The sequence below is a fragment of the Neolamprologus multifasciatus genome, chromosome 7, assembly GCF_963576455.1.
Source record: "Neolamprologus multifasciatus chromosome 7, fNeoMul1.2, whole genome shotgun sequence".
Lineage (NCBI taxonomy): Eukaryota > Metazoa > Chordata > Actinopteri > Cichliformes > Cichlidae > Neolamprologus > Neolamprologus multifasciatus.
In genome coordinates, this window is record NC_140445.1 from 25,051,009 (window position 1) to 25,288,628 (window position 237,620).

At 40.2% G+C, this 237,620-nt stretch overlaps 19 protein-coding genes, 1 long non-coding RNA gene, 1 other non-coding gene and 1 pseudogene across 42 annotated transcripts; 16 read left to right on the plus strand and 6 right to left on the minus strand.

Annotated features, from left to right (window-relative positions):
• The first annotated feature begins 11,159 nt into the window (after nucleotides 1-11,159).
• LOC146514357 (apelin receptor B-like) lies at nucleotides 11,160-23,040 on the plus strand. Its single transcript, XM_085166990.1, has 3 exons — nucleotides 11,160-11,176; nucleotides 11,401-11,475; nucleotides 12,230-23,040. The coding sequence occupies exons 2-3, from the start codon at nucleotides 11,435-11,437 to the stop codon at nucleotides 13,317-13,319; spliced, it is 1,131 nt and encodes a 376-aa protein (XP_085023116.1). The 5' UTR covers nucleotides 11,160-11,176; nucleotides 11,401-11,434; the 3' UTR covers nucleotides 13,320-23,040.
• A 1,606-nt stretch (nucleotides 23,041-24,646) lies between these two features.
• On the plus strand, nucleotides 24,647-27,943 carry nfkbil1 (nuclear factor of kappa light polypeptide gene enhancer in B-cells inhibitor-like 1). The gene is made up of 4 exons (XM_085166991.1): nucleotides 24,647-25,004; nucleotides 25,099-25,211; nucleotides 25,904-26,015; nucleotides 26,095-27,943. Exons 1-4 carry the CDS (start codon nucleotides 24,731-24,733, stop codon nucleotides 26,682-26,684), a joined length of 1,089 nt encoding a protein of 362 aa, XP_085023117.1. The 5' UTR covers nucleotides 24,647-24,730; the 3' UTR covers nucleotides 26,685-27,943.
• A 960-nt stretch (nucleotides 27,944-28,903) lies between these two features.
• atp6v0a2a (ATPase H+ transporting V0 subunit a2a) lies at nucleotides 28,904-41,267 on the plus strand. Its single transcript, XM_085166986.1, has 20 exons — nucleotides 28,904-29,620; nucleotides 29,915-29,993; nucleotides 30,197-30,294; nucleotides 32,387-32,524; nucleotides 32,852-32,949; nucleotides 33,079-33,205; nucleotides 33,346-33,428; nucleotides 33,513-33,606; nucleotides 33,677-33,889; nucleotides 34,350-34,500; nucleotides 34,614-34,753; nucleotides 34,839-34,996; nucleotides 35,089-35,179; nucleotides 35,264-35,382; nucleotides 36,402-36,612; nucleotides 36,708-36,827; nucleotides 36,911-37,030; nucleotides 37,287-37,404; nucleotides 37,544-37,715; nucleotides 40,193-41,267. Exons 1-20 carry the CDS (start codon nucleotides 29,510-29,512, stop codon nucleotides 40,293-40,295), a joined length of 2,544 nt encoding a protein of 847 aa, XP_085023112.1. The 5' UTR covers nucleotides 28,904-29,509; the 3' UTR covers nucleotides 40,296-41,267.
• A 1,636-nt stretch (nucleotides 41,268-42,903) lies between these two features.
• On the plus strand, nucleotides 42,904-58,560 carry osbp2a (oxysterol binding protein 2a). 2 transcript variants are annotated; one of them, XM_085166988.1, is made up of 14 exons: nucleotides 42,904-43,387; nucleotides 44,236-44,441; nucleotides 50,081-50,331; nucleotides 50,472-50,640; nucleotides 51,324-51,492; nucleotides 51,584-51,650; nucleotides 51,733-51,870; nucleotides 51,970-52,215; nucleotides 52,349-52,469; nucleotides 52,603-52,706; nucleotides 53,285-53,380; nucleotides 54,879-55,063; nucleotides 55,174-55,391; nucleotides 55,727-58,560. In XM_085166988.1, exons 1-14 carry the CDS (start codon nucleotides 43,227-43,229, stop codon nucleotides 55,864-55,866), a joined length of 2,271 nt encoding a protein of 756 aa, XP_085023114.1. In that variant the 5' UTR covers nucleotides 42,904-43,226; the 3' UTR covers nucleotides 55,867-58,560. The 2 variants fall into 2 exon arrangements, with proteins under 2 accessions (XP_085023114.1, XP_085023115.1); XM_085166989.1 differs by having other exon boundaries at nucleotides 42,906-43,387; nucleotides 51,372-51,492.
• A 2,972-nt stretch (nucleotides 58,561-61,532) lies between these two features.
• Nucleotides 61,533-74,551, plus strand: slc35e4 (solute carrier family 35 member E4). 4 transcript variants are annotated; one of them, XM_085167084.1, is made up of 4 exons: nucleotides 61,533-61,586; nucleotides 67,347-67,412; nucleotides 68,327-68,937; nucleotides 71,643-74,551. In XM_085167084.1, the coding sequence occupies exons 3-4, from the start codon at nucleotides 68,346-68,348 to the stop codon at nucleotides 72,179-72,181; spliced, it is 1,131 nt and encodes a 376-aa protein (XP_085023210.1). In that variant the 5' UTR covers nucleotides 61,533-61,586; nucleotides 67,347-67,412; nucleotides 68,327-68,345; the 3' UTR covers nucleotides 72,182-74,551. The 4 variants fall into 4 exon arrangements, with proteins under 4 accessions (XP_085023210.1, XP_085023211.1, XP_085023212.1 ...); XM_085167085.1 differs by lacking the exons at nucleotides 61,533-61,586; nucleotides 67,347-67,412 and adding an exon at nucleotides 67,420-68,218; XM_085167086.1 differs by lacking the exons at nucleotides 61,533-61,586; nucleotides 67,347-67,412 and having other exon boundaries at nucleotides 68,225-68,640; nucleotides 68,785-68,937.
• Nucleotides 63,572-67,135, plus strand: LOC146514362 (uncharacterized). 3 transcript variants are annotated; one of them, XM_085167080.1, is made up of 11 exons: nucleotides 63,572-63,690; nucleotides 63,815-64,394; nucleotides 64,749-64,864; nucleotides 64,930-64,971; nucleotides 65,060-65,131; nucleotides 65,214-65,279; nucleotides 65,429-65,517; nucleotides 65,635-65,746; nucleotides 65,837-65,945; nucleotides 66,032-66,102; nucleotides 66,615-67,135. In XM_085167080.1, the coding sequence occupies exons 1-11, from the start codon at nucleotides 63,640-63,642 to the stop codon at nucleotides 66,705-66,707; spliced, it is 1,401 nt and encodes a 466-aa protein (XP_085023206.1). In that variant the 5' UTR covers nucleotides 63,572-63,639; the 3' UTR covers nucleotides 66,708-67,135. The 3 variants fall into 3 exon arrangements, with proteins under 3 accessions (XP_085023206.1, XP_085023207.1, XP_085023208.1); XM_085167081.1 differs by lacking the exon at nucleotides 66,032-66,102; XM_085167082.1 differs by lacking the exon at nucleotides 63,815-64,394 and having other exon boundaries at nucleotides 63,575-63,690.
• Nucleotides 74,552-76,817: 2,266 nt separating the features above from the next.
• On the plus strand, nucleotides 76,818-84,265 carry smtna (smoothelin a). 3 transcript variants are annotated; one of them, XM_085167088.1, is made up of 8 exons: nucleotides 76,818-78,408; nucleotides 78,934-79,036; nucleotides 80,455-80,530; nucleotides 80,646-80,774; nucleotides 80,865-80,922; nucleotides 81,105-81,210; nucleotides 81,337-81,488; nucleotides 81,616-84,265. In XM_085167088.1, exons 2-8 carry the CDS (start codon nucleotides 78,953-78,955, stop codon nucleotides 81,761-81,763), a joined length of 753 nt encoding a protein of 250 aa, XP_085023214.1. In that variant the 5' UTR covers nucleotides 76,818-78,408; nucleotides 78,934-78,952; the 3' UTR covers nucleotides 81,764-84,265. The 3 variants fall into 3 exon arrangements, with proteins under 3 accessions (XP_085023214.1, XP_085023215.1, XP_085023213.1); XM_085167089.1 differs by having other exon boundaries at nucleotides 78,938-79,036; XM_085167087.1 differs by having other exon boundaries at nucleotides 76,818-79,036.
• A 208-nt stretch (nucleotides 84,266-84,473) lies between these two features.
• inpp5ja (inositol polyphosphate-5-phosphatase Ja) lies at nucleotides 84,474-96,738 on the plus strand. Its single transcript, XM_085167079.1, is given in 14 exon segments — nucleotides 84,474-84,963; nucleotides 86,873-87,069; nucleotides 87,072-87,534; nucleotides 90,954-91,061; nucleotides 91,230-91,338; nucleotides 91,445-91,561; nucleotides 91,988-92,163; nucleotides 92,500-92,611; nucleotides 92,803-92,912; nucleotides 94,226-94,436; nucleotides 94,548-94,685; nucleotides 94,757-94,822; nucleotides 94,898-95,002; nucleotides 96,253-96,738. Coding segments are annotated over 13 exon segments (2,394 nt in total). The 5' UTR covers nucleotides 84,474-84,963; nucleotides 86,873-86,876.
• Nucleotides 86,074-103,677, minus strand: LOC146514365 (serine protease FAM111A-like; annotated as a pseudogene). The gene is made up of 2 exons (XR_014875169.1): nucleotides 100,245-103,677; nucleotides 86,074-99,086 (listed from the first exon to the last, which is right to left on the minus strand). The product of XR_014875169.1 is annotated as a serine protease FAM111A-like (transcript).
• Nucleotides 103,678-106,525: 2,848 nt separating this feature from the next.
• On the plus strand, nucleotides 106,526-114,207 carry mat2aa (methionine adenosyltransferase 2Aa). Its single transcript, XM_085166639.1, has 9 exons — nucleotides 106,526-106,884; nucleotides 108,620-108,697; nucleotides 109,038-109,160; nucleotides 109,536-109,648; nucleotides 109,750-109,893; nucleotides 111,209-111,427; nucleotides 111,538-111,720; nucleotides 112,373-112,506; nucleotides 113,110-114,207. The coding sequence occupies exons 1-9, from the start codon at nucleotides 106,785-106,787 to the stop codon at nucleotides 113,210-113,212; spliced, it is 1,197 nt and encodes a 398-aa protein (XP_085022765.1). The 5' UTR covers nucleotides 106,526-106,784; the 3' UTR covers nucleotides 113,213-114,207.
• sftpba (surfactant protein Ba) lies at nucleotides 113,792-121,342 on the minus strand. Of its 2 annotated transcripts, none has more exons than XM_085166640.1 (10): nucleotides 121,214-121,342; nucleotides 121,090-121,139; nucleotides 120,124-120,198; nucleotides 117,776-117,898; nucleotides 117,570-117,680; nucleotides 117,394-117,474; nucleotides 117,061-117,244; nucleotides 116,669-116,727; nucleotides 116,516-116,581; nucleotides 113,792-116,433 (listed from the first exon to the last, which is right to left on the minus strand). In XM_085166640.1, exons 1-9 carry the CDS (start codon nucleotides 121,263-121,265, stop codon nucleotides 116,525-116,527), a joined length of 792 nt encoding a protein of 263 aa, XP_085022766.1. In that variant the 5' UTR covers nucleotides 121,266-121,342; the 3' UTR covers nucleotides 113,792-116,433; nucleotides 116,516-116,524. The 2 variants fall into 2 exon arrangements, with proteins under 2 accessions (XP_085022766.1, XP_085022767.1); XM_085166641.1 differs by having other exon boundaries at nucleotides 113,792-116,436.
• A 2,040-nt stretch (nucleotides 121,343-123,382) lies between these two features.
• LOC146514368 (uncharacterized) lies at nucleotides 123,383-133,728 on the plus strand. Its single transcript, XR_014875122.1, has 3 exons — nucleotides 123,383-124,014; nucleotides 125,405-125,522; nucleotides 132,456-133,728. It is a non-coding gene; the product is annotated as an uncharacterized LOC146514368 (long non-coding RNA).
• A 1,322-nt stretch (nucleotides 133,729-135,050) lies between these two features.
• On the plus strand, nucleotides 135,051-142,171 carry mpx (myeloid-specific peroxidase). Of its 2 annotated transcripts, none has more exons than XM_085166643.1 (16): nucleotides 135,051-135,131; nucleotides 135,270-135,335; nucleotides 135,435-135,522; nucleotides 135,689-135,864; nucleotides 136,050-136,182; nucleotides 136,592-136,721; nucleotides 136,820-137,026; nucleotides 137,122-137,479; nucleotides 137,653-137,813; nucleotides 137,896-138,154; nucleotides 138,244-138,414; nucleotides 138,512-138,749; nucleotides 139,004-139,215; nucleotides 139,344-139,372; nucleotides 140,975-141,085; nucleotides 141,414-142,171. In XM_085166643.1, the coding sequence occupies exons 2-16, from the start codon at nucleotides 135,272-135,274 to the stop codon at nucleotides 141,420-141,422; spliced, it is 2,346 nt and encodes a 781-aa protein (XP_085022769.1). In that variant the 5' UTR covers nucleotides 135,051-135,131; nucleotides 135,270-135,271; the 3' UTR covers nucleotides 141,423-142,171. The 2 variants fall into 2 exon arrangements, with proteins under 2 accessions (XP_085022769.1, XP_085022768.1); XM_085166642.1 differs by having other exon boundaries at nucleotides 135,052-135,131; nucleotides 140,963-141,085.
• Nucleotides 142,172-148,508: 6,337 nt separating this feature from the next.
• trnad-guc (transfer RNA aspartic acid (anticodon GUC)) lies at nucleotides 148,509-148,580 on the minus strand. The gene has a single exon. It is a non-coding gene; the product is annotated as a tRNA-Asp (tRNA).
• A 5,600-nt stretch (nucleotides 148,581-154,180) lies between these two features.
• Nucleotides 154,181-161,662, plus strand: loxa (lysyl oxidase a). Its single transcript, XM_085166645.1, has 7 exons — nucleotides 154,181-155,123; nucleotides 155,426-155,534; nucleotides 155,992-156,123; nucleotides 157,559-157,715; nucleotides 159,491-159,586; nucleotides 159,691-159,806; nucleotides 159,924-161,662. The coding sequence occupies exons 1-7, from the start codon at nucleotides 154,505-154,507 to the stop codon at nucleotides 159,928-159,930; spliced, it is 1,236 nt and encodes a 411-aa protein (XP_085022771.1). The 5' UTR covers nucleotides 154,181-154,504; the 3' UTR covers nucleotides 159,931-161,662.
• Nucleotides 161,663-162,420: 758 nt separating this feature from the next.
• On the plus strand, nucleotides 162,421-177,156 carry snx24 (sorting nexin 24). The gene is made up of 7 exons (XM_085166646.1): nucleotides 162,421-162,645; nucleotides 164,497-164,580; nucleotides 168,302-168,406; nucleotides 168,544-168,638; nucleotides 168,752-168,781; nucleotides 168,928-168,992; nucleotides 169,104-177,156. The coding sequence occupies exons 1-7, from the start codon at nucleotides 162,577-162,579 to the stop codon at nucleotides 169,172-169,174; spliced, it is 519 nt and encodes a 172-aa protein (XP_085022772.1). The 5' UTR covers nucleotides 162,421-162,576; the 3' UTR covers nucleotides 169,175-177,156.
• On the minus strand, nucleotides 171,027-177,866 carry ggcx (gamma-glutamyl carboxylase). Its single transcript, XM_085166644.1, has 15 exons — nucleotides 177,663-177,866; nucleotides 177,241-177,444; nucleotides 176,997-177,155; nucleotides 175,456-175,621; nucleotides 175,294-175,372; nucleotides 175,098-175,204; nucleotides 174,857-175,020; nucleotides 174,481-174,782; nucleotides 174,098-174,229; nucleotides 173,645-173,796; nucleotides 173,393-173,562; nucleotides 173,161-173,291; nucleotides 172,932-173,079; nucleotides 171,917-172,121; nucleotides 171,027-171,822 (listed from the first exon to the last, which is right to left on the minus strand). Exons 1-15 carry the CDS (start codon nucleotides 177,685-177,687, stop codon nucleotides 171,663-171,665), a joined length of 2,304 nt encoding a protein of 767 aa, XP_085022770.1. The 5' UTR covers nucleotides 177,688-177,866; the 3' UTR covers nucleotides 171,027-171,662.
• Nucleotides 177,867-184,218: 6,352 nt separating this feature from the next.
• gmcl1 (germ cell-less, spermatogenesis associated) lies at nucleotides 184,219-192,781 on the plus strand. Of its 2 annotated transcripts, none has more exons than XM_085166758.1 (15): nucleotides 184,219-184,588; nucleotides 185,793-185,979; nucleotides 186,086-186,205; nucleotides 186,297-186,393; nucleotides 186,477-186,574; nucleotides 186,672-186,784; nucleotides 186,887-186,952; nucleotides 188,164-188,248; nucleotides 188,333-188,423; nucleotides 188,723-188,863; nucleotides 188,972-189,041; nucleotides 189,171-189,246; nucleotides 189,327-189,472; nucleotides 191,176-191,263; nucleotides 191,345-192,781. In XM_085166758.1, the coding sequence occupies exons 2-15, from the start codon at nucleotides 185,800-185,802 to the stop codon at nucleotides 191,483-191,485; spliced, it is 1,512 nt and encodes a 503-aa protein (XP_085022884.1). In that variant the 5' UTR covers nucleotides 184,219-184,588; nucleotides 185,793-185,799; the 3' UTR covers nucleotides 191,486-192,781. The 2 variants fall into 2 exon arrangements, with proteins under 2 accessions (XP_085022884.1, XP_085022882.1); XM_085166756.1 differs by having other exon boundaries at nucleotides 185,798-185,979.
• A 992-nt stretch (nucleotides 192,782-193,773) lies between these two features.
• Nucleotides 193,774-196,505, minus strand: timcc (TIM double twin CX3C motif chaperone). Its single transcript, XM_085166769.1, has 3 exons — nucleotides 196,099-196,505; nucleotides 195,881-196,021; nucleotides 193,774-194,384 (listed from the first exon to the last, which is right to left on the minus strand). The coding sequence occupies exons 1-3, from the start codon at nucleotides 196,183-196,185 to the stop codon at nucleotides 194,196-194,198; spliced, it is 417 nt and encodes a 138-aa protein (XP_085022895.1). The 5' UTR covers nucleotides 196,186-196,505; the 3' UTR covers nucleotides 193,774-194,195.
• A 291-nt stretch (nucleotides 196,506-196,796) lies between these two features.
• Nucleotides 196,797-203,837, plus strand: pcyox1 (prenylcysteine oxidase 1). Its single transcript, XM_085166755.1, has 7 exons — nucleotides 196,797-197,044; nucleotides 197,255-197,399; nucleotides 198,883-199,089; nucleotides 199,164-199,338; nucleotides 199,425-199,636; nucleotides 199,728-199,880; nucleotides 199,979-203,837. The coding sequence occupies exons 2-7, from the start codon at nucleotides 197,279-197,281 to the stop codon at nucleotides 200,647-200,649; spliced, it is 1,539 nt and encodes a 512-aa protein (XP_085022881.1). The 5' UTR covers nucleotides 196,797-197,044; nucleotides 197,255-197,278; the 3' UTR covers nucleotides 200,650-203,837.
• A 1,916-nt stretch (nucleotides 203,838-205,753) lies between these two features.
• LOC146514377 (uncharacterized) lies at nucleotides 205,754-208,805 on the plus strand. Of its 10 annotated transcripts, none has more exons than XM_085166759.1 (13): nucleotides 205,754-205,882; nucleotides 206,034-206,087; nucleotides 206,192-206,218; nucleotides 206,419-206,469; nucleotides 206,562-206,597; nucleotides 206,681-206,701; nucleotides 206,787-206,822; nucleotides 206,928-206,966; nucleotides 207,089-207,121; nucleotides 207,213-207,227; nucleotides 207,423-207,461; nucleotides 207,555-207,587; nucleotides 208,427-208,805. In XM_085166759.1, exons 1-13 carry the CDS (start codon nucleotides 205,828-205,830, stop codon nucleotides 208,438-208,440), a joined length of 453 nt encoding a protein of 150 aa, XP_085022885.1. In that variant the 5' UTR covers nucleotides 205,754-205,827; the 3' UTR covers nucleotides 208,441-208,805. The 10 variants fall into 10 exon arrangements, with proteins under 10 accessions (XP_085022885.1, XP_085022886.1, XP_085022887.1 ...); XM_085166760.1 differs by having other exon boundaries at nucleotides 206,931-206,966; XM_085166761.1 differs by lacking the exon at nucleotides 207,213-207,227.
• Nucleotides 208,806-209,886: 1,081 nt separating this feature from the next.
• slc20a1b (solute carrier family 20 member 1b) lies at nucleotides 209,887-219,344 on the minus strand. Its single transcript, XM_085166754.1, has 10 exons — nucleotides 219,008-219,344; nucleotides 218,658-218,798; nucleotides 217,960-218,045; nucleotides 217,582-217,678; nucleotides 214,166-214,285; nucleotides 212,695-212,949; nucleotides 211,936-212,566; nucleotides 211,656-211,841; nucleotides 211,441-211,525; nucleotides 209,887-211,255 (listed from the first exon to the last, which is right to left on the minus strand). The coding sequence occupies exons 1-10, from the start codon at nucleotides 219,342-219,344 to the stop codon at nucleotides 211,100-211,102; spliced, it is 2,094 nt and encodes a 697-aa protein (XP_085022880.1). The 3' UTR covers nucleotides 209,887-211,099.
• Between the last annotated feature and the right edge of the window lie 18,276 nt (nucleotides 219,345-237,620).

Here is a 237,620-nt window from a genome sequence, read left to right on the forward strand (position 1 = left end):
CCCCTACTCTGAGTGCTTTAAAAGTAGAGTGACCTGAACAAGTCTTTTAATAACAGTGAAATCATCTTCAGAAAATAAGTGTTCTAAATTGGAAATGCTATTTCTCCCAGTGGTGAAGCTTTTTGCAGGCTAATAACGGTGTGTGCGCACACTGAGAAGAAAATATGATCCAGGAAAGTGAAAAAAATCATGTATTTTGTTACACTGGAAGCAACAACAATCACCTTCTATCCACAGTGTTCTTGCACATTTTTCTTGGCTAATGTATTTTGCACTATGCCCCTGCTAAAGGTCCCCAGTGTATATGAAGCACAATGTCCTGGTTTAAATAGTGCCTATAATTCAGACGTGTTCAATTTAATTTCTATCACAACATTTAATTTAAGTCAACCCATGAAGACACCCAACCCAATACAGAGAGCATAGATCCTGATGAGCTGGACACCAGAAATTGTTCTGATATTTTGAAACTTAATCTCGCTAACATTTGTAACTTTATACAATCCAGGGCCAGTGCTTTCTTATGCACTTTTATGTTATGTGGCTCATTTTATATGTTAAAATATGTACATATGTACAAAAACCAGTATAACAACATTTCTTCAAAAGGGAGCATCCCAGAGGTGGATAAGGATGAAACCCACAATATTTACTCACAATCATTTAACCATTTTCCTTTCAGCAGATTCACATCAACAGCATGCACATACAGTATGTGTATGTAAGCAGATATCTCTCATGTGATGTTTGTTTATACACTGTAGCTGTTTATGGGGGGCTGAGCAGAGTGAGGTGGATGATCTCACGATGCCATATGTGTGAAGCGTCTGGGAGATTATAGTCTGCCTTCGTGAGCTCTAAAGCTCTTGTAAAGCTTTTTGGTAACAAGGACTGAGGGTCTGAAGCTTTATCCCCACCTGCCATCCCCCCATCCCTGCCCAATGGGCAAATTAGAAGGGGTGACTTTAAAAAAACAAACAGAAATGAAATGCAGCCTTAAGTAAACTGAACATTTGTGGAACGTTCTGAAAAGTGGCTAACTATGATAGAGCAATTACTTAAATGAAATTCCTGCAACAGAGGAAGCTTGCAGGATTTAAAACACTCAGCAGAGTCTGCTGGTGTGGCCTTCAAAGCACAACTGTTACCGTCAAGTCTTGAACTTTGAGCACCAACAGGAGTTTCTGAGAGGCCTACTGTACTTATAAGGGGATCAGCAGCTTACTGATATGTGCAGGAACCCATCTTAAATTTCACAGAAGGCGAGTGTCCCAAAGCCAGCACCAAAGTGATAACAGAAAGTCACTCTTTGGACTAACTGTAGAAACGACATTGCATCTTGGCTTAAAAAAAAGAATAAAAGTTAAGTGTGTTACAGCTGTCAAGACCCAATGAGATAAAACAGTGTGATGTGTTTCAGCTGTTGGAAGGATTGTTTACCAGAGTGAAAATACCAGGATGTGGGGGAAATATGTAGTTTCTGCAAGTCGATGATTCATAAGTCAATGGACTCGTGTGCTTTTAAAGTCAGACAAATTATTATTTGGGATGAGGTTACGATATCACAGATCCCTGCAACAGTTTGCAAATTTGCGCGCGCACACACACACACACACACACACACACACACACACACACACAACTGTGTATCATCAGCATAGCAATGACAATAAACACAGCCCAGCTGGTTGATAAAAATCCCTGAAGGGAACATTTGAGGACAAGATAAAACAAGAGTGTATCTCTGAGAACTGTGCATAGTGGACATTTTAGCAGGTAGGTCATCATATCTGCACTCTTATCCAGGCAGATACTGGTTATCTGCCGCTGGATGTTCTCTCGCCTCTCCAGCTCCATGATGACTGGCACCACCCACTCCACAAGGTCCTGGTAGAATTCCTCAGCAGGGTAGTGGTATTATTATTTATCTTCATCTCTCAGAGCAAACTCTTCTGGGGCTTTCACCTCGCCGTACGTCATCTCCTCACACACGCTTGCGTCAATCTCATTAAGAGCCTTCCACTGCTCTTGTGGGTCCATTATGAGTTGTAAGGATTTGCTGATATGATTTTTCTGAAGTCTGCATTTGCGTGCAAAACCAAATTATTGCTGGACAGTGCCAGACAAAACAGCTGCTCTTGTAAAACTAATCCAACCCAGTACTCCTTTAGGAAGGCTGACTTTTTATGGGAGAAACATGCATTTAGGAAATTATCCATCTTAGTTGTCTGAGACGTTGTGGACATTCCAGTTGGTAACCCCTCTGTATTTGGGGGGCTTTGATGAGAAGTTTCAAGTAGCAGAGCAGCACGTGTGGGACAGGAAGAGGAGTGGAAGGTGTCAGGGGGACAGACATATGCTCATTGAATGGACAGTGAACAGGAGGTGTGTGTGTGTTCCCTTTATCACTCTCCCTCAGGATAACAGTAGTTGGGAATGTAACTCTGATGATCTCAGCTCCATCAGCTTTTTCTGACACTGTGATTTGTAATAGGAAATGATAGCACACACCTGTTTGGTTTAAGCCCGGGGTTCCCCCCAGTCCCTTTTATAGAAAAGTTACAGCTAAGCAAGCAATCACCGAAAGAATGATTTCCTCTCTTTCAATTTATTGGGTCATGTCAAGTTTTACACATTAACAGAAAAAAAGACGTCATACAGTGAAATGATAATATTCTTTTTGCCAATTTTCCACCAGATTTCAGTATGTTTGAAGTTAGCTAGGCTCTTGGTTACACAATAAACAACCTCTACTCCTATCAGGTTTTCTGTTTTAGTAACCTCCATGTGACCTCTGACCTGCTGAACCTCCCACTCTGTTTCAAGTTGTTTTCGTTTCATCGCGGTCACAATCTCCTGATTAGTCTTTGTGTTTCAATTTGCACGTTTTCTTTTTGGGATGTCACTCAAACACTAGCGCCGTGCAATACTTATATCGATCTGATACCAAGTGAATACAAGACCAGTATTGCCAATACCTATATCGACACTTTTAGGCAGCTTATGTAGGAGAGAGCAGTGTGCCATGATTTATGACATGAATCATCATCAACTTGCAAATTCTGGACACATTTTAATGACGACTAAATCACTGTGATGTAAACTTTCTGCAATAATCAATATCTATCCCACCACACTAGTGTCTTTCCAATACCAAGGTTGGTATCGATATCGTAGACATTTGGCTCTACCCGCCTACCTACTGTAGAACAATATACATTTAAGCTGATGGAAGCCTGCAGACTGGACTGCTCAGCATGTTGATTACATTCATTGCAATTGAAGCTGTCATAGGATGATTATACTTTATCTATTTGCATATTTAAAACACAGAGGAATGCATCATAACTTAAAAATACCTACAGCTTTTATTCACTGTGGTTAAACCATTCCAATTTTAACATATGATTATAATAATTAGCTAAAGTCATCCAGTGCTGCTTTTAATCTATAACGGGTGTTTAACATGTAACAACTACTCATTTTTTTGTTTTGTTTTTTGTAAATCAAAAGCCAGTGACAATGAAAATGTCGTAGCTCATGAGTGAAGTTTCAGCAGCTAATTTTGTATTATGTAGGAGATGTTCTGCTGATTTAAGGTGTAAAATATCCTATAACAAGACCCGTCTCATGTGAAGATTTTTTGGCACTGTTCATGTGGCGTGTTTATCTCTTCACCGGGGGATGTTTGTTGACTCCGCTCTGCTGCGTTGATGATGTTTTCCACTAATCTGTATTGATCTAAAGCCACTTCCTGCCATTGTTTTTTCACATCCCCACTGTCTCCTCTCTTCCTGTCCATCTAGTCCTCTTTTTCCCCGGCAAGGAAACCGGGGGCTTGAAGAGGATACACAAAGAAGGGGGTGGGGGGGTGGGGGGGGTAGTGCCGTAGGTGAGTGTTTAAGCATTACTCATGTTTTAGGGCCATTAATCTGTTTACAGGCACGTGAGAGGGACAAAAAGAACAATAATAAGAAAAAAATACAAGGGCTGTGATTCAAATCTTTAAGATGAAGCTGTCTTAATTATATGATGGTCAAACCTTGGGATATGTTAGTTGTGGCGTGCATGTGTCTGTGTGTGAGGGACAGAGTCTGCTCTGACCCTGATAACGTAGCCACTGGTGAGCAGAAGCACTTGCCAGCATTTGATAACACCAACAGAAACGTCAGCCGGATCCTTACATCAACAAAGACCTGCAGAAGTGTAAAAAATATTGAGGTTAGTGAGTTGGGCCTGCCTTCAGAATAACTCAGAGATACAGAGAATCAGAGTTCCTATCAGAAATGTATATCATTCGATTTATTATAGTGGATCTTGTTTTACTGGGTTTCCTGGGTTACATCTGGGTTTGTGACCTTAAACTGGATAATCAGTTATAATATTTTTAAATGACTGCATGAATAGATGGATCTTATTTTCAGACACAAAGCAGTATTCTGGCTCAGCTTTAGTGCAGTATAGTTGTTGAAGCTGTACTTGTACACAGTTTTTATATGCAATTAGCACCCTCCCAGAAAGTAACACAGCAGTACAAGCCTCTACAAAAACAGCATGCTAATACAAAGCTAACAACTCAGCAGTCACACTTGTGGGATTGTACCCTCCATTTCTATTTGTACCTTCTTTTGTAGTAGTACAGTAGCTACAGTGGCTACAGGATTTTCCGTGAAGTGTTCTTTGTGTTGTTTTAAAACTTTAAAACAGCTTTGAGTTAATCCTTAAAAACCAAATAATAGGTGTTCTATGTGTCCTCATTGGCGCAGAGATTGTGGCCAGTATGAGCGACTGTAGCCCAACATTTATACTCTTAATTATGTGATGTGTTTTCTGTTGGACAATGGTTGCATTTTCACCCATTTTCAGTCCAGTCCTTGTACTCAACCAGTTTCAGAGGATTTCTTTTTTCTTTTTCTTTTAAGTTCACTACTTTCTGCACTCGCAGGCTGTCACAAAAGCACATCATCAAGAGTTTTGCACAGTACTGTACTAAAGGAAGCTAATAAGCTAATAAGTAATGTAATGCTTTACGTAACACACTTTTTTAAAATGACAAGTAATATGTAAGACATCGCCTAAAAAAGTAGCAACCCCAAGCAGTTACCATCTTTATTTTCAATATAGTGTAACAAATGTCTGTGCACATATATATGTTAATATTTTTATATAAATGTGGAGAGATTTAAGTCACTTACAATATGTACGTTTTCAAAAATAATCTTCAGGCTTCTGTAGCTTCAAATGTGGTGCAGATCGTCTGTCAGTGTTTCAGAAACAGAAATAATTAGAAATATCAGGTGGATAATTATGCAACTGTAGTACGTCCAAGTAGGGTTTGAAATCTATAAACAGCTGTCTGCACGTGTTCCCCACTATGTAGCAAACACTAGTGGATGAGTGAGCGAACAAGTGGACAATTTGACCACAGCATAAGAAGAGGATACATCATCAACCAGTAGTTGGTAGTAGTTAGCTAAGGAGCATTGATTTTACATTTTCATTTTATGTGTATAAAAGTGTCAGACAGCTAAATGCTGTGGTTATCATTTCTGTCACAATGTTTTGGGGCCACAGTAATCTGTAGAAATTCATGCTACACAAGTAAGTGCTACACAAGTAAGTGCACTTGTGTAGCACTTACTTGTGTAGCATGAGTAAGTGCTACACAAACGGCATGACATAGGATACAGTGGTGGGGAACTAATGGGAGCGACCTTCAAATGAAATTCTCAATAAAATTCTCAATAAAAGTCAAAAATAAACTAATAACAGGCACTAAGAGAGACTATATTCTTTTCTTAATATTTGCTTTGTATGTGTATATGTGTGTCCACTCAAGAGAGAGAGCGAGAGAGAGAGAGAGAGAGAGAGAGCAAGGGATGTACGTGTTAACACACAGCAGCAAGTGACCTCATTTTATAATTTTGAACTAATGGCAAAAGCACATGCCCATCAAGACCTCTGGTTTGAGGTTACAATAGCCTATTGTATTGCATCCAGTGCAGTCATGGGTGTAATTTTATGAACATGCAGGATTTTTTTTTTTTTTTGTGTGTGTGTGTGTGTGTGTGTGTGTGTGTGTGTGTGTGTGTGTGTGTGTGTGTGTGTCCATTTCTCAACCTTGAAACTAAACCAGAGGCTTGTGTTTCAAAAACTCTGTGAAGTTTGGACAGCCATAAAAATCTATAAAAATGTTCATGTTACATGTGAGGGATAAAAGACTCAAACACTTACTAAACCCTTGAGGTGCATTTGGAATAGTTCACACAGTTGTTAGGCTACCTAGTGCTCTTGCAGACAACATTGGTCTTCCAACGAGAAGACGAAGAAGAAGAAAAAGAAGGCAAAGGAATGCAGACGATAAAGTTTTCCTGCCTGCTGGATGATCTCTGCAGGAAGAAGGATGTGTTACTGTGGGTTTTACTGCAGGGAACCGCTGCTCCTATCTCTATTGTTCCCAAACGGTTTGGATCGTCAAATCGGCATGCATCCTCTCCCTCAACACATAACATTCACACGCATAACTGCCAGTTAATGACACAGCTACAGATTCAGTTGCCACTTAGTCTGCTATCAGTAAATCCACTATGTTTTTCTTTTTCTGCACGCCCAACACAAGTGGAAGACGGGTTCTTTAAAGTATTTGACATGTCTAACACTGCCTATGTCCACAAGGCAAGCCCATTAGCTATTTTTTTAATTCACTGAGACCACAATGGTAGAGCCAAAATGAATAATCTTGGGTGATGTTGATAAGAAACACCTTTGAGAATTTTTAATTATTTTTAAGATTGGTGAGACAAAGACTTTTTGTTCACAGTGACAAGAGGTATCTTTGCAGGAGTAAAGGTGAGGCTTTCAAACTTAAGAACAGATGTGTGCTATACAATCATTCTACCCTGGAAAAAGGAACAGTTACAAGAAATTAATAAACTGTAAAATTACCATTCACAATTTCCAATGACATTCGTGCCAATGATGATTGCATGAAAACTTCCACCTCCTAGATGAACTACAGCCAGTGTTTTTCAGTCATTTGTTCAGTTTTATTTTGGCCTTCTTGTTGTATACATACAGCTTGCACCTGCTGCTAACTAATAGCAGTTACTTCATCTTTCATCACTCCTGTATTGTTACTATTTGAGCACTGCATATTCAATAACTGCAGTTGTAATCTGTAATTCCTATCTACCTGATGCCTTAAAAACTTTCAGAAGGAGTCCAGTCCCCCATGTCCTCACCCATCCCCCCCATATTAGTAACAAACCCCTGAGCAGGCTAAATCCCGCAGTGTGCATAATACAGCTCCAGTCTGCAGCTTCAAATGGCTGCAACACTCAAACCAATACTGAGTAATAAACATACGTCACGTTCACGTCTTCTACACAGAGTTAACTCTATTAAATAAATAAATAAATACTCTGAGCAAAGCAGGTTTGCTCTCCAAGGCTGTGACCTGAAGACGACACAGTCGCATCTCATACTGCTGTGACTTTGTAAACAAGGGCGGTACGAGTTACTGTACATCTCTCTATTATATGCTGTATCTGTTTCCTACCATCACCAAACAAACAAACCTCCTTATAGGTCATTATCCTGCAGAAGACAGGAAATGAAAACACACTGATACAGCGCTCTGTGGCTGTAAACAAGCCGCTGTTGCCATGCAACAGTGCTTCTATAAATCACGAATTAGCTCATCACGTTTTGTTTATTATCAAAACTCAACTCAGCTTAAGAGACGAGGAGTCGCTCTCTGTAAATATTTTATTTTCACAAATGATCCGGAGTCCAAGCCTGAGTTATTTATAAAAACCAAAAATATTCAGGATTTTCCTGTCTTGTCCTCGGATTTGTATTTGATAAATATTTCTGTCTTGGCTCAGAAGACAGCAACACTTTGGAAAGCAGGAAGATTTCTATCAACAGACTGTCCTGGCCAGATGACCTACAAACAGAAAACACTAACAAGTCTGCAGTGGGTTGACCTGTTGTTGAGCTTAGCTGCTGTTCTTCTTGATATCTGAATGACACGCAGTGCAGTGGGGTCATCAGGTCAAAAGTGCACAAAGAAAAAAATTCTCTGACCTCTTGCACGTGTGCTGCAAGGAAACAAGAAAGTGCAGTATTTTTCTTGTATTTACACTGCTCGGGTGCTGCGGCATGGCTATTTCCTGATCTTTTGTGACCTTTCATTTAATATAATTGTTCTCGAAGTACTATACGTCTTTTATTTATTATGGCTGTGAAAGTGAAACACAACTGAAACAGTGCTAAATGTGAGGAGGACAAACAGAAAATAAGGAAATCTATGTATTCAGTACTCATAGCTTCTGTGCCATCCTGCTGTATCTGGACCAAATGTGTCAATGAGGATATCATCTGTTCCAGTAATACAAAGAGTCTGGAATCAACAATGATTTGTTTCTTTTAATAATAAAAATAATAATCCATCATCCAGTTATCAAATTCGGGAGGCATGGCTGGAGCCTCAGTTACACTCTGGAGAGGCAATCAGTTGAGAGGCCATGCACATAGAAAGGTGGGGGAACAACCAGGATGTTCAAAACCAGGATCCTTCTGCTTTGAAGCAGCAATGTTAACTATTGCTCTTTAAAAAAAAATATATATATATATATATATATATATATAAATATATATATATATATATATATATATATATATATATATATATATATATTTATAACTTAAAGTAAAGCTATCCAAGACTCAAGTGAAACATCCCAAATAAAAGAGTATGATCGTTTTACTCTGTATCATCTGCAAGAGAAAAGCTACAGCTGAAAACTTTTTTCCCCACCCACAGTCTGGCAGGGCAACTGGGCACCAGCTGCCACAAGTCTATGCAAGGTAATCACTTCTTAAAAGATGAGCTCAATGCTGGTTCAGCCAAACAAATGTAAAGCTGTAAAGCTCCGTAGTCTCTGCGGAAATATTTATACATAAACTTCCACCCTGTTGGTAACAACTTGGTGTCAATCACCCCAGCGTCTCTGCTTAAAAGACCAGAATGACACCCAAATGGTCTCGCGCTCCAGGAGCAACTCAAGTGTTAGCTTTAATGAGTTTCTCATAATTAAAAGTGGATATCAGGCTGTAATTGAATTGCTAATGTCACCTGTGCTGATCAGTATCTCCTCGAGGGTTATTTTATCATCGGGGCTGTGAAACTGCTCTTGGGTGTTTGTATCAGACGGGCAATATCATAACTTTTCCACACGAGTCTGACTCAGAGTTCGTCAGAACACAAATAAAACCTTTGCGGAGACAGTTGCCTTGGTAAAGTGGGGGAGGGCGGGGGTGCTGGTGTGCATGTGGTCTGACAACTTAACACACACATCAAACAACTGTCAGACCCCCACCAACTCTCACACACACCTAAACAGAGAGAACACACACCTCATGCTCCTCTAGCGCTATAAGTATCACTGAAAGAGGTCCATAAACACGCAAACACACGAGGCTGCGATAAAAGATCAGAGAGGCATTCTGCAGCCCTGCAGACACACTTCCACTGTAGCGTGTGTTTATGTCTTTGTGACGGATGACAGCTGAGCGAAGGGCTGGGATTAAGAGTGAAATGCCTTAAAGTGCTTGAAGAAAAGGCAAAACACAAGGAGCATCTTTGTGCATTCATGGCATGTGGTTTACAGCACAAGGCCACACATGAGAGTGGACTACAAAAACAAACAGTACGACACACACAGGTGGCCAATTAAAGAGGAAAAACAAGAGCTGGACATTGTGGAAACAGGCTCTGATCTGATTAAGTGAAGCAGTCGATGGTCTGCAAGGAGTTACCAGCTCAGTTTCCAACCTTCAAGAATAAAAACAGAAGGAAAAAATACTTCTTTTGTGGTCTCAAGAAATGCACGCATCACACAAGATTCACAGATTCTGTCTTGATTTGTTTTAAAGGAGACTTTTTTAAATTTTCTTCTTCCCAAAACTCCTCTACAAAACATAACAAGGGTTTTATTTTTGGGAAAAGTGAGTGGGTGGCAGGCTGATTATCAAGGTCTGGTGTTTTATTCAACTATATGTTCACATTTCTGTCAACAAACAGCTAAAAACAGACTTCTGTCCCACCAGAGTATGAGAAGGAAGCTTGCTTTGATTCACTTTGCTTTGCTGTTTTCCTGTTCTGCCCAATGAACTCAGACCAAAAAAAAAGAAAAAGAGCTGGACGGACAATCAAAGCTCACAATGCGGAGGCAACACAAATGCAGTCACATCAATGTGATTACCGAGTACCGCAGGCTAACAACACATCACAATAATTGGCAACAACAAGCAGCTCTGTGACAGTAAATGATGTTGGTGAAAGGACAGGAGATGGGAATATATCCTCATCTTCATAATCAGAGGAAGAGGGGGATGACTAAGGAAGGGACAGGAGAAACATGGTGGAGTGGTGGAGGAAGGGATCAGTGGAGGAAGATTGTTGAGTGATACAGTAGTTGTGTCTAAAGGCCTGTGCCCTGGCGCCACTGCTGCCACTGTGCTGAGAGACGGAGCTGGCTGAAGACTGAGATGTTCCACCTGGACCAACAAAACAGCAAAGAAGAGATGAAGGCTTTAATTTGCTTTTAGAGTCCCCCCCCCCCCTTGTTTCCCTTTCAGTGGTTAGAAATGTGGGATTTTGCACTTTAAGACAGCAGCAAGCTTCTGTGTCAGCTTGTTACATCTCTGTGTTCTTGCAAAGCTCTTTGGAAGTTTGTTTTCTTGCATAAATCTGCAACATATCAAAGGCACTCACATATGCAGCAGCTGAAGTAACCATGAAATCACAGAGAATATTGTGAATATATATAAAGACTTTCACATGAGAGCTTTTTTTATCGTTCTTAATGTAAAGTTGGCAAAAAGTTGCATTTAAAAATGTTATTTGACTGCTTCCCCATATAAACGTGTCCCACTTTGTCCCACACAAACAATGTTTGTCCCACATTGGGATGTGGTCACCCTATAAAAATGTATATCCAAGTTTCTAAAATTTAGGATTGGAAGACGTTCAGACATGAAACCGTAGGAAAACACAGGTGTTACTAATGGTGTTGATTAAAGCTCTGCACCTAACAGGACTTTGATTAATGTCATTAGCAGCACCTATAACACCCACGGTGGCTACTGTGCCTTTTGTGTCACACTGGTTGTAAGTTTTGCTGCTTACAGAGGCACTTTTTAGCATTTATTTTTAAAATAGATGATTATTATTACTATTGTGTTTATGTTTTTCATATATAAATATAGATCTCCAACAAAATAAAAATTCATCTCAAATAAATTGCAGAATCTATCTTTAGTTTGTCTTAGCTAATATTTGTAATGGAAAATCTTTGCCTGTTTTAACGATTTTTGTGTCCTTTAATTCAACAGACCAAAACCATTTTGTGGCTCCACATGTCTGAACATGTACTGGCAAGATAAAAACAAAACAAAACAAAAATCCAGGTAAAAAAAACCCCTTCAGTTTCTTATTCGGGTTTCGGGTAATCAGGATCGTCCACTACCAGAACGACTCTATTGATATGAAAATTGGCCACTTTAAGGAACTTGCTGTGCCCAGGCGTAACTCTGAGCTGCTGTCCAAACATGTCTGTTTATTTAATGAACTTTCATCAATAATCTGTATCTGTTATATTTGTAAGTTAGATTTTAGTATTATTTTTTTTTAGTTTTTACAAACTGGGAAATTAAATGTTTTGGGGGTTTTTTTTAGAAAAAAAAAGCACACAAACAGGTTACAAGTTTTTTTGTTTGTCTTTGTCTTTTGTTGCTCATAATTACTTCATTTTTAATTTTTTTTTTTTTGCACTTTTAAACTACAGGGGGAGTCAAATTTGTAGTTTTTTTGGTGGTTTTGTTTGCTGCTTCTCTGTCTAAGTACAGTTTACGTTTGCCTCCAGAATTCTGTTCATGTTGCAAATATTTTGTGCATAAAAGTCAGAAATTACTTGTAAATATATTAAAACTTTGACAGGCTTTAATGAAGTTAGTTCACAGTGCATTATCTAGTGTGGCAGTCAGTGGAGAGAAGGGGGTGTATGCAGAGGAGGAAGGAGGAGGGCAGTGGGAGGGTGCGAGTTGGGTGGGGGTATATAAGTGGAAGCAGAATTCACATACAGCAACAGACTTGAGAGTGCTGTCAGCTGCTTTGAACCAAGTCTTTTTTTTTCACCCCGTTCTCAAATTTTTTTAACATAAGGATAAGAAAAGAGGAAAGGGTGAATATGGAGACAACTGTGGGCTACGAGTACTACGAGGACTACGAGGAGCCAGACAACTCCTCAATGTGTGACTACTCAGAGTGGACGCCATCGTACTCTGTCATCCCAGTACTCTACATGCTCATTTTCATCCTCGGCCTCTCTGGAAATGGAGTGGTCATCTTCACCGTGTGGAGAGCACAAGGCAAACGGCGAGCTGCCGACGTCTACATCGGAAATCTGGCCCTGGCCGACCTCACCTTTGTAGTGTCGCTACCTCTCTGGGCTGTTTACACAGCCATGGGTTACCACTGGCCCTTCGGAGTGGCTCTGTGCAAGATAAGCAGCTACGTGGTGCTGCTCAACATGTACGCCAGCGTCTTCTGCCTCACCTGCATGAGCTTTGATCGCTACCTAGCCATCGTCCACTCCTTATCCAGCAACCAGCTGCGCAGCCGGGCTCAGATGCAAGGCTCCCTGATAGCCATCTGGCTGTTGTCTGTTATACTGGCCGCTCCGACTCTCGTCTTCCGCACCACAAAGTACGATGCAGAAACCAACCGCACATCCTGTGCCATGGACTTCAGTTTGGTGACACAGAAACAGGAGAACCTGTGGATTGCCGGCCTCAGCATCTCCTCCTCCGCTCTGGGCTTTCTTCTACCTTTCATGGCAATGATGGTGTGCTACGGCTTCATCGGCTGCACGATCAACCGCCACTTCAACACCCTGCGCAAAGAAGACCAGCGCAAGAGACGCCTGCTGAAGATCATCACCACACTGGTAGTGGTGTTTGCTGCCTGCTGGATGCCCTTCCACATCCTGAAGAGCGCTGATGCACTCTCCTACCTGGACTTGTTTCCCGCCACTTGTGATTTCCTGCGCTTCCTCCTGCTTGCTCATCCCTACGCCACCTGCCTCGCTTATGTCAACAGCTGCCTCAACCCCTTCCTTTACGCCTTCTTTGACCTGCGCTTCAGATCCCAGTGCTTGTGCCTACTTAACCTGAAGAAGTTCTTGCATGCGAGCCCGGCCAGCTCCCTGTCCTTGCAGAAGACAGAGATTCAGTCTCTACCCACAAAGGTGTGACTATGGATTAACACCCAGAGGCATGCTGGGGTCAAAATGAATACTGCAGAACAATGTAGGTGAATAAAAAGTTTCCAGTACTGAGTGCTTGTTTATGGTTCAGCAGCAGCCAGTTTTGGGGTGTAACCTTTGCTTTTCACTCTGGACTATTGACTGAAGACTTATGGTTTTGGTATCTGACAGCACCAAAACCCCAGACATTTTTTTTTCCAGCAGCAGGCACTGAAACTAAGCTACAAAAGGAAACATAAGAGAGACTCATTTAAAAATAAGGGGAATGTACTTTTATTAAGACTGATATACTCATCAGTTCGTCTTCTCCTGTGGACTTTCTGCAAAAGTACTGAGCTATGAAGTCTGAAATCATGTCCTCAAGTCATGGGAAACTATATTAGGTTGATTATGATCATGCAATTTCCCCCTCCCACTCCTGTTTTTTATTAATAAACTCTTGAGGTGGAGGTGTGATATATTAGAAACTGTGCTCTTGAGATCTGTCTAAACTGATCAGTATCTGCACCACAGCCAGCAGGACTACGTCTGTGTGTGTGTGTGTGAGAAGGGTGTGAGTTAGTCAGTAAGAGGTGTTTGAGTCTGATAAGAGTAGAGTAAGAGGTGTGTGTGTGTGTGTGTGTGTGTGTGGCATGTGGGTTGGGGGGGTGGACAGACCAGACAGACAGATGGCAGCTGACAAATGTTTTCTAGTTGCGGAAAGCCCCAATTAAAAGGTGACTGTATCGACAGCCTCTGATGTGTCTGCCTTTGAATATGAATAAATTTGTTCCCTGGTAACAACATGAAACCCATTTTTCTGAATATACACTATTTTTTGAATTCATGTCTATGATTTGTAATTAAAAGCCGGTGCTTTGAAGGGAAAAAAAACCAGTCTCTCTCGATCTCTCTCACTTTGTTATACCCTGCTGTGATATCTTGTGGAATGTATTTTCTCCAATCCAGTGAATACGCGTCTTCCTGTTTGAGTTGCTCAGAGGAGGCAGCCTTCCCTCCTATTGTGTTTCGGGGGGCCGAAATCAAAGCATACAGTATGTCTGGAGGAAATGCACATCGGACTTCTGTTTCCCTCTTCAGGCATGTTTGTTTCTTCTCTTACAATTCCCCCCAAATTAATCAGTGAGCACAAACGGGATCAACCACACAGCATTTGGCTTTGTCCCAGACAGAGTAGTAAGTGTTAATTACCAAAACTTCACTAATCCTTGCTGCTGTGTATCCCAAAGGCATCTGAATTATTTTGGTAGATATCAATATTAATGTGATAGCACACTGAGCTTTAATTCAGAATAGGAATAACCAATTCGGACTCTAATGAGCTTTTTACAGGATAAAATCAGTGGCAGCGGGGAGACTTGGGGATTGGATTAATCCTGGGTTACTAATTTGCAGTGGACTTGCCGTCTCTTTGTAAAACCTTAGATGAAGCAGAGCTTTGTCTAAATCAGTTAAGACTGAACACCACATTTAAAGGTGACACTGTTGGAAATTATAGTAAAAACTGGGAGCAGGATTTCCTTCAGCCTTGAGCTCTTACTTCAAAATATACTTACTATACTCTTCTATGTAGCACAGAAACCCAGGACAAGCGCAAACATCTTGAGCTTTTTGTCAATTTTCAGTTTTCACATTTTCAAACTGGGACAAACATTCAGGTGCAAATTAAATAAGGACAAACTATGTACTCGAGCCAGTGCAGCTAAATGTTTCTAAGTGAAACGGCGTACAATTTCAAAATCCCATGCAATGGCTTTTTTTTTTTTTAACAAGATGGCCAGTCACATTATCCTCCACAGCATCAAAGTGAAAGCTAGCTGTGAAACATAATCTGCTCAGATTATTTTCATGGGTTTCCAGGATTTATGAAGCTCACATGTTCATGTTACAGATTTACTAAACTACACCAGAGAAAAGAGAATTACTCCCTTTGATTGGGTGACTGACATGACTATTCAGGAATTACACCAATGTTTTCATTCTCCTGTAATTACAATGAGTGTGAATCAAGCACGTCTAGACTGGAAGCAGGCTTGCCGCAGGGAATCCCGAGGGCAGAAACAGCCTTCAGTTCCCACTCAAATGAATCATATACAACTAGGACAGTATGTTCTAGGATAAACACAAACATGGAGTTATTTGGGGGTTTTTAAAGAGAAAACCTGACAATTAGCACGGCTTTCTGTTGGTAACTTCTGCAGCTGAAAGGTGCAGTCAAGCCTGCGCAAAGATGGACAGTAGCTGTCCTATCGGGGGGAAAAAAAAATCAAAGCTGTGGTGTATAAAATAGATTACCACTAATTATGTATGTCCATAACCATACATGCCTATGTGCTACCAAGAAGATGAAAACCAGCCAAAGACTCATTCAGCGGTTTTAATGAGAAGAATTTCTTTGCCCTTAAGTCCTGAAAGCAGTCTGAATTTAGTTTAGTTTCACTTTATTAAAGACACACACAGGTCCATAGCAGATGAAATAAATACATAAAAAATGCATAAAAAAGAAAAGAAAATGTAAAACAAATTCACAAAATTACACAGAGGCTGTAATGCCGGTGATTCCATAACTTTGAATAAACTGAACTTAGTGCAGGGTCAGTCAGAGATGTAATTCTACTGTTTCTGGAGTCCTTTACCCTAAACATACAACTGTGCATCAGATTGCGAAGTATAGCACAACAGATAGGCACTCCAACACTAACAAACATTTGGCTTGCACTGCTCCACCATGGCAACTTGTGCATCAACCTCATTCCATTATTATATGCTACAGTGAGTTTCCGCATACTGCTTTCTCTGTAGCTGTTGCACGAATGAGCAGTGTACATTGGAGCGCAAAAGGCTTTGAAGAGTCCAACAATCACTGGAACAGTGCACATACCAAACTTACAGCTCAACATATTAGCTTGTGCATACATTAAGCAGCATTGTCTAAAGATGACTATATCATCAGACAAATCATCAGACATGTAATGACCTAAATATTTAATTGGAGTACACACTTTAAGAGAGAATTCAGGAATGGCTAAATTCTGGTCCTCCTTACTTTTGTCAATAAAAATATTCCTCTTCTTGCCGTTATAATGAATATCAAACTAGACCACATTGAGAGCATGCTCTCAATAATTGTTGAAGGCCAGCACTATACGGTATTACCAACTACACAACCTGTTACACAGTCATCTAACAGCTTTCACAAATCACCCATATAAACATTAAACAAAAGAGTAGGCAGAATACTCCCCTGTCTAAGCCCGTTCCTCACATAAAAGGGGGCAGACACACAGTAACCCCATTTTATGTGCATGGACTGATGGGCATACCAGAAGGACAGAATTCTTACCAAAGATTTAGGAACCCCTCTGTTGTATAACTTATAAAATTGCTTTTCATGACTTTATTACGCACACCCCGCTTTGCAGTTATTTATTTGTAAAAAAAATGTTTGGTATCATGTATGATTTTCGTTCCACTTCTCACGTGTACACCACTTTGTATTGGTCTTTCACGTGGAATTCCAATAAAATTGATTCATGTTTGTGGCTGTAATGTGACAAAATGTGGAAAACTTCAACGGGGCCAAATACTTTTGCAAGCCACTGTATGTGTAGCTATTATCAGAGCAGCACTGCAGTAAATGATTTGCAAATTAAGATCTACCATCGGACATCCACATTCAATGGATACACAAGTGGAGTCAGTGTCCTGAATGAAAGACATTCAGGACATAGGACAGTCTATTAAGACACCTAACCTCATTCTGGGGACACTCATAGGGCACATATACATTAAGAATAGTAAACTTTCTATCTCGGCCAATAATCTCAATTCCTATAGTCCAATCAAATTTCAAATTTCACCAGCTGATCATACATCTTGTGCCAGAGTATGGCAACACCACCAGAGATACCCCCACGAACCACCCTGGAGCTCAGATCAGAGGTAGATTCACCAACGCCATGAAAGTCTTTGTGCAAACAGTTCGTTTTTTCCAGATCTTGCTTAGATAGAAACGTTTCCTGGGCACACAATCTATTACAGGACGCTAAGAGTTTATCCATTAAAAGAGACAATATTAATACTCATTTATCTCACCGTGTCATGTGCACCCCACTGAAAGCTGCCGGCCTGTGCTGCCGCTGCACCCCAATCCTCCCTGTGGCAGTGACTCCGCTGCCTCTGCTCTTCTTAGGCCTACGAGCCTCAAAATAGCGGCGAACATAAATACATATCCTTTACGTCATCACATTTAGCAGTAACATGAAATGATGCTAATCATTTGTGGGTTGTGTCAATTTTCCGACATGTCACGGACTTACCCAGCTTCTCAGTCAGATAGGAGCGCAGAGTTTCAGCGTCGAGATCAGGGAAAAGCCATATTGCAAACACACAGTTTGGTTTTAACCACAACGATCTTGTCATAACTGGGGTCATGCAGTGACAATCAAGCTAGCCGCACCCACAATGTTGTTGCACGGTTTTTTAACGGTACGAAATATTAGCAATTCATACATTTAGAATTCTTTCACTACACATTGAAAATAAAAATAAAAATTACAAATCCCGTAATTGTCTTCTCACTATACTGTACATTTCTATTCAACCTGACCTTATCCCCAACTAAAAAAAATTGCAGTACTGCATTTTTGATATTGTGTATTTTTAAAATGTTATTACAGGAAACTGTTAGAAGCGACACAAATATTTCACTGGATTCTTACTCTGGATAACCCTCACGCTTCCTCTTCCGGCTCACAGCTCTCTGAACTGTAAGGTTTCACAGAAAATTATACATAGAGAGATAGACAGATACTGTACTGATCCTGTCACATAATGAAGTTATTATACACTTTTACAGAGAGAACCATAGAAAGGTTTCCCTAAGTGTTCTTCGTGGTTGAATCAGTTAGAGGGAGAAGGAGCTCTGCTGCTTCGCAAAGGTGGAATGGAGCAGGTGTGACGGGTCGTCCATGATGGAGAGCAGTTTGTTCAGTGACCTCTGACCCTCACTCACTCAGACGCCTCCAAATTCTCACCAGTGCTTCTTCTAACCTTGCAGATTAATTTGTTCTTCTTTTTGGCATCCCTGGCACTGATGCTGCTCCTGCTTACTTTAGACCGTGTGCACAGCATCACTGCTGGTCCTCCAGTCTAATCTGTCATTCAGGTGAACTCTGATTTCCACCCACAGTACCTTACTTCAGTTGGGATCAGTGGATGGAGGGAATCAGTACTGCATCAGTACAAATTGTTCGACACTATAAACCTGAAATCTGTGTGGAACAGCTGATCTGTACGGTGTGCAGAAGAAGACAAAACATTATTTACCGTCCCAGTTACTATGTTACTGCTCCTTGTGGATGAGTGTGTGCATCATTTAGTTTTAATAGCACATTGCAACACTCAGGCATCAGTCTAACACAGTAACACTTTTACTTGTTACAAATTCAGCAGAAAGAAGTTGCTCATTGTATGCACTGCCGAGAAAAAGAAGCTCATTTCATTCATTTCTGCTGTTTCATGAAAACAGTGTTATTGAGGAACAATAAGTGGGGTTCGCTCTAAACACTCCTCGTAAGGACTCAGTCAAGCGTTTTACGACAGAGCCAAAGTTTTAGCACTGCGCAACAGCTTTGAGCCACCCATGCAAAGTGCTGATTACACACTTATTCTGATATCATCTCCCCACTTCTAAAAATACATTCTCCTAGCAGCAGCTATCACAACCACATTAGGCATGAACACAGGATTTTGTGTGCATCTTTTAAATATTCTTCCCCTGAATGTGAAACTCCTGTTAAAAACTGTCAGTCACAAAACAGACGCTGTTCCTCTTTATCAACTCAAGTAGCGTTTTTAATGTTGAAAGAAGGCTTGCAACTGCTGACGTTAGTAGATCTGGTCCTAAATGTTCCTCCTCCTTTAAAATGTCAGCCTTTGTTATGATTATATTTTTTAAAGGCTGCTTTTGTTTATAAGACCTCCATACAACTATACTGTCAACACGTTTTGGCAGGTTTTGTAGTCCATCTTCTGCATATTTTAGTTTCAACATGGAAAGCATCCGGCTTCATGTTGTTAAGGAGAGACTAGAGTATGGCTGTTCCAATTCTTAGCACACGGTTCTTCTCTTTTCCTAAGTCCTTAGCAATTCTCCTACTCACTTTTCCTTTTCTTTACAATGGCATTTTCATTGAGGTTAAGGAAATGAGGTTAGGAATAAGAGATAGGCGGTACTTTTGGTACTTGGTCAAGACAACCAAGCATCAAAATGGGGACTAAAGATGATTTCAGTACTTTGAATGCGGCATAGTTCTTGGTGTCAGATAGGCTGGTCTGAGTATTTCAGAAACTGCTGATGTACTGGGAATTTCCCACACAGCTATTTCTAGAGTTTACTGAAAATGGTCCAAGAAAAGAGAAATTATCCAGTAAGCGGCAATTCTCTGATTGAAAATACTTGGGTGAGGTCAGACATGAGAGGAGAGTTACAATGCGGATAGGAAGTCAACAGTAACTCAAATAACTGCACATTATAACCAAGGTATGCAGAAGAGCATCTCTGAACACACAGCATCTCAAACTATGAAGCACAAGACCACACCGGGTGTCACTCCTGTCACCTAAGAACAGGAAAGTGAGGCTACAGTTTGCAGTGTGTCACCAAAAGTGGACAACAAAAGGTTAGAAAAATGTTGCCTGGCCTCATGAACCTCAATTTGTGCTACGATATTTGAATGATAAGCAAAATTTTGCATAAATGAAATTAAACCACGGATCCATCGTGTCTTGCACCCATCTTGGGATGTCTGCTTCCAGCTGGGTAACATTCCATGTTACAAAGATCAAATAATCTCAAATTAGCTTCTTGAACATGACAATGATTTTACTCTACTCAAATGGCCTCCACAGTCACCAGATCTCAATCCAAATGAGAACCTTTGGGATGATATTGAACTGGAGATTCCCATCATGGATCTGCAGCGGACAAATTTGCAGGAACTGTGTGATCCTGTCATGTCAGTGTTGACCAAAATCTACCAGGGTATGTTTCCATCACCTTGTTGAATCTGTGCCATGAAGAATTAAATCAGTTTTGTTACTAAAAAGGGCTCCAAGCTGTTATTAGCAAGGTGTATCTTATATAGTGTCCACGTGTACAATTTATAATTATTATAAACACTTTTTTTTCACAATAGTTCAAATATTCACTTCACGGTTTTTTCTTTCTTCCTTTCATTCTTCCTTACCATCATTGACCTTAGAGGCGACCTCTAAATGCAGAGAAAACACAACCCTGTGAAAATATCCAACCCCGGTCCATCAGCACACTGGGTCAGCTCTTTATCAAGTAAATGCAAATTGCTTCCTTAATGGCAAAGTAAGAAGATTTTCAACCGATTCATTGTCATATAAATGGGTGACAAACAGCTATTGTGTTGCTTTAAAAATCAGACAGTCTGTGTGCTACAAACACGTGTCCAAGTGTCATAAATCAGAACCCAATAATTCAGGTCAAGCAGAAAATAGTCAAAGGAAGTTTGCACACATTTCTCCTTGAGCCTAACAATAGCATCTTAGCAGCCCAGCCAGTAAACCGGACCTTGAGCCTGGTCTTGCCGTAGTGTGGTAGGATGAGATGCTGACCCCTGGAGAGTCTTGGAAGACCCTCAGCTTCCTGCCACCCGGTACTCCTCCCTGTACTGTCCCGAGAGATTAACAGACCCCATGGACAGGATAGGAGTCAGCAGGCCTAGCAGGAAGAGTAAAGGGAGGGTAGGCAAGGTAGGAGTTCCTGCGCTGGGATATCCTGTCATTCAGAAGCATCTCTCTGCATTAAGTGCCCTGTGCAAGACCTGCAAGCTCCACCTGAGGCCTGCCTGCTTTACACACTCTCCTGCAGTTTATTTTTAAGGAAGCAGACACACATGATGTGAAAAGTTACTTTCTCTGAGAGCATGTGTGACAATAAAGCAGTACTACATTGAAGGCAACATAGTTTACAATAGAGTAAGCTGCAGATGTGAGACTTGAAGTGGCAAATCGGACATGTCCCTCTTCTCTGTCTCTCCTGAGATGGCATTTCAAAAGCATTCACACAAGACAGCTATCGCTAGTGGAGACACGTCTTTTCCGAAAGAGCGGAAGTGCCCAAGCTTTGGGAGACTCCGGATCTTGGGTTATGTGAGTCTCAGAGGAGATCATCCTCTTCAACGAGCACAAAGTGTCCCTTCATTCTCTCCTCTATCCTCTCCATTGTGCATCCTTCCCTCTCTCGGGCCTAAATGGAGGCACTGTCGCCCAAAGTGCAGCACTGAGCCAGTTCAGAGGCTCAGCTGCACTGACTCAAGCGCTACAGGTAACGGTTGATGAGCATCAAATCGAAAAAGAACTTACATCAGAGCAACATCCAGAGAGGCTATGTGCTGCAGCTTTAATTTGTTTCATTGATGAGGTGAAGATCACAAACCTTTAATACTCCCAACAAATTCATTTGTAGAGCGAAAACAAAATCAGAGTTTCCAGCTGTCACATGTTGTTGTAGCCACACACTGGAGCGACTCTTTCCCAACAATCCACTACCACACACAGTATGTTTGTGCTTCTGTGTGTTCTGACTCGTTTTACATGTTATGTGGACATAAATCTGTTTATACAAACAGGTTTTTGTTTACGCAGTCACACTGACGCGACCCTGCTTCCTTTTGGAGACAAAAAAAGCCAGTCGATTATTGTAAATCATTCGATTTTAGGTTAAAGACTTGGTTTAAGGTTAAGCTAAGGCTTAAAATAAGTTAAGGGCTGATTCTGGGGTGCAGACATGTCTTAAGGCTAAAATAAATACTCTACTTTGAGTAATATTGAGTGAACATTGTGATTTTTGTGTGTTTTTAACAGAAGTTTCCACACAGCACTTTTACATTGAACCACCTTCTTTCATATCCAGTTGTCGAGCTTAAATTTAAGGTGAGCACAGTGAAACTTTCTCCTTTCAGATGAATTGCTGGGTTAAATTCTGCACATGCATCATTTTACCCGGCAAGGCTTAAACATCTGAGGTCAAAGGTTTTAGCTCCAGCGACACTTATAGTATAAAGAACAGTTTTGTTACTTCTTTAAACTCTTTATACTACAAGTGTAACTGGAGCTTCAACCTCTTCAGACCTTGTTTGTCTCCATGCAGTTTGGATAGTAGGTGAAGTTTGCCAGAAGCCTCTTTTCTGTCTTTAAAAAGGGACTTCTGACTTAACTATGCAGCAACTTTATAGTAATACGTTTCAAAGTGTGATGACCCCTTAGGCACTGGGTGTCTCTGGGTTGTTGTTCTGCAGGGGCTCACTGAGGAGCCCACACCAGCATTTTGGCTCGGACCAGCTTGGCTACAACATGATTTCTCAGATTTCCTTTGCTCTCTGCACACTCCCACACTTCCATGCGTGCTTTACTCTAATGACCTACTGACAAACATGTTCTCTTTATTTAATTATGTTTTGTAAATAAATGATCATTTCCTGTGTTACAAGTTTCCCTCATTTCATCACACTCTATGAACCAAGCTGTGATTCTGTGATAAGCGATTGATATGAGCATAAAGGGCCTCTGCATCTAGTCTGTGGACAAGCATCAAATTGCATCAACCCCTGATGTTCTTAGTGTTTAATTGATCTGCTGCTACTTCTGTTTTAATTTAAATTGTTAGTGTGATGGCGGCTTCATTAGCAAAAAGTCATCTTTAATTTGTGTCTTCATAAATTTGGCTGAGATAACCTGAATCAGAGACGTTATGAGAGAGGAAAAGGAAGATATGGCCCTGAGTTTAAATCTGCTGCAGAAAGTATAATTTCCCGGTTGGGGGTATAACATCAAAATAACTACAAAAATAAGTGCCCACAGGCATTTCCCATTGTTTGCCAGTTGCAGATGCTTTCTTTTGGAAAGATTGCAACTAAGATTTGATAAAAACAACTTAAGATGTTACACTGAATGAAATAAGGGTGATAAAGACGATTGTTCCACATATATTTGTCTTCTTTTTGCATTGGTTCTTCAGTTCGCTGCCAGTGAGGTCATTTTATGCAAGAGCGGATATGAAGTTGGCCGGTGAGGCTGCTATTAGTGACTTATAATTCTTTCATTTTTGGAAAAGGAAGGAATGTTAGTGTTATAGGTTGACAGTTTTGTTTCTTATGAACTTCATTTAATGAGTTGTGCAAACTTACAACTGTACAATTTGAGGAAAATTTCTTCTGCTTAGCTAAATTCACTTTGAAATCTGTGTACTTAGGGCAAACTAGAAAAGATTATTGACGTCAGCCAAACTGTGAGTGAGTTCTTTTTACAGTGTAGTCTCTCAGTAAAATGACTTCCCTGTGATCCTGTCTGCAGCTGACAAACTGAAGTGGTGCTTCTGAATAAAGAATCTTCATTCATGCTTCAGGCCCTGCTCTACAGCGAGATACAGTCGGGCAGCTTTCAGGCAGCTGGAACGGTTGTTTCTCTGCTCAAGGTTTAGTCATAGTTATGGACATAAAATCAAACTTCAAAACAACGTGCAAAGTCATGTGGCAAAGCTTTTGTCAGGGCACAGGGGAGTTTGAGTGCTGTACCTCCGGACAGGTGGCATGATGAAAGCAGGCTGAGGCACAGACACCCAAAGAGAAGGGGAATGAATACTGAGTGGCGCCTTAGTTCATCTTGATATAACCTGCAACGTGGTTCCTGAAATTGACTCCTGAGATTTGTTTTTTGCATTTTTAAAAGTCAGTGATTGGGGTGACCTCCTTATGTGTCACGTGAGACTGTCCGGTTCCTATTCAACACAAGTGCAAAGAGGATTGTGGCAGACAGACTAGCAGTTGATGGAAAAGGAGAGAAATGTATGAAGGCCATTGCATGACAATGCTCATTATTTGCCTTGTGAAGAAGCTGGAAACATTGCACTGAAATACAATACAATATATATAATATGTCTTCACATGATGAGGGGCAGACCTGTAACCTGCTTAGTTTATTTATTTTTATCTGCATGCTACACTACGTTACCTTAATCCCAGACAAACATATTCTAGATCCATCAGTGTGTGAATGCGAGAGTGAATGAATAGTGGCATTGTAAAGCGCTTTGGGTGCCTTGAAAAGCGCTATATAAATCCAATCCATTAGATCCGACCTTCTTAGCAGCAATGCAAGTTATAATAAAAACGTAATTTAAAAATAATTCCATTAAATGGCAGGCATTCACTTTCATAGTTAATGCTGCCATCTTGTGGTAACACAGGACATCATCTGTCCCCGGAACCTGTGTCTGTGCTCTTGCTAACTACGGACCTATTAAAAAGACGGACCGAATCCTGTTAGCGAAAGCTAATCATTAGCCTCGCCTTTGTTTGTGTGTTGTAATGGTGTCCCGCAAACAGACGCGGGTGTGGAAGTACGTGAACGACGGCAGTTTGATGAAACTGAAATCATACCTACGGAAACACACGGATCTGGACGTGAACTTTTCCCAGGGTAAGAGGCAGAGGAGCCCGCTGCACCTGGCCTGCTGTCAGGGGGACGATGCTGTTCTGCGGCTGCTGCTGAAACACGGAGCCGATGTTCTCCAGAGGGACCGCAAAGGGGACACGGCACTACACGTCGCGGCCAATAGGGCTCTTAAACACGGAAAAACGGGTGAGGAGGACCTGGAAATTGACATTAATAATTAAATAAATAGCTTTATCCGCTGCTAATTGTTAACTTTGTGTTTTTGGGGGGGCTCTTTCAGCGTTTGATGACCTGGTGGTGCCTCTGAGAAAGCGTTGCCCTGAAGCCCTAAACGTACAAAACAGAGCCGGAGTCACACCGCAAGACCTGCTGAACTGGATGAAACATCCAGAGGTAAAAGTGAGCTGAAACTCTGACTGAAACTTGTCTATCATTGTCTTTGAATCTATTAACTGAAACCGGAATAAGCAAATCCCATCAAACTAAACATGGGAAAGGGGTGGGGCAGCAAAGATATGAAGCATGTGAACATGCAAGGAGGACAGGTAGTGAAAGTGGATGAGTTTAAATATCTGTGTTTAAACATCCAAAGCCTGACAGAGTGGAGGCTGTGAAGGCTTTTACTGAGAGTAACCAGTATCGACAGGAAACAGTACGTCATAGGGACAGCTCCGGTTGAGCTATTTGAAGACAAAGTTAGAGAAGCATGGCTGAGATGTTTTGGACATGTTCAGAGGAGAGATGGTGGATACACTGGACTAAAGATGTTGAGTATGGAGCTGCCATGCAGGAGGAAAAGAGGAAGACCACAGAGGAGGTGTTGTCATGGAATTTGTTTGTGAGTCATGGGATTATAAATAGCTCAAACCTACGTGGTTCATAACATTACCCTAAGATTAGATTTGAGGAAATGCAGGGTGAGCGTGTGAGGGTTTCTGTCTCAGCACAGCCAGACCTCATTACTGATGAATTGGTGATGAGTTGGAATAAACTGAGCTCAGCTCTCCTGTGTTGGATTACCCATCTCAGATTGATTTCCTGCGTCTTCAGTAATATTTACACTTTTCCCCTGACATTTATCGCAGGCTGAAGAAAACATGAGCCATCCACGTGAAGCAGACCCTGAGAAGGAATTCCTGGAGAAGCTGTTTGACGAATGCGAGGATGAATTCTATGAAACCTTTGGAGTGTATGATGGTAAATCCTAAACATCACAGATGAATCTGAGTTTGACTCTCTCTCTCTGCTTGATAACACTGCTGTATTTGTTTCACAGCTGATGACTTTCTTCCCGTTGATGATGACGAGGAAGACTTTGGGGACTGGGCTGATCGCATCCGGAAGGAATACTATGATAAAAAACACGCCCAGGCCCAGAGACTCGCGGCCTCATCTTCTGGGTGGAAAAGAAGCAAGAGTAAACGAGAGATGGAGGAAGAAGAGCGAAGCCACAAGGAGCTGCACAAAAGGCTGCAGAAGGAGCACGAGGAATATCTGGCTCGTGCAGCTCGCAAAGAGGAGGAGACTCAGCGTGGCAAGAAGCGGCAGTACGATGAGAGGTGCGCGGCGACCTTTCAGGGTGGCGCCTCAGCAGGCAGCACGAAGCTGAGCTTCAGTGACATCCCCTGGCCGGCTCCGAGAGGTACGGTCCAGGAGATGATCGAGGTCATGCTGCATGGTGTGGACCGAAAGGACATACCGGCGTTTCGCAAAGCGCTTCGAAAGCAGCAAGCGCTGTGGCACCCCGATAAATTCGCTCAGCGATGTGAAGCTCGATTGGAGGAGAAGGACAAACAGAAGATCCTGGATACAGTCACCGCTCTGTCACAGGAGCTCAACAGACTGGCTCAGAGTTTGAAGACTTGAAAATCACACCATGAACATTATATGTGCTCTTCTTGAAATCTTGTATGTGTGAAAAGAACCACTGTCACCTATTTGTGTAGTACTAACACTACCGAACAGAGGACGCTAGCACCAGCTTTTATCTTGCAGGTGAATGAGCTCTGCTGAAAACAAGCAAAACTGCAGTGAACTCATATCTGCATTTACAAACATTCAGAAGAGCCATTTATTCATATTGACTGATGCAACAATCCTATATGGAAAATGGAACTTTAAAAAAAATACAGTAATTGTAAATTCTATGTGTATCTGAAGACTAAGTTACCAGTTTTCAGCTTTCCATACAACATAATTACAAGAAATATTTTTGAGTCCAGGACTCAGGAGACACCTGTCCATAAGACTCTGAGGAGATCAAAAGATGCACAGTCATGACATGTTGGTTGGTTTGTTTTTCTGCCCATTTGATCAAAGAATAAACTTAATATATTGTTTTACTGTACAATAGAGTGCCTTAGTAGACACACATGGACACACTCGGCCACGTAATGTTTAGCACGTTTTCCTGGATCTTGTTTATTGTCTTTCTGCCTCCCTCACTGATGAGAACATGTCATATGGGTCATCAGAGCCAAGCAGCTTGTCTTTTCTTTTCCATAAATAGGTCAGATCTAAATTCTGAGAATTTAGATCTGACCTAGGGTCTGATTTCACAAATACGCTTCTGGAAGAATGGTCAAAGGTTCCTATAAACACACTCCTAAACCTTGTTGAAAGCCTTCCCAAGAGAGCTGAAGCTGTTATAGCTGCAGAGGGTGGGCCGACATAATCTACTTTACAAAACAGTCCACACCTTGTTACGACACCGCCACGTTCTCTGTTTTCTAACCAGTGGCTCCGCTCAACCGGATAAACTGTGTTATGACAGCGTTTGTATAGTATTATATCTGTATTATAGTGGTTATTTGTGAACGTCCCTGGTTTGTCACTAACCGGAGACACAAATACAACCTTAGCTGCTCCCAGTTACAAGCTCAGCACCTGGATGCATCCGCTATGGTGACCCTTTGGGAAATAAGGGAGCAGCCAAAACCACCTTTCTTCTCACTATCTGACAGCTATCTGTCAAATTACTGGAAACGGCTTGTCTCGCCATCTATGAGGAATTCTGAGATTCTGAGCGCGATGCTGAAAGTCCTAATGGATGAATCTCTGACCTCTGGTTTATAAAGTGGTTGTATGAGAATGTGCAAAAACAAAGACATGTAAATGTAATTAATATGTGAGTCTGCTTGCAAGATGAAAACTCCATGATTTCTTTCTTCTTATAAAACATCACACAGGTGACATTAGTGTTGAGTCACGTTATGCATGTCTCATCGATTATGTGCTGCAGCAGGTGATTGGCTGCTTTCAAATCCGCTGGAAAAAGTTATCAAAACTAAAACTATTTTTAAAAACGTTCAAATCACCGCCCGAAAACAGCCCAAAGAAAGACTTTCACATACAAAGAAAAGCATATGGTCGGTCGGTTTTCAGCGGTGGAACCGAATAAGAAGATGCGCTGGTTGCCAGGTTTGTGAGCTAACCCCCCTTTTTAAAAAAGAAAAAAACAAAACAGTTGGCATTCAAGAGACAAAAGAATGAAAGGGTTTGTTTATATATATATATATATATATATATATATATATATATATATATATATATATATATTATCGTTAATTGTGATGGGGGTGTTCACAACCACCACAAATAAAATAATCGAGTAATATTCATTCATATTTCACATTCATACGAATCAGACACAGATCATGATTTCCCCACTGTTAGTTTACAGTCACTATACAGTAAATAATTAGCTTAATTAATTTGCTCATTCGTTTTAATACATCAGGACATTACATATATTCAAAACGATCAATCAATATTATATATAGTAATTCTTTTTCTGTTTCCTTCTGCTAAGTGTATGCTGTGTCACTCTTTCCCGGTTTAAGCAAAAGAGAAGACGAGGAGACTTTTTTATTTAAAGCTTATTTTCATGATTATGTATTTTTGATATTAGTTTACTTTTTTTTTTTTTTTTTTTAAATCATACCTGTGCCTGGTAAACAACTGCAGTGGGTATGTAGTGAGGTCACCCGGCTGCTACTGAGCTCTGAGGTAGCTTTTTAAAAAAGATAAACTGAGAAAGACGGATTATTTCAGAGGATGCGACCGTACCTGGCAACCCGGGGGACGCAATCTGTGTCAATTGCCGGGCGACGTAGCGCGAATAAAGGCCGTAGCCTATTTCTGACTGTGGCTTATTTTTAACCGGCGAGGCCGCCTTTAGCCCCGTTTGTCTGCGTGACGGGTTGATAATTGATCCTCTAGCTTGCCTGTTGCTCGTTTCCATCTGTGTTGTGTCGTTTTTCGGTCTTTTTTCTTTGTCTTTCTTTTTTTTGCGCTGTGATGATGACAGGTGTCAGAGGTAAAGATTCCTCAGGATGACGCCTTTCTCTGCGATCGCTCCGCGTAAAAGGTGCATCGGGGAGCTTTCTTCCTTTGTTTTGCTGCTCTTTATTCAGTAGATACCCGGCGACCCTCCCGCTGAAAAACAAACCGGCGCAGTATGAGGACAGTCCCACCCCGCTCTTGTGAAAAATCGTAATTATTAATATGGATGCATTAATTAATCCCGGGGGCGAGTTAATTGGCTGAGGGGCTCATTTCGCTGATTTGTTGCGATGTCGTGTTTTCGCTTGAAGTGAACGGTTCGTCGTCTGCGTTCAGTAGGCTACCGTGGGGGGCAGGGGGGAGATTACGAGGCAGCGGAGGAGGATCTGTCTGTGTGGCAGATAAAGATGGTGTTCAGGAGTGAGGAGATGTGCTTGGCGCAATTGTTTCTGCAGTCCGGCTCTGAATATGACTGCATTAGTGAGCTCGGAGAGCTGGGGCTGGTCGAGTTCCGAGATGTAAGTAGATAAAACACTTCACTGCGTGAATGGAAGATGTGTGTCACCAGTTTAAAGAGTATTTGCATTTTGTCAACCGATTTAATTGATTATGCATGCATAATTTAAGGGAGGGGAGCAAGACGGGGCATCTATCTAGATGATACACAGTGACTATACCTGGCCAGCAAGAGGAGGATAGAGTTTTAATAATATAAAAAAAAAAACATCACCTTGCTGAACCTCACTATGATGTTATTATGCATCATGCAGTAATCTGCATCCGTCTGACTTGTGATGCTCCTCTTGTTTCAGCTCAACCCAAGTGTCAGCTCATTCCAGCGGCGCTTCGTCAGCGAAATCAAGAGATGCGAGGAGATGGAGAGGATTCTGGGTAAGAACGGAGAGCACCTGGGATGCGTGCTCCAAACCCTGAGCACGCACCTGTACAGTTAATTTACTCGGGTAGCAAGAAAGTCGTGGTTGACTGTGCTTTGTAAAAAGTTTGCCCTCCGAGATTTAGGCTTCACCGCTTCCTCTGATGGCTAAGTAGTAATTAATATGAAAAACAAACAATCAGCAAATCTGTGTGCACAGGCTACCTCCTGAGGGAGATCCAGAAGGCTAAAATAGCCATTCCACAGGAGGATGAGAGTCCACTTGCTCCACCCCCAAGACAGGTCCTGGAGATCATGGTGAGTATATGCCAATATATTGGGAAGTGGTGGTAATGGAGGATTTACATTCATTTTAATACCCTACTCAGTGATTTTCCAGAACTCGACCCTCTAGTGCATTTAGACATTTGTTTTTTTAATCAGAGGCTTTGATTGGCTTGTAACTTTCTGCCTGTAAACGCTACATTGTGATGTTTTGTTGTGAACAGTGGCTAACAGAGCTGCAGAAAACTTGAGGTGATGATGAAAATAGCTCAGGTGATGGTGAGGAGCCAGAATTCCTCTTGTTCTTTTGATTGAAAACTATTATTAATTAATTACACTGGAATACCTGTTGTATATAAAGGAAACTGTATAGGTATGACAAGCACATATAGAGTCATGGACAAACAGTATTCCTGTATCTTCTTACTATAATATCTATTCTCTAACTCCTCGTAGATGCCCTAATCAACCTGGATGAGACTTGCTATATAATCTAGCTAGAGTAACAGGATTATCAAGCTCTAAATAGCATTTAGAACAAATTATAAATGATAAAACAAACATTTTTTAGTTTAGTGATTGCAATGTGTGACACTAAAAGTATCTGGAAGTAATTACTTTCTCTCATACAATGAAAACTGAGCTTGTAAAAAAAGAAAAATAATTAATAAAATTTTTTCTATCTTACTGTATGTATTGATATGATGAAGATAAAATTAACACACATGCCTATGGTTTTTTTTGTATGTGATCCAGAGCTTCAGGCCTGGCATGAACTACTCATAGGATTATCATAAATGACCCCATTGGCCCATTTTAGTCTCATGAGAGGGTTAAAGAAATATGACATTCATATCTCTGTTTAAAAGATCCTACTGTAGTAAAGCAATTTGTTTTTCTCGTCGTTTATCCATCGCTAGATAAACGATTTGTTCATCTCATCATCATGTAGATATATTTCAGACATATTTAAGCTAGTCTAGTTTGTCTGCACAGCACGAGTTTGTCTCAGCGATCCCACCAATAGAAGTGAATAGAATTCACTTCTTGAACTTAATTGCAGCTGATGACAAACGTGTTTTTATTTATTTTCAGCCTGTAGCCCATTATGACATCGTTTATTGTTGGGTTTTGTGTTATACATAACTCAAGTGAAGACTGCGTCTGCATACACGGCAAGCGAAATGGTAGAAAACTGGTCCCAATATTCCAGTTTAGGCTCTCCATTTACCAAAACCAGTTAAAATTTTATTTCTTGTTTTTAAGAGTCTCAGTGGTTTGAACTTTTGAAACCCTACAATCCTGCCAGAGCACAGAGGTGTACGAGCCAGCTCCTCTTAGAGCCAGGCGATCGAGTCTTTTCAGTGTTGGCACAACCTGCCTTTTTGCAGTGAGCTGCCCAGTTTCTCAGTCATTTTAAAACACTTTTGAAAACCTACTTTTCTCATTTTCCTTTCGGGTCCGGTCGAGCAGAGTACCCTTTCTTTTATTATGCAAATGCAGTCTTAGAAATAAACTTTGACTTGAATCTGCTGGTTCACCAAGTTAACTGAACAGGTTTTTCAGCTGATGAACTGAGACCTAAAGGTTCACTCACCCAAAAAGCAAATATTCTCCACATAGATAAACTAGAAACTAGGTAGCATTGGCTTTGTGGTGCACAACGTGACAAAAATGATCATAATATTTTTTTTAAAAAAGCAGCAATGTGCCATTTCACAAACCATGACCCGGTTACTCGGAAATCCACCAGTGTTGTGAGCAGTTTCATGTGAGAACTGTTTTTTTTTGCTACTAAAATGCTGTCAAGGCGTGCAGCCTTTAATCGAATCCTCCTGCCTCAGCAGCAGACCGAGCCTGCTGTTGATTGTTGCAGTTGGGAGCGAATCACAGCTGACCCATATCTGATTGTCTAAAATGACAGACAGTCAAATATGGGTCACTCTTTCACGGCGTCACAAGCACAAGCCTCTCATCGCTGCTGCACGCATGCTTCCTGCACGCATGCTTCCTGCACGCATGCTTCCTGCACACTGGCGTGGTTGCCTGAATGAAATAAAATACTGTGAGTAGATTTATTCATTTATTTTTTATTTATTTTTGGCGTGTTCCTTGTCATGTTCAGGAGCAGCTTCAAAGGCTGGAGATGGAGCTGAGCGAGGTGGCGAAGAACAAAGAGAAGCTTCAGAGGAACCTCCTCGAGCTCACCGAATACACGCACATGCTGAAGATCACGCGGACCTTCATCCACAGCCGCTCCAGAGTGAGTGCGTTTCCGTCTCTTTGATCTTTTCTCGCATCAGTTTCTTGCTCCTTCGGCGAGGCGCCTACCCTCGCCTCCCCGGCAGCATCTTGTTTTCTTGTCGCTGACATGTTTTATTTCCCTCAGTGACAGAGCTGGAACTAATGCTGACTTTAATTAATAACACGGTCACAGTGCAGCTGTTACCCGGGCTGTGAGACAGTCAGCTGTGAGAGTAAACATTACAGTCCAGCGTGTGAACATTACATCAGCTTTGTGTGCTAGAAGTGTGCGAGGAGCACTCGATGGAAGCCGTCATAAATGAAACATGTTCCTTTTTATAATTAGCATGAGGCTCTTGGTAACCAGTATGAAGAGTTCCCCACCATGGAGACAGACTCGGTCACAGGATCCACTGGCATGCAGAGGCTCGGCGCCAAGCTTGGGTGAGCTCCGTATTATTTATGTATTCACAGACACTTGACCAGATGTCGTAAAGTTCTTCCACGGACTTTTTAAAAAGAAAAACAAAAGCAAAACCTTACCTGACCTGTCCTGTCCTGTCCTGGGTGTAGGTTTGTTTCGGGTCTGATCCAGCGGGTGAAGGTGGAGGCCTTTGAGCGGATGTTGTGGAGAGTGTGTAAGGGTTACACCATCCTCAGCTACGCAGAAGTGGACGAAAACCTGGCCGATCTTGACACTGTAAGTCGTTTGAATGTCGTCTTAATGTTGCGAGGAAATTTAATAATTACACTGCATGTAAGAATTAGCTGACGTGCTCTGTTAGCCTGAGCTCAGCATGAGTACTTTAGCGTTAACGGGTCTGAACTATGCTGTTTCAGGGTGAGATAAGCAAAAGTGTGGTGTTTCTCATCTCGTTCTGGGGGGACCAAATTGGACAGAAAGTGCAAAAAATCTGCGATTGGTAAGAATTAGCCAGCTTTACCTTTTAATAGTCACTATATTCTCCATCATTATCAGCCTGGACATCTGCCTTTGTTTCCCTCAGTTACCACTGCCACCTTTATCCACACCCTGAGAATGATGAGGAGCGAGCCGATGTGTTGGACAGCTTAAGGACGCGCATCCAAGACCTTAACAATGTAGGACTGAAGCCCTTTTTAATCATCGCAAGTTCAGAGCTAGCTTGTAGTTAACTGCTGTTTCCTGCAGGTGCTTCATCGCACTGAAGACTACTTGAGGCAGGTTCTGCAGAAGGCCTCAGAATCGGTCTATACCTGGGTGGTGCAGGTGAAAAAGATGAAAGCCATCTATCACATCCTCAACCTCTGCAGCTTCGATGTCACCAACAAGTGTCTGATTGCTGAGGTGTGGTGTCCCGTCAGTGACCTCGCAAACCTGAGGGGGGCGCTAGAAGAAGGCTCAGTGAGTACGACGTTCTGAGTTTAAACACTGAATATTTATTGCTATTATTCAAGCAAAATTATTTTAATGCTCCCCAAATTGTAAGATTTTCTCTATCCTTAGTCTGACATTTAAATTAATAAGTTAGAAATGTTTGAATCACACTAATGTTTTCCCCGAGGACCCTGCGTACTGTACTGTAAAACAAAATGTTTCTTGTATTTTTTCTCTTGGCATTATTATCTGCAGCATTTGTTTTTCCAGGTTTTTGCTTCAGTAGGCACTTTTTTCTCTTCTTGTACCATTCCTCCTGCTTTATTCAGCTTATTTGGTTGCTTTAATATAAAATCTCTCACCTAGAAAATAACAAATGTTCCTGTGATTACCTGACTATAATAATGAAGTTAAGGGCCAGAAAGGTTCAGAATATCACAGGTCTATAAAATGCCCCCTGTTGATGTTGTATGTCTTTTATCATCAGAGAAAAGGTGACGCCACCGTACCGTCTTTTGTAAATCGCATCCCGAGCACTGACACTCCGCCCACCCTCTTAAGATCCAACAAGTTTACTGCTGGTTTTCAGAGCATTGTGGAGGCCTATGGGGTGGGGGACTATCGCGAGGTAAGCCCAGGTAAGAAGAAGTAGTCATACTGTGTTTTTGTGAATAGCAGCAAAAGCATCTCTTTGTTTTCTTTCGAAAGGAGCTCAGAATAAATAAGCTGATCATGTTTCCATCATCAACAGCTCCCTACACCATCATCACATTCCCGTTTCTGTTTGCTGTGATGTTTGGTGACCTTGGCCACGGGATGGTGATGAGCCTCTTCGCCTTGTGGATGGTGCTGATGGAAAAAAAGCAGAAGAAGAAACGCTCCAGTAATGAGGTGGGAATGATCTGTTATGATCATCTATAATGCAGAGCTGGAGTATCGTAAATCAGTTTAGGCTTATCATTTTCATTGCTCTCAGATATGGGCTACGTTTTTCAACGGTCGCTACATCATCCTGATGATGGGGCTTTTTTCCATCTACACCGGACTCATTTACAACGACTGTTTCTCCAAGTCTCTTAATATATTTGGCTCTGGCTGGAGCGTCAAGGCTATGTTCACTCATAGTCAGTGGACGTGAGTTATCAGTGCAAACGCACACTTAAACATATCAGTGCACGAAGTCCTTTTACTTGTTTCTAATTTATTTTCGTCTCTTTACTCTGTAGAAACAAAACGCTCCAAACAAATGCTTTGCTCACATTAGACCCTAATGTCAGTGGTGTTTTTAATGGACCGTACCCATTTGGCATCGATCCTGTGAGTAACTGCACTTAGGCGTCATACTCAAAATACAACCTCCTTCTGTCATTTTCACTGAAATGCTTTTTAATACACCATCAGATATGGAACCTGGCAGTGAACCGTCTGTCCTTCCTCAACTCTTACAAGATGAAGATGTCAGTTGTCATCGGAGTCATTCACATGAGCTTCGGTGTGGTTCTGAGTGTCTTCAACCATTTGTAAGTGACTCAGAAAATTGTTTTTACTTCATATATCTCCCTCTTTGGCTCTTATCTTCCCTGCTGCTGCTTCTATGTGTTTGTCTAGTTTCGTCTAACTCTAACCCTCAAAGAGTTTCTCAGTCTTGTTCTCTAAAACCTAAAGAATTATGGATTTGATCAACTGGTCCGGTAATGGAATTGACACCCTGCTAGGCTTGGGAGAGCCCGATTGTCCTGCGGAGACGTTTGCTACCGGATACTCGATGGTCGGTTGCGTCGTGTGTCTGGCGACACTCTCGATGGAGGACGATGAACAACATCTACCAATTTGGAACCATAATAACAGAGTTCGGGCTGATTGGAGCTGGCTCGGACCTGGCTTATCGAAGAACAAGAAGCGGCTACAGCTGTTCAAAATCCCATAAGGCTGGCCGACATGATAGACGATTGGCAGGGCTGTGAGTACTCAGACTGTGTTTTGAACGCAATATGGATAAGATCTTGGAGAAGCTCATGGCTCTGCAATATGGATAACATCTTGGAGAAGAACAACGGGAATTGAGAGAACTGGTGACCAGTGATGGACATTAGAGCAACTGTAAAAATTGGATGCAGTTGTTTGCACTAAACCCAAACATTCACCATCTTCGCTCATGCAGCCCCCCTGGCGCCAGCTGAAGGCCCGCCAAGGTTGAAGCTGACTGGAACAACAAATTCTTCATCATACCTGGAATTCTTTTCTTTCAGTGCCTCCTGGGATGTGAATCTGAGTAGATTCACATCCCAGTGACGATCTTTGAGATTTGGGATTTAAAGTGGTGGCAACTCAGAAACCAAAGAATATTACTAAGCTGTAGAATACAATAAAAAGCTGCAGTATTGCCGTTTCTGCATTACAGTTTCTGCACACGTGTGCAGGCAGTGACACACACATAGCATTCCTGCTATGGTCTTATTACTCACAAACTACTTTATTTTTTTGTTTACATTAAGTCATAACACTTTCTTTTATCCCTGTACACTTTTTCTCCCTTCAGGCACTTCCGACAGAAGTTCAACGTCTACCTGCTGTTTCTTCCTGAGCTGCTCTTCCTGCTGTGTCTCTTTGGCTATTTGGTTTTCATGATTTTATACAAGTGGTTGATGTTTGATGCACGTTACTCCAGCCAGGCGCCCAGCATCCTCATCCACTTCATCAACATGTTTGTCATGCAGGGCAAGGATATCACTCGTCTATACCCAGGGCAGGTATGTGTCCTGGTAATAATAATCTGTCGATCGGCTTCTATTCTGGTGGATACTCATTATAGCATGAGTTTAAGCATGCCGCCTTGCTTCCACAGATTGGCCTGCAAATCTTCCTACTTGTTATAGCGATGCTGTCAGTTCTTGTGCTGCTGTTCGGAAAACCTCTCTACTTGTATTGGCTCTACCGTGGAGGCAAAGGCCTGCGCAGACGCAGAGTGAGTCTAGTCCAAAATACCGCAGTCTGTTATTTTGGATCTTTATTCAGTACCTAAAAATAGTATTTGTTACCACACCTCAGGGTTATGAGAGGGTGAGGCGTGTAAGCGAGGATGACGGCTCCACAGCACCATCCTATGATGATGATGATGAAGAGGAGGGACTTGATGAAGTGACCAACAGAGAAGCTCTTCCCAAAGAGGTCTGAGAAAAATGATCTCTTACATTAAGGAATCTGTCGGTTTAAGTATGATTCAGTGTGTCTTCATTTTTCTATCTACCTTGCTAATTGTACCTGTGGTATTCAGCATTAGACAAGTCAAAGTAGGGCAGCAGAACAGGGCCACCAGTGGAGCTAATTCAGTACCAGCATTACAGCATACGTTAATAAATCCTAACCTTTTTTAACAGTAGGAATTAGGCTTAATATTTTATACATAATCTGAACTGTTTTGCAGTTTGACTTTGCAGATGTGCTGCTGCACCAGGTCATTCACACCATAGAGTACTGCCTGGGCTGCATTTCCAACACTGCGTCCTACCTGCGCCTCTGGGCACTCAGCCTGGCTCATGCCCGTAAGTGCATTCAGGTCAAGCTGTCTTCCCACGAGCTGCCTGTGCCTCTTTCTTTCTGCTTACTATGCATTTCGCGACATTTGGTACGCCTTTATTTTTGTAAATCTCGTTTGTTGTGCGCTGTTTCTGTTGGCTTCAGAGCTGTCGGAGGTGCTGTGGGACATGGTAATGCGCCTGGGTTTCAGGATCACCACAAAAGTCGGTGTAGTGCTTTTGGTCCCTGTGTTCGGCCTCTTCGCCACGCTTACGGTGTCTATCCTGCTCGTCATGGAAGGCTTATCAGCTTTCCTCCACGCTCTCCGACTTCACTGGTGAGGCTGTGTGCTCCTCTTTATTGCACTGGCTAATCTGTATGTGAGTTTTCTTCATACAGACAGATAAACTATATAAACAGAAGTGGACCATACTTCTTAACCTTTGAATTTAGATGTTTTTTGGCGCACTGCCACAGGTGTATAAATTCATGTCCCATGATCATGCAGTCTGTTTTTGCAAACGTGTGAAAGAATGGGTCGTTCTACAGAGCTCGCTGAATTTCACGATCAACTGAGAGATGTATTACTTCATAGTGGAACGGTGGAACCACCGACACTCTCTGACTCAGTAACTGCAGAGTTCCAAACCTCGTCTGATATTAACATCAGCACAAAAACTGTGCACTGGGAGCTTTACGGCATGCGCGACTGAGCAGCTCCTGTAGGTGTAATGTGTAGGTTGGCCCCTACTTATGTTGATGAAACTAGCATGAGCAACACCACAAACCAAAGCATTGATGGGATATTTATACATAATATAGCTACATTTCAGTGCCAGTCCCTAGAGCTGCAGTGTCAAACATAAGGGGCCAGAATTGGCCAGAAAGACTCTAACCTCACTCAAAGAGATGTTTTAAAAAATTTGACCCTTCACATTTTCCAAAACCTCTCAGTGAGCCTGACAAAGTCTTCCCCTATGTCCATTTATGCTACACCAAAGTAATGAAGTATAGATAAATAAATAATAGATTTTTTATAACTTAACACATTTATTTCTAATTTATATCCCAAAGATGTCTTTCATTTACTACACGAACATTTGTTATCATGTAGAAAAAACAGTGATAGACTGTTAAAATTGCACTTCTTTTTCATATATCAAGATATCTGAGCAATCCAATATGTAGTTAAACTTCCTCACACTGACAGAAAGGGGAGTTTCATTGGTCTGACCCACTTAAGATCAATGTGGCCTGCAATGTTAAATGAGATTGGCACTCCTGCCCTAAAGCCCAGGCGTTTAAAATACTTAAAAATTAACACAATTAACAAAAAACAGTACAAGCTTAAAGTCACCAACCAACAGAAAAGGCTGTTTTCCCAAATGAGTTTAAATATCTTGTATAAGAGCGCAGAGGTAGTGGTACTATTTGTTGTTGTTCTTGAGCTAAAAACTCATATAAGCCTGATTATGTAAGGAAGTAAAGATTTTTATTTATATAGCACCTATCAAGACAAATATCACAAAGTGCTTCACAGAAAAAAAATGATGAACAACAAAAACGTACAAAAATAAAAAGTTACCAAGGCAAGTTTTAAAAAGCATTTTTATCTGCTTTTTTAAAGAAAGTACAGAGTCCACAGATTTCAGATTAGAGAAAGTTCCAGTCTGTGGGCCTCTGTGGCAAAAGCTCTATCTCCTTTAGTGGTCAGCTTTGTATGCTGCACAGCTCCACGTCACACAAGCTCTGTAACTGTAGCTTCGTGATGAGTTTATGATCAACAATCTTTTGAAATAATGATTGTCTAACATTTTTAATCTCCTTTTCATTTGTGAATCATTATAAGGGGCTTGGTTAATGTAGCTTTTGGTTTTGAACGAGAGCTGAAACATTAACTTACACGTGAAGATGTCAGGAAACTTTTTCCGGCATGAAATAACCTCTAAGAAGTCTCAATGCAGGGACTTTTTTTTATTGTTGTTGTTGTTGTTTTTGGTTTTGTTGAGTCATTGAGCCTTAAAGAAGAGGCAAACTTGTTGAGTGTAAGACTGAGTTTACTATGATGCTGTAGACTGTAACTGTCATCCTTTCTTTTTTGGACCCAAATACAAACTAAAAACACAATTTAAAATAAGTACAAGCCATGAACTAAACAGCAAAAAGCCAAAAATCAGCTGTGAATCAAGATAGTTCTGGAGTCAAATGGCTCACAGGAGGATAATCCAGTGAAAATAATAAGGAAGACAGGGCTGAGTGTACACGGAGGATTAATTTGGGATGGTAAACAAGAGACACGAGACACAAATGAAAGTAATTACACACAGCTGAAGACAGTTAGGGCAGATAATCATGAAGCAGGAAGTTAAACTAGTGCAAGAGGTGAAAGAAAGCTTCAGACAGGAAATAAACAAAAGAAAACACTGGAGACAAGACTAGCCCTAAACGTAATAACATAGAGCATACAAACAAGACAGGGAGACAGTGGGAAGACTACAAATATAATAATATCAAACCAGTAATCATTGCTATGACTGCTAGAAACACATGTGAATGTATTCACCTGTTTACCCATGAAAACATGCAAATATTATTTTCTTCAGTTCTTTTATTTTCATGTAGCTAAACTGGAAGCTCACGTGTCTTCACTATTAAAGCAGCAGATAAGTTGAATGATATAATCACGCCTGTTATTTAGCGATAAAGTAAAAGCATCAGTTATGATAATACTGAGTTGAAAATCAAGTGTACCTTTATCGTTAATTAGTCCACCTTTGTTAAAGTGATCTCTCTCGCTTTTCCGTTTGATCTCAGGGTGGAGTTTCAGAACAAATTCTACCACGGGACCGGTGTCAAGTTTGTGCCCTTCGACTTCTCCCTGCTGCCCTCCGTTTTTGAGCAAGACGGCTTGCTTTGAAACCTCTGAATTACCGGATATGACTGGAAACAGACTTTACAGTTGGGAAGGTTACTGGAAGTTGGAACAATTTGCACTGTGATAAACAAACCTTCAAGACAATTGATTTGAAAGTCATTCTTGTAGCAGCGTTTTTCACCACGACAGTTTTTAAATGTTATCGGCTGTGCTGACTGCCTTACTACTGCACCCAGCAGACTTCTGAGTATACAGAGGCTCACGGTCCTTGTTCTGCTATTTGGGTTTTGTAGGTGAAACATTGCTCAGCACTACTCATCGCACCAGTTGGGTTTGATTTAAATATTTCATTTACACTGTGCTGTGTAAACTGGTTTTTGCATTACTTACAACATGGTATTTAAACAGTTAATACAGTGCAACGTACAGTTTCAGATGTTACAGCAGCGTCTAAAAACCATATCAAGCATCCTGATGTAGTGCCATAGAGATTTTTTTTTTGTTGTTGTTGTTGTTGTTTTTTTATGACGATATCTAATAATGGGATGCCTCTGGGTTTGTTTGTTTTTTTAAATTTCTTCTCCTTGTGATGAAAGAAATACTTTTAGGCAGTAAATTTAAAGACAAATTAAACCATTGCAACCCTTTTTTGTGAGACCGTCACAACGCACTTTGCAGAAATGATTGTACAAATTGAAAGTTTTCACAGATAACTGCGATGATGCCAAATGAAAATAATCAACTTTGCTGTTTGCTTATTTACTTATTAATGCATTTATTTAAATGTAACCTCCCCTGTAATCTATAGAAGAAGAAAAAACACTGAAATACTACAGAAAAAAAAAAGACAAAAAGTCTTAGGTCTTTCTTTCTTTGATGATACCGCTTATTGCATTTGTTAATGATAATTAATCATGGTATTTATTTAAATTATCGTCCGTACATTAATAGTTGAATATTTTACCATTTTGACGTGTTAAATAAAGGTTTCAAGAAATGCAAGCAAACTTAAAAGTGTTTGTTGTGATTTCACTGGCTCTGTGATGCACACATTTTACTGGAATTTTTTTAAATGTCAGTTTAATTACACTAAAAACCTGCTTCACGTCATTTTTAGTCAAAATCTGAAGTGATTAATAAGCTTATGAAAAATAAAGCTATAAATCAAAATAATTAACTAATTAATGTTTAATAAAGTATTTTGCATATATGCAAATATGTGCATCTGTTTGTGTATAATATGTCACTTTGGTGGTATATTATAGTAATACTAATAATACAAACAAAGGACTAGCTTTAAACATACACTCACCTTTTCAACAGACAATAATCTAACCAATCAAATTTCAGCAAACTATTCCATTCAGGGGTGTAGACTACACTGCATTTGCATTTATTTTTTTGGGTAGTGGGATTTTGCCAAACAACAATCTCCAGGGTATACAGGACTGAAAAACAGAAAACACCCATTGAGTGAAAATGCCTTTTTTAATGTCAGAGGAGAATGTCCAGACTGCTTCAGACTGACAGGAAAACACTTGTAACCACTTATTACAGCCAGGGTATGCACAAGAGCACTTTTCGATGTACAGCATATTGAACCTTGAAGCAGATGGACGACAGCAGAAGACCACACTGGATGCGACTTCAGATAAAAACTGCATCAAAACTGAACAATAAATCTGCAGCAACATGTCAACATGGATCGAAATCTGTGTGGGATGTTTCCAGCAACGTGTTGAATCTATTCAGTGAAGAATTAAGGCAGTTCTAATGCTGGTGAGTATGGATTTAATTAAAAGGCAAATGCAAAAAATTAATACCTTCATCTTAAAAATAATTTTGATGCAAAACATTTATCATTTTAGTAGAATTTACTTAATATTTAAATAAAAGGGTCTGTTATTCTGTAAGAGTTGCGGGAGCAAGAGCACCCACCTATTGTTATAAGATCCAGAACTTTAATCAAAAACAGGCAGTGGTTACATACAGGGAATCAGACACCATCAACAAACAATCCAAACAAGCAACATGCAAATTCTATGAAACATCCAGAAGCACAGAAGGAATATAAAGAACACTGGACTACAAAAAGCAGACGATGATCTGCCTGCGAATAAAGGAAGTTTATGATTATATTCAATACAGGTGGCATGAATGTAGACAGGACAAATCACAAAGAAGGGAACATAAGACAGAAAGTAAAAGTGACAACAGAAGAGAAGAAGAAAGCAAAAACTTGACATACTCAATATAAAATAAGAGGACTGCATATAAGCTTGGATATCTGTTACAGCAGTCCCACCGCATTTAATAAACTCTGGAAACGCCCCTGACAGGCACGTAAAGAAGCAATGGTGTCCTCTTTCGGCGTCACGCTCGCAGTGCACCTGAGGAGCCATAAAGGAAGTAATCTTTTAACTCTGAATTATAAAACTTCTGCCTCCGGAGTGTGTTTCAGCTCACAACCCCGACGACAATTTCTAAATTAAGACTTCTGTAAACCGCGCGGATTAAATGCGATTTGGTGGTTTTGCAATGATTTTCTGCAGCTATGTAGAAATATGCCATATGCCACACGCGCACGCGCGCACACACAAACCCGCATCCATATGCTACAACCCTGCGAAAAGGACGTCATCACCCCCCCCTCACATCCTCTGCCTCTGCCCCTGCACGCAGTCAAAGTGCAACCTCTGAGTAGTTTCGTGCAATAATATGCTCTGTTGTTCCACCCTGGCTCCTGAAACAGCCGACATTTTCAAAGTGTGTCCGGGTGGAGGGGCACACTGCCTCATCACCACACAGCTGCAAGCAGGCAGTAGCTTAAGCGAAGGGTACAGTGTTGCAGTGCAATAATCTGGCTCACTCGCAGCTAGCTTATCGGTACAGCTGTTGACTGGCAGCAAGTCCACTGAAACTGCACCGACTCTCCTCCGTCCATCCCGCCGGAGCACCGGCCGAGAGGGGCAAATGAACGAGCTGGTGAAGAGTTTACCCTCCCCGACTCTGCCCGGGCTGCACCTCCCGTCCGTGGATACCCACAAAGGCTGGCTCTTTAAATGGACCAACTACCTGAAGGGCTACCAGAGGCGGTGGTTCGTGCTCAGTAACGGCCTGCTGTCCTACTACAGGTGACGGTGATTTACTCAGTTAATAATATCAGAAATAATAATGGAAGCTGTTAGCAGCATGTCAGAAATTATTTTTATTTAAAAGGAAATTAAACTTTTTTGCATACCTTATCTGGAGGAAGAGGTTTAGTAACAGCAGCCTAAATAAATAAATAAATGAAAATCACATGAGTCATAACTACAATGAGATGACCCGTGAACGATGTTAAAAACTATATAAGTTTAAACATGGTGTCTAATAGCACTTATTACGTCTATCTATCTATAAATAGATAGATGCTGTCTCTAAGAATAACTTTATTGATCCCAACAGGAAATTCATGTTTCTTGAAATATCATATCATAGAAGTCTTCTATAGTATTATATTCTATAATAGAGTGCTAGATATATTAATTATTACATTATTATATATAATAAGGTAATAAATATCTATCTAGTGAACAGCAATCTAGTCTTTCTAGAGGGACTGGCCCTAGCATAATACAACTAATAATATATAACATAGTATTCATATAATTTTATATGTAGTCTCTATGTAGATAGATAGGCAGACAGATAGATAGAGAGATAGAGAGACAGACAGACAGAAATTTAGCCTTGTAAGTCATGCAAGGCAAAGCTCTCATTGTTAACCTACAGTACATATTGTCCTGTTGTCTCCATTGTCCAGGAGTTGTCTCCTGAGGGAAACTTAAACTTGTTTGGTATGACACTTATTGCGACTCTTTTAAAACTGAAATAAGTCAAAAATGGAGCTGCTCCATTTTGTAAATGGGGCACATCAGCATGGAGCTGAGCAGAGAGGCTGGTGTATTCTGCTGTTACACGCTGCTGTTATTCCCCTCAGGACTCAGGCAGAGATGGCACACACTTGTCGGGGAACAATTCCCCTGGCGACGGCGCACATCGAGGTGGGCGACACCTGCCACTTGATGTTAACCAGCGGAGGCCGGAGTTACCACCTGAAGGCCACCTCTGAGGGAGAGTGCCAGAAATGGGTGTCAGCACTGCAACAGGCCAAAGCCAACGCCACTCTCCTCATGCATCACTCAGGTGAGACAAGCATTTTATACTCTTTGTGATTCGTGTTTTTGGACAGTAATTTTTAGTGTAGTGTTAGGGTTACTGTTCTATCATGGTACCTTTATTTTATGTTTTTTTTTTTGTTTTTGTTTTGGGGTTTGGGTTTTTTGGGGGGAATTTAAACAAAAACACCCACTGAGTGTCCCAGAATTTGCACTTTAAAGGAACAGGATGGTTCAGCTGAGAAGCTCTGAAGCAGTCAAACTAATTTTAGCTGTAACCTGAATGCAGGCTGACACAACCAAGACCCATTTTCCTAAATGCATATTATATTTCTACACATTCACATGCTGACTTTATAGTTATGTAAACAGAAGGACACAAGGTGGCAGTATTATTCAGTATGTCCTTATGAGAACTGTCCGTTGGGGGCAGGGGGTGTGATTAAAGGTAAAAAGAAGAAGCTGTATTTAATCTTGTCATATTAAATTACACCTCACCTTCAGCTATGATCATTCTAATACTCCCTTTTTTTTTTACCTTCAGACAAATAGAGCATCTTTCTGTCTTACACAACTGCAGAATCACACATGCAGCTACCGCCACCTACCCTCCCCACCATGCTGTCTCCTTTCTCCCTCCCTGTCTCCTTCACTATGACGACAGTGAGTGCTGAATGAAATGACCTTCCTGTAGACTCCTCCTCCCCTTTCTGAAAGCAGGAGGGGTAAGAGAAAAAAAAAAGAGAGAGCAGGAGGGTGTGAGCATTTTCATTGAAAATATTTTTCCACTATACACTCTGTGGACAATAGGAAGACACGAGGGCAGCCTTTTTCAGTGAGTGTGTCACCTTGTAAGTAGCCTGCTCATTATATTACCAGTGGCAGGATTAGAAGTGAGACAGTCGCCGTGCATTTGCTTGCATGCTTTTTTTGCATCCATGTATGCATTAGTAATCATAGCTTTATGTTTATGGAGTTCAGTAAGTTGGGCAGTCCCTTTAATTTACTGCACATGCACAGCAGAGCCGTCGTCAACCGTCTCTGTGGATGTTGCCTAGTTCGATTTGAGGTCTGCAACACCCAAAAATGTTGTGTAAAATGTTCGAACTCGGAAGGACTGATGTGTGAGATGTACATGAAATACTGGTTCAAATATAGAGCTTAGCCCATTTACATTGTTTTATGCATTTTAAGACTCCCAGAAATGGTCTTAAAGTGCTGCTGCTCCATGTTTTTGGGTAATTATTTTCATCATAGATGTATCTTCCATATATTATGTGTCGTTCACACAGCTGTGGCTGATGTGCTTGTGTGCATGTGTAAGAAGAGACAGTGCCTTGTGTTTTTTGGTGTGATGTGATTATAGATTATCATCGAGTGAGCTTTTTTCATCTGGGCTCATTAGCGGGACAAATTAATTGGCTAAAAGTCGATTAGAACAGCATCTGTCTGTCTTATAATAGCTATTACTAAAATCTTTAGGCTCCTCTGAAATATGTATAAATAGGTGTGTTGTGAAAAAATAATGTTTCCAGCTGGTGTTGAAGACAAGATGAAAGCGTGAGGATGAATCTAAATAGCCTGTCCTGGAGCCGGCTTTCAGCACACACAGTCAGACTTTAAATGGTTTTTCCATGCTGAGGAAGCTTACAGTGCATCCCCTGATTTTTAACTCTCTCCTCCCACACTGTGTCCATATTGATGCTCCCGCTATCACCTGTGGGTGTTTTCTTTTTTTTTTTTTTAATGATTCAACAATGAGTCACCAATTGAACTCTCCAAAGTCCTGTGTGGAAAATAACCAGTCAGTGCACAGACTAGACCAGTATCCCTCTGCCCTACATGTATACTGTTATTCGATGTCCGAGCACTTCCATATAAAAACATCGGATGGCAGATGGCCTCAGATCGCAGATTCATAGCGTCTTAACACCTTGAGCTCCACCAGTAGAGTGCGATTATTCTCTCTCTATATATATGTGGGTCATGAAACCATTACAGATGCCTGAAGGATTTTTCACCCTCTCATTTTTAATCTTCTCTTCCAGAGACGTTCTTAATCCACTTTGCCCTGATTGTTTTCATTTCTTTGCCCCTTTAGATTGAAGTAGTTTATGTCCCGTACATAGGCAAAGTTTTCTTTCAAGCACAGCAGGACCTAGAAAAGTTTCATTGCATAGGATGGAAGCAGTTACATGAACTTAAAGCTGGGTTGTTTGTTTTGGCATTCATTGCTCGCTATAGATATGGGTCTGTTTTTATACTGCATAAGAAGCTTTAATAGAGCACAGAATTGTGAGCAGGTGCATCATTCAATCTTCAAAGTGCTTATGCAAAGAAAATGAATATAAATGGTATATATATATATACAGTGGGGCAAAAAAGTATTTAGTCAGCCACCGATTGTGCAAGTTCCCCCACTTAAAATGATGACAGAGGTCAGTAATTTGCACCAGAGGTACACTTCAACTGTGAGAGACAGAATGTGAAAAAAAAATCCATGAATTCACATGGTAGGATTTGTAAAGAATTTATTCGTAAATCAGGGTGGAAAATAAGTATTTGGTCACCTCAAACAAGGAAAATCCCTGGCTCTCACAGACCTGTAACGTCTTCTGTAAGAAGCTTTTCTGTGAGCTTCTTACAGGTGCCATTCATACAGGTATGTATGAATGGCACCTGTTTGACCTCATCATCTGTATAAAAGACACCTGTCCACAGCCTCAACCAGTCAGACTCCAAACTCCGCCATGGCCAAGACCAAAGAGCTTTCGAAGGACACCAGGAAAAGAATTGTAGACCTGCACCAGACTGGGAAGAGTGAATCTACAATAGGCAAGCAGCTTGGTGTGAAAAAATCAACTGTGGGAGCAATCATCAGAAAATGGAAGACATACAAGACCACTGATAATCTCCCTCGATCTGGGGCTCCACGCAAGATCTCATCCCGTGGGGTCAAAATGATCATGAGAACGGTGAGCAAAGATCCCAGAACCACACGGGGGGACCTGGTGAATGACCTGCAGAGAGCTGGGACCAAAGTAACAAAGGTCACCATCAGTAACACACTACAACGGCAGGGAATCAAATCCCGCAGTGCCAGACGTGTTCCGCTGCTGAAGCCAGTGCATGTCCAGGCCCGTCTGAAGTTTGCCAGAGAGCACATGGATGATACAGCAGAGGATTGGGAGAATGTCATGTGGTCAGATGAAACCAAAGTAGAACTTTTTGGTATAAACTCAACTCGTCGTGTTTGGAGGAAGAAGAATACTGAGTTGCATCCCAAGAACACCATACCTACTGTGAAGCATGGGGGTGGAAACATCATGCTATGGGGCTGTTTTTCTGCCAAGGGGACAGGACGACTGATCCGTGTTAAGGACAGAATGAATGGAGCCAAGTATCGTGAGATTTTGAGCCAAAACCTCCTTCCATCAGTGAGAACTTTGAAGATGAAACGAGGCTGGGTCTTCCAACATGACAATGATCCAAAACACACCGCCTGGGCAACAAAGGAGTGGCTCCGTAAGAAGCATTTGAAAGTCCTGGAGTGGCCTAGCCAGTCTCCAGACCTCAACCCCATAGAAAATCTGTGGCGGGAGTTGAAAGTCCGTGTTGCTCGGCGACAGCCCCAAAACATCACTGCTCTTGAGAAGATCTGCATGGAGGAATGGGCCAAAATACCAGCTACTGTGTGTGCAAACCTGGTAAAGACCTATAGTAAACGTTTGACCTCTGTTATTGCCAACAAAGGTTATGTTAAAAAGTATTGAGTTGTATTTTTGTTATTGACCAAATACTTATTTTCCACCCTGATTTACGAATAAATTCTTTACAAATCCTACCATGTGAATTCATGGATTTTTTTTTTCACATTCTGTCTCTCACAGTTGAAGTGTACCTCTGGTGCAAATTACTGACCTCTGTCATCATTTTAAGTGGGGGAACTTGCACAATCAGTGGCTGACTAAATACTTTTTTGCCCCACTGTACGTATGTATATATATATATATATATATATATATATATATATATATATTAGGGGTGCAACGATACACAAAATTCACGGTTCGGTTCGGTTCGATACTTTGGTGTCACGGTTCGATTATGTTCATGCTTTTTTTAATTTGTCATTTATTAAAATTATAAATATATATTTTAACTCAAACGTACAGTTTTTAAATTTAATGTTGCTGAAACAACAAAGGGATAAAATAATAAATCTATCTGATCAAGAAATCATTACGGAGAAATGGCTCTTTCCAAAATAAAAGCTATACTATACGCTTCTTCTGGGCTATATTCTCAGCAGCATATTAAACATATCAGGTCCCCATAAGGAGAATCATGTGCTAACGGCTGTCTAAATGACTCGGGTAAAGTTTGTATGCGTGCTTGTTGTTTTTGCCTGCTTCCACTTGTCTTTGTACTAGGATGATGTCGGCGTAAATGTGCAGTCATATTCGTTGTGTTCCCACTAGTGCTGTCAGCGTTAATCTGAAATGACGTTAACGCCACAACACGGCAAATCTCCGTTAACGAGCTACCGCGGATCGCCCGTGCGTGGGGCTGGAAGGCATCAACACGTTAATGAGCTAACTGCGCTAACGCACTAGTTCCCACCAATGTAATTGAGCATTGCGTGGCACAACCAACATACTGTTTTACTTTTGTCCATGACGCGCTTACCTTCAGGGTCATACTTCACAAGAAAACCAAAATAGTTCCAAAGGCCAGATCTGAATGAGGGTGGGGGAGGTTCAATTAGCCATATTGCAACGAGCTTAGCTTCTGTCTCGCTAGCTTGCGCTGCGCTCAGTAGATGTGCACTCGACAGTGCAGTCTAGGCAGAGTAGTCGAACGCAGATCCACTGAGTGCTCAACACAGACAGCATCGTCAGAAGAAAAGTTGATAAAATAAATTAAAAATTTTGTATTGTTCGATACATATGCATACCGAACCGAAAGCACTGTATCGAACGGTTCATCATCGATACGAGTATCGTTGCACCCCAATATATATGTATATATATGTGTGTGTGAGTGTACATATATAAGCAAAGTGAGGTACAAAAAACTGTTACGCCTAACTTTCCATAAGTGAAAATGGGACTGTAAATGAGATACTTTCAGGTAAAAGGATTGTCATAAATCTCTCCATGATGCTTTGTAATAAGCCCAGTCTCTTTACACTCCTCCATTAAAGCTTCAGACTGATGGTTTGGCTCACTCCAGCAAACGGGTACAGAGAGAGATAGTGAGGGGGAGACAGAGGAGAAAAGGGTAGTGCGTCATCTTTTTTTTTCTCCTTCTTCCTCTAAAAATAGCCTTGCCTCCTGATTGCACAGACCTACGTTTCCAGGGCAACAGTGTTCATTCACAGCTTTCCAGTGTTGTAGAGAGGAAGATTTGTGGTGGATCAGGGTGTGAAGTGTTAATATCTTCCTCTAGCCAGTCCCCATTAATGCTCTCTCAGCTTGTCTCAATCTAAATTTTAAATGCATTTCTCAATCTGCCATTACATCCCAGTGTGCTGTTTACTACACCATCACAAACACCCACTCTGTTTACATGTAATAACCTCTAATGATGCTGTTTTAGTAAATGAATAAAATTCTGTCCTGGCTCTATTTTTTTTTTTTTTTTTTTGTGCATGTGTGTTTGAAGATGACTCGGGGGATGAAGTCCCAGTACCCCAGGAGGATCGTACTCTAACCCAAGGGGTGCTTAAGACTCTGGCCAGCAAGCTAGATGACCTGAGCACCTGTAATGAGCTGATAGGAAAGCATGGTGCTGCCCTCCAGCGCTCCCTCAGTGAACTCGAGGACCTGCGTGGATCCACTGACAGCACAGACAAAGTGAAAGCCGTTAATGAGCGAGCCACCCTCTTTCGCATCACCTCCAATGCTATGATCAATGTGAGCCATTCAGTTCTCCCCCAGTATGTAGCCACTCTAATGGGAGGCTAGCAGAAATGCTTTTTTTTTTTTAACAAAGGGGGAATAGAGCTTGAGGGTGCCGCCCGCATTCTTTGATGTGTTTTGTGTTCACACCTCAGGCTTGTCGTGACTTTGTGGACGTGGCAGAATCTCACAGTCGGAGGTGGCAAAAGGCCCTGCAGCATGAGAGAGAACAGCGTCACCATCTGGAGGAGACCATCGAACAGTTAGCCAAACAGCACAACAGCTTAGAGAGAGCCTGGAGGGAGAATCCCACCTCATATACAGGTGAGACTCTGTCTGTCTCCCAGACATCCTGTGTCACCGAAGAGCAAATGGGCCTCTTCAACGGGTGGTGCACAGACAGGTTACTTGAGTTAGACTTTAACCTTTTTTAAGCATATTTATCTACAATCTGCATAAGAAACTACAGTAACCAAATAAACTATTATTTTAGTGATTTTTGGTTTTTCTGATGTAGTTTGTTATGTTTTACTGTTGTTGTGATCAGTGTTAATCTTTGGGAGCACATTTTTTCTGTTTGATATAAATTATGCTAACAGGTTAATGGTTACAACTTGAGATTTGCGCACAAAAGTAACAAAGCGGCCAATGTTGATGTTGAAGTGTAGCTTCAGTGTTTGTTAATTGTCCCTGGGCTTGTGCGTATGTGTCTCTGAGCTTGGAAGGCCTTATTTTGCAGTGCACAGAGTGTGAGCACAGAACACCTACAATCATTAACTGCTGTAAATAACATTTATAAAGGTAAATAAGACATTTATATGTTAGTTATGTGAAATGCCTCATGTCAATTAAAAGCAACCCGCAAAGCAAACATTACGAAGCATACTAATAGTTAAACAACTTCTTCATACCGCTTTGAGGCAAGTATTAATGAAAGTTTTATTACCTGAAGCAAACATGCAAGTCTTTTTAGTCTCCATTATTTGCTACTTCCTGTGTGGATGTAGAGGATGTTCAGGACTCTCAGCTGACCTGTCCTGTGCTTGCTGCCGTAGGCGTGGAGCGATCCCAGGAGGGAGATGCGAGCGACGAGAATGACGAGGCAGAGTTCTTCGATGCCATGGAGGACTCACCCGCGTTCATAACTGTGACTGCTACTGGTAACATAGAGCACAAGTGAGAGGCATCATCTCTACACAGTTACTGTATGTCTAACCCGCTGAGCTATTTTTGTGAATGTTTTTAATGTTTGTTTTTTTTCACTTAGGCGCTCAGGAAGTAATCAGAGTATGATGAGTGGAGGCGTGCCCAATGACTGGACTCACAATGAGAATGTATGTCACAAGAATACGGATATTAATGAAAAACACTTTACTGAGTAGCCCTATTCATCTTAGCTTGTCCTTTTCTCTACAGGACACCTCAGGCGCAAACCACATGCAGCTACGAAGAACAAGGCGCAGCCGTATTCCTGACAAACCAAATTACTCCCTTAACCTGTGGAGCATCATGAAAAATTGCATTGGGAAAGATCTATCTAAGATACCCATGCCTGTAAATAGTGGACAAATCTGCATTCCCCACTAATGAGCTCTAGTCAAAGCTTAATGTGGCGGGAACTTAATTAGATGTGTATGAAATGTGCAATTGCAGGTAAACTTCAACGAGCCGCTGTCGATGCTCCAGCGTCTAACTGAGGATCTGGAGTACAGTGAGCTTCTGGACCGGGCCGCTCGCTGCGACTCGTCCCTGGAGCAGATGTGCCTGGTGGCTGCCTTTTCTGTCTCTTCCTACTCCACCACAGTCCATCGCACAGCCAAGCCTTTCAACCCTCTGCTGGGGGAGACTTATGAGCTGGATCGGCTGGATGAGTATGGTTATCGCTCCATCTGTGAGCAGGCAAGGAAACACTTAATTACTGCATTTATGCGTCTTTAATCATATTTTATAAACAATGGAGAGGAGAGCAAACATCCAACATATTGTGCTTATATTGGCTCTACTGACACCAGCTGATACAATTCACTTTCAGGTTAGTCATCACCCACCAGCTGCTGCCCACCATGTGACATCACAGCGAGGATGGACCCTGTGGCAGCATATCACTATTGACAGCAAATTTCGTGGGAAATATATTTCTGTGGTGCCGTTAGGTAAGAAGCAGTCAGAGTGTTCACGATGACAGTCACTCTATATGAGCACAAATGCTACTACATCTGAGATCTGATTTATAAACACACTGAAATATCTGCATGATGATTTGTATGCATTTCTTTTTTACCATAGGAAACATTCACCTGCAGTTCCACTCGAGTGGAAACCACTATGTGTGGAGCAAAGTGACTTCCACAGTGCACAATATTATTGTAGGGAAGCTCTGGATTGATCAGGTGTGTTCCTCTTGGACAGTAGTTCGAAAAGCTTTCTGAAGGTCCTTTACATTGTTTCTTTATGTATTAGCTTCTTTCTCATTCATTTGTGGACTAGTCTTTGTAGCTTATCATGTTCAGAGGAATATTTTTTATGTTTGTTTGTTTATTCCGTTAAAATGGACCTAAGAATTACTCCAGGATAAAAAAAACAACCTGAATGAAGGGATTTAAATTGCATCTCTATGTACTCTATTTCTTTTTGCTAAATCTCTTTAGTCAAATCTATTAAAAAAAAATATATATATATATATATATAGATAACACAGTTTGACAGGCAGAAAATAATAATTTTGGACCAACAGTGACAATATTAGCTGAAACTTGGCATATTGTTAAAAAAAATCTGGGGAAACTGAACAAGTGGTAAGCCTAAACAGGATCCACAGCAACTGATTTGAAAGTAATTTCCTTAAGAAATAAGGAAAACATCCAGCAAACAAAAGCAAAATTTCTTTTTTTCCCCATGCATAAAGGAAAGTAATTTTAGTCACTGTACACTTTTAAGTCACATCTGTTTTTTTTTTTCTTGTTGGCAGTCTGGGGACATTGACATTGTAAACACCACAACAAAGGACACCTGTCGTCTTAAATTCTCCCCCTACAGCTACTTTTCCAGGGAGGTCCCACGCAAAGTAAGTCTCTGATGAACTAATAGACAACTACAACATTAACACAGTCTTACATTTGCCGATTGTCTCCTGCTACACAAGCCCTTTAGAGAGAATCTGTAATGCTGTTTTAACAGATACAACTTTCTCCTAATATTGACTAATATTGAATATTGAAAAAAATGGATAACCTACTTAAAACAAGGATTACCAACCTTACAGCTGAAGAAATAAGAAAAAAGAGGGCACAAAGTGTCAAACTAACAGAACAAGAACCTCTCTTTGAAGACTATGATGTGTTGAAGCACATGGGTGGCAAAAAATGTGTGATAAATTAAATACATTTAAAGCACATTTTAAGCACATTGAACCAAACAACAGCTAAAAAAAGATGAAAGAAATATCAAAAGTAAAAGATTGCAATATTTCTATTAATATTCTCAGCAAGAGCCAACAGCCAGAGAGCTGGAAAGAGATTAAAGTAAAATATAGTCTTACAGTCCTTTTCTTCTAACCCAAGAGGTTACACAGAGACAAAACACATGGCTGAAAACTCCATCTAGCAGCATATCTCCCTTTGGAACGCCAAATTGCCTTTCACGGTTCTTTTTCCATGAGTTATTTTTCTATTTCTGCCAGCCTTAAAACCAGTAACACACAGCGAAAATGCCCCTTAATGGAGAAAAGCAGCAGTGTTCAGCAGCAACAGCTCTACTAATTTCCAGTGCTGATTTGTGTCTTCACTTTATGTTGTGGAAATTACATCTCAGTAGACTGAGCTGTCAGGTTTAACCAGAGCTGATGCATCAGAGGGAAACGACTGCTTGCACAAAGAGAGAAACCAGCTTCATCCTTGTTATGACAACTTCTTTCTATTCCTAAAAAATTCCTGAATCACTCCCGAAAGGAAATACCTTCAACCGTCACTCTAGGCTGTCTGCCCTTCGGCAAGGGCATTGATATCCCCAGACACCCCGAACCATCACAAATATGAAAAACACAGTCATACACAAAACAGATGATTAAACATATTTAATGTAAACACTTAAGTGAATAAGGTTATATAACCTGCTTATTAGTATTCTCTCACACTGCATAATAGAACACAGAACAAGTAACTAACACAAATAGGAAAACAGGATCATTAAAAGAAGAAGAAATAAGAGAGGATCAGCTGCGTCAGACTTGGGCAGACCCCATCTGAAAAGCTGGCTATCCACCTGTTTTTCACATGATTTCGTAGGTCATCTAAGGTACTGGCAGGATGTTGCATGGGTAAAATAAATTCTTATCACAGGCAATGATATTAATTAGGTATATTTTATAAATCCCAGTAATGCTGTTTCTGTGGTTAGATGTCACATGTCATTAGCTAGTGCACATGCAGTTTCATAGTCGGACATTTTCAAACAGCAAAAACTGAAACTAAAATGGATTTAAAAAAAAGAAAGTAAATAAAAAACCTAAAGACCCTGATGAGGGCTGATCTCTTCTTGTGTGCTATGTTCTTTGTTATTTTTAGGTGACAGGAGTGGTAGAGGACCGAGAGGGCACAGCTCATTACATCCTGTCCGGAACCTGGGATGACAAAATGGAAAGTGCCAAGATAGTGGATAGCAGCCAAGGATGCGGAGGCTCCGAAGGGAAACAAAAGACGGTTTATCAGACTCTTCCGCCCAAACTACTGTGGAAGAAATATCCCCTTCCGTATGTAACACATTTTGTGCTCCATCTTAATGATTGAGTGTGTCGGTGTGCTATTTCTCCTTCTCGGTCTGCATCTTTTGTCACACTGAGTTCTCTAATCCGTCCTCCAGAGAAAATGGAGAGAACATGCACTTTTTCTCCTCTCTGGCGCTGACCTTAAATGAGCCAGAAGAGGGCGTCGCACCCACTGACAGTCGCTTGCGGCCAGACCAGCGGCTGATGGAGGCTGGTCTGTGGGATGAAGCCAACAGTCAGAAGCAACGTCTAGAGGAACGACAGAGACTGGAGAGGAAAAGAAGGGCGCAAGCTAACCAGGCCCTGGAGGAGGGTGAGTGCAAGGAAATGAACAAGAACAGTGATGACAAAGACTTTTCTGGCTTTTGCATCATTTGTGCCAACCTTCAGCACAGATCGAGCAGCTGTTCAGAGCTTTATTTTGCAGTGAGCTCATAGCAATAACAGATTTTTCCTTATTTAGAAACAAAGAGCACAGGTGAAAGCTCTGTTGTTATAAAATGAGTGACTATTGATCTTTAGCTTTGGTCAACAGCTGACAAAACCTGACAAAAACTTGCAGTAATTGGCAAATTTTACAATATTTAGAGTCTATGAAGAAAGAACTTTGCAATATCCTGAAAATGAGCACATATGTTCTGTCTTTAGGGCAAGATATTGAGGGTTACCAGCCACTGTGGTTTGAGAAGAGGACAGACGAGACAGGCGATAACATTTTTATCTACAAAGGCGGCTACTGGGAGGCCAAAGAAAGACAAGACTGGAGCCAGTGTCCTCAGATCTTTTAGGACAACATGCCTCTTGCACCACAGCATCAGCCAGGCTGAGCGTTTCCTCGTGGTTTAAGGATACTCTGAAGGATGGAGAGTTGTGTGTATGAGTTTGGATGTACATGTGTGAGTGAGTGAGACAGCTAATCTCTCCAGGGATTTTCAAGCACAAAAACATCTGGTTCCTAATTTACTTGCTCTTGCTCTGTTATATCTGCATTTAAAAAATGAATGGCCTCAGTATAAGAGAGTTAAGAGCTGCAAATAATATGTACACTAAAGGGTGTTCTGCGAAACACACGTGATCAGGTGTGTGTGTGGGGATAATTCTAGGCTGAAGACCGATGTCGTATTTTCTTCAAAACTGGCACAACTTGCTGAGATCTCCCAGTGATGCTGGGTTTTAAAAGAAATTTAGCAGGACAAAGCCTTCTTCTGTGCTAGAAGACTTCAAGACCAATCCCTATGATTTCTTGGTGTTCTTTATTAATCTGTTTCTCAAAACTGCACAAACTGCAGTTTGAAAGGATTAACAGTTATTGTCTGACTGGCCTCTAAAGAACAGTCACTCCACCAAATCTTTTTACAGATAAATGCTTTGTCTCCCATAATCTTGAAATTACAGTATGTCCACCTCCATCACTGTTACATTTAAGTCAGTAGCAGAGAGCAGCACACACCCACCGAAAGCACTTGAATAATGTCTTCACTGACCCTGGAGGAGCCTGAGTGTGAGAAAATGACTAAAACAACATATTTGTGTAATCTCAGCTTGGACTCTATATAAAACTCTATATTCAAAAAAGTGTGCTTAAGCTGAAGATGCTGAAAGGTTTTTGCCTCATATCAGACAAAACTGCCAGCTCATTAGATTGCATGATATTATTTTCATTTCCACCAGGGGCTTCCCTAATCAATTGCTAACACTTGTAAACAGCTTGAAAGGAGTGTTAGTCCCACTCACGGCGATAATCGCTCGTTCTTCCACAGCAGTCATCTGGACAGGTTTAACCTTTTCTTCCAGAGAAACTGCTGTTTCACATCAAAATGCCTAATGAGTCAACTGCAATGGACTGATTTTAAGGTCTGGATCCAGCAGCAAACGTTTAATAGGTAGGGGAAAATTGAGTTGCAGTGTAGGATCCAGGATTTTTGGAGGTCCGCCATTACCAAGGACTAAAATTTAGGATGTTGCTGCTACGGCTGCATCTGTTTAACTTAAAAAAATAAAATAAAAAATTAAGTGGGGGGGGGGGGGGGGGTTAGCCAATCCCATATGGAAAAGAAATAGTAAAAACACGCATAAGATGTGGCCTATTTCATATAGTAAATCATATAAGGCGCTTATATGATTTACTCATGAAAGTGGCCACTTTCTCATTACTTTCATATATTGTTTTAGTAAGTATCCAAAACATACAAGTTTCATTTATATAATTTTTCAAGGGATCTTATATGTGTTTTCACTCTTGTATGCTTTTCATACAAGTTTCACACAAGACAAATACAAATTTTATAAGATTAATATATATCTTTTCCATATGGGATGTCATACTTCCTCTGAGTATGCTGGCTTTCAGTCCAAACACATGCTTGTCAGGTTAAATGGCTGCAGGTGAATGTGAGTGTGATTGGTTATCTGTTTCCATGTGTTAGCCCTGCAACAGACTGGCGACCAGCCCAGGGTGTCCACCAGTTCTTATCCCGCCAGAGCTGGGATAAGCTCCAGTTTATTTCTCAGCAGGTCTCAACAATAACACAACTGACACTGACAGAGAGGGTTTTTTATAAAGTCCCAGACTTTGTAAAAGTGAAGTAGTACATGAAGCACCTGGAGTACCCCTTCAAATATCTTGAAACAAAACCGTAAGAGTTGTAAGTATAAATATGTTAATCTTGGGATTTTCCTCAGCAAGGGATATTATTGCTGCTGGTGGCAATTTTAGCCTTAATTATGTAACAGAATAGCAATTCCCCAGTAACCCCCACATTGAAACAAAAAAGATTTTGTACAGATTAAAATGGTTCTGCGGGTATACCTCCAGGTAAATTCAACTGAGTAATTGTTTTTAAAATTGAATTTGCCCATTATCAGGGTTTACCATTGTGGCAAGTACCAATGAACCTGTTCCTTTGCTTAAAATGGTTGCAAATGACTCTATTAGTTATTTGTATGTTAAAAATTGTTCTTCATTTGCATTATGTTAGCAATAAGAAATCCTGCACGGTCACTTGTGATTAAAAAAAAAACATTCCCCAATCAGGGAGTTGTTTTATTCAGCCCAAATATTAAGTTGTATTAACATTATTTCATCATATCACTCAAAAACATTACACTTGCTCACGTTTTTGTGTGGAGGCAAGCACTTGTGTAAATTGGTAGTAAATACACTCTATAACCTGTTTATTTATAGTTTACTGTGTATTACAGTGGGGCATGATGCACAAATATGGCTGCCTGTTTGGTTTTAGCCTGTAAATAGCTAGAATATACTAGAAATAAAATCGTAGTATCATTTGAAGAAGATATACAGTGCTTTAACATCCATGTTGTCATATATTAATCTCTATTATGTATACATAACAAGTCATGATTGTATGCCAGCTAAGGAGATGTTGGGTAAATTAAATAATGAATCTTAAGTTTATAAGCGTACATAAATGATGCAATTAAATGTTGATCAAATAAAGCACAATGTCATGTTTACTTGACAGGACATGCTCTATCATTTAAAGTCCACAGCAAAGTATAGCTATGCATGGTTTTAGACTGCTTGTGCACTAGGCCTCTTCACCTAGCTAGCTGTTTGTGGATTGTTACTGAAACACCTTTTGTGCCCGACTGCCTCGGAAATTTTACATTTTTGAGCTCAAATAAAGACTTAAAGCTGCCAGTGTGCAACTGTTTACTGTCACACCAGTGGTTTTTATAATCTTCTGTCAAACAAAGCACAGGTAATAAAGAAGAAAACAGCGTTTGTCACAATGCTTTAAAGTGGGTATTTCTGTCTGGAGCTTTTCTTGAGTCCAAAGCAACTGTCCTGATCTACAAAAACATGTAAAAAATTTATTAGTTGTTTAACTAATGTTGTTTACTCAAAAAGAATAAATAAAAAGTAAATAACTGAATTTCCTCATGTGCTCACCGTCACTCGTACATGAACTACATGGATTTACGAGAAGGTTTACCCTATAAACTACAAAAGCATTATTTCTAAACTCCACCTTCTTTAGAAAAAAAATATTAAACATGCAAGTGTGATTGTTTTGTTGTACCAATGCTATGGTGACGATGAGTCATGGAAAATACATTTGCATATTTTACAAGTGCACATGCAAACTAACCTTTAACTCATTCAGCAGCACCTGAAGTAATGCACAGAGTAGAGCAGGGGTGTAAAAACATACCTCCAAGTACATCCTGAAGACTTACCCAAGATCCAAGATTTTTAGAATAAAACTGAACCCATAAGCCCCAGTGAAAGATGCTCTCTTACAAATTTGGCAGATAACATAAATTTGTATTTCAGTTATTTTTCTCATTTCATCAGCAATCGTTTACAAACCTGGTGCCTATGGAACGCCAGGACTGCCATAATGAATTAATTAAATACACCATTAAATAATTAATTAAATGTGGCAATAATTAATTAAAATTGGAATTAATTAATTAAACAAATAGTTATGACACATGTAATTAATTAATTATTGACACATTTAATTATTTATTTATGTATTTCACATTTTAATTAATTATTGACACATTTAATTAATTATTTAATAAATGAGGTTAACATATAATTTGTGTGATTTTTTTCTCTCTCTCTCTCTCTCTCTCTCTTTATTCATTTATTTATTTTTTTGCTTTTTCGGTCATGTTATGTTTAACTGTCAAAGGTTTGTTACAAACTATGAAACACATCGTGCAGACTTCTGGATGTTAGAAGAAAACTAATACTGCTCATGAATGAGACTAAAGGCAGGAAGGTGTCCTTTAAAACTATATGTTAGTAGGGCCTCCCTATTTATATCATAGTTTATGAAATAGCACGTGTATTTCAGTAATAGCCTACTGATTTCAGTGTAGTGGTGAACAGTCACACAGCTCACGTGGGTGTTATCTGTGATACTCCTTAACTATAATTTATCCAAGTTAACTTCAGTTAACTCTGAGCGGCTGGATCGACGGAGGTCAGACAACAATTTTACATGATCTTAAAACAGGACACAGCCATTATCCGTCCTGGCCTCATATCAAATGTGAACGCAGACTGAGTCTATGTTTGACGTTTGCTTTATATCGAATCTTCCTCTCAAACATTTAAACAGCAGCGAGTCTGCAGCTGAGGGAACTCAAACTGTCCGAACAGGTTTGCTCGTTTCTTGCGTTCATTTGGTAATTTATTAAATGTATAACTGTTATTCTAATCTGCTGCTGAGTCAGCTTAAGCTGATGAAAATGCAGAAAACACAGATCACACCTGTTCAACCAATCGCTTTCATTCCACTTTGATCTGCGACAAACTGACGGTTCATCTCTGTTACAGTGTTGCGTTAGACTGCTATATTTTTGTGTTCTTTATGCTGTAGATGTTCACGTCTCTGGAATAGTTGGCAGTATTAAGGATGCTTTTCTGTAAAATCAGCTGTTAATCGAATTTATTTGCTCTCTCTCCTCCTTAAACATGTTTTTAATGTTAGTTATAATTCAGAATTATACTGAAACATGTATGACGAACATCAGGAAATAAAAACCCTGATAAATATAACCTCAGTAAAATAAGTCAGTGTCAGCGGAGGTTATTACAGCTGTCTACTGGGGTAATAACAGCTCGATTGCTTGCGAGGCGAGCGGGTCTATCCCCCGCTTTGCCGTGAGACTGGGCAGACATCTCTGAAATCATCGAAGCACTTTTGCAAATTATTAATTATTGCCACATTTAATTAATTATTTAATGGTGTATTTAATTAATTCATTGTGGCAGTCCTGGCGTTCCATAGGTTAGCCAGGAAAATAAAGCTACAGTTTATACAGGATCACCAAACTTTACAGTAGAGCTCTGAAAAAATTTCGTTAGGTATTGATTTCTGCTGCAACATTGAGATGGTGGCATCAGATTTTTGAGGCATAAGGTCAGAATTTGTAGTTATTTATTAATTAACTAACTTATCCTGTCCGGCACCTTCAGCAAGCACAATCATGGTCTGAATGCACTGCTGTGCCAAACACATTTGCTTTTCAAATAGGAACTCTATTCAATTTTATCCTTTGTACTTTATATATATGCATATATAGCGAGAGTAATAACTCAAAAAGAACTGATACCCATCTATTAAGGTATCAGAGAGTGAGAGAGGTGTGAGAATCATTCCTACTGTTCTCTATAAAACTGTACAACAACTCTTCTTTCTGTGACTGGTGAGCACTCCTGTCAGGCATAAGATTACACAATTATTTTTGTTATACACCTTCAGCCGGTTTTTAAGATTGGTATAGAGTACATATTACTTATTATTGCACTACTGACGTGCACAGGTTTTTATTTTTTTAGTTATTTTTTTTATCCCAGGCTGTACTATTTTCATTCAATTACTCAGTTCTTTAACCGATCTGACCCACTTAGGATTAAGCTGGCTGGGCTAGACGGAGCTCGTGAACTAAAAATGACATACTACACAAACACAGTTAAAAACAGTAGCGTTGCCCTTTAAGTGAACCGTCCAATGACACCACCCGCCCGGTGTTCTGGGAATTTCTCCTACCCCGCAAACCGTCCTACCCGTTGTTCCTGAGCATGTGCGCGCATGCGCACAACACAAAAAGGCAAGCTAAGCGTATCCGGCTGTGATTTTACGCTACCCCGTTGTCATATTTGCAGGAGAATAGGTAAGTAGTAAGCATTAGTACTTTTTATTGACGTTGATACTTGATTTTTTTTAAGCCTTTGTGATTGTTTGTCAATATTAAAGTGAAGTCGCTATCTGCTTTCTGCACAACTGTCGAATTTGCAGCTTCGGTGAAGTCTGCTGTCAAGTTACTGGACACGTGGTATTTGCACAACACTTTTGAGTCCGCAGCTTCGGTGTTTTAAGGCTGTTTCGGTAATGTCGTTATTTAATAAGTTAAATTATTTGCATTGTTAACTGCACATATTGAAGCTCATAAGAAAATGTTTGCTTACATTCGTAGATATGGAGAAGAAGTGGGAAGAGATTTACGCGTTCATTTCTGCGGGCTCCTACCCTTCAGGATATGACAAGGCTCAGAGGCAAAACCTCAGAAGATATGCCTCAAAATTCAAACAAAAGGGTCAGTAATTTATTGTTAATACTAACAACTCATATATGTGGTTAAATTAATTTCTAAATATATATTGTTTTACTGCAGATGGAGAACTCTTTGTTGGAACAAGAAGAGTAGTAAAAACCATGGATGATGCCAGGAAGATATTTCATGAGTTTCATTCATCTCCAATTGGAGGACACACTGGCACACACAAAACGCTAAATGCAGTGTGTTCCAGATTTTACTGGTTTGGTATGACAGTTGACATTAAAACATGGGTATGTATTAACTGTTTGTACTGTTGTTAAATAGTGTTTAAAATAAGCTAAGATAATTTTTTTGATATCAGTTAAAAGAGAAACTGTACACTTGCAAAATATAAATAAATATGGTTAATTAGTGATATTACAGTAATAACCTGTAGGCCTGGCAGAGATTTGAAGATGCACACAAAGTATTGTTGCTAAATTGTTTGTTCGTTAGAGAATATGTCATTAAGTGTTTTGTTTGTTTTTTTTCACAAATGAGAATGTTGAACATTTACGTGAACTCCATAAATATTTTTACCTTAAAGATTCTGGAATGTGACCAATGTCAAAAAGTTGGGAAACCACTGACTGCTGTGCAACCGTTGCAGTGTATTCAGGTAAATATTATGCCACGTTTACCCATCAAACTATGCTTGTAGCTCATATTCATAAAGGCAGGAGGGTTAACTAATTTTAACCATCAATGTTAATGTGTACATTATACAAATTGTTATTCAAATTATTAATTTGTCCTTGATAGGTGTCTGAAGTGTGGGAACTTATTGGTATAGATCTTACTGGACCTCTTCCTAAAACTTCAAGCGGCTTCCAGTATATACTTACTGCAACTGACTACTTTTCAAAATGGGTCGAAGCTTTCCCATTAAAAACAAAATCTGCATCTGAGGTAGCCCAGCACTTGTGCTCCATTATATATAGACATGGCTGCCCCAAAAGGATTTTGTCAGACCAAGGCAGAGAGTTTGTGAATGAAGTAAGTGTTAAATAATTTTCAGTTACGTTTTTTAACTTTACTTCACTGGGGTCAAAGATTTTTTCTTGTGTGCTTGTATAAGAAGTATAAGAACCTTGTCCTTATCTGTTGAAGCTCAACTCTGATCTTTGCAAGTTATTGCAAATTGAAAGAAGTGTCACAGCAGCATACCATCCACAGACCAATGGTCTAGATGAAAAGACCAATGACAACATAAAAAGGTATGCCTAATTTTTATCTATCAGTTTTTAATAACATTACTTATGTTATTCAAACTTAATTGTTACTTAATAATTTATTAATTTCTTTACTTCTAATTAAACTTTCATTACTGTCTTTACATATTTCTATGCCTGCATTTAGAGCCCTCTGAAAAATGGTGAATGACCAGCAGAATAACTGGGATCTGTATCTAGATCCCACCCTGTTTTCACTGCGGTCAAAAGTACACACCACAACAAAATACTCACCTTTTTTTTCTGATGTATGGAAGAGAGGCAGTATTTCCATCAGAAGTGCCTGCTCAAGTGCCGGTGAGTGTTTGTCAAATTCTATGTTAGAACTAAGAATTGAAACCATTTAAGAAAAAAAACCCAGTAATGTCTTTATGAATATGATATCATCTTGTTTTAATTGCTAATATCTACAAAATTTTAGATTTCCAACATCATTCTGCCAGACGACAAAAGGTACAGTGACTATGTACAGTCTGAAAGTGAAGCACAACATGCAGTTAATGAAACTGCACAAGAAAACATTGCGAAGTCACAAGACAAGCAAAAGGTTGCATACGCCAAGCGGGCCCTGAAAAAGTACAAAAATGTTGTGTACAATGTAGGGGATCAAATTCTGCTTCTAAATATGAGGAAACGTGGGCGAAAAGGAGGAAGACTTGAACCGGATTTTACAGGTCCCTACACAATTGATGAATTCAGTGGAAAATGTGTTAGACTGAAAAACGCTGAGGGAAATACTTTAAAAAGTCTATACAGTATTGACCACATTAAACCCTATAGAAGAAGCCACCCTGTCCAAGTCTCAACTCCAACTGAACCTGTTGAGAGTAGCCCATCTTCTGAGATGTGGCCTTGCAGTCCTCAGCATCATTATGAAGCGCTGCAAAATAACAGATCCTCTGTCATTCAGTTTGCGCCAAAAATAGCTCAGGTAAAATCAGTCCAAGCACCAGAAGAGCTTGTACCAGTGACCCCCCAGAAACCCAGCACGCAAGAAAAAGGTGGCATAGCTAAAAATCTCATTCTGACCGGTTGGTCAATTGTTGCCAGTTTGGCTAGTCGAATGGATAGAATGTTTTATTTTTTTCTCCCCTCTTGCTAATTTTGACCTGTTGGTCCAATTTTGGCTAATTTCTGATTTACATAAAGCCACTCCCCTCTGGCATGTTTATTTTGTTGGCCCGTTGGCCCTTGTCTGCTTGTGGCCCGTTGGCCCTTGTCTGCTTGTGGCCCGTTGGCCCTTGTCTGCTTGTGGCCCGTTGGCCCTTGTCTGCTTGTGGCCCGTTGGCCATTGACCGTGATTTTCAAATGGCAACTGTTATTACTAAAGAAACTTATCATATTTTGTTTTTTAGTGAAGTGGCTTTGGGCTGCAAAAGACACCGGGCGTGTGGAGGCAGTTGTTGGGCCATACAAATTGTATGACTCTTCTTTTCGCACACTGGAGGACAGTGGGTGGCTTTCTGATGAGGTAAGTGAAGTAATCATTTTTGGTCCTAGTGGTGGTCTGTAAAAATAATCTTTTAATCCAAACAGGTCATTGATGCATACCTGCACTGCCTCATTAGGAAACAAAAGGCAAGTAAGAACATATGCCGGTTATTTCACAAAAGTATTTTATACAATTTTGTAATCTTTTAAAAAATAAAAATCTTGCATTTTTCAGAAACCCGTGTATCAGTTGTCTTGCGTTGTTGCAACCTCTCTGTTTTCTGGGAAGTTTAAATGTGTCAGCAAGGTAATGTAGATGTTATATTGGTTATATAGTGTATGTTATGTAAATAAATCTAAACCTTTATAAACTTAAAAATATTCCACAGATGTTGTTTCCGGCTGAGGACATTTGGTTGTGCCCACTGAACTCTGGTGCACACTGGATCCTTGTGGTACATGTTCACACCTCATGTGTTTTTTCTCTTTTTGCTTTACTGTTCTTTTTAGCAGCATATTCTTATTTTGAAAATGCTTACAATTGATTATGTTTACTTAAGTGAGTGTAATACACATATTCTACTAAATACAATTTTTATTTTAGGTTGTCAAAATCTCCTCACAATCTGTACTGCTGTTAGACCCTCTTGGAAATGAAGGTTGTTATGAAAGGAAAGTTATGCGTAACTGGAGGTATTCATCATTCATTAATTATCTGTTTTGGGTTGTTTTGTTTGTGAGGGGTTTTTTTTCTTTTTATTTAGAGCTAAATGCTGGCTACATTTTAAAAACTTGTTTTATTTTTATTAGGAATTTTCTGAAGATGAAAGGAAAGGAAGAGTCCCGAGTGGATTGGAAAATGGAGACTCTGCCACACAACAAGCAGATGGACTCCAGCAGTTGTGGAGTTTTAGTGTTGAAGGTATTTAATAAGCAATTGTATTTAATTGTATTTATTGTATTTAACTAGAATTAAGTTAATCAGTTGCAATTACTGTAACATGTTTTACAGTTTGCCGAACACTACCTTCTGAGTGGAGAGGTTACTAGGGTGCTGTCCACTCCAGAAGCCATTGGGCTGCACCGCACTGAAATTGCTTGCGAACTGCTAGAACATCAAAGTAAGTAGAGTCATGTGCTTTTGTATTGCAATAGCACTTTCAGTTTTGTTTAAAAACTGTTAGGTTGAACGCCAGTGTGTTTCTAGGTAATGCTGATGACTACTGTGTGGTTTGTTCCATGCTGGAAGCCGATCCTGAGTCCAGTATGATTGAAATGGTAAAACAAATAAACCACAAATGCAATATACAGTAGCTTGCAATAGTATTCGGCCCCCTTGAACTTTTCCACATTCTGTCACATTACAGCCACAAACACAAATCAATTTTAATTGGAATTCCACATGAAAGACCAATACAAAGTGGTGTACACGTGAGAAGTGGAACAACAATCATACATGATTCCAAACAATTTTTACAAATAAATAACTGAAAAGTGGGGTGTGCGTAATTATTCAGCCCCCTGAGTCAATACTTTATAGAACCACCTTTATCTGCAATTACAGCTGTCAGTCTTTTAGGGTATGTCTCTACCAGCTAGAGACTGGTAGAGACATTGGTCTTTCACGTGGAATTCCAATAAAATTGATTCACGTTTGTGAATGCAATCTGACAAAATGTGGAAAAGTTCAAGGGGGCCGAATACTTTTGGAAGCCACTGTAGTAATTATTTTCTCATCAAATTCATAATGTTGGTTAACACACTTACACCCCCCCGTTCTCCCTCTTCAGGTGCAGTGCGAGTTTTGTTCCAGATGGGCACATTTTGGATGTGCTCATTATGACAGCAGCCTGGTGAACTACCTGTGCGACAAATGTGCATAATTTGTACACTGTTTCTTTTTCAGTTCTTTCTCCCTGTGTTCTGTTGGATCTATAAATGTCAAATATATGTATCTGTAAATATATTCAGTAAATATATACTGTAACTATAATGGAGTGAGTTCATTGTCAAAGTTTATATAGTCAGGTGTTCCAATCACTTCAATGGTGACAGCTGTATAACTTAAGCACCTTGGCATGCTGACTGCTTCTACAAACAAGTGCCAAACCATGCTACCTTTGTTATTATAAACTAGAAGCATAGTCTGACAGGAGGAATTACGTGCCAAAACATGCTACCTTTGTGAATGTGACCTACAAGCACACTTTAATGGGTAAAAAGAAGTGTCAAACCGTACTGGCTTTATGAATATCAGCTACAAACATACTCTGATGGGCAAAGTTAAGTGGCAAACCATCATACTACTTAAATTAGTGCTGGAATTATTGTTTGGCAGCAGAAATGTGCATAAATTATGTACAGTAGGACATTTTGCCAAAGTAGGGCAGTTTGTCATATGGCAGCGTAAAATTATCCTACGGGTAGGACGTTTTGCCAAAGTAGGATGGTTTGTCAGAGGACACCGTAAAATTATCCTACGGGTAGGACGTTTTGCCAAAGTAGGATGGTTTGTCAGAACACCGGCTCGGCTTGGCTGACAGTTTGGTGACCGAGTGACGGAGATTTGGGGATGCTGTCAGAACAAGGTAAAAGCGGCGAAGCTCCTATTCTGATCAAGTATCTCTGAGGTGTATCTAATTGGTTTCTAACTCGTCGCAAAGCCTGTAGGATAAACGGGTGTTTCCTTTTTTCCTTAATATTCTTGTAGCTAACAACCTGCTGTTAGCTAACACTGCGGTTTAGAGTCACTAGCTAGCGTTAGCATGAGCATAATGGCATTTAGCCGTCTGGTGTCAAGTGCCAGTCCACAGTAGAGGTCAGATAACTTCAGACACATTACTGTTAAACTGTGTGAGGCTGTCGACCCCTCTGTTTTGGCTAAAACTGTTAAATTTAAAGCGCTCAGGGCCATGAATGAAATGTTGTCCGAGTGCGCTGCACTTAGCGTTATATGTCGCTTCTGATGTCAGGTTCTCGCTCTGCTTCTCCAGAGCTGGGAGAAAGATGCTATTTGTAGCCTGCATAAACGGGAAAAAACATAATTCCCCTAATTTCATGTGCAGATAAATACTTATTGGCTTTAAATGACAGGCGCACGGCATGCCCCATCGTGTTTACAGCTCACTGGCTCGTCACTTGCGGTCGTTTTGCTACACGTCGGGATAATAATAACCAATCCAGTCATTCCCCGTCGTGTGTGGGAAGGCGCGGACGGTTTTCCAGCCCGCCCCGAGCTCCTCTCCTCCGGCTGTCTTACTGTTGGATAATGTCATATTGCCAACGCAGGGGTGTGTTACACAATCAGGCCGTCATGTAAAACAGAAACACGTGTCTATAGGCGGTGCTGAAAAACGCACTTCTGTTTTTTACTGGGTAACAAAAAGACCGCAGAGTGGGTAAAACAGCTGCCTCTCGGTTATTTTCGCAGCTTTCAGCCGGTTTTATCATCCATTTGTGATTGAGATGAGAGGTGCGAGCTGAACATGTGTTTTCCTTACAGAGAGGACAATGATAAGAACATGATCAGCGCCGATGGCTTCTCAAAATGCGAGGCGACCCTGCAAGAGACAGGGAGGAGGAGGCCACCCGCAGAGATGCTCCATCTGCTGTCAGCTGTCATTGTTTGGCTGGTGACCGGCACCACCATCTCCAGTCTCAACAAATGGATATTTGCCGTTTACAACTTCAGGTACCCTCTGCTGCTGTCAGCTCTGCACATGCTGACAGCCATAGTGGTGGATTACGGCCTGATCAAGCTGCAGGTGATCCGCCACAGAGGGATCGGAGAGCAGGACCTGACCCCCAGCGCAAAATGTAAGGTGTTCCTGTTGAGCCTGACGTTTTGTGCCAGCATCGCCTTTGGAAACATGGGTCTGAACTATGTCCAGCTGTCATTTGCACAAATGATATACACTACCACCCCACTTTTTACCCTGGCCATCTCCACACTGATCCTAGGCAAGCAGCATCACATCATCAAATACACAGCCATGATGCCCATCTGCCTGGGAGCCTCTTTCAGCATTATGGGAGAGGTCCAGTTCGATCAGACTGGCTGCTTCTTTGTGTTCGCAGCAACCATGCTGAGAGGAGTCAAGTCCATCCAGCAGAGTGAGTACCGCTTTCTCTGCATCACTGTCCTGTTTTGCCATGCTGGGAAGCTGACATGTTGTTTTGTCCCGTTGCTAAAGAAAACAATAACCCAACTGACATCAGGGAGCATTTTAGACACTGCAGCCGTCTGCGGTCCTGGAACTTCTAAGAAATTTGGTGATTCACTTCTCCGTTCATAAACGCACCCTAGCATTAAGGTGGAATGGGACATTGGCTGGTTTTTCAGTTGCTAGGGGAACGTGATAAATAAACACATATGTTTTTGTGGTATGCCCCAGTGGCTGGCTGATCTGTTGTATGTTTATGTTGGTTTCTAATATAAACTTTAATTTCATTATGAAGATGATTTTATCTTCTTTACATTTGCTGCTCAGGTTTCGATTTACTGAATACGTTTTTTGTACAGTCAACATTTCAGAAAATCCACCACAAACTGAGAAGTTTTTGAATTGCAAATCAGTGAGGTTCTTCTCTGCAGTCCTGTGTGTCCCTCACTCTCTAACTTTCCTATCTAGCTATAAAGACCTAAAATGCCCCCAAAATAATAATAAAGGCCAGATTGTTGCTTGATTTTGTTAAATCTTCAAAAGATTCTTAAGAGAACTTTAAGGTTCGTGATTGGATTATGTAAATGAGGTAAAAATGAATGGCTTTCAGTTGAAAAAACATGCGAGAGATTCCTTTCTTAGATTGATGTCATGTGGACTAACTTTTGCCCTCGCTGCATTTGTCCGGTGTACACATTCACCTAATGTTCTGAGCTCTCACTGGAGCTTTCATTACATAAATTGCTTTAAAGCTGCAAACCGATTGCGCCACAGATCGGTAGCTTAGCTTCTGCAACGTCATCAGTCTTCATAAGAATGTGGTTGTCAGAGAGGGACAAAAAGAGTCTCTAAACACATGTATAAAGAGAGGCCCTGTCTTTAGTCTGTTGCAGAAGCAGACATGCAGGTTGCTCAGAGGAATGTAATGCTGCACACTTTGTTCCTGGTGGAGCAGAGTTGCAGGCACGCTCATAACCACAGGGGTCATCACTTTAAATCCCTTCTTAACAAATTGCAGATGTTTTTTGCTTGTTGCTTTGTTTAAATGTTGGAAGGAAAATGTAGGTCCTGCTTTTGCTTTTGGGATGTAATATGTAAACGATGTCCTGAACATTTTATTTTTAATCATGGCTAAAATTTTATGCCCTCAGATGTTGTCTCATGTTTCAAGAAGCTATTTTAAGCCTCTTACGCATGTTGTTGCAACAGTTTATTTTTGTACTCTGACACACTTTGTTAGGGCATTTTTTTAAAAAAAACATTCAGTATTTAGAGTTTTGTTGTTTAACAGTAATATGTTTGATTTTCCATGACATGGCGTATACACAAATTTCCCAAAAAGGAGATTTGCATAATGAGCTTCTGACGTACTTTTCGCTCTCCTTTTGATGGACACACACGCACATAAAATCACACGGACCTGCTGTTATGAAAGTACTCCCTGTGTTTTTGCTAGGAAATATGTCTGAATCGATTAGTGGCAAAAGTATCTTTTGTAATGGGCAATGTTACAGTAATACAGATTTTTTTTTTGTTGCCTGTTGCAGCTGCTCTCACACATCATGGTAACTACATAGGCTGGACATAACTACCACACTGGACTCATTTTAAAGGCTCTAGGTTAGCATTTGGCGCCTGTCACGTGAGCCAGACCTGACCAAATATGGACGAGAGAGTGGAGCATTAACCTGTCAGTTAGTGCTAGCAGGCTCTGTTAGCATGCTATGCCCATAAAGCATTCTGCTGCAACACACTGATAGAGATATTTGCTAATTAGACTAATAAAGCACTAATTTTCCACTTACCCCAGCTGATGCACAAGCTTCTGGGATGCTCTGCACCTCATAGCAAACCAAAACATTAGTAGACTTTTAAACATGTTCCAAAAAGATAATAGCAGATAATCATCACCTGTCTGCGATGTTATGAAAATAAAAACTATGAAATGTATCTGGCTATATCAGGCTGTAAACATGTGGTTTAGTGTTGTAATTTTCAGCAACTTTTGGCATGGGAGTCTATTGGAATGAACTGCTTTAAGTGTTTGTTAAAGGAACTTCACTTCAGTGTTGACTTCCTTTTCCAGCTTGCCTAAAACACACATTATTACATTTTGACAGACTGAAGGGTAATAGCCATTTGAATTGTGTGTGTGTGTGTGTGTGTGTGTGGCATTGCTGTTACAACAGATGCAGCTGTCACAGAGAGATTACAGATGTAAATATAAAGTAAACCAGATAAACGAATTCTCCCTGAATGAGTACAGATCAGGACATTGATATGACTAGATAAGCTTGAAGTGTTTCCTCTTTCTATTGCAAAGCCTCTGCGTACTTTCATTTGTATACATATCTTTTCTGTATACGCAACTCTTTATGTGCTGGGGTGGGGGTTTGTCGTCACCAGTCTCATTAGACCGTTGATGCACCTGCAGCTCCACGTTGGTGTTATTGTGCAGCATCTCCAGCACTTACAGCATGTGTGGGACTATTAAATTGAAAGAACTGCTGTCATGTGGATACTGAGACACCGCTAGCTGTGCCTCAGTATCTTTACTTTGACACAGCTGGGCAGTGCTTAGTTTTCTGTTTTCTGTATGGGAATAAGTAGTGTGTTCTGTTTGTAACTGCTGTGTACATTTGTCTGTTTTTATAGGTATTTTACTTCAGGAGGAAAAGATCAACTCCGTGTTCCTGCTGTACCTGATGTCCATTCCCAGTTTCTGCATCTTGGCCATAGCTGCTCTCGCCTTGGAAAACTGGGCCATGCTTGAGTCGCCGCTTCATTACGACTGCCACCTGTGGGTCTTCATCTTGCTCAGCTGCCTGGGCTCGGTCATGTACAACTTGGCCAGCTGCTGCGTCATCACGCTCACCTCGGCAGTCACTCTGCACATCCTCGGCAACCTTAGCGTGGTGGGAAACCTGCTGTTGTCTCAACTGCTCTTTGGCAGCGAACTGTCAGCCCTGAGCTGTGCCGGCGCAGTGCTCACGTTGTCTGGCATGCTCATCTATCAGAACTCAGAATTTATCGTTAGCTACCTGGATGCACGCAGGGCCAAAGCAAAAGGCTCCGTACGAGTGGATTTTCACAGTGCACGTGGAGAAGACTCGGTTAAAGCTAGTGCGTCTGATAAAACATATCATCCCCATCATCAGGGCACAGACAGAAAACAGGAAGACAAAATGGACTGAAAAGAAAAGAGGAGTTGTACCCTAGTGTGTGACTTTATACAGCTATAGTGTCGCCAACAGTGACAGATGTTTTTTAAATTTTTTTTTGACTTCCTCACTGTGCCACTTTATTTATCTCCTATTCACACAGAACTGGAGTCTGCAGAGAGGAAAAGTTGCCTTTTTGCATTAGTAGTACTATTATTATTATTTATTTATATTTCTTTGGTTCACAATGAAGGTAACATTTTTTTTTTTTTTTTGCCCTTATCCGTGTCACATATAGCCTATAGCGGTATATGCATGCATGAGCACACTGAACTCTTTGATCAGTCATCAAACAGTGTGTGAATACCTCATCAGGTATTCACACTGTCACTCTTACTACTCCACTGTGAAAATGTTCTCGTATCCAGAGGGCTTTAATCAACGTTTTGGGTGTCTGTTGTGGATATTATCCGCTATAGTAAGGCCTCATAGATATGGGGGGGGGAGGAGGCGGGGCCTCAGATCTGAGCGGGCACAATTTGTAATAAAAAGCTATATTTATGGTACTGTTACCTGAGACTCTCCCGGCCCTGTTGTGGTAAGGGACTGGGTGTTTTTGGCAGCTTTTTTATGTAGACATGTAATGTGGGTAGCTTGTTAAATAAAGGCACTGCTGTTGTTAGTGTTGGTAAGTTACGAGTATGGATAGAGCTGACACTTCTGTGAAATGCCACATCACATTTCCTCTCCTGAAGCACATTTTTAATAAGAGGCTGTGTTTCGTCCTACTATAGGAACGTCAGTGTGGCTTTCCACTTCAGGCCTAAATTTTGTTCTCGCACCAACCTGAAAAGACGGTCTCTGTAGAGCTAGTCCAATTATTTCCAACTTTTACAACGGCGCACTGATAATTAGGTTCACAAGGTCTCTAAGGAGTGTCACTCAACCTTAGCTGGCTTTTCCCTCTGGAAGACCCGAAGAGGGGGAAAAAAAAGACTTGAGATGTACTTTAAGGTCGCTTCTTAAATCCTAACCTTTGTGTCATTGTTAAGCCAGCACGTCTTAGAGAAACTGACTTCTTTTAAAAAGTGTTCCGTTTTCACTCTCAGTATTTAAAAAGCATCTTATTATGACATATTTTAGCCCCCCTCTGATATTTATATGAAAGAAAATATTTATTTTTTAGGGCCTTAGCAATAAGGGGGGGTTTAATGCTGTGGAATTTGGTCCTCAAGTGTCTTACAGCTGTATACATGTAAAGTTTGAGTGTGTTAAAGCAGACTCTTGCATGCTTTTGCTCCAGAAAGCATCCAAAATGTCCTCGGATGCTTGTTGCACACCTTCCTACATGCACGGTATGCCAAATGTTTACTTTAAAGCTTTTTTTTTGTCTTGTGAAACCTGTTCTGTCAGTGACCAGATACGACCAATGCTCACGTACAGTGTGAGCTCTCAAAAGATGAAAACAACAAAGCCCTGCGTGGAAAAAGGCTCAATATGACACACCAGTTTTTTCAGCATGTTTCACCGTAAGAATAAAAGCAAACGACGCCGCATGTTGATTCAGCTGAATAACATTTCAAGGATGTCATTCATGAAAATTACTCAAAACGTGTAAGATGCTTTTATAATTCCATGATTAGTTGAAAATGGTTGCATTTAATTTCTTTTGCAGTGTGTATGGTTTTACTGGTTTTATATTTCTTAATAACAGCACTCACATTTAAAAGTGATGTTCAACAGCTCATTTCACTGGTTTTAGGCTACTGTACTGAATACCTCAGCTCTTAAACAGGACTTATGCCCCCTTGTGTTCATAGGACTGAGATCAAGCAGCTTTTCAATAGTCATAAAGAAACCACAGCAAGGAAGATCGATCACAGATAAAATAGTTCATATATACATTTTGACAATTTAATAATCGGTAAGCTATAGTTGGTTTGCAGGTTTATGATCTAATTTCACAGTCTCAGCTCTGTTTGGCAGGTTTGGCTACTTGTTCTTGTCATGTTTGAGAAGATTATAAGTCTGGAGAAGATAAAAAAACAATGCAATTGTTGCATTGACACGGTACGAAGACGCCGCTTAAAAAAAGTCTACAGTTCCTGTGTGCATACTGGGTTTGATTGTTTGCAAAGTTAGTTGGATGTAAATAGTTATTTTATTTTGTTATGTATTTTATAGTCATATGACTGGTTGAAACTAGACTGGTTCAGGAATGAAATGTCTGCCTCATGCCTTATTTGGACATACTGTAGATGAGAATGCAGTTTTGATGAATGCTGTAGGTGTTTTTCTTGTTTACGGGCAAAGATACGGCTCATCCATGTACACGTGACCTGCAAATGTATGAAAAGAAAAAAATGGACTGGTATAATAAAATAACAAAACCAAACACCTCAATCTGAATTGCCTTGTTTTTGAAACTGCATTCATATCTGAAATGAATTCAACACCACCTTCCTGTTTTGTGGTTAAAGAGACCAACCACATCCTTTGTAATCGATGTAATTATATGCTTAGGTTGGGTAACTGAGTTTAAACTGAATTCTTAACACAGTCTAACTCTATCTTAGAAGACATTAGCATTTTAAACTATTGTAAATACATTTATTGGATACTTTATTAGCCACACCTTGCTAGTACTGTGTTGGACTCCCTTTTCCTTTCAGAACTGCATTAATTCTTCATGATATAGATTCAACAAGGTGCTGTAAACATTCCTCTGAGATTTTATTTTCTATCGATATGATTGCATCACAGAGTTACTGCAGGATTGTCATCTAAACATCCATGATGTGAATGAGGGGGATGGCCGTGATCAGCCATACACTGGTAGGCTGTGTTGTTGGTGCGAAGTGGCTCAAAATGTGCCAAGAAAATGTCCACCACACCGTTATACCGGTAGCAGCAGCCTGAACCATTAAAACAAGTCAGGATAGATCCATGCTTTCATGTTGTTTACACAAAACCACGACTCATCAGACCAGGCAACGTTTTTCATATTTGCTGTTGTCCATGTTTGACAAGGCCGTGGCATCAGTATCCTGTTCTTAGCTCACAGTAGTGGCAGCCTGTGTGGTCTTCTGCTGTTGTAGCCCATCTGATATAAGATCTGATATGTCATGTGTAGTCACAGGTGCCTTGCTGCATACCTTGGCTGTAACAAGTGGTTATTTTTGTTACAGTTGCCTTCTTATCAGCTCAAACAGTCTGCCCATTCTCCCTCCTCCTCTGGCACCCACAAGGCATTTTTGCCCAAGAACAGCCAATCGCTGGATATTTTCTACTTTTTTTGGACTGTTTTCTGTAAACCCTAGAGATGGATTTATGGGAAAATCCCAGCAGATCAGCAGTTTCTGAAATACTCCGACTAGTCTGTCTGCCACCAACAATGTTCTTATATCAACTTTTATCGCCTTTCTTCCTGATTCTGAAGCTCGGTTTGAACTTCAACAGGTCGTCTTCATCATGTCTAAAGACACTGGACTGTTATCGCGTGATTGGCTGATTAGATATTTGCATTGATAAGCAGCTAAAGAGGTGCACCTAACAAAGTGGGGGGTGAGTATCATTAAGGTCCTCAGCAACTTTCCGATATGTGCAGTTCACTGATTGAGAAATGAGTAATAGATAGAATACAGTCTGTGAAGGTTCTCGGTCATCCAGGTCATCGTAGTCTAAGGAGCTTGGAAAGAAAAGCGTCTGGACTTCTTTGAGTTGCTTGAAGACGTTTCACCTCTCATCCGAGAAGCTTCTTCAGTTCTAAGGGTCAATGGTGGAGAGTCCCAGATTTAAACCCAGTGGGAGTTTCCCCCCAAATAGGGACAAAGGACCCCCTGATGATCCTCTACCTAATCACATGAGCCAAGGTGTGTAAGCGGGTGTGGGTCCCAATCAGCCAGGGTTTTGGGTGAGCTCATTGTGAAACCTGGCCCCACCCTATCATGTGATTTCCTGAGGTCAGATGGCCCAGGATGTGAGTGGGCGTTAAGGCGTCTGGGGAGGGAACTCAAAACTGGATTATAGATGGCAGACAGTTGGTGTCGTAAACCACCGCCTCTGTTCAAAGATGGTCGCTCACAGTGGACGTAAATGGCTTCTTTCACTCCTCTTTCAAACCATCTGTCCTCTCTGTCCAAAATGTGAATATTGGCATCCTCGAAAGAGTGACCTTTGTCCTTTAGATGCAGATGGACAGCTGAGTCTTGTCCCGTGGAGGTGGCTCTTCTATGTTGTGCCATGCGCTTGTGAAGTGGCTGTTTGGTCTCTCCGATGTAGAGGTCTGGGCATTCCTCGCTGCACTGTACAGCATACACCACATTGTTAAGTCTGTGTTTTGGAGTTTTGTCTTTCGGGTGAACCAGTTTCTGTCTGAGTGTGTTGCTGGGTCTGAAATGCACCAGGATGTTGTGCTTGGACAAAACTCTCCTGAGTTTCTCTGATACACCGGCTACATAGGGGATGACAATGTTGTTGCGTCTGTCCTTCTTATCCTCCCTCGCTGGTGTCTGATCTTCTTTTCTGTGCATCTTTGACTTTACAAACGCCCAATTAGGATAACCGCACGTTTTGAGTGCTTCCTTTACATGTGTATGTTCCTTCTTTTTCCCTTCAGGCTTAGAGGGAACATGTTCTGCCCTCTAAGCCTCTGGAACACAAACTCCTAGTTTGTGTTCCAGAGGGTGATGGGAGTCAAAGAGGAGGTACTGGTCCGTGTGTGTGGGCTTCCGGTAAACTTCGATGTTGAGGTTGCCATTCTCTTCAATGTGCACAGCGCAGTCCAGGAAAGGCAACCAGTCGTCCTTTGTGTCTTCCCTGGTGAACTTGATGTTTTTATCCACAGCGTTAATGTGCACAGTGAAGGATTCCACTTCTTATGTCTTGATTTTGACCCAGGTGTTGTCTACATATCTGTACCAGTGGCTGGGTACTCTTCCTTTGAAAGAGCCAAGAGCCTTTCTTTCCACTTCCTCCATGTAAAGGTTGGCTACAATAGGTGACAGCCATGGTTTGTCTGTAGAAACCCTCGTTGTATTTGAAGTATGTAGTGGTGAGGCAGAGGTCTAACAGTGTGCAAATCTGATCGGGTGTGAAGTTGGTCCTGTCTTCCAAGGAGCTGGAGAAGGAGAAGACAAATGGTAAACGGTAAACTTCAACCTCAGTTTACCAGAAGCCCACACACACGGACCAGTACCTCCTTGGCTCATGTGATTAGGTAGAGGATCATCAGGGAGTCCTTTGTCCCTCTTTGGGGGGAAACTCCCACTGGGTTTAAATCTGGGACTCTCCACCATTTGACCTTAGAACTGAAGAAGCTTCTCGGATGAGAGGTGAAACGTCTTCAAGCAACTCAAAGAAGTCCAGACGCTTTTCTTTCCAAGCTCCTTAGATAGAATAGAGCTGGAACTAATTTTTATTACTGATTCAAGATCCACTGATTAGAAGATTTGTAAACTTTGAATCAGTTTGTAACTTTAGCAATACCCAGCTTTTCCTGCAGCATGAAAAAAAAAACTGCTGGGGAAATAAGGCCTGAGCCACCTCATGTTGGTGCTTTCTCACTTCGAGGACATTTTGAAGCAGTTATGCATGCTCACCACTGGATGGAGCACTTTGTGTGCTTTGTGATTTAATGGCACCATATCTTAGGCTCTAAAACTTTTCAAACACTTAACAGAGTCACAGCTGAAGTTGAGTATATTTTTTAAGCTGTTTTCTCCCAGACGCTTGTTTGTATCCGTCTCTGTGTGTCTGCACTCCGTCCTCCTTTACAGACATTCTGACTTCTGTAAACAAAGTCCAGTGGTCATACTTTTGCCTCAATAAGGCAGTGCTCCTCACTTTTTTTTGCCACTGTTAACTCTTTATTTTCCACCCCGATGATTCGTCTGGAGCACTCCAGTAGAGCCACGGTCAAAGTTTATATGAGGTTATGCGCCATAAATTTTCACATGGCATCATCCAGAATCCACTAACAAGAGGAGGAGGGACTCTTCTGAAGGTGACAGAGATGGATGGACCAGGACCTGATGTGTTTCTTTCTCCTCCTCCTCCTCCTCTTTCATCCCTTTTTGGGTGGTTCGTGTAAGCAATCTGCACTCTCTCTCCAAACATGCATCCTTATGAAGCGCTGCAGTGTGAGGTGTGATGTCAAGGCTGAGCTCCCACAGCTCCCCAGAGAACTTTAAAGGAGGAGCAAGGAGAGGAGCAAGGCGTGCTGACTCCTAAAGATCACCACAAAACGCACCCTGAAACAGGTGAGTCACAACAAACCTCAGCAGCCGCCAACCCCTAATCTGAATCTCTAATTTTCACAGTCTTGTTTCTTTGTGCTTCCCATGTTGTGTCATTGAGTACTAGATTTTTCCAGTGTCTCAGCACATAGTTGCACGCTGTTATCAGATTCTTTTAGCAATGCTTGCTACATTACTATATTTGTACGTGTTTTTCCCGCCTCTGTGCCGTAGTCAGGCATCTGCTGCGATAAACTGAGACGTCCTTCTGTGTCGGCAAAGGCTCACAGAGTAGTTTGTATTAGAATTACTGACTGCACGCAGACGAATTCTTCATATCTATTTGTAAAACCTGTGCTTTATTTTTACTGTAAACAGTGAGCACTATCTGGCCTGGTTGGTCAGAAATAATTCAAGTATTTTTAATCCTGTGTCAGTGATTAACTTTGGATTATTACGGCAAAGTTGTTGCTAAAAAACAACAACCAAAAAACCCAGAAAGTCAAGAATTATTTCAGTAAGTGTTAGGACAGCTCTGTTATCATACAGCCAGGTTCACCTGTCAGACATGGAGTCAAAAACTGATGGCAAATCATCGCTAACCAGCGAAGAACTGGCTGCTATTGAGGATGAAGATGTTCTCAACAAGATGGTGAGTGAGTTATAGGTGGCTTCAGCCAATCAAATTATCCATATCACATCTATGCAAAGAAAAAGCAGTGAGATAATTGTTGTCTCGTTTCCATTTTGCCATCCTGTGTGTTCTAAACTGTGTAATTGCTGACATTTAAATTCAGTTTTATTGATACAGCACCAAACCACAACAACAGTCACCTCAAGATGCTTTATATTATAAGATAAACGTCCTACAGTATCAAAGAGACATGACCAGCTGGGTGTTGAAAGGAAAGGAAAGGAAAGGAAAGGAAAGGAAAGGAAAGGAAAGGAAAGGGAGACAGGACAAAACTATGGGAACGAGAAGATCAATTTTAATGATATAAAGCAGTGACGAATAAACACAAGGAGAATGAAAACGGGTGAGCAGAAAAGAAACGCTCAGTGCTCATCATGGGAAGTCAACATCCTGAGGCTATAGCAGCATAACTATGACATAATTAAGGATCACCTGATCCAGCTTGCCATTATAAGCTTGTTGTGATCCTCATCTTAAAACTATGGTGTCTGTCTCCTGAATCCAAACTGGGAGCTGGTTCCACAGGCGAGGGGCCTGATAGCTGAAGTCTCTGCCTTCCACTCTACTTTTAGAAACTCTACACTGTATTTGATGTAATGCAATGTTTTAAATGATTCTCACTCAGTTTTCTGCTTTAGTTTAGTAAATTTTGGGGGGATTTCTATCAATTTCAATTCAAGTTGAAATTAAAACCTGTTTCGTTAACTTATTTCTTTTTTTTGTTTTGGTTTTTTGCTAAGTGACAATGCTAAGTTTCACTTATTGTGTGTAACTTAAACTTAAACTGTAACTTAAATCTGTTGGGTTGATCTGAGTTGTTAACTTAATTTAATTAAATCACATGTTACCAGTTGACATAACAATGATCTTTTTTGGGAACCACGAAACACTTATATGTGCGGAGAATGATTTTAAATTCAGTTCAATAATTCTTTTATTTCTGGTTTAAATCTGGGCCAATGATGAGAAGCTAATATGGGCAAAATATTAAATATGATCTCCCTCTCTCTGCTGAGAGAATAACTGCAGCACTTTGGATTAATTGAAGGCTTTTTAGGGAGCTTTCAAAACAGTCTGATAATAATGAATCACAGTAGTCCAGCTGAGAGGTAACAAATGTGTGGGCTAGTTTTTTAGCATCGCTCTGGATTATTGCACAGACGGCAAAAAGCAGTCCTACATATTTGTTTAATGTGCGCACTGAATACATATCCTGGTAGAAGTAAACATTACTTCGGACCAAGTATCCTCAGTTTTGTTCAGATTTACAAGACATGCCTGCAGTCATATAAAAATATTCTGAAAGACCGGATTACAAGGTGGTTTATAATATTTTTTTCTTTATATTGTTTCTTTACCTGTAATTATCTTTTTAGCTCGACGACACCTCAGATTTTGAAGAGAGACGGATGATCCGTTCTGCATTAAGGGATCTCCTGAAGAAAAAAAGAGGTGAAATCTCAGGAAAACTTTGACAGCTCTGTCAAATAGTGAGGGGAAGTGCTATAATCATGACTCATTTGGTGCTTTGCTTTCCTTTTTCTTTCTTTAAATTGGCTATCATCAGAAAAACGGGAGCAGGAGCGAGGGTTAAGGCAGCAAAACCTAAGACAGCAAGGTCCGAGCAAAGCGGGAACAACAGGCGGGACCGTTAGCATAGGAAGAGCATCCATGAACCAGCAGCCGCCAATAAACAGTAACTGTGAACCCCTTAATGTTTGTTAATGCATCATCCTGCACTTCAGTTTTAATAATTTTTACACTTTAATTCTCTTCATCATTTTAGAACCAAGCAGCCAGCCATCTCCATCAGCATCTACTCCCTTTAACAGGACAGGAGGCAGGTGAGTCACATGCGAGGCGGTGTAGGTGAACATTTTTGCAAAAAGAAGATTAAAGAACAATCATCTGCTTCTTTGATATAGGCATGATGCTTCAGCTCAATGAGCGGGAAAATGCTCAAAGCATTTGCCATGTGAAAAGATGAGGTGACCTGTACTTTTGTGTCTTTGTTTCCTCTCCTCAGCAAGGCCAGTTCTGCTGCTGCTGCTCCTCCTGCTGCGGCACCCAACGCTAAGAATGTCAAACAGATGCTTCTGGACTGGTGCAGGGCCAAAACAGAGCCATATGAGGTAAATCTGCCCTACCTCACTCTGTCTATGAATTATTGCCCCGTGGAGCTACACATAGCCCTGACTCTTATGTCCCTCTTGCTGCCACTTTTTCCTCTAAACTTATTCCGCTCTGGTATGAAACAGGGGGTGGACATTCAGAACTTCTCCTCCAGCTGGAAAGACGGCATTGCCTTTTGCGCCCTGGTGCACCGCTTCTTCCCTGACGCTTTCGAGTACTCCATCCTCAACCCCAACAAGCCCAAGGAAAACTTCCAGCTGGCTTTCAGCACTGCGGAGTGAGCTCTCCTTCCTTATATGTCCTATCTGCAAAAACTCTAGCTTTGAATTATAAATAACAAAGTAACTTTACACTTACATTGTTTCTCTCAAGTCATTTTTCACTGACATTTGCACTTTCTGCAGGAGGCTGGCAGGCTGCCCCCCTCTGCTGGATGCCAATGACTTAGTCCGGATGAACGAGCCCGACTGGAAATGCGTGTACACATATATCCAGGAGTTTTACCGCTGTCTGGTGGAAAAAGGCCTGGTTAAAACCAAGAAGCGGCCATAGACTCAGAACCTTTGGGAGTTGCTGTGATTACAGTTTTTACAAATATTACACACATTACAGCAAGCTGATGTCAAAAGGGACAATGTTGTGTGCTTTTTTCAACTAAATATTTACATCTCGCCTCCGATCACATCTGGCTCATGCATCACTCGAATGTGCCAAATGTGTAGTATTCATATTGGTTTGTGTGTGTTAGCAGGGGCTTATGGGTGTCTGTGCTCTCCGTGGACAGCTGGCGCTTTGGATCAGTACATTCCAGTGAGATTACACATGTGTATTAATCCCACAGTCACAGGGAGATTCTGGGAACAACTTTTATGATGATGCTGTTAAGGGCCAGAGAGTGTAAGCACTACAGATCCATTTAATAAATATTAGTTCCATTATATGCGTTGTACCCCATACTGTTATATTGATAAAAATGGTACTAAAGCATTTCCCTGATGCCATTTTCTCCAGCAGCTGGTGGTGTGCTGGATACTTTAATGAACAACTTACAATTTGCCTTGACATGGGGCATGGAGTTTAAAAGATGTGGGCTGTCTGCGGCTCTGACTATCTCACCTTTAAAAATTGTGATCAGAACTTAATATATATACATTATGGCCATGAAAGGGAATGATTGTACAGCCTACATCTTTACAAACTTCAAAAAACAGAATTGGGTACACAAGTTTGAATTTATTCTGGATTGTCCCTAAGCCACACATGATCAACAATGTCTTTAAACTTGACAAGTCCAAGGCCTGTTAATTTCTCATTAGTGTATCATGATTGACTACGACTGGTAGTTTGTCTGGCAGCATAAAGAGAATTTATTTGATAGGACTCGTTGATCAATACTCAGCATATTGAGAAAGTCTAAAGATGGAGAATTGCCAATTTGCACAAGTTAGGAAGGTTTTTCTGAGCCATTTCTAAGCAACTGCAGATTCCAAGATCATCAGTTCAAACAACTGTATACAAATACGAGTTATTCTGATATGTCACCACTTTGCATAGATCTGGAAGAAGATGAGAGGAAGTTGGTCAGCATTTTCAGGAACAATCCAGGAACATGTGAGGCTCAGCCTGCCTGCCAAGCCATAAACTGGAAACTGCTGAGAAAACCAGCATCACTATCCACACTGAAAGGTGTTTTACATCGCCATGGAGATAGAGGATGCTGACCAAGAAAGAAGCCCCTGCTCCAAAATCAACACCTTCAAGCTTGACTGAAATCTGCAGATCCCCACATGGACAAGGAAAATGCCTTATGAAGAAAAAAATGTATTATCAGACAAGACCGAGATAGAGCTATTTGACTACAGTGACAACAGGTGTGTTTGGAGTAAAGGTAAAGCTTCCACACTTACCAGCTTTTAAGCATGGTGGTGTTAGCATAATGCTCTGAGGCTGTTCTGCTGCCAGTCGTACTGGTACGTTGCACAAAGTGGATGGAATATTGAAGGAGAAGATCAACCTCCAAATTTTTCACCTTCACCTCAAATCAGCAGATGGATCATTGAACAGTTGATGGTTCCAACAGCACAGTGATCCCAAACACATCAAAACAGGTTTTTGAATGGATAACGCGGGCTTATACTAAGCTTCTGGAGCGGCCTTCCCACAGCCCTAATCTCAACCCTATTGAAAATTTGTCGACTATGCTTAAAAGCCGGGTCCAGTCAAGGAAACCAACTAATTTAAATGAACTCTACCAGTTCTGCCAAGAAGAGTGATGAAATATCCAGCCAGAACTGTGGCAGAAGCTTGTTAAGCTTAAGCTTAGCAGCTTGCTGAGAATCCCTGTACGAAATATTAGTGGGGTATATATTTGAATCTGTGTGGATCAGAAAAAAATATAAAATTAAGTCAAACTTGTGCACCCAATTCTTAATTTTTAGAGTCTTTTCCATCCAGGAAAAAGAACAGTACAAAGAAATCATTAAAAGCCCCAAATTACCATGACATTCATGCTCATGCTGAGTGGATGTAAACTCCTGATCACAAATGTTCCCTTTTTCTTGCTGTGATGTTTCTTATGATGCCTCACACTTTATTTTCTGGAATCTCTTGTATGTTCACAAGAGATTTTCTGATGTGCATTTAAATGCAGTCCAGCACAATCTGTAGAATAATTTTCATACCTTGCAAAGAATCAAAATTAAAGGCTTTATTAAATGCTCTTTTAGAGAAAATGTTGTATGTAGTCAGTTTGGTTTGAATGCATTGTCACTGTATAGACTGGCCCTACTACCGGTCCAAACAGTAATAACAGTACTTTTGAGGTAATGTGTTTTCTGTTGAGACACGGTTGTTTTGTGCAGTTGTTTACTGCGCAAGGTTGTGTGTATTAAGGAATATAATACAAACGTAAAAAAAAATGCAAAGTCACAAACATTATACATCAAAATTCTGTTTCTTGATAGGCTCGACAAAAAAGCTCGGCATAAACACCATCAGTTGCTATTAACGCTTATTATTTTGTTCGTTTAATGGATTGTTGTGCTGTACATAATATTACATAATATTACCAGCTGCCAGTGCCCAAAGTGAAATTTAAATATTGACATATGGATCAATTCGTGCTATCAGTGACGCACTAATGTCAGATTAATGCGTCAGTGATAGGACAGATGCTCAGTTATTTCTGGCCGACTGCACTTTGGCAGCTGAATTTTGTTTTGCCTGTCCTGCTCTGCCCACCCCCGGGTGCTCATGCTTTTATCTAGGGTGTATGTGTGATGGAGAGAGAGAAGGAGAGGGTGTGTGCTGGGAAGAGAGAGAGGGAAAGAGAGGCGCTGGGTCGGTGTAAGACTGCTGTGCAGGAGGTGCAGGCGGGATGCTGACTACAAAGTGCACAGCTGCACCGGCGAACTGCGCGAGGTAGCCAGAGGCAGCGATAGTAAGTAGGATGAGGTATAATCAGCTGCTGTATCACGGCACAGGCATCAACATGCAAGAGTCCGGGCGCATCAACCGTGACCGTTTTCTGTCCTGACAGCCCGGCGGCGGCGCAGGCTGCACCGTGACGAGACGATCCACGGTACCGACGGGTCGCATCAGCCCTGCAGACCGGACGAGACTGTCTCCGGACATCATCGCTTTTACTCTGTGACAGCCAGCTCACGTTCATAAGTGTGCGAGAAAAGAAGAAGTGGACTGATGAATGTGTGAGCTCACCTTTTCATTCACCTTGGAAATATAACAACGCAAAGGTAATTTTCTCCCCTCACAGGGTCAGTGAGCCTGAACAGCCGCTGTCTTTGTCTTGGTCGCACCTGTAAAACTGCGTTTTGTTGTTGTTGTTGTTTTCTATAAATCTCTTACCTTTGTATATAACGGAGCTGTCATTCAGACTTGCAGCCTCATGGGGGGGGGGGGGGGGGGGGGGGGTGCAAAGGCCCACCGGCACCGGGTTTTAAGCTCCAAAAGTTTCCTCTTGACTTCAAACCTGTGTGATCGCTATTACTCACAGCTCTGTTTCACGGGTTATTGCTGTGATCACGTGAATTTCTCAGTTACAAAGATGTCCTCATTTGAACGTCATTCATTATTAACAGAGGTGTATAATTTATGAGTGGAAGGACTTTAAACAAAATGGAGGGAGGCACCTGTCCTTCTTATGTCAGGCATCCTCTTTCTTGTAACCACAGGTGTAGATTTTAGGGTTGAACACATTTGACTCCATAAATAAAATCAGAGAAAATGCCTCTAAAATCTTTTTTTCCCCCAGCAATGCTTCATTCTTTTACTCTGGAAATATTATTTATCCCTGCAATATCCAAAGCTCACAACACTGGATCTTTTCTCCTAAATGTAATTAATCCCACTGAGCCCACAAACACACACCCTGTTTTGATGTCAGCCAGAAGCTGCAAAGCTTGACTTCTGATAATTTGCCAGAGCTCAGAAAGAAATGATGAGGATGAGGTCTAATGTTAGGACATTAAAAATGTTGTTAGTTTATTAAATAACCTTAAGTTTGTGTCATTTGTTATTTTCGGTAAGTCTCAATAACATAGCCAAGAAAAAAAAACGATTGTATAAAATGTGCAGGAAGTTTTGAATGTGGATTTATTAGTGAATCTGTGAAAAGATAAGAGGTGTGCATTTACTTTACTCCAAAGAAAAGGCACAGAAGTAGCCTGATATCATGCAAACTGTCAACTTGTTAAGCATCAAGATCCAGGCAGAAACAAAGGAGTGGAGTGCAGGAGAGTAAATCAACCTGTATGTGTCCACTCACCAGAGATGAGCTCATATCTATCTATGCATGTGTATATATATTTTGTATGTATGTATGTATGTATATATATATATATATATATATATATATATATATATATATATATATATATATATATATATATACAAAATTGAGACAAAAAGCCTGAAAGACTCACTGCATTATATTCCAGGAGGCTGTTGTAAATTGTTATTTGTGGGGTTAGTTTTGACATTTCTAAACAGAAAGAAACAAATTGGAGCATTAAAATCACCAGAATGCAGGAAATGAAGTGTACAATGCTTCAAATTTCCTAGGGGACTAACACGTACCCCAGGTTAATGTGTCCCCTCCTGAATATTCAAGCGGAACTGACACCTACGCTTGTGACCCACAGCATCTGTTGACATTGCCTGATGTGCTTCATTATCTGCAGCTGTGTCTGATCCCCTTTGCTTCCCTTCTGACTGAACTCAAATCTTAAAGTGAGAGATTACAAAAAGCAGCGTGCTCTAAAAGCACATTACAGCCCTATTCCTTATCTAAATAACCACTAACAATCTTTTCTTTTGCTTTGTAAGAGGGTCAGGGGCTAATTAACTTTGCTTAGCAGCTAGGGTGTAATCCAGGACGCAGCAGGCCTAAAGTTAGTTCCTTAGCCCAGTTGCCTAGTCATGATAACATCATCAGTGACGCCAAGGGAGCATGATGTGGACAGGTACTCAAAATAATGTAATACTCTTTCTCATTTTCCACTCACTGCTGGCACTTCTTTTGCTCTTCCAATTTTGTGCTGACAAGCAATGTTGTGCCTTTTTTACATTCTGCAAGCAGAGTCACTGTGATTTCTTTTTCCTTTAAACACCATTAAAAAAAATGTCATAAACACGATGTTACAGGTTGATGGATCGCCTGCCGCAGAAACAAGTTGGCACGGACCCTTGTGGCCATAAAGTACAGCCTGGAAACTGTTCATTAATTGGAGCTGGTCTGGATTTACCTCCACAACTCCAAACACAGGAAGCACCTCTAAGCAGCCAGTCGGAAAAGCTCAAGAAAAAGTCTGGATTGAATCCCATGCAGGTGGTCGTTATGCCAAAAGGGGGACTGAGCAGATCCAGTCAGGGCAGACGAAACCTGCGTCCACTCCAGTAACACTGGCATGCATAAGCCGACCAAGGCCAACGGCTCTTGGAAATAAACCAAGGGGAACCAGAATTTCAGTGGAGCCATCCAACGAGATAGATTTGATCCCTATTTGCATCCCAGGACCTCAGAGTACAAACATACTCCTACACTCCCCAACAGATTCTTCATTGCCTCCTCACAGTCCTCATTCTCCCCATTGCCCCCAGCATTACCTGAACCCCACCCCCTGCCTTCCTCCACCACCACCACCATCCCCTCCTCCCCCTCCTCGCCAGCCATCACCTCACCTGCCCTCCAGCCTAAGCTTCAAGCCCAGCCTCAGCCCTCAGCCCCAGAAGACCCCCTCACCTGGAAGCTCAGCACAGAGCCAGATTCAGTCTGAGAAGCCAGGAGGAGAGAACAATGACTTCAGGTGAGAGAAACAAAGTGTGTGGCTGTTTGCCCATTTTGTGTTGAAACACAGCTACAGATGCTGTCCTTCAGTCAGGGCTGATAAGAGAGCTGATGTGTGCCAGACCACATCACATAAATCACAGCAGCAAATTTCACTAAAAGCTTTTTGAACTGACAGAGTGAAAAGGCCACATTGTGTTGGTAGATTTCCCAGAGGCACTTCTGTTGTGTTTATTTATTTATTTAACCTTTATTTAATTAGAAGGTCCCTTGATATTAATACATCTTTTTCAACAAGGAGACCTGGCTGAGGAGGCGCACCATTATAAAATTAGAAATTATAAAATCAAATCTAACATGTTATACAAAGTAAAGCAAGTCAAAGTCAATAAGTAACGCAATACAAAATATCAAGTTCAGTTTATGAATAGCAGTTGCAGTCTTTGGTTACAGAAGAACATATATGAGTGCTCTGAAGTCTCCCAGGGAGATAAAAGCTTTCAGCTTAATTGTCCTCTGAAGGTTATTCCAAGACCAAGGTGCAAAACGGGATACTCTCGTATCCTATACTGTTCTGCCAAGTTCAGAAAAATGAGTACCTGAGTAGTAAAAAGGAGCCACTAAGAGAAACGCAAATCATAGCAGCTGTTTAAAGGGGTTAGGAGTTTACACAGATAAGAAGGGAATTTACCCAGTATGGCTTTGTACATAAATTATGGTTGTCTCCTTAGGGTTAACGAAGGCCAGGGAAGAAGATTATAAAGTACACAGTGATGTGTACTAGACAACAAAGTGTAAATACTACACATCATCTAAAAAATGAAGTGCAGAGGTGGCAGCATGCATGTAAATAATGTCACCATATCCAAGTACATTTCAGAGTATAGCCTATGCAAATGTTTTCTTAATCGATCAATTAATACAGGCCCTATTTCAATAATAAAAACCAAGCCTGGCTTTCAGCTTTTTCGCCAAGTGCTTAATATTCAGCACTAAAGGAAAGTTGGCATCCAACCAAATATTTCTCTCCTACGGTTCAAAGAACGACATTGTCTAAGATTTGAAAGTGATTTCTAGAAACCAACATGAGCTCAGTTTTTTTAGGATTGTGAATGAATTTTAAACCTTTCAGTGATGCCTGCAATTCCTAAAAGTCATCACTCGTTTGAAACTCACAAACAGCCTAAATCACCATAGCGACTAAAGAGGAAATGATGGTGTCATCTACATAAAGGTTCACATTAGCTCTTTAGCTTGAGGCATATTCTTCCCAATGTTCTCAATTAAAAATAGAAAATAAAACAGGACCCAAAACTAAACCTTGGGGAATTCTGTTCTTTAGGAAACTTGAGTTGGCACACTGTGTTCTATATAAAGTGAAGCCCTGTAACTCAAACCAGTATCACTGAATCTGCCTAACGGTAACTCATTGTAAACAGAACCTAATGCCTTTGAAAGATCAGAAAAAAAGATAGCAGCACAATGCTCTGTCCTACTTAGGGAATTATCATTTGTTACCAAAACACTTGCTATTATGGTACTAAAACCCAATTTGAATGCAGACCTAGTTTGACTTAAGACTTAAGTCAGACAAATATTGTTTCAGGAGAGTGTTTATTTCAGACTCTAGAAATTTGGCAGGGTATAAAGTTTATATATCACTGGCAATAATTGTTTACATCTAAAAGGTGCCCAGTCTTAAATAAGAGGAGAACACAGGCTGCTTTCCATATTTTAGTAACAACATTAGTCTGCAGACTCAGATGGGACAAAATGTTTATTAATAAGCTCAGTATTAAAATCAGCTGCAAGCTTTACAAGATAAGCATCCATACCGTCAGGTCTAGTTGACATTTTTGGGGGGTGAATGGGTTTCAAAGCTTTACAGATTACAGCAGTAGAATTGGTTCTATAAACAAATGGATCCATTGATAAGGAAGTAAAAGACAGAAAAGACAAGATTCAAATTAGTGCTGACACTTATTTATAGCCTGTAGCACATTTAAACAACAGAAGTTGACCTAAAGTGCTTTAGAGAAAGCCACAATTACATTCCAGGTCAAAAAAACCCCAAACAGTTTCAAAATACATGAAATGCTGAAAACACTGTTTTGATGTGTTAACTCATTATTGTGAAAAAAAATAATCACAATGATTTAGTTTTCATTAAAATGTGTTTAGAATTTATAGGTTGATGATAATTTATATTATAAATCAGGACACACTGATCTCCCTACTTAAGCTACCCTTACAAGTTAAAAGTATCTGCAATACTATCCCTGTATTTTTCTGGTATCAGATCAATATCAAAATTTGCATTATCGTACAGCACTATTGTACATGTAAAACTAAAGGTTGTGCTTCAAATGTCTTAAAACGCCTTTTAAAAACATAATGCAGTTTGAGCTTGGGTGATTTTAAGTTTCTTAAACAAGCAATGGCACGGTGATTGCCGTTATAATTACAAAATTCTGCAACAGATGAATATTTGTTAATATTTGTTGGGTGCATTTGTAAGAAAAAGGTCTAATAATGCAGAGATATTTGGATCTTTTGGACTGAATGAATAAATGATGTCAAAGGCTGTTTAGATGACACCAAGTTTAACAGCTCTCAAATTCATCCAAAGGCACTTTTTTTTCTGTTTTTATTTGGTGTAATGTAGCTCACAACAAATCATATCTGCACACTTTAAATTATGAATAAATGGCTATCGACAGAGCGGAATATTAACTCTAATGATGTGCTTTTATTTCTGTAAATACGCACTGTAACTAACAACAGGATGTCCTTTTACTTAAATTATTTGACCCCGAACGTGTGTCTGTGCTAATAAAACCATTTTGTCAGTGCAGAAATTGCATTTCCAAATAATGACAAGCAAAATGTGCAGAGGTGTAAAGCTGATTCACTGAGTCCATTTAACCACATTCACTCAATTTTTTTTTTCTGGGGAAAAAATGCCAAATACTTGCTGGTTCCAGCGTTTCGAAAAACAGGATGTGTTTCTTTTTCTTGATCTCACATTAAAGCAAAGTGAATCAGTGGTTCTCACTGTTTCTGTTAACCGAGGAAAATCACAAACCAAAGAAACTGATGGTTAGATGGAGTCTTAATTAATTATTTTGGATATTTCAGCACAAAATAATCAAACTGGTAATTCAAAGGATGATTAGCTCCATACTTTCTTTTTATCTTTGCCAGAACTCATCCACAATCACACATGCACACACACATACACACACAGACACACAGGAAGGCAGAATACTTAGTCATCATCAAGGGATGCAGAGGTGCTTAATTGTGCTTATCTTTTTTTCTATACACAGAAACCCTGATGAAAGCTCTTTCTCTGAGGATTACAGCATGGATTACGTCCTTGTTTACCTTAAACTATAGAACTCATGCAATTTTTCCACTGTTTCTGTCCTTTCAAAGGGTGTACATCATCACATGGAACGTGGGATCAGCTGTGCCGCCAGATGACATCACTTCTCTCTTTGGACCAAATGTCTCAGATGGGAACATTGACATGTTTATCATCGGGTAAGCAAGTAATTCTGCACGGCTCAGCGGTGCCAAGGAGACAGCCGTGAATGCCCACTCAGTCGTCTGTGTTCATTTTGATTCTTCCCCTCCTGTTACCCATCACTGTCCTTTTTTTAGTATTATTATTTTCATTTTGACATTTCTCTACTTTCTGGCACCATCCAGACTCCAAGAAGTCAACTCCATGATAAACAAAAGACTGAAGGATGTTCTTTTCTCAGACCAGTGGAGTGAGCTTTGCATGGACACGCTCAGCCCTTTTGGATATGTTTTGGTCAGTAAGGAGTGAAATCTGTTGTCCTTCATAACCTTTAGCACCATTAGAATTGTAGTTTCTTTTGCTACGGATATATTATTTTTCATCTATCTCATCTGTTCAGGTGGCGTCCCAGCGAATGCAGGGAGTGCTGCTGCTGGTTTTCTCTAAATTCTGCCACCTTCCATTTCTCAGAGGTGTGCAGACACAGAGTACACGCACAGGACTTGGGGGATACTGGGTACGTGCTACACATTACAGAGTGCTGCTTTGAAACCAGCCGAGATTCATGATGTTGCAAAAGTTGAAGTGGGCTCATGTCACTGGGGGTAGCAAGGGAAGATATAGTGTGTGTGTGTGCTCCCTCCTGCCAGCAGGTGCATGCATGCGTGGGTGCATATGTCAGTGTGTGACCTTCCTGTGCGTGTTGATGTCAGCATCACCCCTGGCTGCTGCTGGTGCAGTCTCCTTCTCTTTGAGGTCAGTGCAGCAGCAGCAGACTGTCTGGCTTCTCTGGTGTTGTGAGTGTTGGGGAAAAAAAACAACACGACCTTGTCCCCAAGCACAGATCTGGTTGATATACGCTGATGTTTGTTTAATTTTAAATCTTGTCTGCATAAGAGGTCCCTTTGACGCTGCATGCTTCGCCCTTTCCTGTCATTTTAAGGGGAATAAAGGCGGCGTCAGTGCAAGGATGACCATGTTCGGCCACCCCGTGTGCTTCCTCAACTGTCACCTGCCAGCTCACATGAGGAACCTGGAACAGAGGATGGAAGACTTTGAAAGCATCCTGCAGCAGCAGCAGTTTGAAGGAGGGGCTGCTACTGGTGTACTAGACCACGAGTGGGTGACTTTTCTTTTTTTTTTCTTTTTTTTAAAATAAAAGGTCTAATTAACTGAAAAAAGCTTTGCACACCCATACAAAGTGATGTCATTATTAAGTTATAACAATGAACAAATCCCACACATATATTTGTTAAAAAAATCTTTCCTGCTTTGATCAAACCTCTTGAACCCTTAGCATGCATGCTTAATTTAGCTAATAATGATATGTATTTATGTTAAATTTTTTTAATTTAATCTACATAGGCACAGTGCACTACAGTGGTAAATTGACTGTTTTATTATTTGTATCTGTGCGCTCTTCCTGAAGTAAAGGCCTCTTTATTCTGTTCCCAGTGTCGTGTTTTGGTTTGGGGATTTAAATTTCCGTATTGAAGACTATGATATCCATGTGGTGAAATGTGCCATTGACAGCAATAAGCTGCCTCTTCTGTGGGAGCGGGATCAGGTGAGGCACCTTCAGCATTTTAATAAAGCATTCACACATTCACAGAGACAGATGGATTTTTCTGGAAGGCTTCATGCCACCTGTTTAATCAGACGCTACAACCAACAGAGGGAGCTGTAGCACAAAAACTCGTGTTTAAATAATAATTATTACTAATATTATAATTCTGGAATGTTTGCCCTACTCTGTAGCTCAACATGGCTAAAAACACAGAGTCCATCCTGGAAGGCTTCATGGAGGGACAACTCAAATTCCCACCTACTTATAAGTTTGATGTAGGCACTCATACCTACGATACCAGGTTGGTTCAGTCATCTCTATCTAGACCCTGTTTACACTTGGTTTTAAAATGTATCTTGGGCAATCAGATCCCAAGTGGAGACACACTATGATCCTAATCCTAATAGGTCCGGTTGTTTCTCTGACAAGGACAAAGTGTCATCAGTGTAGTCATCTTGTCTTTGACTTTGAATGACATCCACTCAGTCTCATCAGGTGGAATAGCACAGACACATATTATGAATCAGTCACACCAGAATAGAAATAGGATTGTAACCTTCTTGTGACTATAGGAAAAATTGGTGGTTGCCTGGTAATTGCATTATTATTGTCCCATCTGCTAAATGATTGCCATTTGATTGTCCAAAGATTGAATACGCAACACTTTTAACCTCTGGACAACAGTTTCAATTGCAAGGTGATAATACAAATCAGCTGGTCAGAGGCAACCTGCCTCCAAACAGTCACGGTCAACCAGTCAGACCGGCTCATACAGATTGATGGAGGGTTTCAAATACTTGTCATCAGATTGACAACACAACAGAATCAAACTGAATCAGACTGATCTCTTTGCAATAGGGGACTGGACTCAACTGGTTGTATTCTGGTTAGACTTCTATATAACAGTAAGGCAGCTGAGCGTATGTATCATTTTGCAGTAAAGTTGCTGTCCTGCAGAAACTATGTAACTATTTATGGAATTTCTGTTTCAAATGAGGATCTAAATGTAAGTAGTAAATGTGAATTTCTGTGCATGTAGAAAGCAGCAGATTTGTGATTTTCACAGTTTTATCATAGTTAGCTCCTGTATCATCACAAACAGACTGCTTCTATTTGCCAACTTGACCGCATTCAGTCTCAAGCTAATAACAGACTGACTCCATCCTAATGCCATGTCGCCATCTTGACTCACCTTGAAGACAGCAATTAACTGTGAGTGGTCACAAACCTGGTCCTCATCTTTAAAGTAATCATCTCAAAGGCAAAATTGTCACAAGTTTCATAATAATTTTGGCCTTTTTGCTGTTTCCAACAATCGTTTTCCCTTGTGGGAGCAACAGCATTTATTCTTGAAACAGGTCTGAACATTTTTGTAACTATTGTGTGTGATAACTGAGGGGCTCTTTCACCTTCAGCTTATCAAACTTGGCCGTAAACAGAAGTGAACATTAGGGTTGGAGTAGCAAGTATAAATAATGATGAATTATCAGCTCTCCAGTTGGTGTTCAGATGTCTGAAATGCATTTTAAAACCAAGTGTAAACAGGGTTGTTGATTTTATTGTCTAAAAGTAAAGTTTCCACCGCTTATAACAGTGTATCTGTTTCTCTGTCAGTGCTAAAAAGAGGAAACCTGCCTGGACAGATCGCATCCTATGGCGTCTTCGCCGCACTGGTTCACCAGTTCCTACCCACAATGCAGCACTGCAGCGTGGCCTGACCTTGTGGTTGGGGGGGGCAACTAAAGTGACACAGCATGCGTATCGCAGTCACATGAGTTTCACCATCAGTGACCACAAACCTGTTTCTGCCCTGTTTTCACTGCATGTGAGACAATGATTATCATATGACCTCAGATGAAGCATGACATAATTACATCTCTGTGTTGTTACATTGCTAGGTTGTGCTATATCTAACTATCTATAACTTATCTCCTAGTTCCCATTCAGGGTGGATATGCCTCTGGTGGAACTGCAGGTAAACAAGGAATGGTGCAAAGCCTCAGATGCTACAGTCAGATTCACTGTTGCATCAACTTATCAGCGCAGCTCATGGGACTGGGTGGCAATATACAAGGTAAGTCTTAAGTTTATAAATTATTACACATATTTCCCACAGTGTCAGCACCTGCAATTATCTTCCTGCAGGTTGGATTCAGACATCACAAAGATTATCAGGCGTATGTGTGGGCCAAAGCGGAGCATGCAACGCAGGTGAGCCTTAGCACAAATTCACAAATATGTTTTGAGCTGAACTCAGAGATACTCTGTCTGGTTTTCTCTCCACAGGTGACATTCTCAGAGGAGGATTTGCCGAGAGATGACTGTGAATACATCCTGGGTTACTACAGTCATAACATGAACAGCATTGTTGGATTGTCATCACCAATTCAGGTAACACGAATTATAGAACAATGTGAAGCAAATGCATTCCTGTTAGTCAAGAACAGATTCAGGTACACAGGTACAATCATCAGCCACTTCATTAGGTATGTCTTCCTAGCACCAGGGTTAGGGCACTCTTATGCCTTCAGACATGCCTTAATTCTGATTCAGCAAGGTGCTGCAAAACATTCCTCTGAAATCTGGGTACATATTGACATTATAGGATCACACAGTTGATCACAGTCGCTGCAGATTCATAAAACGTAGCCGTAGTTTCCTGTTGTTAGCTGACAGGAGTGGCACCCAGTGTGGTTTTCTGCTGCCGTAGCCCATCTGCTTCAAGGTTTGACATATTGTGCACTCACTGATCATCTTCTACATGCGTTGGTTATAACCAGAGGATATTTGGATTATTGTTGCTCTCCTATCAGCTTGAAACTGTCTGGCTATTCTCCTCTGGCATCAACAGGCATTTTCACCCAGAGTGCTGCGGCTCACTGGATATTTTTTCTTTTTCAGTCCATACTCTGTAAGATGGCTGTGTGGGATAATCCCAGTAGATCAGCAGTGTCAGAAATACTGAAACGAGCATGTTCAAACCGACTTTAATCCCCTTTCCTCCTAGTTCAGATGTTCAGTTTGAACTTCAGCAGGTCATCTTGACCATATCTATATGTCTATATGCCGCTACCATACGATTGACTAGTTGGATATTTGCATCAATGAGCAGTTGAACAGGTATAAATGGCATGGCTAGTGTATACTGTATATATAAGTAAACTGTATATTATATTTGCCATTTAAATGCAAATATAATAGCAAAAAAATCTGATTCTATCCACTAAAATGTGAATATTTCCAGGATCTGTTTGTCCTCTGTGAGAGTGAAGTAATATCTGACAAATTTCCAACTGTTTGACTGACAAAACAGGATGCGTGAATAAGGTAGCTGGGCTTATCAAAGAGAAAAACATGAATATTTTATCATAAAACTTCTTAATATGTCCGCTACTTTTCATTTATCTGAGTCAAAATATGGAGATTAAACTGCAACCACTGTGCAAGCAGTGAAATTATCCCCACTTTACCTGGCCACAACATTAAAAATCTGCTCGAAAATGCAGATTGTCAAAAGACACGAAGTGCCTGATATCTTTAAGTTAATTATTATTTTTGATTCAGGAGTTACACTTGCACTTATTGTACTTACCTGTAAAGCATATTGAGCGTTGTGCCGACATACATCTTGTCCTCAACAGATCAACATGCCAGTTCACAGTCCCACCGTGTGTCGCTCCGAGAGCTCCGATGTTAGCTCTGAAGATGACAGCACTCTTGTTCTGCTGGCTCCAAACTCCCGCAGCCCGAGCCCTAAAGCGGGCAAACACCACCACCGTCACCGGCGCAGTCGCAGCCCTGCACTTCCTGCTCTTTCATCTAATCCCCTCCCTTCTCTGCAGAGCCTCAGCCTCGGGCCTCGCTCCAAAGAGAGCCAGACACGAAGCCGCTCTCCCTGCTCTAAAAAGGAGTGGCTGGTGTCCCCCGACGCCGTGCCATCTCCCACCATCAGCCCACTCAGTCCTCGCAGCCCTGTGTCTCCAGGTAGTGTGGTGACTGCACCAGAGGCCCTGGTTGCTGCTATCCTAGGTGAACCCAGACCAGCTCAGGTTAGCCCCACAGGGGTGAAACGGATAGGAAAGACAGGGGAAACAGACACTGCAAAGAAAATGAAGATCAAGAGTTAAAATGAGACTGTATGAGCGGGAAAAAAAGCAATATCCATTAAATCAGAGTCTGATCTGACCCCTGTGTCACTGTGCGCTGACACAGGGCATTTATTGACTCCTAATGTAGTTTGCAAACATTCCTTTGCTTTCCCAGTGCTTTTATAGACTCATAAGCTATATCATTATGTAAACAAGCATATTGAATGTGAGGCTAAAGTTGGAGCAAACCTGTGACCGATATGAACAGATGTCATTGACAGCAATATGGATCCATGTAAACAGTCCTGCATCAGAGTAAGGACCTTGGATCACAGGTATTGATGGTATCACAGTTAACAGCAGAGAGTGTGTGTGTTTGTGTGTGAGTGTTTTTGTGTAGACCTTTGTGCTAAACCATATTTATGTCAAACTTTCATTTTGGAACACATGATGGTTTAAATGTTTAACTCTATAGGTCTTGGTCTGTATTCATAAAACAAATCTAATGCATCCAAAAGTAGAGAAATCATCTAATTCTATCTGAAATCTACATGTGACTGTGAAAACTTGAACATCGCTTTTTGTGGATACAGCCCCTGTTCTATAGGGCTCCTTGAGTGACTGTTTAGGCTAATAATGTGTTTCTTTGGCTCCCAGGAAACTGTGTTGTGTCAACTATGCGAGTGTGCAAATAAAAGAGCAAATGCAAACTAACAAATGCTGATTATTGGATGACATTAAGCTGTCAAGAAAAAGCATACGTTTGTACATTTGTGTGAACTCACTTAACCCTCAGTTCAGATATATCTTACTTGCATTCCTGCTTTAAGTGAACAACAACTCATGACTCCACTTGGACTTCAATATTTTGATTCAGAGAGACTTTGAATGACCAAAGGTCAAAATTAGCATTCGTCTTCAATCCCCTGGCAAATGTTAACAGCCAAAAATGTTACTAGAGTCACAGGGTCAAAGGGAAATGTGTGTTTGATACGTCATTTACAAACTATTATGGATCACAGGAAAGGGAATCACTTGTCTATGAGATGCAATACAAGTTGCCACTTAACTTGGGGATTTAAATATGGCGATTAATTGGATTCAGTTAAGTTCTATATATAAAACACCACTTCACAAGAAGTCATTTCAAGATGCTTGATATTGTAAGGTAAAGATCTTACAATAGATATATTCAGATAGATAGATATTTTCATACGTGTCGTTTTTGATCTGCTGATTGATTTCACAAAGACTGCAAAATTCCTCGCAGTCTTCTACATTTTCATTATTCTCAGGGTTCTCTCGTCTCTCTTTCTCGATGACGCACGTAGGACTCATTTTTTTCACTCCTCCTCCTGGGTGTCCGACGACACAGGCCTCGCCGCCTGAAAGCACAGGTCCAAATCTCTTAAGGAGCCCTGGCGGCACTTTCTCTGTTTCCAGCTTAAGTATGACATAATCTAACTTATCGTTGTCGACAAACACCTTAGCGCTAAGGTTGTTCCTGTCTGATTCTTGGTCTTCAACGTTAAAGACCACGGTAACGTTTACAAATTCACGCCAGTTAGGTGTGTTTGATTTAACCAACCCAGTAGTCGAATAAGTGGGCGTCGGTCAAGACAAAGTTGTCAAATAGCACAAAGCCTGTGCCTTGCAGGCAAGTTATGAGACAACAACGTAACACTGCGAATTTCAGTAAAAGACTGTCGGCTCTTTCCAAAGGTCTCCTTCCCGTATTTCAGTGCTTCCAGAAAAGAATTTTTAGGGAATCTACTCTCCATCCATCGTTTCAGACGCGGATACTGCTGACAAAGTAGATCGTAAACCTCCTTACGGTCAATGCTGCTGCCCGTTTCTTTGATTGCTGTTTTTAGACTCGATCCGTTCTGCTGTGCTACATCTAAGACTGATGTCATTCCACCGCTGCGCTTTGCATTATTTGATGCGTGTGGAGTTTTCTGCTGCCCTGGGATGGCTACATCTTTTATTTCCGTATCTGCTCCCTGTGGAAAACATATCTGGAATTTCTTATTGTCCAGACAATCGATTATGTCTGTGCACTCAGTCTTACGTTCGTTAACCAGCTCAAAGTAGCCCAGGTCATCGGTGAAGCGACCGTCTCTTTTCAGAGCCTCGGCCGCATGTTATTCCCTTCTCCCCGTAAACACAAAGATACTGGAACTGTTTTAAAGTGTCATTTAAAAAAAAAAAAAACTTTTCTCTTTTTTGGCATTTAGTCCTCCCTTTGTACCGATGTAAAAGACAGAATAGCAATCTCTCGCCTTAACCATCTTCTTATATTTACTGAAAGGCCTCCGTGCAAGCTTGAACATGTTGCGTGTGCCGTCTGAACTGGATTTCAGTCTGAACTGATGTCCGTGGGGGTCCTGCAGAGAATCAGAGTTGGAAAAGTTGTTAATGTAGCAAAAAACAAAATGTATTGCATTTTGTTCATAATGTCTTTAAAGTCATGATCGTTTTTTTACCGCTTTCACTGGAGTGGGTAAATGAGTCTGCAAAGTTTAAAAAAAAAAAAAGATTTAAATCTTTCTTCTTCTTTTTTTTTTAAATGTAATTACATTTATTGTTTATTACTTTTATCGGACATCATCCGATTTCATTTATACACATTCAAGATATAAAGTGGAAAATATCTTTTTGTTTGCATTTGAACCATCCCAAATATCTGGACCAGGGAACCGACTCCTCAAACCGGTAAAAAGGTCAATTACACAGTTACACAATCGCTAAACTAACCTGTTTTTGAATAAAAGAAAACCATATAAGCATGAGCCCTGGAATCTCGGTTGTAAAAAAAAGAAAAAAAAGAAGCACTACACGTTACTTTTCTTATGTTTAGTATACAGTATACAGTATACATGTCTCAAATGGAATGTCAGGCCGCACGCGCACTCACGCCGGACACCTCCTGACCTTATTTCCAGGAGCCCTTGACTCAGCTGCAAAGTGCTACGGGGTCAGTTTCCTTTTCATCAGAATTATCTGCCGTCATTCAGACATAAGTTGAGAAATGGTTTAACCAATTTTCCATCAAAGGGATGCTGGAATTAAACAGAACATAGGATGTAAGTTAAGGAAAGTCTGACTATGGAGCACATCTCCTTCAGCATTCACAATAATGGATTGCATTTCTCTCAGTCAACTGACTGTTTAGGCGGAAAAGCAGCTAATAGTTAGTGGGCTCTGTGTTTGTGGTTGTTGTTTGTTAATCACACTAGGAGTGAACAAAAGCAGAAAAAAACCCTGTAAAGATGCAGACTGTGAAAGTCTGGTTTATACCATAAATCTTACCAGCTATAACTGGGTTTTTTTGTGTTTTAAGTTATAAGCATGTGTCAAGACTTCTGTCTCCCATTGCTGATGTGATCCTCCTTTTTTGTTCCCTATTAATGATCTACGGTAATTTGTGATATTGCCCCCATAAAATAATAAGGCTTTATTGAAATCATTGTGATACAGAGATTTGATTTCTTGTGCATGCTTTGGATAAAAAAGTAATTTTGTCAAGACTGAATGTAGTTTACCAACTGCTCCTCAGTCCAAACTGACTTTATGGTTCATACGTGTCAACTCAGAGAACTCCTGCCGTGACCTCCTCTCTGTGAGCACACACACACACACACACACACACACACACACACACACACACACACACACACACACACACACACGCAGAAGGATCAGAAAGATCATTAATGCAGAGGATTGCAGCTGCTCTTGGATTTTCACTGTGTCGGATTTCAGAAGAACGGTCACATAAATTTCATTACAAATTTTTTGCCTTTGCTTCAATGTGTCTTTAAATCCTTTCTTGTTCAAATAGTTTATTCACATAGTAAAGAAGTAGCTCGGGAACTCAGTAAGTAGGAACAGCAATAGTTTAAACGCATTTTGTACAATACAGAGGATTTCATCATCCGCAGTTTGTGAAAACTGCAGTTAAAAAAACAAATCAGTAAATTCACAAATGATGGACTCTTTTCAGAAGTATGCTTCTTGTACTGATTAACATACAGTTCAAAGATGTACATTAGAGTGTACACTGGTTATGTGGATTCGCTATATGAATATGCTCAAGAGTCTGAGCTAAAAAACTTGAAATATATATATCTGTATATTTTAAATCAGTAACATAGATGAAATGTTTTTGAATAACAAACGAGTCACATTTTAAACACTGTTTGAATAATCAAAGAGATATTTATAAAGGGCAGGCTACAACAGACATGCTTACCGGGAGCTGTATTGTCTCTTTTGCATAAGCCACACCAGAAATGCTCTGTGCGGATAGCAAAGTCTGCGCTGTGGGAGTGTCTGGACCCTCCACACCAGGATCTGCCGCACAACCTCGCACTGGTCCCCAGGGGCATGGCAAACTTGTAAGCCCTAGTTCAGCTCCCGAAAGAAAGATGCTCGAGTTGTTCTTGTGTCTGACAAAAATTACTTCTAATATGTTTTATTTTTAATGTTTTTGCGTTGAAGTTAGCACAATTTAAATTCAAAAAATTATTAGTCTCTTAAATGAACGGCAACTTGACAGGGACTCGGTGAATGGCTTAAAAAACGAATACATTGTTTTACATCTTGTGCACTTGGATACACTTCAATGAAACTCGAAAAGTGGGACACACGATATGGAGATGATGACTTGACATTTGTTAGGGAGGAGTGTAAGTATAGAGAGGAGGAATTCCTACTTCCCATTCATGTGCTCTGCAATGTGCATTGTGTCCTTGTGACATGTTTACTTTTTTCAAAATAAATAGCTGTGAAAAAAACCATCAAAGTTGAGGTAAGTATTCACCACAGTATCATGTTTTTGTTTTTTTTATTAGGGTCAAATTTCTCTTTGGGTAAAAATTAAGCCAACATCTAAGTGTCAAAGGTCGGTTCTAAAAAACAATTTAGTCCCTGAAGCTTATTTGTGCCACAGATGCTTATTCAGTGACTGCGGGGGTGTGTAAGGAATGTTTTGGGACCAGTCTGATCTTAAAAAACTAACTTTGTTGTTACATTACAGCAATATTGAAGAAAGATTTAACGGCTGATCATGGAGCAGGATGAAGGTCAAAGGGAAAGTCCCTGCCACGCTTCCGGTTATGCTTCAATCCGGCCTAGTCATCCGGGTTATTTTGCACGTACAAGGAGTTGGGGCCTTTATGAAATTCTTTGCTTGGCTGGAGGCATTAAGAAATACTAATAACGATTAGAGGGGTTGTTGACTCCTCCTTGATGTGCGTAAAACAAGACCGTTTTCTTTTAGAGTTTCTGTCTGTCGAGAGTTTTCTGCTAATGAGAAAACCTGTCGGAAAAGTGACTCTAAAAAACAAGAAAAGTCTTTCCCGCATAATACCTCATCTGAGGGGGTGTTTTAATAAAATTATTCAGCGCTTTTTTCACTGAGGGTTATTTATGTTTTTTTTACACATACGAGGTGGGCAGCCTGTAGGTTACAAGCAGATAGAAAGTCCTTCTTTTTTCATTACAAGCGCTTACCTCCACCCAGGCACTATTGATATATATATATATAGAAATAAAATGCAATCCGTTACTAGTCAGATAATCTTAAAGGTTTTTATTTTATTGTGCCTGTAATATAAGAAAGTAAAATACATCCGCTATTGAAAAAAAGAAATAGCTCTTTTCCGAGAATAAGGATATCAAGTCACATTGTCATAATATTTAAACAGAATTCAAACTACGAGTTTGTCTGTGAAAAACTAACTGGCGCTTTGTCTCTCTATACAGCACTGACTCAACAGAAATCTGCTGCGTCACCCCTCTGAACTCTCCATGCTCCAGGAACCCTCGCTCTCTGATCCCCCCAGGAACCACCCCTCCTTTTTTCCTCCACCGGATGCGATTAGTCACACATATGGAATCATATTACACACATCTGGAATCAATTAGACACTTCCGGAGTACTTCCGGTAGGGTCAAAAGGTCAAGCCTGGGGCCATCAATCAAATTTTGACACAAGCAGAGTACCTATTTTTTTCACATAGTTGGCCATCCATCAATCATGAACAGAAAACATAAGAGACGTGGACTCGACTTATATTTTTGCATGTATGTGTAGAGTGCATGCTGGACTAAAAAGGTGTTTTCAAAAAGGTAAAAAGTCTTTCTTTTGAATGTCCAACAAGAAGTCAATGTTGAGTCAATGTTAAGAACTCTAACCAACAAGATCCAAGATCCGAAACCAAAGATGATGAAAAAGCATAAGAAAAAAGGAATCCTTATCTGAGCAAGTCACATGAAAAAGAAACTTTACCACGGGACTCTCTGTGGTCATGTGAAAAAATAAGTATACACTTACTGCTTCCATAGTAAATAAGAGCGTAAGTATAAACCAGATGTTGCTGATCAAATGCACTTGATGGACTAACCATACAACAGCCAGTGAAACTGAAATAAATGGATAAATAAATAAGACTGAATCAGTTAGCATGTTAAATGTTAATATTCATGGCTGTATTGTTAGATAACAGGACTCTAATTCCAATTCACTTTACCATTGGAGAAGATATATTTCCATTAGATACTTATGTGCTTCTGCCTACATGAAGGTGAGATGCCCTCATGTGGCTGTACCATTTTGGAGCTATTTGGTGTCCCTTAATAATTCATTAATTAATTTTATGGATTATGACACTAATTCTAGTTATTCTATCTATCCCAGAACACAAATAACATTTTTTTAAAGTTGGGATTACAAAAACATGGAGTGTGATCTCATTACATTAACATTACTTTTGAATTTCTTCAGCATCAAATAATAAATGTGGCACCTTATTGAAAAAATAGATGCAAAGCTTTGACTTCCAAAAGTACAGTAGATCTTTGGTCAATGACATATCTTTTGTATGTCTGTGAAGGTTCTCAGTCATCCAGGTCATTGTAGTCAAAGGAGCTTGCAAAGAAAAGCGTCTGGACTTCTTTAAGTTACTTGAAGACGTTCGAATTCGCATGATAAGGTGGGGCCAGGTTTCACAATGAACTCACCCGAAACTCTGGCTGATTGGGACCCACACCTAGTTCCACACCTTGGCTCAGGCGATTAGAGGATCATCAGGGGGTCCTTTTGTCCCTCTGTGGGGGGACACTCCCACCAGGTTTATATCTGGGACTCTCCACCATTTGACCTTAGAACTGAAGAAGCCTCTCGGATGAGAAGTGAAACGTCTTCAAGTAACTTAAAGAAGTCCAGACGCTTTTCTTTGCAAGCTCCTTTGACATATCTTTTGTAGTTTTGCCTATGTACACCAACACGGTGGATTTAAAAGTGGATCAAGTTGTGAGTGGAGTGCAGAATTTCAGTTCTAGTTTGTGGGTTTAACAATAGTATTACATAATATGATTAAGAATTACAGAAATCAGGCGACTGCTTCACCACTGAAGACATTTCTTTACCTTTTGAAACTCTTGGGTTGCTTTGAGTCATCAGTTTTGCAGCATATGGCTGAACATGCACAGCGAGTATAGCCTTGTACCCTTCACAGTTCATGCTGTTACTTCTATCAGCGGTCACATTATCAATAAATGCTAGTGACCCAGTTTCACTGGTACCCATACATGCCCATGCAATAACACTGACTCCAACATGTTTGACAGATAATGTGATATCATGAGCTGTTTCTCTCCTTCTCCGCGATCATTATGGTGCAAGTTTGTTTTGGTTTCATCTGTATAACTTTTTTTTACAGATGAACTGTGCTCTCTTTTGGATGTTTTCTGACAAAGTCTAATCTGACTTTCCTATTTTTGGGTGTAACCAGCAGAGATGGGCAGTAACGCGTTACTTGTAACGCGTTACTGTATCCGATTACTTTTTTCAAGTAACGAGTAAAGTAAGGGATTACTATTGCAAAAACGGTAATTAGCTTACCGTTACTTTTCCGTAGGAACGCTGCGTTACTGCGTTACTAAAACCGTGATTTTCTTGCGAGAATGTCTCATGACAGTGACGTAAGCGAGTGTGATGTTCGTGACAACAGCTGTGTGCAGATCAACAATGGATCATATATCGAGTGCGGGAGAGAGTATGAGCGTGCAGCGTTTAAAGCGTGGAAGTACTGACCTTATTTTGAGTTTGATTCCGTAAAAAGTGACAAAAACATTAGTGTCCATTGTGCGTGGGAAGAAAACTTCTTTTTACAGCGAAAAAAACCCCCCCTAAACTTCCAAGCAAGCACCGAGTAGCTACATCATAATGAGAAACTCACAGAGAAACTGCGGTATCCTTCCACTGACCGCTGCGGCACACCTGCACCAAAATAAACCTCCGCCTACTCTACTCCTGCTTTACAGGTGAAAATAGAGCAAAAGGACCGCTAGTCTTTGACTTTATTTATTTTCTGCTGTGTTTTCTTGCATCTGAAAGAGTGAGTGTAAACACAAAAAATAAATAAATAAATAAATTATATATATATATATATATATATATATATATATATATATATATATATATATATATATATATATATATATATATTTATTATGTGCTGGAATGTGCAGAAAATAGGTTTAAATATTAAACTAATTTCTTCCAGTCAGAGAATGGTGCATATAATTAAAATTTTGCTTCATGCATAAAGTTAAAAGATTAAAACTAACAAAACAAGTTTTAAAAAGAGACTTTTCCATTTGATTACATTTTGTATGATGGATTATGTAGAAAAAGTAGAATTGGGCTGAAAGATCTATCGCTTTATCACCTATTCAGGTTGTAAATCATGTTTTTAAAAAGTAACTAAGTAACTAAGTAATTAATTACTTTTGAAAATAATTGATCAGTAAAGTAACGAGATTACTTTTTTGGGGAAGTAATCAGTAATTAATTACTGATTACTTTTTTCAAGTAACTTGACCAACACTGGTAACCAGTGGTTTGCATCTTGTTCTAAAACCCATTTGTATTTACATTCCTCCTTCTTGACTATGCTAGATGTTTTGTTAGCTGTTTTTCTTGACCATGGAAACAATTCTGTCATCATCCACTTAAGCTGTTTTCTGTCATGTTTTAGGCCTTTTGGTGGTGCTGAGCTGGTCACTGAATTTCTTCCTAAAGTTGTTGCTGTTTCTCTGGTTTTTCACTTGCACCATCTTCCCTTTGGACCTCTTATTGAGTGTTCCAGTGGAAAGCTACAAAGGTTGGATGCTTAGAATCAACTTATCTGCTTAATTTTTTGTGAATTATCGGGGGAAAGACATCACATGGCCATGAAACTGCTTGTCAGTCAATTGCTCAATTGCATTTGAGCCTCTGAAAGTGGCTGTACTTTCTAAACAGTTAATGCAATACATTTGCTAAACCCCTTAAATTAAATCTGAAAGTCTCTACTTGAATCACATGTTAATTGTTTGATTTAATTGTGCTGGTGTGCAGAGGGTATTACAAAAATTTAAATTTTTCCAAAAAACTGTTTGACCTCTTCCTATTCTCTTTGCACATCTCATAATGTTTTCAGTACAAATAAAAAAATATGAAAACACTTTGCACACAGTACAGTGGAAATTTATACTTTACGTGTTTACAATCTCGCTATAAATTAATCCCTCACATGGCACATATTTTAATAGTGCAATCATGGTTTATTAGGGTTCTTATTTTTGTGTTTCCACATATCTAGACCATAACATCTTGTCACAAAAGTTGGAAACTGCTTTCCAAATACTAAACACAACGAAATACAGCGTGCAGCAGATCTCAGGGTTCACTTGAGTCACTTGAACAATTTGTCTTCAGCGCCATTTGGCGTTTAGCTCTCGGTATGAGCACGCCCATGAGCACCACATGGTATGTGCTCAACAATAACATTGGCTGCAGAGCAATGATTTGAGGGGTCTGAGGAAATTCGTGCAGACCATAAATTCAGCTGTCTGGTCCGTCCAGTTTTCCCTGAACTTTAACTGTGGTTGTCGCTTTGTGTGTGCGTGTGTATGTGTGAGAGAGGAGCGAGCAGGTGACCCTAGTGAAGGTGTAAAACGTGTCTCCCGGTTTTCTATCAAAGCTGTGTGAGTAGGTATATAGTCGGCTAGCTTGTAAGCTAAGAGTGGCTAAAATGAACTACCAGATGAACGGTTTCATTAACAACAGCAGCTCGGTTTACGATGAAGACTGCTTCCTCTTCTCTTCTGAGTCAGTTGGAGAAGGACACCCCGGTAAGTTTTAACGTGCCATTCCCTGTCTGTGAGGTAGTTTCCTCCCTCCTCCTCCTTGACCATAATAATTAGCTTAGCATCCTGTTAGCCTGTCAAACAAGGTTGGGTACTGCTGCTAGCTTGGCATGTCTGAGTGGAGCTTATTGAAAAGCTAGAAATAATAATTTCAGTGGCTTGTTTAATTTATTTTTGAACAGTAAAGTCAGGGAATGTTAAGTAAAAGGGACACAAAGAAGAGGACACAACGTGATTTAAGTGAAAATGCGGCGAAAACTATAAATGTAAAGGTTGTTTTAAAAGGGAAAGGGCTAAAAGTTACACTGGCTGGAGCAGTCTAATTTCGGCTAAACTCTAAAGCTAAATAAAACTGATATTTAGAACGTTTTAACTCAGAAAACATGAATGAAAGAATGGCCTGCTCGGCTTCTGTGTAGAGTTTTGTGGACTGTTAAACAGTTTATACAAAATGTAAAGTTTCCCACACACTTTACAGACTACCTGTAATCATTTATACTCCTTAGAAGTTAAGGGAATAGTTTATTTGAAAGCTCAAAGTCACGGTTGCATGCTAGCTGCATGGCGGCTAGCTGGCATGCTAACACCACGTTATCCCGGACTGTTGGTGCTTGTCAATCACATCCACCCCATCCCTCCGTCAGCAGTCAGATGTTTTATCCCGTTGGGGTGTTGGCAGTAAACGCAAATTTGTGGTTATTTAGGACCCTTGGCTACCTTTTAGCACTGCATCATATCATAAGTTCAGGCAGATAATGATGCTTAATTTGTTGGAGATGTTTAGGAGTAGTTTTGTCCCGCTTTATCGCCACTTTTCAAGTCGCAGACTGACACCTCTCCTAAACAGCTCAAACAAAAACCTAACTTAATAAGCTTAATGAGGCTCGGGTTTGTGGCAGGACTGCTTTTGTGTTGGCTAATTCACTGTAAGGGCTTACTAGAGCACTTAAGCCATCATTAAAAACGCTGTGACAAGACTAGTTAAATCTTTTCAGTGAAAAGACTTACAAGAAGCCAAAACTGGGGTCTTGCATGCTTTAATTGAAGAATTATTGAGCAGCTTGGGACACAGTGTGCTGCAGTTCTCAGTCTCATACTGGGGCAGCTCTGTTGCAACAGATAATAGGCTTACCAGTACTCCTAAATATAGGCACTGCAGGGGCTAGTGCTCAACTCTGGGGGCAAAGTAGTCCCGTTCACAGCCTTTGCATTTAGAAGGGGAAGAAAAACTGCTTCAACAACCTGGAAGCTGAATAGTCTGTTTGTAAATCCTGTCACACCAGTTCTAAAATTCGTTTTTTGGAAATGTTGAAGACCAACACACTATGGTTGGTCTTATACTATAGTTAAAGGCCTCCAAATATGTGGATATGGAGTTTAGGCTACAGGTTTCAATTTGCATTCAAGCAATCAAATGTGGAAACTATATCATGAAGGGGCAAACACAAGCACAAATATCTTTGCATCTGTTTTGCATTAAAATTATTTTTGCTTTTGTTACAGTTGATTGAAAACTAGTCATTATCCAGTCTTAAGTGACAAGAAGTGTAAAACCTTCTCTTAATGATCGTACTTTTTAATTTGAGACTTGGCTTTTTATAATATGCATAATTTAATGTTTCATTCATTTAATTATGAAGTAAAATATCAGCTGTTATCGTCATTTTACCAACCAAACTAAGGAATCTCATTAAACTGTTGTGCTTATTTTGCTCCACAGATAAAATCTGTGACCAAATCAGCGATGCCGTGTTAGATGCACACCTCAGACAAGATCCTGATGCCAAAGTAGCATGTGGTAAGTCAAAGAGGCAGGGCAACCATAAAGGCTTTTTTTTTCTTTTTTTCTTTTTTTTTTTTTTTTAAACTATGGCACATGATCCACTGTTGAACCATATTTATGCAAAATTGGGCATGTTACAAATCTCTGAAACAATACCAGTTGGAAAATGTACTTTTTTAAAATGTTGTTTTTAGGGGCTGTATTCAAATGATCTATCATGTGCTTTCAAAGTTCTGCCCTAGGGTGGTGTTTAGGTGCAGACATGGTAGACATGCATTTGCTTCAGGCCATTTGCATTGCTTTTAGTTTCATTGCTTTCACTGCATATTGTTTTGGTTTTGTTTTTTGTCCTCAGAAACTGTTGCCAAGACTGGGATGATCCTGCTGGCTGGGGAAATCACCTCCAGGGCTAATGTGGACTACCAGAAGGTTGTCAGGGACACAATTAAACATATTGGCTATAACGACTCTTCGAAAGGTAAGATCACCTAGCTGTGAGTTTAGCTCCGGTTCAAATGTGTGCAGTTATATCCAAAAGGCCAAAGAAAGAAAAGTAATGGTAGCTCTCTTCTCTATTGGAGAAAATTACAGTAAATCTTGAAGTCTGATTATTACCCTTTTTATAAAAAGACTTGTGCCATCACTCTGGCTTAATGCCACTGATATCATGGACGTAGGCTGAAAGATTCTTGAACTTTTTAAAAAAAAATTATTATCAACTATAGTTGGTCTACAGATCTTGTTTGCACATAGTGACAAATTCAGTTGACGCAAGATTTGTCCTAATACTACTTTATTTTGACGTATAATAAGCTGAAACATTTTACTGAGGCTTATTTTGGGGGATTTATAGGCTTTGATTACAAGACTTGCAATGTGCTGGTGGCTTTGGAGCAGCAGTCCCCTGACATTGCCCAGGGCGTTCACCTCGATCGCAAAGAGGAGGATGTCGGAGCCGGTGATCAGGTCAGCTGATTCATACATTTTGTCTAGAGCCAAGTAACTGAAGCCAGAAATGTAGCAGTAATGTACTTTAATGATTTGACACATGACTGCAACTGTGGCAGGGTCTGATGTTTGGGTATGCCACTGATGAGACAGAGGAGTGCATGCCGCTTACCATTGTCCTGGCTCACAAGCTCAATGCCAAGATGGCTGAATTGCGCAGAAATGGAGAGCTGCCCTGGCTCCGCCCCGATTCCAAAACTCAGGTATGTGGTCAAAGTATATTTACAGTTTGGAGCCAGTTTTTTAAGTTCTTATAAGTGTAGGTGGAAGCAAAGTTTGTTTATTTCCTTCCTATGTTCGGTTTTGTTTTTTCTTCCCCCTCTTCAGTTTGTACACTTATGGTTAGTTGGTAATTGGCTGTAACCCTATTTGTGACTGTACTGAATAATTTAGACAGTATTTGCAGATTTAAGTGTGGTTTGAATGTTGAGTTCCTGCTTTGACACGCTGTTAAAGGGAAATCTTAATACTGTGTATAAATAATGAATGGTAATATTTTATATTGTGTGTTTAAAGTGCTTGGTGCCCTCTGTTCCTGTTTTGGTGCATTTGCCGTTGACTCTTGTACATTTTTGATGCAGTTTATAAAGTTTCACTCACACAGACGGTGTAAAAGTTGGATGGGTGGATGTAGCTACCATGATGCCACTCATTAGTTCTGGAAGTCCAGCTTTGAAGCCTCAAAATGATTTTTTTTATTTATTTATTTATTTTTTAAATCTGATGCGAGGAGAGAGGAGCGGGTTTGACTGTGAAACTGCACACTCATTGGCTAACAACTTGGTAAACAAAAGTCATACCATGGATTATCCTCCTTTCTGATGGGATGTGTTAAGACGGTTTATAAAACTGACTTGTAAAGAGTACATTCTGACTTGAACATGTTTACTCTTAGTCTTTCCTGTGCACCAGTTTATCTTGCATAGTAAGCAGGTGACTGTGTGTTGAAAAGCGAAATGCAACAGCCAGAGTTCAACTCCAATCAAAGGTTCACTGCTGCATGTCTTTCCCCCTAATCCCTCATTTCCCCACTACTGTTATCTGAAGGAGAAAGACCAGAAAAGCAATGTGAAAAAAGAAAGTCCTCCCATAGGCCAACTGCAGGTATCTCCACCTGGTGGACCTTAAAAACATTGCACATTTAAAGCTTTTGTGCACAGGTTTCACTTTTCAAACACAGAAGCTACATCATCTTTATACCATTTATATTTATAGTTCAGATAAAATTGGACAATACTGTCTGTCCTACATTTTGGGAGCTCTGCAAGAAATGGAAGATTTGTGTTGTGGGTTTTTTATGCTTTTTTTTTTTTTTTTTTTTGAAAGATGCTGTTAGCTAAAAGACATCCTCACATTAACTATCAATGCTTTAGCCACAGGCAGTGAAAATATTTGTGGTAAATACAGATGCATGTCATTATTATTGCAGGATGTTCCTGTAAACTGTTTTGCTTACGTTTGTTCAAACCTGTGATCATACTAGCTGGAGCCATCGCCTGTCTTTGTTTTCTCCCTCAGGTGACTGTTCTGTACAGGCAGGATAGAGGAGCCATGGTCCCTCTGCGCGTCCACACAATTGTGATCTCCGTGCAACACGATGAGGCCGTAGGCTTGGATGAGATGCGTTGCTCTCTGAAGGAGCGGGTGGTGAAAGCCGTGGTTCCCAGCGGGTTTCTTGACGATGACACAATCTACCACCTGCAGCCCAGTGGTCGCTTTGTCATTGGAGGACCACAGGTGAAACAAAAGCTGTAAACCTTTTGAAGGCAGCCATGCTGTCACACTAAGGTCATTAAACTTTCTAGTGAGATTTTATGGACTAATACCTCCACCTTTACTTCTGGCAGGGTGATGCTGGACTGACCGGGCGTAAGATTATTGTTGATACTTACGGGGGTTGGGGAGCCCATGGCGGTGGAGCTTTTTCTGGGAAGGACTACACAAAGGTAGACCGCTCGGCAGCCTACGCTGCCCGTTGGGTGGCCAAATCTCTAGTAAAAGCTGGGCTCTGCAAGCGTGTCTTGGTCCAGGTGAGTACACAGTATATCAGTTTTACTCAATCTAAAACCTGCATATAATGGGATTTAAAACTCGGCTCCCTCTAGAACTGAAGGTACTCAAATTCATGGTTTTACATCTCACAAAAAGCAGTGATTACAGCTCCCCGTAGACAGTCGTGCACCAGCTTGTCATCTATCGAATTCTGCTTGTTGGTTTAATCACCTTCTAATGTTTTCATATTTAATTTGTCTGCAAAAACCTGTTACCATTGTACATGCATCATTGCATCTTGCTCTGGATTTGTATTTGCTGGTATTGGATTCCTGTGCTTTCTAAGAGCGTAGAAAATATTTTCTATGTGACTGCCTAGACTTGAGTTGTTGATCAGTGTGTACAATATGTGTTGTAAAATGTACTCTACAGTTCTCAATGCTGCTCTATTGGGAAAGCAAATCAAGTGGTGAGCAGTTCTAACTGGTCTCTGCAGCTTGTCCGTAAGCTCACTATTCCTGGGCTTAACTGCAGCAATTATCAGCTCTGTATTATCACACTCATAATTGAATTGGAGAAGATGTTTGACTTTAATCAGTGTACTAAAGCACACGTGGAGTGCTTTGGTGTTAAAATATCACCCCTGTCATTATTTTTGAATGATGTGTTTATGATTAACAATTGTTTTAGGTATCCTATGCCATTGGTGTTTCCCATCCCCTCTCTGTCTCAATCTTCCACTACGGGACCTCCCAGAAGAGTGAAAGGGAGCTGCTGGACATTGTGAACAAGAACTTTGACCTCCGTCCAGGAGTTATTGTCAGGTATTCTGTGACAGTATCAGGTCTTTGCTACCAAACCTGCACTTCAGTTCTGTTTTATTAGGATTGTTGTAATTTGGTTTTAAACAAGCGCCATAAAAAGGCTAGTCATGTAGTCTAAGTCCTTAGCTGTACAGGCCTAGAAACTGGTCGGTGACCATCTGGCAGCCTACGGTTACTATGGAGAAAAATGTGGATTCCTTGACCAGCTGGCAAGTAGTTGGTAGGTGAAATTGTGCACAAAGTAGGTTTTACTTCTCTATGATATTTCAGCAGTGAAAGTGTCATTCACCCAATCAGATGTTATTTCCCCTCTCTCTCTTGGGGTCTGGGGCCTAAATGTCAGAAAACTCTCAAAATGGAGCCTAGTCTGTTAGATGAGATAAAACATTGGCTGTGCAACTATTGCGTGTGTATTTGAGTTATATGATATAACATTCCTCTACAATCATCTTGTGTTTTTAACACCTCTAAACAACAAGTTTCAGCTATTGTATGTTGTTAAAACAGTTCCTCTAACCAAACCGCATTTGTGACGCCGAATACCAAGAGCAGAAATGTTTAAATGTTTAGCTGGCGAGTTACTCTATTTAATTCTTGTTTCAGGGATCTTGACCTGAAGAAGCCCATCTACCAGCACACAGCAGCTTATGGTCACTTTGGTCGTGATGTCTTTTCATGGGAGGTGCCAAAGAAGCTCATGTACTGAACACCCCCCTCCTGCTTAATGGGCCTCGTATCTGTCCTCCTTCCAGTCTTCTCCCTTTAAAATTCTTCCTCTCACAAACAGCTACACTTTGACAGCCTTTTGCTACATACAAAATGCCCTTTATCCACATGTTGGTACACATCCCTGCAGAGAAAAAAATGGCTATTTCAGTTCAGTTGCCAAGACCAGAGTTTAAGCGCTACGGCCAGATTCAAATAATTTCTGGTGCATTTCTTTTTCTTTTGCATAATTAATGGCGATCATGTTTCCTGGCACACCTATGGAAAGAGTGCACCGATTTGTATGTCAGCAAATCTGGTGTTATTGACACTTCTATATTAAAACCATACTTGCATACAGTAATGAAAACACTTCGAGTATCCACAACCACAAAATTCAGAATCTCACTGCAGTGTAGTTTTAGAAGTGATCAGTGGAAATGTTTTGTCTAACTTGACGGTAACTTCACAGTACAGAAACATCTTCTATTCTGCTTGCAAAAAAGTGTTGTTTTTTGTTTTTTTTTTGTTTTTTTTTATATATAAACCTCTTGATGGCAAAGATGGGTCAAACGCTACAGTTTTGTTTTTTTTTTTGTTTTTTTTCTATTTATTTCTATTTTTGTTTGTGCTGTCCCTTCAGGCCAGTGTTTTCTGACGTTTTACAGAGAAGTCAGAAGCTGCTATGATCTCGTGGTTATGTTGGGCTGTACCTCGATTTATTTTGTAGGTTTTAAAACCATGTGAATGTTACAAATGATGTTAAATGGGTCAATGTTCTGCTGACCAAGATGAAGGCACAGTACTTGGCATTACTGAGACAGAGTCTGGGTGTATTACAGAGAAACCTGGGCTCCGTCACCTCTAAGCAAGGGCTCATGGAAACACCGTACTTGAAATATTTTATGGTGTTTGAATGTGGGACCTAAGTTTGACCAGCAAGGAGGGACAACTGAATGTTTGTCAAGTCAATTTAATTTTTTTAAATTTTTTAAATTTTTTTTTAATGGGAAAGTGGAACATGAAGAGTAAAGCTACATCACAAAGATGTGAGCGCCGCACAGCTGCAGTTAGTAGTTTTTAAGGTTACCTAAATTACATATTGCATGTACAGATGCTGTACATTGAATACAGAAGTTGTAAAAGAAGCTTTTCTTTTAAAATATTTGTTTTTAAAGAGATGTATTCATATTTAATGCCATACATTGTGGGCTATGATTGTGACAAATCAAATGTTTCCATGAGAAACTGTTCTGAGATAACTGCTGTTCTTTTAAAGAGACTGATACACTTTTTTTGCTAAAACTCTAGATTGTTCTTGTATGCGTGATTGTCAGACCCTGGCCAGATTCAAACCTGAGGCTTTTATAGAGTATTTGCCTTTAAATGCTTTTCCTGTTGCACTTCTCACCTAAATGCTGATTTGCTGATTGAACTCAGGCTTACAGCACGCAGATGTTCCTGTGTTGGTTATTGGCAGGTTTAAAATATGCCTGCATCATGCAGCTAGATGGTGCTGTGTTCCCCAAAATTATAGTGAAGTAGGTCTTTAGTCTGACTCCTGTAGCACCACCTTGTGGCTCGTTGCATGTACTACAGATTTAAATTGCTCCTACATATCTGGCAAACATGTCTGAAAGAAATGAAATGTTCCCCTCACCTTTGTTCAGACACTCCCACAATAGTGACGGTCATCCTGCAGGCTTTATATCTGGCATTTGTGCAAAAGACTACTTGCACTTATTGCTGTGCTAGTGAAATTTTCTCCTGGGAAGTGTAACCACACTTTACTGTTCCCCTTTTACCGTCTGCTGCACTGTGCTTCTCAGATCTGCACCCACACACACAGCCTCTGATAGAGGGATGGAGAGATCAGTTGTAGATGACTGTTTGCCGCCGGGTGGAAGAGTTGGTGAGATAACTTGCCATGTCCAGTGAATTTATTTCTAGGTTGCTGTCTTGTGAGTTGAGCAACCCACGGAGATGCAGGTGTCGCATTTATGTGACTGCATTCATTCAGACTTGGCGCATGGTTAAAGTGATATATTAATGTTGCAGTGTTTGGTAAGAATTTATTTTTTCATCGTGCTCTTTCAGGCATGCAGCAAACGCATCAGGATGCAATCACAATAACAGGATGCTGTGTCTAAAAGGGGCTAATGTCACGCTGGTTATTTAAATTAAGGAACCTACTTTTTAAACTTTGTCTCTTCTCGCTCATCCACAGATGGAGAAAATGGTAGTTGGTGTTGTACAGAGAAACCAGCCTGTTTACATGTCTCCTCCTGTGGACGATGTGTTTGAGGAGCACTCCCTCCCTTGTTCACTGTTTTTGTGTTTTAAATCATTTAAGTCTGTCAGCAGTTGCTAAACATGGGGGATAAAAAAAGTGCCTTTTCTCCTCTTGCAAATTTCCTCTTCCCCTACCTCCAACTTACCATTTTGACCCCGACAACCCCAAGGCTGGTTTCCGTCTTTGGTATTTCAGAGTGTGATTTGTTGTTGACTTTCTCTTAAACTGTTGAAATAAAATGCACCCTTGCTTTGTGCTTACAGGCTGTGCTTGTTTTATGTGAAGGGCTAACTTCAACATCTTTAAACTGTGCTGCTGTAGATGACACTTTCATATGTTTTTAAATAAAGCAGAAGTGATCCTATGTCTGCGAGGTGGTAAAGACGAACACTTCCTTAGACAGAAACGGTCTCTATTTGTGCTTTATTACTTCTGCAAAACTGCTGACTTGAAAGTAGGAAGATGACTAAAGACTAAAGTCTGTGCCCACCCTACATTCAGCAGTCGACTCACTTCATTTACCTCATCTGACTTCTAAATCTCAAACATAAGTCTATTTAACAGCAAAGGATGAGTTATCAAGTCCGCTGGGAAACACTACAAAAACACTTTATTAAAGAAGAGACAGGAAACTTGATAAATGGTTGGTATTAAAAAAAAAAAAGCACAGGCAATAAGTGAAATCTAACTCTGAGCCAGTAATATTTACTCTGCTACAAGAAGTAGCAGAGTAAAGATGACACTTAAACACAATGTTTTCTGGATTTCATAACTCTGCAGGCTGAATATGTAATGCAAAAATTACAATATTCAGTAAGAAATCAAATTGGGATGTGAAATACTGTTAAAATGCTGCAGATGTCAAGCTGATGAAGATTTGGTGCTCGATGAAATATCTGCTGCGTCCACCACGCTGACTCTTATTGGATCTGCTTTGAAAAGAAGTTTTGTTATTGATACTGAATGTTTTTTACTTTGATTTCACACAAACTGTAATCAATGTACACCCACCTTAATCCTTCAGATTGTGTTGTAGTTCAGAGGCTTCCAGGCAAATTTGTGGCAGTAGAACAGAGTCTGCACAGAGTGAGACATGCATCGCATGTAATACTGCAGTGTCTGAAAGCTGAATGGGTGAATTCATTGTAATAGAGGTTTACTTACTCCACACTTGAGAGCAGTCTTGACGTCTCTGCATCTGTATGTTGTCAGGGTGCATGGATCTGCAGGTTTAAAGCAGGAGATAGAAGAAAGTTCACTTGGTAACTGAGAATTCTTTAAAGGGACGTTTTGTATATTTTGATTTGTGCTTTCAGATTAGAGGGATGCATCCAATTTAAATCTCAGTTCCTGGGCCTAAAAAGTACTGTAATGCATGAATGACGCAGTTGTAACTAATGTGTAATATTAGGTCTGCACTTAAACTTTTTAAATATAAAGCATGTACAAGACAAATTATTGGACATCCTGGTCTCTGGAGATCTTGTGTCCAACATATGACAGATTAAGTAAACGATCCCAATCACTGCAATAAAAGCAAGGGAGAATAAACTGACCCACAAACGGAGATTCTTCCCCTTTACAGAAGTGCATGAGGTGACAGATGGCCTGCGGGGTCGCATAAGCCAGGATTGCGTCCAGCACTGTCCTGCTGACCTTGTCGATCACAGTCTCACACTGGTTGCGGTAGGAGGCCGGCAGAATATGGCAGATCTCTTCCAGCAGCTTGACCACTGCTTCCTGTAGAAGAGGAGCAGTGTTTAAAAAAAAAAAAAAAAAAAAAAAACGGGCAGTGATTACTCTCAGCTGTGTGGTCTGATTGCTTTTAAGTGTCTGTGTGCAGCACAAGGAAGTACTGTTTTCATGTGCGCTACATAACCGTGTTTCACCTCTGTTCTTTCTTTGGGAAGCAAACCCTCCAAAGTCTTGATGAGGAAGGTGCAGAACGAGCATTCGGTTGAGGGCTTCACCTGATTGAGGCACATAAATGGCAAGAGTTCAGCACAATGTTTTTTGTTTTTGTTTTTTTCCCCACAGTGTGTCTTTCTAAACTTCAGATACTCACATTATCACTTGTCACAGCAGCCTGAAGGGCCTCCTGGGCAAAATAGCTGAGCATCTGCTCTTTATCACAAGAGCTGCAGAGCCCAAGGATTTTGCACACCTCCGCTGGTTTCTGTGGAAGAGAGAAAAACATGTTTACTGACCTCTCAGTAGTTTCAGAAATGCCATACTCAAGGATGCATCCGGTCTTGGACTTCTCAGACTTACCAAGATGGAAGTAACAAAATTGATGGCCAGTGGGAACATCTTCTCCACCTCTTGTTTGCAGAGATTGGCAGCTGGACCGTGCATGAGTGCACACACGCCTTCAATGCCATTCATGATCTTTTTCTGTGCAGAGTAAAGCGGTGAGTCAGAATATTGACTTAAAGACTGGTAGCCCAATTTGTCTTCAGCTAAATAAGCAGAGAAGCAGGTGTGGCATTTTTGTTTGTTTTCACATTACATAAATAAACTTGTTGATTTATTAAAATGCATTTAAATCTGTCTTCTGCCCCTTTAGCTTTCATCCAATCACAACTTGTTCATTAACCACCTACGAATACTATGTGAGGCCCTAAAACAGAATCAGTGTTGTGGATATAAAGCTTCAGTACAAAATCTTAACAGTCACAGAGTTAACAAGTGAACTGAATGAATACTATTCAGTTTTCTATTTGTGCCTAACAGTAGCAGGATTTTTTTTTTTCAGACTTGTTTACTATGGTGTCATGTGGTAGTGGTTGAGAACAAGGCATTACACAAATATGTTACTTTTTATTTATATGTTTCCATATTTTCTCACATTATTTTAGTTTTCCTCTATATAATACTATTTAAAACTCTTGAGGAACCCTTTTCTTGTTAAGACACCTAATAGTGACCTATGATGCATTCAAGCATCAAAACCCTGGTATTAGTAGTATTTTTGCACCAACCTAATCAAAGGTTGGCAGACGGGTGCAGCGTGTCCGTAAAAAGTTTCAGGAAACTGGACAAATAGAGGATAAAAGTGTTCACCATAGCCTAACAATAGATGGTCTGAGTGGACAGGATGGTTGTCAGGAAGCCATTCTTAAGGAAGGGAAATAACGAGAGCAGGTTGACCAAATTACACTGAAAATCAGTTGCAACAGGACTTATGGAGTGATGAATCATCATTTGAAACATTTTGGGTTTAAGTCATTTTCAGAGGAGCTCAGTAAAGCGATCCAACAGTGAGTGTTTACAGCCATCTGGCATCTCCTGTTGTGTGGGGATGCATTTCATCCAGTAGTGTGCCTGCCACTAATGGTAATGGATGGGCCTCTCAGAGCCCAGAGCTCAGCATTATTGAAGCAGTGTGGGATCATCTTGACAGAGGGCAGAACAAAAGGCAGCCGACATCCAAAGAAGAGCTTTGAATGTCCTTCAAGAATCCCAGAGAACTATTTCTGAAGACTAATAAGAATATTAAGAAATAACAAGAAAACAGTTCAGGGTGTGTTGAAGAATAAAGGCGGTCATACCAAATACTGACTTTCAACCTCATTAGAATCAGACTCTGTTTTTGTCTCTTATGCTATATTTCCATGTATGTTTGCACATTGCAATAAACCACTGCACCTTTTCCCCAGCAAAACACAACCAAATGAGGGGTGGTTCAAGACTTTTGCACAGTATTGTGTAACAGGTTTTTTTTTTTAAACAGATATTTGGTTGATTTTTGTTTTTTGAGATTAACAGTGTGCACTCATACTTAAACGCTGGTATTTTTTAGGTGTTACTTCGTAGCGGCAGAACCGAGCAGATTTAAAGGTGAAGCGTGGACACTGAGCAATGCTGTGTTTGGTGAAACTCAAATATTCAGACACTAATGTGTTGTTTCTTTTTTTATATATACATCACTCCATGTTAGTGTGAAAAAGGAAAACAAGGGGGTGTTCACAATACTGCTGTGTTCATTAAATAAAGGCATTGCTTGACTTCACACCAGCATGCTGCTGTGCTACATAAGCTCCAGACACATACTATGTAATAAATCCCAGACATCTTTTTCTGCATCTTTCCATGTGTACATCCTCTTTTATATCAATGTTCATCAACATAAGTGATAAAAAAACAACTTATTTCTGTCTTTGGAGCCTGTAAACCAGATCAGGCTAGATCAAAAGAGGATCTTGGAAGTCAAGTGTGTGTGTGTGTGTGTGTGTGTGTGTGTGTGTGTGTGTGTGTGTGTGTGTGTGTGTGTCAAAATTTGAATGGTAAATTTCATTTCAACTTTTCTTAGAAAAAATAGGAAGTGGCTCACCACCAAAACTATGAAGTGACCTTTAGTTTGGTGTGTGTGTTTTTAAGACATGCACAACTGATTATTTACATCTCTGAAGGTGAAAAATGTGCTTTAGATGATAAGATTACACTAAAAATTCCTGGAATGTAAAATATTTAGCTTTTCTTTATTCATGCCACAGGTCTCATATTTTAATCTTATATAATATATTTAATATGGGAATGGAAGATGTGGATAATATTATCAGTGAGCAAATTTGAACATTTAGGAATGTGTTTGCTCCTCGGGCACCAGGTGTACTCACCTGCAGGTCTGCATTGGAAAGCATGTCAACAAGGAGTTCAAATATTTTGGTGCAGTCCTGGCAAACATCTCCTGTCTGAAAAACAAAATCACATGATGAACGTAAATTAATACCCTAAATCTTTCTCTTTTTTTGCAGTGTTGGGATCTCTGTGCTGTGGGCACAGTTTAGTTTGGTTTAAAGTTTATTCAATCTAGATTCAAAAGTAGGTGGTAAAACTTTTGCAACTTTTTATAACTCGACGCGTAACAGCAGACTTCTTCATTTTGAAGAAATGAAAATGTCACTTCTCAACACTGCGCCCTTACATTTGCTTTTGCCCTCACGGTGAGCAGTGCTAAAGTATCACACACTCCTATACTGTCATTACAATTCCCCACAAAAAAAAAGAGTTTTAGTGAAAAAGTCTGCAAAACATGTTCATGGTACTCAGGGAAATTATGTGAGTTTTTTCCTTTTTACTAACTACTACTAAATTTTAAATCGCAGATGTCCAACTCTTTTCACATCGAGGGCCACATACAGCCCTCTTTGATCATAAGTGGGCCGGACAAGTGAAGTTTCCCCTCCTGTGAGTTTAAAGACTACACATTGACTGCCTGAGATATTTTAAGATAAGAAAAAGAAATGTCATTTCCACAGTTCATCTCAGGTTTTCTACACGACAAAGAAATGCTGCTGTAGTAAATAAAAGACCTCACGCATTGAAAAAATTAGCAATTTCTATAGTCAGTAGTGAAAAACCCCCCGAGCAACAATTCTGTCTTTTACTTATTTATTTTGGTCTACTATGAGTGGCCATGCAGGAGGCCTTTATTAGTAGGCAATGCTGTAAGACTCATGAAAAGATTTTCCAAAGCCGTCGAGTGGACCGAATCCTTGCAGAGCTGATTCTGGCCCCGTCACTTATGTTTGACACCCCTGATTTAAATGTAAAACATGGCTTAATTATGAGAAATCACTTACTTTTAACTCTTCAGGAACGCTTTCCAAACCACCGCTGCTGTAGGTCAAGGCTGCAGGAAGAAATTTTCATTAATAACCTTCACTTTAATTAATCTCATCACTATGCTTTATTTTATTGTCTTACCACAGCCTTGGAGAGCGATGGAGAGAAGCAGGGCAAATGTAAGCAGGGCCATCTTCTGTTAGTCTCTGGAAGTTTTCCTTCCTGACATCTGTGGGTGAACTGCAAGAGCTGCTTATATCTGATCCACAGCTGTAGTCTCAACCAGTTAGATTTTTTTTGGGGGGGGAAGGGGGGGGCACGCTTGAACTAATTTGATAAGATCTCATTCAGTTAGCAGAAGGTTTTTTTTTTTCCCTCCCATTCTCAATATGGTAATGTTAGTCAAGTTTCATATTCACTTCCTCACACAAAGGTGCAAAAACAAGTTATTATTTTATCTTTCAAGACATGTGTGTGCTTTTTTTGTAAGTATGTGCTGTATTTCCTAATGCACTACACTGTCATATCCAACTCTGCATACTTTATCGCTCTTTCTTTAAAACTATACCATTCACAACGTAACTGTTTCAGATTGTAATCTCAGTTTGCATTTGACAAACATAAATGGGGGAAATGTTTCTCCTGCTTCAACTCGTTCCTTTTAGCTTCCCAGAGTCTGTGCAATATCAGCAAATAATATAAAACATGTAGGAATTTGCCTTACAGCCTTGACCTAATGCTAACAACAAGCTTTGATAACCACATATCTATGACTGTAGGTCGTTGTTAAGTTTATTTTTACATTTAAAACTTCTGTGACATGCCATTCGTACTACTACTTCCTGTGAACTGGAACAAATGAGAATAACTAGCTCAATACTGTCAGACAGAGTAGATGCTTAAAATCAAACAAAAAGTATTGTTAGACACTAAAAACCGGGGTAAATATAGAACACATTTTCTAAATGATGGTTTCATTTATTAAGAGAAAAAACTAAACACACCTGCCTACTGGGCCTACTGTTTGTGAAAAAAAAAAGAAAGTTGCTGTGACTAATCACATTTGTAGAAACCTGAGGTTAGTTTCACTAACCACACCCAGGCCTGTTGAATCAAGAAAACACTTAACTAGAACCAGTCGGACAAAGTGAAGTTAAAGATCTCAAAAAACGAGATATTACATCACAATTTAAATAAACTTTCTGTAAAGGTTTACAAAGCCATTTCTAATGCTTTGGGACTCCAATGAACCGTGGTGACAGCCTTTATCTACAAACAGGTAAACCTTGGAAGAGTGCTGACCCTTCCCAGAATTTGTGAATCTCCCACTGCAAAATAAATCCAAGAGCACATTCACAACTCACAAAAGAACCCAAAACAACATATACAGATCTGCAGGCCTCGCTTTCCTCCATTAAGGTCAACAATAATAAACAGAGACTGACCAAAAAAGAGCATTTCATAAAAAGAACATCACGCTGACAGTCAAACACGGTGGTGGTGGTCTGGGGCTGCTTTGCTGCTTCAGGACCTGGATGAATTGCCATAATTTGTTGGAACTGTGAATTCTGCTCTCTATCCAGCAGGACAATAATCCAAATAAACCTGAAAATCCACGTCTGAATTGCTCAAAAGCAACAAAATGAAAGTTTTGGAGTGGCCTAGGAAAAGTCTGGACATGAGATGCTTTTGGCATGACCATCTTTTTCTAAAATTAAAAACATGTAATTATGACAAATATACAAAAAAAAAAAATCATCATTAAGTTTCAGCCGGTTCCTGGTCACTAATTTGTGCAGAGTAGTGTGGGGCTTTTTGGTGAAGATGTGCATTATTATTTCACTGACTGCTGTAGAAGATAACCGAGGCCACATTGTTTGCACTACACCTGCACAATCACATGTTCAGGTTCAAATAAAGTCAAAAGCAGCACGAGGCTTCAGTTTTAGGAAATCATGGCTATAGTTCCCTTTCTTGCTTCTTCAACTTTTATGTTTGCTTTACAACAAAGGACTGCTCAGTGACATCTCAGATGTACCTGCTCCCACATGTTTAGACAAGAAATAATTCAAAAGCTATTCAACTGGAAATTGTACCAAATATCAAAATACAGGGAGTTCGTGGAGTGATTTTGTTGGAAAGACGCAGCTCTCTAGACTTTACAGAAATCTTTTTTTTCATATAGTTAAATTATAATGCAAATTGTTGAAGTCGTTTATTTCTATACAAGACAATGTAGAAAATTAGAATTTAGAAAACTGTAAGGCTCTTCAATTGGATTTGGCTGATTTAACCAAATTCTATAAACCTTTGAGTCATATTTATCTAGATTACAATTATTTTATTACTATTTAACTATTATCCATTTCTGCTTTGTTCAGAAAAATGTCTCTCACTCTTTTGATACCAATCCGATTTTTTTTTTTTTACTAAATCTCACACCAAACCAAGCGAAGTTCTGAAAATTGCCCCGTTCACAGCTGTGGACACAGATAATGAGAAGCATCACCGTTTTGAACAGCAGTGGTCTGAGACTGCAAACCTCTTCCAGGGCCTGAAATTCCCTCCACAACAGGCACAAATTAAGAACACTTGAAACAGAAAGATATTCGGATTTGGATGCATTCCTGATATGTTCTTGAGAATTTTGATTGTTTGTTTTCTTTTTCCTTTAACAATCAATGGGCATTTGTGAAGATATGCTGGGAAACATGCAGTCTTAAAAAGGCCAATCCCCCCCCCCTCCCCCCCAAATCAAACAGTCCAGCAGGTAGCTCTGCATGTTTGATTAGCAGATTTTTTACACCAGATGTCCTTCCTGTTGCAATCTGGGATCACCAGGCAAATGTGTAAACCACTAAACTTGGTGCAGCTCATGCTGTTTTTATATAGTCTCTACCTGATTAACCTTTGAGGGGAAAATCTGAGGTCATTAAGTCACTGTGAGTATTTTTAATGTTTCTGTTTCTCTCATTCTTGTTGTTCACAAATGTCCAAAACCGTATTTTCACAGCGCAGTCAATGACTTTACACACAGCACAGATATGTGCAAGTTTTCCATATAATAAAATAATTTTCCTATTAAAAAAAATAGTAATATAATAAAATGATAAAAAATATGAATAGAGTGCAAATTGCAAATGGTTTCAAAATGACTCAGGTAATGCAATAATATGGTTGCAGTGCAGGTTTGGTAGTTAAAACTGTGTCCAAACAGTCGTTATGCGGACATTTGATGGACTAGTTAAACCTGTTTATGGCTCTTGGATCGTAATTCAGAGCTTCAAGGTCTATGTGTGAAAGGTTGCACTAGTTCAAATTGGCTGTGCATGGGTGTGCTTGGTCCTTGCAGATGGTGTTGACTTTCCTAAGTCAGTGCCTGCTGTAAATGTTTTCCAGAGCTGAAAGCTGTCCCCCGACAGTCTTCCCCTTTCTCAATATAACCTGAGTTTTCCTGTGAGAAACCACAAAAATACAGTAGCAGCACCGGTCAGAGGAGAACACGTCACTTCAGTTATTTCAATATGCCTTACAGTTTCAGTCTAGATGCCAACAGTGAGACAGTTTTACATGAACGTCATTCCCTTTCAACCCCATTACAGTCTTGGTGCACAGCTGCTTATCATTACTGGAGTGTTTTTCTGTATTCTTGCAGAAAATCTGCCTGCTTTTTATGTCTGAGGTAACATCCAGGAAATTTGTCCTCCTTAACAATAAAAATGCAAATAAATCTTTGTAATTCACGCTTTTGTTTTCGGTGAATATTTTTTAGAATATTATACATAATGATCAAGAATTTGTTATATAGTTGGTAGAGTTTCAGTTATAAATGAAGCAGCGAGCTACAGAGAAGTGAAAGGACTCCGTTTGTGACCCATGCTTGATTTACACTGAGCACCTGTAACTGCAACTTTTTACAGTAAAGTTCTGCTTTTTTTTTTTACTTATGCTTGTAAATTTATAGTGGTCGGAGAGTTTGCTGCCTCTTCTATGCTGTGGCTCTTAGCTTTAACTCAGAGTTCTCATCATAGGGGGGACTTTCTACTTCACGTCCCTTATGTCTGTCACCAAACTTTGCCTTTCTTCTGTGCCCTCAGATATACAGCTGGGGCATATTCACCTGGAAGAACAGGGAAATCCTAGCTCCCTGTTGTTCTTCTTTATCTCTTGTATTGGTATAGATATAGCCTAGTTATTGATTATAACCCTAACCCACTCAGGTGTAATAGGAAATAATTCTGTTTCTGTTCTCAGCCACCGTTTGGTTCAATCACTCATTTACCAGTAGGGTGTGTTGTGACACCCATAGACTTGACACAGATCCTTTATCAGTTCTGTCTCCAGGTGCTGACCTTGGTAAGAATGGCTTTTACTGAAACACTTAAGCCTGGGGACGAACTTCCCATCCAAGTCTCGTGAGCAAATCCAGGAAAACCAGAGCTGACAACAGGTGAGCTGTTCACGTCAGGCAGAGTACTCACCACAGGGATGGACAGTGGTGACCTCTGGTGGGGGGAAAATGAAACAGGGACCATCCAGACTCAGTGAATGACTGGAAGGTTTAAATATTACAGTCTTCACTATCACTGGAACAGATAACTATCTCAGGTGAGATCATTATTGACACACTGCCAGTAAGTGTTCCTGCCAATAAATCAATTCTCTGGAATGTGTGCTACAATGGCAAAGGTGTTTGATGGCCAAAGCTTCAGCTTTACAACCTGGTTGAGCATGTGATCACGTGCCACAAGGCTTGGTGCAGCAGCCTGGGTGTAATTCTGTCTCTGAGCCCAAACCGTAGTTCAAAAGTCAAAGTCAGAACCAAACAGTGATTCTGGAGTATCATTTAATCCCAAATTATTACTGAAAAATCTCCAGGGCTTGAGCAGTTTTTTGTTGGTGCTACGTTGACCTTTGCAGACACATGTAGCTGTCAGGTGTCTAAATCTGTAGAAAAACTGGAAATGTAGGCTCCTTTTCTTCATGTTTCTGTTTGTGTTTATCCTTTAGCCTCAGTGCTGCACAGATGACCTTAATTCAGTGTGGGTAAAGCACTTCTTTGTAACAAACTGAAACAGCAGCATGCATGGAAAGGGAAATAACCACTCCTGACCAAAAAAGTCTCACATTTGTCAACAAACATCTTGATGATCCCCAAGACTTTTGTGGACTCAGGAGACAAGAGTTGAACTTTCTTGGAGGTTGGAGTCCCGTTACGTCTGCATAAAACTAATACAGCATTTAATAAAAAGAACATCACACCAACAGTCAAACATGGTGTTATGGCCTAGGGCTGCTTTGCTGCTTCAGGACCTGGATGAATTGGCGTAATTTGTTGGAACTGTGAATTCTGCTCTCTATGCAGCAGGACAATGATCCAAACACACCTGAAAATCTACGTCTGAATTGCTCAAAAACAACAAAATGAACGTTTTGAAGTGGCCTAGTGAAAGTCTGGACATGAGATCCTTCTGGCTGTCCATGCTTGAAAACCCTCCAATGTGACTAAATTAAAACAGTTCTGCAAAGAAGAGTGGGACAAATTTCCTCCACAGTGATGTGAAAGACTCATTGGCAGTCATCACAAATGCATGATTACAGTTCTTGCTGCCATATGTGGGACAACCAGTTATTAGGATTAGGGAGCAATTATGTAAGTAGCTTTGGACAGCCTTTTCCCCTTAATAAATGAAATAATGAAACTGGACTGAACTAAATTTTACATTTACTCAGGTTATGTTTGTCTAATATTAACATTTATATGTTTTCCTGAAACATGTAATTATGACAAATATATATATATAAAAAAAAAAAAAACCCACTAAGAAACCAGTAGGTGAAAGGAAAAACTCTGGGTGAAAACTCTTTAGTACTATTAAAGGTGGAAAAACTTTAATAGGACTTTAGTTTTTTAAGGAATATTTCTTTTTTAATCTAAAGGATACAGCGAGAGCGACGCCAGGAATTGGCTGATGTGATCACATCTGATAAAACCGATAAAAGGCCACTGCCGTGTTTTGAATTCATAATCAGGAAGGAAGTGGCGTTTCTTTACTCCGAGGGGTTTTGTCCCAATCATTATTATCATACCTGTTGCAAAAAACATTTTTTATCCATTTCCCTAGAACCAAACTATGATTCAAAAGTCAAAGTCAGAACCACACAATGATTCTGGAGTTTCGTTTATTACTAACTTATTACTGATGAAACTCCAGGCCTTGAACATGGCTCTTGGTTGGTGCTACGTTGACCTTTGTAGACACATGTAGCTGTCAGGTGTCTAAATCTGTGGAAGAACTGGAAATAGGCTCCTCTTCTTCATGTTTCTGTTTGTGTTTATCCTTTAGCCTCAGTTCTGCACAGACGACTTTAATTCAGTGTGGGTAAAGCACTTCTTTGTAACAAAGTGAAACTGTTACAAAAAAAATGGTCTGCTGCCACCATTGTCTGAGCTTCTTTAATGTGTTGTTTTCCCTCACATGTTCCTCTTTTGTGGTTAGCTCTGTTGCCTTTGTTCCATTTCATGTTCCAGCTTACTTTTCAAGTAATAGTAAATGGTAAATGGCCTGTATTTGTATAGCACTTTACTAGTCCCTAAGGACCCCAAAGCGCTTTACACATCCAGTCACCCACCAATACACACACACATTCACACCCTGGGGCGCACTGACAGAGGCGAGGCTGCCGGACACTTGACGGACGCTGATTGATTTATTGTTTTAACTGCCGGCCTCCACGGAAAGTAATTAGAATATTAGTATTCAGTGTCAAGCGTACATCACATTCATGTAAATCATGTACGTTCATGAGCCGCATACAACGTACTTTGATCTTAAGCGGTCTTTCTGTCAGTGCAAAGTAGTTTAACTGCAAATTGAATTCCTGAGAGATCTCAGTATAAGAGAAGGAAGTGCCATTTCAACAGTACCTCTCAGTTTTTTTTTTTCACATGATAAAGAAATACTGCTGAAGTAAATGAAAGATGTCTGTCAGGGCTTGAGCTTAAATTGTAAGAAATAAATGTGTAAAATTACAGAAGTTTTTTGTTAAGTCATAGAAAATGTCCTATTTTATTTTATTTGATTTATTTTTGCTCTCAGCAAACTGCTGGAAAAGATCTTTCCAGAGTGCAGAGTGAAAAAACAGGGGCTTTTCTTTTATTTAATTGTTCACCTATTACTTCAGTTTAGTGGTATGAATGGCTGTGGGGAAGGTCTTTATCAGTAGGACAGGCTGTAAAATTTATGAAAATACAGTTAAAAGTCCAACATTTATGCCCCCCTCAGGCTTTATGTTTGAGGATACAAGTCGACATACAGCGGGAAAAGGAGAGTTTGTTCCTGGATCAAAATGGGCCTTTGTGGGCTGACTCTTTATGTAAGCATTACTGGTCTGCATAGTGATTCTGTATTGTGCTACTTAAAAGAAGTTAAGAACAAATATATATATATATTATTTTGATTAAATAAACAGTGAGCCCAAAGCTTTCTTGGAGGGGTTGCCAATTTATTTTTCATTTTGTTTTTGCGTGCATGCTGGAAAAACCCAGTAAATGTTGCACAATATCTAAAAATACAGAGCAAAGCTGGTTTGAGATGTTTTAAACTGGCCACTGCCAGCCAGAGATTAAGAAACAGAGCAGCTATTTTTTTTTTGACAACTTATTTGCTTGTTAAATATTTTTCCAAGAACTGCCTTGAAAAGCTGCAAAGAAATGCAGTTTGGCATCACTATCCTCATTGTGAATTGTATCAACCACATTTAACATTGTTCCATACCAACGTCACCTCATTACCTGGTTCATCAACACTGCAGGAAGATCCTCATCTTTGCTATTCTGCAAAACTCCACAGTCATTTAGTTTATCACATCATCGCTTAATAACTTCTCTTTGCACAATAAGAAATGCACTGCCCTCTGAGTAATAACATACTTTTATGATGAAAAAAATAAAAAACTTCCTGGTGATCATGTGTATCATGTAATCTGAATCAGAGGAGATGACAGACATTAATAGAAAGCCATAGTATTGTGTTCCTGGTGTCACAATAGATACAGTAAATAAAAAGGCTGGAATTCCACTCATTGTTTAATTTAAACCCATTGTTCTTTTCTTTCTCCAAGGTACTTTTTCTTTCACAGCTTGTGAAATCAGTTCGGTATTCTATTTCTTCTTCCTTCAACCTCACAATTTGTGACGCGATCAAGCTCATCAGTTCATTGTAGATCTCAGTATGGGTTTTTTTTCCCCCGTTTGTTGTTCATGTATAACCAGAAACAATAGATATTTGTATTTGCAGTTTTGTAAGCGAGGACACCAATCACCAAACAAAAGCTGGAAAACAGTTGCTACATGCAGTACAGTCTTGTAATACAGTCTCGTGAAATTTGAATGGATATTTGAAATTTGAATCTCAGAAGATAAAGCCAGTAGCAAATATAGTTTAATTTCAGGGGTGGGATACGTGGAAGCTACTTCTCTGAGGAATATGGATTGAAGTTGACAAACAAACATAGATTTAATACACATATTACCTTTGTGTCTGTCTCTATTACTCTGTGTGTTTCTGTGCACACTTGCTAGAATCCTTTTGTCTTCAGAGATGCCTGAATACTTCATGACACAGACTCAAAAAGGTGCTCAGAGATTTTGGTCCATATGGACATGATAGCATCACACAGTTACTGTAGATTTGATGGTTGTGTCCATGAACTAAATCTCCTGTTCTACTACATCAAAGGTGCTTCACTGGATTGAGATCTAATGACGGTGGAGTCAGTTTGAGTAAAGTGAACTCATTGTCATGCTCAGAAAATCAATTTGAGATGATTTGAGGTTTGTTTTTTTTCTGCTGGAAGAAGCCATTAAAAGCTACACTGTGGTCATATGGGGATGGACATGGCTAGCAACAATATATAGGCTCTGGCATTGCTAAATTGGTACTAAGGGGTTCAGAGTGTGCTATTAAAATACCCCCTACATGATTACACCACTGCCAGCAGCCTGTGCTTTCATCTTGTTTATATCCAATTCTGACCCTGCCATTCAAATGTTTCAGCAGAAATCGAGACTCTTGAGATGAAGTCTATTAAATTAGCTTCTTTCCTCGTCGTGACGCTCTGTATGAACGTCAGCAGGCGTGCGTAATGAAGTGGCCAGTGTGTTTATTATGACCTACTTCATAACTCTTATCTATATGAGATAGAAAGTTTTAGAATTACTCATTGATATAAACACAACACCAGTGTCCAGCAGCCTCGCCTCTGTCAGTGCAACCCAGGGTGGCTGTGGCTACAATGTAGCTTGCCATCACCAGTGTGTGAATGTGTGCGTGAATGGGTGGATGACTGGATGTGTAAAGCGCTTTGGGGTCCTTAGGGACTAGTAAAGCGCTACACAAATACAGGCCATTTATCATTTACCAAATAACGACTGTAAAGTACCTGCATTTGTGTTTGGGTCAGTTATTAACTGGAGCAACACAGAACTACAGTTCAAAGAGGTGAAGTGATGCCGGGGCTGACGGGAATCCTTTTCTGCTGTAATTTATAGATTTTTTATTTTTGAATCAAGCATTTGAAATGGTAAATAATAATGAACACACACTCTTTGTATGCAGGCTCGTTACACTACAACGTTTGTCTTTGTTTAAAAACAGGAAACACACATGAGACAACAGACATGCCCTTTTGTCTTTTAGTTTCACAAGATGCGTCGAAACTTCAATAACGGAGTTTCTGAAATGTTCCCTGAATATTAGGATTTTGTTCAGGCTGAAATCAGGTCAAGCAGCAAAGTTTTCAATTCCAAGAAGAAAAGTCCGGGTTCTTCCAGGTAAAATGGGCCCTTTTTTAGCCATTAAAAATAATGTATTTTATGACACAGCGTTGCTTTAACCTTGCTTTAAAAAATGGTTACAATGATGTTTTATTATAGCCCTGATGACCCTAAACTGCTTTGGTGGAAAGAAAAACAAGGGGGGGGGGGGGGGGGGTGAACAAGATTCAGAAAAGCAAACATAAAAAGGGTTAATGTGGTTTAACCATTAGGACGATCTGATAAAGGTGGTGAGTTAAGATAAGATTTCATGCATGCTGAACTCCTACTACCAAAGCAAGTGTGACGATTTATTGTCTCTAGTTCCCAGTTTCCTTATCATGTTTATAATGAAGGTGAGTATAAAGCACCAGCGGAATTACTAACTGAACTAAGAGGCATTGTTCAATCTCACAAAATAATTTTAGACAAAAGGGATCATTAAAAATGAAAGTGCTGCATTCAGTTTGTATCCACCGTTAATGCTGCACTGATTGTGCAGCTTTGTTGCTCAAATCTAAAAGCAGAATCAGGTTTAATACAAAACACCTCGAAACTTACTACCCAACCCTGTGGTGAAATCGGATTTCTTGCTAAACCTTGAAGTTAGTTAACAACATCTCAGTCGTTGCTTTTTATTTCTGCTTTTTTACTTCCTTCAAAGTCTGATTTGGACATGGCTGCAAGTGAAATCCTTCAGCTAATGTTGCGAAAAACAGAGGTTTCCTCACAGAAAACTAAACTTTTTTTTTTTATCACCGGCAGGCAGTCTGAACGAAAACATGAATCATATTTCTTAATGTTTAAGGTCTTGGACACATCCAAAGATTTGCATGCACTGTCAGTCACTAATCTCAGTTCATTAACAGTAATGTGTTTTGATGTGCAGGAAATGTTCTTATTTCGAGTCAAGCTTTGCATTACCACATCAAAGCAAGCATTAAACTGTCTCATAACAAAAATATAGAGTCACCGGGCTCTTTGTGAGGAACACCTGATCAACTGCTCATCGATGCAACTCATTTAGGTATCCAGAAATGGTCAAGATCACCTGCTGACCGTTGAAATGGGTAAGAATGGTGATTTAAGTGAGTTGGAATGTGGCTGCTTCAAGTTGAAGCAACAGGAGATTCTCATCCTGGACGTGTGGCCGACAAATCTGTCACATCAGTATGGACCCAAATCTCTGAGGAGTGTTTTAGCTGCTTTAGCTGTCAGACAGATGGCCTCACATTTGACTCTAGAGTACAGAGAGTCAAGAGTTCATGCCCTGGTGGACGGGGCTGTGGCTCCCCACACCCTCTAACAGATCATTACATGTAGGAACCTTTTAAAAACAAGCGCGTTCATGCATGTTCATGCTCACAGGTGTACACACGGGTGCTCACACACAAACTACACCCTTTTTGGCTCCTATCTTAAAGCACATTGTGCGCTGTCGGTCTTACGTGCTACACAACAATGTTTAACATTTAGTATTTACTGTTATAGTCCCATAGATCATCATGATGTTGTTTATTCTATTGCTCTAGTCTTCTTCTGCTTGTTTTCTTTTTTTCTCAACAGGTGATCCAGGAAAAGAAAAAGAGGGGGGAAAAAAAGAGTTCATGCTTGACTCAGTAACTGCAAGATGTCCAGGTCACTCCACCGCCGTGCTTCACATTGCACCATGCACTATGGCCAAACGTCTCCTCGTTGGTCTCGCCCGTCTAAACGACATTGTTTCACAAGTCTTTTTGTTGGTTCAGATGCAACTTTGCAAACCTAAGCTGTGCTGACATGTTCTTTGTAGAGAATAGGCTTTCTCCCTGAAAGCCTTCCAAAGAAATCACACGTGTTCAGTCTAATTGTCCTGCCATGAACTTTAAAAGTTAACTGAGAGTCTGAAGCGTAGTCCTTGATCATTGCTGATATCTTTCCTTCTTGGTATTTTATTAACACACACCTGAATGCTCCAGATCAACAAACTGCTAAAACTTTATAGACATACACATCGTTGTTAATGATTAGTTAAATGACTGCATTTAATTAGCATCACCTGACTAATACTTACCTTCTTAGTTGCTATGGAAACAGTAAGGTTGTTATTCGTTTTTCCACCCTCTGCTTCTGCATTTTGACTTATGTCTGTTAAATAAATAAAATAATGGCACAATATAATAAGTCATGTGTTGCTGTTCATCTGAAGTTGTGTGTACCTTACCTAGTATCTCGTAAGGATGTTTTTTAAAAATTTTTTTTATTAATATTATGCCCTGAAATGTAAAACCTTAGACTCAAAAGAGGATGTACTTCTTCTTTGACATGACTGTAAGCCCAATGTCCCAACTTTTCAAGTGAAGTCCCACCATCTTTTTTAGATAAAAAATGAAATAAAAAAATAAAACCCCAGCGTGGCAAAGATACCCACCCTGTGAAATGTCCTTCTTGAAGACAACGATGGCAAAAATGGTGCAGAAGTGAAGTTGTTTTGCAGCTTGAAAATTTACCTGATGTTTAATTTTTGCACCTCAATTTTTAAAAAATATTTAAAAAACAAAGGTCAAATTATTTTGTTGCATGGATGATCAGTCTGCTCGCAGTTTACAAATCACTTCCAGGATAAACACAGTAAACATGCAAAGGATGACCTGAAACACAATGAAAGGAAAAAAGATGGTTTTCTTCACACGCATAATGAATCCAGTCTCAACAAGTGAATATTTTAGCTGACCTAAAATAAAAACAAAATGATTTATTTCCTTGTTCAATCAGACATTTTTAGGACGGCCTATGTTGTGAAGACATGAAGTATAGAAACATGTGCGATTAGTTCCAGCTAGGCCAGCTTCTAATGTAACCCTGCAGTCTATCAGCAGAAATATGAAGTCTATTAATAAATGAAAGGTGTTTTTCATCATAGACTGTCACGACTTGTGTTTTTAGCTAATCTTTGAGCTTAACGAGAACAAGTATGGATTTCTTGTGACTACGTGCACATAGTTATTGTTATCCAGGTTGATGGTCTTCTCTCAGACTTGTTCCTTGTGTTATTATCCCCTGGGTCACAGGTTGCCTTGACAAATAACACAAAGCCAGTGTATATACAAAAGCTACAGGAATCTCCACCCAAACACAGATAAACTGGTACAAGGTAAAATTATGGTTCACTGCATTTCCTCATTGCTCAAGCATGTCTAACAAATACAATCTATTACTTATTTACTTGTTCGTCTGTGGCTACCGCCTTCAGTTAATACAGCATTGATGCGAACTGCCCAGAAGGAAAGAATGGTAAAAAACACAATTACTGATTTTTATGCTTAGTTTTCAATGAAGATTTTCATTTTTTATCAATAAAAAAATAAATCTGCCCCAAGTTTCGCAGGAAGTTTGTATTGTAATGCTGCGCGTCAATAAATGAATAAATGCGGCGCATCAATAAATGAAACAAAAAGACAGATCCCGTAAATGCTTTAAAGCCTTTTATATATGAACTGCCTGAATGAGGCAACACTGAAATTGCTCCCAACACAGCACAGTCTGACTTTTATTTATGAAAAGAAATAAGAAGAAAAAAAAAGTTAGTGTGCTTGTCTCTGATGGCTAAACCTGAAAGTGATAAATGAAAACCAAAACGTGCAAGGTTCATATCTACATACAGGCCATTTTTTGCATAGCATTCCCTCTCCTATCTCCTTTAATGTATTTAAATTATTTCCATTGTTTGGGATGCAGCAGGTCTGTGTTGAGCAGAATGAAATATAAAGTGCACAAAAGCCAAATGCAACATGCTCAGATAAGACTGCAAAGTCAGCTCAGGAGATTAATATGAATAAAAAACATCATTATGTTTGATGACAGAAAGCATTTAAATAAAACTGAAAAAGAAGATAAATCATTTTATTTAAATCCCTAAATGAAATTACAAATTTTTTTTTCTCTGCTGTTGCCATGATGACAACATCCTGAAGTGGTACGCATGGCAAAATATTTATATTGTTTCCCAAAAAGTATTGTCAGTCCTATCAGTTGACCAGAAGCAGTAACTGATTAGATAAAAACAAAGCATTTCCTTCAACACATATAGAAGGAACAAGGAAGAGCTCTTTACTGACGGTATCTGTACCTGCTTTATCTATGGGGGCGAGGCCTCTGGCCTCCCACAGAGTATAAAAAGGGTGAAAATGTGAGAGGCAGCATCACTACCACCAGCTTTCAAAGAGCATCTGAAGCCTGAGAGAACATCTGAAACCTTCACAGGTAACAAAATGTTTTTTCTTTCTTAGATATTTTTATGTGACACCAAATCTAAAAAATAATTTAAAAAAAATGTTTTTTGTTACTTTGTTTGTTTGTTGTTGTGTTTTTAACTGGATTCTGATTAAATGTTTGTTTCAGAAATGCTTTTTTCTGTCCTGCTTATGCTGGGCATCTGCCTGGTGCCCGCTGAGCTTAAACCAGCAAGTAAGTCTTCACGCTGCTGTTTTGTCACTAATACTCATCCTCACCTGATATTTTTTCCCCCAGTCATGTCATAAGATTGTTAATTTTCTTTGTCTGCAGATGAATATCTTGGCAGTCCTTTTCTTCAGCGATCTTTTGAAGAAGCAAGGAAAATTGTGGATGATGCATACAAGTACTCCAGAGAAGAGTGAGTTAATCTCATAGGCTTTCTTACCCCACATACCTATGCAGTAAAATGCTTTTCAACTGGTTTTTAAGCCAGTAGTAATGCCATAATTTATCAGTTCGGGAAAAAAAGAAGAAGGAGAAGAAATGCACCTTTTTCTCCAACTGTGTGACTTTTTTCCCTCCAGGAGTCTGAGACGAGTCCGCAGGGATGTGGTGAGTCCTCACGATGCTCTTCGTCTCCTGAAGCAACCCCGAGGTGACACACGCTCTGCGGTGAGATCTGCGGACTACATGGCGCAAACCATCCGTCTTGTGCAGGAGAAAGTGCATCATGTGCACAAGCGCTCACTCAATGCAACAGGTTAGACATACAGCGCCCACACAAAGGCAACACACACAATCTTTGCGGCAACTTTTACTGGCTGGAGTTGAGAATCTTTAGTGTTTCATGATGCAAGACTCAATTCTCTCTTAATATAATTAACTATTAGACTTGTGAAGGTGACAAAGTTGCACTCACTTAACTGTTTCTGTCACATTTTCCAGATTTGCTCACTCCCGAAGATCTGCAAAAACTTGCTCAAATAACTGGATGTGCCGCTCGAGTCAAAGCTCCGCAGTGCGTCACCACACCGGACCTCATCAAGTACCGCACAATCACCAGCGTGTGCAACAACCTGTAAGAGAAACTTTCTACTTTAACCTCTGTAGCACTTCTTTTATGCACATGCAAGAACGCACACCATTGTGCATTTCAAACATAAAATATAAAACCATTCTCATTTTCGATGAGAAAAATACTGCATTATTCATCATGTAGCCTATTTTAATTTTTTGATTTCATGGATAATAATGTGTTGCTGGGGATGGGGGGTGGGTGGGTAATTTATGTCATAATTCCTAGAAAAAATTAAAAGATCTTGTGTGGAATTAGTTGATTTTGAGACCAACTAGAGTCTAAATTCAAAGGAAATCCTTACGCAATACACCTGAACATTTGAGACCTTCTATAGCAAAAGATGTGTACACTTCCCTTGGAATTTCTCAAGTGGTGTTTCCAAACATGGGTGTTTCTTGTTTACTTTTAGAAAGAACCCACGCCTCGGTGCTTCCAACACCCCCTTCACCCGTTGGCTGCCTGCTGAGTATGACGACGGCATCTCCGAACCCAAAGGATGGAACAGGACCCGGAAATTCAACAACTTCTTGCTCCCACTGGTAGGACGCAGACATATCAGACTTTAATTTTAAATTTAATGGATGTATTTACTAGTTTTTATACCAGAATTGTGCATTCTTACTTTCTTTACTCTCAGGTGCGACAGGTGTCCAACAACATCCTGAGCACAGGAGACGCAGGCATAAGCAATGACTCCGTGTATTCTCACATGGTGACCTTGTTTGGCCAGTGGAACGACCATGACCTCACCTTCACACCCTTCTCACCCAGCATCCGTTCCTTTAGCAACGGGGTGAACTGTGACGAGAGCTGTGAGCACACCGAGCCATGCATTCCCATCCCGGTTAGTGTCTGACGCACGAAACCAAACAGTGGCATGTTGTTTTTGGTATCCATGACCAGCAGTTTTTTCACCCATGTTTTCTTGTCTATGAACAGCTTCCTCCCGGCGACTCTCGCCTATCCTTCTCTCAGTGCATCCCTGCGTTCAGATCCGCCCCGGCTTGTGGCACAGGATACAGTGCCTTAAATTTTGGTGGTGAGACGAACAGGAGAGAGCAGGTCAACGCGCTGACAGCCTTCCTCGATCTCAGCCAGGTGTATGGCTCTGAAGATAAGCTCGCTCTAACTCTTCGCAATCTCACTGACGATGGCGGCCTGTTGCGAGTAAACACAGAGTTCAGAGACAACGGGCGTGAGCTGCTGCCCTTCCACAGTCTCCAGGTGCAAATGTGCGCTACTCGCAAAAGAGTCACCAACGATACAAACGCCAGGGAGATTCCTTGTTTCATTGCAGGTTAGTAATTTCTCAAGCAATCACTAAAGGAACTGCACTTAGTGGCACTTTGGTTTTATTTTTTAATGCCAGAAGTGGCTGCTCAGTTATTACTAATCCATTAAACTGCTCTAAATGTACAGTCTAAGCAGGAGATGAACAGTATTGATGTTTGTTTTCTTTCTGTTCATAAGGTGATGCCCGTGTGGATGAAAACATCGGTCTGACCTCCCTTCACACGTTGTTTTTGCGTGAGCATAACCGCCTTGCTCGTGCACTGAAGAGGATAAACCCCCACTGGGACAGCGAGACGCTCTACCAAGAGGCCCGCAAGATCATGGGTGCTTACACACAGGTAGCTAAACTTCAGAATCAGCTTTTATATTCTCCAACATTTGCTCATATTTACTCAAATTAAAGCTCTCCGTCTCTCTCAGTTGTTTGTGTTCAGAGACTATCTGCCGCACATCGTTGGCACCGATGCAATGCGCAGACAGCTTGGCCGCTACCCCGGCTATAATCCCGCCGTTGACCCCAGCATCTCCAACGTCTTTGCAACCGCAGCTTACCGCTTCGCCCACTTAGCTGTTCAGCCAATTATGTTCCGCCTGGATACAAACTTCCGGGATCACCCTCAGTTCCCTAGTGTACCCTTGTTTAAAGCCTTCTTCACGCCCTGGAGAATCGCTTTCGAGGGTGAGTTGCACAAATACAACTTGTGTTGAATTTTCTTTTTATCCTCTGTCTTAAACTGTCAGCCTAATCTTTTTCTCTTTTATTTCCAGGTGGAATTGACCCTCTGCTGCGTGGTTTGTTTGGCAGTCCCGCTAAACTAAACACCCAGGATCACATGATGGTGACCGCTCTGAGAGACAAGCTGTTCCAGTTTGTACAGCATATATCCTTGGACCTCGGTTCTCTCAACATGCAGCGGGCACGTGACCACGGCATCCCTGGTACATCCCTTATTCACTTTTAGGTTTTTCTTTCTAGCATTTCATCATCTCAGAATTGTTCTCATCTGTGCTAACTTTATGTATTTTTCTCCTTAAGGCTACAACGCCTGGCGGAGGTTCTGTGGTCTGTCTCAGCCCAAGAATCAAGAAGAGCTGGGTAGGGTGCTGAACAACAATGACCTGGCCCGCAAGCTGCTGGAGCTCTATGGAACCCCCGACAACATTGATGTTTGGCTCGGAGGCGTTGCAGAGCCATTTGCCGAGGGTGGTCGTGTCGGGCCTCTGTTTGCTTGCCTCATCGCTACCCAGTTCCAAAGGATTCGCCAGGGTGACAGGTCTGTATGGGTATGGATGCTTGCAAAGCTGTGTCGGATGTGGAATTTAGAGTTATGGCATTTATAATTTATACATCATGAACGTGCCTTTTTTTTCCCTCGAAAACTAAGATAAGAAGTCTGAAAACTGAAAATCTGAAACTTTGCTAATGCATGTTTATTTATATTATTTTATTGACATCAGTATATCATTTAAGATATAGATTCTGTTGACACTAATCTCTTCCTTCCTCCACTTGGTGAAAAATTCTCAGGCTGTGGTACGAGAATCCAGGTGTCTTCACCACACAGCAAAGAGCAGCTCTGTCCCGTGTGAAACTGTCCACTATTATCTGTGAAAACACTGGGATTCAATCTGTCACCAGTGATGTCTTCAGTGTCACGTCAGCAAGCAACCGGCTCACGCCATGCACAGCGGCGCCTCGTCTGAATCTGGCTGCTTGGCGGGAGAGACGCTGCGACTCAGGTGAGACAGCACTAGAACAAACACTCAGCACCAAAATCACACTGATTTTTCACCCACAGTAGTTTAATGCAACTATTTTACATCTTCTGTCAAATTTTAAATAACAAATGTGGTGTTTGATCTTTCAGGCAACTGTTTTCCACTCAATGAAGCAGCCGTAAGTATTAATCACTAATTGCTAGTCACAATATAAAAGCACGGCACCTATTTACATATCTTGTGGCTCAGATGGGACGGTCATTAAATCCCTTCTTCCACTGAACTGCATGCCAAAGTGTGCTTAGGCAAGATACTGAAGTCCACATTCACACTGATGTATCCATCTGAGTGTGCACCTAAGCACACTTTTGGCTTTATCTCCACATACTCACACCCCGATCCGTCCATGCAGTGTCCATACTGTGTCAGTGAGGTTAAAGGTCCTTAGTAGGGGTGGGTTTTTATAATCGATTTATCGATTAAAATCGATTCTGGCTTGGATTACGTAAAATCGATTCATTAAAATCCTGAATCGATTTTTTAATACAAATTTATTTTGCCCGAAATGCCAGAATCTCAGGTGAAATCTCACAAAATTTCAACAACCACCAAACAGCTAAAACAGTAAATGAGAGCAGGAACACGGATTCTGCACAAAGACTTAAACACACAGCGCAGCCCGCGGATCAGAATCAGTTAGATGTCGAATTTCTCACAGTCGGGGCTGAAAGTCGACAGCCCGCTGATTCTGATCTGTCGGCGGGTCTGCGCTTTGTGTTCACGCCCTTTATGCGCTGATTGTAAAGCTGTTAGTTTGATGTCTCTCCAAACAATATTGACCGAACCAGCAGCAAAAGAAGATCCAAACTACACTTCACATAAACATCGTCATGTATTCACTCTTACTTTTACTGTTTTGCTTCTACCATGAGGCACATCTCTCTCTCTCTCTCTCTCTCTCTCTCTCCCTCTCTCTCTCTGTATGGTTTTCTGCATTATTCGCTTGCTTGTTACGCACAAGTCTACCTTTGTTTACAGCACTATCGGCCGACTTTTTTTTTCTTTCCGTTTTATATACTTCCGAAAAGAAAACCTAATTTCTGCCGTTCAATGCTGAACAAATTTAAACTTTTTAAAATTATGCAAAACGCTTAGCCGTGTCTCTAATAAAACCGCTGTAACTTCAGAGGTAATGTTCATATGTTGATTAATGGTTTTCTTTCGTTTTTGATGTACTGCAGAATATTTTTATAAAATCCCAGGCCAGAAAAAATCACCTTCATGTGTTTTATCTTCAGCTACTTTGACACAAAGGCATCTGCTGTGACGCTCACACCTTTGATAAAGTCTTGCGTGTGTCAGCTTCCTTTTTATAGATACAAAAATATGTAAATGTACTAATCTGAATTATAATATTTCTGACCGTCAAAATTTCCCATATTCAAATCGAAGTGAATCGAATCGAATCGAATTAAATCGAATCGTGAATCGAATCGATTCTGGACCTTGTGAATCGGAATTGAATCGATTCTAGAAATCAGTGACGATACCCAGCCCTAGTCCTTAGGTAAAGAAAAAAGCCCTTGTATGATTGAATGAATGAGGCTTGAGAAAGCATTTTTAGTGCTCAAATTGAGTAGAAAGTGTAATGAAAGTATCTATTTGCTTCACATCTTGCTAAAGCTGGTACACAAAAACTTAAAAACCATTTATTGTTTACTAATTTGTGCATTTTTTTATTAAAATTTGGAAATTTCTTTTTATATAGGTTCTGAACAAGGTGCAAAGCCAGGACCTGCAGGGCAATGAGGTCATTGAAGACCTCCAGGACGATGGGGTTGTTGAAGACCTGGAGGCCAATGAGGTCACAGACGACGTGCAGGGCAATGAGGTATATATCTCCCTTTATCTTACTGTGCTGCTGTCAGATCATCATTTTCCATCCAATTAACAATACTGAATGTTTTCTAAATAGCTCAAAATATTGAAATAATATAAAATCTAATATCCTACAGACCCAAGACAAAACAGCTGTTTACTGTAGCAGGCATGAAGTTAGAAATTTGTTCCCATTTCTAACCTAAGTGCTTAGTTTTGACGTTGAGGGTGAAAATGTCTCCCAAATAATGTGAGAGGTGGAATTGTGAAAAATTAAAAGTCTGCAATATTTAATGTGTTTACAATATTCTGAAGTGATTTACATTTTTGTTTCTCTTTAGTTCCAGTAAGGCTACAATGGCCACCCACCTTGACCTCCATCATTTTTGCCTGAATGAGTACATCCATATCCAGAGAGAATCACTTGTTCCCATTAGCTCATGTACAACAAACAAACCCACTGGAGTGCAAAGACAGCCCTTTCTACATGCATTATCCCTGGTGTCTATGGGTTTAGCTTCATCAGTGCAGAAAGTGTAGGCCAAGCTGCTGCTGTACATTTTGAAGGTCTATCAGGGAGTTCAGCATTGGTCATTGAGAGACATGGCACTTAACTAAAAAGTCTGCTCTTCACTGTCTGACACACTGAACTTCACACTGTCTGTCTGTCTTTGGATCTGTTATCATTACTCTGCACTTTGCTTTACGTTAATCAGGTCATAAATATTTAGCATTATTGGGGAGGACATACTGCTTTTTTTCTGTATGGCTAGGTTAGGGCACATTGTACAACTACATTTTATATTATTGTGAGAGATTAACATATTATTTGAATTTTAGCAAGCAGCTGTAAGAGTGTGAAATGTGATTTCAGCAGATATGTTCAACTCTGTTACACCAAAATTAGCATTTTATCAGATTTGATGATGAGATTTACTAGTGCTATTACGAAGATTTTATGCACAGATGAGATGTAAGCATACCTTGAAAATGTTATATATTTTGCTTTATCTGCTTTTTATGGACTTGTCTATCTTATGTTGCATTTTGCATTCAATAAAAAAGAAAACTGAGCTGCAATAAACAGTGTGCTCTTTGTTTCTCCAACTGCTGGCTCCAGCAACAGCCTAATTATTTATTGTGTGAAGTATAAATTCTCAAGATAGTTTACTTAATTATTATTCCTCCAGGTTTCACACGATGTTTTTTCCTCAGTGTTTTAAATCATCTCAGCATGTTTACTACTCACAAGTAAAGATGAAGTATTACAGTAACACAAAATCTTAACACAAACTATTAAATCGGAGCCAAATAAATAAAGTCCTGCCTACTGGAGCTGGTTTTATCCCAAGCTGTGACATTTAACTACGGATTAAGTAGAAGTATAGATACTAGTGTTAAAAAAAATACTCCACAACTTCTACCAGCTATTTTTATGTAAAACTAGCTGAACCTTGAGCCATAATAATTATATAATAAAATAATATTAGTAGATGGAAATACAAACTTTTTTTAGTCCAAATTTGAAATATAATAAATATTCTAATTTTTAATCAGTTAAGTAGAACATGAGCAGAGAAAACAAAAAGTATCTGTTTTGAACAGAAAATGTAGACAGTCAGGGGTTAAATGGGATCAGCTGAACTGCTGTTCTTTGTGGATATACGCAACTTAATTCAGCAATTCGGCATATATTTCACATTAGAAAAATCACACCACCAAACAAAAATATCACAAAAAGCATATTGATAATGTTTTCCCTCCACCAGGCATAGCAGAGTTGGCTCGGTTTGTCCCCAGTATACCTTTATTGTTTTCTGACCACTACTGACCATTACTCATGCTCAGGACCTATGTCAGATTGACTACTTTTTTTTCAAATATTTATTGCTGCGTTGTCTCACAGCATGAATATTATGTAATTTCTTCTTCGTTTTCTTGTTTTACTGGCGGTTGGCAACCCATTTAATTAGAGCAGGTAGTTGTACTGCCCTCAAGTGGAAGAGATGCAATTGTTCTGTCCGTTACTCAGGCCGATCATTTAGAGCAGGGGTGCCCAATCCCAGTCCACGAGACCCGGTGTCCCTGCAGGTTTTAGATGTGTCTGAACAGCTGATTTAAATGGATAAATAACCGTCTTGAAGCTCTCCAGAGGCCTGGTCGTTATCGTCACCTGGATATCGCTGTATATCTTGCAGGTTTTAGGTGTGTCCTCGGCTAAATTAGCTCCTCAACATGTCCTGAAGTTCTCCAGAGGCCTGGTAACGAACTAATCATGTGATTCAGGTGTGTTGACCCAAGGTGAGATCTAAAACCTGCAGGGACACCGGCCCTCGTGGACTGAGATTGCCCACCCCTGGGTTAGTATCTTGCCCAAGGATACTTGGCTCCTCCAGGGATCGAACCTCCAATCTTCCAATCAATAGCTGATCAGCTCTACCTCCTGAGCTACAGCCACCTAGGTGAAAGCAGTCTTACACGGCATACCTGATCATTTCTCACAGCACACCCATGTGCCGTGGCACAGTGGTTGGGAAACACAGCTTTAGCTAGCAACACACTGTGCTAAAAGTGTGCTAAAAAAAAAACAGCCCACTTTAACGTCTGACTATGGCAGACAGTTTTGCCTCTTTTATTATTTTTATGCAACATCCCCTGGTGAGGAATAAACAAACAGGACTGCCTTTCCTGTGTTACTGTTTAGGCTCAAATCGTTATTATGCTTGAAGGCCAGCAATGGCGAGGAATAACAACTCCCCTCCCCTCAAATGTGTTAAAGTAATGAGCCTGTTTTGAAAATGTAAGGAGCAGAAAGTACAGAGTTGTTTAAAAATGCAGAGAGTAAAAGTAAAAAGTTGTCAGAAAAATAAATACCCAGGTTTTCTACTTAAGTACAGTCACAAAATATTTGTACTTCGTTACTTCTCACCTCTGCAGATTGTAATAAAAAAAGTGTAGTCAAGTTTAATTTCAGCAATCTAATTGATGTGATTGTGCTTTTACTGTTTGTGACCTGCAGGTGGAGCCATCCTTCTTTCTAAACAAAATCATCACCTTAAGTGACATTCAGACCTTCAAAGCGCATCTATATGTCTCTGTACCTGCCGATTTATAGAAATGGCCAAATTGATAAGACACCTCTCATTTATTTTTGTTTCATAGGAGCCAGATTGTATTGGAATTTTTTTAAGTGGTCTTGAGCAATAGTTGTTCAGACTTTTTGAAGTTCTTCCAAAGTTTTTTTTTATTGTTTTGCTATTTTTTTACTGCTTTTTTACTCATTTTCAGTCCAGTCCACATACTTGGTCTTTTTCAGAGGAATATGCTTTTTGTTTGTCAATTAATACTGACCTATGAATCGTTTAAACATAAAAAGGCCACTAACTCGAGGGACAAATCAATATTTTGTCTACACATAGCAAATAACTCATTTTAATTTGTATCTTTAGAAAATTTTCTTTAGACACAGATCATTTGTTCCCATTTCTATAGCTGAATCTAATAACACAGTTTTGATTCCCAAAGAGCAATAAGCTGAAAACTTGACATATCTCTATATGGTGTAGAGTGTGTCCTTAAAAATTTAAGGAAAGTAGACAAGTGGAGGACAAAAAAAGAAGTAGCAGTCCTAAAAACACTGTCTACAACAGGTGAATAGTATCTAAAACTAATGTCCATAAGAAATCCACAGAAAAATCTGACACAGGACCTGAGAAATGTATCTGGCTCGTCAATTGATCCATCTACTGTTCACTTATGCTTCATCACAAAAGGTCTCGGTGGAAAGATGTCTGTCAAGAAGCCATGGTTAAGGAGGGGAGAAAAGGCTGAGGTATCCCACATTACACAAGAACTGGACTGAAAGTCAGTGGAAACAGTCTTATAGAGGGATGAATCCATTTCAGCGAGGGGTGTTTGGGCATCTGATTGTTAACAGCTTCATTTTCAGCCTGACAAGAATCCCAAACACACTGTCGATGCAATAAAAGGATGCCTGGATAGAAACACACACAGTGGAACTATGCTATGAGTCATGGACTGGCCTCCCCAGAGTACAGACCTCAACAATATTGTAGCAGAGTGGGATCATATTTGACAGAGAACAGAACGAAAGGCAGCCAACATCCAAAGAAGAACTTTGATTTTCCTTTAAGAAGCCTGGAGAACTATTCCTGAAAGACTACTTTAAGAAATTTTAAGAAAGCTGCCTAAGAGAGTTCAGACTGTGCTAAAGAATAGAGGTGGTCACACCAAATATTGACCTTCAAACTCACTAGGATTGTACAGATTCTGTTTTGGTTTTTAATTTAATTCTCAAAAACCACTCTTTTAGGTGGATTGCACTAGTTTGTGCAAACCGAACCCCTTTATGAAAGTCAAAGCAAATCCGTGGCATAGCAGTAATGATCTCCTGCTGGTTGTTTATGTTGCAAGGTGAAAAATAACGTGTTTGTTTATTTGCTGATTTATTGATTTGGTTTTGTCATTGTAAACAGAAGTCTAACCTGCCATCATGAGCTGGATGTGATGGAAATGACAGACGGGCTAACACTTACTTGGTAAGACTTACACCTGTGTTTAGCTTACTGCATGTTTTCCAGCCCACCTGGGCGGCATGTGTTCTCACTGCGGGAGGAAAATGGAGTATACAGAGGAAAGAGGGGTGAACGTGGGAAGAAACATGCAAACCTGTACAGGGACGAAGGACCGAGATTTACACTCACAACTTTCTGACTTGTGGCACCATGTTCAAAGTTCAGCAGTGCATTTATTCCCAATTTTCTGATGCTTCATTGCTCAGGAAACCCTCAAACTTCAGCCAAATTAAGCAAAGACGTCCATTAAATGAACTTCTCTTTCTTGATAAATGACATGTAAACAGTACGAAGGTGAATGAATAGTGGTTTACTAGACTATGATTACAAAGTGGAAGCTTTCTCCACAGACAGTTATCTCACCCCCACTGTGGCAGCACCCAGCTTTACTTTACTGCTTTTCATCTGATGCCTTGGCATCCTCCTCACAACCCAACTTTACTGTTCTGGTTCACTTTCACTGCTCCCATAGTTTTCAGTTAAAAGGCTCTAAAAACCAACCATATCCCATCTGCTCAGTACCAAACAGCGTGGTTAGCAATTACCTTGCGGAAATAGTGAACTATTAGCAGCTAATAAGAGAGCTGTTTTCTTTGGGTGTTAGTTGACAAAAACAAGGGAAAGCAAAATTTACAAAAAAAAAAAAAAAAAAAAGCTAAATCACATTATTTCAATAGCAAAGTCTCCACCTTTGCCCGAGTCCCGGTTAAAGTCAGATCAGGGATGTTGATAAAAGTGCAGTTTCAGTGTATTTGCCAAACAATAACTTGCAGGATTATTAGAAACAGCTGTTTCTTGTTGTGTGATTGAACAAACAGATCCCTTCAGAAATAAAATAAAAGCAGATACTGGGAGTGAGAAATATAAATCAGCACGAGTCACTGCATAATGTAAAGTTTGTTTGGTTCTGTCTTGATAAAGCACTCCTCCTCCTCCTGGTTACAAAAACGGCAGTGTATGTGCAGATTGCCACGTAGTCCACCAGACTGTGTGTGTTTGTGTGTGTGTAGTGCAAGCCCCAGCTTGGGTGCTCCAACAGTAATGGAAACCCACCATTTATGAGAGAGGAGAAAATATTTGAATTGTCTGTTTCTGTCATAGAGGTCTGAGCTGAGCTTTATTCGATGAGGGAGGAGGGGAAGCCTGAGTGTAAATCTGAGAGTGTACAAATCTGTGATCAGGAGAAGCAAACTGTTGTGGGACTGAAGGTTGGAATCCTGGAAGCAGAAGAGAGGAAGTAGGCTTTAATTTAATGTGTGTGTTTGTTTGTGTGTGTCTGTGTGTGTGTGTGGTCCTCTTTCACCGCGATGAGATCATCAGGATGTCATGAAACTGAATGCAGGAGACATTTAAGAAAGTTATATTCATTATAAATCCTGGATTTTAAACATGTTTTAAGGACTTATTTAAGTCCCAAAGTACCTCTGTGGGGATTACATCATACTAGTAGCTTCTTATAAAAAAGAATCAGACATAAGTACAGATGTTAAGTCAATGATGGCACTAAAAACTGGTGCTGATTTTTGATAAATTTAGCATTATGAAAGTGTCTTTTTTGTGTTTTACACAGTGGTGTTATTATGCAGGAGTCTGTCCCCTCCTCCATATTCTGCATCCCAGACGTGGATTTTTTGTCAAATTCTTTTAGCTCAAATGAGTGCCCAGAAAGTCAGGAACCGGGGTGAATTCCAGCGACGTGGACAAAAGAACTGGGTTAATTCCTTGCAGATGTGTCTCCAAGCTGTGTGAGCGAATGCTGCGCTGCCCTCGAAGGAGGGAGAGAGAAGAAATTTCAATGAAATATGAACGAAATACATCAGTGACCTAGTACAGCTGGTTCTGGCTGTCTCTCCGGTGTTCCAAGGAAGGGAGGAGGAGGCAACCCGGGAACACGTGTACAAAGTTTTCACTCTTTGGAATAACTGTTGTTATGCAGAATGTATGTTAGTCATCCTAAAAGCAACAGCACAATCATGTCTTGGCTAAAAGGCGGGCTTTAATAGCAGATTTATTCTGGAAAAGATCCCAAATAGTTCAAATTCAAATGGTTAGACGGCATCTAGAAGACAAACTGAAGACAGAAAACATTTGCGCAACAGCAGTGGATTATATTGCTGTTGCAGCTTTTTCATAAGAGTTTGCTTTTCTATCATTTAAAGCCATCGTTTTTTATCCTGATTATTGTGAAGCCAGGTTCCATGTATCAACTGGATAAATTAGACTTTGGGACCTTCTTCTGTATCCACATGTACCTTTAGATCATCAGATTCACTACAAGGTCAATATACTTTTTCAAGCTCTTGTAACTGGCTCTGACTCAGAGTTTGCACAAGCTTAAACCTCCCTCCAACAGCGAGATGATGTGTGTCTGTCATTATCCAAGAACAATACGGCTGGCTTAACTGTAATTTCCAGTATGATTCAATCAGTTTACTCTACCATTAAATTGAGCCCATTTTTAGCCTATAAAGTATTTTTAGCATCCATTTTTCTCTTTACTTATTTTATTTGACATTTAATTCAGACATTTTTGTCAAATTTGTTTTTAACACTCTTGAAATGTTAGGTCAAATATTCATAACTTAATATAGGGAAGAAGAAGATGGCCAGCAACAGGACTGGTTAATGGTAGTTTAGATCAGCCATGGACCGTTATATAGTTTGGTTATAATTTGGTTTATTTCGTATTTAGTCACACGTCTAATCTTCATTTATTGTGTTTTTTATTTACTTGTGTTTATTTAATCTTCTCTAAAGCCTGTTTTGATTTGGTTTTTAAAATAAAACTGATGGTGCTAAGTTAACTTCTCATTATCACTTCTAAAAAAGAAAAAAAAGAGCCTCCCCGTCGGGGAATCGAACCCCGGTCTCCCGCGTGACAGGCGGGGATACTAACCACTATACTAACGAGGATTAGCTGTTATGCTAGCAGCCGCATTGCAATTCTATATGTGTCAACGAGGAGTTGACACAGCGCTTTTTGCTACGAAAAGAATGTGACCACGGTTCGAATCTTTTCTACTTGTCTTCATTTTCATAAAGAGTCTGAATCAAAGAGTCTTTGAATCATTACCACTGTACTATGATTCTGGTTATTACGTTGCTAACTATGGCTGACTAAATTCACCAAGCCATCGGAGGCACATGTGCAAACTGCTATCAAGAAACTGGAAAGCTGCCACTTCTCCAGAAGAACGAGTCCTACTAAAATGTTTTTATGTGAGCTAGATGATTTATAACCAGCATAAAAATGTAAAAAAAAGTGTGTGGCTTGACATGAGTGATTTTAATAAATCCAAACAGAGTGCAGCATGGATGCACCAAAACAGCAATATTATTGTTGTAAATCACATACGCATTTATTTGTATTAATTCGAGTGCAATGCTTAAAAGAGTACCTACATGGCATTTTTTTCATCTTTTTAAATGTGTTAATTTGATTTAAAAAGCAGCTTTGTCATATAGTGACACCTTGATGCAGTGCAATACATTATAACGACCAGATAAGTTAAATAACGTCCTGTAAATACTCGTTAATATTACTAAAAATGCAAACAGTAGTCTACAGTCCCACAAACCAACACAACCCTCTAATTCTAATGAGGAGGACACATATGCAATCTTTCTTTTAGTATTTAGGTATGTAAACAACGCAAAGATGGAAACCAGCACAAATAAGCTTTACCGTTATTACTACAGTGTTTCTACTTTAGACACCTGAAAAGGTAGAAACGGCGGCTGTAAGCTTGACTGTTCATCCATTGACTGTAGAAAAGTTGTTGTTTTCTACAGTCAATGTGTTCATCACTGCCTTTGTTACCTGTTAAAGTTCAGGGCCTGGCTGCAGGGCTGGGGTCCACACTCTGCTTCGTCATCACTCTGGGTTCTCTGCTAGCTTAGCGTTAGCTAACATGCTGTCTGCGCAGATGGTTGCAGAGTTGACGCTGTGTTAGCAGTTTATTGCAGTAGTTTCTCTCCTGGACGCAGTTTTCAGTTTATTAACGTCCTCTTTTGTGCAATAAAAATACAAACCTTGGTACAGAAAACTGCTAGAGTTTCCTTTTAAGTTAGTGTGATGGACAGGGTAACAGCTGAGGTCAGGCAGCTCCGTGGACTATGATGTTCACAGACGATATCGTGATCTGTAGTGAAAATAGGGACCAGGTGGTAACGAGCCTGGAGAAGTTGGGGTGTTCTCAGGAGAGAAGAGGAATAAAAGTCAGTACAACAAGACAGAATACTCCAAAGCAACAGACAAAGCACAAGAGAGGTAAATAAGAGAGTGCAGGCAGGGTGGAGACAAGTGTTGAAAAGGGTGAGTGAAAGGGAAGGTTTACAAAGTGGCAGTGAGACCTGCTGTGATGTATGGTTTGGAGATGGTGGCAGTGACATAACAGGAGGCCGAGCTGAAGGTGTGAACATTTCCATTGAGAATGGACAAGATCAGACGCCCAGCTCGGTTCAAGCAGACAAAGTGCAGAGGATAGTGGAGATATTGGAAATGGTAAATGGTTGGTCCCCGCTTCTGTTTGCTTTGTATTTAGAACCTTTGGCACAATCAATTAGACAAAATAAAGATATTAAGGGGATTACCATTGCGGGACAGGAACACAAGCTTGCTTGCTATGCGGATGACATATTGATCAGCCCACTAACTCCCTGCCTTCGTTGATGAATCTATGCCAAAGATTTGGGAAACTCTCTGGCTATAAAATTAATATGTCTAAAACTCAAATTCTCAGTTATAACTATAGCCCTCCGGCTCACTTGGTTGTTCAATATCCAATGAGTTGGCAAGCACAATCATTAAAATATTTAGGAGTTGTTATTCCCAAGGATTTAACTAAACTATTTAAGGAGAATTTTGGTTCCCTACAAAGGAGAATAGTGGGTGATATTAGACGATGGAACATAATCCCCTTTCTTTCTCTACACTCACGAATTGAATCTATCAAAATGAATATTTTGCCAAGATTATTATACTTTAAAAACTTTATTAGTTTTGACACACTGAAACAGAAATACAATCTAGAAAAACAGGATTTTTATCGATACCTGCAAATAAGACATTACATAAAGACAACAATCGGTGTGATGTCAAACACTAATGTGGAACTGGTAACTTTGTTTAGACAGGCGTACAGTGGGGATGTCGATAAAAGACTCATTTCTTTTTTGTATAATTTTCTTATAAATAAGCTTCCCCACTCAACTGATTATGTGAAGATGTTATGGGAAAAGGAGGGAGGGATGTGTATTTCAAGGGATGAATGGACTCAGATGTGGGAACGGCAATGGAGGAGTACTTCCTCCAACAGCTGGAGAGAATTTGGATGGAAGTCTATGATAAGGTTTTTTATTACTCCGTGTCAAAAGGCTCATTATGATGGGAATCCTCCTGTGTGTTGGAGAAACTGTGGACACCAACGAGCACATCACACCCATATTATGTGGGACTGTCCTGTGCTACGGACTTACGTGAAGGACATTCATGGTACATTACAAGGCATTTTTGACTGTACATTCCCTTTGGACATGAAGACAATCTTTTTTGGTTGTATACCGCAGAACTGGTCTAAAAATGATACATGTCTGTTAAGAGCTTTACTTGTTGCAAGTAAGAAAAGTATAACTAAGAAATGGTCCTTGCAAGATATACCGACCTTGTCATTATGGTGGGATTTATAGGATGGAGGAGGTAACAGCTCATGTCAATGACAGGGTGGGTTGGTTCCACTTGTGTTGGGATAAGTGGGTCCTATATGTCAATACCCATAAGCCGAATCTTCTTTTCAAAGCTTGAAACCACCAACCTAGCTAACTGGTCACTCCCGACTGTTTTCTTTTTTTTTCTTTCTTTCTTTCTTTTTTTTTTCTTTTCTCTTTTCTCTTTTGTCTTTCTCTTTCGTTTTGCTTTGTTTTTCCCTTGTAAATTATGTTGATTAATGCCTGTAATCACCTTCATGAATTAATATTTTAGAAATAAAGAATTAAAAAAAAAAAGAAAAAGAAAGGAAAGCTCCTTCATTAGGGGGCTTTTCCCCTCAGCTTCTGCAAATTTGTGCAACAATAAACATAGAAAAACAATTTTTACATTAAAACAGACAATTTTCAAGTGTCATTTTGCACCCATTTGTGGTAAATGTTTCATTAAACACAGTTTCTCTGGTTCTCTTTTGGGGAAAAAAAAAGAAAAAAGAAAAGGAAATGGTAAATGGCCTGTATCTGTATAGCACTTTTCTAGTCCCTAAGGACTTTACACATCCAGTCATCCACCCATTCACACACTGGTGATGGCAAGCTACATTGTAGCCACAGCCACCCTGGGGCACACTGACAGAGGCGAGGCTGCCAGACACTGGCACCACCGGGCCCTCTGACCACCACCAGTAGGCAACGGGTGAAGTGTCTTGCCCAAGGACACAACGACCGAGACTGTCCAAGCCGAGGCTCGAACCGGCAACTGTCCGATTACAAGGCGACCTCCCAACTCTTGAGCCACGATCGCCACTTAATGGTGAATATGGAGGTGCCAAGAAGAAGGAAAAGAGGGAGACCACAGCAAAGATTAATCGATGTAGTGAGGGAGGACAATGCAGAGAGTTGGTGTGACAGAGGAGCATGGTAGTAACATGGAGAGATGGAGGCTGATGACCCTCTCCGGGTCTCTTAAAGGGAGCAGCTGAAAGAAGAAGAAGAAAATGTGTCACTGCTCAAAAGGTCCTAATGAGATGGGTTGTGAAGTTTAAAAACAACCTGGTGTTGTCATCCAAAAAGTGATTGGAAAATTGGAAATTTCACAGCCTTAAATTGGGCAGAGGAAAAGTGTGTATAAGGGCTTTTTTTGTTACTTTTATGGTGCATATGTACAACACCCTGTAAAGGTTGAAGATTTTCATAGTGCTTAACTCCTCCAACAAGTAACACAAGTCATTTGGGGATGAAAAAAGAAAGAGAAAACAAGAAATTTAAATTACCCCCCATGATCATCATCATCAATGACACAACCTTGAGGAAAACCCAGAACCCCCAAAATAACAACCATAAGCTGCTCCAGTGATGGTGCTCACTTTCAAACAGATCAGACAAACTAAATTGCATTCAGGTATAAAAAGGTAGTGTGTGTGTGTGTGTGTGTGTGTGTGTGTGTGTGTGTGTGTGTGTGTGTGTGTGTGTGTGTGTGAACTGAAATAAAGGTTAAATGTTCTAAATAGTGTTATTACCATTTTTGTGACACTAATGACCGGCACTTAACTCCACTGCTGAAGGTAACTCCCAGGCACAGATTTCAGTTTCAGCAACTTTTTTTTTTTTGCCTAATTTTCAGACACAGATTTAAAACCCATCAAGAACTAGAACTAAATCAAAGAAAATAAGTACAGGTGTAGAATTTGCCTGTCAGGTAACTTTTTCAGGTACTGTTTAGAGAAATAAAATGCAGTATTGTTTGGAGTCATCTGCTAGCAATAAGACACCAAATGACCTGTGATACAGAAAATTTGTTTTTATTTTTTCCCGTATTCATTAAACAGCCGTGTGTCACATAAAGTCTAATTCTTTTTTTAATGCTCTTTTTTTCCCTTTTCCCTTACACCTTGACTAAAATGAATCAAGATGTGTTGTGCAGCTATTTTGCTTGCTTGTGAACTTTGTGTTTTTAAAGATATATTGCATGCGTACATGTTGGAAGCATATATAATCTAATACAATCCAGATTCTTTCCCTTTAAGTCGGTTGTTCTCATAAAACTTTGCGATTTGAGAAGCTGTAAAATCCTTGTGACTGTTTACTGTGGTTTAGCAGCAGGCTTCCTGCGGTCAATTGTGTAGATGCTAGAAAGAATTTCCTAGTTTGCGAGAGAGAGAAAGAAAGAACCGTGCATTAAGTTTCCCAACATATGCATTATACATCTGGTGTCACCACCAGGGCAGTGATTTGACTAGGCTGCAGCAAATGACTTGGATTTACCAGCAGAAGAACAGAGTTTAGCAGTCAGCCGCCAGACACAGTCAAGCAGATATCAAGTATCACTAGAGGTTCCTCGGAACAGACTGTGACTTTTGCAAAAAAAATTTGCATGTGATGTGTGTTTCACGTTTTCAGCAAAGCTCCAGTGCAGCTAGGGTTGAGGTTGGAGGGTGGATATGTGGCAGATGGTTTCCCAGAAAGTGTTGCATAGCCATCAAAGAGTCATGTTTAGGTTTGAAATTCTCCTATGAAAGAAAAATAATGGATGAGTGGATAAAGTTTTGGCACAGGGTGTTGCAGTATGTTTGGAAGTTCATCCAACAGTCAGGACAAAAGTTTATCATGACTTTTTATAAATCTGGCTGGAAAAAGAAAGGAATGGAGACAGTATAGAGACATTTCAAAGAAATGGGACATATTATGCATCATGACTAAAACGAAATGGATTCACAAAAAAAGCTTTCGTCTGCTGCTGTGTCTGTGTGATGCACAGACATACGTGTTTGCTGTTTGTGCTGTAGAAAAAAGGTTTTACTGTTGTTAAACTTGCCAGACTGAGCAGTTATCAAACACTCTTGGCTGGGCACGATCACACTTCCAGTTGTTATATGAGCAGCAGCACTAGACTTGTGCAACAGAACCAGCAACTCCAAATGCTGAACTCCTCCTCCTCGTCATCATCATCGCCGTCGTCTCACAGAGCGCATCTGCTGCAGAGCGTTATGAGTTTACACGGATACACTGAAACTTAGCTTTTTCTCACTGCTCACGGAATATCCTTCAGACATAAATGAAGGATAACTGAGTCAAAGACAACCTCGTTATAACAGTCGCTTTGTCACCGTCGGTTTCCTTTAACCGTGTGCACAATGGGATTGCGCGTGTTTGGCACACCGCTTTACGCATACTCCTGGGTCTATTTACTTGTTTTCATCCTGCAGGCTGCTCAGTCTCAAAGGAATCCGGGAACACAGCAAGGGAATGACCAAAGAGGAGCCCTCCGGCAGACGCTACAGTGGTCACACAACGGCAAGATATTTAGCATTCTAAGCCAAGGGTCTGAGTATCAGCCGGCCAGACGCAGGGGCGCAACGCAGGAGCAAGTGCAAGTGCGACCTGTCACAATCATCCGGGATGCGGACACCCAGAGACAACCGATGGCCCAGCAGCAGCCTCCCCGTCCGGCCTCCAACCCGCAGGGCCAGCGCAGCCTCCCGCTACCGATCCAGAGGCTCGTGAGAGGCCAGGAACACCGCCAGCATCACCAAGCGCGTCCCGGTGAGCGCACAGGGACGCAGAGGAGCCGGAGAGTAAATGATACCCAAGAGCAGGTCGATGTCAGGAGAGAAGACATGATGGTGGGAGACGATCCATACGATCCCTACAAGTCCATTGACACCGATAATCCATATTACAATTACTATGACGTTTACGAGAGACCGAGGGAGAGAGCGAGACCCGGATATGGCACAAGGTATCATCAGTACGGTAAGAATGGGAAAAGTGCCCTTAAGACATTTAAATTAGCAGAAAGATAGTTGTTAAACACAGAGTGGAGCAGGGAACTATATGAATAGCTACTATATCAAAATATTAACATTAAAATATAAGATGGAAGCATGTTTCATATCAAAAACAGTCACTCGAGTAACCAGTTTGTCAATTAGTGCCTCTTTTGCCTCTAAATTTCAGCATTTTTTGCTTTTTATGTGTGAAAATTTTCCTACTTGTTGATCCGTTTTTATTGCATTATAATGGAGATTATGTGTCATCATTATTGTGTATTGTAGGTCTCCCTGATCTGGTTCCTGACCCATACTACATCCAAGCCTCGGCCTACGTCCAGAGAGTCCCGATGTACAACCTGAGATGTGCGGCTGAAGAAAATTGTTTGTCAAGGTAGACTGCTGTCAGGACTGGTCCACGAGGAAAAGAAAAAAGTGAAAGAAAAAAGCGCACCGCTTTTGAGTGTGATTCAGAGAGTTCTCAGCCATAACAACCACTTTAAAGTGTTTGCGGGTGAAAGCTGCCCAGTGGGAGCATGAGATGAGGTAAAATTAACCAAATCCTGCCGCTGATGGTGCAGAGGGGGTGGTGTGGAGGATTTCTGTAAAAGTTTAATCATAGCCTCCTCTGGGAGAGAAAGCCTGAATGGTAAACACATTATTGAAAACTAACCCAAACAACCACTTTGCCTTTTAAAAAAAAATTTCCACCCACCATTTACACATGAACTGGCTCAACTCAGAAGAGGGTATGTAGCAGGGAAAACAAATCTTAGTGACATCACTGTGTCCACCTATAATAGTGTTTTTGGGGGGGTTAAAATCTTTTTATCTTTGTATCCTGTCTACAGTTCCTCCTATAGAGCACGAGACTACGATAGCCGCATGCTGCTGAGGTTTCCTCAGAAAGTCAAGAACCAGGGCACCGCAGACTTCCTCCCCAACAGGCCACGTTACTCCTGGGAGTGGCACAGCTGTCACCAGTGAGTATAATGTCATGCCAGTGCTGTCCACCTCATCGTCACTCAGACAAAGAGTCTCTGTGGCATGTCGTTGCATTAAACTGACACCCCAAACTGACTTTATGCACTCCTTTTTGTCTTCATGAGACAATTGTTAAGGTGTCTGCACTGCAGTTTTTCCAGGTATATGAGGTTTCCATAAACCCAAAGAACCAAAAAAAGAAAAAGACACACATGTATAGAAAAGCTTGAGATGATTGTTTCTCCAGATACTGCAGGGGGGGGAGATGAAAAGTGGTTTGATCCAGAAAATATTCAAATATTAATGAAATTCTCAGAAAAAAAATGGGTGTTTGGATGCATTTACAGTACATCTCAGCTTGACTCTGCATGCTAAATAAGAACATCAGAAACACAGCTGAAATATCAAACATACTGAGTGTATTAATATATAAATACATGAACTTAGGAGGGATTTTTAAAAAGACATTTAAATGAACAAAAAACAGCTCTAAACTCAGTCTGGGAATTCTGCCCTGAGTGTGAAGTGAGAAGCTTTGGAAAGTCACGTCTCAGTCCATCCATCATTCCATTGACACCTCTTCTTCTACTTCCAGGCTGATGTTTATCAAGACTATGATTTAAAGAACAGGGGCGGTGTTTGGACATTAAAAGTGTTTTTCAGGAGATGCTACCAGAATTACTGGTTGTCTGTTGCAGTCTGCAGTTGTGGTATGGCACCCCCTGTTGAACCACAGCTGTGTTACTTTTGGCTGTTTTTATATTTTTGCAGAGATTTGATATCTGGAACAACGTCTCAACACAAGTTTTAGCTGTATCTTTAGGCATTTGAAGAGGAAATCTTCTGTTTTTTCAAGCTCAACATTAAGACACAAAGAGCCTGTCTTTTCAATCTAAATCTAAAGTAGCCTAATTAAACATTTCATTCATTTACATCTGCAAAGTCATTAAAGCTGTATGACGAGGATATTATGCCCAAAAGAAAACCTGCTAGTATTTTTGTCCCATGTTTGAACTTACAGAAATGTGACTGGTGTTTCCAGAAAACCTACCTCAGTCCATAGTTATGCTGTGAAGCAAGCGGTCCTCTGAGCAACTCCCCAAGATGGAGCACTTTTGACAGAGAGCCAGGAAACCATTTATGTAGACTCTATAGATATTTAAAAACCAGATTGCTTTTGTTTCATTGAACGAACTCTTTCTTCCTGATACTGGAGGTAAACCAGATGCTTATTCCTATAACCGTCTACATGAGGAATAAAATATAGTTTTAGTCACTGTGACTTGAAGCCTTTTGACCCAAATGTATTTGACACACTAGTCTGCGTTTATTGGCTCACAAATGAAAACCTTTAAAAACTTCACACTGATGCGAAGTTCACTGAGTTTAATGACTTGTTTCTTCAGTTGCTGTCACTGTGCTGCTGATCCACAGGCACTACCACAGCATGGATGAGTTCAGCCACTACGATCTGCTGGATGCCACCACTCATCGGTCAGTGGCAGAGGGCCACAAGGCCAGCTTCTGCTTGGAGGACACTTCCTGTGACTATGGATACTACAGGCGATATGCCTGCACTTCACATACTCAGGTCTCAGAGATAAGTGCTGTAAATGTAACTGTAAAGGTTGTACCTTACTTTGAAAAGGGTCACATGACAAGATTGCGCATACGTGAAAGGTGTTATACGTGGTGATGCATCCACAGAGGAAGGAGAAAGGTGACCATCAGCACATTTAAGCACTTCAGAGTCTTTCAGGTTCATTGCTTTAAATTTAAAGGTCAGCTTCACTCTTTTGGCTCAGCTGCAGCAATTTAACGCATGAAAGTATTTAAAAATCATAAACTACATGTAAAATATGTACTAGCTACCATGACAACCAACATTACGATTTAAGAAGTCTCATTCTGAAGCCTTAGTTTGAGCCTATTGGGTGTTGCCTTCTTTTCTGAAAACTGTGTGAGGAGTGAGGGGAAGCTACTTTCATGTGCAGTGGTTTAAATGTTCGCCTAACATGTAAAAAATCCCCCATTTGAGTCCATTAATAGACACAAATCCCTTAGGGGTTGCATGAGAAAGTGCATCTGGTGTAAAAATTTGCCAGATCGCTGATGCGCTGCCATCTGCTGTGGCAACATCTTTTAGAGAAGTGTGCAACTGTGAGATCACAAAGTAGCAGCTTGTGCATCATAAGGTAGCTGTGCGCTAAAGCACACCCTGCTTTATTGTCCTCTAGACTTTAATGGAGACCATGTTTTACAAGGTGACCATCATTTTGTATTTAATAAGATCTGAAACTAGCGGCTGAGTCCGTAAACTCCTCACTGAGTTCACTCAGGATACAAATACACATAGGCAGCAACGCTGTCTTCTGTAAAGAGATCGTTCTGTAGACAGAGAAGTCGTCTGCTGCCGTCTTATAAAAATGAATCCAGGTTAAGCTGCTCAGAAAGCGTTGTTTAGCATTTAGTAGAAACACAGCTCAAACATTCATGCTTTATCTGCCAGATGTACAGCTGTTTCCTAACAAGTTCACTGTGTAAACAATTTGTTTTGGCTGCCTCAGTGCCACAGTGTACTAAATTTATCCAGTTAGCTCCTGTTAGAACAAAGTTCGAAAAACTTTGAATTTTGCAACTAGCTGCTACTTTACAAGCTCACTTACTATATACCTCTGTAGAAACCATAGTTTTTATTTTTGACTGGAATTTCATGGATTACTTTTTTGGTGGGAACTTCATTTTTATAGGAAATCACACTAACAATAGATCTGTTATGCTCAAGTATCCCAGTACAACACAATTCAGTTTGAAAAGTGTTTTTTGTAATTCCATGGCAGATTGCATTTATAAGAGACATATCTGTGGGCTCCCAGACTTCAGTACCTCAGCTTCATTTAGATTCTGAAGAATCTGACGTATTATTTGGTTTCTTAAGTGTCTAAAAAGGAAAGTTGGGCTTCATAAATAAGCGCTGCTGTTTTCCCGAGGCTCCTGTGTTTGAGAGAACAGCTTTAGAATTTCCTTTCTGCATGAGCCAGTTCTGATGGTGATTTAATGATTTCCTGTCTCTCCTGATGATTCACCTTCATGACCGTCTGTGGTCAGTTTTCCAGCACGTTGACTAATTTTCCATCAGTTTTTTTTTTTTCGTAATTTTAACTTGTATTTTGGTCTCTCTTCTTGTTGACATTGGATCCAAAATCACCTCCAGGATTAAACCAAAAACGTTCTTTTTATATAATGACGGGAAAAACAGGTTGAAATCAAATACTGTTTTGTTTTTTTGCATGTAAAAGGACATTAAATGATTTAATATAAAGTTTGCTTATACTTTGTTTTATATGGATGCTGTCCAACGCGCAGGGCCTGAGCCCGGGATGTTATGATACCTACAACGCAGACATCGACTGCCAGTGGATTGACATCACAGATGTGAAACCTGGCAACTATGTCCTGAAGGTTTGTTAGAAATACCACAACTTCCTCCCAAAGCACCTTTAAAGGAGTTTCATTTATCAATATTTCTTCTTTTACTAACAGATCTTTAACCATATTGTCCACAGATCAGTGTAAATCCTTACTACCAGGTTCCAGAATCGGACTACAGCAACAATATTGTGCGCTGTGATGTTCGCTACACGGGCAACTATGCCTACGTGTCAGGTTGTCACATGTCAACGTAAGTACGATGTCTGAGGTGACACTTTTAGTCCTAATATTTCTCACTGTCTCCATCGGTTATTGTGTTTTTATTCAGATTTTCACACAGAAACTATTTACGTGTTCACTTTTTTAGATATTAAAGAACGACAGTTATCCACAGCGGCTCAGCGGACACACTGTGTAAATGACAAAGAAGAGGACTGCACATGAAGGCATATAAAGCAACATAGATTTAAAAAAAAAAAAAAAACAGGGTTTTTTTTGTTTTCTTAAGACATGCATTCACTTTAAAATGTAATCACTCCCAGTTTAGGAAAGAACAAGTAGGAATCATCCGATTATTATAGCAGCAGATAAAGTTGAATTTTTCTTTGCTTGTGTGGGAAAAGAAATCTTTGTTTTTTCTCCTTAATGAAAATCTCAGCTTTGTTTTTTTGCTTTCTTTTTTAGAGGGGGGGGGGGGGGGCATTTTTCATAGCTCACTTCTGTTGGATTGTACTGTATGCTTGCCTTTTACTGCCACTTGTTAGAAGAAATAAAATCCATAAAAACATGAGCCTTAAAGAGAAAAATCGCAGCATAAATCATGTATATCACAATGTTATATTGAACCCAGTTGTTTAAAGGAAAATATATTTATATGCAACAGATGAAACTCTCTTTACGCAAGAGCTTTTGTTGAAACTTACTTGAATAAAACTGTAACATTGTATCGAAGTTTTAGGCTGATTATTGTGATCGTGGTGACTTTGTTTCCAACATGTATGTATATGTTATTGTCTTTGATTAAGCCACTGATTCTTTTTTTAAAACTGGATAAAATTTCTGAAAATAGTAAAGAAAAAGCTGATTGTTTTAATGTGTGATGCTAATATAAAGCAGAGAAAAGCAGCACAGAACCACTGCAGCAAAACAGAGACTCTCATTTCCTCACATTTAGTCCCTCTTATTGAAAATTACTGGAAAGATAGATTTCTATTACCTTCCTAGAGTGATGAGCACCCATCAAATACACTCTTGACTGTTTGTAACACAGGCTTTGCATAATAAATTTGTAATGTCAATCTGCAATATCACTACTGAAAACACCGTGATGTCATCAAAGTTGTTTCCTGAGTTGGCAAATTTCCTTCAGTGCGAGGGAAACTTTCCACATGCTACACATCACGTATAACTGGTATCAGTGCCTGATGTCAGTGAAGTCACTCTTTTCACAATGGTATATATATTTCTACGAGCATATATGTTTTCATGAGTTTCATGCACTTGCTGTAACGTTTCCTGGGTGACTCTGTTGTCAACACCATACTAAAGGCTGGTTTAAAAGTACATATTCAATGACACACAATGAAATACGTCTTCATAGATGTTTGAACTGGTTAAAAGTATTGTGTATTTCACTGATAATATCAATCAGTTTATTACTAGTTCATTGAGGTTTGCAGCCATTCCTTTATACTCAGCCCTCTTAAGGTCCCACCACAGCACTGATTCACACATTCAAACGACACATTGATTCTTTTCTTTTTCAGCAATTCTGTTGTAGATTTTCTGCTGTGCTTGTGATCGTTGTCCTGCTGCATGATCCAATTTCAGCCAAGCTGTCAGAGAAATGGCTTCACATTGAACCTTTGGTATAGAGTGTAGTTCATGGTCGACTCAATGTCTGCAAGGTTCCCAAGTCCTGCGGCTGTAAAACAAGCTAAAATCATTACCCCTCTACCACGCTTCAGTTTGTATGAGGTGTTTTGTGCTGATATGCTGTGTTTTATTTCCTCCTGCATGGCGTTGTGCATTATTGCCAAACATCTACACTTTGGTGTCATCTGTCCAAAGGACATTGTTCCCGAAGTTCCAAGGTTCAGGTGCAGCTTTGCAAGGTTTAGCCATGATGCCAACCCTTCAAACAAGCCATACTTGTTCAATCTTTTTCTAATTGTAATATTGTGAGCTTTAACACTTAACATGCTAACTGAGGCTTGTAAAGTAGAGTTGTGTTTTTGCTGTTCTTCCAAGCATTTAAAAGTCTCGAAAAGGATGAGGTTGGAGCTGGAAAAGAGGAAGACCACAGAAAAGATTCGCACATGTAGTGAAGGAGGACATGCAGATTACTGGGGTGTCAGCAGAGGATGGTAGAGATAGGGTGAAATGAATGCAGATGACGGGCTGTGGCAACCCATAAACTGAGCAGTTGAAAGAAGAACAAGAAAATATTTTAACCCAACATTCACACACTTACATATATGGATCGGAGGCAACTCAGAATTCAGTATCTTGCCCAAGGATCCTTTCTCATGTAGATTAAAGAAGCCAGGGCTCAAACCACCATCCAACTAGCAGACAGCCTTCTCTGTCTCCACAAGCACAACAGATGCTAAATTATCAAAATAACAATAAAACCGAAGCCCATGACATTAAAAAATACACAATTTGACACAATGCCACTGCCTGTCGAAGTTAATTAATTAATTAATTGTTTTATAATTAAAAGGAAAGACATTCACGATTAAAAATGACCCCACTGGGCCACCTGAAGGTTAAACTGTCCTCTGTGGCGCTTTCTTCAAGATAATCCTTACAACGGTGTGCCCTCCGGTCCAGCAGGGGGCACCACTGAGATCTCTTTCGTCACATTTGAATTCTGTGATTTTTATCAGCCAAACTGGAGTAATCCACCAGCACTGAGTGAGTGTGTGCGTGTGTGTGTGTGTCTATGTGTTTGTGTGCGCCAGAGGATCAAGATCAAACATCACCTACCTGAAAATCACGCCTCAGTTCGAGTGAAGATGCATCCGGTGCGAGTGTCGATCCCGTCTTTTCGCTCAGAAAACAGCTCGGTGGAGAAAGGATACACGGTGAGCTGCTCCCTAATAAACCCTGTGTGTCTGTGTGTCGCCTGTCCTGCCGCTGTCATCAGATTTAATGTCAACTGTGCCGCTGTCTCTCTCTCTGTTAGATCATAAACTGCAGTCTGCTCGCTTCAAATCAGCACCGAATTCGCACTTTATGGCGCAAATGAGGCACGAAAAGAGGCAAAAGTTACTCTGACTTTAGAATCTGTGTCTAATCAAAGAGGCTCCAGAGTTTTAAACCAGCCCTCCACACCCAGCTGACATCTTGACATCTGTAAATAAATAAATAAATAATAATAACAATAATAGTAGGGAATGAATAAGATAAAGATAAATACTTTAATGAGGTTATAAGTAGCTGAGATATGCTCAGTTTAAAGATATATAGTGTAGGGAGTCCTTGACTGGGAATAAACAAAGGGAAGGATTTAATCCAGGCAGCACTGCTTCACCCTTAAATGTTTTCTTTTGTAAAATATTGTCTAAAATCACTTCCAGTAAAGGCTGCTGTCACTGCAAACATATAAGGGTGGTTTCAGCTTTTTAAAATCAGTCATTTACTAATTTAGAGATCAAACTAATTGTACTGCAGTCTTCTAACATCAGAATCAGTAAGATATATATCTATCTTTTACTCATCTTGTGACTACAACATTTTATCTAAGCACGTCACTCATTTTGCCACTGTTACAGCCCACCTTGACCATAAGTGGGCCAAACCACTGTCAGTGTAAAGAAGTTGGACTGCGGATTTAATACCAATCAATACTAAAAGAAGACCAGTTTCAACAATATATCTCAGTTTTTCTAGACAATAAAGAAATGCTGCTGTAAAAAAAAAAGTAAGAAATCTGTCAGCGCAGATAAATAAATGTGTTCTGGTGGCCCAAAAAATCAACTTTTTCCCCTGCTGTGGACCCATTGTAAAAGAAAATATAAATATATATTAATTTTTATAGTAGATGGTAAGAAAAAACTTTTCTGTAGTTTAATTGTTATTGTTTATTTATTACTTTGGAGTAGAATGAATGGCAGTGGTGGACTTCATCAGTAGGAAACGCTGTAAAATCGATGAAAATACAGTTAAAAGTAGAAAATCCTCCTTTACATTTTCCACAGCTGTGCGGGTCTTTGTGGACCGTGTCAAACACGGGCCTTGTGTTTGACACCCCTGCTCTAAGGAGTCCTATCCCCTTTATTGGGAACCACTGTTCAATTAGGCAACAGTTCCCAGTTTTGTGGTATCATTTTGAGGAAGGCTTTTTTTTCCTGTTTTAATGTCATGATGTTTTATTGCTGGAAGTCATGAGGACCTTAGAGCAGTGCTTTTGAGTTTGACTTCCTGACCTCCAAGATATTGTGTAGTACCACAGAGTTTTCTGAATTCATTTCTCAGTATTCACGCATGGACACTGTGTTCAGGTTTATGAGATGATTATATATTTTATTTAAAATATATTTTTAAATAAGATCCAACACCTGTTTGGATTCTTCCAGCATTTGTTAATAATGATTACTTGTTGGCTTTTCCGTCTTGGATGATGCGGTGTGTGTGTTCACAGCGCTGCCGTCATTTATTGTGAATTTCCTCCTTTGCAAAATGCTGTCCAGAACGGCAGCGTGCGTGCTGTGAATCTCTTACTGAAGGAAGGGAAGTGTAAGGCAGCCTGTTTAGGGATGTTAACAGTAACTCTGACAGATCAATTTGTTTTTTCTGTCACAACAGCCAGATGTTTCCTCTTGTTGTGGAATTAATGCTGACATCGACGTTACTGTCACTGCTGAGTGTATGGGTGGAGCGGAGAAATTTTCAGTCGAATGAGTCACTGAGCTGACTTATCTTTTTTCTTTCAGGTTTTTAAAATTGACGTGTTGATGAACGGCAGACAGCATGCTGTTGAGAAACGCTACAGCGAATTCCACGCTTTGCATAAAATGGTGAGATTCAGCTTTCAGTTCTGATTCTTTTTTTTTTCGCACAATCATTCTTTCCTGTGAGCTAAAAATTTACTAAAGCGTTCAAGTGTTTAACTTCTGCCATTAATGTGTGAAAAACCTACAGATTTTACACATCAACCATGATATTGTAATTTAACTTAACACTGGTTTATGAATCACTCAAACATAAGAACACACCTGCCTGAACTAGTGTTGTGTTTACACATAACAACTTAGCAAAGCAACTAGTTTTAAATCTTTAGGCGCTTAGGAGCCTGTTGCAAAAACACATTCTCCAAAAACACATTCTTTCGTTGAATCTACAAAAAATGCCAATGATACCACAGTTTGACAGGTATGTGATAGATTTTTTTGCACCAACTTGGTGATTCCCAAAGAGCTATTAGCTGAAAACGTGCCATATATATTACCAGAGAGTGCTGGTGCAGTGTGTCCTTAAGAGATTGAGGAAACTGGACAGATAAGGACAAACGAATAAGTGTCAGGCCTTAAAAAAAAACTATCTTGCACAGACGAAGTTGTCCTTAAGAAATAATGAAAAAATTCAGCAAAGAACTGACACAGGAGGTGATGGATGCATCTGGGCCTTCAGCTGATCCAGCTACTGTTCACTGAAGCACCATCAGGAATGGTCTTAGTGGAATGGCAGCTGACAAGAAGCCATGCTTAAGGGAGGAAAACACACAAAGATTATTTATAGGACAGCAGGGCTGGACTAGGACAAAAATTCGGCCCAGGCATTTTGACTAGAGACCGGCCCACCAGGTATTATAGGAAAAGCCATAAAACCTTTGAATGAAAACAAACGCTGTTGTGACAGTGATGTACAGTCTTGTTGGTATATGTATGATCTCTATACATTTTACATCAGATGAAAACTTTGGTTGTAAGATTCAGATAATTATTTAATAAAAGCCAGACATTTTAAATGAGAATAAGAAAGAAAAGTATTTCTTTGTGCCCACCTCTCCCTGTTAATGCTCTACCTGCCCCCCTGGCAAAACTTTGCTAGACCCGCCCCTCCACAGTTACCAGCTGTCAGCTACATAAAAAAGGATCCTGGTGTTATTTGTCTCTCAGAAACAGTTCATAACTTCCCTTCAACTCATTCATGTCACCTAAAAGGTAAACCTGTTTCTCCATCACCTGTTCAGCTCTGATGATTCAGTAACATCAGGACATCTCCTGGTTTCATCTTCATGGTTCCCTCTCACCACATATCCAAACCGACATCATGACCAGCAGCTTTTACAGCTGTGGCTCCAGCAAACATCAGCTGATACTAGAAATTAATATAAATAAATATTTCCTCTTTCTGGCGCAAAGTGACCGATAAACAAACAAGAGAGATGGGAAACGGGTCTCTCCTCCTCCTGCCTCCCCTTTCTCTCATCCACGTGCTGGCCTCTGTGGAAGCTCTGCCATGGCCACCACCAAACACCAGAGTTATTTGTACACATGTGCCAGCATCTGGCCAATCTACCACTTTTCATTTTTTTTATACCGTTACAAAAACAGCAACTAAAAAATCCATATATATATTAGAGATGGACCGATCCGATATTACGTATCGGTATCGGTCCGATACTGACGTAAATTACTGGATCGGATATCGGAGAGAAATAAAAAATGTAATCCGATCCTTTAAATATCAAAAAAGCACCTCACAAAACTTGGCGACATGGCGTAACTCAGCTCATAACCTTAGCACCTCGGAGCAGTTTGCTCACGTGATAGAGGGCTGTGTGTATTTGTAGCCTCGCTACCAATCTGGCATTTCATCTCCGAGGAAGTTATCCCAGAGAGAAGTAAAGCAAGTGTGTAAGTTCATCTCTGAATGTTTGTAAAGCATTCCCACGTTAAGCTTAACATGGAGCAACTGCCTCTTCTTGCTGGTACTTCAATCATGAAACTGATCAATGATCAGCTGATCGGCTTTTCTGACGCGAGTCCGTCTCTCTTGTTTGTTTTTGGCCCACTTCGCACCAGAAAGAGGAAACCAGCAGCTGAACAACAGCAGCACGTTTAAGCTCGATAAGCTGTTGTTAGAATTTATTTAATATTACTTTCTACACCAGGATCTTTTTCTACGCAGCTGACGGCTGGTAACTGTGCAGGGGCGGATTTAGCAAAGTTATGCAGGGGGGCCGATAGGGCATGAACAGGGAAAAGGGGGCACAAAGACATACTTTTCTTTCTTATTCTCATTTAAAACGTCGAGCTTTTAATAAATAGTTATCTGAATCTTACACCCAAAGTTTTAATCTGATGTAAAATATCTAGAAGTCCATTACTGTATATAGTAACTGTTAAGTCTAATATACCCTAGTAAACTATACTACTTTTTCCTTTGGGAAGATACCATCTGTGCAGTCTGCAATTCTGTTGAAGAAAGATGTTGAATCTATTTAATTATTCTTGAAAAATAATTTATTTCTGTGCATTTTTTTTCACACTGCATCAAATTAAAGTTGATTATGTCGATTAAGCATCAGGAGGTGGGGGGTGGTTCCCTATTTTTTTTTTGCTGGGAGTTTGCAACCCTATTAGTTAGCAGAAATATTAAGCAACCTAAGTACTCTTTAAAATACCAGAATAGGAAGGATTGAGCAGGTTTAAGTTTATTAGATTGATCAGTGTTGCTGAACTATGAAATATTTTGGGTGCAGTGTATTTTTTACATACAGGTATAACAGAATAGCTTTAGTGTTGTTGTTTATTTAAACTTGAGTATGAACTTATACAAAATGCAGCAATATATTAAAAAAACAGTTTTATTGATTAAAAAACACACTATCGGATTCAAACACACAGTCCATTGTCTCAGCAATGTCATTCCCTACATTAATAGCAACAGTTATTGTGCTGTGTTGTTTTCCAAACCTGACGGATGTTTGGAAAGAACAGACACTTTTTCAAATTGTTTTTTACTTATTAATTTATAAACATTTAAAGAATCTTTGATAAAATACACAATTCAGATAGTCATAGGCTATTTTTAAATGACTAATAATTACTTTATCATAGTAATAACCACACTATGGTCCCACTGTTTTGTTGGTGATTGTTCTATAATATCAGTAATCCAAAAAAGACATTTTTAAGGATTTTATTTTAAATTACTAAATATTTTCAGTTTTAAAATAACATGAAAAAGTCTAGCCACAAGTTTTCCCTTAACAAGTTGACTTCAGCTCTGCCTTTATCTACAAACGATCAGAGGCTGATAAACCGCAATAAGCCCGGGAAACACCCAAAAACGGTTGCATTTGCAACTGCAAGGAGAGTAAGGAGTTGCAGAGAGGGCATAACATACAAAAGTTTATTAGCTGAAATGTTCCAAATCAGTTAACTATGAACAGCTTCTCAGAGCTAAACGTTTGTTCTTCTGTTTTCGGTGTGGTTTGTTTGGTGACCCCAAAAATATTTTGGCATTTTGAGTAATTTAAAATATGTGAAATCAATTAAATAAATGTCTAAACATCCGGCTTAAGTGCTTTTGCATAAAGAAATGTTATACTAGCACTTTTGTTGAGCAAAATCCTCTGCAAAGGTAAATTTGTTAGGTGAGAGAGGGTATGTAGAAGGTCTTCTTATTTTTATTTCATTGAATGAGTTGACACTGCGTCAGACAGGAACTCTGTGAGAATAACTTTGAAGCAACTGTACACATTTGTGTAACACTTTTAAATCCCTCCAGCTGAAGAAGACCATAAAGCCACCCGAGATCCCCTCGAAGCATGTGAGAAACTGGGTTCCCAAGGTCCTGGAGCAGAGGAGACATGGCTTGGAGCTTTACCTGCAGGTATTTGGACTCACATTCCCTCCACTTGTCAGGGCTGTTTGTCTCAGATATAAAGAAGTTAAATGGATTCAAACTCGCCTCTAGAGTGCTTCGTTTTGGTGCTTCGTACACACTGAAATTTGCTTTTGTTCTGTTAGACTATAATTATGGAAAACGAGGTCCTTCCAAAGATATTCCTGGATTTCCTGAACATCCGCCATTTTCCTTCAGTGCCAAAAACAGAAAGTTGTGGGTGAGTGTAAACTGCTGGTTTACTTTAGAATAAAAGACCAGTTTGTGGCGTTTGCGCTTGTTCCCAGGGTCGTGAAGGGTTATGTGGCATAACTTTTATTTTTCTTCTTTAAGGTCGTTTGATACAGAATCACTGGAGTCGAGGTGAGTCGTTTTTTCCCTCCCATAGGTCACGTTCTTAATCTGCACTTTAACCAGTTAAAACATAAGTAACTATTTGCTCTACACTTGAACTTCACTCAGATTGATTGGCACAGACCTCCTGATTTCTCCTTCTTCCTCTCTTTTAGTAAACTTTCACATCAGCCGGTCATGCTGTTTCTGAGAGACCCCTACCTGCTGCCGGCTGGACACGGTGTGTTCAGGCCGCTTGCACATAACATCTTAAAAGGCTTTCCTTTCTTCTCCATTTAAAATGTACTCATTCTTTATTTGACCTATTTTTCTTTCTTCTTCGCCTTTTCAGATGAATTTTCTAACGTTGTGATCGAAGGCGTGGTGCACGGAGTTTACTACCCAGATCTTCAGCCAAGGTAGAGCCTCCAAGCCGAATCTGAGGGGACGTCACTACAAACGGGATGCTTCTTTTTTTTTTCTGCACCATTTTAGGTGTGCTTCATGAAGAACATAACACGTTAGGACACACTGAGCCCTTCACATCTTCCAAAGCAAATAACAAGAGTCCATTCTTTTATTTTTGTAAGAAAGGATGCCAGGACTCAGCACATTTTAAAGCATAAACACTATATTATCCGTTTTCCACTAACAAACTCTCCACTGTAAAAATGAAGTGAAACTGTTTGACTGGTTACTAGGATGTGTTCAAGCACAGAGGCGTATTTTCAGAAAAAATAGAGCTCGATACATTGTAACTAACTTTATTTTGTAAAAAAACATAACCAGCAAAATTAACAGGGAGGATCAACTGGAATTAGAAATGTGAGGCTCATAAGAGCAACAGACCTGATTGTATTCTTTTTTTGGTTTGTTTTAGTCACCCTACAGTGTATTCTGAATGACTCTTGCACTCTCATGAACTGAAAAAGGGTTAGTGTGCCAGACGCACAGCAGCATTTCTGGCATCTAAAGCACAGGGTTAGACTGAGGAGATTGATGGATCATGGCCTGCAAACAGGGAGGTGCCCTTCTCTAATTTATCTCCAGTGATGTGGTGTTTCTGTTTATTTCGAGCTGCCAAAAGGAGCCTGCTGTGGGAGTGCAGTGGGTGAATTTTGTTTTTTTTAGGGACTGAAGAGGGTGTTTTTGCGTTTTGGTGGAGCCGACAGCGAGACGTTAGGGTGGAAATGATTGACTTTTTAAACAGACTCTGGCTGTGATATTGACGTCTTTCATGAAGTCTGTGAGAAGTACTGTAGTGTTGATATTCGTGCTAGTGAGCTCGCTATGATGAAGCGACAAAGATTGAAATATGTGCCACAGCTGACTAGTAGATGCAGATGGGAACGGTGCAATTACTTTGGCTTCACTTGCATTTTCCGTTCCCTCAGCAGATCTTCCCACATTAAAAAAAAAAAAAAACAAAAGAAAAAAAACAGGGAATCTCAGCCTTTTGAAATTAAGGGTTTGCTCTGTCGTCATCTTAAACGCACACCACCGACTTAGATGATAAGAGAGCCTCTAGTTCTCAACCCAGCAGAGAAAAAAATAAGAAATGTGTGTAAAAGCTGTAGGTACACGTAGATTTCTCACTTACTGTTTGTGCATGACTTTGCAGATCGTGTTCATTTGTTTTATGGGAACAATTTGTGACCCGTCTCTAACACTAACGCACTCGTATTAATGTTTAAATCACAAATATAATCAAGGGTCAGTTAAGTTGTGGTAACTGGTAACTGGAAGCATAGTTGGCGCCGCCGTGTAAAAGGGATGCAGAGTGTTTCATTTTACAGACAGATGGTGATTTAGCAGACTTACAGCCAGTAAAATAACAGTGCAATATGATATGAAACACAAAACTTTGTCTTTATCTTGCTGCCTGGAATTTATTTAAACTTTAAAATCTAACACCCTTCGATGACTGGTAGCTTTTGATGAAACTTTGTCACTGGACACTCTTCGGACAGCAATTAATAACCTAATAATTTTTTGGTTTCTTTTAACGTGACTGGACCTCCACTACACATTTATAGCCAAACAGTGAATAATGAAGAGATTGTGATTGTGTGTCTTAGCAAATCATTGCCTGGAAATCCATGTTGTAGATTTATATGTATTTATATTGTGTGCCGTGTGTCATTCTGTGCCATAATGCCAGCCTACAGTGAACACTGGACGTCTGCTGTAGCACTTTATGAAGAGTAATGTGTACAATACTGACACCAATAAAAGGAAAAAGAATTCCCTATTTTCCGCAAGCTTGTCGTAAGACTTATTTCAATATCAAAATTTATTTTCATCAATAGATCTCCATAAGAAAAATGACAGAAAATACTTGCATCGTACCATAACTGGTTAGAACGTTAAACTGACTGAAGTATCATGAATATTTGTAAACGTAATTTATCTCAAATTGTTCTAATCTAGTTGGAGCTGGCAGATGAACAGAAGAGGAAGATTAGCTTTTGACCACAAGGATCCTGTTCACTGAGATCTGTCCCTTTGAAACATAAAACCCTTCCTCCTTCAGTCACATGCTTCCACCTGCTTCACTTCTGTCATTCAAAACAGCATTAGCATTTTTGCACACACACATATGCTCCTCTAGCAAATAATGCCTGCTGTCTGTTTAAGCGCACTTATTTTTAAGAACAACCCTTTTTTTTTTTTTAAACGGTCATCAACAAAAGCTCTAACCATGTAGTGACTTTACATTTGGACATAATCTGAAATGTTTCAGAAGTGAAAACGGAAAAAAAAAGCGCTGTGATCTCCGGGCAGTGATGTCCCAGTGTAGTAACAGTCCAGTAGTAATAGCGCGGACACACACACTCACTCACATTGATGGGAATGTGTGATTCAGCACCTACAGGCAGTTCACCGAGTATTTTTTTTGGCCTCAGTGGCATTAAAGTTCTGCATGACCGACTTCATCTTTGAGCCGTTCGTCTTGACTGGCTTCTGCTTGAGGTTCCTTCATGTTGGCGTAGGCAACTTCCCTCGTCAGCTGCTCGAGCGGAGGCAGACCCACCGCCAGGTTTCTCATTGCAATGGCTGTCATCAAGATTCTGGAAGACAAATGTGCAGAGTTCGCGTGTTTGTTTAGTTGGTTTTTCTACACTTTGTCTGCATCTGTGCGTTCTCAGAGAGCTCAGCACTCACCCTCTGCGTATTGTGTAATACTTCTTCACAGCAAAGCGCTGCAGTCGCTCCAGCATGCTGGCCTCCCTGCGTTTCTTAACTAACTTCATCCGTCGCTGCCTCTTCAGGAACAGTCGCACAATCGGGTCAGTGGCGTTGACCTCTGAACCCTCGTCATCATCTGCAGCCATGAGAGGCTGCAGCTCGGGAGGAAGTGGCTCAGTTTCTGTGGGGTGAGACGGACTCAAGTAAAGCAGGCACACCAGGGGAGAGCTGAATGGGATTTTTAGTGACATGCAGATCAGCCACCGACAGCTGAATGGAAATATATTGATTGTTTCATTAAAATGTAAAGTCACCTCGACTTTGTTATACACCACCAGGCTAAGCACACACCCCCACCCCACGAGTAGCATCATAAACTTTTATATATCTACTGTATTGTTTACAGTGTTGTCCTTCTTTACTGCATTTGTTTTGTTTATGTATTGCTACATCCTTAATGAGCTAGAGAGGCCAGTTTGAGATAGTTTGGACATGAGAAGCTGTCAGGCACGAGGAACAGAGGAGTGTGAAGTGAAGGAGGAAATGCAGAGGAGGAGGCAGATGATCTGCTATAGCGACCTCTAAAGGGAGCAGCTGAAAAAAAAAAAGAAGGCCTCCAGCACGTACAGACATCTGCGGTTGTAACTGGAGTAACAACTTTTGAAAGTATTCCAGCAGGAAGTTGTGTGCCTCGCCACAATTCAAAAACTACTCTGAAACGGCTCAGGGATCTAAGGGAACAACTTTAACTTGTGCCTCCAAATTCCAAAGATCTAAACCCAATTGAGCATCCATGGAAAGAAAGGGGAGAACAAAAGCAAGCCACAACCTAAAGAATCCTCTGCCCTGTTTTGTGGGTACATGGGTAACCTGCACAGCACTGAGCATGTAGGTTTTCAGATCTTTTTCAGGAACCTTACCACTATTCTGTAACCCCCTAAAATAATCCACTAAAAGCTAAGCAATGTGTTATTTTTGAAAGCATCTTCACCTGTTCCATTGCGAACACGCTCCTGGATTTCATACAGCTTGGTGAAGTTCTTCTGTAGTGCCGCCTCTGTGGTGTTTACATAGACGTACATGTAGCAAGAGGGGCCCTCGGACACTGTGTACACCTTATGATAAGCCCCGGCAGCTACCTACACAAAGCCACAGTAAGTTAAGTACTAAAACAAGATAAAGAGTAAAGCATGAACAGTGACAATGGTGAGCAGCTGTACCTTTATCTGCTCACCGGGCTGCAGAGTGTAGTTCTTCTTCTCCTCCACTATCTCTACATTCACCTGGCCCTGCAACACCTGGATGCTGGTGTTGCCCAAATCTTCACTTACAAAGTTTTCCAAGTGGAGACCTAAAAAGGGAAGATAACAATAACACATAATGAGGAACAAAACAACATACATACATGGCTTTTTCATCCAAAAGAGAAATTGTAAAAGTGAGGTTTGTAACCTGGGAAATCTGCAATGAAGACGATTTCGGTCTGATTGTCCAAACTTCCCTCGATCTCCTGGAACTTGGTCCTCCAAGGCGAGAGGTCCACCAGCAGAGGCATGAGCCATTTGTTTGGTTTGAAAGGTGACCATTCAGCACTCACAATGTCCACACGAGGATCAAAGATCCTTAGAAAAGCATCCAGAGTAGATTTAAACCTCACCCTTTTACAATTCTGACAGAAGGCTAAAAAACAAAAAGCTCTCGTACCTTTGCTGGAAGCGTTCATTGATGGACACCCAGATGTCAAAGTAGATTTCAGGATCGGAGATGTTATAACGAGGCAGGTACTGATGGAGGCATGTAGCATACTGCTTCAGCATGTCTCCGTGGTCCTTCCAGCGACGGCTCTGTGTGAACACCTACAGCAGGCAGATTGTGAATTGGAAGAGCAAGAATTTAGGAAAGACTACAATCTAAAAAGGTCAAGGAAAAGCAGTTTTGTTTATTAAAGAAACATCCATATACAGATGGAGACACTGTCGGGTGAAATTAAAGGAATTCCAAACATCACAGATTACAGTTATAACTAATGCATAACATTAATAATAACAATATAGTCAAAGCACTTCTATAAGCACTAATTTTTGTTTTGTTTTGGTTTTTTTTTTAGCTCAGATAGCAAACGTTATCGAGTCTGACAGTGTTTCCCCTGTAACTCACCCCTGGGTTCAGATATCCAGTTTCACCCGTTTTCCTGTCTTTGTAGGTGATTTTAACGTGCTGATGGCTGCGAGAGTGAACCATCATGTCCCACGAATATCCGTACAGGCCATTAGTCCAGTTGTTATAACCCTTGACAAAAAAAAGAAGTTTAAGTAAAGTCATAAATCACATCACCATTTTCACACTTTCAATTCACCACTGAGTGTAGTGGGGACTTGTTGATGAGTAAGCTTTCAGCTCTCTGTTGACAACAGACGTCAGAGCTGCTCTTTGCTGTTGACTCTGATTGAGCAACCATTGGTCTCAGCAGATAACTCAACGAGGGCTTCATGGATGAATGTGTTATCTGTACAAGCATTTCAAAACAAAGATCTTAGTACCTGTGTGATGAAGTGAGAGTAGGGCAAGAAGAACTGTTCCATTAAGTAAAGAACAGTAAAAATGGCTCCCAGCTTGTGTTTTAGTCTCAATTTGGATGATTTGGCAGCAGCTGGGGTTTGTCTTTGCTGAGTGCCACTGCCTTGGATTTCTTCGTAAACACAGGAAGGGCTGGGCTGGGACCCCGGTGAAGTGAGGGGCAGGACTGGCCTGAGGAATGATGGGAAATGGGCAAAAAAAATTCTTGGCCAGTCAGGGTAGCAGAAGAGAGGACTGGTGGCCAGCATTGCGTAGGGAAACATCCCTGTGGAGGATTAAGACGAAGGTAAAATGACAGCACAGAATTAAAAGTATTCCTTTAAAAAAAGAATAACTCACCAATGCTGAAGAGCTGCGAGTTCATACAGTGGAAGTAGCTGACAAAGAAAAATGCGTAAGGCCGAGTAACGTCAAAAAACAGCAGATAGCCAGCGGTCAAATCCAAAATGAGACCGCCTCCGTGCACCACCAACAGGCTTACTAACTCCACAGGAAGAATCAGTCTGATAAAGGAGGGGAAGGCATGATCAGAAACAAATTACTGGGATAATCACAGTTAAAGGCTTCAAAAAATACCTACTTGAAGGGGTCAAACAGCCAATGGTGAGCCAGGTATGACATTGAGTATCCTTCCACCCAATCAGCATCCAACTTCTTCACTCCAGCAATGAAGTATACTATAAATATCTTTGAGGAACAGCAGAGACGTCATTAGGTGACTTATGAATCCATAAGCTGAAAAACACGTATCATATGAATGAGCTAAATAAACAAACCTGAGCTCGCAGCAGTGTGTAATTCCACAGAGGCACATGAGCATTTCTTATAGAGGGTCTCCGCAGTCCATCGATAGACCTACAAAAACACACACACGGACATCAATGAAAGAAACAAACAAGCACAAACACACTCAAGTAGATTACTAAACATCACCGTACCAGTATCTGTTGCCATCCATGAGTGTGAGCTGAAATCCAATGAGGCCATAGAGGTAGGAGTGATTGTTCCAGGCGGTTTTGTCCAGGAAGAAGATGTACCAGTACATGGAGAGGAACATGAGGCAGGAGAGGCGGTAGAAGCAGCCGAGCATGATGCCCGAAGCACCTTAAGTCAAAAACAACAACCACAAAAATAAATAGATTCTTATCGTTAATGAGTCTGTTTTTACACATAAATAGTATCTCGTTAACTATCCTGACTCTATGGAAGCTTGTTTCCACCACTGAAAACAAAAAAGCTTTTCATATCAGGTTATTTACTCAAAGTTTGAGTCAGTAAGTCAAGATTTCTGAGATAATAAGCTAAAATGTTGACTCATGGATGGCAAAATACTTTATTTTTCCAGTGGTGGAAACAAACTTTAAAACAACTCAGCTTGTGAAGACTTTTTTTAAAAGGGAACTTTTGAATTCACAGTGAAGCCATTGCAATTAACTTTGTTGTAAAGCGACATTTTAAATGGAAATGATTAGTTTAACTAGGCATCAAGGGTATAAAGATGCTAGTGTTGCATTATGGGAAATGTAGGGCCCAGCTTCTTTTTTTTAAACGGTAACTTTTGGCTTTTTACCAGACTGACCCACCGCTCAGTGACATCACAAGCAAACAGTGGATCGGACTGAATAACCGAGGGACACTGCAAGAGGCAACTTGTTAATGTCACAGTGTCGTGACTTTATCAAGACACTAATCATTAATAAAAGTCGTAAGTACAAAAGTGCATTAATGAAAAGTAATTTTATAAAAGTAAAAAGTTGTCAACACCACGTGTATACCCCGCTTTATCTTTCTTTGACTCTAATGGGATCATTCATCACTAAAAGAATATTATGTTGTATTTAGTAACTTAGTTACTTAAACTTATTTCTAAGTTATTAAATGGTTAAAAGCAGCAATGGCTGATGTTTTCTGATTTTCAGGATCTCATAACAGCAAAAACCCAAAAGATGCTCAACTCTGAGGGTGAGTGGTCGGGGTGCATGCTACGCAAATCTGGCCTCTAGTTTCATTCCTTTACTATCTCTCTCTCTGCAGCTTGTATCCAAACTCCTGGGTCCAAAAGAAACAGCCAACATTGAGCGACTACTCTGGGGGGAAAGAGGTCCAATTTTATAGAAATCTATGCAAAATTGCTCTTCCGCTCATTTAATCTAATAACTAGTAAACACTTTTAAACTTGTTGGTTATAGTGAAAAACATGTATAACTTTAATAAGGCTGATGTGTCCTAGCTTTGTATCTGCTGTCTGTTTGCTTTCTTGCTCAATCTTTAGTGAGCTCTACCTTTTCATTGATTTAAAACTTGCAAGAGTCGGCTGGCTTGGGGAGTAAAAATGTAAGTGGAAAAATGCAGGTATGTGTTTCCCACAGAGAGCACTTCCTATTTAAAAAAAGAGAGAGAGAGACTGCATCCACTCAGACTCAAAAACAGGTGTTCTCTCAAGTCGGGAATAAACCTGGAAACACTGAGCCTGACCCACCAAGGAACATCACCACGTACACCAGGTACATCCAGTCCAGCGGCAAGGGCTGTAAGAAGTTGAAGAGAGGAAAGCGACACACGGGGGCCCCATCTAGGTACTTGTAGTCCAGGTTACTGAGGCCACGTTCCTGTGTGATGTCTATGACCATCAGCAAACCTGCACAAAGTATCAAAAGCATCACAGCAGGTCTGAGACAGTCAGTATACCCAGCAGGCAGATTGTACAGGTGTGATTAGTTTACCAAACAAGCAGCGGAAGATGCCCAGAGATGCAGGATCCGTGGGGCGGTTCAGGAGAGCCACAAAGCTGTGCCAGGAAGTCAGGTCCTCCTTCTTGAAGCCAAATATTTCCTCCATCTTGCTTCTGGTGGGCGTTTGTTCACGTTTGGGAGCTGTGTGCTGGTCCTTTGCAGTTTCATCATCTCCCTCACGGCGCACAAAAGCGCCTGCAGGGCACAAATTGGAGTTTTTATGTACTAAACACAAAGTGAATTAACTCACTCACGCAGAGTCCCTGCGTGAGTTACAAACCTTCCAGCTCTCATTTAAACACTGAACACGACTCAGGCTTAGACGTTGTTTGCTACATGTTGGTCTAACTGGTTATTACGTTATTACATAAACAACAACCCCGCACGATGTGCCACTGCAACAATAACCTCACCTGCCGTAGCGTCTCTCGCCTCCATGTTAGAAAAATGCCGGGTTCTGGTTCGGGACAGGGGGGAGGAGGGTCTCTCTGCTCTCCCTGACCCAGGTGCGGGAGTTTTGTGCGGTCACGGACAAAGTTTACGTGTCACAGCTCCACACACAGTAGTGTGTCAGGCGGACAGGAGGAGCAGGAGGAGAGGAGGAGGATGGGACAGGAGCGATTGGAATGTTGTGAAAGAGGTGCTTTTCGTCTATTGGCTGATTCCCACTCTGGCCCCACCCACCAGAGGGCGTTTCTTAGACGTCACATCCTGGTTGAGACTCAAGAATTTCGACGTCCCTGAATTAGGTCAAATCTTGCTGTAGTACGTGACCGAGCCGAGCTACCTGAAAATGAGAAAACTCGGCGGTTACGTGTGTTAATGAAGTTACAAATTATAACATTTTCATGTTCTAATCTTTGCAAGGTACTCAATTAGTTATTTAATTTTAAATGTTAATGGGGGAGGGGGCAGTTCAATATGGTCTAATGTTATTTATATAGTATGTTAGAATTTTTATAAAGTGTCAAACAAGAGTCTACTCACCGGTTTCTCCATATAATGTAATCATCCAATCACTAAATCAACTAAATGTATTTATCCAGGCAGACATGGTCAAGACCTGCTGAAGTTCAAAATGAGCATAAGAATGGACAAAAGATGATTCAAGTGACTGGTTATTTCAGAGACTGCTAGATTACTGGGCTTTTGCCACACAACTCTAGGGTTTACAGAGGATGGTCTGAAAATGAGAAAATATTCCACGAGCTGCAGTTCACTGGGTAAAAATGCTCTTGATGAAAGAGGTCAGAGGAGAACGGCCAGACTGCTTTGTTAGGAAAGCAACAGTAAGAGAAATAACAATTTGTTACATCAAAGGGGTGCAGAAGAGCATGTCTGAATGCACAATATGTCAAACCTTTAAGCAGATGGGTTACAGCAGCAAAAGAGCACACCAGGAGCCACTGCTGTCAGCTAAGAATGAGCCTCATTCTTAGCTGAAGCTAAAATTCAAATGGGCTTGTCAAAAATTAACAAGAGTGGATTGGGAAGACATTGCCTGCTCAGATTACTCTAAAATATGTGTACATGTGGATATTTTCATTTTGGGATGTGGCACCAATCCACATCCCAGAGTCTGGACTTGGGCCACTTCTCCAGAAATGTGGGCATTGTGGTGAAGCGAAAGCTGAACATGAAAGCAAAACCATCTATTTACTCTGGGGCAGAGTAAATAGATGTCTGTCCCCTGTGATGGACAGACAGGCAGGACTAACTTTGGGTTGTGGTGGAACAATAAATTCTCATTATGGATGTGCAGTCAACATTTCTGCACCAACTGTTTGATGCTATCATACCGATATAGACTAAATTATCTTGGGAATGTTTCCAGCACCTTATTGAATCTGTGCTGTCAAGCATTAAGACAGTTCTTAAAGCAAAAGGGGGTCCAGCCATTGACTGAAGAGGCCCGTGGCTTTATATTGTAGAGCTAAGTAGAAAGAGGGAGCTGCTGGTGATGGTGGGGAGAAGGAAGATATCTCTGGCAGACCCAAGCTTGGGGAGGGAGAGGCATCTCATCAAAGTGGAAAGCTAAGACAAGGGAAGACACCCCTGTAATTGTGCTTGCATTTTGTGCACTGGATCGCTTTAAATTCAAGTTCATCTAGGAAGGCCGTTCATCATAATCAATTCCATAAAACCTTATAGAAAGTTTTTATTTAAAAGTACTGTTAAGATAAACTTGTGTATGTAAATTTATCTCAGTATATTTAACACGTAATTTAGAACATGTAAATTACACGTAATAACACATTACACATCTTCCAGGAAACTGTATTCTGCTACACATAATAATAACTGCATTTGAAATGATTAAATCACAACGCGTCACTATTTCATTTACGTGTGTAATTCCGCCGTCTTACAGTAGATGGCGCCGTTGAGCTTAGCTGCTACATCAATGTGCTATATTGAACCGTTACCGTAAAACCGTTACTAGATACCACCAATAGACGAAGAAGAATAATAAAAGGTACCCCTGGAATTTCATCCTGCCAGATAAAGTTAAAATAGGAAGCTTTCTGGTTAGAGCATATGTATCGCCGCCCCTCACGTGCTATAAATGCCAAAGGTATGGGCACAACGCTGCAGTTTTCAAGGGGAAACAGAGGTGCCCCAAGTGTGGAGGTGAAAACAGATTTGAGGAATGTGGGGATGATGTACAGGATAAATGCAGTAATTGTGGGTGGCAGCACAGGGTAAGTTATGGGGGCTGTGAAGTCAGAAAGAAGGCCATGGAGGTCGAGCAAGTCAAAGCAGCTCACAGCACAAGTTACGCAGAGACTGTCAAGAGGGTACAGAAGGCAAAGGATGGAACAGGACTGGTTTAACCGTCGACAGCAGATTTAGTACAGACACATGGAACTCATACAGGACTGACAGTGGAGAAGATTATTTTGTTTATTGCCTATGTTATAAATTGCACAGATCAAGTGAAACACAAAACCGAGAAAATTAAAATAACTGTGAAAGGAGGAGAGAGGTTTTTTGGTATTAAAGAATATCTTGGGAACATATCCAATAAAAGACTTGGAGGGGAGGGGAAAGCAGGAGGACCAGGGGAGAGGACAATATGATTATCTTACAGGGGAACACCAGAAGTTTGATTGCAAATGGACAAGAGTTTAAAGGATTCATCAAAAAATGCAAAAAGAAACCAGAAATGATCTGTATTCAGGTTATGATAGTGTCCGCAGAGATAGAAAGGAGGGTAATGGAGGAGGATGTGCCACATTTGTGAAACAAGGGATCCAATATAGAGCTGTAGCTATAGGAACACAGTTAGAATATATTGTACTTGAAATCTGATCAAGAAATAGCAGCATCAGAGTGATCAATTTTTACAATCTGGCTAACAAACTGTTGTCAGTAGAGGAACTTGGCACATATTTAAAGGGAAACGTAATTTGGTGTGGGGACTTTAATGCACAAGGAACATTAATGGGTAATTATAATGATCGGAATGGAGCAGTGATTGAGGAATTGATAGAGCTAAAAAAGTATGATGGAAGTGGTACAAGAGTTAATGTTAGAACAGGTGCAGAATCAGCAATTATCTCACATAGTGTCAGACTCGTTGGCAGGTATTTGTTCATGGCAGTTAAAAAAGAGACAACTGTAGGCAGTGACCATTATCCTATAATGACTGAGATAGAGCTGAGTGTAGAGAACCAGGATATAGGTGTGTAGAAGTGGTGCTTCAGTAATGCTGATTGGGATACATTTAGAATCAGAATCAGAAAGGGTTTTATTGCCAAATGTTGAGCAAGTTTAAAACATTAGGTAATTGCTGCAGTACTTAGTGCAACACATCCTGTCAGACAACACTTAAATAAACATCAAAATACAAATTAAAAGTGCTAAGTAGATAGATATATACATGAATGCAGGTGGTGATCAGTGCGAAGATGGAATGATGCAGTGAACACAGTGTAGGGTCATGTGTTAGTGGTGCGAACAGTCATATGGTTATTGACTAGTATTAGAATAGTTAGTGATCAGGAAATGCAAAAGATGGATATGAATGCTGGGGTGGATGATTTCAATTATTCTATTTGTAAAGCAGTTTAGACGCAGGAAACTGGGAAATAAAGAAGAAAGAAGGTATAAGGAAAAGAAGGTCGTACCTTGGTGGACAAAGGAGTGTGATAAAGTGATTAAGCATCAAAATAAAGCTTTTAAGATATTACAGAGGAAACACAGTTTTCAGAATTTCATTGAAAGATGAAAGCTTAAAAGATTGCAAGCTGAGCTAAGAAGAACCATTCAAAATGCAAAGAGTGACTTCTGGAGGGGTTTTTGTAATTCAGTAGGGAGGGAGACAAAAATAGAAAGTGGTTGGTCAATGATTAGAAGGATGAATGGTATAAAAAGGGAGTATGGATATCCAATATTGAGGGATGGAGAAGCAACAGCTGTAAAAGATGAGGAAAAGGCAAATCTGTTCGCAGAACGTTTGTTAAAATCCATAGTTCAGGCAATGTTAGTGAAGAAGGGCAAAGAGGAAGAGAAACATGGAGAATAGGGAATTACTGAAACAGGAAGAAGATACAGATGATTTATTAAATATTCCTTTTACAAAGACAGAATTGAATTGAGTGCTTCAGAAATCCAAATTATCAGCACCGTGAAAAGATCAGGTTTGCTATAAACTATCTCAGTGAGTCAGCTAAAGATCTTTTATTAGAATTATATAACAGAGTTTGGGAGGGTGAGAAACTGCTGCAAAGCTGGAAGGAGGCAGTGGATGTGCCCATACGTAAACCAGGAAAGGATGATACAAATCCAGAAAGTTACAGACCTATAGCTTTAACATCTAATATCTGTAAAATAATGGAGTGAATGGTAAATGAAAGACTAATGTACTATATAGAAAGTAAAGGATACATATCTAAACATCAAAGTGGTTTCAGAAGAGGAAGGAATACAGTGGATCCAGTATTGTGTTTGGAACATGAAGTCAGGAAAGCACAAATAAACAGAGTGTAGTGGTGGTGTTTTTTGACATAGAAAAAGCCTACAATATGATGTGGAGAGAAGGCCTTCTAGTTAAAGTCAGGAAATTGGTTATCAGTGGGAAGATGTTCATATGGATAAAGGATTTTTCTTTTTTAAGGGGAAGACAGATGCAAGTGAGAATTGGAAAGATTTACTCGGAGAGGTTTCCTGTAGAAAACGTTACACCTCAAGGGAGCATTGTGAGCCCTTTGTTATTTTCTTTAATGATAAATGTTGTGTTTAATGACATAGAGGTTGGGATAGGGTTTTCACTTTTTGCAGATGATGGTGTAATGTGGAAGAGAGGGAATAATGTAGAGTTTATTGTATTATTTATTGTATTGTATTGTAAAACAAAAAACAAAAAAAACTGCAGGGAGCAACTGGAAAAGTTGAAGAGTGGTCATTTACGTGGGGTTTTAAATTTTCAGTTGATAAGACCAAGACCATGGGTTTTTTTTACAAGGAAAAGAATTGGTGAGGACGTCAAGCTTAGGTTATATGTTCAAGAATTAGAAAGAGTGAGTAAATTTAAGTTTCTTGGATTGTGGTTGGATGAAAGGGTAACATAGGCTGTACACATTCAGAAAATGGTGGATAAAGGAAAAAAGGTATTAAATATAATGAGGTGGGGGGGGGGGGGTTGGGATGGATTGGGGAGCGGATAGAAAGTCTTTGAGGGCCATATACACTGGATTGGTCAGATCGGTGTTAGATTATGGATGTGTAGCATATAATTCAGCAGCAGACACAACTCTTTTGAAGTTAGACTTCATTCAGTATCAGGCACTAAGACTCAGCACAGGTGCATTTAAAGCAACCCCAACAGCAACTTTACAGGTAGAGATGGGTGAGATGACACTAGGAATCAGAAGAGAGCAGCTAACACTTAATTATTGGGCAAATCTGCAGGGCCGTGGACAGGATCACCCAACACAAGAGGTACTGAAACCTTGTTGGGAGAAAGAAAGGCAGGAAACAAAGAGCTTTGGGTGGATTGTGGGTAGAAGAGCAATAGAACTTAAACTGGATCAGTTCAACATCAGTCAAAGAGTGCCGTTACCAGCAACACCGCCATGGATACTTCCTGATGCCACAATAGATTTTACATTATTGAAAAAGAAGAAGTGGATAGGGCAGTTAATTTAAACTCCCATACAGCACAGGCTTACATTGATCAGTATTATAATTATGTGCAAATATGGTTTAGCATTTGTCAACCATATTTAAGGTCAATGTAGGGAAAAGGCTCACTAATGGACTGTCAGTATACGCTGGAGAAATGCTAGCAATACTGTTAGCTGTTCAATGGGTAGAAGACATGAGACCATTAAAAGCAGGCACTTGTTCAGACTCAAGCTGGTTATTGTTCAGTTTACAGTGTCGCCACTCAGAAAATAGAGCAGATATCCTAACAGAGGTTCAGCAAACACTTTACAGAATACACATGATGGGGCTTACAGTTGTGTTTTTATGGATTCCAGCTCATTACAAATTTCCCACGTGTGGGACTAATAAAGGTTACCTTTATCTTAACTTATCTGGAGTATAAGCAAATGAAATGGCAGATAGAGTTGCGAAGGAAGCCACAAAACATGGGGAATTTGACCTGGCTATTAGCTTCAGTCAGACAGAGATAAAGAGTATTGTAAGGCAAGAAATGAAGAAAAGATGGCAAAAACAGTGGGAGGAGGAAAGGAGGGGATGGTGGTTGTATAAAATTCAAAGGAGGGCAGGAGAAATGAGAACCACAGGAAGGAGTAGGAAAATGAAGAAAATGAGAAAGAGAAAAATGAAACTAGATCTTATTGATTTACTGCAAAAGGGCCTTATTCCAGTTTTAAAAGAGAGTAAATTGCTTGGGAGGATTTGAATTTTTTGTTTTTTTGTTTTTTGAGCGACGTTCCAGTCACACTCCACACCAGTTGGTGGCGGTAATGCACCATTCAGTTGTTTGCAAACCGCCAATAAAATTTAGATGAAGAAGACGACGACGAAGAAGAAGAACAACAAAAAAAACAGCCTCAGAAATTTTTAGTTACACATCATCTGCTATCTTTGACTTTACTTTCGCTATAATTTAGAAAAATGTAACTGAAGCAGAGGCAGATGTGCTGTCTGGAGACCTGTACGGAGCAGCAGCCAGTCAGAATAAGCGCTGTTACTGTTTTTATACACGATTCTGGTCTGTGAATGTGGCGGCTAAGCTAGCTCTGAGGCTGGATCGCCTCTTATCTAGCTCGTCAACGTTTGAGCTGAGATAATCAGCCGGTGTTTACCGTCCACATTAACACGTCACACGTCTCCCTCTCAGCCTTCTCCCTGTCATAACCAGCAGGTGAGTCAGCCGAGTCGTTGTTTGGGTGATAAACATAACTCGCATCAGACTCTGTTGTGGACACTCAACTCAAACTTAGCAAACTTCATTCAAGGCTTCGTTTTGTAAAATATTTTGTGCCTGTATTTTAAAATATAAAACAACAAAGCCACGTTTTGGGCTTATTTAAAATTAAGTCGAGACGTGATAGTGGCTTACTGTTAACCAAGGAGTGTGCCACTTGCTTTTTTCTGGATATCTAACTAGTTACATGAGGCCAATGTTGGTGAAAGCTACAAAGGCAAGTGTAGCACAAGGATAAGGAAAAGTGGTGTGGTGTATCAGTCTGTTGCTATCATAATAAATAACGATGTTCAAGCATGTGTATTCATTTCACTTCACAGTCATTCAAGTTATACAAGTTATGCGGGAAAGCGTTTCTTCCTTATTTGCCACAAAACCTGTTTTAGTTTCTACTTTTATTTAAGCTCCTTATTGAATTACACTCATCTTTTCAAATGGTGATATTATTATTTATAATTTTATTTGTTGGGAATCTTTATTTTATTCACGTTTTTCTATTTAATTGAGCTCCTAGTCTTCAGGAATAGTTCTCCAGGCTTCTTGAAGGACATTCAAAGCTCTTCTTTGGATGTTGGCTGTTTACTTCAGTGATGTTGATGTCCGGGCTCTGGGGGGGCTGATCCATGACTGTGTGATTTTCTACCCAGGTATGCTTTTACTGCATTGACAGTGTGTTTCATTGTCATGCTGAAAAATGAAGCTGTTACCAGTCAGAAGCTTTTGAGATGGTATTGCATGGTGGATCAAAATCTGATGGTACTTTTCTGTGCTGGCATTTAATTTTCAGAAAAACAGAACTTAGAAAGACATTTGTAAAGCCTGGAGAACTATTGCTCAGGACCACTTTAAAAATGCCGAGGTCGTCTGGCTCACTGAAAGCAAAGCATAAAGAAATGATGGCAGCTCAAGACTTTTGCACAGGACCATATCTGTGGATTTCTTTGACTGTTGAGCAAAACAGGCAGTTTGTCTGGATGCAACCTGTGGTGTCTCGAAATTTAATGCGCTTGCACGACAATTAAACATTTACTTAATACAGTAGCTAAAGTACCACTCCAAAAGTATTGATTCTGATGAACTGTGAAACTACAGTATACATAACTGACTTGTAATTTGTGATTGCTTTATGTCTCTTTGAAAGCACAGAAATGGGAATTCTGGGCAGCAGGTTTCAGCTGTCCTCTCAGGGACCAGAAGAGGCCACAGAGGGCACAAGTACCAACCGCAAACATAACTGCGAGTGTAAGAAGAGGAAACGAAATGCTCAGTGTGACTGTGACAGTGAGCAAGAGGAGGATGATGGCATACTCGATACACCTCGCAGGCAAGTCCAGCCAGTTCAGAATCAGATATCTTTAAGTTGTCTGTGTTTTGTCTTACTCTCGTTTTTTTCTGTTGTCTGGTTTTGTTTTTATGTTTTCCTCGAGCAGGAAGAAATTAAAAAGCACATCAAAGTACATTTATCAGACCTTGTTTCTGAATGGGGAAAACAGTGACATTCGTATCTGCGCTCTAGGACAGGAGTGGAACCTCCACAAAGTGTACCTCTGCCAGGTAAAACAAACACACACACACGCCGAGGCATCTTCAAAGCAGCCAGTGTTACATTCTCTTGTATGAGTTATCATATTCCTGCACTTTACAGTCGGGGTATTTCTCCAGCATGTTCAGCGGATCCTGGAAGGAGTCCAGCATGATGGAAATCAACCTGGAGATCCCAGATCAGAACATTGATACTGAAGGTGAGAGTCACAGAAAACGGATGCTAACTGGCCTCCTTTGTACTTGTACTCATTGGCTGATGGCCTTGTACATCCCTGTGTAGCTCTACAAGTCGTGTTTGGGTCCCTGTACCGCGATGATGTTCTGATCAAACCCAGCAGAGTCGTCAGTATTCTTGCTGCTGCTTGTATGCTACAGCTGGTAAGTACGTGTAAAAACAAGTCACTGAAAGGTGAGACAGATATCTGTGTTTTAAATTATACTAAATCTTAATAAGTTTTATGGTCTGTGTTCACAGGATGATTTGATCCAGCAGTGTGGCGAAACCATGAAGGAAAACATCAGTGCAAAGACTGTGTGTGGCTACTATGTGTGTGCTAGCATCTATGGCCTGGATTCAGTCATTAAAAAGTGAGAATGTTGACATAATTGGGTTGTTTATGCCACATAAGAAAGTATGTACATGTTTGGAAATGTTTACATATGTGTGTATTTGTGTGTCTTTTTCTGCAGATGTCTCGAGTGGCTTCTAAACAACCTGATGACCCACCAAAATGTCGACCTGATGAAAGAACTTGGGTGTGTTTGACTGTCAGAGTAGCTTCTCTGTTCATGAAATAACAGAGTTAGATTTTAGAGTTAGATTTGTTTATGGAAACTATATTCAGAGTATTTAATGAATACTTGTAAATTTACCTTCATATTATACAAATTGTACCCGTTTCAGACTCTTTGATTACTTAAATATAAATTACTTAATCTAAGTACCAGATTTTACATCTTTTTTTTTTCTGGCATTTTTTAGCCCTCATTACCAAGACCAGGTGATATCCACATGAAAAACACATTTAAGATTTGTTTGAAAACTGGAAACCCATCAATTTCACACCAGCTCTAAGGCTGCTTTTATGGTCACCATGCACCTCGTCACAGGTGGCGCATGCCTGAAAATGTTGCCTCTGCTGGCGCTTGCCGGCCGGGCATCTCTTGATTTTTGTAATTGGACGTGTTTTTACTGCCATTTTAATTATATTTCGGTACAGAACTTTAAAGTCACAGACAAAAGAGATTATAAAGAGGGAGATTTGCAACAATTTGAAAACATGAGACTATGTGGGGGGGGGGGACCCACTTGACAATGTCTTGGCTTCCGGTTTCGACTTCTTCTCTTCCTACATCAGCGCTGATGTGGCAGTATTGTCTGAGTGACGACACCTATCATTCAGGAGAACTGGCCTGCTCCAATGAATACCTGCACCTTAATGGCGAGCATAAAGAAAAGTGACTTTGTGATGATGTTGCAGCGGTGTGTTAAGTGACCAGTATAGAGGGTATACTAGCAATTTAAATGTCACAGTCTAAAGTTAAAAGCTAGTTTTGTCCAAGCTGATCTTAGTCATTATCAACTTGAAGCGTCAGTATCATGGGGTAAAAACTCCAATTGTAGCATGTATGATGTGGAGAAATAGAAGCAAGTGTTGGTGCCCTGATGTTTAGTTTAATTTCTGTTGATTAAGTAGGGAAATCTTCAATATGTGCTTTTTGGGTTAACTTTCAAGGGTCATATCAACATGCAGGATAGGTGGCTGGTATGTGAAAGGTCCACTGTAACAGTAGTCACAGTTACTCATGGCTTCTCTCTGCACAAACACAGCCAGATGACAGTTCATGTAGTGGTCAAGCTTTTATTCAGTTTGCCACAAACTGTATGTGGACCTTGACTGTGCCCTTGGAAGATTTTGCTCATTTCACTGTTTGCAATACATAAACTTGTCGCCATCTGTTTACAGGGTGGAGGTCATGGAGCAACTCATCCAGTCCTCTGACTTGTTTGTCATGCAGGTGGAGATGGACGTTTACACTGCTCTGAAAAAGGTAAAAGCACAGTCGTAGACATTTTTCCTGTCACAGTCACTGCACTCTGATGTGTATTTTAAGCATTCTCACCTCTTTCTGCAGTGGATGTTTCTGCAGCTCAATCCGCTGTGGGACGGCCCCATCAAGCAGCTTCTGGCTGATGCCGACGCCTGGCTTTGCAAGCGCAGGACAGGTACTGTAATGCACATTGGGTGAAATCACCAAGGTTATTATAGCTAAAATTAAATTACAAACCAAAAGAAACACTTTAGTTAAGTATTTGCCCACTTGATGAGGCTTGTTTGTTGAGGCCACTGTCACAAAGTGTTTTCACAGTAATGCTAATTTTTAGCTTTTTATATCTTGCTCCTATAAATAAACCCTATATCACAATAAAAGGCTAAAAAGAACAATTAAACGAATGGAAATTAAAGCTAGTTAGATTAGCTGTGTTAATCATGGTCTGTCTTTCTAATTAACCTTTATCAACAGACCTTTGTGAGAAGGAACCCTTCTTGAACACAGATGAGGGCGTTCCTTTTCGGTCAGTGTTCAACTTTGTGCGCCTGCAGTACATCATCAATGACCTCGCGTCTGCACGCATCTTGGAGAGGGACAACATTTTGCCTCCTGGTAATTTATGGCTCCGGCTGATGCCATTTCGTCATAAATGTGCATCTTTTTTTTTGTGTGTGGTTATTTTAACATCTGTTTCTTGTGTTTATGTACTTTATGTTTCAGACTGGTTGACGTCCGTGTATAAAAACCAGTGGTTCGCCATGCTCCGGACAGAGTTTGAGAATGATAACGGGTAAGAACCTGAAACTTCAAACGAGTCAGTAGATTGAATTTGGACTGATTTAGTGGTGCTTTATGCTGCACATGGATCACATGCATTGCTTTTAATGCTGTTGTGATGACAAACACTTCTGTTTATTAGTCCTCAGGAGCCCAACAAAGACGAGTTTGAGCAGAGCAGCATGAGGTGTGGCAGGAAGCTCATTAAAGATGGAGATGTGAGTTTGTTTCCATACAGTCATTGTTTATGGATTCATTTCTCCAAAGGGAAAACACTGTGATATTCCCCTTTTCTCAGTACTGCTGGAGGTGGACGGGCTTTAACTTTGGTTTTGACCTGCTGGTGACCTACACAAATCGCTTCATCGTCTTCAAGAGGAATACTCTGAGTCAGCCATGTGGGGGCGCTGTCAGTCTACAAGCGCGAAGACACTTGGCATACAGGTCAGTGGTGCAGGCAACCAGACTGTATAATCCCGCTTTAATTGTAGGATCTTTACTTTGAAAAATGCCTCAAGGTGACAGTTGTTGTGATTTAGTGCTATATAAATAAAATTTCATTGAATAGAAAAAATTTAAATAGAGAAACTAAAATCATTATATTGAGATAAATGTGCAAACACATTCTTGAGCTAAGAAATATTTGCTCATGTAGCGTTTTCTAAAGTTGATTTACAGAGTGAAGTTCAGCATTTGAAATGATTAGTTGCTATACTTATCAGTTGGCTATAGTTATTTTATTAGGATGCAGTGATGAAGTTGTGGACTGTGAACATGTGACTGATCAACATTGATCACTGTAATTGGTAGGCGTTATCATATTTGGCAATAGGCTGGCATTTACCCTTTTGACTGTTTAATTTTATACAGTAATGTAAAAATAAAAGTAAACCTAAAACCTGTTGAGAGCTGATGTAAAGAGAGACAAGAGATAACTCTTTATTGTCATTGCACAGTCATACCTTGTACAATAGTACAACGAAACTGTCCCACGTCGGCACCAAGCACAACACAATACAAACGAGACAACACAGTAACTTAGCGTAATAAATAAAAAGAATGAGTGTATGTGTGTTTTTAAAGGGAGTGTCATGAGTTTGCGTTCTAGAATTTGTTAATAGTCTGGACCGCAGCATTTATTAAAGTTTATAGACGGACAAAGAGATGATTTGTCCATGCCAGTAAACGGGGCATTGCAGTAATCACAATATGAATAAACACGATGACACTTGTGCATGAATGATCATTTCCAGCTTAGCTGAGGGGACTGTATGTCGCAATTTATCAAATTGTTCTTTAAATTAATGAAACGGGGACAAAAATTTTACTTGCAGGTCGAAGCCCAGAAAATAATCAAATATTACACCAACATTTCAAATGCTGGACTTAAAAGTTGAACAAAAATAAGGAAGAGTCCAGCTGATTTTAGGATATAGTTCAAAAGTAGCTTTAATCATGATCTCAGTCATAGGACGATCCAGCACAGCAGCAAATTTACAATGGAGCAGAATCGATGTGTCGCAATAGTCCAGACAAAGTCCAGACCTCAACCTGAAGAAATGAAAGTTGTGTATAAATAAATGTCTACAAACCTCAATGAACTGAAGCAAAGTTACAAAGACGAGTGGGTCAAAATTTCTCCACAACCATGTGAGACACTAATAAAGTCACACAGAAAAGGATTACTTGGTTATTGCTGCTGAAGTTGCTTCTACAAACTACTTTGCTTTTCACGTGACTTTGTCTGCATTTGTTGTGTTGTGTTAACCTACTAATGACTGGATCATTTTTATTATAGGGTGTATACTCTACTCTTTGACACTAATGTCTCATGTCTACTTCTATACATGTTTTTGTTATATATACTTTAATATATTATACCTAAATTGTGTATGTATACAAATTTACAATAGAAACTGATGTATAGTTTATAGTGTTCAGCTGATAATGTATTGACCCTGTGACAGTTACAGGTTACCTTTGTTTCCATCCATGTTTAGGCTTAGCTGTGTGCTAGTGGTGCCCTCATGTTTAAATTAGTGTGAATGCTGTTAAACTTCCTGTCACCTCTTTGCAACAGATTGAACTAACCTGGTGGCAAGCTGTTGAAATGTTTGAAAGCTTTCTTCAAACATCTTTGTCTCCAGGTTACGTCTTGCCTCCTTTGACAGTCGTGGAAAGCTGGTCTGCAGTCGCTCAACAGGTTACCAGCTGCTCACTCTAGAGAAAGACCAGGTCAGTGAATACTCACTAGTCACCATTTCTAAAAGAAAATTGTAAACTTGGTATCATGCTTCAATTCCTTCAATCCTACAGGAGTATGTGGTGATGAATCTGGACAGCCGGTTGTTATCATTCCCCCTCTACGTGTGCTGTAACTTCCTGTATACATCACCTCAGTCAGATCACCGTCCAGACTCCTCAGACAAAGACAGGTCTGCTCACAGTGTGTCTTGATACCTGCTCACCAGCCATTAGCTGCTGCCATTCTTCTGTTACTGCAGAGACACTTGACACAAGCTTGTATGTACAATCTATGGCCTCATTTAACACATTTTGACACTGGACATACTGTCTGCATGCTCTCTAAACTCAGCGAGATGTTCTTGGGGAAAAAATGTTTTGTATATATGTCTACATGGGGTTTACAGTATAATGAAGCCCTATACTAGTGGTCAAGAGGGATCAGACCACCTTTTGCTCTCAGAGAAGCTTCTCTCCACCTTGTACCTCTGCTGTTAACCATCTGCACTGGGATGCTGGACCATTCTTAAAGATGGGAAACCTCCAGGTGTTTGGAGAAGCTCATAGTCTGCTCGTGACTTATCACTTATGAACTTGTGGTCATTAAGCAGACTTTGTAGGGCTTGACTTTACACTTTTTTTTTTTTTTTTTCACTGTGTACAGGACATCGTCATCGGGAGCACAAACAAACAGTGAAACTGAATAGTTCCATCACATTTCAGAGCTTCTGACAATTTCCTAAGAGGAAACACACATCTGTTCTTAGAAGGAGAAATTGTGCATTAAGTAAGGACAAGAGTAAACTCACCTTTGCGTTGCTGCTGCATAAGAAGCCACACACCTGCTCAGTGCAATGTACGGCTGCTGGTCATAACAGTAGACAAAAAGATGAAGCGACAAATGCAGAGGCACAAAAAAAGCAGGATTTTATCAGCCTGTAGCTTCCATGGGTCACTCTGAGTTGGTCATTTCCACCACCTTGTATAAAATTGATAATCCACGATGTCCACCAGCATCACAAGTTTAAGACTCAGTAACCCTCCCCAGTTAAAGCTGAGGTTGCAGTAAATACTTGTGCTATCTGGTGCTCTCAGCATAATCTTATTTTTTTGGCTCACAAAATAAAAAAAATCCAGATTTCCTTTCTGCAGTATTCATCAGCTACACTCCCCACTGTGTGTTTGCTGGTATTAAGGCAGTCACCTGCTCACTCTTCTTTTACAGTGCAGCTGCTTCTTGTTTGGCACTCTACCATCTATACTCTAAGTACCATTTAAGTTCTGTTTTTGAATACTTATCATATTAATTTGGGAAATATTTGTTTGGCGGTTTTCTTAATCTGTTGTTACCTCATGTGGTTTTGATATCTAATGGAGGTGAAAGCTTTTATTTGGCCATTATTTATTATTTTGTACTTCATTTTTATTCGTATCGATGTACTTTTGAAAACAATTTCTCCACTGCCAATAAAATTGCCCTCTGACACGGGCTGTGGTGCTATCACGAAATCTCTGTATCTAGTGAAGGTCTTTATTGCAGCTGCAAGGTTATGTTTTAACTACAGATGATAGATAGGCATGTTATCAGTTTCATATGGCCAATTCAATAACATAAGAAACTTGAAGCCTGATCAGTTGCTGTTTGTTTCTCTCTTTAGTCAAAAGGTTCAAAGGTCAGTGTGCTGTTGGCATATCTTTTGTTTTAGTTGGCTCATCTTCAGAGTCTGTTCTGGTCTCTGCAGTAATAAATGAATTTAAGGCTCAGAAGATAACGGCTAATAAGAGCCTGGCTCACCAAAGAGATTTTTATCTAATCTGGGTTCTCTTTTATCTCTCTGTCAGCGTGCCTAATTTAGTGCTGAACACAGTCATTGTAATGGGGAAAAAAGTGAAATTCTCAGAGGCAGGCCACATAAGGAGAAATTACCCCCAACTTCTGCTAACTAATGGTCGGTTCTCAGCCCTGTAGAAATATGGGCAGGTTCTCATGAGGTACCGAGGTAGAGCCAGCACCACATCACTGAAAGAAAGAGTTTAGAGAACACTCGTTTCCCAGCTGTACATTTATATGACGTAAGGACCAAAAGTAAGAGTCTTGTAAGTTGTGAGGTCACAAACACACAGTTACTCGTCGTCTCCTACCTGCTGACTACTTCTCGGGTTTGACTCGCTGTGCATTTTCCGGTCATTTGTACAAAAATGAGTTCATTTCCATTCTACCAGATAGGCTGCATAATTAGACGTGTGCAATTTAAACATTTTTTTAAATAATCATATTAGATTTCAAGTAGTAAAATTATCTGTGTGGTTTACATCAGGGCTGCAGTGTGTTTATTGCTCCTTTTATATCATTTACTCAGGCTGAAAAGCTGACAGTGTTGCCTTTGTTGTACCACCATGTGTGTATATAAGAGTATACTCCACTGTTGTCATTAAAATATATGCAAAAGTGTTATTTGCTATCACTTTTTTTCAGTGTTGCTGGAGTAATGCATCCAAAGAAGGTTTGGGTTCTTTTTATTCAGATATATAAATTCACAATTGAATGTGAAACGAGAAAAAAAAAAAGAGGGATCATGATTTTAAGGAGTTTCATCGAGAATAAAAAAAATCCTTCACGTGGATTACACAGGTTGGTTTTCTTTACATGTTGAAATGCAACACACAGATGTGCATTAAATACATTAACCGTGTTTAACAAATGCACACCTTAAGACTCCTTGTGCATTACTGGATTTCTTTCTCGCTGCAGGTAAAGTTGGATCTAACAGGCCATTTCAAAGTTGAAATCTCTACACATCAGCATTAATAATCACAGTCTTTGAACTCTCCCTCTGCACTTCCAGCACTTCACTCCTTAGATGAATAAACTCAATGCCCCCGAGCTTTCCTCTGGATGGACTGCAGTCATTTATCCTGCCCCTCACTGCCATATAGAGTCCAAGTTCTCTTTTAGTCGTCGGGTCATGCTGGGGATCAGGTTAACGTGGTCATCCACACAACTGCCCACGCAGCGGTCCATCAGCGATCGAACAGCTGGCTCCTTGGCGCCGGAGTCAAAGAGATCCTTTGCTTTATCGTTGCAGGTCATTGTACATCTAGTTAGACGGTCCTGAAGGTGGGCCAGGAAGGATTGGACTTTAGATTTTTTAAAATGTTATTCATTTATTTATTTTTACAGATATCTACTGCAAATCTAACCAGCTGTAGATGTACTTTTTAAATATTAGGTATATTCTTATCTAGTTCAATATTACTAGAGATGGGTCACATGAGCCAAACATTACAACAACCAGAGTCATGAAGATCTTCAGCCACACTAAAAATGAGTTGAGCAACTGAGAGACTTAAAGGAGAGCAAAAAGTAATATTGTGGATTTAAGCAAGCCCTAAACCCACCGGACTTTAACAGCTTATCTGACTAGTGCTTTGAAAGGGTGTGCAAGTATAGCTTGAGAGACTGACATTTTAAACTGCTGCTTTATTTGAAAATCAGTTACATTTACTTGTAATGATGCTCAAGTCTAAGCAAAGGGGTCAATTAAGGGTTCCAAACTGGAGATTGTATAGGAATGTCTTTCATTTAGGTATTAATCACATTATTTTATTGTATTGTAACATGTCTGACACTCATACTGTAAGACAAATGGTGGGGGGTCTAGTAAGGAAGCAGACAACTCCACAGGAAAGAGTCTTTTGTCTCTTCCAGGACTCTGGGAGGTAGCAAGGGAGTGTGAATCTTAAGGTGTGAAACAGCTGTGTACTGTCTTTTGTTCCTGGAGAAGGTATTTAACTGAGAGCCATGCTAGACTCATGGAGACTCTGCTGACCGTCTGCCCCGTGGTCATGCAGGCTCTCCATCAAGCTTGGTTGTATGTTCTTTGTGTGTTTGGATTAAAGAATGTTAGCTACCGCTCACCGCTCGTCTGCAGGCTTTATTTAAAGTGGAAAACTTCCACAACAAGATCCAACATGGCTTGCTTTATTTCCTATTACCTAAAGACCAATATCAAAAAGACTCAAATGAAAAGACAAACGGCACCACAGTTTCAGTTAGGAATATCAAAATAGTAAGCCATCTTCTTTACCGCCAATGTAAAGGTGTAGTTTTTTTTTTGCCTAGACTCCAAAACCCAGTAACCACAAGTCTATACATTATTTATGCTCAGTTAACACCCAAGTACCCTGTAACAGACATTTGATTTGTAACACTTGGAGAATAAATGGGGAAACTGCAAAAATATAAAAACATGCCCACTTATTTTTGCCTAGGATATCATTTACTACATCTATTCTTAAGTTAAATATTCACTTATATTAATTTTATGTTTATACCATATGTCAGAATATAGGTTACATGTTGGATCACATGCTTCCATCTGTCCTTATCCCTTGCATCCTCCCTTTCACAACTCTCTTGATGTCCTCCCTCATTACATCCATGTGCCTCCCCGCCTGCCAGCTCCATCTTTAACATCCTTTGTCCAGTAAGCCCACTATCCATCCTTTGCACATGTCCAAGTTATCTCAGCCTTGCCTTTCTAACTTTTCCAATCTTAGTTACCTGGCACAGACAAAGTGATGACAGGTGTTTGCACGGTGATTTACCTGAAACTTCTCCAGCTCTGAAGTGACCAGGCCCTGAGCTTTGGCCAGGGGAGTGTGACACGTCTCGATGCACTGATGCACCTGAGCCATGCTGTCTGTGGAGCGATCGCAGCACTCTGCGCTGCACCTGAACATGCGCCCCTGCAGCGAGAACAAACAACCGGTTACCACCCGGACTCGAACCTGCATACACCACCGAGAACCCGCAGACACCCTACCTGCATTTTACGGATGTGGTCCTTCTCCAGGCTTTGGACCATGTCTTCGATCACATTCTGCACGCGTGCCTGATGAGCCTCTGCCATTTCTGCTCACTCTGGAGACACCTTCAAGGTCCGCTTAGATATTCACCACAAGTTTATTACACCCGGACCGGACTCACCTGCCCGCGGGGTCCCCAACTTTCTTTACTTTACAATTTGGTAAGTAAGTAAGTAAGGTCACCTCCATTCAAGCATGGTTCAAGAGGAGAAGTAATTGCGTCACTTCCGATTTTCTTCCGTACTTGAAAAAAATACGTTTTGTTACTTCAGAATTAGGGAACGGGGTTGAAAAGTGTCAACACTTTTAAATAAACACAAATACTCTTTTTAACTAACTCGTCTTTATCTATATTTATTTTGCCGTGATTAAGTAAATAACTACTTCCGCTGATCTCTTTAAAAAAGGACATTTGAGCCCATTTCCTGTTCATATATCTTTCAAAATAAAACAAAATAAGTGTAGCGCAAGGACGCTAAAAAGCAGAGAAAACTATATGGATAACAATTATGTTAGCTATTAGTCATTATTACAGACAAGATAAATCCTACAGTAGGCAGCTTTAAAATGTTTCGAAATTTCTGCGCACACATTTCTCATTAATCGCTTGAAACTAATTTCCTATGCTTTTATTGTGACATTCAACGCAACCGTGCCCGGAAGTGTGTCTCAATAATTAGCGACGTTCAGGGTGGGCAGACGTGATTCAACCGTTAAACTAGTTTAGTTAGTTTTCGTGTGGGTTTTACAGGGGCCTCTGTGAATAGCTCAGTCTTGTATTTAAGCAGTCTGACAAAAGTTTTAGTGAGCTTTAAAACGAGTTTTTACACTTGTTTTGAAGCTTGACACTCTGAAGGCTACTTGTGGACCAACAGTAGTTCCCCACCATTGACTTCTGAATTTGTAAGTCCTCGAAAGCGCCCTGTACCCCTTAGTAATTTCTCTTTTAGGTTTAAAACGTTAAGTCGGGTGCGTGTGTTAATGCTAGTTTCACTTGTGTAAAAAGCTGTGCCTTTATTTCCTTTGCTGTTCTATTTTTGAGGCCCTGAATGTAACCTTTGACCAAGGCTGATAGGCACTTCAAGTATCTCACGTTTTCGCCCTCCTTTGCAGATGCTTCTTAGTGCAGAGCTGTAGATGCCCACAATGAGACTACAAACCCTGTCACTGAGAGCGCTGCTATTCCTGGGGCTTTGGCACACAGGAAGGAGAAGTCTAGCCTCAGCCCCAGAGCTGCAGGAACAGCCTAAGAAGATAGGTAAGGCAATAAGGCAAAAAAATAAATAAAAATAAACTCGTGCTTTCTGTCACTCTTCAGCTTCTTTAGAAGGCAGAGAAGTACTTTCATTCTGTCAGCCCTCTTAAACTTATCTTTGTGGCAGGTTTGTTGGTTGTTTCATCATCAGTTAGTTCCACGACTAACTGAACAATAATTTTGCCCCTATATACCAGCACAATGTTTTGTTTTTGTTTTTGTTTTTTGTTTTTTTGTTTTTTTTATCAAACAGTCAGGATATGATCTTTAATTTAAGGGGTTTAACAAACATATTTCATCTGCTGTTCACAAACAACAGCCAGTTTAATGCATAGTCCCCCACTTCCAATTTCTCTAAAGAAACTGGACAAACTAACTTGGGTTTTAAATAATAAGGATTCCCTTTAACAGGCTAAACCACCAAAGAAAACCAGTGCACTCTGTTTTCGAATATAATTTTAAAAAGTAAATCGAATCTAAATCTAAAGTAAATTTTATTTCATGGCATGGTCATGTTTCACTCCCTGATGAGTGATGATAATATGTGCCAAAATCTGTTAATATTTTCAGGCTGAAAATGACCGTTTCATGAAAATAAAGGGTATTTCTGCTTTTGTTCAGAGCTGTTGAATGGAGAGTCGTCTCATTGGTGGTTCAGAACGTGGGATTGTCCCAGAAGTTCATAGCAGGATGTGAATGTGTTAATAAAAAGCTATGATAAAACTGCCTTTTTCTCTGTAATTACTAATCAAAAAAATGCATTGATCTACAATACACTGTATGCCACAGTGAGGTTATATTTATTTATAAGTCAAATATTCAAGGATTAGATTTAACTGCAAGGCTTACCCACCTCCTCCACATATTTTAAACTTGTTGACTTGTTTTTGTTTTTTAACATTGCATTCTAATCAACAGAAGACTAATCATAATATGTTTTACTATACCTTGATGGAACAAAATAAATATTGCAAAGATCTTTTTCTTTTTTTTTCTATCTTCCAGTTTTGGGAAGAACAGAGTGAGACTGAAAGGTGACTCTTAATGACAGCATAATGATTCACTGCACTAGTGTTAGTGTACGTGCGCTTTCTTGTTAAATACATTGCACCCTTATCTGTCACTTTCTCCTCGTCTACATTTGAGACGAGGCTTCAAACTTCTCTTTTTTTTTGGTAAAGCTTGTAGTTGGGCCTGAATCAGGTGACCCTGAAGTATAACTTAGTTATGCTGTTATACTTACTTCAAGTTATTATTACTTACATTGTATACTCAGCCTACATTTGTTATGACACTTTTTCCACTACAGACAGTCAGAACGTGAATTATCCCTCTCCACTCTTTTTAGCTGTTGTACTTCTCATCCCTTCCAGCGCTGGTAGAACGGGAGGAGGAATAAACTTTCTGATTGTCCTCGAGCCCTCAATCTGAAAGATGTGCAGGTTAATTCATGTTAGCTCACGTTCCTGTCACTTCTCTTTTAAAGCTGTGGTTGGAGCAGGAATTGGCGGCGCAGCAACAGCATATTACCTGAGGCAAGAGTTTGGACCTGGGGTCAAGATCGACGTGTTCGAAGACGGCAGTGTTGGCGGGCGACTTGCGACGGTGAAGATTGGAGATTATGAATACGAAACGGGAGGCTCAGTTATCCATCCTCTGAACCTACATATGAAGCACTTTGTTGATAAATTAGGTAAATTTACCATCCCCTAAACCACCTGGATTAAAGATAAGAAGTGCGTAAATTGTAGCTTTATGTTTTCACAGGTATTCCTCAGAGAAAAGACGTCCCCTCTAAAATGGCAATCTTTGATGGAAAGCACATCCTGTTCGAAGAGAGCGACTGGTTCATAGTAAATTTCTTCCGCATGCTCTGGCGATACGGGTTGAACTTTCTTCGAATGCAGATGTGGGTGGAGACTGTTCTGGATAAATTTATGAGGTGAGGATGCTGTTTTCTTTTTGGTGGCTTCTAAATTTCACTGCTGTTAGGTTGCCTTAATTATCTTTAAATCCTTTTCTGAACAGAATCTACCAGTACCAGCAGTTTGGCTACTCATTCTCCACCGTAGAGAGGCTGTTGCATGCCATGGGAGGTGATAGTTTCCTCACTCTGATGAATCAGACCCTGGAAGAAGCCATGATGGGAGAAGGATTTTCTCAGGTCTTCATCAATGACATTGTTGCACCGATCACTCGTGTCAACTATGGGCAGAGTGTCCGCATCAATGGCTTTGTGGGTATGTTACAAAACCTGTGATTTAGCACAGATCGCACCGTTTTTTTTTGGTTGTTGGTTGATGAAATGGAGTGGGCATGTCCTGTTTTTAGGGGCGGTGTCATTAGCAGGGGCAGATTCAGGCCTATGGGCAGTGGATGGAGGCAATAAGAAAGTTTGCTCTGGACTTCTTTACAACAGCAAAAGTGAGCTTATCCCTGCTAGAGTCACTTCCATTTCAGTGAAAGTTCGACCATCCAAGAGAGGTACTATTAACGTTCCTTCCTGTCATATAGATCCGGCCTTTATCTCTTTCTTGATTCTTCATATTTCATCCTGATATCCCTTCATGTCCCACTTTCAGGCACCCCTGTCAGTTTATACGAGATTAACTATGTTGACCAATCAGGAGCTGCACATTCCCTTTATGATATTGTGATAGTAGCAACGCCTCTTCACCGGGGGAAATCTGACGTCACATTTTCAGGCTTTTCCCCTCCAATCCCTTCTCACTACCCCGGGCACTACCACCAGACAGTCGCCACTCTTGTCCACGGCTTGCTCAACGTGTCTTACCTGGGGACCACTGAAGCTGCCTCAGAGTTCACCGTGTCTGATGTCCTCACCACAGACTCAAACGGTTCCATCATCAACAGCCTGAGCTCTCTGGATCCTGTGCACATCCCCAAAGGTTACAAGCGCCCCCCTGCTAGCCAAGCTAATGTCTGGAAGGTGTTCTCTAAAAAGCCACTGTCTCAGGAGCAGCTGGAGAACATGTTCCTCTCCTATGATTCGGTGGCTGAGACCAAATGGCTGGCATACCCCGCGTACCATCCGCCGCACCGCAAGACCCCTCCTTTCATCCTGCACAACCGGCTGTACTACCTTAATGCTGTGGAGTGGGCAGCAAGTGCCATGGAGATGAGCGCCATCGCTGCCAGGAACGTGGCCCTGCTGGCACACCACCACTGGCACGAACAAAAAAGCAAGATCGACCAGGAAGACCTGCACACGCGCCTGAGAGGAGAACTCTGAAAAGTGAGAACTACTTGAGAGTAGAATCAGAAGCAATAAAATAAGATCAATCGAGCTCATTTTTATATGTTAGATAACATCGTAGTCGCCAGAGGAAATACTGATCTGTGGGAGCATGGTGACACTAAAGCCGCAACTTTAGTTGATCAGTGGTTTCAGCTTTTCTAGTTATCTAGGAAATATTTGTCTTACATTATTGAAAAATTTTATACCTGTGTGTGTGGACAAATGAGGCATTTGATTATGCCAGTCTTTTTTTAAATTAATGTTTATATTTTGGATATATTTTATGCATGGGATCCCCAAAAAGATTCAGACACAGTAAAGTTTGGCACTGCAGTTGCTCCAATCCCCAGACATACACCTACCAATGGATAAACAGTGGACAAGATAGATGAAGCACACATACATACAGAGAGTCCTTCATTTATAGCGAGATACCAGTAGCAATTGATTAATATTGGCAATGGCAATTTCATTTATAAAGGACATTTCATTACACAATTCAATGCGTTTAAGATAAAAAAATAAAAAGCAGTGCAAGTCTACATTGCCTTAAGGCAAAAAAACCCAACAAAACAAACTTTACAAAGAAATAAAATACAAGTTGACACACAGTCATTAAGTGTAAGTCTGTGAGACTAAAAAGGTTTTGAGTTTTTGAGTATAGACACAGTTGTAGTTGACCTCAGGTCAGCAGGCAGCTGTGAATGCTGTGCTGAGGTTGGAAGCACCCCCAGCACTCTTGGATCTAATTCAGTTAAAAGATCCACCACTGGTGACCTGAGAGGTCTGACTGGGTTATACACACTGAAGAAGTCAGACACGTACTGGGAGACCAAACCACTGAAAGCATTATGATCTATTGAAGAAAAAAGTTACTTCAGTACTGGACTAATATGTTTAAATTTCCACATGCATCTAAGGATACTGGCGGTCTGACTCTAGAAAGTAACATTTTCCTGCTTATGATTTGGATAATCCTGCAAATGTGGTGTTACAGTCTAACATGCTTGTTATGAATGCACAGACCAATTTCTTAAGTAATTTTGAAATAATTTTCTAAAATATTGAAAATAATCTTTAGTTGCAGGTAACATTGTCTAACAAAATCTGACAATAAACATGGAGTTAAACAAGCCAGCAGTTTACCCACATCACAATTCTATCATTATTTTAATCACTTATTGCACATGGATGATGTAACTACTTCAGATAATTGTAGGTTGGTATGGTATAACAAAGATGTTCTATTTACAGGCGGTCATAGAGTTCTCATTTGGTTTTCAAATTAGTTTACAAAAAAGGAAGAACAGTAGCTCTGTGGTAGAAGGACAAAAAAGCAAAATCTAGGGGTTTGCCTCTTTAGTTCAGTGTGCTCCACTGAACTGCTCGGCAACCACAGACTGGTAACTACATGCAACATGGCTGGAGAGCAGCGGTCCAGGTTTGAGTTTGACCCGTGGTCCTTGAAATGCAAAATCCAGGAAACTGTTACAATTATGTTATGTATACTTTATTGAAATTCCTCCCTGCATTTAACCCATTCACTCAGTGAAGCAGTGGGCAGCCATTGGGCGCCCGGGGAGCAGTGTGTAGGGACGGTACCTTGCTCAGGGGTACCTCAGGGTAGCCGTTCAATGGATTCAAACCCCCGACCGATAATGGGGCCACCACTCTTACCTACTTAGCTATCCCTGTCCCTATATGGTGCTAGCATAGCCACAGAAAACAAGTGAAGCACTCTGTCGTTAGGTAATGTGAATATATTCATGGTCTTAATCACTTATATCCAGTTCAGGGATGCAGGGAGCCAGCTTGCATACAAACCTATGACCAATTTAGAATTGCCACTTAACCTAACATACAAACACACTATTACACATAAGTAAGTGTAAAACTACTATACTACTACTACCTGCAGTGTGATCTCTAACCCACAGGGGGTGTTAAAACTGAAAATGCAAACTCCACACATGCTAAAATTACTAAAAGGAAAATACTCAAAGAAAAGAAAAGCAGGACAAAATTATTGAAAATAACGTCCATAAACAAAATATGAAATAAAAAATCTCTAAATTGTTTAATTTTCCTTTTAAAAATACTTCTTCAGATGCTTTCTGGCTGTTTTGACTACTTTTTTTTTTTTTTTTTTTTTAATGCGATGTTTTCCCAGATCACAGAAGTTAACTTGGGCAGTACACTGTTCTCATCACTGATGGGGGGGTGGGCAGAGAAAGAAAGAAAGATCAACTGCATCACAAGCCACAGGCATCACTAGCAACACAACACAAATCACATTAAATGTTAAAACAAAACTGCACTGTGCTGAATTGTGCAATCACTGTGTACCATGCTGCACTACAGGCCAGACACACAAGTGTTTCTCTGTCATTTTCTTTAGTGTGTTGCTCCTGTTCTGTGTACTGTACAGAGAAAGAAGTCAGCTTGTCATTTCCCTTTAGCCAAATTCTTGCACGTGGTGTTTACTAACATGCTGATGTCCCTGGATGGATGGATTTCCAGTCTTTCTACCTCCTCAGCAGACTACTGTATGTTTTTTAGTGGGTACTGGCAGCTGTCAGCAACAAATGTGCCACCAAGACACTTTCTTTGTAGTAAATCGCATTGATGTCAGTTGTGACTCATTGTTAGTCCCACAGTGACTACAATCGAACAGTCTAAACCCATTACACACTAGATAACATGTGTAAGAATCAATCTAAACTATGATTGTGCCTTAAGCAGGGTAATTGGCGTATGTGTTTATTAAATTTTAGTTGCAGTTTAAGAGATGATTTGGTTCTTCCTGTGTCTTTTTAATGATTCTCTACCTGTGATTTGTAGGATGTCATGTTGTTTAGAAATACTGTATCTGCCTACGGCGCTTTCATGTTCTTTAACTACTTTGGGACAAAGAAAATGTAGTTTACTAATTGTTTCCTAAGAACCTTTAGAAGCATTTTCTCTAGATTCTTTTTAAAGTAGTTGAAATATTATTAGTATTATGCACTTTAACTGATTAAAAGAATTTTCTACTTTTATTTCAACAGTGCTGAAAACTCTCAAACTGAAACTGTATTTCTCTAAAGTGTTTCCAATGATGGTAAAGTGATCAGTGCGACTGGTACTGTTTTTGTGTGTGTGTGTTTGCTCTTCAGCTTCAAAATAAAAGTCTAATTAAATTATGTTTGTAGTATTTCTCAATAAATCTGTTTGTAAATAGAAAGAAAGTTGGGGTGCTCTGAATATTGATGATAAAACACGTGGCAATGAGTTGGCTATCATTTAAATTTAAGTTGAAAAAAGTACAAAGTCAACATGTCATGCCACTTTATTAGCTAGATCTTGCTTGTTGGACCCCTTTTATATTTAGAAATGCTTTAATTCAGATTCAGAAACATTCCTCAGATTTTTCTAAGTGACCCTAAAAGTGTGAACAAAATATCTTCCATGTTACCAGCAGCAGCCTGACCTATTAATACAAGATGGATCCATGCTTTCTTATTATTTATGCCAAATTCTGACCCTGCTATTTGAATGTCAGAGTAGAAATCGAGACTCATCAGACCAGGCAGCAATTTACTATTGCTAAGGTATAATGTGAGCTGCATTCAAAAATGCTCTTCTGCACACCTTGGTTTTAACAAGTCGTTATTTGAATTGGTGTTTCCTTCCTATCATCTTGAAGCAGTCTTTCTCCTCTGATCTCTGCCATAAACAAGGCATTTTCACTCAGAGCTCTGACCCTCACTGAGTATTTTCTCTTTTTCAGACCATTCTCCGTAAACCCTAGAGATGGTTATGCGGGAAAATCCCAGCAGATCGGAACATCCCAGCAGATCAGCTGTTTCTAAAATACTCAGACAAGCTCATCTGCCACCAGCAAGTGTTTATTTCATTTTTAAAATGACTAGCTTATTTAGGTCAAAGACTGTTGATGCACTAATAAAGGTCATCTTTATCTGTTATTAGAAACTCAGAGTAAATAAAGGAACTTTGTTGGGTTGCTGGTGTAAAAGGAGCAGTAAATTCTTCCCCTTTTTCAGGGAATAGATTAGGCTGCACTTTGCTTTCATCTGCCACTACAATCATATGTCCTAACTGCCCGTAAACAAGTGAGTCATATAAAAACTATTAGAGGTGTGGTGCATTTCCAACGTGATGCTCGTGTAACACGATATCTCCTGCCTGTCCCCATTTCATTAACTGCAGTGAGTGAGCACAGCAGCACGTGCAGAGTGTGAGCTACAACGGGTAAACAAAAAGAGCGCCATCCCACCTGTCAGCATAAACTGTGTCTCCCTTGATTTCCTCTGATATGATAACCATCATTCTCTGTATTTGCTTAATCTTTTCTCCCGTTATTATTTATAAATATAATTATTGTTGCTTTTTGATCCACTTAAAGAAGCAACCCCTTCCCATCTTTACTTACAAAGAATCAGATTAGTTTTTTCACACCCAATCCCATTTGCACATCTTAGCTAATATTAATAGTATATTTTAAAATTGGCGTTTGTCTTATTTGCTATTTTCAGTTAAATGCAGGGGTTAAATAAGTAATTATAATTGTGTATGTCTTCCAACTTATTTTTGCTCTTATAAATCTTTAAAATTCATCATTTAAAATTCAGCTTTTCGTCTGATCTCGAGGTTTTGAAGAGCAGCTCATTTTTTTTATGACAGATTAAGGATTAAAATGTTTAAAAGCTGCATCAGTTTGCATTGTAATCATGAGATTGGGATCGCTTTGATCTGTGTGAGATTAATTGAGGGATTGTCTTGCCGGGCTACATTGTGACCCATCATTTGTAAGCCAAGTATTCTCGATGAAATCATTTCCATTCGTAAAAAGGGAAACGAACATTGTTGTCAGCTCGGATACACGGAGTCCCTATATTTTTCCCCCTCGAACATCCCAAATAAAGGTCCGTGTGACTGAAGGGCCAACAATGGGTGGCATTGACAGACGGAATAAGGATACGTCTGTGCTGAGATGTGCCACCCAGCTGTCCCCTCAGGTAGGGAGGGACAATGGTACCAGAGCCGCCTGTCCAAGCGCAACATGTGATGGCACTGAAGATATAAAAGACTGCAAAGTGGCAACAACCCCATATACGATATTTGGAGAGACAAGCCCCCCTAAAAATCTTTCACAACCAGAGAAAAAACAAGATGAGATTTCCAGTGCCGCTGTTTGTTTTCCTTGCTGTGGCAGCATTTCACACGGGTAAGAGGAATAAAGCGTTAAGATGCAGTTTTGTGTTATCATGTTTTTCTTAGATTTCATACTTGTATGTGTGAATGTGGCTCTTCAGAAACCTGAAGTTGCTGATGTTTATTAAGAGAGCAGATATATGAAATGTTGTGATGGCTTCTAGTGCTCTCAGCATCTCTGGAGTCTGCAGAGAAAGAAGAAAAAGCTGCAAAGTATGGTGAGGGATTCATAATAAGAATAAGAATAATGATAATGATAACCAGTAAAGATGATGTTGGTAGCATATGCATTGCTGCAAACTTTTCTTGTCTTTTCATGCAGATGGGCTAGCTGAGCTGCAGAAAATAGGTACAGTATCCATAGAGCACCTCTGTGTTCACAGTGGACACTTGGTCATTAAAAGTGGCTTGAAAGTAATTAAGATCATGTAGTATATTCCACTAAATAACCCAGACTGGCTTGCCCTTGTCTTAGTTAACTGTTAATACGTTTCTGTGTGATGTTTCTCGGCTCTTACTTTTGTAATTTTGATTACTTCATGTCTTAAGATCAGATGGAGTTTGAGGCTGCTCAGAAAAACCAGGAAGCTCACATGAATGGTAAGTTTAATACAAAAAGTTGGCCTTGATGAATAAATGAGGAAATATTTATTCCCACTGTGATTACTCATTTTTCGCCTTTTTCCATCAAGCTACTGAAGATCAGAGTGGAGATTCCCGCTACCTCGGTGAGGGCAGACTAAAAATATTTAACTTAAACCTTTTAATGAGTGATCCAGTTCCAGGTGGTAATGCTGTCTTTCATTCTCAGAGGCCGCTCAGGATCACTCTGGTAAGCTCCAGTTAATTACACAACGAACACCTGAACTGACCGCTAAGTTAAACGCCTTCATCACCTGTTAACATGTTTCCATCAGTGGAGGAGCGCGTGGACTCTCAGGATGCCAACGCAGGTGTGTAAAAAACAACAACAACAACAACAAAAAGCACATCAAGCAGGTGATTCTTCTTTACCTGAGGGTCAACAAGCAGTACTTAACTGTGAAATCCTCCTCCAGCAGAAGGTGGTGGAAATTCTGATGCTGCAGGTCAAGGAGGTAAGAGAGGATTTACAGTTCAATCGTGAGCCTGCGGGTGGCAGCAAAGCAGAGGGCAGACCTCCAGCTCAAAGCACAGTGACATGCAACACATAATTCAATCCCTGTCCCCTTTCACACAGAGGCAGAGTCTGAGTCCTCTGAGGACGCAGATGGTGAGTCTGTGACATATTTTTTTTTAGGCAGTGTAATTTAAGCTCCTGTCCTTACACTAGTGTTAAAGTCTGCTTTTATTAATGTTGACAGGGCCACAAAGGCAGGGTAAGTGTTGTAAATCTTTATTACACCACAACAGTTTGCACAAATACACTTTGAGCCTGGAGCTAATGAGTAGCTTGTGACTTTTCCACAAAGCCAAGACCATTTGTGTGCTTTTAGTGTCTTTTTAAAATGTATTTAAAGCTTGTTTAGAGGTAAATAAAAACAGGAAGTGTTTTTATTTGAATATTTTCCTAGAACACCATGAGGTTGTAACTGAGGCTGTGACGAGTTTGGGTAAGATCAAAATCAAAAGACTGAAAATTCATTTGAATTAAACACCCCGACTACCTTCAGTCAATCTCCAATCCTGCTTTTTCTCCTCTGTAGATGAAAACACTCAGGATTCAACCAAGGAGCAAGGTAACAGTGTGTAAAATGAATCACACAAAACAGTGAAAGTATCCCGAGCTGTTTAATGTTTATCATGCAGTAAATTGAGCCTGACTCAAAGACTATGAGCAACATTTTTTCTTCTTCTTTTGATTCAAAAGTACCTGCTGAGGCAAGATGTGGTAAACTGCTGTGTGCAACTTTAAATTTAAATTGCAGGTTGTGCAATAGAGTGGCGAGTGCAAAAACAAAGCCAGACAGAGCCAGTCTCAGCTGGATTTAAACAGTGTCACATAAAAAAAAAAACCCAACCCTCCATAGATGTTTGTGCAACAACAGTTAAAAATGCCTCAAGTGCAATTACAAGTTTACAGCCTGGCAGTTTGGGGAAACTTTTTTTTTAACAGTTTACAAAGTGTCTGAAGAGGTATGTGAGTCACAACAGAGACGGGTTTACTGCTCGACCTCAAAAATAAGATGCTAGGATTGTTTGTTTGAACAGAGTCCTCCTTGTATGTGATAAATCTGGGACAAGAATCCGGGCCACTCGGAGACGTCTGTCCCCAGACATCTGCTTATTGTGCTTGATTTATACTTGTGGATATTTTAGGACCAAGGATGCATTGTCCCTGTCCTGAAAGTGTGCTAAAATGACTGTTTTAAAATTGATCCAGTTATTTAGGTGTAAGGTTCTCTAATAAGGGTGATCTCTCCAGCCACTGGTCTGAAAAGACTGAGTGTAGTTGAGGGGAGAGCAGGCCTCATGATTGGTATCCTCATGTCGATAGGCCTGGAAAACTACTAAATTGCGGTGTTTGCAGTGTAAAGCTGGCGTAAAGGAATCTCTTCTATCTGTTCCTGTGTCGCAGATGCACTGGAGTGAGAGGGCACAGCAGCACGTGGATACCAGCACTGGCTCATCATGCAGTGTGCAAACTACCCCGAGCTTACAGTAAATTAAAAAAAAAAAAAGGGACCCATCCTACCTGTCTGTATAACCTGTCCGTCTCCTTGTTTCCTGTTTCCTGTTTCGCAACACAAAGTGCTTTTCAAGATTGCAGCTCAGAAAATGCTGCGTCATTTTACCTTCAGGCTGAAATTTGACTCCTTAATCAACAGTGTACTTAACATGTGTCAAAATTCAGAGAGCCAAGCACATAATAAAAGGACACATTGTATGTGATCATAAATAAAGAACAATGTACAAGAGTAGCTGCGGATAAATAAATATAACCTTTTAAAATGAAATGGGTGTAGCCTTGTAGCTTTTCAGTATTTAGATTCAGTTTTTGTTTTTTCCAAGTTCAGTGAGAATAAGGACTACAGCTCACGCCACAATGTCCTGTGACCTGATGTGTGAGCGATAAAATTAAGAATACATGCAGCAATCTGATCATCACTGAGGCGAAGGAGGACTGGATCATCCAGATGGTCCAGGCCCTTACATTTTTGGGGTTGAACATGGTCAGTTTACTGTAGGCCTTCCAACAGCTTATCACGTCTGGAATTAGAAATGCTGTTAATGTTGTTCGAAATGTGTTTGAAAACAAGACATGAAACAGGTGATTGATAGAGTTAAAGGTACTACAAGCCCATACTGAAGGCCTTGTGATGTGAGGAAGTGCAAAATTTGATATAAAAGTGACACAACGAGTAGAAAAATTAGTTAAAAAAAAGTATGTGCAAAAGAGAATTCTAGAATGCCAACGGCATTAATAAACAACATGCACACTATCAATTTAAGAGGTGTGCTCACCTGTCACAGGACAGCTGTTGGACAGGTTTCTGTTTATTTTGTGCAGAGACTGGCAGGAATGATTTCCTCAAACATTATCTACAGCAGTGGGGTTGGCTAAGAAGAATGAACCCTGCTGCCTCTAGTGCAGAATGGAGCAGGTGCGACGGGTTTTTTATGACAGACTGCAGTTTTGCAACCTTCTGTCCCTCAGCAACTCAAACGCCCCTGGATTCTGGCCAACTTTTCGATTAGTTTGTTGATCCTACTGGCAGCAAAGTAAATGGCTGCCATTACCACAGTCTGGTATATCTCTGACATCTTGCTGCACACACCAGAAGCACCTAATCTCAGAAAATAGTGAGCAGATATTTGTTTTTTGTTACCAATTGTCAAAATGCGGTTAAAAAGGAGTTGGGAGGGGGTATATTTTAAATGTGTTGAAGACCATCCAGAGATGTTCACAAGAGGGGAAATTCATTAAAAATAAAACAATCTGTACAGATATCAGTAGCTGTATACTGTGTTTGTATTGATACACATTGCAGTAATGTCCCCTTCATTGTAGATCAACAAAGACAAGTTCAACAACTATTCTGTTTTTCAATTTTTATTTCCATTTTTCCTTCCACAAATGTGGAGTAGTACATCTTGATATGCCTTAAAAACAAAAACTCTTTGGTACCTAATGGAAAATAAAACAATTAAGGCAGCTACAGCATCTAGGTTGTGAAATGCATTCATTACTGCAGTCAATCACACACTGGGCACACAATAAACTTCCAGTTTTCACGTTCCTGCTCCTCATCACGTATCATCCAGAGGAAGGGCGGGAAAACCTAGTTGTCCAGGCAAACTGAATTAAAGTGTATCTTAATGTGGACTACAAAAACAAGGCTGAAGCCGACCTAGAGCGCTTAAACCATTAGGGACGATTCAATCAAGTTTTAACAGACTTAAGGTAATGTTTGGGAACACGTTGTTGCACTAGCTGATGTTCAGAAATGACATTTCTCAACAGATCTGTTATTTCCGCACTGATCAAGAACAGAAAGTCCCAACCTGGAGACGCAGAGCGATAACTCACCAACTACCAATTTGGGCTGTGCCATTTCTTACTAGTGTGATGGCTTATGTCAATTACGTAGTATTCCTCATAATGTTCAGCTGTAGTCATCCAGCACGGTAGAAAAACATGCTCAAACAGGTGAAAAACATTTTGATCTCTTAACAACAAAAGGGTCCTAATTTGTCAGCTGAAAGAAAACCGGCTGTAAACTCTACTCTAAAACAGCGAAACACTTTCACCTAAATACTGCCTTCTTATTTTTCTTGAATCAGTCTCCAGCATGTGTGATGACTCGAGTGTTACATCTGTAATAGGCTAATACTGCATTTTAAGTTGTTCATTCCTGCCTAATGTATAAAAAAAATGGCTGTACATAATAATCATACATAACCGCAAAGTAAAAAGAACATGAATTATTACAAACAGTTGATTTAAGATTAACTCTTTACAGAATGATGAGATATGAAAAAGAAAGCCAAAAGAAATGAAAAAGGTCGTAACTACAAGTTATGTGACCCAAATGGAACAGATAGCAAGTTATAGTCTGAAAATGATGCAGCCAAGAACCACAGGCACATGTCACCGAACCCTTTCTAACTTTTTTTTTTTCCTTTTTCTTATAAAGTTGTTGGCCAGAGGTAAGCGATATATTTTGGCCTTCAAACTTCACTCTTTTCTCTCCGGGTGCACGTCGGAGCGTTTTTTTCTCCTCCCCCTGCTTGGGGTGCAGCTGAATGCTCACAGGATGACGTGGACGAAGATAGCCATGATAGCAGCACTGATCAGACCAGAGATGGGAACCGTCACAAACCACGCCATGAAGATGTTCCTGAACAGACGCCAGTCTACTGCCTTCTTTGAGCGCAGCCAACCTACTGCCACCACAGAGCCCACCTATTTCAGATAAATAACAGTCAAATGATCTTTGTGCATGCATATGCTTGACATTTTATTGAGGAGAAACTTGCTCCACATGTGGAACTTCTACCAGACTGTTTACTCAAGCCTCCCTCTTATGAAACAGTCTCTTCCCTCATCGCTCGTTTGAGTTCCCAGACCACAGTGTTTGACCAGCTTACCTTGCAGTGGGTGGTGGAGACAGGCAGGCCAATGTTAGAAGCAACCACGACAGTCAAGGCTGAGGCCAGTTCGATGCTAAAACCACTGCAGGAGGAGAAAGAAAAAACTCATGTGGATGTGTCTGAGCAGCTCAAATGTAAGGAGCAGTAATGTCTGGGGAGGATGTGGTTCTGGTGACTTGAAGAAACAACTTATGAACTGTCTGAGTCTTTACCTTGAGGGGGTGATGGGGGTGAGGTCTTTCCCCATTGTCTGAATCACCCGGCGACCCCATACCCAGAGTCCAGCGCAGATACCCACGCCACCATACAGCAGTAACCAAATGGGTGTATGTGCATTTGAGAACACGCTGCTTGTTTCGTAAACCAACCACAGAGCTACCAAAGGTCCAATGGCATTACTGCAGAGTGGAGAAATTGTTTTGTTGTATTAACAATCTGGCAAAGAAACACAGGTCACCACACACTTGTCTGATATGATATCATTAACCATACCTAACATCATTTCCTCCATGGGCAAAGGATCCAAAGCAAGCAGTAAGAATTTGAAGGAACTGGAACAAGACTGAGACTTCTGGTTTGTCTTTTTCAGGCCTTTCATCATCCAGGGAATTCTGGCTGCTACCTGCATCCTTGATCTCCATGTCTAGCCTCACATCACCCTCTACCAGACCTTCAGGAGTTGTGTGCTCTGCCACAGCATTGCAGTAGCTGGTGTAGCTATCCATACGCAGTCGCTTTCTCTCCTGACTGCCTGATCCTGGAGCCTTGTTGCCATCCTCACAAGCACGGAAGTCCCCTTCTTTATGCTTGTCATGCATGCCAATGATGGTCATGGTGTAGGCGGTGTAGCTATTGTTGCGCCGGATAGGTCTGTCGCCTCCCTCTCCCATGCAGTCGCTCATTTTGGCCAGGTGGAGCTTGTGCAGTAGGTCTTTGTAGAGGGCTGAGTCTGTGTGGACTGTGTGGTACTGGCTATAACCATTACTTGGTGGCTGTGGAGGTCTGTTGTTGAACTGAACATGATTTTTGAATTGAACCTGATTCTGAGCATTTGGGGAGGCACCGTTGCTTTGGGCTTGGTTACTAAAATGGACATTACTGTTTGATTGAACCTGTGCGGGGGCTGGAGAAAAAAGAAATGTCATAAAATCATCTGCAAGTTAATCATAAAATTATTATGAAATATCTATAGCAACGGTCATTTTAAGATGACAAAGATTTTTAAAACGTATTGTATTTTGGCATATTTACCATCATTTGAATTGCTGTAGTCTGTGTCATCAGAATCTCCGATGTCAAAGGCCACCCTGTGTTCCTTATTGCTGTCGGCTTCATCTGAATCTCCGATGTCAAAGGCCACCCTGCGCTCCTCAGGGGCAGGAAGAGGGTCAGCAGAGTTGTAATTGGCAGCTGGCGTAGATGCCTGCTTCAGGATTGGACAGTGGGCTTCTTTAAGCTCCTTCTTTTCCATCAGAGGGCTTTCAGTGGGACTGGACTTGATATCTCCTATTAGGGCAAGAGTTGGATAAAGAATATTTGGATCGCATCCAAACATATACTTAGCATAGCAGAGACATCCTAACCCAGCACGTTTTTCCTTCAGCTGTAGGGAGTCCAAGTGTTGCATAACCTTAAAGTCAGAAAACCCTTTGTACTGTAAATATAAAGATCTCTGTGTCCAAGGGTGGACTCCGGTGTTCACAGGATCAGATTAACAGGATTACAAAGGACATATTCATATTACCACTATTATGTTGTCTTAAGAAAGACAATAAACTAAATGTCCGAGGCTCACATGACATTTTTTGTAGCTTTAAAGTGAACTAGATACTCAGTGCCATTATTTTTTGTTCAATAAATCTAAGTGTGTCCTGGTGAGATTGCATCATCCAAACTGGTCATTGCTGGATCTGAAGCAATAGGTCCCCCTCAAACACACCTCCCAATGCACTGCCAATGCCACGTCAACACAAAGTCAGTGCAGGCTTATTTTTAGTCGAGGAGGTAAAGACCAATTAGTGAATCCTTATGACCCAATTAGTCAGCCTGTCTACTGAATCAAGGCAGTTTATGCCTTGTCAGATAAACCTGCTGCTCCAAGAGAGAAGTGACAAATAAAGGATCTGTCAACTACATTTTAAAAAAGAGAGCAAACCCTCTCTTCAAAAAAAGTTATTACTCATTTTAGGAGACACAATTTTCCCCAAATATGTCATTAACGAACCATTTAGAGTTCTATTAAGTAATAAAAGGCAATATTTGTGAACCTAAGTCATAGGTTGTATCAGACACAGCTTTTCTGTAATCAACCTGAAAAGATAACTTATGCCAGGAGAGACTAAACCTATGAGTCATTAAAGAGAAGAACTGCATTGTAGATAACAGAGTGAGCCAAAAATACATTCATGGAGGTTAAAACGAATGGTTATGTCTTAACACCAAATCACACTACTCGGATGCAAATGCATCAGAGTTTACTCTGGTTTTTAATTCTATAATCCTGGATTAAAGCAAAGACAATATTTTCACATTATTTTCATTAGAGCGAATCCATTGTGAAAAATATATCCCTGAACTCCATTTTCTGGATTAATATAATCCCACACTCGATAGGCGGAGTTGCAGTGCAACGCTCCAGTCATGATTTGTCCAATGGCTTAAGTAAGGAAACTGAGTCACGTGGAGTTGAACAGTGAGTCAGATTGGCAAAAATGGGACTTACGTTCAATCTTCTTCTTTAGGCGAGGGCAGACAATAAACCAAACCACAATGGAGGTCAGCAGACCACAGGCCAATGAGATGAGCAGGATGCCCCACCAAGGTATCATGTCAAATCCCAGCACTGGAGGATCGCCAAGTGCCACGCAGATATAAACAAAAGCAAATAACAGAAAGGCACATTTAAAAAGCAAAACAACTAGGCAGCAGGAGCTACCTTTTCTAGCAGACCACACAAAGTAATACACCAACATTAAAATATAATATAGAACAGCAGTTTTATAAATATGTAAAAACATAAGCCCCTCTAGAAGAGGTCCTATGAGGGCAATGAAGTTTCATTTTCATTCATTAATGGCACTTATGTTTGAAAGTACTCAAGTACTCTGCAACAACTTCAGTGACTGCATAGCTTCATTGTGCCACGTAGTTAAAAATGGAAAGCATGTGTACCCCCAGACATGAACAATTATGCAACACCAATGTCACCATGACCTTAAAGTGCCCAGCTAACAATTACACAGAAACAATGAGTTCCTCAAAAGGAGACATAACTTGGGTAGCATAAAAGAAAAGCAAAAAGAAGGGGGAGGGGGGGGGGGGGCTTGTACTAGGTCACTTTGCTGTAAAAAATGAAGGCATCCTCTTGCCAACACTGCAGCAAACCTGGTGCAGCACAAAGATGTAGCGCAATGCATGCTGGCAGAAAGTTACCATTTACATTTCCCTGGAGAAGCAGTTATCCATATCATACACAAAGTCAGCAGTTTCATGGGGACAAAAACAAATTGTGGATAAAAATAAATTAAAAAAAAAAACAACTAAAAATCTACCACCTTGTTTGAATGTCCGGACATGACCTTGGCCATAAACGCCACACTTCCACTAAGATATGGATTGTTTAGGAAGTGTAAGAGAAGAAAAGGAAATGAGGGCTAAGGGGAGGTGATAAGTGTCTCAGTTACTGTGTTTGTTTGAGGGCACAGTCCACACAGTGCACTGAGTCACGCTGCAGCATGAGACTGTGGAGCACCTAACTCATGTTTATTTAGTTACGCAATGGAAGCTCACTCCCTTTGGGACAGGAGAGGCATAAGGAAAAAGTGGACATTGACTCCTAACAGTTAAGTCTTGTCTAGGACTGAGTACACTGACTCACTACTAGAGACATCCAAACACATGTGGTACTGCCATGCATTATTAAACAGGAACTCATCTGATATCAAACAGGATTTTAAAACTACAGAATAAAGATGGAAATTATCCACCCGGATGGTAATTTTTTATTTTTTTTAAAGGAAAAAGTAGTATAGATTAAAAAGCTGGGCTGCATTCTGTAGTCTGATTAACACTCTTACAGAAAGAAGTGACTTTATACCACAAGCATGCAGTGGGATGACTGAAACTGGACAGTAAATGAAATTTAACCACAGCTGTGTTCCAAAACCCTTGCAGAAACCTATATTCCATGGCCTGCATTACACAACAACAAGGTTTGTTTTTTTTCTCCCCTCCCAGTACTGTACATGCAGTACACCACCAACCTCAATTACAATGACAGTTAAAGGAGGAGTTTGAGTCACTTGGCAAGAACCCTTTTGGTTATCTGTCCTTAGGGCACTAAGGACATTTGTAACTCCTCATAATGAATTAAAATCTGTTACACAAGAGTTGACTATAGCAATCGCTTAAAAGTTGTTTCAGGATCATGGCTCAGGTTGAAACAAGTCATGCGTGCTGTGATGCCAATTGTTTAGTGCCCCCATGGTAACTAAATCCAGTGACTGTTTTTCAGTGGGTTATCGAGGCAGAAAATTTGTGCCCTGCTACAAAAGATGGAAGTTTATCAATTGAGGCTGGTATGAGGGGTCCAGATATCCTGTCACTCTGACACTTTAAATACATAAATAATAATTTAAAAAAAAAGAAAAAAAAAAGCCACGGTTCTGTTTAGACTTGTGTATAAAGCAGGTGCGAACAATTGAGTGACGTGCAGCAACGAGGACAAAATTTAGGGCAGATTCAGCAAACGTCATAAACAGGGAATTGCGTTCAGCATCTGTGCTCTGAAGGCTTAACAGTACTTTACCTGAACTTCATTTGTCTTCATGACTGAATGGCATGAAGTTGGCTTTTAGGGTACGTCTCCCTTTTACAATGTATGGGGCTGCAATGCAGTGACAGCAGCTGAATGATTTATGAAGGAATGAAGTCACACTGAGCCTCATCTGTACAGGACCGTCAGCTGACCCTTAAATTCTCTGGCCCAAATGCTGACTTGAGGTCTCTGGCACTGGTGTTTATATTGAGCATAGGAATGTGCTGTGGGGTGTCTGGTATCCAACTTCACCACTAAGCTAGCATAAAGATCAGGGAATGTCACAGGAAACCAAACACACTTGACTCAGTTAGCTGCAGATACTGTTGCTGCATTAAGGTGCATTCATCAGCAATAATGCGCTGCTGTCGTCCTGGGTGCCAGAGCAGTATAGTAACCAAAGCCAAGCCTGGACTATAGGTCTGAAAACCTAAATGTTTTTTTTTTGTTTGTTAATTATAAATGCAGTGATGAATTTGTGTTACTGGGCCAATGACAAACAACTGAGGAGTAAAACCTGGTCTACTTTACTTTTACAATGAGCCAAAGTTTGTATTATGACCTGTCTTTGTGTACAACATGTGGAGTATATGAATGCTAGTTTGTCTTGTGAATATATTTAAAAACAAAATCAAACATAATCTATAGACATTACAGAAATTGCAGATGGCAATTTCACGTGTGGTGAACTTGATATGACTGTACTGTTGTGCCTGACTAACCAGGGGTTTACTGTCTATGTGGGAAGTGCAAGTGTTCTCTTCTTAGTGTGCTGATGTGCATTCACACATCAGCTCACCAGATCTGGTCAAACTCTGGCCTGTAGCCGTCATTTAAATGGCCCAGGCCAGCTAAGATCTGGAACTGTTAGGCCCTGCAGAGAGAAGAAAACAAAAGGAGCGAAAATGGCTCATTTAATAAAGAGTTTCTGGTAAACCAAAAACCAGCAAATATTAAGAGCATTGCCACACAGATTCAGAGCAATAATACAACTACTAGCAGCAGACAACTTTGACAGCACACTCTTTACTTCTCTTTTCCTCCTGCATGCCTGAAGTGATGTCAGGAGTTAAATGAAATCTTATTTCCATCTCCCTGTTGTGCTCCACTCTAAAACTTCATGCCAGCTATGACCCACATAGAACCACAAAGCAAGAGAGCTTCAAAAAAACATGTTAAAATAAACACGGCTTCTGTGAAAATGGTAAACAGTCTGGTTCAGGCTGGAATATGTGTGGGCATCCGGCTGTCTGAGGGAGCAGCTTATTTTAAGCTGTGGCTGTGGGCAGGCATGCAGAGCAAAATGAAACAATGATACTCACCCGGAGCACCAGTGAACATGATGGAGAACAAGTTGATTGCCATTGTCATCGCATAGAAGACAGGCAGGGCCTTCAAGCCATTGGGTACTGGGTCTTCCTACAGGAAGAAAATAGAATGTTCAGAAATCCAAGTTGCCTCATCTTGCTGTCAGGTTACATTTCAAGGCACAACAAGCACAGTGGAAATCTGAACCATGTGTTCCTATAAGGAACTGCTTCAAAGCACGGTAGCTTATTTCCTGCCATGTAATAAACATTTTCCCAATTGCATTTTGGGGATGGACCAGTACAGTGTTGAAACAGCCTTAAACCACAACTTCACTCTTCTAATGTTACATTAACCGAGCGTATCCACAATTTTGATAAAAGGAGACTTACTTTCTGTAAGATGAACCTGCGCACAAAATAGAAGACAACGGCTGACATTATTCCAGACAACAGGGGACTCAGGAACCAGGAAGCAACTGCACAAATAAATAAATAAATAAATAGATAAATAAATCCAAACACAAATGGGAGCATTACAAAGCAGTGGAAAAGTAATGAGAGAATTTGTCAAAGAACAGTAGAAAAAAAAAATCCTAAATTCATTTAACTCCTACTATACAGCTTATTTTTAATAAAGAGTGTGTTTATTTAAATAGAGTTACATGAGCATGATTCATAGAAACTAAAAACTAAAGGTAGAAGGAAGAAAGAAAGACACCCACCCCACAGGCAACAAACTGAACTCTAGAACAACCCTTTAAAACTGCCTATTGTTCTCCAAGTCATCATAGGACCTTATCAAATAACACTCCCTATTTGTACTGCCTCCTCCCAAAGTCCAACATAAAGTGGTGGAAATCACTATTGATTTGTAAAATGAATGCTTCCCATGTCTGAATGTGGATTTAGCTGAAACGCTGGACCTGCCATTCATGAACATACTTGATTACTGACCTGGATTTGGGATGGTATTATCACACTGTAAGAGTCTTCACACACCGCCATTAATAAAATATACTTAAAATGCCTGTGATGAAATTCAGCTAACCATTAAAGGGAATTTCTATGTCAGTTGACTGGTTACATACCAATACGTAGGAGTTCAAGCCACTTGACGCCCTGCTGCCCTTTGGCAACCAGTGAGAAGCCGATAGTAGCACCAACAATGCAATGTGTTCCAGAGATGGGGAGCTTAAGGAAGGAAGCAGCCAGCTGCCACACAGCAGAACCTAACCAGAATACATTCATGACATTAGTTGCATGGTGTCATAATTTCAGCTTTTATACAGTTAAGACTGGTACCAAAAATATTCTACAACCAGATTCACCACTACTCCAATGCATTTTGACATCTTTAAATTCTACAAGCAATGCTCTGTCCACAGGGTTCATTGACCGACAGTTCAAATTACATGAAAGATAAGCTGCAGATACTCACCAACCATTGCACTGACAGATCCAGCCATCAAGACATGTTCAGAGCCGTTGTACATGCCCACATCAATGATTCCCTTGCGAATAGTTTCACTCACTTTGGCCCCAAGAAGCACAGACCCCAGGGTCTCAAACACTGTTGCTAGAATACATGCCTGACGCAAAGTGACCACTCCAGAGCCCACAGCTGTACCAAATGAGTTAGCAACATCATTGGCACCGACAGAAAAGGCTAAGATGAAGGCAATGATAAAGCCAACAACCAGCAACCACACATACTCAGTCAGAGGTGTGTAGGCTACCATGGCAGTGGTCAGCACTGTTGCAGTTGTTGAAAACATTTTTTGTAAGTTTTAAGGGAACTGATTCACAATCTTAAAGGAATAAATGCCAGACAAAATAGGTTTTTATATAAATCTTTCTAAACAGCAGCTAGTAAAATATAGAGGTAAATAAATAATTAGCTTTATTTTTAGGCCCACCTGTCTTAACAGAATTTGTGGGATTCAGCAGTGCAAACTTGTAATGGGTTTATCTGGATCTAACCAGAAAACAATTAAAGTAAACTAGAGGTACAGTGAAAAACTATTGCTATCCTAAAATTTTGGTGGATCTGTTATTGTCCTTTGGGTGCCGAGAGATTAAGCAGAAAGAAAAGCCAGCCATTGTGCCACTGTGACTGCAGATGAGCAAGGGTACATCCTGAAAAGACAACACACACAAAAAAGACAAGGCATCCTTCAATAACACTAACGTGAAAACACAGGCAACAACGCTTTTACATAAGGAATAGACCTTTACATCACGAATAAGATATACGAGTAGAAAACCGGCAGTAACTGTGGACCGGAAGAAGGACCTCTGGTTGCTGCCCTTCCTTAAAACGGAGGCCATTTTTAGTAAATGGCGCATGAAAGACCGCAACTATATTACACCAATGTCCATTATTTTGACTCAGGATAGTCGCATTTAAAATGTTAATTGCTGTACGATGGATGATAAGCGACCATGATGGGAAGCTCGAGATACGTCGAGCAGTTTTATGTGGGAGACATTTTAACTTTCCCTACTCGCACACGTGTCGTCATTCATTCGCGCAACACGAGCGCCGTCTGTTCGTATAGCTTCACGCTCTGCGCTACAGAAGTGGCTGGCCCAATCTTAAAAAACAAAACATTTGGACCGATCTCAAATTTGGCGTTTTAATCCACCATAATAGTGGCTGCGTCCATAAACAGCGTTTTACTAGTGTTTGACGTGTTTATTTTCCGTAACGGGGACGCAACCGGATATGACTCAGTTTAGGGAACACAACTCAATGCGGCACCGGTTCGTTGTGTCGCGTGTGTCGACCCGGTTTAAAGGTCTATAAAAAGTGCAAACCAGATATAATTCTTGCTGCCTATATTCGCTTAGCATTAACATTAAGAATAGCAATTACATCGGCGTCATACACTGATACAAACTTAACATTGTATGGGCCAACTGCTAACGGACTCCCACACATAACAGTCTTAATCAATTCAAAGTCAAGAAAAGTATTTAATCCATATTAAATGTATTTTTTTCTACCGAGTAAATACGCTAGCCACCATCTGGATCGAATGTATAATACAATGGCTAGGGTTAGCATCAGCGCGCACTTTGACGTACGCATTAATTACAAAATTCGTAAAATGAACGACTGAGCTTTTCATTAAAAAGGTATAAAATGTTAAATATAAAACTTACCACACACTGCAGTTATCAGTCCCGTAGAGTAGTGCTCACTAGCCGTTAAGCTAATTAGCGCGCGCACACAGACCTTAAGACAGCGCGGGCGGGATAAAGAAAAACTTAGACGGATTATGAAATGTAACCCGTTCAAAAATTCTGCCCTTAAATTTTTTTTTTTTAAAAATAACGCGACTAAAGAAAAATGATAATTGCGACAAAGTGAGTCAATATTGAGAGAAAAAAACGCCTTATGGAATCGAGAAACTTCTCAGTTTAAATGAATGCCTGACAGACTCCAGAGGAACTCGCTTATACCGGTGAACAGAGCTGGGGGTGGCATCTGTTGTACAAGCCCCACCCGCCAACTGGGCGGGAGTAACTTCCTGTTTTCACGTGAAGGGTGCGTGGTCGTGCTTGCTCGTGTGTGCCTACTGGGAGCGTTTCCCCTCATTGTAAAATCTTATTTAATAAATTTGCAGTTCGCGCCATTGTCTTACTGTCTGGTGAGCTGACTACCGACAAACACATAAAAAACTGTTAGATTCCGTCGCAAAAAATGTTGCAGGTTTAGATGCTTTTCAGAAGAAATAATTTTATGAAAAGAACGAAACAACTGCGCGTTCTCACGGGGGAATATAGCATACATAGACATAAACCATAATCGTCTATTTCAGAGAAGCTGTCGCCTGGAAACAGTGCATGAAAACAGTCAGTGTTTACGTTAACCGCATAACAGAAGACCTGCCGCTCATTGAAGTGCATTGTCCGGAAATAACATTCACAGTCAACAAAAGTCGTTTTCTCTGGTCGCTCTTCTTTTATTATGTTTATCAAGAGAGACGCGATATCCTGGACAGGAGAAGTTTTCAAAAAGCATGACAAAACATATTGTGCGCTGAGATGCGATAGGTTTATAGTAATTTAGGCAAATAATCTATAGCCTACTAGTATGACAACGAGTAGGGATTGGATTACACATGTTACACTAAACAATGTAGTAAATAGCGTAATTTTATAAAATATACATTATTGCATTATTTTATTATACGATGGCCTTGTTAATGTCGTTATTGTCTCTGGCTCTGTGACGTCACTTATTTGAGGCGCATGGAAATTTTCGACGACTCCAGTAATTATGATTGCTGTCGGTGAGCTTGAAGGAGAGGCGACGTCAAAACACAAGTTTCAAGAATTCCTACCATAACCTCTAACGACATAATTTGCACCTTCTCTAACTCCCACCTCAGCCCAGAAAGCCTTGTTTACTCCCAGAGGCTGCAGACACAGAAATGTGACCTTACCGTGGCCATATAGAGGAACTGCCAATGTCAGAATATTTAGAGTTTGTTTAATTGCTTCAACTCAAGGAAATCAATATGGTATACAAACCAGATTAAAAATTGCTCATCCCGAGGTTATAGTTAAATTTCTGTGGTCTAAACTGCTATTAGTACTGACAAGTAATTATAACCCCACCCTCTTTGTAAGGACTTGGGGAGAACAATTTTCAAATAAAAAAAAATTACATTATTATGATAACACAGGGTTAGGGTTAGATTTTCAGGCTACTTTCTGTTCACTGCTCAAAAGTCAGAGTCACAGAGGAGCATCTGATGGGATAAAATAACCACTTTTATTTGACTACATATGCAAATTGTAGCAAGTCTGATACCTAAAGCAGCCTAGAAACAAATGGTTGTGTTGAATTCTTCTTTTTTTTGTCTTAGAGATAAGTTAAGCTAAACAACAGGTTCTGAAAAAAACACTTAGCCTGGCCTTTTGATAATACTGAAGTCCACAGCTTTCATGAGCAACAAACACATGACCTTAAAGAAGTGAGCGAGCTGAGCCTAAAAAAAAGAGACCTGCTGTATTAGTACAGTATTTTATCACGCCTGTTTATTGCTTGCAAAGGTCTTAGGCTACATAGAATAACTGAATGAAAATCTAATGAATGGCAGGTAATTCAGATTAACCTGTACTGAAACCTTACACTCTGCTTGGTTAAACAGCGCCATCTGGAGTACATTATTATACATAAATAACCATGGGCCCGTATATTTACAAGGCTTCCTTGTAGCAAGAGTAGCTCCCAGTGATCAAATTCTTAGAAATGTTTTCACCTTTAAGTTAGGACTGTTCACAAAGTACATGAGCCCATAGCTCCTCAGCAGAAAACTTGTTAGGCGAGGGGAAGAGGACCTTTAAGAGTCTTAAAATCTTTAGAAAAAATACAGTCGTAAAACCCATTGATATGCAGGTTAATTAATTATTTTAAGTTTGACAGGGAACACCATCAGTGTGATGCACAAAAAAGCCAAACAAAAAACAAAAAACCAAACAATCTGAATGGACATGCTGCAAGCTTGCAAGAAAGAGTCTGCTGTAAAGATAGAAGGCAGGCCTCACCATTTATACAGTGTCTTATGGCAACCGGAGGAATTTCTGCATTTATTGAAGCATCACACATTTGGATCATGCAGAAGAGTCACCTGTGGGCTTCAGTCACCTACAAAGAGGAGGGAGAAACAAAGGATGAATAACAGTGAGCTAATTAAAAGCAGCAGGTTAGATCCCTTGGAGCACTTTCACAGTTCCACGGTGCACTTAGTGTTACTGATAAAAGCTGAACATTTTCTCTGTGAATTTCAAAGACACAAATATTAGCAGTAAATATAACTATCGACAAATTAAATCGAACAAGAAACAGCACATTTAGGCCTGTTTTCCAAACATTTTATCAGCCTGCAGATGTTTTTAAAATAATTTACACATTATTTATAACAATACCATATCTAAACCGTAAATTAATGAAATCTACTATTATCGGCTTCTGGTTGTTTCAGAACCAAAGACTTATTGTTCCTGCCCTAAAACTATGGTCAAATCTGTATTTCAAAACTAATCTATTAATATTTATGGTTTGTGTTTGTGAAAGCATCAATAGACAGGTCAAATTCAATAGAGGAAATTCTTCAGGCTCTGATGTAAAGAAAGAACCAACCAGCATTAGTAAATTCTGACCCTTTAAGGGATAAAGTCTCACATGTTGTTGTTATCACTACCTGTACCCATGCAAATCATATATAACCTTAGAGACATGACACGTATCTAGAACTGTTGGGGTTTGAAGCTTGTAGTGGCAATACTTCTATCTTCCCAAGAATCGCAGCTGCAATGAAGTGATAAAACAAACTAAACATGGAGACCACTATCGTTCCGCCGTGAACCACACCTTAAAACAGGGACAACCTGTCTGTACTACCTGTGTGTCTCTTTGTTTTGTAATAACATTTCTAAAAAATATATGCTTTTAAGTAGGTTAATGCGATCTAGATCACCACCACTCGGGTAGCGATAAAAAGAAAAGATAAAAAGGAACATAACATAGTTTACAAACACAATATTATATTTTATTTATTACCAAAGACCTATTTGCTGAAAATGTTGCATATCTCAGCATGCTGCACCTGGCAAGGCGGAGGCTTGCTGTGGTGGGGTTGCTGCTGTGGAATTTATGTAGGAGCTGCATATTTATGTCTGCTATGTTGTCCTCTCTTGGTGGGTGTGGTCCTAGATGTTGGGGATGGTGGGTAATGGCTCCTGCTGGCTTGCCTTTGTGGAGTTTTATGCTGGGTGGCATGTAGTTGGTGGGCAAATGGAAAGGTATTTCTTTCTGGACCCTTGTCTGGGCACAATGTCTCCCCTTCCCTGCCTTGGGTGGCCTGGTTCAGTACAGAAATGCGTGGGCCTCTCCTGCCCGCTTTCTCCTTCCTTTCTCTTTCCCTTGGTCTGCTCCCTGTGCTGCGCTGGGCCGCGTGATACAAATTTGGAGTCCTTCTGCAGGACGGGTGCCTGGTCCCCGCACCCAGCCCTCTGGGATGGGGTGGTCTGTTGTGGAGTGGTGGTGCTGGTGTCCACTGTGGCTTGGTCTTCACTGTCAGTTGTAGTCACTTGGGTTTTCTAGGCTCATGTGGATTCCTATTACCTCCCTGGGTTGTGAATTTGGATTCTGGTGATTCAGGTGACCGATGGGAGTGGGGGTGTGCTCACAACATAAATCACCACACTCCTTGTTATTGTTTCTGCTTGTTTCTTTATCCTCGCTTGAGCGTTTTGATCCTGGGTTTCATTGTCGTGTATTTGGCTCTCTTTGAAGGGAAATGAATATAAGAATAGTAACAATAGGATACTGGGGAAGATAATGCGCACGTTCACAAGGAAAGAAGGGTCAATTTCAAATTCAATAAAGGGTGCTTTCACCCCTGTTACAAAGAAATTCAACCAGCATTACCACCTGTACCCAAGTATTTAATACAGATCTTTAGAGACATGATTGTGGAGCTTTGAAGCAAGTTGTGGAAATACTTCTGTCTTTCCCAGAATCAAAGATGTACTGGAGTGAACAAAACATGGAAACTAGCACCATTGTGCAGTGAGCCACACCTTAAAACAGGGACAAGCTGTCTGTATTGCCTGCGTGTGTCCTTTGGTTTCCTAACCTTTGTACTCAGAAAAGATTTCACAACTACTTACGAGTAATGCTATTCAGTTAACCAGACAGGCAGTGGCTTTTGATTTGCTGAAACTTATAACGACAATGTGCCAAAGATGAGGATGTTAACAAAGTGTTTGCATAAAATGTTGATCTATTTGCCAGTCTTTCACAGAGTGGATAACTCTTTGGATCTGTACTTAATTTAGAAAGACTCAACATCACCTCTTTCTATGCCCAGTCATCCTGAAAGTGCTACTGATGTGTTGCAAATTTTAATAGGTATGCAGTACTGTGCAAAAGTTTAAGTTTACCCCACATTTACCCCACAAGACATTCATAGAGTTTTTAAAGTGGTCTTTAGGTCACCAGGTTTTCTGAAGGTCTTTCAACCTTTCTTCTTTGCATATGGTTTGGCATGACTGTTGTGTTTTTTAAGCAAATTAACAATAATCTATGAACCATTCAAGGATTTAAAAAAGCACCTAAATCACGGGATAAGCCAGTGTTGTTTCTACACATACCAGACAACCTAGCAAAGAGCCAATTTAAAAGACTGAGCTCCAACAGGGAGATCAGTTTGAGAACAGAAAAAAACACTTCAGCACATAGCACATGAATCATCACATCTCACAACATAGACGACATAGCTTCGAAAGTGTTTGGAGGGGGTGGGGGGTGAGTGCAGGTCTGTGTCAGTGTACATGCGTATGTGTGCGTGTGTGTGTGTTCCGTGTTCAACCGAGAGAAAGTGTCTCTTCACCCGGTTAAGCAAAAGTCAACAATCTTCAATCAACGCGGATGGCCTTGAAGGATTTTCAGTGTTTTCTTTATTAATTTATACATTACACATTAAATACATTGCTGAGTTAGGATTTTGCCATCAGAATTTAGGTTGCTCATGTTGGTTTGCTAGTTTTTAAAAGCTTTAGCTTGGATAATGTTAATGGAATAGGGATCCTGGACCAACACTATTATGGTGATGTAGGAACAACATAACCACTTCCACATGTTTTGTGTTATGAATTTATTTATTAGTCTTCTACGTAAAGCAGTAAGAAAAATAATTGTGTGATTATGAGATTTTTTAATTTTTATTTTGTGGATGATTGGAGCACGAGGTTCTTCAAAAACATCTTGGCTGGTCTTATGATACTAAAGCCTCTGGGCAGCTTTCATGATTGTGATGAAAAGAGCATGCAGGGCCTTAATAATGTATTTGAACAGTTTAGCAGTGATGATTTAGATCTGTCATTTTATAAGCTAAAGGATGTTTTTGAGTTTATTTAGATATTATTCAAAAATGCAGCATATATAAACTCAAAATTGATAGAGTCTACTGTTATCTTCTTCTATTGCCTTGCTTGAATATTTTAGGGCCAGGCATGCCTTTTCCTGGGCTAAAAATGCACTGAAAGGGTTGTTTTCAAGTCGATCCAGTTTTTTTTAGGGCTAAGGTTGTTGATGCACTGATAAATGTGATATTTAACTGTGTAAAAAAAAACCCCAAAAAAGTTAAATTCAGCACAGGAATCTCTTTATGCACTTGTACTTGTAGTAAACTCTGATCTTTTACGGGATAGAGAAGGCCTTGCTTTGTGCTTTCATGCACCAGTGCAGTCATCTTTTGTCTCTGTACCCAAATCGATCATAAAAACCTGAACATGATTCATATCAGGGATTGTGGAGGTTTCATACTTAAAGCTAGTACCAGGAATTCTTCTGTGTGTAGTGTCACAGATGAAAGGAGGTGATGAACTACAAATGAATACCAGCGTCATCAGTCAGCATGTAAATAATAAAGGGACCATGCTTGCATAACCTCCTTTAGATTCTTGTTTTCACAATCTGTTCAGACCATGTGGTTCAAAAGTTTCACTTTCACAATTTCATGGTTTGGTAGTGTTAATGTTAAGAGCTGAATGAACACATAAAACAGCCAGTATACGACAAAATTAGCAATAAACATAAGAAGTAAATGAACTTTGGATCATTAACTTGGTTGGAGTGAAGAATGAAGTGTGCAACTCATCCTGTCTTTCTTCCTTTATTAGTTCTGTTTTCTTTTTAAATGTGAATATTTTATGGCGCCACTAACACCACTGTGCTCCTGGTCAGCACATCCAAACTTGGACATTCCAAAATAAAAGTCTTCTGTTATTGGATCTTTGTTTTGTTAGTGCACCTGAAGGCATCATTGCAGCAATATGGGAGAAATGATTTCAAAACTCAGAAAATGTTCATCGTTTCCTCCATTAGCCAAAGGCTGCAGACACAGAAATGTTAGAACTGTCAGTGTCAGAATATTTAGAGTTTGTTTATTGCTTCGACTCAAGGGAGTCAGAATGAGTTCAGAATGACTGTTTCTGGTTACAGTTAATTTGTGAGGTCTAAATCACCATCAGTAATGATAAGTAACCCTAACCCATTACGATTAGCAAGACTTGGGAGTACATATTTCAAAACCCCAAAATGACTGTCCCAGCATCCCGACAATAAGGCTGTTCACTGATCAAATATCAAAATCACAGAGAGACACCTAATGGGATAAAACAACATCCCATTACATTAATATTCTTTTCCTCTTTTTGCCCAGACTTATCACTTTATTGACCAAGATTTGTAAAAGCCTAATTGACTTTTTGTTGTAATTTTAGCTGCAAAAAAAAAAAAAAAAAAAGTCTCCTCCTTCAGGAACAATTTGAATTTTCTTCCTTGCAAAAAGGACTAAGGAAATGTGAAGCACACAAAATCTAGTTAGAGCTGATTCTTTCTGTCTGACTTCAGACAGCAGTACTTTGTGAATGTCTTGTGCAACCATGATATATCGATTATCTCTGTAAAGCTTGTCTTGGCTTTTTTCTGAAACCCTTCTAATTTTGTCTTTAGCACAATGGAGTTATGGTTATTTAAAAAGAGCTTGAGGAATGGGCCCGCCATGGTATATACCATGAGGCAGAGGTTCCCAAAGTGTAGGGCGCACCCCCTAGGGGTGCTGTAAGAATTTTAAAAAAATGAAACAAAAAAAATGCTTGGACACTGCTTGCATAATTGAAAGGTTTATGACTGTGCTTCCACACAAACGCAAAGCAGAAGCTGAAGCACCGTCAAATATGTTTCCAAACCGACTTCCCTCCAAGCCAAATACTAGAAAATATGATGAAGCATATCTTCCCTTTGGCTTCACCTGCACAAGTGCCAAGGTAGGTATCCCCGGCAGAATTAGCTTCCCCTGTGTCGGGAGCACGCGCTGGCCTGTCCAAATCACAAACAAACAGTATCCAACTTTCTCGATTTTTAGTTTACAAACACTTCTTCTAATGGCCTGCATTTGTATAGCGCTTTACCCAGTCCCTAAGGACCCCAAAGCACTTTACACTACATTCAGTCATTCACCCATTCACACACACATTCACACGCTGGTGACAGCAAGCTACATTATAGTCACAGCTGCCCTGGGGCGCACTGACAGAGGCGAGGCTGCCGGACACTGGTGCCATCGGGCCCTCTGACCACCAGTAGTAGTAGTATCTTGCCCAAGGATATTTGGCATGCAGCTAGGAGGCAGCCTGGGATCGACCTTCTGGTTAGTGGCTGACCTGCTCTGCCACCTGAGCTACAGCCACCCTTCTTCTAATGACTAACTACTCCTGACATTTTAAAGATCTTAGCTCTTTATACAGTAAAGTTACAGTGGGATCCAAATAACATCAGGCTGATCCTACCACAATTTGTTCCCCCTGTCCAAATCACGGACAAACAGTATCCCACAGTTGTTTATGTTTTTTAGCCCATTTTGCACAGAGAGGCATTTTTTGAAAAATGTATTGATAGCAATCTTGAATATTATTACACAGGAAAAAAAACAACTACATGCAAAATAATTACACTGTGACGCCTCTGCCTTTCTAAATGGAGGAACAGTAACTGTGTGTGTATGTAAGCGTGTAAAACCTGAAGCTAGCAAGACTAACAGTACCATTATTTTGTCTCTATTCATCTCATGTAAACAATAAAGTGGCGCACAGCGTGACGTGAAAGGCGCATACCTTTGACGTTGCGTGACGAACTCCATATTCCTCGTCCACACGTAAAATAAAAATTGAGTTTTCGAAAATCTCCAACCTGACATGAGTTTTTAAAAATCTCCATTTTCCGTCGTTTACATGTGGACGAAAGGTGTGGAAGCTGCGTTTTCCAAAATAATGGTCTAGGTGTGGACAAGGCATAAAAAAATTACTACCGTAGTTTATTTTATTGCTGCCTGTAATTTATTGCAGTTTACTTTTAATTGTGTAATTGTTTATTAAATGTATGTGAAATAAACAGCAATGGAGTTTGAAAACAAAATATGGGTGTGTGGTTGGAGAATGTGTTTGTGTGTGTGTGTGTGTGGGGGGGGGGGGATTTTCTTGTAGAACAAAGGGGGGCCTAGCAAAAAAAAGTATGGTAACCACTGCCATAAGGGTTAAGACACAAAAGTCCTTCACAGCTTTAATGAGCAACAAACACACAAGATTTTAAAGAATGTGATGAACTGAGCATGCAGTATATTTAATCTGCCTCACCCTCATCATCAGCACTTTTGGAAGAAAAAGACATGCTGTGATAAAGTATTTTATTTTATTACCCTGACCTGTGTTGCTGTCACTGATGGTGGGCTCCACGAAGGGAGACACGATATTAACCTTTCTCTGGGATACTGAGATACTACAGAGTTTTGTTTTAGTTATAAGTCTGTAAAATTCAGATTACCAGAATTGTGTGGTGCACCCAATTTACAGCTTGATCTTTAACTATAAAAAAATAATTCACATAAACCATGTCTGGACGAACAGATATGCGTGGTGCAACAGCGCCACCTGGTGTATATTATTATTATTCTATTTGTTCTGCACGAATTTGCACAGCTCCCTAGTGCTAAGAGTAACTCATGAAAACAGACTAAATCCTTCCATAGAAACGTTATTAATACCTTTAATTTGATTATGCATTGTTCAAGTTTAATTCTGTTATTTTATGCATACTGTGATTTTGGTATTTAATTGCATGTAAGTGCCTTAAAAGGTGCCTATAAATAAAATGTATACTTATTGTTATTATAAGTGAAAACTAACAGTGCCACCTGCTGCACATTATTATTACCATTATTTTATATAAAATCCCATTCTGGTATTCACAAAGCTTACTAGTATGAAGAGTAGCTCTCGTGGAAATAAAAAAAATCCCCTGAAAGTTGGGAGTAAATCCTGGCAAAAAAAACAAACAAACAAAAAACAAAAAACAAAAAAGTTTCTAAGGTGAAAAACTGGAAAGTGCATAACAGTGCTGTCATGCACTGCCTGATGATGCTGGTATCCATGTGCTCATTTGCTTATTCACTTCAGTAAATCTGTGAAACTGGGATAGGAGAGTTTCCCCTTCTTGGTACACATATACCAAAAACTTTGACTCTGGTATGGTTTTCTGTCTTACTTGTGCACAGGTACTGATAAAATATGATTTTAGTGGTGTGAGGAAACACAAAGCAATGCTTACTGTATCCTTTAATGGGCCAGAATTTACTGTGACTGGTATCATTTTTTAAAAGAGATTTTTTATTATCAGTGCATAAAGAGGTTCCATTATAGATTTAACTTGTCTCACCACAGTTGGTCACAACCCTTGGTCCAGTTAAGTTGGTCAATTTGTAAACAATCATTTTAGCAGTTTTCAGAGAAGAATGAATGATCTGTGGTCCTAAAAGATCCAGAAGCAGATGATAGCAGACCTAATAAATTTACTGTTTAGACATGGTGAAGTTATAGATGTCTAACTAAACTGGAAACATACTTTAGCTCACAAAATGTTTAAAAACACAAACGTGCACGGGTAGTTTCTTATTTCCATGCTGATAGTATGCCTTGCATTTATTTACCATTGTGATATTTTTATTGGTATATTTTATTTAATTGATATAAATAAGGGGAAATTCAGCTCTCTAATCGACTGCCTCACTTCTGCCTAGACACTGAATTAAATCATATCAATAAAACAATTCAAAGCAGTTGCATCACAAATGAAGTCATGTGATTTTTTTCCAGTGATACAAAGATGTATGTTTACTTTAAAATCTGCTGTTTTGCAATTTGACTAATTTGTGCTCTGCTCTGTGTCCACTTGATGGCGCAGTTTCTGCAGTACCTTGTGAATGTCTTGTGCACCCATGATATATCGAATATTTCTGTAAAGCTTGTCTTGGCTTTTTTCTGAAACCCTTCTAATTTTGTCTTTAGCACAATGGAGTTATGGTTATTTAAAAAGAGCTTGAGGAATGGGCTCGCCATGGTATATACCATGAGGCAGAGGTTCCCAAAGTGTAGGGCGCACCCCCTAGGGGTGCTGTAAGAATTTAAAAAAATGAAACAAGCTTGGACACTGCTTGCATAATTGAAAGGTTTATGACTGTGCTTCCACACAAACGCAAAGCAGAAGCTGAAGCACCGTCAAATATGTTTCCAAACCGACTTCCCTCCAAGCCAAATACTAGAAAATATGATGAAGCATATCTTCCCTTTGGCTTCACCTGCACAAGTGCCAAGGTAGGTATCCCCGGCAGAATTAGCTTCCCCTGTGTTGGGAGCACGCGCTGGCCTGTCCAAATCACAAACAAACAGTATCCAACTTTCTTGATTTTTAGTTTACAAATGGGCCCGCCATGAGGCAGAGGTTTGTACAAGTTGCCATGTTACCCTAGCATCCTGAATACAGTGGCCGTAATGGCCATTACTGTTCTACAGATTCCTATTTTACATACCGTTAGGTCCATTTATATTTGGAGTGATACAAGTTTTGTTTTTTTACCTGTTCATTGAAACATATCCTAATTATAGTTATTTTTGTAGCTTCACAAATGAGGAATATAGTCACTTCTTCTTTACTGAACCTTGTGTCACACGTTACAGGCACAGCTTTGTACATCTACCTAACTAAGAGCCCACTCTTCTTCTACAGTCTTACATGATGTTCCCTTCTAGCACAGCCTCTATACTCCCCCTGCTGGCATCCCCCTGCTGGTACTGCAACACAAAAAAGAAGATTTTAACATATTTAAACCTTGCGGTTAATGAATGGTGAAATAAAAAAAAAATGTCATATAGGCTTTTACGAGTCAAAAAGTGAAAAAAAAAATAACTTAAAAACCTCTGGAATTAAATAATGGTACAGAAATAAGGCCTCATCCGTATAAGAAAAATTACCAGCACCGGGAAGGTACGAGGGAAATTTCTTTGGCAATTTGCCTGAGAAATAGTTCGTCCAGAAAAATAACATGAACTTAAGTTGACGGTATATATATAGTTTCTTTGCTAAGTGTCTGAGTGCAACAAGTGAGTGCAACAAGTGTCTGAGTGCAACAAGTGAGTTCACTTGCAACAAGTGAGTTCACTTGTTGCACCTACAACAACTAACAATCAGCAACTAACTTCCAGAAGTTTGCACTGATGAATCCAGCAAAAAGACAATTGGGCCTAAAAATTAAGCTAATTATTTATTTACATCTCTGTACCTCTTTATTTTACTAGCTGCTGTTTAGAAACAGATTTATATAAAAACCTATTTTGTCAGACATTTATTCCTTGTTGGCTTCATCATTGCCTTTTCCCTCTTTGCCAATGATGTTGCTAACTCATTTGGCAGAGCCGTGGACTCACTTTGCGTCAGGCATGTATTCTAGCGACGGTGTTTGAGACCCTGGGGTCTGTGCTTCTTGGGGCCAAAGTGACTGAGTGGACATGTACAACGGCTCTGAGCACTGATGGCTTGATATTTCAGCTCAATGGTTGGTGAGTATCTGCAGCTTATCTTTGAATTTGAACTTTACATTTGAACTTCAACCCTTTAGACAGAGCATTGAATGCAGAAAATGTTAAAATGCCTTGCAGTAGTGTTAGATTTTGGTGGCTGTTGAACATGTTTTTGTACTGTCTCAACTGTAGCTCTGTTAAGCTCCCCATCTGTAGAATACATTGCAACACAGCAGGATGCATTAGCACAGGGGTTCCCAAACTTTTTTCGCTAGGCCCCCCTTTACCTTACAAGATAAATTCTGTCAGGGAGACCTACCTTGGCACTTGTGCAGGTGAAACCAAAGGGAAGCTATGCTCCATCACATTTTCTAGTATTTGGCTTGGAAGGAAGTTGTTTGGAAACATATTTGGCAATGCTTCATCTTCTGCTTTGCGCAGTGTTGGGAGGGTTACTTTCAAAATGTATTCCACTACAGATTACAGAATACATGCCCCAAAATGTATTTTGTAATATTTTCCGTTACATTACGCAATGAGAGTAACGTATTCTGAATACTTTGGATTACTTAATATATTATCAAGCTTTTTAGAACTACATAACTGTACTATAATTGCTGTGTGATTTATTACTATTACTGAAGGTTACTTGCCATACCAATACCAACTAGATTTTTAAATCTTAATATAAAATGAGTAACAGTAGGTTGACATTATGTAAGGCTGCACTTTAAGCTCCGATCGCGTATAGAAAACTATTCCCATCGCATATAAAACAGGTGTGGGTTCGAAACGTAGTAAAGGGGCGAATATGTCGGGTTCTGTGTCGGGCTTGTAGCCAACTAGCTTTACTTTGTTGGCTTTGCTAGTAAGAGACAGAGAGAAGCGTTGAAAGGCTGCTCCAATGGAACTTATTATTTCGGAGGAAAACACGAACAGTGTACAGTCGAGTCTTCATAGCTTACTTACAACTGGGCTACACTTCCCATGAGGCTACATTCTTTGACTATGCCTGTAACACTCTGCCTATTGCCTTTATATTAAATAATTTTTTGAACAATAATTAAAAAAAATATTTCTTCACGTCATTATGCGGGCCGCAAGTAAGGGTGACATTGGCCACAAGATTGAGACACAGGCATTAGAGCCTCTTAATGAGTGTTTTGTTTGGGTTTCCACCGGCGTGGAATTACCAAAAATAGAGAGGGCATAGCCTAACATGTGAAACAGAAAAGTACCGCCGTGTAATCCATTTATTTTAACAAAGTAACTGTATTCTGAATACCACCTGTTTAAACGGTAACTGTAACGGAATACAGTTACTCATATTTTGTATTTTAAATACGTAACGCCGGTACATGTATTCCGTTACTTCCCAACACTGGCTTTGCGTTTGTGTGGGAACCTCTGCATTAGCACAAGGTGCTGAGAATCAAGTGGAACCTGATGATACTCCTGCACAGCCTGAAACAGCTTCAACAAGCGAGTGGAAAGCTATACTCACAAGTTCTGAGCTACTGTTCATGTGGAACACTGAAAAATTCAAGCCAAAACCTGCGGCTATGCACAAGCAACCTTCAACAGTCACAGCACAGCAGACAGAAGACTGCAGAGACCTCTGCAGAAACTGCACCAGTGTCTGAACTTCCAGCTGTAAGTGAAGAACTTGTGTCTGCATCAAATGATCTTCACACTCCTGTAGATCCCAGACCAGGAGAATGTGAAAGAGGATGAGAACTTTGCAGACGGTTTCATGACAAGAGTCACTAATTTATAGCAGCAAATGAAAGACTCAGAAAACACCCAAAAAGAAATCTGTGAGATGTGCCTCCTATAATCTTTTCCACCTGCAAACATGAATGACTGAATAAATAAAACGTGCGTGCAAAAAATTTATTCCAGTGTTTGCTATTATCCACACACACACAATAGCAGCCCCTCGCCCTCAGTTTTTGCATTTGCACTTGCTCACAATGTGTTGCTTGCGGTCTCAACATTTCTGCCCGTGCGCGTTCAACTCTTTCTGTACACCATTATATTTGTGCCACAAAACCAGCCAATCACAAACTTGGATGCAAAAAATCTGATTGGCTGTTTTGATTTGATTTGATATACCTTTATTAGTCCCACAAGGGGAAATTTCATAAGGCTGCCGATCTATTGCACGCAATGGCGGCGCCATCGTACCCTCTGACCATACATACGTTACACAAAACATCACATGGGGAAGACAGGTCAGAGAGGTATAACAATGGAAAATGCACCACATGAGGAAAGATAGGAGAGAAAAAAATAACTCCCCACAGACTGAGCTCCAACAGGGAGATCAGTTTGAGAACAGAAAAAAAAAAACACCTCTGCACATAGCACATGGAAAAAACTCTTAATACACCAAAGAAACACATGACAAGCAACAGGTGTGGGTAAAGGGTGAGAGACAGCCGAATTAGACAGTACATCCGGGCCTGCGTGCGCTGGTCTCCATGATCCCCGTCAGCATCGGAAGGGAACAAGCGTCGAAGGCGTTTGGAAAGGGAGGGGGGATGAGTGTGTGCATATCAGTGTATATGTATGTTTGTGCGTGTCCAGAGTTCAGCTGAGACAGTGTCCTTCGCCCTGCTAGGCTAGGTAAACAGTCTTCCAGCCAACCCAGGTGGCCTTGCATGGAATGGGAAGGAACAGACTAAACACAGTCGTTATCAAGGTGTTGTTGTTCGGCTCCAGCCTTGCGACTGCAGCTGGCGCCAAAGGGGTATCCGCATAAGTGATGGTGTTTTTACTTTAGTGCGAACAGCTCATATGAATTTCAAAGCAGTTCTACAGTCCAACACTGGTCTCTCAAGCTCCCGTTGGAGAGCCGCGAGCTTCGCCATACTTGCGTTCTGTGATGTTGTCATTCTTGTGCTCAAGGAGCCGATTTCTGAGAACTCACGGCAGTGTGCCTCTCAGAGATGTTATTCCGGGCTAGCCCTTCCGAGATGTATCCAGTCTGCAGTCAGAGATCTTATTCTGAGTATTCACAGCAGCCGTAGCCTCTCCAAGATCTTATCCGTGCTGCACTCAATGAGCCCATTTTGAGAAACTCACGCCTCTCCCATTGTTCCAATCCCAGCGGGCAGCCTTATCGGGGTTTGAACAGCTGGTTCCGCTTTCTTAATTCTTCGATAAGTCAGGGCCAAGCCAGCTCTGATCAGCCAGAACCCTGTTACCATGGTTCCGAATAGGTAGATATCTTCAGCCCTCAGGCTCACCCAAGCCCAAACTTCTCGTTGAGAAAAGGGTGTCAATTGCATTTAGGGACCAGTTGATCCAATCCATAATTCCTCTTTTAGGTTTTAGAGAACAGACTGTGAGAGAATGTTCCAGGGAAAAGTAATACAAAAAACACGAGACTAGACAAGGACATAAGAGGCTAAGCAGGGAAGCTAAGGGAGAGGAGGAGGAGGAGGAGAGGAGAAAAGTGAGACCGCCTTCGTCAAGAGCAAGAGCAAGAGCAAGAGAGGTCTCCAATTAGCTCGAAATGATGAAATGCAATATCCCAGAATGCATTTTGTCCAAAACTCAAACAAGGCAGTGGTGGAGGAACACATTGTGGCGGAGTTTGAAATAGTACGCTTTCTGATCACAAAATAAACTTTTAAGATATTTCAGGCAAGAATGGTGCTGTGTAAACTTTAAATATCTGCTCGATTTATCAAGACATCACATATTTGCAAAAGTGCTCTAACGTTTTCGGAGATGCCTGTTGAGAAATGTTGCGTGTCCCAAAAATGTAGGACACGGCCTACGTTTTGGGACACAGCTTACATGGTATGTGCACTCAAAACCGGATCGCAACAAATTGGCACTTTCGAGAGTACGTTTGCTGATAGTAACGCCATGTGATTCAGCTAATAACACAAGGATTTCATCATTTGTGAAGCCACACTGAAAATAATCAGCAATTTGTGCATTCGTGACTGGCTATAATGCTGGTAGCTTAGCTGTAGCATTTGCAGCTGAGGGCTTCAGCTTCCGGGTAACAAGGAAATTACATCATTCACTTAGATTACTGATTGGCAGCGCTAATTCGAAATTTCGAGTTATTAACTCAAAATTTTGAGAAAAGTAAGTCAACATTTTAGAACTACTAATAAGTCAAAATTTCGAGAAAGACAGCTCGAAATTTCGAGTTATTGATACTTTTTTTTTTAGTGGCGGAAACGGGCTTCCATACTTAACAGTTTGTTTGTATTTTAGGCCACTTAGAAATCATTCAAAATATCTAACTAAAAGGATGAACCATTTGTGTGTCTGTAGATAACAGACAACATAGCAAGAAGAAAAGTGGTTGTATCAAATATTGATTTTCAAGCTTGTTAGAATTAAACTTTTTTCCCTTTCTATATTATATTTTCATGTATGACTGCACATTATTTTTAATTTCTTTCACCTATTCTATTTTTTTCCTAGCATAATATAAAGAAATGATGGGTGGCTTAAGACTTTTCAAATTAATGTGTACATTTATTAAAATTTAATGACGAGGAGTACGTTCCTCGATTTATCTGACTCCCCTGTTTGAAGTTAAAATGACTTTACTCCTCACTTGAAGTATCCCCAGGACCTCCATGTGGCCACGG

Excerpts from the sequence above, each read along its gene's own strand:
- LOC146514357 (XM_085166990.1), top strand. The coding sequence starts at position 11,435 with ATGTACTGGCAAGATAAAAACAAAACAAAACAAAAATCCAG. Across the intron at positions 11,476-12,229 it reads AAAACAAAACAAAAATCCAG|GATAAGAAAAGAGGAAAGGG; the intron begins GTAAAAAAAACC and ends TTTTAACATAAG.
- nfkbil1 (XM_085166991.1), top strand. The coding sequence starts at position 24,731 with ATGGTGTCCCGCAAACAGACGCGGGTGTGGAAGTACGTGAACGACGGC. Across the intron at positions 25,005-25,098 it reads TCTTAAACACGGAAAAACGG|CGTTTGATGACCTGGTGGTG; the intron begins GTGAGGAGGACC and ends GGGCTCTTTCAG. Across the intron at positions 26,016-26,094 it reads AACCTTTGGAGTGTATGATG|CTGATGACTTTCTTCCCGTT; the intron begins GTAAATCCTAAA and ends TTTGTTTCACAG.
- atp6v0a2a (XM_085166986.1), top strand. The coding sequence starts at position 29,510 with ATGGTGTTCAGGAGTGAGGAGATGTGCTTGGCGCAATTGTTTCTGCAG. Across the intron at positions 34,997-35,088 it reads TTCACTCATAGTCAGTGGAC|AAACAAAACGCTCCAAACAA; the intron begins GTGAGTTATCAG and ends TTTACTCTGTAG. Across the intron at positions 37,405-37,543 it reads ACTCAGCCTGGCTCATGCCC|AGCTGTCGGAGGTGCTGTGG; the intron begins GTAAGTGCATTC and ends TGTTGGCTTCAG.
- osbp2a (XM_085166988.1), top strand. The coding sequence starts at position 43,227 with ATGAACGAGCTGGTGAAGAGTTTACCCTCCCCGACTCTGCCCGGGCTG. Across the intron at positions 53,381-54,878 it reads CCAGGGAGGTCCCACGCAAA|GTGACAGGAGTGGTAGAGGA; the intron begins GTAAGTCTCTGA and ends TGTTATTTTTAG. Across the intron at positions 55,064-55,173 it reads TGGAAGAAATATCCCCTTCC|AGAAAATGGAGAGAACATGC; the intron begins GTATGTAACACA and ends TCCGTCCTCCAG.
- LOC146514362 (XM_085167080.1), top strand. The coding sequence starts at position 63,640 with ATGTATGGAAGAGAGGCAGTATTTCCATCAGAAGTGCCTGCTCAAGTG. Across the intron at positions 65,518-65,634 it reads AAAGTTATGCGTAACTGGAG|GAATTTTCTGAAGATGAAAG; the intron begins GTATTCATCATT and ends TATTTTTATTAG. Across the intron at positions 66,103-66,614 it reads AGTCCAGTATGATTGAAATG|GTGCAGTGCGAGTTTTGTTC; the intron begins GTAAAACAAATA and ends CTCCCTCTTCAG.
- slc35e4 (XM_085167083.1), top strand. The coding sequence starts at position 68,310 with ATGTGTTTTCCTTACAGAGAGGACAATGATAAGAACATGATCAGCGCC. Across the intron at positions 68,938-71,642 it reads AGTCAAGTCCATCCAGCAGA|GTATTTTACTTCAGGAGGAA; the intron begins GTGAGTACCGCT and ends CTGTTTTTATAG.
- smtna (XM_085167087.1), top strand. The coding sequence starts at position 78,953 with ATGGAGTCAAAAACTGATGGCAAATCATCGCTAACCAGCGAAGAACTG. Across the intron at positions 80,775-80,864 it reads CCAGCAGCCGCCAATAAACA|AACCAAGCAGCCAGCCATCT; the intron begins GTAACTGTGAAC and ends TCATCATTTTAG. Across the intron at positions 81,211-81,336 it reads CCAAAACAGAGCCATATGAG|GGGGTGGACATTCAGAACTT; the intron begins GTAAATCTGCCC and ends GGTATGAAACAG.
- mat2aa (XM_085166639.1), top strand. The coding sequence starts at position 106,785 with ATGAACTACCAGATGAACGGTTTCATTAACAACAGCAGCTCGGTTTAC. Across the intron at positions 106,885-108,619 it reads AGTTGGAGAAGGACACCCCG|ATAAAATCTGTGACCAAATC; the intron begins GTAAGTTTTAAC and ends TTTGCTCCACAG. Across the intron at positions 111,428-111,537 it reads TTGTCATTGGAGGACCACAG|GGTGATGCTGGACTGACCGG; the intron begins GTGAAACAAAAG and ends TACTTCTGGCAG.
- sftpba (XM_085166640.1), bottom strand. The coding sequence starts at position 121,265 with ATGGCCCTGCTTACATTTGCCCTGCTTCTCTCCATCGCTCTCCAAGGC. Across the intron at positions 121,140-121,213 it reads CATCGCTCTCCAAGGCTGTG|CCTTGACCTACAGCAGCGGT; the intron begins GTAAGACAATAA and ends TTCTTCCTGCAG. Across the intron at positions 117,899-120,123 it reads TTTCCAATGCAGACCTGCAG|AAAAAGATCATGAATGGCAT; the intron begins GTGAGTACACCT and ends TACTCTGCACAG.
- mpx (XM_085166642.1), top strand. The coding sequence starts at position 135,272 with ATGCTTTTTTCTGTCCTGCTTATGCTGGGCATCTGCCTGGTGCCCGCT. Across the intron at positions 135,336-135,434 it reads CGCTGAGCTTAAACCAGCAA|ATGAATATCTTGGCAGTCCT; the intron begins GTAAGTCTTCAC and ends CTTTGTCTGCAG. Across the intron at positions 138,155-138,243 it reads CTGGAGAATCGCTTTCGAGG|GTGGAATTGACCCTCTGCTG; the intron begins GTGAGTTGCACA and ends TTTTATTTCCAG.
- loxa (XM_085166645.1), top strand. The coding sequence starts at position 154,505 with ATGGGATTGCGCGTGTTTGGCACACCGCTTTACGCATACTCCTGGGTC. Across the intron at positions 155,124-155,425 it reads CACAAGGTATCATCAGTACG|GTCTCCCTGATCTGGTTCCT; the intron begins GTAAGAATGGGA and ends TGTGTATTGTAG. Across the intron at positions 157,716-159,490 it reads CCTGCACTTCACATACTCAG|GGCCTGAGCCCGGGATGTTA; the intron begins GTCTCAGAGATA and ends TCCAACGCGCAG.
- snx24 (XM_085166646.1), top strand. The coding sequence starts at position 162,577 with ATGCATCCGGTGCGAGTGTCGATCCCGTCTTTTCGCTCAGAAAACAGC. Across the intron at positions 164,581-168,301 it reads TCCACGCTTTGCATAAAATG|CTGAAGAAGACCATAAAGCC; the intron begins GTGAGATTCAGC and ends AAATCCCTCCAG. Across the intron at positions 168,407-168,543 it reads GCTTGGAGCTTTACCTGCAG|ACTATAATTATGGAAAACGA; the intron begins GTATTTGGACTC and ends TTGTTCTGTTAG.
- ggcx (XM_085166644.1), bottom strand. The coding sequence starts at position 177,687 with ATGGAGGCGAGAGACGCTACGGCAG. Across the intron at positions 175,021-175,097 it reads TGGCTGTTTGACCCCTTCAA|ACTGATTCTTCCTGTGGAGT; the intron begins GTAGGTATTTTT and ends CTCCTTTATCAG. Across the intron at positions 171,823-171,916 it reads TATTACACAATACGCAGAGG|AATCTTGATGACAGCCATTG; the intron begins GTGAGTGCTGAG and ends TTTGTCTTCCAG.
- gmcl1 (XM_085166758.1), top strand. The coding sequence starts at position 185,800 with ATGGGAATTCTGGGCAGCAGGTTTCAGCTGTCCTCTCAGGGACCAGAA. Across the intron at positions 186,785-186,886 it reads CTGGATTCAGTCATTAAAAA|ATGTCTCGAGTGGCTTCTAA; the intron begins GTGAGAATGTTG and ends CTTTTTCTGCAG. Across the intron at positions 189,042-189,170 it reads GAGTTTGAGAATGATAACGG|TCCTCAGGAGCCCAACAAAG; the intron begins GTAAGAACCTGA and ends TCTGTTTATTAG.
- timcc (XM_085166769.1), bottom strand. The coding sequence starts at position 196,185 with ATGGCAGAGGCTCATCAGGCACGCGTGCAGAATGTGATCGAAGACATG. Across the intron at positions 196,022-196,098 it reads ACCACATCCGTAAAATGCAG|GGGCGCATGTTCAGGTGCAG; the intron begins GTAGGGTGTCTG and ends TTCTCGCTGCAG. Across the intron at positions 194,385-195,880 it reads CAGAGCTGGAGAAGTTTCAG|GACCGTCTAACTAGATGTAC; the intron begins GTAAATCACCGT and ends GCCCACCTTCAG.
- pcyox1 (XM_085166755.1), top strand. The coding sequence starts at position 197,279 with ATGCCCACAATGAGACTACAAACCCTGTCACTGAGAGCGCTGCTATTC. Across the intron at positions 197,400-198,882 it reads GGAACAGCCTAAGAAGATAG|CTGTGGTTGGAGCAGGAATT; the intron begins GTAAGGCAATAA and ends TCTCTTTTAAAG. Across the intron at positions 199,339-199,424 it reads GTTCTGGATAAATTTATGAG|AATCTACCAGTACCAGCAGT; the intron begins GTGAGGATGCTG and ends TTTTCTGAACAG.
- LOC146514377 (XM_085166759.1), top strand. The coding sequence starts at position 205,828 with ATGAGATTTCCAGTGCCGCTGTTTGTTTTCCTTGCTGTGGCAGCATTT. Across the intron at positions 206,823-206,927 it reads CTCTCAGGATGCCAACGCAG|CAGAAGGTGGTGGAAATTCT; the intron begins GTGTGTAAAAAA and ends ATCCTCCTCCAG. Across the intron at positions 206,967-207,088 it reads TGATGCTGCAGGTCAAGGAG|AGGCAGAGTCTGAGTCCTCT; the intron begins GTAAGAGAGGAT and ends CCTTTCACACAG.
- slc20a1b (XM_085166754.1), bottom strand. The coding sequence starts at position 219,344 with ATGTTTTCAACAACTGCAACAGTGCTGACCACTGCCATGGTAGCCTAC. Across the intron at positions 217,679-217,959 it reads GCAGGTTCATCTTACAGAAA|GAAGACCCAGTACCCAATGG; the intron begins GTAAGTCTCCTT and ends TTCTTCCTGTAG. Across the intron at positions 211,842-211,935 it reads CATGGAGGAAATGATGTTAG|TAATGCCATTGGACCTTTGG; the intron begins GTATGGTTAATG and ends TCCACTCTGCAG.